General features: G+C 40.6%; 2 protein-coding genes across 3 annotated transcripts; one reads left to right on the forward strand and one right to left on the reverse strand.

Moving 5' to 3' along the window:
* Nucleotides 1–21,534: 21,534 nt before the first annotated feature.
* On the reverse strand, nucleotides 21,535–76,680 carry DTL (denticleless E3 ubiquitin protein ligase homolog). Of its 2 annotated transcripts, XR_010663325.1 has the most exons (17): nucleotides 76,506–76,680; nucleotides 69,115–69,240; nucleotides 68,216–68,314; nucleotides 65,266–65,327; nucleotides 65,060–65,180; nucleotides 57,738–57,803; nucleotides 56,265–56,377; nucleotides 54,934–55,007; nucleotides 52,754–52,857; nucleotides 52,349–52,453; nucleotides 49,019–49,131; nucleotides 43,278–43,367; nucleotides 40,555–40,690; nucleotides 29,756–30,588; nucleotides 26,062–27,960; nucleotides 22,651–22,968; nucleotides 21,535–22,450 (listed from the first exon to the last, which is right to left on the reverse strand). XR_010663325.1 is itself a non-coding variant. In XM_065936252.1 (15 exons), the coding sequence occupies exons 1-15, from the start codon at nucleotides 76,555–76,557 to the stop codon at nucleotides 27,862–27,864; spliced, it is 2,193 nt and encodes a 730-aa protein (XP_065792324.1). In that variant the 5' UTR covers nucleotides 76,558–76,680; the 3' UTR covers nucleotides 25,986–27,861. The 2 variants fall into 2 exon arrangements, 1 of the variants encoding a protein (XP_065792324.1); XM_065936252.1 differs by lacking the exons at nucleotides 21,535–22,450; nucleotides 22,651–22,968 and having other exon boundaries at nucleotides 25,986–27,960.
* A 206-nt stretch (nucleotides 76,681–76,886) lies between these two features.
* Nucleotides 76,887–158,502, forward strand: INTS7 (integrator complex subunit 7). Its single transcript, XM_065936253.1, has 20 exons — nucleotides 76,887–77,105; nucleotides 89,710–89,839; nucleotides 90,999–91,145; nucleotides 92,245–92,382; nucleotides 98,655–98,701; nucleotides 103,140–103,339; nucleotides 103,933–104,055; nucleotides 116,869–116,986; nucleotides 123,385–123,519; nucleotides 124,827–124,924; nucleotides 126,005–126,244; nucleotides 127,824–127,961; nucleotides 128,819–129,025; nucleotides 140,916–141,110; nucleotides 141,671–141,774; nucleotides 143,012–143,080; nucleotides 147,049–147,181; nucleotides 150,480–150,578; nucleotides 151,988–152,173; nucleotides 155,512–158,502. Exons 1-20 carry the CDS (start codon nucleotides 77,012–77,014, stop codon nucleotides 155,797–155,799), a joined length of 2,889 nt encoding a protein of 962 aa, XP_065792325.1. The 5' UTR covers nucleotides 76,887–77,011; the 3' UTR covers nucleotides 155,800–158,502.
* Nucleotides 158,503–226,088: the final 67,586 nt, after the last annotated feature.

A 226,088-nucleotide genomic window follows, 5' to 3' on the forward strand; every position in this document is an offset into this window, starting at 1 on the left:
AGATTGGAGTTCACTGAACGTTAAAGGGAGGAATTAGATTGTGTAGAGGAGCAGAGAAAGAAGGCCGCAGGCCGAGAAGGATGTATATTAAAAGAGTCTCTTTTTTAATGAAAGAGATTTGATTTTGTTTAAATAACCACGAGAAGGGGACTTCCCTGGTGGAGCTTGCTGTCAGTGCAGGGGGCCCATGCTCAATCGCTGATCAAGGAACTAGATCCCTGATGTGCCACATCTAAGAGTTCGTATGCCTCAGCTAAAATATCCTACATGCTGCAATCAAGACCTGGTGCAGCCAAATAAATTTTTTTTTAATAAATAAGTATGAGATGGACCCAGTACAGAGGAAAAAACTAAATATACAACAGAAAGATTGGCTAAATTACAGATAAGATTCACAGGAAGGTGGAGGAGAATGGGATATAAAACACAAGTGGTGGGATGGCTCTTGGTTAGAGAGTAGACAGGAAAACTCTTCCAGCGTAATGGGAAGCAAGAAGGAAGGGAAGTCTAGGTGGGCTGAAACATTTGGTGGGCTTCCCTCGTGGCTCAGATGGTAAAGAATTTGCCTGCAATGCAGGAGATGCAGGTTTGATCCTTGGGTTGGGAAGATCCCCTAGAGAAGGGAAGGGCTACCCACTCCAGTATTCTTGCCTGGAGAATTCCATGGACAGAGGAGCCTGGCGGGTTACAGTCCATGGGGTTGCAGAGTTGGACATGCCAGAGTGACTAACAATTTCAACACAAAAGAGGAGGAACGGGAAGATGATGACTTCTGAGGAAAGTGAGGGTGGAGGTGAGGGCATTCAGGGGAGGGGAGAAGGTTTGGAACAGTGTTGATAGGAGTGTGAACTGACCCAGAAATGTGGTAAAATTGTTTACCACGCTTTGGTGCATGTGGGGTTGATTATCCTCCGTTACGGTGGAACCCATCTTTCTTAGGGCTTCCAAGTTAGCACAGTGGTAAAGAACCCGCCTGCCAATGCAGGAGATGCAAGATAGATGCGGGTTCAATCTCTGGGTCAGGAATATCCCCTGGAGGAGGGCATGGCAACCCACTCCAGTATTCTTGCCTGGAGAATCCCCATGGACAGAGGAGCCTGGCCAGCTACCGTCCATGGGGTCACAAAGAATCGGACACAAGCCCAAACCATCTGCTTGATGGTGAGACTTTCCTCAGTGGTGTTTGGGGTCTTGAGTGCAGACAAGAAGGAGGCAGAGAGATCAGTTTTTCTGGGGTTGGGACTTAGCCATGGAGGAGAGGTGAGACTCTTTCCCCTCCCCCGTTTGCAGGCCTGGGGGATGGGGACAGCCAGCTCCTGGTTCTCTGTGGAGGCACAGCTGGGCGGAGGGGGTCCTCTGTCTGCACAGAGTGAGCTTGCCTGCAGTTCATCTTCCAAACTTCCTGCCCCTGGGACAGCCTGACTGCCTGCCGCGTGGAGCTCAGCCTCCCTGTGCTGTCTCAGCAGGCTTGTCGGGAACTATCACTTTCAGTTTTTCAGAAAGTGCTGCTCTTTGATCCATACTGTGCTTGTGAGTGCACGGGAGGGACAGGGCTCGACCCCCTGCGGAGGGTCACTCTCCAAGTCTAGTGAGGACAACGCAGCTTTCTTCAATGCTTCAACTCACTCAACAGTCCAGTGCCCACACTGCCTTCAAGGAAGCAACGGCTTCCTCTGGCCCTTGGCTTCTGCGGAGAGTGGTATAGAGCGGAGACGCTCATGTCCCTCAACTCTGGGTTTTTTACCCGTGGAGGAGGGACAGGGCAGCCAGGTTATAATCTGTGCATGTGTGACAGTCCTAACCTGCTCGCTGGGCCAGAGGTGGTGCTGAGAAGGGAAGGGCTGGTGGAGGAGGATGGAAGGAGAGGTGGATTTAGTTTGCAGCTTGCGCCCAGGCCTCAGGGGTGGCGTCTACTGTTCGGAGAATGGAGGAGGGCAGGTGAACACAGGGGCGAGCCACTGATGCACCTGCTGAAGCGTGGACCGTGTTCCCTAAGCTGGCTAGACTTGGGAAGACAGCAACCCCACTCCCACCTAGACATACACATTCCAGCCAGGGAAAGGCCACACATGTTTCCTGTGTCTTAGCTCCCTCTGGGCAGGGGAGTGCCATTTAATTGATTATCCCCGGCCAGCTGATGAGTACTAGGTCCCTTGCCATCTCTGGGCCTGTTACTTCCCCTACAACTAAACAATATGATCGCTAAGGTTCCCTCAGTTCCAGCTATAAACCTGACTGACCAGCAACGACATCAGAGTTTTATTGTCTTATGGTCATTGGATCCCACGGTCTTAACATCTACTGGATGGTTACGCACGGAGTTTCAGCGCTGCTAACAAGGCTGGTGGGGTAGGAGGACAGGATACTTTAGGATGGTCCTGCCCTGAAGAAAGGGTTTAGACTAGCTTTGACTCCACTGTTTAGGCCCCAGTTTCTTCAACTGTTAAATGAGACCTGGAAGCCTAGGAGATCTTTAAGATGTAGTTCTGAATTTCTATTCCCTAAGGTCTACCCTCAGGGAATTTTGAGCCCCGGTGGATAAGGGCTTACCAAACTATTTGCTTGGTATGGTGGGACACGACCTCTATCTTCAAGGAGCTCACAATGTATTTTTGAAAAATAACCCAGGGACTTTCCTGGTGGTCCAGTGGTTAACAATCCGCCTTGCAGTTCAGAGGGTGTGGGTTCGATCCTTGGTCTTGGTCCAAGATCCCACAAGTCTCAGAGCAGCTAGGCCCATGCTCCACGACTACTCAGCCCTCACGCTCTGGAGCCTGTGAGAACAACTGGAGACCATGCAATGCAATGAAAGATCTTGCATGATGCAACAAAGCCAAAGAAATGGACAAAAATGAATAAATAAATCTTTAAAAATAAAAAACAATAACCCACATACACAGGACAATCTATCATAAGACGCAGTGTCATCGTGGTCTAATGAATAACAGAGACACCACAGAATGACTCTCTCAGCACGCTGGAGGCTGGAGGAGTCACAGTTACAGCTTGCTTCCCCTTGACTTCCTGCTACTTCGGCTCTTTGAAGGAGCTATGTGGGGCCAGACTGCAAGGTTTAGTTTTGACTTCACCACTAGCAAACATTGGGGATGTTACTCGAACTCTCTAAGCTTCAGTTTCCTGATCATTAAGATGGAGATAATAAAAGCACCTCCTTGCCATGTTATTGTAAAGATTAACTAAGCCCTCAACAAACTTGGGCTTCCCTGGTGGCTCAGTGGGTAAAGCGTCTGCCTGCCACGTGGGAGACCGGGGCTCAATCCCCAGGTCAAGAAGTTCCCCTGGAGAAGTAAATGGCAACCCACTCCAGTACCCTTGCCTTGAAAATTCCACGGATGGAGGAGCCTGGTAAGCTACAGTCCATGGGAGTCAGTCACATGACTGAGCAGCTTCACTTCTCAACAAACTGGGCATAGGGGGAACTTACCTCAATATAATAAAGGCCATATATGACAAGCTCACAGCTAATATTACACTTAATGGTGAAAAGCTGAAAGCTTTCCCCTTAGGATCAGAAAAAACAAAGATGCCCAATCCTACTACTTTTATTTAACATAGTACTGGAAGGCCTAGCCAGAGCCATTAGGCAAGACAAAGAAATAAAAGATCTCCCAATCAAAAAGGAAGAAGCAAAATTGTCCCTCTATGTAGATGACATGCTATTATGTGTAGACAACTCTAAAAATGCCACCAAAAATTGTTAACTGTAATAATCAAATTTAGTAAAGTTGTAGGACACAAAAGCAATGTACGAAAATCAGTTGCATTTCTATACACTAATATGAACTATCAGAAAGAGATATTAAGAAAACAATCCCATGTATAATTGCATCAAAAGAATAAAAAACCTTGGACAAAATTTAACTAAGGAGGTGAAAGATCTGTACACTGAAAACTATAACACATTGAAGAAAGAAACTAAAGAAGACATAAATAAAAGGAATAATATTCTGTGCTCCAGGATTGGAAGAATTAATATTATTAAAATATCTATACAATCCAATGCAAACTACAGATTCAATGCAATCCCTATCAAAATTCCAATGGAATTTTTCACAGGACTAAAACAAACAACTCTAGTGTTCATAAAATATGGACTTTTTCACAGGACTAAAACAACTCTAGTGTTCGTAAAATTCTGGAATTCTAAAATTCCAAATAGCCAAAGTTATCTCGAGAAAGAACAACAAAGCTGGAAGTATCATACACTCTGACTTCAAATTATATTTCAATGCTATAGTCATCAAAACAGTATTTTATTGGTATAAAACTAAAAACATAGATCACTGAGACAGAAGAGAGAGCCTAGAAATAGACCCTTGCATATATGGCTAATTAATTTGTGACAAAGAAACCAAGAATATATAATGGGGAAAGGATAGTCTCAATAAATGATGTTGGGAAAACTAGGCAGCCACTTGCAAAAGAATGAAACTGGACTCCTATCTTACACCATACACAAAAATCTACTCAAAATGGATTACGGGCTTAAATGTAAGACTTGAAACAATAAAACTCCTAGACAAAACATAAAGGGTAAGCTCCTTGACATCACTCTTGGCAATGAATTTTTGGATGTGACACCAAAAGCAAAGGCAACAAAAGCAAAATACACTGGTGGGACTACATGACTACATCAAACTAAAAAACATCTGCATTGCAAAGGACATCATCGACAAAATGAAAAGGCAACCTATGAGACAGGAGACAATGTTTGCAATTCATAGATCTGCTAAGGGGTAAATATCCTGCAAAGAGTTCCTCTTGGACCCAGTTCCAATGTGTGTGTGTAGGCTTCCCCGCACCAACAAGCAATGTGTCCAAAAGTGCAGCTCAATTCTGACACTATCTACCTGTGGATAGAATCAGAAAGCGCAAGTAAAGAGCTCAGTCCCACAGGACCGCCGTCCTCCACTTCAGTTGTCATTTGTACTTCTGACCTATATTTATATGGCTGTAAATGAGAAATTCCCACGCCTGCCTCCTGGGTTTGATTAATTTGCTAGAATGGCTCACAGAACTCAGGAATACCTGTTTACTCACTAGATTACCAATTTATTATGAAGGGGCAATAAAGATTATGAATCAATAGCCAAATGCAGAGATACACAGGGCAAGGTCCTGAGCAAAGGCACTTCTCTCCTCATGGGATGTGGCGCCTGTCATGTGGCACACGGAAGCATTCTGGTTCCCCAATGTGGAAGCTTTCCAAAAAGGACCAAAAAGCCATCCTCACAGACATGATTTGACTCAGTCATCGGCCAATGGTGTTTGATTGAACCTCAAACAGCTCTCTCCTTTCTGGACACCAGGGCGTGGAGCAGAAGGGTCCTAAAGTCACAGAGTTGGTATACCTGGCAACCAGTCCCCACCCTTAGGGGCTTCTGAAAGTTACCTCTTTCACATAACAAAAAGCACCTTTATCACTCTCAACACTTAGGAAATCTCAAGGGTTTTAAGAGTTGTGAGCCAGGAACTGTAGATGAAGACAAAATATATATGAAGAAATATATCTTGGCCTTCTGAATAAGCAAATAAGCAAAATATATATTTTTATACATCATAATATCACAATCCAAAATAAATAAAGAACTCACAAAACTCAGTAACAAAAAACCAAACAGGGACTCCCCTGGTGGTCCAGTGGTTGATAGTACACCTACCAATGCAGGGGACACAGGTTTGATCCCTGGGCTGGGAAGATCCCACATGCCATGAGGGAACAAAGCCAGTGTTCCACAACTACTGAGCCCGCTCGCCCAGAGCCCACGCTCTGCAACAAGAGAAGCCACCACAATGAGAAGCCTGTGCACCCCAGTGAAGAGGAGTCCCCACTCGCCACAACTAGAGAAAACCCAAGCACAGCAATGAAAATTCAGCACAGGAAAAAAAAAAAAAAATCAATACACCACATTAATAGAATGAATGAAAAAATAATATTAATAACACACCATCATCTCAGCTGATGCCAACCCACCCCCAAACAATCCGATCAAAAGATGGGCAGAGGAACTGAATAGACATTTTTTCCAAAGAAGACATACAGATGGCCAACAGGTGCCTGTTAATAAAAACATGCTCTGTATCACTAATTATCAGGGAAATGCAAATCAAAACCACAAGGTGATATCACCTCATACTATTATTGTTGAATGACTATCATCAAAAAGACAAGAGATGGCAAGTTTGGGGAGAATATGGAGAAAAGGCAACCTCTCTTCACTCTTAGTGGGAATGCAAATTGGTGCAGCCAGTATGGAAAACAATATGAGAGTCCTCAAAAATTAAAAATACAACTACTTACATGATCCAGCAATCCCATTTCTGAGTATATACCCAAAAGAAATGAAAACAGGTTCTTGAAGAGATATTTGCATGCATTACTCACAATGGCTAAGATATGGAAACAATCTAAGTGTCCATCTATGGATGAATGGATAGAGAAAACGTGACACATATATACAATGGATTATTACTGAGCCATGAGAAAGAAGGAAATCCTGACATTTGCAACAATGTGGATGGACTTTGAGGGCATTATGCTAAGTTAAATAATCCAGACAGAGTAAAACAAATACTGTGTTACCATTTACATGTGAACTCTTAAAAACAAAATCAGATGTAGAGAAGTTGAGTATAAAAGTGGTTAAAAACAAAATCAGATGTAGAGAAGTTGAGTAGAAAAGTGGTTAAAAACAAAATCAGATGTAGAGAAGTTGAGTAGAAAAGTGGTTACCAGGGTCTGAGGAGTGAGAGAATAAGGGGAGATTGATTAAAGGGTATGGTTTCAACTATAAGATTAATAAGGTCTTAGGATCTAATGTGGGCTTCCCTGGTAGCTCAGCTGGTAAAGAATCTGCCTGCAATGCAGGAGACCCCGGTTCAATTGCTGGGTCAGGAAGATCCCCTGGAGAAGGGATAGGCTACTCACTCCAGTATTCTTGGGCTTCCCTGATGGCTCAGACGGTAAAGAATCTGTCTGCAACATGGTAGACTTGAGTGCGATCCCTGTATTGGAAACAGCCCCTCTAGGAGGGCATGGCAACCCACTCTAGTAATCTTGCCTGGAGAATCCCATGGACAGAGGAGCCTTCTGGGTTACAGTCCGTGTAGTCGCAAAGAGCTGGACATGACTGACAGACAAAGAACTGCACAGGGTCTAATATAAAATATGATCACTGTAGTTGATAACGCTGTATTGTAAAACTGAAATTTGCTAAGAGAATATAACTTAAATGTTACATGAAAAAAACAGATATATGTGAAGTGATGAGTTAATCAGCTAGATTGAGGGGGCAATCATTTATATAATTTCACAACATGTATATATATATATATATATGATGTACATTTAAATATCTTACATTTTATATGTCTATTATACTTCAATAAAATTAAATATTTTTAAAGTATAAACTATAACAAGCTCCTAGTCAGAATGTTTGCTCAGCATATAAAAGAGCTAGTTCTGCCTACATTTAGCACAGGAAAATTACCTCCCTCCAACTCAGTTCATGATAGGAAAAAGACCTTGAAGTCATGACCAGAGGAATCCCTGAGTGTGGACTGCATCTGAATTGATATCTGTGTGCCATGAAAAAAAATACAACATCATAAGAAGGGGCTGTCGGCACCAATTTTGCGTGTCTGTGTATCTGTTAATACTGTGTTAAGGGAAGCTTGAACCTGATGGTAAATGGTACCTTGCATAGTGCCTGGCACTTAGGGTACATTAGATACACATTTTTTTGATAACTGAATAAATGAACAGATGTATAATAGACACTAAGTAAATATTGGCTGCCTATCTCAGTTCGTGTGCTTAAAAACGAGGAGACTATAATCATGTGCTTTACATCACATGCAAAATTATACCCCTGATTCATCATTTAAAGCCATTCACTTGGTATTATGTGGTGTGGCCTGGGCTCTAGTCCTAGCCCTGTAATTGCCATGTGACCTCAAGTAAATGACTAATTTTCTCTGTGCTTCTCTTTTCCTTTTTAATCTATAAAAAGAGGAGGTTGAACTAAGCACATACTAAGCCTCTTTCCAGGTCTGAACCTTCGAGATTATTCTGCAGTTCTGAGACAAGAGCTTGCTTCTGTGTGCAAAGTCAACTCACCCACAGAGGGACTAAATCCATGAACCCTGTTCCACTAGTGTGGGCTGGAGCTCAACTGCCCTGCAGTAGCTTGAGCCAGGCATCCTTAAACACAGACCTGCAGAGCCTCTGAGGCTCATCAATGGGCTTCATAAGGTCTATGAAACTGCAGACCCACAACCATACTCTTACAAGCAACATTTTGTGTATAAATATCTTGTGAATTTCTCTGTAAAGTGTATCTCTGGATTTCAAAGATTCCCCCAAATGTGGGTAACCTCCAAACGGTTAAGAAATACTTGAACTTTTCAGAGGACAAGTGTAGAAACTTATGCTCCCAACACTATTGCACTTAATCTGATAAACGAATTAAGTCCTGGCTGTAGCCTCAGAAAACTAATGAAATTCAGAACAGAGGTCAGGGCATTTCTGTGCACAAGACTGTCATTCTGACTACAGGGGAGTCATTGACAGATCAATGACAGGAAAAAAAAAAAAAAAAACCATTAGAAGCCATGACTACAGGACAATAATATTTGAGCTGGGTAGAATTTCACCCAGCAGGGGTTATCACCAAAAGGTACGTGTCAGGTTTTCTAGGGTATTTATAATCTTCTACCTGATGTAGTGATGTCCAAGACTGTCCCAGAGAGACACGTGGCAGTCACAGAGAAGGAGCCTATGCCTCTAGCCATCCGTGGTTTGGTTTTTCGACTGGCACCAACCAGAGGCAAGCAGGCGGAGGTGGGCCACCTGAAAGAGGCAGGGACCCCGCTGAGCTTCAGTCACAGCTGTGCCGCAGAGTTCTTTCTCTTTATTATTTATGGATTTATTTGGGTGCATTGGGTCTTAGTTGAGACACTTGGGATCTCCAATCTTTGTTGTAGCAGGCAAGATCTTTAGGTGCAGCTAGCAAACTCTTAGCTGCAGCATGTGGGATCTAGATCCCTGTCCGAGGATCGAACCTGGGCCCCCTGTGTTGGGAGGGCAGAGTCTTACCCCTTAGACCTCCAGGGAAGTACCCTAGGGTTCATACAATTCCATGCAAACCACTCAACCCTGTTGGAGCTCAATTACTTCGGTTCATAGGGCTATTTAAGAAGAGAGAACTTGAACTCCTAAGAAGAAGTCCCAGATAATTAAGAGAGTTTACTTTTTAAGAAAAGGAGGAGGTATATAGGAAGTCAAGATAGGAGATTCACCTAGGATCTAGATTTGGAACCCCTAATAGACTTAAAAGAAGTTGAGAATTAACCAAACCTACTATCATAGAATTAACCTTGAGAATTAACCAGATCTACTATCATACATAAACAGAGAACTTCCAGGTGTTCAAGCCAATTTAGAAACCAGGGATCAAATTGCAAACATTCATTGGATCATTGAAAAAGCAAGAGAGTTCCAGAAATACATCTACTTCTGCTTTATTGTCTATGACAAAGACTTTGGCTGTGTGAATCACAACAAACTGTGGAAAATTCTTCAAGAGATGGGAATACCAGAACACCTGACCTGCCTCCTGAGAAATCTGTAGGCAGGTCAGGAAGCAACAGTTAGAACTGAACAAAAGACTGGTTCAAAATCGGGAAAGGAGTACGTCAAGGCTGTATATTGCCAGCCTGCTTATTTACCTTATATGCAGAGTACATCATGCAAAATGCCAGGTTGGATGAAGCACAAGCTGGAATCAAGATTGCCGGGAGAAATATCAATAACCTGATAGGCAGATGACACCACCCATATGGCAGGAAGTGAAGAGGAACTCAAGAGCCTCTTGATGAAAGTGAAAGAGGAGATTTAAAAACCTGGCTTAAAACATAACATTCAAAAAACGAAGATCATGGCATCTGGTCCCATCACTTCATGGCAAGTAGAGGGAGAAACAATGGAAACAGTGACAGACTACTTTTTTAGGCTCCAAAATCACTGCAGATGGTGAGTGCAGTCATGAAATTAAAAGGCGCTTGCTCCTTGGAAGAAAAGCTGTGACAAACCTAGACAGCATGTTAAAAAGCAGAGACATTACTTTACTGACAAAGATCTGTCTAGTCAAAGCTATGGTTTTTCAAGTAGTCACGTATGGATGTGAGAGTCGGACCAGAAAGAAAGCTGAACGTTGAAGAATTGATGCTTTTGAACTGTGGTGTTGGAGAAGACTCTTGAGAGTCCCTTGGACTTCAGGGAGAACAAGCCAGTCCATCCTAAAGGAAATCAGTCCTGAATATTCATTGGAAGGACTGATGCTGAAGCTGAAACTCCAATACTTTGACCCCCTGATGAGAAGAACTGACTCATTGGAAAAGACCCTGATGCTGGGAAAGATTGCAGTTAGGAGAAGGGAACCACAGAGGATGAGATGGTTGGATGGCATCACTGACTCGATGGACATGAGATTGAGCAAGCTCTGGGAGCTGGTGATGCACAGGGAAGCCTGGTGTGGTGCAGTCTACAGGGTTACAGAGTCAGGGACGACTGAGCAGCTGAGCTGAGTTAAACTATCATGGAGCCACGAGTGTACCCAGGGCAGTCTTTGGAGTTGTGCGTTCAGTAGCAGCTAAGGCAAAGGCTTGTCCCAGAGGCTCTCAGGGCCAGTTAGCTCTGGGTACCATGGGGTTAGAGATTTGACCTTTGTGTATATGTGACTGTTTCTGCATTAGACTGAGCCCTAACCCTAGCCAGCAGAGGGGACTGGCTGGGAGAGTGAGTGGCATTCCCATCTTCGGAAACAAACTCAAATTCACTCTAACTCAAACTACACACCTCGACCTCTCAGGTTTGGAGCTGAGTGTCTGTAACTATCCTGCATGTCATGGTTATCTTGCAGTCATTTTAAAGAATGCGTGTTCTAAAGAAATAATGGGCTTCACTGCCTAGTTGCCCAACTGGAATGACCGTTGATTCTCCTTGAGGAAGTAAGCTCTCAGAATTTGCTGTCTTCAGGAAAACCACAGAGCTCTTCTTTTCTTGCAGGGCCTCTCAGGGCACCTGTGTGAGCAGGGCTGGTCATACAGACTCCCTGTGAGAGCTGTCGTGGAGTGTCAGGCACACGAACCGCAGGGTTGGGCTTTTACGACAGCTCCCAAAATAAGGTGCCAAGCCCTAGTTCTCACTTTCCCCTTTCGCCCTGTGAGATGCTGGCACTTCCTCTGGAGCCATTAGTCAGCAGCCTGAACGTACAGAAATAGGCCGGGTGTGCTGACCCGGGAGCCCCGGCCTTCTCCTCCGGAAGGTCCTGTCCTGGCGCGGGGGGCCCAGGCCGGGCTGTGCGGGGCCACGTCCTGGTCTCCCATCCTCACTTCCTGTCGGGCAGCAATCCTATTCCAAGATGGAGCGTCATGTTCATAGGCCTTTGAAGGCGTTCCCTTGCAGTTAGCTGGTGAACACACTTCCTCACTTCTTTCATCTTTTCAACATCCACGTTTTCCATCTTCTTCTCCCAGTGAAAACATGGCCTGCCCTTGTTCTTTGGTCCTCTCCAGAGCAGACCATCCCATCTCACTGTCCACCCCGTCCATTCAGCTGTCTACAGATCTCCAGCACTCTCTTACCCTCCTCAGTGGCTTGACATCTGCCTCACAGCTTCCCTGGCCACTTCATCCCTGCCAGCTCTTTGTTGATCCTTCTGGTACCCTGGCTTCACAATCATTTTGGAAAATTACAAATGATCCCAAATTCTGCCAGCCTGTCACTCACCGTGATGAACATAACCTGGACATGGCATCGGAATGGCCCATGGCGTCTCAAATTCTCACAACCTCCTCCTCACGACCTATCGAATGCTTTCTGCCTGTGGCAGTATTTCGTTCCTCACCTGCTCACCCTTCCTGGAAACTCTTGTTTCCTCCATTCCCAGCTGGGACCCCTTGGCCTGCTGTCTCCAAGCTGCTCACTGATCCCGCATTCTTCTTCTCTGGGTCCTTCTCGGATGACTCCCCATCTCAGGTAATCCCTAACTCAGCTGTCTTTGCCTCTGTTCCCTGGAGCTCTCCTGGAAATTTACAAACTTCCTGTGATGTCTGAGTCCTCAAAAAACCATTCCATTTAAGGGTATTTACTTTACTCTATCAATGTCAAATGTCTTGAGTATGATAATTATACTGCGGTCATGTAAAGGAATGTAATTGTTCTTAAGAAATATATGCTGAATATTAATAAATAAATAGTAATAGGTAGTTAACAGCAACAAAAAGACCATGTGTGTCTTCAAAGGAATTTATCTGTGAAACAGAAACAGACTCATGGATATTAAGAACAGACTTCTGGCTGTCAAGGGGGACAGAGTGGTTTGGGAGTTTGGGATCAGCAGATGCAAACTATTATAATATAGAATGGATAAACAACAAGGTCCTATTGTATAGCACAGAGAACTATATTCAGTATCCTGGAATAAACCATAATGGAAAAGAATATGAGAAAGAATTTTATATATATCTGAATCATTTTGCTGTACAGCAGAAATTAACATTTTAAGTTAACTCTACTTCAAAAAAAAAACTTTTTAAAAGAAGACCATGTGTGTCTGACTCTCTACTATTCGTTCTTCAAGGTAGGAATTTTGGCTCCTCAGAGCAGTTGTAAAAGATGGTGTGGGAGGTGGGAGGGAGGTTTAGGTGGGGCCATATGTCTACCTATGGTATGATATATATGCCATATATCAACATGAATCATGTCGATATATGGCAGAAACCAACATAATATTGCAAAGCAATTATCCTTCAATTAAAAATAAATAAAAAGCAGAAACTTATTACCTGCCTGGCCCTTAACTTGAGGACTTTACACAATCCAACTCATTGACTTCTCCAATGACAATGAGAGAATTAGTGTTAATACTTCTCAAATTTTTTTGATGAAGAAATGGGCTCAGAGAGATTAAGTAAATTGCATAATGTCACAGAATTACTAAGTGGTAGAGTCAAGACTAGGGAATCTGGGCGAGACATTATGTTATGCGTCATAAGATGATTGTAAACTGGGAAAAGTCTACTGACTTTAATCAGAGCTTCTCCTGCATTTCAACAGCCTTATACATCCTCCCTTGCTTACTCCTAATAGGAGGTATGAATACTTCAATTCTGATGCTATCGTTCTTGGTCAGGGGGGAACCAGAGCCCGAAGGCATTGCTTTGGGAGTCCGGTGAGCATCTGTTAGAATGTTGGGGTATTCTTCCATTCTCTGCCTATGTCTGACTGAATCGGTGCCCCCATGGGCTTCCGGAGGTCAGCACTTTGAACTCTCCTCATTACTCACTAGCTTTCACAGGCAAATGGTTTAAACTCAGAGGTTCAGTTTATCTGTAAAATGGGAATAACAACAATCCCCTTGTGGGGTTGTATTTACTGAAGAGCCTGGCATAGCCTGGGCCACAAATAGGCACATACCAGCTCCTTTCCCCTCTCTTCCCACACCCACTTCATTTCTTCAGTCTCTGGAGATGACTCTGAAACTTTCCTCCTGGGTGAACTTCTTCCACGTCCTTATATCTCTATCAAAAACCTCTCATTTCCAGCACCAGATTCTCAAAAATAAGTTGGCAATTTTAGGCAGGGATCTTATTGTTTTCCAGTCCCTTTGTCACAGTAATTCCATCTCTAGGAATCTTTCATAAAGAAATAGTAGTGGAAATGTGTATATGTATTCTACATATAAATTCTATAACATAATTATACTACATATATATATATTTTTTAATTTTTTTTTCCAGTGGGTTTTGTCATACATTGTATACTACATATATTTTATTGATCTATTTTTTGATGTGGACCATTTTTAAAGTCTTTATTGAATTTATTACAATCTTGCTTCTGTCTCATGTTTTGCTTTTTTGGCCATGAGGCTTGGCGGATTTTAGGCCCCTGGCCAGGGACTGAACCCTCACCCCTTGTGTTAGAAAGTGAAGTCTTAACCACTGGACTGTCAGGGAAGTCTGGATATATTTTAAAATATTCTATACAAAAGATTCTATATCTTATGTTTTTGCATACATGCAAAGATATTTGTTGGGTAATTACTTATCTTAGAAAAAAAATACAAATCTTCTCTGTATTTTTGCCCATTATTTCTTCTTTTCCTTTTGCTTCTGAGAAACAAATAACTCTTTTCCTCCCTAGATTCAACTAAAAAGTATATTGCAGAATAACTTTAAACATTTTTAAATCAAATAATTTTTAAAATTAAAAGATTAAAAAAAATTTGAATGCTTATAGACAGGCCTGGAAAATAAGTCAATCACTTGTGAGTCCACTCTCCAGTGCTGACTACCACTGCTACTACAGTACCTTTACAGATATTCAATTCACTTACACCCTTAAAAGCAAAATTAGATATTACATCTACTATTTGGTAATTTGTATTATTTCCTACCTTTTTTCTGTCATTACAATAGCATCTTTCCTTTCATATCTTGAGGCTTCCCTGGTGGCTCAGATGGTAAAGTGTCTGCCTACAATGCAGGAGACCCGGGTTTGATCCCTGGGTCAAGAAGATCCCCTGGAGAAGGAAATGGCAACCCATTCCAGTACCCTTGCCTGGAAAATCCACAGACGGAGGAGCCTGGTAGGCTACAGTCCACGGGGTCGCAAAGAGTCAGGTACAACTGAGCGACTTCACTTTTCATATCTTAATTTAACTAACCAACATCTGATGATTGCTGGAAAATAGTTTTATTTATTTTTTTAAACTTTTAAAAGGTTGAGGTATAGTTGATGTACAGTATTATATACATTTCAGGTTTATAACAGCGATTCACAATTTTGAAAGTTATACTGTCTATAGTTATGAAATATTGGTTATTATCCTGTTATTCAATATATCTTTGTAGCTAGTTTATTTATACATAGTATTTTATACCTCTTAATTCTCTTTGCCTCTTTTGCCCCACCCCCTTTCCTCTTCCTACTGGTAACCACTAGCTCTCTGAGTTTATTTCTTTTTTGTTATATATGTCAGTTTGTTTAATTTTTCAGATTCCACATATAAGCCATATCATACTGTATTTGTCTTTCTCTGACTTATTTCACTTGGCATAGTACCCTCCAAATCCATCCATGTTGTTGCAAATGGCAAAATTTCTTTTTTTTATGACTCATTGCATTATATATAATATATATGTGTGTGTATACACATATATACATGTCACATCTTCTTTATTCATTCATCTGTCAATGGGCATTTCATATCTTGGCCATTGTAAATAACGCTGCTGTGAACACTGGGGTGCACGTAACTTTCTGAGTTAGTGTTTTGATTTTCTCAGCTTAAATTATTTTTATTATTTCAAGATTATACATAGCACTGTGGTGACTGCAGCGGCATCTCTGGGCGCCTCCTAAATGACATCCTTGTCTGTCTCTGTTCCTGATGCCATCCCTCCTAAGACTCCACTTCCGGGACCCTGAGCCAGAGCATGGCCCCTTGCCTCTGGAAAGGCCCCTTGCCGTTGGCTGGCAAATACCACAAACCTCCTCCAGACACATCTAGCCTTCAAAACTCTCCCCCTGATTCTTCTGGCCTTTCCTGGCATCCCGAAGGCCCCTCTGGCCTCACAGGGAGGGTTCTTCCTCCTCAGGGCAAAGCTGTGTTCCGGATCCTCTTCCTTCCTGCCTCCATCAGTTATCCCCACTCCCGTCTTTAAACTCTCCCTCTTTCCTGCCTCTTTTCTCCTGCCCCACACATGTATTCAGTCTTTCCCTTCTGCAGATCTCGTCCTGACCACGACCCTCCCCCTGCGCCCAGGGTCGGGACCTTCTCCCTTCCCTTCTCAGCCAAACCCCTCAGAAAAGGAAACTGTGTTTGCTACGTCCTGTCTCCTCCCTGACACGGCCACCGGGCTCCAGTATTACCCTCTAAATTGTCAAATGCAATTGGCATTATTTGCTCTTCATCTTGCCCAACATTGTTCAGTTTTACTCCTTGAAACTCTACCTTGAATCATCTCTTCCTAAAATGCCTCCCTCCCAGTCTCTCCTGTCAGCTCTTCCTTCTCCCTGTTAGTCGCTCAGTCGTGTCCGACTCTGTGACCCCATGGACTGTAGCCCGCCAGGTTCCTCTGTCCATGGAATTTTCCAGGCAAGAATACTGGAGTGGGTTGCCTTGCCCTTCTCCAGGCCATCTTCCCAACCCAGGGATCCAACCAGGGTCTCCCACATTGCCAGCAGATTCTTTACCATCTGAGCCACCAGAGAAGCTTGCTTTTTTCTCTACTCATCCTGAAGTGGGGGCTTCTCTCCACACAAAGAAGCATGGTCCTCAAAGCATGGTTCGCAGACCAGCACCATCAACCTGGCCTCTTGTTCAAGGTACAACTTTTCAGGCCCCACCTCAGATTCCCTGAATTACAAACTGGTGGAGTGTTCGCCCAAGCTTGAGAACCACCGCACTACACATTCTCCCTGCCCACCTCCTCTCTGCTGCTGGTGCTAAGTCGCTTCAGCACTGTCTGACTCTGCGACCCCATGGACTGTGGGCCACCAGGCTCCTCTGTCCGTGGGACTCTCCAGGCAAGATACTGGAGTGGGCAGCCACGCCCTCCTCCAGGGAATCTTCCTGACCCAGGGATTGAACCCAGGTCTCATGTCTCCTGCACTGGCAGGAGAGTTCTTTACCACTAGCGCCACCTGGGAAGCCCTCTCCTCTCTAAAGCTCCACATTAACTATTCTTTTCGCACCTAATACTCCCTAAATTCTTTTCAGCCCAGACTGCTCTCTGGAACTCCTATAGGGCATCTCTACTTGATACTATTCACTAGGGGTTTACCGGGAAAATAGTCTTTTCCCATAATCCTGTCCTTTCTACTATATCCCTTCCCCCCAAATTATATACCATCCACCAGTTGCCAGTGTCAGATCCTGGGATTTATTCAATTCCTTCTCTCGTTTATCCACTTAGAAAACCAACAGTCTGCTGTCTCTGGAGCCTCTCTCGGATAGGTGCTCTCCTCTGGCTTGCACTGCCCTTGCTTCCTTCAGGCCTATTCCTCCTCCTGCTGAGATTACTGCATCACCTCCTAACGGGGTGATCACCTCCCACCTCCCACTTTCCAATCTACCTTCCACTCTGCTACCAGAAAAGTAAATGTGAAAGTCACTCAGTCGTGTCCGACTCTTTGTGACCCCAAGGACTATACAGGCCGTGGAATTCTCCAGGCCAGAATAGCGGAGTGGGTAGCCTTTCCTTTCTCCAGGGGATCTTCCCAACCCAGGGATTGCACCCAGGTATCCCTCATTGTAGGCGGATTATTTACCACCTGCAACCAGAATCTTTCTAAAAGAAACACCAGCTCGTGCCTGTCTCCTGCCTGGTCACTCAGGGGCTGTGCCTCTGAGTCCAAACTAGTGGTGCAGTAGGGGCCTTCACGCCCTGCCCCCTGCCTGCCCCCACAGCCTCATCTCCTGCTGTTCTTGACCCATTCCCTGTGCTCCAGCCCTAGGGAAACTGGAATTACTTGAGTTCCCCCAGCGGGCATTCTTCCTCACACCCTCAGACTGTTGTTGATGTTATTTTGCTATTTCCTTTATGAGGAATGCTCTTTTATCATTTACCATCTGGAAATTTTTTCTTCTCCAGGACTCCGCTCAGCATCAGTTTTTGAATAAAAATTTCCCTGGATGTCCAGGCTTGGCTGGATGTGCCCAGTGCCCCACCCATCATGCCTTCAGCAGAGACCTTAGCGCATCGCGTCCGTTCCCTGTCTGCCCTAGGAGACTGGGAGCAGCTTGCGGACAGGCCTTTGTCACTTCTGTTTAGGGCGATGACTGATGCGCAGTATGTGCTGAGCCACTTCAGTCGTGTGACTCTCTGTGACCCCAAGGACTGCAGCCTACCAGGTGCCTCTGTCCATGGGATTCTCCAGGCAATTTTACTGGGATGGGTTGCGTGCCCTCCTCTAGGGGACCTTCCCGACCCAGGGATCAAACCCGCATCTCCCGTGTCTCCTGCATTGGCAGGCAGGTTCTTTACCACAAGCGCCACCTGGGAAGCCCTAGGTATTCAGCAAATAGCTATTTACTAGGAGAAAGACTGGGTTCTCTCGAGAGGAACCTACCTTGACTGCTTCTTTTCTAATCACTCGTTTTTCCCCGTCTGGCCACCTTTCATCCCTATGACGCTACTGGAATAGTTCTGGAGAAGGACAAAGACCTGCTGGCCTTACGATCAACTTCTCCACAGCAGTCAACTACCCGGTTCTCAGAGAATTCTCTTCTCCGGGCTCCTGAGCAGACACTTTTGGAATTCTCTTTACGTTTTGGTCTGTGCTTTCACTGGCTCCCTTTCTTCCTCATGCTTTTGCAACTGCTCTGCCGGGCACTATAGCAAGCACGGGGGTTGGTGGTAGTGGTGGTGGGAAATATGTCTTGGTGTGCTGTCTCTCTGGGGAAAAAGGGGGCCCTGATTTGTAGCTTTTGTCTCTTCCAAGGTGTAAATACTCTCACCAGTGATTCAGGCTACCATTTTAACAATCAGCTCACAAAATTCTTGAATATTTTAATATTTGGCTTTCACGAGTCAGCTCTAGCACACCACTAGGTAGGCAAGAATGAACGAGTCCAGTTTGACATCAAAAAATGGAAATAATTCTAAGATAAATGTGATGAGCACTAGTGTTTAAAAAAGGTGCTGGGGGTTCAGCGGGAGGCAGGCGTCATTATGAAAATCTATAAACGCTTCCCATAAAAGTATATACTTCCCTTAGAAGTATAGAGGAGTGTTTGAACTGGACCTTAAAAAAAAAGAGGATATTAAAGGCAGGCATAAGGGGGTGAACACTATTCCAGTCAGAGGAAACGCCTTGCACAGAGGCGGGACAGTCAAGTATTTAGGGGAGTGGCTAATAGATGAGTAGGACTGTGATGCAAAGAAAGTGGGATCCCAGAACGGATTCTGCCACTGTCTAGTTTTGTGATGCTGGTCAAATTGGCTCACTTTCCCAGGCCAGTTTCCACATCTTTAAAATAAGAGTTTGATTTCTATGACCCATTTCTGTCTTAATTTGATGACTGACTGTGGGAAAAGTTAAGAAAACAAAAGATTGAGGAAGAAGGAGAAAGGAAGAAATGTATATAGCACAGAGCTTTCAGGCAGCTAAAGGCTGCAATGCTGCTGGATTCTCTTAACTCTTGGCTTGGTCCCAGTTCTGAAAACTCCAGCCCCATGTTTGAGTCCACTGTACTGTTTGCTGAAGTCTCAGTTCTTTTCTAGTAAAGTAAACGAATATACTGAATCCTGACAGCACCTGTAGAAGCAAATCTTTCCATCCTTCTGCCTCGGGGGAACAGAGGATTTTCCTTTTTCCTTAGAAAGTATTGAGAAGGTCTCACAGGCTCCCCAAGGAGCTCGTTCCCTTTGAGTAATTGTTATTTTCCAGTCTGTCTAGAACTTCCTCCTCCCCACCTCTTCTTGCCTGTCTTCTCTAGAGAACCATCTCTCTACTAAGAAATAAATAAAATAAATATCTTTTTGTTCCCCCCCCAAAAAAAACAACCATTACTAGAGAACCATCTCATTTTCATTCCTTTAAACACTGTAAATCATAAAATATGTACAGAAGAGTACCTGAAACATGAATGCAATGTATAATCCTAGAGCAAACACACGTCAAGACCAAGAGCAAAGGATAGAACCTTGCCATAACCGAGGAAGCTGCCCCGCTCCACGCTGCATTACTTACCAAGCACAGCCCTCCAGAGGGGACCACTGTCTTAAGTTATTGTAATAGTCATATTTTTGTTTTGCCTTCCATCATCCTTGTGTATATCCCTCAAACACTAGTTCAGTAACGCCTGTTTTTTAACACGATTTGAAAGGAATTGTACTGTACGCATTCCTTTGTTCTCGCTTCTTTTAACATTCTAACATTCATTCACAATGTGATGTATAGCTAGTCCATGCTTTTTATTTTATAGTTACAGTCTTCCGTTGTGCCTATCCTAGTTTATCCATTCTACTGTGAATGGACACTTGGGTTGCTTCCAGTATAAACAATGCTGCCGTGAACACTGCTGTCCATGTGCTCAGCGCACGGGCTTCCCTCGAACACGGGTGGAACGGCTGGCTCGTGGGCTATGTGGCTCCTCCTTCATTCTCCTCCTTTGATGCGTGGGCAAGTTGCACTCCACTTTTCCTTTCCTAGAGAATTTTAACTTCTGTGCCTTTGTTCCCGTTTTTCCGGCTTTTGATCCTGTTTGTCAGTCTTCTTGTGTTCTCAATAACATTATCGGTAGTGGCTCAAGCTTCTCGACTTGAGTATCACCTTCCTCCTGTAGTTAACAATGGTTTCCTCTCTCAAGGAGTCATTTTTCAATTACTGAAGTAGATGTCTTGGGGAGTATTTCGAGAGTTCTCTTTCAAATGTGCACAAAATGGGAAGCATGTATTTGATGAATAGAGGGGCCAGGGTCAGGCTTTTTTCTGTGAGGCATTATAATACCAGAATTAGTACTGTGGGCGTTTGAGTCAGCCCAGTCTACAAGCTGCCACTTGCTGGCTGTGGTGTCCTTGGGTGAGTTACTGAACTTTGTGCTTTAGTTTCTGCCTAAATGTGGATAACAATTACAGTCACTTATGTGTGTATTGCATGAAATAGTCTATAAGTTTGGTTAAAAGAGGTTTATAAACTTGGTCTTCAGATAGGGAGAACTGAGCAAAGACTGGAATTCAGAATGCCTTCAGGATGTGTGCCCTGAGGACACAGACTCTGAGTCTGCTTATCCTGAGCCTCAACCCTGTCCAGCGCTCGGTGGGGTGGCTGGCTAGGGGACGCGTGTGACACACTCGCTGCCTGTGGCCACAGAACAGAGTGAAGGGAATATGCCCAGTTGGGAATCAAACTCACAACCCTGGCTTCATCTACTATTCAGCTGGTCAAAACAACACGGAAAAGTGAAACGCTGTCAAAGTAAACAGGCAGGCACACGGACACCACAGGATAACTCAGGTTAACAAGCTGCTCTGAACACCATCCTGTCTGTGTGCAATTTATTGAACAGAAGAGTTTGCTGGGACAGAAACCATTCCTAGTCATCAAAAAACCACATTGTAGTTCTCCTAGTCCTGCGGGCACTCCATGTAGAATTCTACACTTTGTCACTGACATTTTTTGGTTTTAGGAGCTAGTTTTCCAAAACCAAATACTTTAGCTGCAACACTTAAAGGTCAATACCTCATTACCTAGTTAGGGAGCTAAGAAATGTTTATTATGACCAACCTCTTCTCCACTGAAAGTTACTAATATTCATTTCGACTTGTCTGCTAGTCAACCCCTTTGTGAAGACATTGATTTCTGGACTTAGAATCTTACTTCCATATAAAGCCAGAAAAATTCAATAAGGCTTTTATGGCAGTAGCACTTCTGACTTGACAATAAGTGTTGGGCCAAATGTTGACCTGTTATAAGGGGCAATGATGCCTATTGGATTTTTTTTTTTTGTAGTTATTATTGTTTTTAATAGCATTTAGTCACATAATTTACAGCGGCATGAATTTATAAAAGGTATTTACGACTGGCAGGTAATTTACTCGCATCTTGGGTTTTCTTTTAAAATTGAGAATAGGCAAACTAGTTACCAGTTAAAGGATATTTTAGGATATGATGACTATAAACACAAAAGGTACACTGATATCAATTCTATAAACAGCAAATGTGAATGTAACTTAAGCCTACTGGTTCACATTTTTTAAAAGCACCCTCATTTATCCATAAAGTACTTTAAATGGTTCTTGAAAGTCTACTGTAGACATGATATATTCAGTCCAACTAGTTTGGGAGGTGGGTTATGTGACCACGTCCACTTTGGGGTCTGATTCAGAATTAAAAATCAAACTGCCTTACACACAGATTATAGTCCTGAGCAGCAGCATCAGTTCCCAGATAATACAGCTTCCAGAGCTTTCATCACCCTGGTCACTCTCTTTTTGCTTTCACTTATACTTATCTTTCTTTTAAAGAAACAAAATATATAAAAAAGTCCACCAAACTTCTGAAAGTCACGGTTTGTACAGCACTGAACGTTAGTAGCTTTGGCATCTGCTGTTACCAAGTCACTTCTGTTACAAATATTTTCTTCATTCTGGGTCAAGGCGAGGTAAAACAGGAAGAATGAGATTCCCAAATGCAGAATCTCGAGTTATGAAACATCCCGATGAATGTGCATGTGCATGCTGCAAAGCTGCCTTCTGCTGGGCTTCAATATGCTGCTGCTCAGTATGGTCCCGGAAGTCCTTGTTGAGAGCGGGTCTCGAATTGTTAAGTTCCTGAACCTCTTTTGTTACACTTAATAAATCCTATAATGCTTCTTTTCAAATAACTCTTGGAAAGTTGTGTTTGAGTACACTATAGGTGATGGGGAAAAAGGTGGAAGAGAAATTAAAAAGAGGGAAAGACTGGTGCTGAATGATTATCGAGTGATGTATGACAGTATTTGCTAACTTCATGTCAATATAGCAAGGCCGGATGGTTTATTTATGGTTTGCTGTTTCAGTAACATATATTGTCTGGTAATATATTAAGGAAGGGTCCATTTGTATAATTACTTTTAGACTCTGACTTTAAAACCCTTAACATCTTCATCCAAATTGATAACTGTGGCACAAACGCATGAAGGGGTCCAGCGTAGAGGACTGTTTACAGAGGGGGAGATGCCAGCTTCTACTAGGAGAAAGTTCTCGTAAACTGGGAACCAGGGTCTTCAACAGCAACAGCGGCAACACAGTTTGGTACTTGGCTGCCGACTGAACCCGCGCTGTTTGTCCACCGAAGGGTCAACCCTTTCTGGCTGGCGTTTTGGCACTGATGTGATAAAGGCAGTTAAGTACCACTGGCCTCGAAAAAGAACCCAGGGAAGAATCTCACTAAAAGGAGGGAAAAGAATCTAGAGTTACAGGACACTCCTCAGCCAGATGTTAAGCGACTACCTTTCTTACAAAATCAGAGCAACTGACAGCAGAATGGCCTATTTTGACCTTCACCTCCTCTCTCACTGGCCAGGGAACACAATAGGGGAACAAGCAATTAAGACTTGGCTAGAAGGGTGGACCAGCTGCAGCTTCCTCCCTAAAGGTGCACACATCTTAAACAATGTAGCAAAAATGAGGGCAGCCGTCAGGAAATGGGAGAGTGGGCCTGGTGTGAGCAATGTCTTTGGCTGAGTTCAGGATATAGATCTGCAAATGATAGCCTCTTTAAACGGTGGCTGAGCCAGTATAGGAAATAACCTGGTATATACCTGGTGAGTCATAAATCCCAAATATGTGGGGAAATGGAAAATTTTTCCCCAGAGTCCTCTTTGCTCCTTTTGAAAAATGCTAAGACTAGGAGACCCAGGCCACATTTTTTTTTAAAGCTTCCCAGGGGATTCTGATTTAGTTCCCGTAACTTTTGAGAATTACAACTGTAGTGGAATAGGAATGAATCAGAACTGAAGTTACTTAAACCTGTCTGTCCGTTTATCAAAAAGAGTTAACCCCTGCCCTCACTACCTTATGGGAACAGCTAACAGTAATCATTCAATAAATTTAAGCTATTCTGTGCTATTAGGCACTGTCCTAGGAGCTGCACTTGGAATAACCACACAGCCCATGGGAACTGATTCAGAGAGCTTAAGGAACTTGTCCAAGGTCACACAGCGAGGGCTGGAACCCAAAGCTGGGCAGCTTGGCCTAGAGATCATGTTTTTAACTGTTATTTAACAAGGTCATAAAGAATATATGAAACATGCATGAGGAGACTTCCCTGATAGTCCACTGGTTAAGACTTCACATTCTGAATGCAGCAGGCCCGGGTTTGATCCTGGTCAGGGAAGTAGATCCCACATGCTAGAACTAAGATCTGGTACAGCCAAATAAATATTTTAAGAATGTTATCAGATAAAAACAAAACACTTAAAAAGAAACAAAAACCTTCATGAGGATAGCATTTCACTGAAAAGTTAAAGATGGTTTAAGTGGCCAATGAATGAAGTTGCTGCAGGGAAATCGGCATCTAGCCTGCATTTGCTACATCGTAGCTGTTCGCAATTCATTCAAAGGACTTGAAAACCCGATCTCTGCCTGCGTCCCTCAAATGCAGCTTTGGCCCATGGAAGCGCCACAGATGAACTGACTCCTGTGACAACTTAAAGTAAAGGCAAGAACTCTGCAGGCCAGGTGCCTCACACAGGGCTTGGCACCCAGGTGAGGAAAAAGTAAGTGTTGGCTGAATTGAATACCTTCCAATCAAAATCATTTGAAATGTGCTATTCACATTCTACAAAATGGCTTGAACTATTTAGAATGTCAAAACAGGAAAGGGCATGTAGCAAGTTAAGGAAATTAAAGAGAAATTGGGTATAAATGGAGTATTAAACCTTTGAAATTCAAAATAAAGAACTTGGTTATATATCCTTGAAGTCTTCTTCCCTGGCTTAGCAGGAAAGTGGGAGGGAGGAGCAACAGGTTTTTCTACCACTTTAAATGATAAAGTGGGTCCCTTGTAACAAGCTGGGCATGTATTCTTGGCGTTGAATCTAACGAAGTATTTGACTCATTTCACATCCAACGAAACGCTGTTGTCTGGCCTGCCTGTAACTTCCAGGCAACCTCTGAAGAGCTCATGCATAATACCGGTTCTCCCACAATTCCTAAGAATTTAATGAGTAACCCGTTAATCTGTGATGTGGTATGACCCAAACCGAGGGCAGGCAGAGAATCTCCTCTGAAGACCTGTGTGGGAAGCGGCGCGATGCTCGGCGGGTTCAGGACTCGGCCCTTCAAGAATGACGAAGCAGAACTGTGCTCCACGGCCACAGGAGGACGTAACAACACCCTCTCCCAGCTTCTCTTCCGAAGCACCTCTGTAAAATGGTGCCCCCACCAGTTAACTGTGGAACCGATTCTGTGAGGCTGCTGGGCCTTTGCTTTAAGAACAGTGTGAGAGGAAGTCCAGTCCCTCTAGGGACTAGGAGTAGCAGAAAAACAGACCTAAGGTAACAGTGTGTCTGCTACAACAGGTTCTCAAAAAACACGTTAAACTGGTATGTGTGACCTATACAAGAGCACAAAGTGCCTTCCTGCTTAGTCTTGTCCGACTCTTTGAGACCCTTTGGACTGCAGCCTGCCAGGCTCCTCTGTTCATGGGGTTTTCCAGGAAAGAATACTGGAGCGGATTGCCATTTCCTTCTCTAGGGGATCTTCCCTACTGGGATTGAACCTACATCTCCTGTGTCTCCTGCACTGCCGGCAGATTCTTTACCCCTCAAGCCATTGGGGAAGCCTTATTCCTCTCTGTCTCTCTCTCTAAGTTATCTCTAGACATCCATACTGGACAGTTGAGGTTTAAAAAATGCCTCCTGTTCCGGGTGTCCCAAAAAAATTCTTAGTAAAATTTTAAGTCATTAAGGCTGGGGATAAGGGTGGTGGGCTGAATCTGCCTTCTGCAACCCCTATAGAGGCAGCTACACATGGTTTTATCACCAGTTAAAAGTGCAGCCTAGATTAAGAGGCATTTTAAAGGACTAATTAGTCAACCCTTGCTAAAGTAAATTAAGGGCCCCAGTTGAAACAGCCAAAAGGAAACTCTAATCCAGCTTTGTAGCAACAGTGCTTGGAGTGTATTCAAATAGAAAAGCTTGGGCTGGAAATACTTGTTTAGAAAAAGAACTACATCACTCCACCCTCTTTTATCAAGTAATCCAAGCCATCTTAAATGCACAAGGTCTGATCAAGCAAGAGGTATTAAAACTTCTTTCAGCCTGAGCTAGATCATGCCTTTGGGAATAAACAAATTTTATTCAATGAACAAGTAGAAGGGATTCTTGATTACTACTATAGTTCTTTTGTGTAGACAGACTGCTTCTAGGTTAATGCAAAAGCTCAGGAAAGAACATCAGATCAGGTAAAATGCTTTTTATTCAGAAGCAACTCAAAGTCTGATAGGGACACAAGTAGGGATAATTACTAGCTCATTACCTTAGCTCATTGACCTTCAGCACCTATTTGAAGCACTAGTTTTCCACGTGGGAATGTTACACCCACTAGACTCTCAGCAGTTTCTGACAGCCATGTTTACCCCATTTCACTCAGTAGCGCTGTCAGGAGATGAGCAGAGACACAAAGAAGAAAATCGTCTACTTTAGTTCTCTTCTTCATGGCTCACAGGCTTTCAAATCAAGAGAGACAGACAGCATTATTGGCAGGTATTGGTCATAAATAACACCTTCCCACAGCCAAACACTCAAGAATCAAACACCAAACGTAGCTAGAGTTCTTAAATATCCAGTTAATGCTATGCCATACTTTGTTTCAGAAACAGCATTTCTGTGGCCTTTTATTTACCTTTCTCCTTGGATAAAACCAAGAGAACCCATGCTTAACTGACCTATGTAGTTTTCGCAGTTATAGCTTAATTTATAAGAATCAAAGGAATTATAGAGTTATAATTAAGAATACATTTTAAAATGAAAAAATATGAATAAAGTCTACACAGTTAGAGAAATGGATAAAATGAATCAACTTTCATGAGTGGAAGGGGACTCCCTTTAAGGACATAGTACATAGAAAATACATGGAGTTTGTTTCTATGAGGTTACAAAGAGCTAAAATAGAAAACAATGGTTCATTTCAAGCTTACTGATACATAACTGTTAAGGTAAGAGACAGTCAAGATATTTTGCACATTATTAACTGAGACTCACCTACATACTCTCTCTGTTAAATATCTAGAGAAAATTCCACGACTTTTTGGCTCAGGGCTCTATAGACAATCACTGCTTTTTAGTATATGAAGAGAATCCAAAAGATCAAGTTAAAGCGAAGATTTAATTTTTAGGTCCTGGATTTTCAGTATAGGAACTATCTACACTTTAAAAAAAATATCAATAAGAAATCAATACTTTTTCTTAAAATTTGACAGCTTTTTTTAAAAAAAAAAAAAGTTCCTAAAAAATCCGAAGACTAAATTCAAACCCCAGCTTCAGTATATGACTACAGATTTTATAAACATCTTCCTCCAGGAAATGTCAAAACTCATAACGTGAAGTTGGGTTGGAAACGCAGTAGATTGCTTAGTAAAAATGTGAGAACCTCAGATCATATACGGGATATATATCTGGGGGGAGAAAAGACAAACATTGCTAGTGTTCTAGTTTCTCCAACAAGCTGACATTTATCGCTGTTTTTAAAATAAAGACAATTTTAACTTAAGAGACTGTATTTAACATGGAATCAATATAAATGTACTTATCTAAAAATCGTATTTAACCACATACTTTAAAAATCCACAAAAACGTAGTGAAAAGGTTATATATTTTATATGAAACTGTATTAATGTGTTAGAGGCAGCAGAGACCCAGGGTCCCCTTCAGCAGTGGACCTTCACAGACAGGCCTCCTGCTGTGGCCTGCAGAGGCTTTCAGCTGTGTACAGAAGGTCTCAGAGCAGGAAGAGACAAGACTGTTTTTTTTTTTTTTTTGCCTCTACAAACTGGGATGTCATTATTGTACAGAAGATGCATAATTTAAAAGACTACTCATTCAAAATGTTACAGAGTGGCAAACTTACTTTATGAAATTTAAACAAAGTGTTCACTCTGAGGAAGCTGCACATACACTATGGTAGTAGAATCAGACTAGATAAACTTCGGAGTCGAAACGATTTTCACTAAAAATGAAAAAATGGTAGCTTTCTTAAAACCAGAGTTACAGAGTCACTCTTGAATTTTTTATCTTGTTTTAACGAGTCAAGCTTCAGTTAACTCACTCAGATGAGAATCTATAATTCTGTTGACTGTTCTGGACTACAGAAGTCATCTTGGGACTTCCTATGGAAGTATGTACAGATTTTCCGCATGGAGCTGGGAGTAATGGCGACCTAAAAGAAGAAGGTTCAGATGTCACCTCAGCAAGTTACCAGCACGGGCAGGTTAAGGTGGGTGCCTGGGGATGTGCTCATGCAGCCAGACTTCGGTCTCAATGACTCTTACGGCAATGTCTCTTGGCTGATTTGTACCAAATACAGAAAGACTAAAGGCAGCATGCATGAAAGGAAAACACGGATTTTTCATGTGAATGGAAAGTATTTACCAGTTAAGCCTCATAATAGGAACCAAAGAGGTTACAATTACCATTCTCTTTGAAATAAATGAGTAAATAACCCTTCCAAATTTATAAACAAGATAGGTATTTCAAATGGCAGATACTACCCTTTTCTGAAGTCTTTATCAACATGTACATAAAGAAGAAAATGTTTTAAAGAAACTTTAGCTTCAAAAGATTGAAATTATAAAACCAGAAATATCTTAGGTGAGCAGATTATTTTTTAAAATGCCCTTAAGATGTACACATTCATGAAAATAATTTTTTATTGAAATTGTTTTTCTGCTAACACATAACTCAGACGAGCTCCCTTGGAAAAAAAACAGAATTTTGGCTAGGGGCAAAGATTACCTACGGTGCGAATTTTGAGAGAAGAAAGACTCCTTACAGCCTTTCCCCCCCCCTTTATACTCTATAGCAAAGCCTTGGAGTTTGTGTTTGAAGTACTCTTTAAAATATTTCTAGTTTATCGTTCCTAAAATTAGGGGATAAGCTTATTGACAGTAGGAAGGGGTTATGAACATCTGTTAAATTAGTACTGGCCTAAGGTTATCCAATCTCTGCCCTTTATAAGGGCAGTTCTTACTGGTCATGATACCTGGATAACGTTTCATTCTTCCACCTTTTCCCTAACACAGAAAGAGCTATGGGAGAAACTTCCTTAATCTGCCTCCATCCTTAACTTGCAACCTGAGTAGCAGAAGCTTTCTATTCTCTTTGACTGGTACCCGCAGCTCACCCAATGCTCACAGCTACTTCTGCCTCCATCATCATGAGTCACTTGCTTTTCAAGGTTCACAAAGCTATTTCTGCCATCAATATCTATTTTTTAAATTATCTAAGTTAAATGAAAAGATAGGTAAAATTAAGATGTTGTAAAAAAGGCAGATACAGGTGAATTGCCAAAAATACCAGTGTGAGCAAGACGATCATAAAAAACTGGGAAAAAAATCATATAACTCTAGAAGTATTCTGCACCTAGAACTGCTTTATAAGTATCTTAATTTTGCTTTATTTTAAATAATCATAAGCTGTAATTACAAACTGAAAATCTATTTGTGGATGTTGGCAACTTGTCCATGAATTATAGCTTTCTCTATAAAAAGGGGAGGGAAATCTATAAAAAGAGATTGCAGGAGCTGGGGGGTGGTGAGGCAAATTTTTAAAAAGCAAGGGGTTGTGGGAGGGAATAATGTCAAACAAAGAAGGAAGTTATTTTTGAATTGATAGCTGAGAGGACGAAGATGGCTTTGAAGAATTAGGCAAAGGGGCTGAGGGGTATGGACTTTGACAGAAGGGGTTTTAATTGGAGTAAACAGGATTGCCAAAGAAAATACAGGACACATGCAGTTACATTTGAAATTCAAGCAACAAATAACATTGCAGTATGAAAAATTTTTAGTATAAATATGTCCCATGCAGTATTTGTCCTATATTTTTATGTACTAAACCTGGTGACCCTAGGAATAAATAGATTTACTTAAAAAAAAAAAGCATTCTGACTTCTGAGAAGGCATCTGTGCCTGCCCTGGCCAAGTTAGGAAATGCATTTTCTACCGCTGCCAACTTACCGGGCCTGGAGAAGTCTTTCCACTCTGTCTCCTGGGATTGGGGGTCTGGGACGATGGACTTCGTGGAGATGAATTCTCCGCCTTCCGTTTGGCTGCCATGGCCAATAACCAGTTTTTATTCTCTGGGGAGCTATTTTCTTTGCCTACCACTTCAGAGCCTTCTCCACAAGATCCCAGAGGAAGAGGTAGCGTTCCACAGCCTTCTGAAGCATAAGGACTGGCAGGAGAAGGAGGCTCAGAGACACTCATACTAGCTCCTTCGATCTTGCTCGGTTTGGTAGGACCTAGCGAGTCCTTACCAAGGTCTTCCTGGGTACCAGCAAGGCAGCACAGATCCAAATGAAGCTTTTCAACGGGGTCATCAAGTTCAGTCACACAGCTGCAACTCTTTACACACTTTTGTTTCACATTCTCCAGACAACTGGAGTCTAGCCTCCTTTTTACTCTATTTCTAGACTCAGAGCAAGCCACTGCCTGGGATGATTTCAGGCTCACAGGTATGAGGGCTTTTCTGGGAGACGCGATCTTGGTTTCGGAAGCAGGCGGAGTGATGGGTGGTGATAAGGAAGCCGTTCGGGTCATCCAGTTTCTAATGGACATCTTGAAAGATGAGGGTGGCTTGGGAGAGACAGAGGACATGGAGCCTCTTCTGCTGATGGGAGACCGGGCCTTGGCAGGAGGGGTCTTAAGAGAGAAGGTGGGAGTATTTGAAGGCAGGGGCAGGTCCCCGGCGCAGCTCGGAGCACAGGCTGCTGATGACGGGGAGGAGGTGCATGGGCTGCTCTTTACTCTGGGCGCTTTGGCCGGAGTGCTCTGGCTGCTGGGCACCGTCACTGAGAAACCAAAGAGGTCACAAAAATCAGAGGTGAAAGCCACATAACATCCTGGAGTTCTCATCAAAGAAAAGTATTCCGATAGCTATCTTAGTCATCCAGGACTTGATTTCCCAGTGTAGGTCACATAAATCATTTGATTCTTCTCAGACCCTTTTTAGCATATTTCTTCCCATTTCCTAACTGCCAGCCCCCCAAACACCCTGTTGTAAAACATATGCTTGTAAATGTCTAGAAAATACAGAAAAAGAAAAATTTTAAAGTATCCAGGTGAATCATTTTTTATACTTATGCATATACTTATGCATGATATCTCTCAAGCTTTTCTATAAAAAATGGGACCATGATGTACAAGAAACTTAGTAACCTGCTTCTTAATGTATCGTGAACATTTCCCACAGTGACACTGACCTGTTTTAACCATTTAAATGGTTTTAACCATTTTTAACAGCTACAAAGTACTCTATTCTAAGGTAACAGTAAGACATCAGGGTTGTTAATGACACTTTGTTTTCCCTAAGTAGCACTGCTCTTAGTATTTCTGTGATGCTTCTCAGCAATGCTGGGCCAGAGAGGCACCGCATGTCAGGAGTGCACAGGTCTCCAATCCAGCACAATCACTTACTATGTCACTTGGGTACAACCGTTCACCTTTTTGGCCTCAGTTTTCACATCCAGTAAATGGAGACAGCTTTTAATTTCCACATAAAGTAATCCCATCAATTACTTGTTAAGGTTATCAGGCCTCGTGTGCCTTACACCTTAATATACAATTTATGATTTTCCACAAGCCAAAGAATGCCAAAGAACGTTTCCAAAATGTGATGCAAAACAAATCAAACTGTGGGTAGAACTCTTCTCCATCTGTCCTGCCCCTTGTTTCCAGGCCATGACTAGTACTTCAGGCAAATTCTCATAAACCACGCTTCTTCCTCCTGAGGACCCGACCCAGACATTATATTTTCACTCTCCTTCTGAGCTTTCCAGATTTCTGAAATAGGGTTCCTGTCTTCAAATAACAAGGAAAGGGCATTTATTTCTCAGTTACCCAGTCTTCGAATTACAACTCTGATGTTTAATTCAGTTTAACTACTTAGTTGTATTTATGTGCAAATAGACACAAGTCCTAACTCTGGTCAGTTAGTTTTCCTGTACATTTTACCTTCTGCTTTTCTCTACTCAAACAGCCTAGCTTTGAGACAGAGAAGTTCTACAAACTGACTTTGTCTAAACTTTTCTCATCAACGGTATGTTTACAAAGTGATACGGCTTCTTCGACCGAGATCACCACTGGAAAGCCCCATGTCATCCTGACAAGCTGTGGCAGGGCAGTTAACGATTAGAGCCTGTCCATGCAGCGTCTGGTGGTGCTTCTCACACTCACGTTCTAGAGCCTGAGTACCGTTACTATTTCTGGAGAAAAGAAACGTTCATTTGCTTCACTCTTCAGTGCAGGTTCACAGTCAATGCACAGCCCCTACAGTTATCAGCTCCATTCAATTGAGCTGAAGAGTATGTTTAGGGCACAAAGTCCTAAAATACCATGGGTCTTACGGCATGCAGATTCTATGGCAGGATTCAGGGAGAAGAAAAGTTGGGCCAGGGACACACCAAATATGTTTCTGACACTTCAGTGGCAGAAATCTGAAGTGTCTACTAAAGGCCAATGGAAAATCTGATATGTGAAAAGCTGTATCCTCTTCAGGATGTTATCATTCAATTTTCTTCTCTTTTTCTTTCTTTCCTCCTCTGAACAGCTACAGAGGGGAATAAGATAAAAAGTACAAGGTCCTCTTTTCAACCATCTCATTTCACTCTTATGCTCCTGTGTATTCCACTAGTTTCTATGTACCTATTAGCACTCTCAAAGGCATATGTATATCATACTTAAAAAAAGATTACACACACATACACATTCTGCAATTTTCTCTTTTTTCTGAACATCTTATCTTTTTCTCTTTACACCTCTTCATAGAAGTACACTTAGATGCAATACAATCTTTTTAACAGCTGTATATAAGTCACTACATTGACCTTTAGACTTAAAAGACAGCATGCCATTAGTAGTTTCATCCCCAACTCCTATGGACCCTAAGTGCTATGTGATATCTGATGACATGGTGGCACAGATTGGGCTACTGCCCTAAAAGCTTCATGAATGTAGGTTCCTTTGCAGAATTACAGAGTTTACTAATCATCAGTCCATTTGTAGCTTCTTTCTTTAGAAGGGTTTGCCATCTGGCCCCACCCTTCCTTCTCCGTCTGATCACAGGCTCTGCCCCCTGAGGATCCTGTTACAGGAGACAACTTGCAGCTTCCTGAAAAAGCTGTGTGCACTGTAACATCTCTCTGTTCACGTGGTTTTCCTGCCAAGTCTACTCCTTCTTTTCCAGGCAAAAACTCTCATGTTTCCAGGCTCTGATGACAATGTTATTAACTCCTTTGTGAAGATTTCACAAATGTCTTTCCTCCTCTCCCATAGGAAGCAAGTTCTCAAAGCCTTTTGTTTACATAGCTGGGCGAAATGTTTACAATTTACTATAGTTTTTCTAGCTCTGCCTCCTGGATTAGACTACGAGCATCCAGAGGGCAAGTGATAATGATTTATTCATTTTTAGGTCTAGTGCCGCTGTAGTTCCTAGCAAGGAATTATTAAACAATGTTTGTTAAATTTCATTACTGCTGACAGGATGAGGGTCAAGTTCCAGGCATCAAAGAACAGATTCTGTAAGTACTGTGTTTGACTTATAAGTCTACATCAAGCACTTGAGATAGAACAGCTAACATTCCTTCTTTTTAAGATAATCATCTTTTCACTCAGTGATACTTAGACCAGAGGTTCTCAATATGGCTGCATACTGGACTCATTTGGAGCTTTATGATAATAGAGATACTTGGTCCCTACCCTAGGCGTATTTAACAATTTCTCGAGGCATGCAAATTGTTTAAAAGCTCCACAGGTGGTTCTGATGCACAGACAGGATAGAGAACCCTTGGCCTGACAGTGCTGAGATCGCTGGCTGAAACAGTGAAGGAATAGCAAGTCTTAGAGCAGGTGCTGACTGGGAAAAGTAGGACAGAAGGGAATGGGGCTGTGTGTTGCGATTTAGGGCCTGCCAGTTAGTAAGTTAAAAGGGCCAAAAGAGAAGACAGGCAATCCAGGACAGCAGTGAAGGGCTGGGGTGGCAATTAGAGGCTTGGGCAAGCAGAGGAATGCAATTTTCAAAATGGCAGTGTGATTAGCAACAGCCAACTGGCTGGGAATTGGCTTAAAGAGCTGAATGGCCAGTGCACCAGCCTTTGGTCCCTGTGTCAAGCTGTTGCCCTCTGGTGCTCATCAGAGTAACTCTAGCATGACCCAGAAAGAGAAATCTAGGTCTAATTCCTGGACCAGTCTTCATCTAAACTCTTGCTGGGTTCTAAAGGAGGCGGTACTACAAGCAAGAGCTTTAGGATCAGACTGCAAGGGTTTGAAGTGGTTCTACTCTAACTTCACAGCTGGGTGACTTTGAGCAAATCTAAGTTCCTTGAGCTTCAGGTTTGGTTGTTTGGGGAATTACTAATAAATGAGATAATACAAGTAGGTCTTTAGAACAACTATACTAATACTTAATAATGGCTAAATGTTATTAATATGGCACAAATTTGATCAACATATGTAACTTTTTTGTGACTTAGTTTCCAAAACTAAGAATAATTAATGACACACTAGAAATACCTAGTTAAAAGAAAACATATTTTTCTTCAAAAATGTTTATAGTCATTAACACAGATATTTCACCTCTGGGAATCTATTTTAATGGGAAATGAAGACCCTAAATTTAGAAAACCCCCTCCCCCCCAGACACTGGAAATAAAATGTTTAACTACAAGAGAAAAGCTAGGTAAACTATGGAACATTTAAATGTTTTGCTAAAAAGATAAAAAGGAAAGTGCTTAGAATATCATATTCAGTGAAAAAATCTTCAAGAAATCCAAATGTACATGTAACATGACTCTGTTAATAAGAAAATCTCTATGGATAAAGGGGTAAAAATCTAAAAAATAAGTCAAAATGTTAACTAAAATTGTGTATGAGTGTTGGGGAGGCTGATGACTTTTTCCTTATATAATTCTTTTATTTTTTTCAAAATTAGGAGGCAAAATTAAAGACAAGGCAGCAGAAAGACATCCCATGTTCATGAATCAGAAGAAAACATTGTTAAGATGGCAATACTCCCCAAACTGATCTATAGATTCAATGCAATCCCTAACAGAATTCCAGCTGATTATTTCTGCAGAAATTGACAAGCTGGTCCTAAAGTTTGTATAGAAATGTAAGACCCAGAATAGTCCAACAATCTTAAAACTTAAACGAAGACAACTGGAGGGCTGAGACTTCCTGATTTTAAAACCTACTACAAGGCACAGTACTCGAGACAAGGTGGTAACTGCGCAAGGACAGACGTACAGGCCAAGGGAATGGAACTGAGACTCCAGGAATGAACCACTGATGGTCAGTTGATTTTTGACAAGAGTGCCGAAAAAATTCAATGGGGTAAAGAACAGTCTCTTTGAAAAATGATACTGAGAATGTGGGCTATCCACATGCAAAAGAATTTGGACCCTTACCTATCTCATACCATACACAAAAATAAACGCAAAATCAACTGTAGCCCCAAAACTAAAACACTTCTACAAGAAAATACAGATGTAAAATACAGATCTTTGTGACTTTGGATTAGGTGATGATTTCTTAGATACAACATCAAAAGCACAAATTACAAAAAGAAAAGAAACAACTTACAGAATAAGAGAAAACATTTATAAATCATTATATATAAGACAAGAGACTTATATCCAGAATATATAAAACTCAACAATAAAAACAATAGACAAATAACCCAATTAAAATGTGGGCAAAGAATTTATTTGCATAGGCACTTTTCCAGAGAAAATTTACAAATGGCCAATAGGCACATGAAAAGATATTCAATGTCATAAGCCATCATGAAAATATCAGTACAAATCAAAACCACAGTGGGATACCACTTCACACTGACTAAGATGGCTATAATTTAAAAAAAGGAATAATAACAAGTGTTGGCAAGGTTATGGAGACACTGGAACCCTTATTTTGGGTCTTGAAAATAGACTAGAATTAGATTATGTTGATGACTGCCCAACCCTGAATATACTGAAGAATACTGGACTGTATAAACAGGTGAATTTGTGGCATGTGAATATATCTTGACATATTTTTAAGTCTCAAAAAGTATAGAAAATAAAAAGAAACAACTATTTACCACATAGCTAAATTCTGAATAGAAAATATAATGATAGTAATAATAATAACTCTCAATCTAACCAAAATCATGACCCTATGTTGGGAAGCTAGGGAAAAGTTGAGTGTGCAGAGGTTTGGTAATCATGGGGACACAGGAAACAGCTAAGTGCTCATCTCACAGTGTAAGATGTCAATAGATAATGCTGAAGCAACAACAAAAAATCCCAAGAGACAGAAATACACAAATATTACTTAGAGATATAGGAATAAGGATCAAAGAATTAGCTAAAAGATTTGAAGTTGTGACCCCTGGCAAAAGGGAACTATGGTAGGATATCTGGAGAATGCTATCTACCTTATTTAGCCCTGTAGAATTAGCTGACTTGTTAAAGTATCAACACTTAAAAAAATTTTTTTTTCGAAAGAAAGCAGAAACCAAAATTAAACGCATCAAACACTTTATAGAAGTAGACTTAGAGTGAAAGACTCCTCTGGAGTTTAGTTACACTTGAGGTATCTTATAAGAGACTAAACAATTAAGTCATTAGAAAAATGAGCATATTACTGGCACAAAGACAGAAATATAGATCAATGGAACAGAATAGAAAGCTCAGAGATAAATCCACGAACCTATGGACACCTTATCTTTGACAAAGGAAGCAAAGATATACAATGGAAGAAAGACAATCTCTTTAACAAGTGGTGCTGGGAAAACTGGTCAACCACTTGTAAAAGAATGAAACTAGAACACTTTCTAACACCATACACAAAAATAAACTCAAAATGGATTAAAGATCTAAATGTAAGAAAAGAAACTATAAAACTCCTAGAGGAGAACATAAGCAAAACACTCTCCGACATAAATCACAGCAAGATCTTCTATGACCCACCTCCCAGAATATTGGAAATAAAAGCACAAATAAACAAATGGGACCTAATGAAAATTAAAAGCTTTTGCACTACAAAGGAAACTATAAGTAAGGTGAAAAGACAGCCCTCAGATTGGGAGAAAATAATAGCAAATGAGGAAACAGACAAAGGATTAATCTCAAAAATATACAAGCAACTCCTGAAGCTCAATTCCAGAAAAATAAATGACCCAATCAAAAAATGGGCCAAAGAACTAAACAGACATTTCTCCAAAGACGACATACAGATGGCTAACAAACACATGAAAAGATGCTCAACATCACTCATTATCAGAGAAATGCAAATCAAAACCACAATGAGGTACCATTACACGCCAGTCAGGATGGCTGCTATCCAAAAGTCTACAAGCAATAAATGCTGGAGTGGGTGTGGAGAAAAGGGAACCCTCTTACACTGTTGGTGGGAATGCAAACTAGTACAGCCACTATGGAAAACAGTGTGGAGATTTCTTAAAAAACTGGAAATAGAACTGCCATATGACCCAGCAATCCCACTTCTGGGCATACACACTGAGGAATCCAGATCTGAAAGAGACACGTGCACCCCAATGTTCATCGCAGCACTGTTTATAATAGCCAGGACATGGAAGCAACCTAGATGCCCATCAGCAGACGAATGGATAAGGAAGCTGTGGTACATATACACCATGGAATATTACTCAGCCATTAAAAAGAATTCATTTGAATCAGTTCTAATGAGATGGATGAAACTGGAGCCCATTATACAGAGTGAAGTAAGCCAGAAAGATAAAGAACATTACAGCATACTAACACATATATACGGAATTTAGAAAGATGGTAATGATGGCCCTATATGCAAAACAGAAAAAGAGACACAGAAGTACAGAACAGACTTTTGAACTCTGTGGGAGAAGGTGAGGGTGGGATGTTTCGAAAGAACAGCATGTATATTATCTATGGTGAAACAGACCGCCAGCCCAGGTGGGATGCATGAGTCAAGTGCTTGGGCCTGGTGGCCTAGGAAGACCCAGAGGAATCGGGTGGAGAGGGAGGTGGGATGGGGGATCGGGATGGGGAATATGTGTAACTCTATGGCTGATTCATATCAATGTATGACAAAATCCACTGAAAAATAAAAAAAAAAAAAGAAAAGAAAAATGAGCATATATTCTTACCCTCAAATCCTCATTACCTTAGGCCTTGACGGCTGACATAAGTTTTAAGCTTGAATTTCAAGCTTATGACCATCTATTGATAACATTTGGATTCCCTTTGGCTGGCCCAGTGCTTAGATTTTTGTTCTCGATTCCCTGTCACTCTCTTTAATTCTACCTGTCAGTTCACAGTTATTATAAAACCCACATTCATGATCTTTTCAATATCCTGGTTTCTCATTTTTCTGACCTTCTTCTTCTACAATAGCTTTGTCCTTTCACTCACTTATTTCTTGGCCTTATTATTAACAGTACCTCCATTATTACTAAAATCCTCCACTATCTCAATTTCAACCACCACCTATTTTCCCAGTTCTCTTTAGCACTCCAGTGCCAACAATTCTTCATCCCCTGGGGGCCCTCAGTTCATTGATCCTACCACTTCTACCCTCAGCCCTACTATATCCTCACTTCTCTCCTTACCCAGTTTAACTCTGATAGCGTATCTATCCTCAGCTCCCTTGGCCCTCCACTCACTCCATCATACTTGCAGATTTAAACCACACCCCTGATTAAACTTTCCCACCCACAGCCTGCCTGTCCTTGTGCGGCAGACACACAGCCATACTGACTACTCATTTTCAGTGAGTGAGTGCCAGCCTCACGTTGATTCTTCGCTCAACAATCATATTTCCCTGGTCCATTTGCTCTCTATTCTCTATGTGACTATTTCAGACTTTCTTTTCCCTCCTCAAATCTCTATCACCTCTTCCTCTAATCCTTATTCTCAGTTGATGATCCTGATTCCAATGTCACTAAGAAAATGAAAACTTCCACAAGTTCTGACCCTCCCACTTATCCATCTACCTTCACTGTGACTATATTTCTTTCTGATCACTGTGGATGAACAATCCACACCCCTGACATAGGCCTACTCTTCATCTTATATATTCGAGGTCATCCCCTCACTCAAGAAAACCGCTCCAGCAAATTTCCCTGCATCAGTTTTCTCCTGGACTAGAGGATCCTTCTAATTACATACAAAATGCTATATTCTCACTAAAAACAAACTAACATTGCTTCGTCCTCTAACTACCATTTCCTGTCTTCTTTGCTTTCTAGCAAGATTCCTTGAAAAAGCCTCCTCTCTTCACATCCTCCTGAACAACACTAACCAGGCCACTGACACACCACCAAAAACTGCTCTCAGCAAGGTTGCTAAATAACCCCGGTAATGCCAAATCCAAAGGTCAGTTTTCAGCCCTCATCTTACTTGGCATGCCAAAAACATTCAACCAAATTGATCCCTCTTCCCTTTACTTACTTTATACAATTTTCTGTTTTTCTCTTACTTCTCTGGTTGTACCTGCTATTCACCTCTCCAACTTCTAAATATTAGGATGCTCCAAGGCTCAGACCCCAGACTTATTCTTTTTCCATATATAGCTGCCTTTTACCTATATGATAATAAACCCCCAATTTACAACTCTAGCCCTGAACTGCAGAATCAAATATCTAACCGCCTCTTTGACATCCCCATTTAGATATCTAAAAATCACATCAAACAACATATCCAGCTGTTCCCTCAAACTGCTCCTCCTGCAGTGATTCCTATAGAGGTTAATGGTTACTCCATCCTAGCTTCTCAAACCAATAACTCTGATGTTATCCTTGATAACTCTCCCTCATATCCCACATCTGATCCCATAGAACCTTCTGTTGTCTCCATCATGTAAATATATCCGGAATTTGAAGACTTTTAAAAATTGTATTGTCCGCTACCTCTCTGGTCCAAGTCACCACCATTGTTTCCTAGGTTACTTCAATAAGTTTTTAAATTAACTTCCAGTTTTACCCTGATCCCCTTACAATTCGTTTTCAACACAGAAGTTAGAATGACCAAGAAAAGCCAGATCGTATACTTCTCTATTCAAAACCCTCCAACAGTTTTTTGTCTATCAAAATAAAAGCCAAAACTGTACAAGAACCTATTTTCCACTACTATTTCCTGTCCTCTCTTCTGCCCGCTTTAGCCACAGGGATTACAGCTACATCAGCCTCTTTGAGGAACACAAAACATGCCAAGTCTGCTCTTGCTTCAGGGGGTTTGCATTTGCTGTTTTGTCCACCAGAAACATTCTCAAAAAATATCCTCATGACTTACCACTTTACTACTTCACTTTCTGTACTCACGCACCATCTTTTCATTGAGGTTTCTATGGGCACCTAATTTAAAATTTTAACAGTACGCTATTATTCTCCCATTCCTCTTTCCCTTTTCCCTAATCCACGTATTACTACCTAACAAGCAAATTTTATTTAACTTGTTTACTGACTCAAACTAATATGTAAGCTTCATTTCTGATTCTTGATTCTTTTGATTACTGCAGAATCCACAGCAAATCAGAATAGAGCTTAGCACACAGTAGATGTTCAACAGATATTTAAAGAAATAAATCTACCAGTGTATTCCAGTGCCTTGTGTAGATAATAAACATAGTGTTCAGAAAATATATATTTTAAAAAATGTCAGTTAAGATGGTGCTTTCCTTCAAAAACATACTAAAATAAGATCAAATCTAGCTCATCATTTTGTACTGCAGAACTAAACCAATAAAAACATAAAAGAACTTAGAAAAATGCATGGAATCCTTACCAAGGTCGGCTTTCACCTCTCTCTTCTTCTGAGAGGCCCATCCCACTATGGAGAGTTTATCTCCTCCTGATTTCTCCTCTAAATCTCTATTCAAGCGCCAGACTTTCAGTGTATTGTCATCAGAGCAAGTAGCAATCTACAGAGAACCAGAAAGGGAGTTAGTAAGTTTCAACCAAAGATTCACAACAAAGTAAAAAGTAGACATGTCTTTAAGGGCTCATGACTAGAGAATTATTCTCTCTGATATAGAAAATGCTACCTAAAAGGTCAGATACTTTCATTCTTTGCTTTCAGAAATCATTCCAGATTTCCAAAGAAGTGGATCCTTTTGTTTCTTCTTTATATACACTCTGCGGGCATGACTTTTGTAACCAGTGATTTCTCAGTTAACCTAAAGCTCTACTATAAAACCAGGTTCATTTCATTTTATTTTCAAGAAGTTGGGCAAATCATAATCACCTTCTGTATAACTACAAAACATACATAATTACGATGTCGTTTTTCTCTTACATGATTAATCAGTGTGATGTCACTGACATTCAATTTATATGACTTTCTTCAGAATTCTTCAAGATCTGGCTTATTGCAAGTAATGGGATCACTCCCAAGATCTGACTTAGCCCATGACTCTAGTATGCTGTGACAAGTAGAATGAAACCATTCCCTGAGATTCTTTTTCAGATAGGTAAAGGAGCAATCTGGGAAAACAACAAGTTCACTAGCCTGAAAGAAGTTAAAAATAACCTTTGCCCCTTTAAAAATATCTGACCGTTCCTGATCTTGGTCCCAAGCCTTTTATGGCAGAGAAAGTCCAGCTTGAAGAGCTTGTGGCAAATGGCCACTGGTACCAGAGCTGTTCCCTAGCATTTGTTTATATAATTTCTCTATTTCAGTAACTAAAGAGAGAGAAAAAATGAACACACGTTCTCTTAAGACTTGGCCCCCAAGGGGCTGGCAGCTTTTTCCTTTCCTTACTGGGAGGACAAAAGAAGACACACATATTTAACCGCTCCAAGAGATGCCTGGGATCCCCAGTTGTTCTATAGGCTATTATCTAGTTGTTACTTACAGAGCAACTATTAAGTCTGAGTGTCTGAAAATTAATATTATCTTACTTAATTCTCATAAATAGAAAAGACTGACACTCAAATAACCTCATTGACAAAACAAGAATAAAGTTATTTGCCCAAGGTCACCACAATTCAGTGGCAGAGCTAGAGTTCATTTATTTTTCAAACTTTAAACTTTTTATCTTGTATTGGGGCAACGCCGATGAACAATGTTGTGACAGTTTCAGGTGAACAGTGAGGGACTCAGCCATACGTACACATGTATCCATTCTCCCCCAGACTCCCTTCCCATCCAGGCTGGCACATAACAATGAACAGAGTTCCATGTCCTATACAGTAGGTGCTTGCTGGTTATCCATTTTGAATATAGCAGTGTGCACATGACCTTCCCGAACTGCCTAACTATCCCTTTCTCCCAGCTCAGAGCTAGAATTTAAATCCAAGTTTTTTCAATTTCAAAGTCTAAACCTTTTTTCTTTAAAGTGGGTAATTTACATTCCTAATTCTAGGGTAGGGACAAAATTATTTCAAAGACCCTTTTGAAAAGGTGGTTGTTAAATGAATATGGGAAAACAGCCCTGCTACTCCTTTGAGTCTTTTCTATGTATAGAGATAAGGACAATATACAATGGATGGAGAAAAATGACATGAGTAATTTGAAAAAAATTCATCTTGAAGTTCTATGAAGATATAAAATTCCTTATTAAAAGCAGATATTTCACTGGAAATCACATGGAAACTTAAGAGGGAAAATGTCACTGGGATGTAATTATTGGTGATTAAAGCAATAATTAAAAAAAAAAAGTCTATCATGAGTTCATCACAGAAATGGTTATACAGGGATATAGAAATAAAAGCAAATCCATAGTAGCACTTGAAAGCCAGCAGGGATGCCCTGAGTAGATCAGACCATGAGAAGATTCTAGAAGATAGAAAAACAGATAGGCACAATAGGCAACAAACCTTCAAGACATAATAGACGAAATGGAGCTCTCCACAGAAGGAAATTTCCGGTAAATCCAAAGTAATCCAGAGACCAAAGGTGGGGGGCGGGGAGAGTGAGTGGAACCGGGGACACTATTATATGAAATCCCTATATATATGTGGAATTTATTGTTTCTGGGATTTCTGCCTTTCAGGTTTTTTTAATTTGTTTAAAGTATCACTATTAAAAAATTATTTTAAAGTCAGTATATTTTCTTCTTTTCAGAGTGTCTATAACAGCTTAGAGTTACTTCTTCCATAGTTTAGTCACAGATAGCCAAACATTTTAAGACTTCACAGTAAACATTTTTCAGGCATGTGAGAATCCAAACTGGTCTGTGAAGAACAGTCAAGCCATTACTTTTAATACACATTAATAATACATACAAAGTCAGAAATACTAGTTTTCTTCACTTTAGATTTTCTTTTCAAATTTTAAGATGAAATTTTACTAACGTTAAAAACTTAAATTCTATGTTTAGGAAAGGAACTAAGAAAGAGAACTAAGAAATCCACTTGGTAGAAAAAAACAGAATGTGTGATTAATGATGATATAAATCCTGGATGGCCTCTAGATCTTTAAATGTTTATTTAAACATAAAAGTCTATATTGGGAAAAGCTACAAATTTGTGATCTTTTAAACCAGACACAGAGATTCGCTTACAAACCTTTGTGAAGTCTGATGGACACCAGCACACAGATGTGACCTCTTGAGAATGACCCAGGAGCACAGTAGGAGGATGCCAGGGCATGGAGACCTATCACACCGTCAAAAACAAACAGGTCAGCAGGGCAGTGTTAGGTCTCCCAGACAGAGGCTTCAAATTTATCCATACTTGTATCTTAGATAGCTTTAGAGTTGTTACCCAAAATCCCTAGACATGCCTAGTTATAGCTCAGAAAAAAAGAGACCCAATGCACAATGCAAGTATTTCTGTAATTAATCTGAAAAAACAGAAGGAAAACAGCCAGAATAAGTAAACAGTATGAGTAAGATGCCAGGACAGGTCTTATTTCAAATCAGGACTAATTAGTTATACATATTTTGATTAAAATTCAAGACTGAAAGGGTGAGTTTCAGCAGCTAGGTATAACACTTCGAGTGGAACCTAGACTAAATTTTAGATCTTCTCTAGTCAGCTACTTCCCGGAACACTGCACTTACTAAATCCTGAAGGTACTTGAGAAATGGTAGCAGATCTCTTTGGACAAGGGGATAGTCTTTCTTCCAAAAGAACTCACTGACTTCTATGAAAGTCGAACATTGTACTCCTTTATTTTAAAGGGGGAGAAACTATATTCTACACGGCACTTTGGTATTTTTTTGCGAAAAACAATTTCTCTGAAATTTTATTTTCAGTTCATTTGCTTAAAGAAACTAAAGTTTCAAGTTAAGTATTGTCACATTTTAATATACAAAAGAAGAGTCACATTGTGCAGTACTACACAGGTGACTAAGAACGATATTTTCCCCCTCACTGAAGTGATATGCGTTTGATGACTGACTCATTCAAGAGCTGTCAATCCCTGTCAGAGGCCATGGGCATTAATCAGCACAACACAAAGAGTACAGACTCACATAGCTATTATTAGCATATGTACTTAAAAAGGAGAAATTATTCTCTTCTCATTTACCTGAGACTCTTAATCATTGTTCATTCATATGAAGGAGGCAGCACTCTGAGAAGAATATTTGGAAGAATGACTAAGTAACTTAATGGACTCCTCAGACTGTAGTGAAGAGATCTGACACACTGATTCATGAGGTATCCAACTCAATCATCACTACTCCTCCCCTGGGTTAAACAGCACATATGTAATGATTCAAAAAGCCAAAGAAGACAAACAGCAGAATCTGATTTGCCTTGCTGGGTTAATTAAAGTTTAACAGAAAAGGAGGCTTTTCCCTGAGCTCTAAAAGGATCTCACTGGCTGCCTACTCCTATAATCCCACAGAACTCATTCTCTCACGAGGTGGCAGATTTTAGAAAAGACTTTCAAGATAGATTCTAATGATCTCAACAGTCACAGAAATTCTCAATGGTCCCAACCTACAAAGTTTCTCTTTATCCAAGACCCAAGAAGGATGGGTAATAGCAAATTAAAAGAGGAAATCCTATGTCCTTCTGACCCTCCGGGGTAACAACATATTATTTTACTCCATGTATTTACTTGCTTCTTGCTTCTAGCTCATCATCTCACGGTACCGCCCCTTCCTCAGTTTCTGAGACATTACATATACCTAGGAGAACCTGAGTGTCTATATCGAAGATTAAAATAAATGTCAAGAAAAAAAAAATGTCAAGAAAAAAAATGCCCACCAATAGAATGTATGTACATTTCTGCATTTATCTACAGGATTTAAGAGGAAAAAAAAAAAAACCAAAAGATAGACCTGCTGGAAAAATTTTTTATAATTTGATAATAAAGCAGGAATAAAAACAGTAACAATAAAAGTCAGCATTTATTGAATGATTGCCATGAACCAGGTATCTTACATAGCATTAAAAGCGAGGGGAGGGTTCCTAAAAAGTTAAAAACATAGAATTAGTTACCATACGACCCAGCAATTCTACTCTTGGGTATACACTCCCAGGAGAATTGAAGACATATTCAAACAAAATTTGTACATGAATGTTCATAGTAGCTCTGTTCATAAAGCCAAAAAAGTGGGGACTTCTCTGGTGGCCCAGTGGTTAAGAATCCACCTTCCAATGTAGGGGACATCAGTTTCCTCCCTGGGGGGGAAACTAAGATCCCACATGCTGAAGGACAACCAAGTCCACACGCCACACTGGAGAGAAGTCTGTGGGATGCAACAAACGATCCTGCATGCTGCAACTAAGACCGGATGCAGCCAAATATATAAATAATTTTTTAAAAAAGCCAAAAAGTGGAAAAGTTTAAATGTCCACCAACTGATAAACAGACAAACAAGGTCTACAATGGAATACAATGGAATATTCCTCCATAAAGAGGAATAAAGTACTGATATAACAAAATGGATAAATTTTATGAAAGCAAAGCCAGACATAAAAGATCATGTTTATATATAATTCCATTTATAGGAAATGTTCAGAATAGGCAGATCTACAGAGACAGAATGCAGGTTAGCGGTTGCCAGAAGTTGGAGGAAGGGAGGGATGGAGTGACTCCTAAAGGTTATGGGCTTTCTTTCGGGAGTGATAAAAATGTCTGGGAATGAGATGAGATGGTTGCACAATACTGTGACTATACAAAAAAAAAAAAAAAATCACCGAACTGTACACTTTAAAATGACTACAATGGTGAATTTTACAGTATTCAAATTCTATCTCAATTTAAAAGAAAAAGTAGAGGAAAGGGCATGTTGTAGGCTGGAATGAGAGCTTATGTCCAACAAGTTTTTATGAATGTTAGTAACAAGTGTTTTCACAGTTGAGGACTATCCCAGTATGGTAAAGTATATTTGATGACTACTCCAAAGAAGATTAATTTCTTCTAATGAAATTCAGGTGACTTAAATCTTTCATTCTTATTCAAATATGTTTTTTATTTATTGTCACTTCATTATAATATTCATTATAATAATTATAATAAAAGTATTATTATAATGACATGATTTCACTTTTGAAAACCTCCCTCTATTTTTAAATAGAAAAAGAAGACTATTAAGTCCAAGAGATTTTTACATCTATGCATCCTGGGAAAGGTCAAAACACAAAAAATGTCTTCTCTTACAAATTTTAGTTGTTACAGAATAAAGGCTTAACTTAAGGCAGGAGAAATTCCTAAGGTAAAACTCTCAGAACAATGAAGGTACCTTTAGAAGCAACTGGCCCTAACCTACAGACCTCATAAACATTCTGTATACTTGAACAGGCAAAAAAGATCAGCACCTTTCCTCAAAAAACCTCCTTACTCTGCTCAGTTAGTGACCAAACCTAATCTTCATTTCTGCCATGAGATCATTTACACTTCCTAAAGTGTCAGGCTCAATGTTTCGCCAGTCAGCGGTAGAATGACGGTGCCAAATCAGTTTATTTATAACCACTTCAATACTATTCAGTGGCTCTATCAGAAATGAACCAGGGAAAGGGGGGGGCAGGGGTTAGGGTAGGACAAGGGATAGGAAATTTAATAAGAAAAAAACATAATATTAAATATTTTTATTCTTGGGCTTCAGTGTCAGAAAGCCTAACTAAATTACATCTCTTTGCTGGGCAGTAGTTAGGACTGGAAGGCCATTCATTCTCTTCTGCCTTAAGATCTAAAACTCCATTCTTTCACCCTATTTTCTTGTGCCTATGGGCTTTTTTGGCATAGGAAAATCCTTACAACCTGAGAGAATGCTGACCTAATGGCCTGACTACTCAGCTTGTGTGCAACTGGTTTTAAATTACACTATATCCCACCCTCCTTTTCTTACCATGGAAAAGAGAAATTGAGCCACCTCACCAGGCAAATTCAATTTTAGGAGCAGTAAGTTTGCCAAGATCTCAAATATCATAACCTGCACACTGAGTTATGTGTGGACAGGCAGGAGAACATCATGTCTGAACCACATCACTCAGCACCGACATGTGACCCAGCCTAGAATTCAGAAAGGGTCACCCATGTGTGTGATACCCACTGACTGGATGTTTGAAAATGAGTTACTAATGAACAGCCAAGTATTTTTACTGCTTGTCTTTACGGAGAGGAAGCATCCCTCAACCCAGATTTCCTGGAACCACAAAAAAAAAAAAAAAAGCAAGCCTTTGTACTAGAGCTAAGAGGAACTTTAGAAATTGGCAATTAAAAAAACAGAAACAAAACAAAGCCAGAAAACAAACAAAAGTACTGGCAATAAACTATACATATACACATACGCTCACACACACACATTACTATATATATAATTACAAAACTGACTTTGAAATATGATCAGTGCCTAATTGCTTTTTGCATAATCCTTTATTATGTTTTTTGGTATGTTTGAAATTTTATTTTTAAGAAAAAAAATTTAAAAGATACTGACCTTGGTAGGAATAAAATCCTCTAGCTAAGTTGGGAACCAAAGCAGAAAAAGGAATGTAGGTAAGATAGTGAGGGAAGGAAAAACCAAAAGATAATAAATATGCAGCATAAGACCAGATTATGAAACAGAAACATTAGTGCTAGTCACATAAAGTTTAAAGCTCAAGAAGAATTTTATAGACAAGTAGTTATGTAAAACTCTTATCATAAGATGAGGGTCTCAAGTCTATATTTTCTAAGAAAATTTTCATTTAAAATTCAGTAGGTGTGTGTGAAGAAAAAGAGGCAAGGTCAACAAAAAAGCATCTTGGATAGAACAATATCTCCACCCTGTGCTCATCAAGGTTATTGTTACTAAAGTTTTTGAGAAGGTAGTGTTACTTTTTTACATTTAATCATTTTTTAGTACCTCCCTCAGGACTAGTTGAAATTAAGCTGAAGAATTATGCCTCATATCTGATAGGATCTATCCCTGTCCTGCATTGAAGATATGACTTCCTGGAAGTTGGCAGGACTAAAGATGATACAACTGTCTCCTGAAAAGGGATTTAATATTGAACCTACAGGTCTATGAAGTTTCAGTTACTATGATTCTAAAATCAATAAACTTTGATCATTTATTTCACCAATGTCTATGACATTTATGAAATTATAGGGCAATCATTATTTCTAGCCCTAGGAAAACACCTCAATGCTCTTTTTCTTTGAACTCAGACATTTCTATAATTAATTATTCCACAAGAGTCATTTTCCAGTGGTTAGGAGGTGCTACTTGTATTTCAATTTTCTCTGCTTGACTTCAAATGAATAGCTTTAAATTTCTTAGCCTATAGTAGCTGCTTTAGAACCACTATTTAAAATGTAAAAACAAAAAATTATCAATTTGTGTAACAGAAACAGGGAATCTGTAAAATAAATAAATGAATAAATAATGCTATTAAAGAAATACAAAATTGACAAAGCAGCCACATCTATTTTAATAACTTGACAACTAGCCACTTACAGAGGAGTAAAAAATACAATTATTACATGAATATTTTTGAATGAGTGTTTTGTGCAAGGTTGTATGGGTGATTGGGGTGTAGGATTCTAGGATCCAAATACTGTACTATATTACTGTACCAAATTAATACAAAATTTTATGAGTCTGAAAACACAGGGCAGTAAGGCAGTACAGCATGTTTTTCCAGGAAGCAGGACAAAGTATTTAAGAGTCTTTCCAGTCTTCTGAATTCTCAACTTCCTCATAATCTGTAAATCTGCTGGAGGATGTGGATTTCGATTTCTAAGAAGTGTACTGTGAAAGTGTGATATATTGTCACAGTCAGAGTGAAGTTTTGGCTGTATTAAGAGGCAAAAAGCAATTTTTACCAAACAGCTGATATAGAAACGCTGAAGTCTGGTAACTTACCTTCCAGATGTAGGCAGCTTCATCACTTGAGCCACTGACTAAAAACTGGTCATCTGGACTAATACTGGATTTAACATAAAAGGTAGAGTTCTGATGTCCATTGAAGACAGCCACTGTCAGAAGGAAAAAAATCAAATTATTGGTTCTTTTTATTTCCAGTTTTCAAATAAATGCAGATAGTATACATATCCTAATAAGTTTTACTAATGTGTTGACTAATGAAGCAGATGGTCAAGCAAGTCAGCAAATAAAAAAGAACTGGACACTGGCAGAAAAAGAAAGGAAATCCTAGGAAGGCTTTATATTAGACCCAATCTCATGATCTAAGCCCAAATACTTGGTATGGAGTTAGCTAGAGAAGAAAGTGACAAAAAATATTCTTAAAGGAAGAACAGAGTCGGTGTCTAATCCTTCAGTAAAAATGTCTTTGTTAGACCCTCTCTTTTCACCCCAGGCTAGGTTTTTTTTCCATTGCATTAAACATTGGTCTTTCCTCCTCTTAAACTTCAAATCTCTTAAGGATATATTTCACAAATATCTTTTTCTTTCCTCACTAGACTTCAGACTTCATAATGCTTTGAACAGAGGAAATCTTCAAACATTTGTTGTATGAATGGGTAAAAAATCAGTGAAAGGAGAGTTAAGATTTACGGATAGTCTACCTGAGACACGGTAACCTTTAAACTCGACTTTAGGTAGGCTGAAGAGTAGACGTGGCCAATGAGGTAAACTATATGTGCATACGTAAGATACCCCAGCTAGGTTAGGGTAGACCTCTCAATATCCAGTCTACCATTCTGTGCTTCATATGTTAATTTCATCCTAAGGAGACCAAAACCTGAGGCCTCAGGCATCAGAACTCTACCAGGAAATAAAAGAAAAAATATCTCGGTCATTGGAAAATTTAAGGATACATTCAGGAAGGAAAAAATACTCCACTGCAATCTTCTAATGAAGGGGGAAGAAAGAATTATTATTGTAAGGACTGATGCTGAAGCTGAAACTCCAATATTTTAGCCACCTGATGTGAAGAGATGACTCATTTTAGCCACCTGATGTTGGGAAAGATTGAAGGCAGGAGGAGAAGGGGACGACAGAGGATGAGATGGTTAGATGTCATCACTGACTCAATGACGTGAGTCTGGGTAAGTTCTGGGAGTTGGTGATGGACAGGGAGGCCTGGCGTGCTGCGGTTCAAGGAGTCACAAAAGAGTAGGACACAACTGAGTGACTGAACTGAATTAACAGCTTCGATAAGTACTCACAAAAATCTCCTCCTTTTGCTAGAATAAAAAATTAGATTAAAAAAACAAAGTTTGTATTTAAAGCTCTTCAAGAAAAACCCTGCATGTCAAATACACTGTCACATCAAATACTGCAACTGTTAAAGTTAAGCAAGACATGAATCAATTCAGATACACGTATAATAGAGTTACTATGACAGATAAATCCTCACAAAATAAACAGGATCCTTTATTCTGAATATAATTCCAAAACTAAAATTGTTCATCTTTCTTAGCTCTTGGCCATGAATGAAAAACTATAGACCGAATTTTCCACTAAACTCTTAAGTATTTATTGCCCTCTGCTGGTCTAAGAAAGCCAACATAAAATTCATAGCTTCTACCCATGTGAAAAAAATCCTTCTAAACATATACTGGCTTTAATTAGTTTAATTGTTGACAATTTGGGCTCTTAAAATGCTTCATTAAGATGCTTCAGAGTAGTCCTTATAAACATCACTTCGTATAATAAAATGCTGTGAATTAAAGGTATAGAAGATCAAGTACTGAGTTCAGGACCTTAAGTTTTGAAAAAGACAAGCAATTACTAGATCTCTATTTCTCTCTCACACACACATCTGTCGATTTCTGAGGAACATATGTTATTTGCCAACCTATATCTATAAATGAGAGCCAATCAAACAATTTCAGGAGCACAGAGAAAAGGTTACTTAATTATTAGTTAAGTGGCTTTGGGCATATTTGTTTGATGGCAGAAGAACAACTAAATTTAAGGCCCCTTTTGGTGTCACACATAACAAAATGATATAGAAAAAGCTCTTGGACATCTGGTAATATAATTAGGCTTTCACCTTCTAGGGAAAAATTTTGAAGAGTTTGTTTTATATGACTAAATAAATCAGGAGTTGTTCAGGTTCTAATTTCAATCAAGGAGACAGCAAGCAAAGTTATAAAACCTCTTTCCTTTTCCAAACATTCTTACTCTTGTTTAGACAACATCAGACCTAACGCAGGGCATTAAAAATGCCACGTATGATACTGTCATAGGTATTAAAGTCCTAATAATGGCTTGGGGTCAGTCTTAGGAAACTTCTGTAAATACCCAGCTAAATTCTGCACTATTTCAAGATTTCTTTTTTATCAATGCATCTTACTTTAGTGGGAACTGGGTAGCTCTAGGGATTGGTGATTGAATTCAAAGTCTTTTTCTGACAGTTATACATGAGAAATAGGTAGGTTACAAGCATGTAGCTTGCTTAAACAATTGATAATGTCCTTAAAACGATGTAACTCTAACCCTCTTGAGAGTATGCTTGAGAAACTAATTTTTTTAAATGTCATTTATTAGCTTTATATATTCCACTTATAAATATATGTAATATATATAAATATAAAATATATAAGCTTTTTATAGTCCACTTATAAACTATATATTCCACTTATAATTTTCTTAAAGGAAAAAAACAGTGAGATTAGAGAAAACATCCAGAAATAAAATAGCCTCTGTCCAACAGTAAGGAGAAGGCTGAGGTAGGTAGGAACTATTTTGAGGGCTTAAAACTAAGCCCTCTGGGATTCCCCTGGTAGTCCAGTGGCTAAAGACTCTGTGCTCTCAATGCAGGGGCCCTGGGTTCGATCCCTGGTCAGGAAACTAGATCCCATATGCCTCAACTAAGGCCCAGCGCAGCCAAATAAATAAATGTGAACTTTAAAAAAAAAAAACCAAACAAAAAAAAACTAAGCCCTCTAATTTTAACAAATAAGCCACATACAGGACAAAAGCTGAACAGAACATCCTTCTCTATCCCACAAATATTGAAATAATCCTAAGTATACCTAAAGGGGCATAATTTTGGGAAAGACTTGCGATTAAAATTAAGCCACCACAGGGAGCAGGATTCTCTTCACTTGTGAAATCATCACAAGGTTAGTACATCTATGAATCACTGGAGCTAATCAAAGACCCCAAAGCCCCTATATGTCTTCATAAATTCAGTACAGAAAAAACAAACAACATTAAATTATCATTAATGAAAAAAAATCCATATTATTTTCCAGGAAAGAATCTGAATGACTAAGATCCTACCTGGAGAAGTCTTTAATCCAGTCATATTGAACATGTAGATGTTGTCATCTGTGCAGTTAGCAAATAAAGTGGAGCCAGTAGAATCCAAAATCAGACTTGAGTATCCTGGAAAAACGAATATGAGTTAGCCAAGTGCTGATGACAGAGCACTGGAGGTGAAAATGATCTTTTTAGATCATTTCATAAGAAGTATCATCAGAATTCTTATTCCCCCAAATTTCTACAAACTAAAATTATTCTTCTGAGTTTTTTAACTTCAAGAAGATACTTTCATATACTAGTTTCTCAAGTCATCTGAGAATAACAGTTGTTGAAAATTAGCTTGATATTTATTTTAAATTTTTGACAAAACTTACATATCCAAAAAAGCCCTACAAAAGAGTCCTACAGAATACAAAGGCTTACCTAGTTTTCGAGTGCTGCTACCTGGGTATAGGAAAGACTTGGATGCTATGGGTTCCTGTCGATAAGCAGTATAATTCTTACGTAAATCCCATATTTTGATTATGCTAAAAATCAAGGTGAAGAAATAGTTATTTTGTAGTCCTTTTCCAACACCAATCAGTTTCAACTACGTTTGAATGTGAAATGACTTTAATCTAATTCCTCTGGCACATCAACCAGCTACAGTGAGGATATTTCATTGGGAAACAGATTGAACTATCTCATACTCTTGTCTCCAATGTCAGGCTAACAAATCTAGCAGAACGGAAACAGATGTGTTCTGACCCACAGATGGGTTGCCCTGAGTTTACTTCAAGAGAGCGGAAAAGGAAGATGAAGGTTGAGTGCTGATAGTCATTGTTTCATTGTTTTCAGGAAAAAAAAAAACCAACACTTCCTAAGCCTTTAACATTCCGCATGTAAACTTTGACATCATTAAGTACAAAACTGTGTCCCTACGGTTGTCTCTCTATACATTAACTCTTTAAGAAATCTAGTCTAAACAATTTTTCCTGTGAAATAGAATATTTTTACGTTTCAACTATTGGGATAATTTTCCTAATTTTCAAAATCTACTTTGTAGACAACTTGAAAACACAAGCTTGGTTATAAAAGGGCAGTATTCCTTGGAAAGAAAGCTTTCACAAAGAAAGCCATTTGCAAATATAACTAATAACCTTTAGATAATCCTTCATTTGTGCCTGAGAATTTGGTCCACAGAAAGAGTTTTAGTGTTTAGAGAACACAACAGAAATCTTAAGTTTATTAAGCCATCATATTTTTAAATTAAACTTTTTGAAGGGAGGGATATCTTGGGAGATATAATGGGCAAAAAGCGGGCAAAGAAGATTTTAAAAAGAAAGAGTTCCTATACTCAATGAACTTAAATTCCAACAAAGTAAAAAATCAATTAGTATCACAAACTCATATGGAAGCCAAAAATTTAGACCAATCATGAATGGAAAGTATGTGAAAGTCCTTAGGCCTTAACATGAATCTAGTTAGAGTACTCCCTGAAATGCCAACTACATGCTCAGAATCAGGTTCCGTCTTTTAGGATACTAAGAAAGCTGAGTGCAGAAGAATTGATGCTTTTGAACTGTGGTACTGGAGAAGACTCTCGAGAGTCCCTTGGACTGCAAGGAGATCCAACAAGTCCATCCTAAAGGAGATCAGTCCTGGGTGTTCATTGGAAGGACTGATGTTGAAGCTGAAACTCCAATAATTTGGCCACCTGATGCGAAGAACTGACTCATTGGAAAAGACCCTGATGCTGGGAAAGATTGAGGGCAAGAGGAGAAGGGGACAACAGAGGATGAGATGATTGGATGGCATCACTGACTCAATGGACATGGGCTTGGATGGACTCTGGGAGTTGGTGATGGACAGGGAGGCCTGGCGTGCTGAGGTTCATGGGGTTGCAAAGAGTCAGACACGACTGAGTGACTGAACTGAACTGAAACTAGAGAAGATAAAACCCAAAATATAGGCATATCTCGTTTCACTGTGCTTTGCAGACATTCCATTTTTTCACAAATTGAAGGTTGTGGGAAGTCTACAGGTGCATTTTCCCACCAGCATCTTCTCATTTCACGTCTCTATGTCACATTTTGGTAGTTCTCCTAATGCTTCAATTTTTCATCATTATTATTTTTGCTATAGTGATCTGTGATCAGTGATCTTTGATGTTATTATTGTAATTGTTTTGGCATTTTCCAGCAATAAAATACTTTTAAATTAAGATCTGTACATTGACTTTTTTAGACACAATGCTATCTTACACACAATAGACTACAGTATAATATAAACATCTTTTATATACAATGGGAAACCATTGATTAAATTATGTGGCACACACAAGCAAGTTACTCATCAAGCTTCTCTGTAACAGCAGCAGCAGCAGGTGCCAATGCTGCTCCTACATGCTAGACAATGTGCTGTGACAATTATTTAATTATTTGAGCAAGAGTCCTAATAACTAGATATTTTCCAGTGTGATCTAGAGTTCTTTTTCTCAGCTGAGTACTATGTTGAAAGTTAAAAGCACACACATTCAGTTATAATGGGACTAAATGACTTCTCCATCACAGTTCAGGAAAGACAGCTCATCAAAAGAACCAAGAAATAAAGACTCTTCTTACCCATCCACGGCTCCTGCTGAGACTAATGTGTTCTCATCTTGAAAGAGGACCACAGTAACACTCTGCTGGAAATCCTAATAGCACAAGGAAGAAAAAAAAAAGAAGAAAATCCTACTTGGGGTGTAACAATCTTCACTATTAAGAGACCAAGACACTAAAATGATGTCTTTATCCCCTAAATTGAACTAGACTAAATCTTTCCCCTCCAATCCCAGTCAAACATATACTGCAGATCAACAAGTAATTTTAGCAAGAAAATGACCGAAACATCAATTTATATCATACTATGAACACTTTGACTTGCATTCAAGAAAAAAAAACTGGTGATTAACACAATATTTTAGTACCTAAATCTACTAGCTATATTTAAAATCATTCCTACTGTGTATCCTTAGGAAACTCATTTAACTTGTGCATGTTTCATCTATAAAATGCTGACATCTTTCCAGGTTATCATATAGGAGTGTCTTAAGAATTATAGATAAAAGATGCTCTGAAAAATCTAAAGGAGCTAGTGGAGTTTACCTCCTAATCTATGTTAAGTTTTCTCGGCCCCAGAATCTGATGAAACGTATGAAAAGTTACTCATTTTAACTTCATCTGGCCTCCAAAGACTATATACTAACCCTGTCAGTTTCCATTCAGGCCAATGTAATTTAAGTCCTAATGTTTTAGCAACCACACATCCCCAAAATATTAACTTAGACCCTATAGACCAGGAATACTGGAAAAATAAATTAAGAAACACTGATAATTTTTTTTTAAAAGAAAATAGCTATATTATGGGCACTGTTTGAACTTTGACTGTAAAATACTAAACAGGTACTTATATTTTTCCCAATGTTTTTCAAAATATTTTGAAATCTTTTGCCAAGTATTTTTTTTTTTAAACAACATAAAAAACTCACATCTGTTCTGCAGTTTGTATTATGAAGACAACAGGGATTCCTTTGTCTTACAGAATATGGTACCGTGGTACTTAATATGCTTTTTAAACCACACGTCTCCCTCTCCTAATGAGTTATTCTACTGTAGATGATGTGCATGCATGGAGGTCTCTAGGGATGAGTTTCAGGAAATTGAATTTTTAACATATTTCCCAAGTGACTCCGCTGCACCCTAGAGTCTGAGAATCAGTACTGTAGGTACTGAACGAGAATTAAAGAACAAACTACTAACATCAAGAGGAAATAAAGGCTTCCACTCACTAGCTGAATCACTCTCATTTTATGCCCAACAAATTCCCCAAAATGAGACTCTTACGATGCTGTCAAGATGTACACATGTACATGTACACATGTGTACACATGTACACAGCTATAAAACCTTACCACAGAAGGAGCAAGCCCTTTGGAATTCTGTTTCTTCTTAGGTTTTGAAGGGGTTTGCTTGTCTAAGGTATTATGAGCTCCACTGATTTGGTTCACTTGCCTGTAAAATCCATCTGAAAAATATTTTTTTCAGAACATAATTGGTTTAGGTTTCAGAAATTTATTCCTATGCTGACTATAACATTTATATATAAGATCTCAAAATTATATTGTTTTAAATTAGTAAAAAATTAGAAGCCAGCAGGGTCACTATACTATAATCTCATGTGAGATTATAATATATAAAAGGAAATAAGCACATGGATATTTATAGCAGCTTTATTCTTAACTGCCCAAATCTGGAAGCAACCAAGATGTCCTTCAGTAGGCGAATGTATGAATAAAAGTGTGGTATAAGTAGACAACGATATATCATTCTATACTAAAAAAAAGAAAATGAGCTACCAAGTCATGAACAGACCTTAAATATATTTTACTAGGTAAGAGAAGGTAATCTGAAAAGGCTATATATACTCTAGGGTTCCAATCATATGACCTTCTGATAAAGGCAACACCATGGAGATGGTATAAAAGATCAGTGATAGCCAGGGTTTAAGAGGGAGGGTATGATGACTAGGTGGAGCACAGAGGATTTTTAGGGCAGAGAAAGTACTCTGTATGATACTGTAATGGCAGACACATGCCAGTTATACATTTGTCAAAACTAACAGCATGTATAATACCAACAGTGAACCATAATGTTAAGTAAGTACATATGGACACTGGGTGAAAATGGTGTATCAGTGTAGGTTCACCAGTGGTAACACATGTCCAACTCTGGTGCACGATGTTGAGAGTGGGAGATACTGTGAGGACAGGGGGTATATCCACAGAGAACTCTGCACATTCTGCTCAATTTTGCTGTGCATCTAAAGCTGCTTTAAAAAAGTCTAAAAAAAAAACTCTAAAAAAGTGCAAATAATTTTTTAAAAAAATGATATAAGCAGGAAGACAATCATTTGTTGTTGTTCAGTTGCTAAGGCATGTCTGACTCTTTTGCGACTCCATGTACTCTAGCCCATCAGGCTTCTCTATCCATGGGCTTTCCCAGATAAAATACTTGAGTTGGTTGCCATTTCTTTCTCTGATATGATCACTGCTTTCTGTTTAATGGCATCAGGGGGCAATGTGAATATAATTTAATTTAATTTAATCAAATTCTTTAAAGTCCTCAAATTTTTAAAATTAAAATGAAAGATCATGTACTAATAATTGCAATTGCATTAATAATTTAGATAAATGACATTATAGTTCATAAAGTAAATATGGAGGGTAATACTTGAAGAGATAACTAAAAACCTGAGAACCAGAGAAGAATTAGGGATTATGAACCTGTGCCCCCTGGTGGTAGACATGTGAAATCATCAATTCTTTCATTCAAAATTATTATGGAGCAATACCACATTTGTCAAAATTAAAGTGGAACTAGATTACCTTTTTTGTTGCACCTGGTATCCCAGACCATAATGTTGCCATCTCTACCGCCTGTACAGAAGACAGCTGTAGACACATACATAGTTTATCAAGAAGTTAAAGCCAGTCAATGACACATGTATTTCAATTTATTAATAAGGTTCCAAGGGTATCTATTATATGCTAGGTACTGTAATTGGCACTGGAGACTAAAAATGATAAAATATATAGCTCAACACAAGTAAGAGAAAACAAAGCTGTGAAGGGAAAGTATTAGAACTCAAAATGCTTACATTGAGCAAAAACTTGATAGAATAAACCTCTGTAAGTTTTCCTAAAACCACATGAAATACTATATTATATACTAAAGTTGTAGTAAGAATAATGATAAATAAGCAATAACCAAAATATACTGAGTCCTTACTAAGTTCTAGACACTATCCTTTTTTTAATAGATGATCCTTTTTAAAAAACACCTCAGTGAGAATTATTACCCCCATTTTATAGATGAGCAAATTAAGGCATAGGAAGGATAAGTAACTTGCAAAGATTATTTTTGGCGGTATATATCTGCAGCCCACACTCCGAAATTCCAAGCTGTATTCTCAGTATAAAATTATAAACTAGATCAATATAAAATTTGTGAAAGGAGTTGCCTTTGGGGATGGAAAAAGGGCAGTGACATTGGAGGAAGAAACACAGGAGGAACTCCAATTTACCTGTCATGCTTTCCTCTTTAAAATTAAACCAAAAAAATTATGCTTCCTGTATGAGTGAGCACTTATCAAGTTAATCCACCTGCATTAATTGGCAGCTAATGTAGACTGATTAATTTGGTAAGTGCTCAGGTCAAAATACAAAAACTACTTGAGGGCCCTACAGACACTGAACAAAAACACACAATTTTTGGAAGGAAGTCAACCACTGAAGCAAGCGACTGGCCTACAGTAAGTTACTAGTTTTTTGTGGTTTTACCTTGAGGGCAGCCAGAATTGTACCATCAGGACCAGGCAGCTAAAGTGCCAATAGAAAGACCACCTTTTGAGCTAGAGTAATTAGGAAAAGGAGAGTGGGGCAACGCGAGCTGTAAGCAGCAGCAGGGAACCCTGGAGAGGGCAGAGAATGGGAAACCCTAATACTGTGTTTATACTTAGTGCACGTCTCTGGCTGACTCCTGAACCGTGTACGCATGAGCAGTAAGAACTGAACTGAGATCTGATCTTCTGAACTAACTGCTTTCCTACAGGTTTGACCATGCGGTTTGAAATCAATCAATCAATTCAGTTGCCCAGTCGTGTCCGACTCTTTGCAACCCCAGGCCTCCCTGTCCGTCACCAACTCCCAGAGTCCACCCAAGCCCATGTCCATTGAGTCGATGATGCCATCCAGCCATCTCATCCTCTGTTGTCCCCTTCTCCTCTTGCCCTCAATCTTTCGCAGCATCAGGGTCTTTCCCAATGAGTCAGCTCTTCACATCAAGTGGCCAAATTATTGGAGTTTCAGCTTCAACATCAGTCCTTCCAATGAACACCCAGGACTGATCTCCTTTAGGATGGATTGGTTGGATCTCCTTGCAGTCCAAGGGACTCTCAAGAGTCTTCTCCAACATCACAGTTCAAAAGCATCAATTCTTCGGCGCTCAGCTCTCTTTATAGTCCAACTCTCACATCTGTACATGACCACTGGAAATACCATAGCCTTGACTATATGGACCTTTGTTGACAAAGTAATGTCTCTGCTTTTTAACATGCTGTCTAGGTTGGTCATAACTTTCCTTCCAAGGAGTAAGCGTCTTTTAATTTCATGGCTGCAATCACCATCTGCAGTGATTTTGGAGCCCCCAAAAGTAAAGTCAGCCACTGTTTCCCCATCTATTTCCCATGAAGTGATGGGACCAGATGCCATGATCTTAGTTTTCTGAATGTTGAGCTTTAAGCAAACTTTTTCACTCTCCTCTTTCATTTTCATCAAGAGGCTCTGTAGTTCTTTGCTTTCTGCCATAAGGGTGGTATCATCTGCATATGTGAGGTTATTGACATTTCTCTCAGCAATCTCAAATCCAGCTTGTGCTTCATCCAGTTCAGCATTTCTCATGATATACTCTGCATATAAATTAAACAAGCAGGGTGACAATATGCAGCCTTGACATACTACTTTCCCTATTTGGAACCAGTCTGTTGTTCCATATCCAGTTCTAACTGTTGCTTCTTGACCTGCATACAGATTTCTCAAGAGGCAGGTCAGGTGGCCTGGTATTCCCATCTCTTGAAGAATTTTCCACAGTCTGTTGTGATCCAGACAGTCAAGGCTTTGGCACAGTCAATAAAGCAGAAATACATGTTTTTCTGGAACTCCCTTGCTTTTTCGATGATCCAGCAGATGTTGGCAACTTGATCTTTGGTTCCTCTGCCTTTTCTAAAACCAGCTTGAGCATCTAGAAGTTCACGGTTCATGTACTGCTGAAGTCTGGCTTGGAGAATTTTAAGCATCACTTTACTAGTGTGTGATATGAGTGCAATTGTGCACCAACTCTTTTCTGAGCAACATAACAGAATCCAGAGTCCAACATACCATTCCCAAAGCCCAGGGTACAATCTTAAACTATTTGCCATATAAAGAGCCAGGAAAATGAGTCCTTCTCAAGAGAAATCAACAGAGGTCTACCTCAAAACGATCCAGATATTGATTTATTAGGTCTGGTTGTAAAATAGATATAACTACGTCAAGTGAAATAAAGAGACAATCAATGAAAAAGATGAGAAATCTCAGCAGAGAAACAAATAGAACTTACCAAAAACAAATGGAGATTTTAGAACCACCACCCACAACTTCTGAAATGATAAAATTCAATGGATAGGCCTAAGAGTAGAATGGAGGGAACAGAGGAAAAAGTCTATGAATTTGAAGATAAATCAACAGAAATCATTCCATCCGAGGAAGAGAGAAAACTAAGATTGAACATTATGCTAAGTGACAGAAGCCAACAACGTATTGTACGGTTCCATTTACATGAAGGTGTAATAGGCAAATCTATAGAGACAGAAAGAAAGTAGAGACAGAAAGAAAGTAGGCTGTGTAAGGCTGGGGAAGATGGAAAGTACTGTTAATGGTTCTGTTCTCTTTTTGGGCTGATGAAACTGTTCTAAACTTGGACTGTGGTGATGACTGAACTCTATAAAAAAATTTAAAAATCACTGAAACATACACATTAAATGGGTGAATTTTATGGTATGTTAATTATATCTCATTTAAGAAAATTGAAAAAGATGAATAAAGCTTCAAGGATTCATGGGCAATTTCAAAAAGTCTAGTACATGAGTAATTGTGGAGTTCTAGGACAGAAAACAGGGCAAAAAAAATTTCAAAAAATAAATGGCAGAAAACTTCCCAGATTGGGGTAAATCATGAGTTCAGTTTCAGATATGCTGAACTTGAAGTCCTAGCAGAAAAGTTAAAGTTGGAAATATAATCTGGTTCAGTGTAAGTAGAGCAAAAAACAAAACTGCAATGGATGAGACTGTCCAGGGAGAAGGTACAGACTGAAAGGAGCCATGCCAACACTTCAAGTTAGGTAAAGAAGCAGAAGTTCACAAAAGTAACTATGATGCAACACACAGAAATACTGAGAACCAGAGGCAGTGATATCACACGTTCCAAGGAAGAAAAAAATTTTCATGAGGTTTAAAATAAAAGGCCAAATGTATCAAATATTGACCAAGTACAAAGCAGGCTGATTTCAGGAAGAGAGCTGGGAATGGAAAACAGAACCAAACTGAACTAAATTGAGATGAAGACATTTAACCCAATTTTGATTACTCTTAAGAAACTTAGAAAAGACAAGGAAATAAGAAAGGGTGATACCATACACAAAAATAAACTCAAAATGGATTAAAGATCTAAATGTAAGAACAGAAACTATAAAACTCCTAGAGGAGAACATAGGCAAAACACTCTCCAACATGAATCACAGCAGGATCCTCTATGACCCACCTCCCAGAATATTGGAAATAAAAGCAAAAATAAACAAATGGGACCTAATGAAAATTAAAAGCTTTTGCACAACAAAGGAAACTATAAGTAAGGTGAAAAGACAGCCCTCAGATTGGGAGAAAATAATAGCAAATGAAGCAACAGACAAAGGATTAATCTCAAAAATATACAAGCAACTCCTGAAGCTCAATTCCAGAAAAATAAATGACCCAATCCAAAAATGGGCCAAAGAACTAAACAGACATTTCTCCAAAGAAGACATACAGATGGCTAACAAACACATGAAAAGATGCTCCACATCACTCATTATCAGAGAAATGCAAATCAAAACCACAATGAGGTACCATTACACACCAGTCAGGATGGCTGCTATCCAAAAGTCTACAAGCAATAAATGCTGGAGTGTGTGGAGAAAAGGGAACCCTCTTACACTGTTGGTGGGAATGCAAACTAGTACAGTCACTATGGAGAACAGTGTGGAGATTTCTTAAAAAACTGGAAATAGAACTGCCATATGACCCAGCAATACCACTTCTGGGCATACACACTGAGGAAACCAGATCCGAAAGAGACACGTGTACCCTAATGTTCATCGCAGCGGTGTTTATAATAGCCAGGACATGGAAGCAACCTAGATGCCCATCAGCAGATGAATGGATAAAGAAGCTGTGGTACATATACACCGTGGAATATTACTCAGCCGTTAAAAAGAATTCATTTGAATCTGTTCTAATGAGATGGATGAAACTGGAGCCCATTATACAGAGTGAAATAAGCCAGAAAGATAAAGAACATTACAGCATACTAACACATATATATGGAATTTAGAAAGATAGTAATGATAACCCTATATGCAAAACAGGAAAAGAGACCCAGATGTATAGAACAGACTTTTGGACTCTGTGGGAGAAGGCGAGGGTGGGATGTTTCGAGAGAACAGCATCAAAACATGTATATTATCTATAGTGAAACAGATCACCAGCCCAGGCTGGATGCATGAGACAAGTGCTCGGGCCTGGTGCACTGGGAAGACCCAGAGGAATCGGGTGGAGAGGGAGGTGGGAGGGGGGGATTGGGATGGGGAATACATGTAACTCCATGGCTGATTCATGTCAATGTATGACAAAACTCACTTCAATATTGTAAAGTAATTAGCCTCCAACTAATAAAAATAAATGAAAAAAAAAAAAAAAAAAAGAAAGGGTGATAGCTAAAGGAGAATTCAAGGTTAAGATGTTCTTTTAGGGACAGGCCACAGATATGCTTGCACTTTTCCTAGGAAGAGCCAAGAAAAGGAAAGCTGTGGCGACATAAGTGATGGTATAAGATCTTGGGGGAGGATCAAGAATGCTTCTCAACATTAGCAGCAGGCTGGAATCCCTTGAGGAATTTTAACAAAATAGATGCCTGGTCCACCTCCGAGATTCACACTTAATTGGTATTTTAAAAAAGCTCCCTAATGTGTGTAACTGAGTCATACTGCTATACAGCAGAAATTAACGTAACATTGTAAACTTCAATAAAAAAACAAACCAAAAACCTTTCCAGGTGACTAATGAGTCAGGGTTGAGATCAAGTACCCTAGGAAGAAAGACTGGTCTTAAATTGGAGAATGAAGAATGAGAAAGAAGGTACAAATTCAAAGATAATGTAGGAGGGGTAATAGAAATATATTTATAATTACTTTTAATTATCCACTAGTAGTTCTAGCACCCCTTGGACCACATAAAAAACACATCTGGGAGTAACTGACTCCCATTTCAATTAGAAATGAAAACATTTTCAGGTTTTAAGGTGGTAGATACTTAGAGAAGACAAATTACACTAGTATTAATATAACTATGTCCTAACAGGTTATTTGTATCCTGCTTATGTAGGGCATGATTGGAGAAGGAAATGGCAACCCACTCCAGTATTCTTGCCTGGAAAACCCCATGGACTGAGGATCCTGGTAGGCTACAGTCCATGGGGTTGCAAAGAGTTGGACACGACTGAGCAACTCCACTTCACTTCACATAGGGCTGAAAGAACTTGATCATGATCTTTTCTACCATGTTGACTACAACCCCTCAAAAACCAAGAAAATCCACCAAGCATTTACATGCTCCTCAGTTTTGCTTTTTTCATTTGTTGCTGTTGTTTTGTGCATGCACATCACACCTCATTTTTATGCTCATGAGGAGATCAAACCATTCAATCCTAAAGGAAATCAACCTTGAAAATTCAGTGGAAGGACAATGCTGAAAGCAATACTTTGGCCACCTTATGTGAAGAGCCAACTCATTGGAAAAAACCCTGATGTTGGGAAAGACTGAGGGCAAGAGAAGCGGGCGACAGGGGATGAGATGGTTGGATGGCATCACTGACTCAGTGGACATGGGTTTGGGTGGACTCCGGGAGTTGGTGATGGACAGGGAGGCCTGGCGTGCTGCGGTTCACGGGGCCGCAAAGAGTTGGACACAACTGAGCGACTAAACTGAACTGAAACAAATTTACCTTAAGAAATAATACATTTTCACGACCTTAAATTATTTTCATAAACTCAGAATGAACTCTGACACAAGTGTAGTAAACTAGAACACAAGCATATCTAACTTTACAAAATAGATGTGCTAGGGAAAAGTTATGCAGATATAAAAACTATGTCATGTATTTCCTCTTCATGGGTCCAGTCTCAATAGCAACCAACTGATTTTTTTTTTAAAGTTCAAACCAGTTCCACAACTTGGTTTAGTACCCCTGAATGCTCAGGTGAAATATTCCTTTAAAAAACAGAATAATTTTTAATGATAAAGGAGACTAAAATGTTTATTTCTATTATTATGAGACTAAAGTAGTCAGATGGATCACATCAGCCACTTCTTTGAGGGGAATGTTTGTTGTCTCACTCTCATTTAGTGAGAAACAAAGGAGAAAAAACAGGAAAACAGCAATTAAGAGCTAATTCAGACACCCCTGCTAAGTTTCTCCCTAGCTACTATAGTACTATTCTGTATTACAGCTCTCCTTAAACCTTCCTTCCCCATTATAATAGTTAAATAAATTTAGAAAGATTAATTTTGAGTAATAGGTGAAAACGGAGGTATTGTGGCTATTTGTGAATTTTTATCTCATCTGTAAGATTATAGAAAAAAATTATCTGAAGATGCTTGACTTTTAGGGACAAGTTAAAGGCAATATCCATTAGAATAGGACTAAAATCCAACTCGATTTCATTGAGGTTTTCAGGTCATCTTAAGAATCTCCATCATCTATGTAGGGAAGGGTGCAAATCTGACAGGTACAAAAAATGCAGCTTATTACTTCACCATGAAAGAGGTTAAGTACATGAAAGAGGATAAGCACATACTTACCTTTCTCAAACTTAGAAAAGGCAACTGACTTGAGGCTACACTGATGACCTTTGCAAGTTCCAATCAGCTCGCCAGCATTTACATCCCAAAATTTGGCTGTCTGATCACCTGCTGCTGTAACCTTTCAAAAATAAGGTATCATGACTTAATAAAACAACCCATTACCAGTGTTTACTCAGATTCCCCCCAAAATGAAAGTCACTTACAAGCTTAAATTCACCAGGGACCCAGGCCAGGTCAAAGACAGCATTCCAGTGAGCCATCCACTCTAAACGAAGAAAATGGTGAATGTGAAATGTCTAACTGTATTCTGTGGTAGCCATACCAACAATTTAAATGGCTTAAAAACTGTAGTAAAAAGACCAGTGGTCAGTACAGTAAGGTCTATGAGCCAAAGAGAATTTGTGGATTCACACTTTATGCATTCCCTTCACTATCTCATAAAACTACCATTTGATATCAAATTGCTTTCCATGAGGCGATATATTCTCTAAAACAGAGTATTTGTGAAACATTCTAAAAAATTTTCATCATGCTCTCTGAAAGGAGTCTAAACTACTTTATAGACATTCAAAGTATAACATTCAAAGCTCTGCTCACGTTGGCCCTATCTCTCACTGTTCTCTATGTACCTTATTCCAATCAAACTGCATCACTCCCTCTATCCACATCACTTCTGACACTTCCTATCTTGAGGCCTTTGCGAATGCTTTTCCCTCTACTTGGAGTGTCCAGTTCCACCTCCACTGGTGTAAAATACCACAGTCCACCTTAAATGTCCCATCCTTCATGAAAAATTTCCCTCACCTACTTTACTAGATGAGAGCTTTCTGTGACCCTTGTGGTGTTTTCTTTGTGTTTCATCTACATCTAAAGCCTTTTTTCTTTTTTGAGTTTTTCTTCAACACCTGACTTTGTTGTTATTGCTGTTCAGTTACTATGTCATGTCTGACTCTGCAACCCCAGGGACTGTAGCATGCCAGGCTCCTCTGTTTTCCACTATTTCCCGGAGTTTCCATGCTCAAATTCATGTCCATTCATTCAGTGATGCTATCTAACTATTTCATCCTCTGCCACCCTCTTCTCCTATTGCTCTCAATCTTTCCTATCATCAGGGTCTTTTCCAATGAGTTGGCTTTTTGCATCAGGTGGCCAAAGGACTGAAGTTTCAGTTTTAGCAACAGTCCTTCCAATGAATATTCAGGGTTGATTTTCTTCAGGACTGGTTTCATCTCCCTGTAGTCCAAGGGACTCTCAAGAGTCTTCTCCAGCACCACAATCTGAAAGCACCAGTTCTTTGGCTCAGCTTTCTTTATGGTCCAACTCTCACATCCATACATGACTACTGGTAAAACCATAGCTTTGATTATATGGACGTTTGTCAGCAAAGTGATGTCTCTGCTTTTTAATATGCTATCTAGCATGGTCACAGCTTTCCTTCCAAGGAACAAGCATCTTTTAATTTCATGGCTGCAGTCACTGTCCTCAGTGATTCTGAATCCAAGGAAAGAAAATCTATCACTCCTTCCACTTTTTATCCTTCTATTTGCCATGAAGTGGTAGGAATGGATGCCATGATCTTAGTTCTTAGAATGTTGAGTTTTAAGCCAGCTTTGTCATTCTCCTCTTTCACCCTTATCAAGAGACTCTTTAGTTCCTCTTCACTTTCTGCCATCAGAGTGGTATCATCTGCATCCCTGAGGTTGTCGCTATTCTCCTGGCAATCTTGACTGCAGCTTGTGATTTATCTAGCATGGCATTTCACACGACACACTCCACATATAAGTAAAATAAGCAGGGTAACAATATACAGCCTTGTCATACTCCTGCCCCAATTTTGAACCAGTCAGGTCTTACCTCCTGGTCTGGTAAGTGGTCCAGTACTCCTATCTCTTAGAATTTTCCAGTTTGTTGTGATCCACAAGTCAAAAGCTTTAACATAGTCAATGAAGCAGAAGTAGATGTTTTACTGGAACTTCCTTGCTTTTTCCATGATCCAATCAAAGTTGGCAATTTGATCTCTGGTTCCTCTGATTTTTCTGAACACAGCTAGTACCTCTGGAAGTTTTCAGTTCATGTACTGCTGAAGCCTATCTGGAAGGATTTTGAGCATAACCTTGCTAGCATACAAAATGAGCACAGTTGTATGGTAGTATGAACATTCTTTAGCACTGACCTTCTTTGTGATTGGAATGGAAAGTGAACTTTTCCAGTCCTGTGGCCACTGCTGAGTTTTCCAAATTTGCTGACACACTGAGTGTAGCACTTTAACAGCATCATCTTTTAGGATGTGAAATAGCTCAGCTGGAATTCTGTCACCTCCACTAGCTTTATTCACAGTGATGCTTCCTAAGGTCCACTTGACTTCACACTCCAGGATGTCCAGCTCCAGGTGAGTGACCATACCACTGTGATTATCTGGGTTATTAAGACCTTTTTTGTATAGTTCTGTGCATTCTAACCCCCTCTTCTTAATCTCTTCTGCTTCCCTTAGGTCCTCACCATATCTGTCCTTTATCATGTCCATCCTTGCATGAGATGTTCTCTTGATATCTCCAATTTTCTTGAAGAAATCTCTAGTCTTTCCCAACTTAGCACCTCTTTAAGGTCAGCAGAACTTTGCCTTATGCATAAAAGATACCTGTTCAATATAAATATTTTAAAGCAATGTTTTCCCACATTAAGTATAAAAAAATTTTACTTTTTAAAAGAAAAATTGCTTTTAATCCTAAAATGTACTTTTCTTAACTCTCAGTAAAGATTTTGCTGTAGCTAACAGTTATTGACAGAAAGGCAGTCCACCATTTACTTTCAGTCTGGTCCCTAAACAAACTTAATCAGAAGTGAGTATCACTGAGAATTTATTCAAATAGTAACTTCCTCGTGCTGGTGGTTTAGTCACTAACTCGTGTCCGACTCTTGTGACCCCTTGGACTGTAGCCTGCCAGGCACCTCTGTCCATGGGGTTCTCCAGACAAGAATACTGGAGTGAGTGGCCATTTCCTTCTCCAGGTTATCTTCCCAACCCAGGAATCGAACCTAGGTTTCCTGCATTTCAGACAAATTCTTTACTGACTGAGCTATGCGGGAAGCCTAATTTCCTTGAAGCTTTATGAATTAAAAATATTAAAATGAATATTTTAGATCTTGACTTACCTTTGATGCACTTCTTTCTACTGGTTTGTGATTCTGTGTTATATAACCTAACAAAGCCTTCTTCATTGGCAACTGCTAGTATATGCTCCATATTGGGAGCTACATAAGAAATAAAGAATAAAATAAAGAGTAAGAAAAAATGTTAAAGCTGAGTTTAAAGTCATATATATAAATATAAACAACATAATATACATTAATTGAAAACTACAAGGTAAACACAAAGAACCTGTTTGGAAAAAGGCAAGACAATTCTACCCATATAGCATCTGGTATGGTAGAGGTTTTTCTGAGTTTAAAATGGCTTAAAATTTGCCGTAATATCTAATTTAGTAAGTGACTAAAAAACACCAATCTTCAGATAATCTCTTATTTAAAGGAGAGCTAAATCAAGAGTGATCCTGAACAAAACAAGAGTAATACTGGCCAACGGCAAAAAAAAAAAAAAAGAAAAAAAAAGGAGGGGAGCATATGATATATAGGCCTCCAGCAGGCTGACCCTATTAAATTAATATCCTTTTTCCTCAACTTCTCCTCTCTTAAACTTTTAACAGCAGGGACAAGTACTTCTACTTCTGTGAATATGCTCCCCAATGCACTGCAGAAGTGATAGATTCAATGAGATCAAAATGATGGCTGAACCTCTGTAACCCTTTCCTGACATCAGATAAAAACAAACAAACTAAAAACGATGCTTTAAGAATCTCATGCTTTAGCAGAAATATATAACTATACACAGAGATTAAGAAAAGTATATTTTATAAATGAGAAGAGAGGAGATAGAAAAACTCTACCATCTAATTTACTTTTTGTTAAAAGACAGACAGCCTAGGATATTTTCCCTCTAAAGAGTGAACCAGATCATTTCTGACCAAGCCTCAGTTATTCAGTAATTCTCTTACTGGAAGAGAAGGTGCATCCAAAAGGAGGAACTGGGGTTCCTGTTTCTCCATAAGAAGTATGCTCATCATTATAGTTGCACTGATAGCCAGTGAGCAGGGACTGTAGCGGGTACTGTGAAGACCATCCTAAAGGAAGACAAAATTCCTTATAGATTCCAATATATCATCACATTTCAGTACTTCTAACACATGCAGAGGCAAAAGTTCATTTTTAAAAGTTTCATATACTTTACTATAGATCTATTCACTATAAATGGCCCTCTGGAATACAGTTTCAGGGATTTTCCTAAGTGGTCCTAAGGAAAAAATGAAAGAGCACTCTCAACTTCCGGTGAGATACAGCTGTGGGCTTACCATCTTAAATGAAGCCTTTTGCTAACGTATATAAGACGACAAGACACCAGTGGCCTTTGTATGTTACCCCTTCCCCCATCCTTTGATGACAACCACGAAAAATAACCACAAAGACTACCACAACCATTAAGACAGCCATTCTTTTTTTTTTTTCCATTTATTTTTATTAGTTGGAGGCTAATTACTTTACAATATTGTAGTGGTTTTTGCCATACACTGACATGAATCAGCCATGGATTTACATGTGTTCCTCATCCTGAACCCCCATCCCATCCCTCTGGGTCTTCCCAGCGCACCAGCCCTGAGCACTTGCCTCATGCATCCAACCTGGACTGGCGATCTGTTTCACACTTGATAATATACATGTTTCGATGCTATTCTCTCAGATCATCCCACCCTCGCTTTCTCTCACAGAGTCCAAAAGTCTGTTCTATCCATCTGTGTCTCTTTTTCTGTCTTGCATACAGGGTTATCGTTACCGTCTTTCTAAATTCCATATATATGCGTTAGTATACTGTATTGGTGTTTTTCTTTCTGGCTTTCTTCACTCTGTATAATGGGCTCCAGTTTCATCCATCTCATTAGAACTGATTCAAATGAATTCTTTTTAATGGCTGAGTAATATTCCATTGTGTTTATGTACCATAGCTTCCTTATCCATTTGTCTGCTGATGGGCATCTAGGTTGCTTCCATGTCCTGGCTATTATAAACACCGCTGCGATGAACATTAGGGTACACGTGTCTTTTTCAGATCTGGTTTCCTTGGTGTGTATGCCCAGGAGTTGGATTGCTGGGTCATATGGCAGTTCTATTTCCAGTTTTTTAAGAAATCTCCACACTGTTCTCCATAGTGACTGTACTAGTTTGCATTCCCACCAACAGTGTAAGAGGGTTCCCTTTTCTCCACACCCTCTCCAGCATTTATTGCTTGTAGACTTTTGGATAGCAGTCATCCTGACTGGTGTGTAATGGTACCTCATTGTGGTTTTGATCTGCATTTCTCTGATAATGAGTGATGTGGAGCATCTTTTCATGTGTTTGTTAGCCATCTGTATGTCTTCTTTGGAGAAATGTCTGTTTAGTTCTTTGGCCCATTTTTTGATTGGGTCATTTATTTTTCTGGAATTGAGCTTCAGGAGTTGCTTGTATATTTTTGAGATTGATCCTTCGTTTGCTCTTATTTTCTCCCATTCTAAAGGCTGTCTTTTCACCTTGTTTATGGTTTCCTTTGTTGTGCAAAAGCTTTTAAGTTTCATTAGGTCCCATTTATTTTTGCTTTTACTTCCAATATTCTGGGAGGTAGGTCATAGAGGATCCTGCTGTGATTTATGTTGGACAATGTTTTGCCTATGTTCTCCTCTAGGAGTTTTATAGTTTCTGTTCTTACATTTAGATCTTTAATCCATTTTGAGTTTATTTTTGTGTATGGTGTTAAAAAGTGTTCTAGTTTCATTCTTTTACAAGTGGTTGACCAGAAGACAGCCATTCTTATCAAGTAAAATTCTATGTTTTTTAGAGTTCTAAACCATTACTGCAAACTTAAGTTACTAGCAACACCACACATAATCCAATGGTTGGAGTCAAAGGAAATAATGTATTAGGTTGGCCAAAAAGTTCGTTTGGGTTTCTGGTAAGGTGGTGTGGAAAAATCCAAATGAACTTTTTGGCCAATCCACAATGTCAATGCACCTACCGTAGCCACTAACATCAGTTCAGTTCAGTCGCTCAGTTGTGTCCGATTCTTTGTGACCCCATAGACTGCAGCACGCCAAGCCTCCCTGTCCATCACCATCTCCCAGAGTTTACTCAAACTCATGTCAATTGAGTTGGTGATGCCATCCAACCATCTCATCTTCTGTCGTCCCTTCTCTTCCTGCCTTCAATCTTTTGCAGCATCAGGGTCTTTTCAAATGAGTCTGCTCTTCGCAACAAGTGGCCAAAGTATTGGAGTTTCAGCTTCAGCATCAGGCCTTCCAATGAATATTCAGGACTGATTTATTTTAGGATTGACTGGTTGGATCTCCTTGCAGTCCAAGGGACTCTCAAGAGTCTTCTCCAACACCACAGTTCAAAAGCATCAATTCTTTGGTGCTCAGCTTTCTTTAGAGTCCAACTCTTACATCCACACATGACTACTGGAAAAACCATAGCCTTGACTAGACAGACCTTTGCTGGCAAAGTAATGTCTCTGCTTTTTAATATGCTGTCTAAGTTGGTCATAACTTTTCTTCCAAGGAGCAAGCATCTTTTAATTTCATAGCTGCAATCACCATCTGCAGTGATTTTGGAGCCCCCCAAAATAAAGACTGTCACTGTTTCCCCATCAATTTGCCATGAAGTGATGGGACCAGATGCCATGATCTTAGTTTTCTGAATGTTGAGCTTTAAAGCCACCTTTTTGACTCTCCTCTTTCACTTTCATCAAGAGGCTCTGTAGTAGTTCTTCGCTTTCTGCCATAAGAGTGGTGTCATCTGCTTATCTGAGGTTACTAATATTTCTCCTGGCAATCCTGATTACAGCTTGTGCTTCATCTAGTCCAGCATTTCTCATGATATACTCTGCATATAAGTTAAATAAGCAGGGTGACAACATGCAGCCTTGACATACTCCTTTCCCTGTTTGGAACCAGTCTGTTGTTCCATGTCCAGTTCTAACTGTTGCTTCTTGACCTGCATACAGATTTCTCAGGAGGCAGGTCAGGTGGTCTGGTATTCCCATTTCTTGAAGAATTTTCCACAGTCTGTTGTGATCCACACAGTCAAAGGCTTTGACATAGTCAATAAAGCAGAAGTAGATGTTTTTCTGGAACTCTTTCACTTTTTTGATGATCCAATGGATGTTGGATCATCCAATGGATGTTGATCCAATGGATCCAATGGATTTGATCTCTGGTTCCTCTGCCTTTTCTAAATCCAGCTTGAGCATCTGGAAGTTCATGGTTCACGTACTGTTGAATCCTGGCTTGGAGAATTTTGAGCATTACTTTGCCAGCATGTGAGATGAGTGCAACTGTGTGATAGTTTGAGCATTCTTTGGCACTGCCTTTCTTTGGGATTGAAATGAAAACTGACCTTTTCCAGTCCTGTGGCCACTGCTGAGTTTTCCAACTTTACTGGCATATTGAGTGCAGCACTTTCACAGCTTTCATCATCTTTTAGGATTTGAAATAGCTCAACTGGAATTCCACCACCTCCACTAGCTTTGTTTGTACTGATGCTTCCTAAGGCCCACTTGACTTCACATTCCAAGATATCTGGCTCTAGGTGAGTGATCACACCATCGTGATTATCTGAGTCGTGAAGATCTTTTTTGTACAGTTCTTCTGTGTATTTGTGTCACCTCTTCTTAGTATCTTCTGTTTCTGTTAGGTTCATGCCACTAATATATTCACAAGTAAATATTAGTTCTTATACTCTCTTTCCTTTCCAGCACTGAAATTCTAGGATTCTAAAATGTTAACAGCAACAAGTCATAGTATCTTAAAGTTTATTACAGCAATTTTAAGCCCTGAATAGTAGTAGTAGGTAGAGTCTGGAATTCTTTAAAGAAGATGAAATCAAACACAAGTTTTGAAAGGAGAGTGAGTATTCACTGAATATATGAGAGGAAGAAATTCAGAGTGGAGGGAATGCTTACTCTGCTTGGGTCAGAGACCTGGTGTATACTATGGTCCTAAAATAGTAAACCATCTACAGGGTTTTGTTTTACCATTTTGCTATGTAGGTTAACATATTTTAAATATATAAAATATTCATTTAGTATACAGTTATTGAGAACCAAACAGTAAGCATTAGAGGAAACAATGAAGTTACAATCTAGAGAACTGTCTAAATAATTAAGAAACTCACTCATATTTTAGAGTACTCTCAATTCTTACTTTTGGTGATATAAAAAATGTCATTTGGAGAAGACATCTTAGCCTGATATAATGTCACACAAATCTAGTTCTGCAGGTTCACAGAAATAACCTGAAGGAATACAAAGGAGGCATAGAAATTCAACTCAGATTTAGTCATTACTCCTGGGGGTATTACCTTAAGGGCAGATATCATTGTAAACAAGCCATTAAAGACCACTAAAAGAATAATATGAATACAATAATTAGTTATGTTGCAGAGTTCACAAATATCCATCTACAGACAGAAAGGCAGTCCTTAAAAGCCTCTGTTCTAAAACTATACTAATATAGTTTTTTACAGAGTAAGATAAGGTGATCAAAAAAATGACTTTTCAAACTTAAAGTCAAATTACATTAGGACAAATCTGTGGGAAAAATGAAGTGGAGATATATTCAAGGGAAAAAAACAACTGTGTAGACTATCTAGCAATTTATACTTTAAAAAATGGTTGATGTGATTATTAAATCATTACTATAGTATTTATAGTCTATTAGACACATTTTAAAGACTGAGGCAGCATTTTCATTTAAGAAGGTAAACACAATATTGTCAGAAATGATATATCCTTTGCACCTGTTTAAACTTCTGACGAAAACTTCAAGATATCAATTAAAAAATACACAGAAGAGTAATCAGCTTTCACTTTAGAAAGATCATTGGCAGAAATATGGAAAATAAAGTGGAAAGAGGGAAACTAAGAGGCCATTCAGGAAACTTGTTATAGTCAAGACAAGAAAGTATAAAGGCCGAACCTAGGGAAACAGAGTGGTAAACATAACATAGATCCAAAATATGTGAAGAGGCAAAATCAGTGAAGACACAGAGGAAGAAGGATTCAAGAGATTTTAAGGGAACTTCTCTGAAAGGGTATCTTGAGGAAAATGGAAGAATTCTGATTAACTTTCAGGTTTCTGACTGTGAAGACCAGTTTAAAATAATGAGACCATTTTCTTAAATAGGTAATATAGCAGGTTAGGGACAAAAGTGAGTTTGGTTTTGGTACATGAGTTTGAGATGTTTCTGGGACTGACCACCTGGATGAAGATGCTGATACACCTCTCATAAAAATAGATGTAAAGGGAACAGAAGGTTGCAGATAGTAGTGGAAGATATCCTGGTTACAGCTATGATCACCCATGGGAGTTGGTAGAAACAGAAAAGGGGGCCTAGGATAGATCATGGAAGGAGAAAGATGGTCCTACAAAGTTTGGGGCATGATGTAAAACAATGAATGAATTTCAGTGCCTAAACACAAAACAATGAAAGAGTATTTGGGGGCTTGGTGTGGGCTGTCTCAAAACATACCATAACAGCATATTGATTATTTTGAATGAAGTTGCTTGAGAAGCAGCTGATGCAAGAAGGAAACCCTGACCTTCCTGTCTCTCTGAAAAGCAGGAAATAAATCTCTCCTATGAAAGGTGAACTCCTTGCAACTGGAGGTAGAAGGTCACCCTTATCCAACAGAGAGGAAATTCAGAGCCAAGAAGCCTGTGTAAACAAACCTTGTAACATCTTTTAATTTACTACCCCAAGCCCAAACTCTGTTTAGATTCCTTACTAATTACGTATCCCAAACTTAAGTTTCTTTGTCCTGTCAATTCCTCACAAATTTATTGCCTTTTTTTTTTTGGTCTGAAAAGTATAAAAGCTGCCTGCTTTGGCCACTTCTTAGGTACCATTTCTATGAGATCTCTATGCGCATGAATTAAAATTTGTTTTCCTTCTGCTAATCTCTCATGTCTACTTTTGTTATTAGTCCAGCCATACACCCAACCAGGGTAGAGGGTAAAATTTACCCTTCCCGGAAAAATATTTATCAGAGAAAAAAGAAAGTTGACAGACAGAATGTAGAGTTAAGAGAAGAATCTGTTTCAAAAGAAAGACTACATAGCTTGCTCCAGGTCACACAGACAAGTAAGGAGTGAAGGTGAAATCAGTCAGGAAGACAGAGCTCTTAACTACCATGCTATACTGACATTAATGACACAAAGGATACAGAAGTTAGTAAAGCAAGGTCACAGCAGAGACAGAAAGCAGAGACTTTGAGAGTATAATTTAAAGACTGTCTAAGAGATAAGGATGGTAGAGTTTTAGATTGGAGGAAGGAAGTTGAGGGGCTGCTCCCCAGTTGTCTCAATATCTTTTTCCAAGACCTATGCCTTAAATATAAAAAGCTCACTTCTCACATTTTGTTTTCCACACGGTTTCTAGGGGGAAAGAAGACCTTGTTCATCTTTAAATGAATGAGATTTCATTTGCAGCCAAGCTTAGTTTGGGTGGTAACTCCCTTATCAAAAACTTAACAGAAAGTTTCAGGTTGATGACACTCAAACCTAAAGCCCCAAATTCTTATTGCCAATGTTTTAACCTAAGGAACTTCAAGAAATGGAAAAAATAAATTGGAAGCCTATATACTAACATGGAAGTATTTCCAAGTTCTATCGTAAAAGCAAAGAGATAAAACACTTTATAGAAATCTATAAATAACAATAATTCCTACTTCTGGCATTGACAAACATTTTGGAATAAAATATTTCAATCTATTAATAGTGATCATTTGTGGGAAATGTGCTTACGGGCATTTTTCAGTGTATCACTACGAATTTTTATACCCTTGAATTAATCAGGAAGAAAAAATTCTGACCATGCTAGAAGCAGATGTTCTGTTCTCTCTGCCTGACTGAGTTCTTTTTAAGAGCCGATCCTATTCTCTGGTGTATACAGCAAACGTTAGGGCTCACTAAGTTTCCAGTACAAATGAATGAATTAATCAATGAGCACAACCCTTGATGATCTCACACAGCTGTTCGTTCAGAAAGCCACACACACTCAAATGCACGCGTTTTCCAGTTAACGTGCAAAACAGACATAAACCGTAATGGAGGTCAGTTAACTCAACGTCCCTCCCTCCCTCAGCCTACACGACTGAAAAATGTCTCCATTACGACGAAAAGTATCTCGAGGGCACCAAAGTGCGGCTTTCTTCAGTATTCCGAGCTAGCACGAACTCAATTCTGGCTGGGGGAGAACTCGGCGGCTGGGAAACTGAACTGAAATCGGCATTGGTCCGAGGAGTTGTTCTGGGGGAGGTGAATCCCGCCGGCAAGAGACAGCGGTTAGGGCCGTTACTCACCATTTCTCGGGATGCCAAACTGGGGCTGGCGGAGCACCGAATTGAAGAGCATCTGGGACGGAGGAAAACACTCAACTGAGGAAAAAGTCGTGGAAATGCCTCCAGATTCAGCGGAAACTGTATCTTGCGCCCCTTAGACCACGACTAGTTATTGCCTCCAACTCCCGCCACTGTAAGCCCCGGTCACCAAACTCCCCGCCAAACTGACGTCACGCCCTCTGATTGGCTCTCGCCGCGGCGTCCGGGCGCGTACGAGTCACTTCCCCCTTCGAAGCCCCGCCTCCTTCTCGCCCAGCCGCGGGAACCTGGCGTTCCAGAGCTCCCTGAGCGCCTGCGCGGGGGGCCGCAGGGGCGCTGGCGAACGGCGGGGAGCCCAGGGCGCATGCGTAACGCAGCTTGACAGCGCGCGGAGGAAAAATCCGCGAGAAGGTGGTGGAAGAAGATGGCGGTGGTGGGGCCGACTTTGCAATCTTTATGAATAGGCTAGTGGAGTAACTGTATGGGTCATGGCGTCAAACTCAACTAAGTCTTTTCTGGCAGATGCCGGCTATGGCGAACAAGAGCTGGATGCTAACTCTGCCCTTATGGAGTTAGACAAAGGTATTTCGAAAGAGCGGGCTGCGCGGGTGAAACGGGTGTGGGGCGAAGTGGCGCCACCAGGCGGTGGTAACCGCGCGAGAAACTGGGAAGGCGCATGCGCGGTGCGTCCTGGGCGGGGGCGGGGGGTGGGCACCTTTGCTGTTGGTGAGCCCAGGGCTTTTCGCGGCTTTGGGAGGCTGGCAGAAAGCGGCAGCGTTGCTTGGTTGGCCTTGTACAGCTGAAAAAGTAGAGAGCCCCCGCGAAAGGCTCGTTTGGACCACTTGAGGGTACATACAGCCCCGCGATTTCCCAAACAATTTCTGAAAGTGGTATATTGAAATTAGGAAATTATTTTTCAGTATGTGCAATTAAGACCAGGTCTTCACCAAGACTGCTGCATCTTGCACCGACTTTACAGCGATTAATTTGATTTCTGTAATTCTTACCTGCCGGTTACTAGGCAAGTCAGAAATAGGGCCAAGACATCCAAAAAGCATAGCCCCTTCTCATTCTCTGCTTCCCTGGTAGCTCAGCTGGTAAAGAATCCGCCTCCAATGCAGGAGAACCTGGTTCGATTCCTGACTCGGGAAGATCCGGTGGAGGAGGATCCACGCCAGTATTTTTGGGCTTCGCTTGTGGCTCAGGCTTAGTGTAATTAAAGCAGTGTACTTTAAGGGCAGGGTCAGATCAATGGAAAGATTAGAGAATCTGGATTTACTTGGGAACTTGTGTATGATAGATGATTTTCTTACTATGTTTCCTATATTTGGTAGTTTTAAAGGGAATATTTGAAGCCCATCGATAAAGTAGTGTTACTTCTTAGAAGCTACAATTAAGTTCTAAAAACACAGTAAGTGAGACATCATATATCCTTATTTTATCCATTAAGATACATATTTTTTCACGTGTTAACATCTCAAACTGAGAATCATCTTAAAAACCGGTAAAATAAAGTCTTGGTTATTATTTAATTGGGCTTTGTGGTTCAGCTGGTAAAGAATCCACCTGCAATGCGGGAGACCTGGGTTCAATCCCTGGGTTGGGAAGATCCCTTGAAGGGAAAGGCTACCCGTTCCACTATTCTGGCCTGGAGTATTCCCTGGACTGTATAGTCCTTGGAGTCGCAGTGTCGGACACGACTGAGCGACTTTCACACACATTCTGCAGATGAGTTCTATTTCCTTAAGGCAGTGAAGGGACGGGACAGGCTTGGTGTAGTAGTAGAAGCTTTGGATAGACTTTGAGTTGAATTCTAATTCCGCTAATTTTATGATCATGGACATGTCACTTAACCAAACCTAATCTTGTTTTTTTCCTCTGCAAAATGAGTAAAATACCATTAAGCTGGCAAGATTGTTGTAAATATTAAGTGATATAATGGTATGAGAAAAGTCCTTATTAAATGCAAAAGAAAAAAAAATGCAAAAGAGATTTGCCTTATCTTTTAGATAGGGATTTGGAAGGGCAGGTATTTCTTATTAGAGAACTCAAAGTATTACAATGAATCTTTTGTTTCAGTGTACTTATTTCTATTGAATGGGTATACAGTTAATTTTTGATTAACTGTAGCCAGTGTGTAGTATATTAAGAACAGGACTAGAGGTTAGAAGGATTTTTAAGTCCACTTGGAGCCACTTCCCAGCTCTCTGACTTGGACACTATGTTAACTTTTCTGGAACTTAAAAAAAATTTTTTTTTACCTTGTATACATTTAAAGTGCAGCTGGTCCAGATAAGAGTTTCTCAGACTTACAAACAAACAAACAAGCTTTTAACTTCTTTTGATCAACATGAAAATGTCATAACACTCCAATGAGATATTCCTTTGGTTGAGTCACAGTAGTACAAGTCCATCATCCAAGAAAATGATGTTGAGCTTTGCTTTCTCTTCAGAAAACTATAGGGCTTTTTCCTTCTGAAATAGAAAATCATAATATCAGATGTGTTTTTTAAACACTGCCATAACCTTTTCCTCTCCATTCTGTTAATTCCTTCCTTATTCCCAAATAAGAGTTGTGGGTCTACATATCTAATATTTCTACTAATTCTAAAAAGATTTTCTACCACTGTGGTCTGGGTGGACTCATCCCATAATGACAGTAGAGGAGTAGTGTAGAACAGAATTGGGATGGGACTCTGAAGAAATGAGAAATCTAGAATTGTTTAATACCTAAAAACTTGCAGTTGTGGTAAAAAAAATGTAACACAATTTTTCCTTCCCAAAAGTTGAAATAGGAATATTTTAGACCTGTAAGAAGTGTATAGATGGCTATTGAGTGTTTAACTGTAAACCAGGTGTCAGTCCTAGATCATGTTTAATCCTCCCAACAGTGCCTTGGGTGATGTAAGATGTTATTCCATTCCATAACATCTTACAGAAGAATGCAAATTAACATTTTGACCAACCCAGTATTTTACAGGTAGAAGTTGGTCTGGGGTTGCCTGAATGCATATATGCTCCACAGATACCAGCGGGGCTTCTGCTGTAGTGAAGAGGTGATTGTAATCATCCAGGGAAAAGAGAATAGTGGCTTGGGCCAGGGTGGTTACTGTGTGAAGCTGTGTGAAGTGCTGAGATTATGGATGTATTTTGAAGGTAGGGCCTACAAGATTGGCTAATGAATTAGTTGAGGATGTGAGAATAAGAGGTCGGGAGAAACTCAGAGGTTTCTTGGTTTTTTTTGGGTCAGAGCTATTGGAAGTATGTGTTGTCATTTACTGAGTGGATGATAATCAGATCATTGTGGGACTATTGAATTTGAGCTTTCTCTTAGGCATACAAATGGAGATGTTGGGTAGGCAGTTAGATATACAGATGTGATACTTGAACTCCATTATAAAGAAGTATCTGCAGCATGAGTGTCAAGAAACCCACTTGGGAAATGCTGCCATTTTATAACCTGTTATATGGTTATGACTGTTGCACTTTGTTCTGAGCATTTTGAGCAAGCAGACAATAAGGTATTTATTTCTGATCTCTCTAGGAATAAATGGATGCTCTTTTAAAGCTGACTGAAGTCCATTTGTTTAGGATGTAGTTAGTAACACAGGAAAATAATCATTCATATGATAGTCATTAATTCATTTAATAAACATTTACTAATCACCTGCATTGTGTTAGGCACTTAAACTTGGAGCTGTGTTAGTGGACAAAACAGCTTTAAGAACCTCACCTGAGGGAGAGAGGTTCAAGAAGGAGGGGACATGTATACCAATGGCTAATTCATGTTGATGCATAGTAGAAATCAAACCAGTTTTGTAAAGCAATTATCTTTCAATTAAAAATAAATAAGTTTTTTTAAAAAGACCAAAAAGTGGGCAGTGGCCCAATTTCTGGAAATCTCCTACCCTTACCCCAAGTAGTTGGACTAATCCTCCCACTCATTAGCCTACGAAATTACCCAGCCCAGAAAAACTAACCATGGCCACATTTTACGACCACAGCACTCGCCCTCTGTAGTGGCCCATGCTGTATCTGTGGAGTGTGTTTCTCTTTGAATAAATCCACTTCTTACCTATGGGAAGAAAAAGAAGCTCACCTAAGGAGTCAGATAGGACTAGATCAAATATGGCCTTGTTAGGACAAGAAGTTTGGATTTTATGCAAAGTGCATTGAGAAGACATGGAAAGCTTTTAAGCAGAGGACTGACATGGATTGGTTTACGTTTTTGAGGACCAACTTTTGCTTCCATGTAGAGGTCTTTTTGCCTTCCGCTTTTTAAAGTTTTAAGCTGATAACTATGCTGCCTGAGCTATGAAGACAAAGCAAACTGAGTTAACTGTTAAATCAAGTACAACTTACATATATTGGACATTTCATAATACAGACCATCATTTCTATAGTACAGGCATTACAAAGGACATACCTCACATAATTTATTCAGTTAGTGTAACTTTTTCACTAAGCATTGTCAATCTAAAGATTTTTAAGTCAGCTGATGAGAAGTGTCCTGATGATTTAGGAAAACTTATGCAAAATCTCCACCCTGGGTGGAAAGGAGAAGCTACCTTAGAAGACACAACTCAGCCTACCTGCTTTCTGTGAGGTTGGTCTTCAGAAGGATGAGATCAAAGAGCAGTGGAGAAGAGAACAGTTTCCCTGTCCTGTGCCTGGGCAGTGAGAAAGGAAGACATGCAGGGGTTGGGGTTGCTAGCCGAGGTGCTGGTGAGCTTAATGCTGCATGGAAAACTTGATGGTATGTTCAGTGAAGAAATTAATAATGAAATAGAAGTATGCCGTAAATCAGGACAACTATCTTGTCTCTTATTTTCCCCTTAGATGCTATCACGTCACCTATGTTGTGAAACATCTAAATTCTCAGACTGAAGAAGAGCGCAGGTTGCTTTTACACTGTCCGTATTGGCACAGCTGTAGTTGGCATGATAAATGTGAGGCCTTGCCAGTATCCCCATATCCCCTTCCAAAGAGGGAGGTCTCTGCAGCCAAGATTGTACCAGGTGACTTAATTCCATGCCATAAGTGATTCAGAAATGGACATGTGATCCACACTGAGTCAATCAAATTCTTTCTCTTTAGGAATCTATACTACCAGACCAAACTTAGTTTGATAGTGTTGAGATGTGGATCTGTTGGTATTGGCACATGTGTGCTCAGTCATATCTGATTCTTAGTGACCCTCCTTTGTCCATGGAATCTTCCAAGCAAGAATAGTGGAGTGGGTTGCCATTTCCTACTCCAAGAGATCTTCCCGACCAAGGGCGAACCCATCTGCTGCATTACAGGTGGATTCTTTTCCATTGAGCCATCTGGGAAGCCCGTGGACCTCTAAGATCATGTATAATAGAATTGAGGTCAGACTGTTAACTCAAAGGGACATAAAAAAAAAGCATTATAATGGGCTACTTCTTAAAGCCTGTGATCCCTTGGCCGGCTGTGAGAACGGATCCAAAAATTCAAGACCCTTCTTTGGTTCTTATTGAAATCCACAGATTCATTTTTCTGTGTCTAAGAGCTGTTATCATGTAACTTACAAAATAAGTTATTGAATATCCTGAAAGTTGGTGTTCATAACATTAATTTGTATATGATTCTAAATCAGTATTCTTTGTGCATATTGCACAATATTGCATACCTTCTCACCATGTATATTTATAGACAGCTTCTTTCTTTTTTTTTTTTTTGATAGTTTCTGAAATTTGGGGGAAGGATGCTTTGTTATTAATGCTTGATCAGTTGAATTGACTATCATATATATCAGTTTTTTATTCTTGCTTTTTAGATATAATTTACTGAGATGTTACCATGACCGGTTTATTAAACTATGGGTTGTGAGATGGCCTTGGTATTATGTGTGGTGCATGCTTGTGTTTGTATTTCTCCCTTCCTTCATTCATTTTTAGGGAGTAGAGTTTAAGATGTTATGGTTTAAGATGTTAGGGTGTTATGGTTTCATTTTGAATCATCCTCATGCCTTAGCTAAAGCAAATGTGTACAATAAAATGTACTTGCATTGTAGTTTGTATTGGCAGTGTTCTTTGTAGTGGATATTAGTCATGTTGGTGGCCCCTTAGTGTCTTACGAACGTTCTCCTATGCTTGAGGAGTGGCCCACATCACAAGCCTGTCTCATTGAGGTGGAAGCAGAAACTCACTTTCCTAGTTTCCCTTTCAAGAGCGCAGGATGTGAACTAGGCTTTGCCAACCGAACTTCCTCCAGGCTCTGTGGTTTAGCTTAGAGATGCAGGCGGGCAGAGTTGAAGAGTACACTGGCAGTTTCCTGCCCCGCCTGCAGCGATGGCTTCAACATTCCTAGATGACAGGAGTGCTAATTCTAGCATCTGCTGCTTCCCAGCAACAATAGTTTTCATCATCTGATCAGTTTGGCAGGGTGGAGTTAAGTATTCTTAAGAGTTTAGCCTTGAAACTGTTTATTACTTTAATAAATGCTCGGTAAAAACTCACTTCCTGCCTAATCAGAGTTAGCTTCTGTTGCTTGCAGCTAAGAACTCTGACTGAAAAAAAAAAAAACCTCTGACTGATACAAGGTACCTAGAAATGTGTGCTGTTTTAAAAACTTGATTGATTAATAAACATATTTCTCTTCAGTTCCTTGGAATTTGTCATCCTTCAGAAGTATACCATTCTGAAATCCCATTTGAATCTCTTCTTTACTTTTAACCTTTATCCTCTAGTTGCTTCCTGGAAATGCATTTTAGCATAATAATTAGGACCAGATTGCTAGGATTTGAATTCCACCTCTACCATATATTAGCTGTTTTTCTTAAGCAAGTTGCTTACCTATTCTTTACCTGTGTATTTTTAAAATGGGAATTACTGAATAATATCTAACTTCTGTTAATATAGTGAGAGTTTAATACATGTAAAATGCTGATTAGGGTGTCTGACACAGAATGAGCACTTAACATGCATCGTCATCATCTTCATGATTAACTGCTGTTTTAATAGTTTTCTTTTTTCATGCAGACCTCAGAAAACTCATCTCTCTACTTCCCTTACATTTCAGTCCCTTGGCATTTTTATCCAGCTTAGATCTCCTGGTCCTTCATTTTGTTAACTTCTTACCAGTACTTTAAATTTTCATCCAAGGTTCCATTCTAGTCATGTGTGCCCAAAGGCAGCCAAAAATTGCTGGAGAAAGTCATGCGACTGGGTATGTTTGTGGCTGTTATCAGAAACGATACAAACCCTGGCTGGTCTTCCGCACAGACCTGCAATACTCTATGTTTCTTCAGTCACGACTCTCTCACCTTCTTCAGTGACATTTCAGATCGTGTAAATTTTCAGAAAAAGCCCACATCCTGGGTTTTATATGAAATCTTATTTCATTTTTTAAGATTTGACAGTGCATTCAAAGCCTTTAAAAAACATTGTATCATAAAATTATTCTGAGGGCCAGATTCAGGGGCCTACCATTAATAGTTTTAAGTCAAATAAGATAAATGGCAAAGGCTAGCTTGAGAATCTGCTTGCCTTTCTTCTCAAAGCAGCCTCACCCCACCCTGGAGATTTGCTAGCTCTGGGGAGGAACCCTAGCATAGATATTTTTGAAAATTTTCACAAATGTTTCTGATGCAGAACCATAGCTGATAAACCACTGGTTTAGCAAAATGTTCTGCACATTTTAAGTGAGATATAGGAGAAATTTCACTGCTGCCAAATGAATTTTGACTGAGTAGGCAGTTAACAGACAACTTGCTTCAGTTCTTCCTAGTCTCCCTGTGTGTGTGTGACTAAGTTAAGCACTGTTTATCTCCAGGCACTGGAAGGGAAGAGAACCTGTTTCTTTGGTGGGAGAATAAAAGGTAAAATGCAGTAAAAGACAGTCATATCCCCCCACAGTGGCTCTTCACAAGAGCATTCTTATGATCAAACTTAGGTCTTTTGATCAGGGCATTTCCCCTCAGATTTGCTGAAGCTAGCATCAGAAGTAAAGTGAACAACCTCTCTTAAGCCCCTCTAAGAGTAAGATCTGATTGTGCTGAGCCCCTGTTTTCAGGTACTTGGCTTCTACTGGAGTTAAAATTGGCCTGGAGCAAGCAAGCTGGATACCATACTGTCCCAGGCTAGGAATGATCTAGGGAGAGCAGTGAGCGGCTCAGAAGAGAGGTCTTTGCTCCCTTCTCCAGGGTTGGAACCTGGGTAGCCTGGGTGGAAAACAGAAATCCTGACCACTAGACTGCCGGAGACTGGAGGCTAGAAAGAAAATGGCCTTGGCTCTTTCCCCAGTTTAAAATCAAGAATGTTTTCAGGAGGCAAAAACCATGAAAACAGGTAAAAGTTTTTATTAGAGACACAGCATAACATGTAGGGGAGCACACAGAAACAGTTTTAAGACCAAAGCAAGGCAGAATTACATACCCTGAGCTAAAGGGTTTGGGTGTCCTGTCTAATGAGAAGGAGCACAGTAAATCAGAAACTAGGCAGAGATACACAGCAGGAGAGGAGGACGGACGTCCTGAATGAGGAGCGCAGAAAGAATGTGGTTTAAATCACTTAAATAGGACAGTCCTTCTGGGTCTTCGTTTGCATTTGGCCAGTTATCTTGTTTCTTTCTTTACGCCTGACTGGTCCTAGGACCCTCCCCAAGATGGGTGCGCAACTTTTTGTTACGATGGATCCCATCTCACAGGCTTGTGGGTGCACATCCACGCTTACTGTGGCGGGGGGGGCTTCCCTTTTTGACCCCCAAGAAGCCTTCCTGTGCCTGTATAAACAGGGAAGTCTTCCCTGACCTCAGGAATGGGGGCCTTATCTCTCTACTTTAGCAGAGCTCAGCTTTTGCCACTAGCTTTGTCCTTGGGGTGTCTGGATGAGAAGAAAGCTTCAATTTTATTCCACTTAACAAACACCAGCTGTCCGGCCCAGGGGTTCATCTCTCTCCTACCACAGGAATATTGCCATATCATAGGCCTTAATGCACTTCTTAACCTCAGATATGCAGATGCCACCACCCTTATGGCAGAAAGTGAAGAACTAAAGAGCCTCGTGATGAAAGTGAAAGAGGAGAGTCAAAAAGGTGGCTTAAAGCTCAACATTCAGAAAACAGATCATGGCATCCGATCCCGTCACTTCATGGCAAATAGATGGGGAAACAGTGGAAACAGTGGCTGACTTGACTTTTTGGGACTCCAAAATCACTGCAGATGGTGATTGCAGCCATGAAATTTAAAGATGCTTACTCCTTGGCAGGAGAGTTATGATCAACCTAGGCAGCATATTAAAAAGCAGAGACATTACTTTGTCAACAAAGGTCCGTCTAGTCAAGGCTATGGTTTTTCCACTAGTCATGTATGGATGTGAGAGTTGGACTATAAAGAAAGCTGAGCGCCGAAGAATTGATGCTTCTGAACTGTGGTGCTGGAGAAGACTCCTGAGAGTCCCTTGAACTGCAAGGAGGTCCAACCAGTCCATCCTAAAGGAGATCAGTCCTGGGTCTGACGTTGAAGCTGATACTCCAATAATTTGGCCACTTGATGCGAAGAACTGACTTATTTGAAAAGACCCTGATGCTGGGAAAGATTGAGGGCAGGAGGAGAAGGGGACAACAGAGGATGAGATGGTTGGATGGCATCACTGACTCGATGGACATGAGTTTGGGTAAACTCCAGGAGTTGGTGATGGATACGGAGGCCTGGCGTGCTACGGTTCATGGGGTCGCAAAGAGTTGGACACGACTAAGCAACTGAACTGAACTGAATGCACTTCTCTCTTCCCTTGCACCCTACCTTTTCATTTCCTCTCTCGTAAGACTCTCATATCAGAAAATAAGCAAGACATTTACAGTTCTTTAGCTCATGTACCCAAGGATCTGTTAGAGGAATAAATGTCTATCTTAAATAAAAATTGACCACACTAGAGAAATCAGAATATTTCTCTGGCAGATGCAAAATTATCTTTGGTACATTTTGAATCAGTTTAAATAAGTTGGTCTGAGATTCTGTTTTAAAGGGAAGGTAAAGTGGATCATATTGGCTACTGAGGAGACTCACTGTACCTGGGCTGCTGCTTCTTTCCTTTTTTCATCCCAGCTAAGTCAGGAAGCAACAGTTAGAACTGGACATGGAACAACAGACTGGTTCCAAATAGGAAAAGGAGTACGTCAAGGCTGTATATTGTCACCCTGCTTATTTAACTTATATGCAGAGTACATCATGAGAAACGCTGGGCTGGAAGAAGCACAAGCTGGAATCACAATTGCCGGGAGAAATATCAATAACCTCAGATATGCAGATGACACCACCCTTATGGCAGAGAGTGAAGAGGAACTGAAAAGCCTCTTGATGAAAGTGAAAGAGGAGAGTGAAAAAGTTGGCTTAAAGCTCAACATTCAGAAAACTAAGATCATGGCATCTGGTCCCATCACTTCGTGGGAAATAGATGGGGAGACAGTAGAAACAGTGTCAGACTTTATTTTTTTGGGCTCCAAAATCAGTGTGGATGGTGACTGCAGCCATGAAATTAAAAGATGCTTACTCCTTGGAAGGAAAGTTATGACCAACCTAGACAGCATATTAAAAAGCAGAGACATTACTTTGCCAACAAAGGTCCGTCTAGTCAAGGCTATGGGGTCAGGGAGAGTCAGACACAACATGCCTAAGGGCATGTTTGACCTGTTTTCCTTAAAACACAGAGTGCCTCATCTAGTTTTTTAAACTGAATTCCTACAGAGTGTACTTTAGGTTAGTGACTCATTCCTCATAGGACTGAATGGTGAGCGACATTCCTTGTTTTAACCCCAGACATTTCCTTTGTCATTTTTAAACAATGAACAGACTTTACTCAACAGAGGTATTCTTGGGCACTTATTCTTGTGCAGATATAATCAGCATTTTATAAGTGGCAAAATAATAAAAGAATTATTTGAAGGTGATACTGTTAATTTCATATCAGGATATTCATTCTTAATGAATTTTTTTAAGGATTGAACAGTAACTGGATGGATTTTTGAAAAATCAAATTCACTGAGGGAATTCCCTGGTGGTCCAGCATTTAGGGCTGTCTGGTTTCACTGTTGAGGGCCTGGGTTCAATCTCTGATCTGGGAATTAACATCCCATAAGCAGCGCAGCCAAAAAAAAAAAAAAAAAAAAGGAATCATTCATTGAGGCGTAATTTGTGTGTAATAAAGTTCACCAAATGTATAAAGTCATGAAACCACTACCTGGAATGTTTCACCCCCAGAACGTCCTTGTGCCCCTTTGTGGTCAGTCTTTCTTCAGTTTTCGGCAACCACTGTCTTCATAGTTTTGCCTTCTGCAGACTGTCATATATACAGTAGTCTTTTGGGTCTGACTTCTCTCATTTAGCATGATGATTTTGAGATCCGCCCATGTTGTCGCATCAGCAATGGGTCCTTTTTTTTTGCTGCAGTTGTTGTTCGGTTACTGAGTTGTGTCTGACTCTCCCTGACCCCATGGACGGCAGCACCCCAGGCTTCCGTAAACTCCACTGTCTCCTGGAGCTTCTCAAACTCATGTCCTTTGAGTCAGTGATGCCATCCAACCTTCCCATGCTCTGGGGCCTCCTTCTCCTGCCCTCAATCTTTCCCAGCATCAGGGTCTTTTCCAGTGAGTCGGCTCTTCTCATCAGGTGACCAAAGTTTTAGAGCTTCAGCCTCAGCATCAGTCGTTCCAGGGAATATTCAGCGTTGATTTCCTTTAGGATGGACTGGTTTGATCTTGCTGTTCAAGGAACTCTCAAGAGTCCTCTCCAGCACCACAATTCGAAATTGTCAATTCTTCAGTGTTCAGCCTTCTTTATGGTCCAATTCTCACATCTGTACACAACTGCTAGAAAAACCATAGCTTTGACTAGCTGAACCTTTGTTGGCAAAGTGATGTCTCTACTTTTTAATATGCTGTCTAGGTTTGTCATAGGTTTTCTTCCAAGGAGCAAACATCTTTAAATTTAATGGCTGCAGTCACTGTCCACAGAGATTTTGGAGCCCAAGAAAACGAAGTCTGTTACTCTTTGCATTTTTTCCCCCATCTATTTGCCATGAAGTGATGGGACCGGGTGCCATTATCTTAATTTCTTGAATGCTGAATAGGAGACTATTGTATGGAGATACCACAGTTTGTTTATTCATTCACCAGTTGATGGACTGGGAATTTTTTGCCTTTCTAGTGGATGTGTAGTGGTATCTTACTGTTGTTTTTAATTTATAGTTCCTGGATGACTGATAATGATGAGCATCTGTTCATGTGCTTATATTTGCCATCGTATTTCCTTTTTAGTGAAATTTCTCTTCACATCTTGCCCATTTAAAAAACTAAGTTTTCTAGAGATATAAGAACTATGGATGAAGTCCTTTATCAAATACATATTCTATAAATATTTCTTCCAGTATGTGGCTTGTTTTTTTATTCTCAGAACAGTATGTTTTGAAGAGCGTAAGTTTTAAATTTTTTGTGACGTTTTAACTTATCATTTTTTAATCTTTTAGTCTAAAAAGCCCACTTTTTGTGTTTTATCTGAGAATTATTTGCATCATACAAGCATACAAGCGTAAGATTTCTTTTTTTCTATATGCTTCATAATTTTAGCTCTTACTCTTAGGTCTGTGGTTCATTCTGAATTAATTTTTGTATATGGTGCAAATTAAGGATTGAGTTTCTTTTTTTCTTCTTTTAAATTTCTGATTTCTTCTTTTACGCTTTTAATTCTTTCAGTGATTCATCTTATTGGGTTTTTTAAATAACTGTTGCTTAATTTCCAGTATGTTTGAAAATTTTTTAAATATATTTCTCTTACTGATTTTTAATTTAATTCCATTGTGTTGTAATGGAGGACATACATAATATGATTTCAGTCCTTTCATATTTGTTGAGATTTACTTGTGGCCCCAAATATTCTATCAATTCAGCCTTTTAAAGAAGAAAAAGAAAACACAAAAGTTTCTCTTTATATCTTAAGGTGGCACTTTCCAAAATTACTATTACTATTTCCAAAATTACTATTTCATGTGTCATTTTTATTTTTGAAAACATAACGAGTTACTGTTGTACTTTATCTAATTGTTAAGAATGATTGTAGTTTTACCGTGTAAATAATTTTAGTCTGTAATACTGTGTTGGTATTTGCTGTTTTTGCCTTACTATAGTCAAAAATTTCTAATCTGTTCTTCCCTTTTAATGGTTTCCATAGGTCTAAGATCTGGCAAACTTGGTGAACAGTGTGAAGCAGTTGTCCGCTTTCCCAGGCTCTTTCAGAAGTATCCATTCCCCATTCTCATCAATTCTGCATTCCTAAAGTTAGCTGATGTTTTCAGAGTTGGGTAAGTCTTTTTAAGCCCTTGGTGTCCTAAAGCACTTTGTTCATATTTTTTGTTTTATATTGTAGTCTGTATTCTTTTTGCCTTTTAGGACTTCCACATGATGGTTTTTTGTTTTTGTTTTTTTATCGTTTTAGTGGATGCACGTGGAAATTCACAATAAATTTTGGTGTGAAATTTAATGGCATTTTGAGCCAAAGTAAAGGGTATAAGGCAGAGAGTACTTAGTTCTTTGGGGGACAGGATAATTCAAAATTAAAGACCACCTTGATATATAATTGTGTATTTTGGAAATATCTGTGGCTTTGTGCATTTCATTTTGAGAAGTTTCTGATTTAACAATTTATTTTTATAACATGACATTACATGTTACATGAGATTATGGGCTACTGTGAAGTGCCTGAAACATGTAAGCAAACCCTGAATATGTACCTGTTGTTTCTCTATGCCATTCCCTCTCCCACTTCTTTCCACCATTCTCCATATACTCGTGTACTCACATACACATCTAATCAGATCTGCCGAAAAGAAGATATAGAATTAGGTTGAGAGGAGGAAGACCATCTTCTTGGTTCTAACGGGATTGAGGAGATTGAGTTTGACTCCCGGACCTCTCTCTATGTTACAGCTGTTCGGGTGCCTTCCTGCAGGACTGCACTCTGCTAACTGCTTATGCTTAGCACTCATCTCAGGGTTCTGTATCCATGGGTTCTACCAACCACGCGTCAAAAATATTTGGGAAAATAATTCCAGAAAGTTCCAAAAAGCAAAACTTCAACTTGCCATCCACTGGCCACTAGTTACATTGTACTTGTACTTGTTTACATAGCATTTACTTTGTATTCAGTATTATAAGTAGTCTAGAGATGATTTAATGTGAGAGGATGCGCAGGCACTGTGCCATTTTACAGAAGGGAGTTCAGTCTCCAAGGATTTGGGTTTGGTGGGGGGCTAGTCCTGGAATCAGTTCCCATCCACACTGTGGATATCACAGGATGACTGTACAGACTTTTGATTGTTTCTGTGGTAAAGCAGAATGTTCAGGTTGAAAAACATTGGCCTGTTGCTAAAATTTATTAGTATCGTTTGTGTTGCTTTGATTCCTAATTAAATATTACTTTCCTAAAGTGGTCTAATTCATTTTATCTGTGGTTCTTCCTAGAAACAATTTCCTGAGGCTGTGTGTTCTTAAAGTTACCCAACAAAGTGAGAAGCATTTGGAGAAGATCCTAAATGTGGATGAGTTTGTGAAGAGAATTTTCTCTGTGATTCATAGTAATGACCCTGTAGCAAGAGCCATCACACTCCGGTATATTCTGTTACGCCTCTGAGTCACCGCAAGATTCTTTGAGTTGTATTTCTGTCGTACCTTTACTTCTCTTATTCTGAACATTAAGAATTCATTTTTGTTTTTCCTAGTAAGAGTCAATGAGAAAATATAGTAACCATCCCAGTCTATAAATGCTTTAGAGCTAACTGTCTATGATACTGTTTTGGTAACTTATGTTTGAGACACTCCTTTTGTGGGCAGATGTTCTGATCTGTTAACTCAAATGTAAGTATGGTTTAGCCTCATGCTTATTTTGAACTTTTACCTTTCTGACCTTGTTCTTCCTGTTTCATGTCCATTTTCTATATTCATCCTTGGTTATGTGCTCATTTTTATATATGATAATTTATGTCTAGACTCCTTGGAGAATGCCAGGAACAACCACCTTAGTTTCTTCAGCATTTCCTTTTTTTTCTTGGCATTAAAAAAATGTTGGTAGAATTTCATTTTGTAAGCCTTAAAACCAGCTTGAACCATATCCTCTTTCTAGGTCTGTCATCTATGAAATTAGTATGTGTAAGCTTTGGATTTTTGAAATTCACTTTCCTAAACTATACCTTCCTCTATTCTGATATGAGCCCCAGGGGGACATCCTCTACTTCTCTTGATGCTGAGAGATTTGAAAATCATGATACCAGTGATTACTGATGTGGAAAAAATACTGGGAAGTCTTACTTTTTTACTTTGTGGGTCTGCTTAATAGCAGAAATAATGGACTGTTAATGCTTTGCTAAAATGGACTTCTTTATACAACATTGAAAAATTGGCATTTTGACACTTTAGTAATTCAAAAGTTTCTTTTCCTGGGCTGTCTTTGGCACTTCGCATGTACTTCAAGGTAATTGTTAAAAAATTTTTGCTTGTATTAAATTAACCATGTTAATTTTTCTTACATGTTGAAGTATGGAAAAATGTTTACAAAATTTGAGTCACTGGTTTCTAAAATTGATACTTCATTAACCTGAGATTTATGGACTGACCTACAAACTTTAGTTTTGGTAAGCTTTGCCTATTTCTTCCTTTTCTGACCTTGAACTTACTGCATTTCCATTCTTTTTGGGTTTCTCTGTTTGTGTAGGATGTTGGGAAGCCTGGCATCAATAATTCCTGAGAGGAAGAATGCTCATCATAGTATTCGTCAGAGTCTGGATTCACATGATAATGTAGAAGTTGAAGCTGCTGTTTTTGCTGCTGCTAACTTCTCTGCACAGTCGAAGTAAGCCTAGGCCTTTTATAGTTTGGCTCCCCAAGAAGAGGTTTTGAAAGAATAGCTCATTTATATATGTAAACACTAAGGGATATAGAAAAATGTAAACGGCAAGATGTATTTTCCAAGGGTATTTCTATCATGCTGGGAAAACAAGACTTAAATACATAAAACAGAAAAGTTAAGTACAGATGTTGGCATTAACTGTAAATGGAATTAAAGTCCCCAGGAGGACAGGATTAGCCTGGGATTAGAATAGTTGGGGAAGGCTTCATTGGGAAGCAGGAGCTTTGTCCATTGAGGTGTCTTCCCCAAACCTATACTGTCCTAATACTAAATTATTCCTTTCTTACTGTCTTCTCAAGTCTGGACAGTTTGACAGAGATAATAACTGGAATTGAATCCAATTTTAACTTCTTTGGGGTATCATACTCTATTATCTTATAAAATAGTATTTCTGTCTCCATATATGTATTATTTTTTGATGGAACATTGACCATAGTTTTATTAATGTGTTTGACTTACTGGATTATCCTCTCTAAAAAATAATACTATTTCTTTTACTGACTGATGCTGTTAAAGTAGCACTGCTTTCTGGAGGGTATTTTTGTAATATGTATTTTGTGCATCCCTTGGGCCTAGAAAATCCACCTGTAAGAATTTATCCTAAGGAGTCAGCAGTGTGTACTGATACTTACTTGCAAGGATGCTAGTTATAGGGTTATAATAACAAAAAAAATTGGTAACAAATTCCAACCAGTGTGCCAATAAGATGAATAGGATCATACAAATGAAATACTATATCAGCTTTTATAACTAATGTATTTTAGAAATATATTTGAAAACAGGTTACATAATAGGTTATGTGATATTACAGATTTATTTGAAAAGCAAGTGTTTATGGAATAGAAAAGAGACTAGGATATGTATTGAAATATTGTCTCTGAGTGAAGATATTATCTTATTTTTATTTTCTCTTTTTTTACAAATTTCTGTATATCCTTCTAGGAGCAAGTTTTGGTTTTATAGTCAGGTGACTAATGAATTTTTTAAATTAAAAATAGCACTTATATTAAGAGCTTCTGCTAAATTTGGATAAGACTTGAAATAGTTAATCACCAATGATCTTTCTTTATAGTTTAATTATATACTTATTCATGTCTTCAACTGCTCTTTTCAAACCTTGAGAATTCCAGGATTACTCATTGGAAAAGGAGATTAGAGAACATAAACTGTGTAGACTTTTATTTACTGATTGAAAGTAGTAGGTGTGACAGTAATTGAGGAAGAGAAATATCTAAGTAAAGACAATCCCTATTGGTGCTTTTGAAAATTGGCATTTTTTTTTTCTTATTGAGAGTCATGCGTATTGCAAGAACTTTTGAAAAATTACTTTTATTGGTTAAGAGTTATATCTAGTGAATATTTATCCTCTGATCACCACTGTCAACGTGTGAGTACTTTAAATCTGTCCAATTAAGTGTGTACTTTGAGTAGCTCTAAAAATAGTTTTCTAAATGTAGATGATAAATTTGAGATTTAGTATTGGAATTTGCTTATGGAAATCATTTTTGGCTCAGTTTTTCTCATGTGTTATTATCAGAAGCTAATTTTATCAGCTGTGGAATTTCTGATCTATCTTGGAAAAGATTAGTAACATAGGGACAATATGATTCTTCATTTATAGAATTGATGACCAGTAAACATTTAACAGTTTATGTAGAACCAGTTTTTAACATACCAGGCTTCAATATGGTATACTTGTGATTTGTGATGTTTAAACATACCAAATTAATGCAATAGTTAAGTCTGAAGTACTTATCGGAATGTATTAGAGTATGAAAATCAAGAAAATATGCCGTTTCCAGATTAGCATTTACCATGGGAAGTCCCATGGACAGAGGAGCCTGGTGGGCTGCAGTCTGTGGGGTCACAAAGAGTCAGGCACGACTGAGAGACAGCATGCACGCACACACGCATGCGTGCACTTCCCTCAGAGACGATGACCTGGTTTGAGATCAGGTATCTCAACCAATACAGATGGATTTTTACCTTAGTGTCTTTATCAGTTTTGGATCTTAAACAAATTAGAGTAGTTGACTAAAAAAGGGCTTTAAAAACTGACTTAATCCTATTTCTACCTGTCTGCTACCGTAACCGCATGTAACTTGTTCTGAGGGTGTGCGTGCTCAGTCGTGTCCAGCTCTTTGTGACCCCATGGACTGTAGCCCGCCAGGCTCCTCTGTCCATGAAATTTTCCAGGCAGGAATACTTTAGCAGGTTGCCAGTTCCTTCTCCAGGGGATCTTCCTGACCCAGGAATTGAGCCTGTTTCTTTTGAATCTCCTGCATTGGCAGGTGGATTCTTTACCACTGTGCCACCAAAAAGGTTTTAATTGTTAAGAGCTGGTCTCAGAGGAAGATTTGCAAACCCAAGCGACTTCAGGAACCTGGGAGGCATTGTCAAGCAGAGTGGTGACCTCTAGTGGTGACTGGTGGACTGGAATGTGCACACCATCTGAAAGGGTGACTGCTCCTGGGTGCCAGCTGACTGTGATGGTGCAGGACCATGACCAGTGTTGTCAGATCTGAATTTGGAGTGGGAAAAAGCTGGAGAATCAGATTATTCTGTAGTCTCAGCGAATGAGACTATATATTCTTAGCATATTTTTAATGCTGACATTAAGAGTTTTTAAAAACGTTATTAGACCTTAAAAAAAGGAAACTACAGGCTTCAAACTTGCAGTTTATTGACCCTAGAGGCCTGTAACAGATTTTAAACTTTGCATTTGTTTAAAAAAAGTTATTATATAGTTAAGAAATACTTAGTGAATATCCATCATGTCCAGACTCTATTCCAAGCACCAGGAATACAGGAGTGGAAAAGATGAATGCTCTGTTGCTATGTAAACCCACAATAGTTTGAGCTGCTCATTAATGTTACAGAAAAATAAAGTCGTTTTATCATTATGATGATGACCTAAGTAAGTTCCTTGGGTAGAGTGATCGGGGATAGCCTCCCTGAAGAGGTAGCATTTGAACTGAAACAGTCCTGAAGAAGAGGCAGCCATCTGGAGGAAGGATATTCCAAGCAGAAGGAATAACAAATACAAGAGCACTCTGAAATGTGAACAGGTCATCTATAGATACCTAATATACCTCTTGCCTTGTACCCAAGACATTTACAGCTTACTTTTTCTTATTGAATATAAGGCTGATATCAGAGCAGTAATTTTCAAACTATTTGGTATCAGAATCTCTTTACACTCTCCAGCATTATTGAAGTCCTCAAAGAGCTTTTTTTGTTTATACAGATTACATCGATTGATGTTTACTGTATTAGAGATGAAAATGCCTAAACTTAAAATATATTATTAATTCATTTAAAGAATAACAAAGTCCTAATGTGTTGACACAAAAATATCTTTATGAAAATATTTTTCCAAAACAAAAATCAATTTTGTGGGAAAAGGGACATTGTTTTTCACATTTTGACATATCTCTCTAATGTCGGGCTGGATTGTCACAGCTGGTTCTGCATTCACCATTTCTTTTGCAATGTGTTGTTTTGGTTAAAGTATATGAAAAAATGCCAGCCTCACACAGGTAGTTGAAAAAGAGAGGAGTATTTTTAAAGGTTTTATAGCTAATTATGGATATTTTCCCTTGATCTCTCACAGAACTAGAAAGTTTTTGGTTCATAAAAGTTAGCTGCAATGTGAACTCTAAAACCGTATCAGTGAACATGTACTATTGCATTGAAATCCATTGGCATCCCTTACCTTGTATGGTTTTATAACTTAGACATTGGTCTTTTGGGAAATATTGGTTCACTCTGTTAATGCAGGTCTACCAAATGTTGGCTGTTTCCATTGTAAAATATCAAAGGATCATATTGTTAAATATAAAGGATCATATTTGTTGTTATCTCCACTGATCTCATCAGTAAAGCCTTTAAGTATTAAGCTGTCAAGCTCATGGTGACAGGTACAAGTTTTCTGAAGTGCTAGTTTTTGTTTAGAAGCTAGGATTGGCAAAAAATTTACCCAGTTATTTTTCTTAAAGTTACATGCTTACTTTATTTATCTTTTCAGAAGATACCTGCAAATAACCATTTCTGAGTAGTTATGGAGTTTCATGAAAAAATGGCTAGTTCACCTCATGACTCTAAGGACTGCATGGTGCTTACCCTGCAGACAGCCACTGTGTACTTGACGTGTGCTTTTCACTTTGTCAGAGAATGTTAAAATAATACTTAATGGCAGAAAATATTTTATATAGACATCCACTGAACTGCAGAGCGAAAGTATTTCATGCCTTATGTGTCATGAATCATGACTGAAAGAACCAAGTTTGATCATATTATCTGTATCATCTTTCTTTACATATTATATAATGTCTTATCCCAAACATTCATGTTACTGATAACTTTTGCAACATTCAGTGTTATTTCAGTTGCAACAGACTCAAAAGCAACACCTTAGAAAATACTCTTCAGATATACAATATTTTGAAAATGGCTACTTTTAAAATTATTTGTTTGTTTATTTAATTGAAGTATACTTGATTAACAATGTTATTCTTAGGTATACAGCAGAGTATTCAATTATACATATATATATATTTAATATTCTTTTCCCATATAGGTTATTATAAAATATTGAATATAGTTCCCTGTGCTATATAGTAGGTCCTGTTGGTTGTCTAGTTTATATTTAGTGGTGTGTGTATGTTAAACCCTAACTTCTAATTTATCCCTCCTCCCCACTTCCCCTTGGTGACTACAAATCTGTTTTCTGTGTCTGTGGGTCTATCTCTGTTTTGTAAATAAGTTCATTTCTATCATTTTTTTTTTATTCCACATGTAAGTGATATCATATGGTATTTGTCTGTGTTAATTTGGCTTATTTCATTGGGTATGATAATCTCTGGGTTCATCCATGTTGCTGCAAATGGCATTATTTCTTCTTTTTGTGGCTGAGTTATGTTCCATTGTATATATATACCACGTCTTCTTCATCTATTCATCTGTTGATGGACATTTAGGTTACTTCCATGTCTTGGCCATTGTAAATAGTGCTGCAGTCAACAGTGAGGTGCATGTATCTCTTCAAGTTATGATTTTCTCCGAGTGTGTGCCCAGTAGTGGCATTACAGGATCACATGGTAGCTCTGGTTTTAGTTTTTTAGGGAACCTCCATACTGGTTTCCAGAGTAGCTGCACCAGTTTACCTTCCCACTACCCACGGAGGTGGGTTCCCTTTCCTCCACACCCTCTCCAGCACTTACTATTTGTAGACTTTTTGATAAATGGCTGTTCTGACTGGTGTGGGGTGATACCTCATTGTATTATAGTTTTGCTTTGCACTTCTGATAATTAGTGATGAGGGGCATCTTTTCATGTGCCTTTTGGCCATCTGTAGTTGTTCTTTCTTCTTTGGGGAAATGTCTATTTAGATGTTCTGCCCATTTTTTTTTATTGAGTTTTTTTTTTTTCGATGTTGAGCTGTATGAGTTGCTTGTGTATTTTGAAGGTTTTATCTGTGGTCTATTGCATCGTTTGTGAGTATTTTCTCCCGTTCTGTAGGTTGTCTTTGTGTTTTGCTTATGGTCTCCTCTGCTGTGTAGAAGTTTTTATGTTTAATTAGTTCTCATTGTTTATTTTTGTTTTCACTTCCATCTTGCTGGCAGACAGATCCAAAAAGATATTACTGCATTTATGTCAAAGAGCATTCTGCCTGTTTTCCTCTAGGAGTTTTATGGTATCTGGTCTTACATTTAGGTCTTTAATCTAAAAATGGCCACTTTTAAATAATTTGGCTCTACCCATTTTTCCCACTGCATTTCTTCTACTTCATACTTACTCTGTTTTTCTAAAATTCAGAATATTTGGTGTATATTTTATTGCTTATATAAATGATTAGCTTGTGTATTAAAAGCTTTTATTAATTAAAAGTGAGTCCTAAAACACTGTAGACTGAGATAGTAACCTTGAGTATTTCAGTGTCATTCAGTAGTGAAATTACAATAGTACTCATTAATCAGAACATCTTTCCTTGAAGATCTGTGGGAACAGTGTTGGCATAAGCCCACTTGCTTTGTGGGGTTTTGGTTTTGGTTGCATTCTTCCCCATCCCCAGCAACTGACCTTAGGAATGTTAGTTATGATTTGGAATATTGCATTTCTCCTGTGCTTATTGTGTTCTATAAAAGTCCTTAGAAAACTGAAGCAGATTTAATTTTTTTTGGTTTTAAAGATTATACTGTTTTCTCTTTCCAAAGGGATTTTGCTGTAGGAATCTGTAACAAAATCAGTGAAATGATTCAAGGTATGTATTCTTCATTTGGTGTTACGAAGTGACTGAATGGTATTCATATTAATAATAGCTGCTAACATTCATTAAGTACTTACTATGTGCTAATCACTATTCATTCATTTATTCATCCAAATAATGTTTATTAAGTGTCTTCTAAATGCCAGAGCTATTCTCGGAGCTTAGGATGCAGTACTACGCAAGACAGAGCCCTCGCCCTCGCGTAGCCTGCGTTCGAACGGTGGAAGGAGTGGTGGTAGCAGTAGATGAGTAAATTTATGACATGCCAGGTGAGGCAAGAAGGATAGTCCCTAGAGTCGATGGCAGGATGGAAGAGGAGATGTTTCTGTTTTATATCTGTTGATCAAGGAAGACTTCTGATCAAGTGATACTTGAGTAAGAAATGCATATTTTTAGGGGGAAAACATTCTGACCTGGGGGGAAGCTCAGGGACTCTCTTCACTCTGCTAATATGCCTCCAGTATCTTCCAGTTGCAGCTAAACCCAAATCCAAATTGCTTACTGTAGCCTACAAAGCCTTATTCTAATCTCATCTTCCATACTGTGCTTCCCATGTATTACCTCATTTACCCTCATCATAGTCATAAAAGAAAGCTCTGGGGTTACAGCATTGCACAACGCTAGGGAACACGACCTGCTTTGTATTTTTCTAAATGGTGTGTCTTTGTATTGTGCAATTTGGCAGACTTGGATAGGTAATACTCTTACTTCTTTTATGGAAAAGGAAATGGAGCCATAATAAGATCACTTAGTTGAAGACCAAGATACAGTGATTGAGCTTTGTCCGGTTTCCCTTTATTCCTTTGTCTTTCCCCGCTACCCCCAGAGGAAGGCTGCCCTGCAGAAAGCTCTCGTTAGAAGGCAGCATCACTCATTCATTGAGCAGGTTTTGCTGGACACCTGCTGTATGAGACAGCATCTCAGCAGCAAACATGTCACGCTTGAACTGCAGTAATTCAAGTAGGGTTTAATGAAGGAGCCATTTACAAAGGTGTGGGCAGAGTATGCTAGAGGGGACGATGTCCTGCACCATCTGAGGTGCGGGGGAGGGAGCGCTTATCAGAGCCTGGAGTCACATCAAGAAGGCCGCTTTGGAATACTGACCTTCAGGGTGATGCAACCTGATGTGACCCCTGTAGAGGAGCCAAAGAATAAATACGCTGACCCGACATGAACTTCCCATCTGCTGGGGCTCTCCACACAGATAGGGTAGATAGCAAGGGAGTTGGTGAAAGCTGTACAGGTAAGCCTCCTAGGATGCTGGAGGATTTTGTATAACGTGAGCGCTGTGTATATATGAATATAGAGACAGTCATATGTAGAAATCCATCAATGTGCATATTTAAGATTCATTTCTGTTCCTTTAGTTTCATGTATACAAAGATAAGGTAAATAAACAGGAATCTGGGACAGAGAGAAAGGGAGAAAAGCGATGGGGTAGGAATGGGAGTGGGCTTCCCTCGCAGCTCAGATGGTAGAGAATCCACCTGCAGTGTGGGAGACCTGGGTTCAGTCCCTAGGTTGGGAAGATCCCTTGGCGGAGGGCATGGCAATACTAGAGGGCCACTCCAGTATTCTTGCCTGGAGAATCTCCTTGGACAGAGGAGCCTGAAGGGCTGAAGTCCACGGGGTCGCAAAGAGTTAGACATGACTGAGCAGCTAAGCACAGCCCAGAAATGGGGGCAAGGCAGAGGAAGATTGGAGCCCAGCACACAGAAGCGGCAGGTGAGGCTGAGGGGTAAATACCCTTACATTTTAAGCTGCATGTGTTTCTGCGAAGTAAAATTTTGAGTCTCCCTAAACATGACTTAGCAACTAAACAACAACAAAACCTCCAGTAAAGTTGTCTGTAAACACAAAGAATCCTCTGATTGCTGGACTGAGAATAGGCTTGCAGAGACAGGAGTCTTGCTCGAGACAGGAGTCTGCCATGGGGAAGCTCTTAAGTAGAGACAATACCTCGGAAACTTAGCCATGATCTGGTCAGGAGATCGTGGTAGAAATGAACCAGTGTACAGCTGTGAAGGTGGGAAGGCTGTCAGATCTGCTTTATATTTTGAAGATAGAAACCAACAAGATTTGTTAATAAATTTGGATGTGAATGTGAGAGAAATAAGAGAATCAGGAACGACTCCAAGGTCTGAGGAGCTGTGATGATGGAGCTGTCATATCTTGAAACAGGGAAACTTGCACGGGCAGTTTCATAGTAAAGATCAGAAGTTCTCTTTGGGCCCTGTTAAGCATAAAGTATTTCTGAGATATCCCATTGGTGATGACCAGAAGGTAATGGGACATATGCATCTGAAATTCAGGGGGTAGGAATGAGGCGGGGAGGCAGTCTTTAAAAGCAAATAGCTGATTGCAGAAGCCATGGGATTATATCAGTTCACTCAGGGGAAGTACATAGGATAAGAAGATAATTTATTAGCAACCCCAAGGAAGACCAGAAATTAAAGTGTGGGTAAAAGAGGAGAATACAAGGAGATTGAGAAAGGACAGCCAGAGGAAGGACAAAAACCAGGAGGAGTGAAAAAGCAAAAGCCATTGAGAAAGAGTTCAAAGATAGAATGGTCTTGCAAATGCATTCAGTAACTTAAGGATCAAAACAGTCATAACACAGGCCTGATCTGACCCTGCACAGAGAAAACCAGGGAGTAAATACTCTGGCCTCATTCTTCTCTCTCCCATCTCCTGGGGATGCTCTGCTTTGCCTAAATTTGAAGAGAGGCCAAACAGTAAGGGCGTCGGTTGATATAAGGCACTGTTGGATGTTGAAATGGCGTCATATATTCACACTAGCAGTTACTGTGGCAAAAAGCACTCATGAGCAGAGAGAAATTAGCTTTTGGCATATAAGTAGGACATAAGTAGGACATTATGATTGACAGTTTTTTGTTTACTATCACCGTTAAACCATGCTATAGAAGCAAAGACTTTCTGTTTATTTAGCTCCAGTGTTGACAAGGAAAGATGGTTTGGAATCAGTCCTCAATGAGATTCCAGCTGTGTATGCTGTGAAGAAAGGCAGTGCTACACAAAGTTCAGAGAACTTTGCAACTGCTCCATGCATACGTGTGTTCGCATCCTGATCTTGACTTGGTGTTGAAGGAAATCATTAAACTTGTAAATGTAACAGGTTATCGCCATTGAGTTTGTGATTATGCATGTGTGTATATGTTCATGGATATGTATATGTTTTGGTATGCTATGGGAAGAAAGAGGCAGCAAATATGACTGCTTTCTACTGTGCCTTTTAAGGATATTTTCTACTATCAGCCTGTATGCTGCTGCTGCTGCTGCTGCTGCTGCTAAGTCGCTTCAGTCGTGTCCGACTCTCTGCGATCCCATAGACGGCAGCCCACCAGGCTCCGCTGTCCCTGGGGTTCTCTAGGCAAGAACAGTGGAGTGAGTTGCCATTTCCTTCTCCAGTCAGCTGGTATAATCACCCCCAAATTAAGATAAATACTTTAAAAACTATTGAACTTGATTACCTCTAATATAATATTACATAAACATAATATATATAAGCATAATATGAATTTAAACTTAATACCAGTGTACTGTTGGGGCCTCCTGGTGGCTCAGGTGGTAAAGAATTCACCTGCAATGTGTTTGTGTTCCTTTGGTTTTATCTATACAAAATTAAAGTATATAAACAGGAATTAGGAGGGACAGGACTTCCCTGACAGCTTAGTTGGTAAGTAATCCACCTGCCATGCAAAAGACCCTGGTTCGATTCCTGGGCCAGGAAGATCCGCTGGAGAAGGGATAGGCTACCGACTCCAGCATCTTGGGCTTCCCTTGTGGCTCAGCTGGTAAAGAATTCGCCTGCAATGTGGGAGGCCTGGGTTGGATCTCTGGGTCGAGAAGATCCCCTGGAGAAGGGAAGGGCTACCCACTCTAGTATTCTGGCCTGGAGAATTCCATGGACTGTATAGTCCATGGGGTCGCAAAGAGTTGGGACACCACTGAGCTACTTTCACCTTCACCCTCAGGAGGTACAGAGAGAAAGGGAGAAGAGTGCAGGGTAGGAACGGGGCAGGCTTCCCTGGTGGCCCAGGCAGCAGAGAATCCGCCTGCAGCGCAGGAGGCCTGGGTTCAGCCCCTCGGTTGGGACGATCCCCTGGCAGAGGGCATGGTAATACTGGAGGGCCCACTCCAGTGGGTTCCATCCCTGGGTCAGGAGGATCCCCTGGAAAAGGGAATGGCAACCCACTCCAATATTCTTACCGGGAGAAATCCTATAGACAGAGGAGTCTGGTGGGCTACAGTCCTTGGGATCGCAAAGAATCCGACATGACTGAGCAACTAACCATTGAGTGTGCTATTTGCTTTTAAATAGTCATTTTGCTAATGGAATCAGACCTTTTGAATGTGAGATATTATCCAGGATGACAGTCAGAAACCTCTTAAGCATTCTTTCCGTGTCCAGGTCTGGCCACGCCAGTAGACTTGAAGCTGAAGTTGATCCCCATCCTGCAGCACATGCACCATGATGCCATCCTGGCGTCCAGCGCGCGTCAGCTCCTGCAGCAGCTGGTCACCGCCTATCCTTCCACCAAGATGGTGATTGTCTCTTTGCACACTTTCACTCTGCTTGCAGCGTCATCTTTGGTTGATACGCCTAAGCAGGTAATTTCAGTTTTCTTTAAACTTCCTTTTCCTTCAGTAAACTTGCCTGTTAAGTGTTGTATGCTAAAAAATAAGTAGCGTGTAAGTTTTGATAGTATTGAGATCCCTTTCTCTGATAACGGTCACAGAGAGTTTAATTCCTTTTGCTTGCTCATTTCCCTCTTTGTATTCACCGTGCTGATTCTTGGGAGTCTTGTGAAGAAAGAGGTGGAGGTGAGGGTACAGAGCAGAGCACGGAGTTGGTGCGGCGGGCGGGAAGGTTTGAGTTGTAGTCACGGTGCTGATTCTTGGGAGTCTTATAAAAATTAAATGAGGTGGAGGTGAGAGTACAGAGCATGGAGTTGGTGGGCGGAAAAAAGAAGAGTTGATATGTTTAAGGCCAGGTCTTGTGCTCGAACCTTACAAGTTAAGTGAAGGTATATTTTTGTACAAGAGGAGAAAAGCCCAAACATGGGTACATAGTGAACAAATGACAGGGCTGTAATTTGAAATGAGCCCTGTCTCAAACCTGAAAGTTTCACGAAACTACACTGCATCCCTAATGATAATTTCAGTGATGGTTTTACTCACGGAGTGACTTATTTTCTTTATAGATTCAGCTTTTATTGCAGTATTTGAAGAATGACCCTAGGAAAGCAGTAAAGAGACTTGCTATTCAAGATCTGAAATTACTTGCCAATAAAACACCACATACTTGGAGTAGAGAAAACATTCAGGTATGTAGAACTTCAAGCATCATTATTTTATGTAGAAAAATAATATGATGTTGTCATAGATCAAAGTGTTTCAATTTACATTTTTATGTTATCTTTGTCATCTTAAGTATTTGAATATGGAAAATTTCTAAGAGTATTGTTGATATTAATGGCAGAAGTTAGAACTGGCAAAGTAAATATATAAAAATTCTTTATTATTTTCCCTTTACTTTTTTCCTAATTTTATTGAAATATAATTGACACACAGCACTAAGTTTAAGGTATACAGCATAACAATTTAACTTAGAACATCGTAAAGTGATTATCTCAATAAGTTTAGTGAACATCCATTTGTGTCTATCTCATATAGACTCAAAATTAAAGAAAAATTTTTTTAGATTTACTTTCTTAACGAATTTCATATATAACTTACAGCAGTGTTCGTTGTATTAACCATGTTGTACATCACATCCCTAGTACTTGCCTATCTTATAAATGAAAGTTTGTGCCTTTTGACTGCCTTCATCCAACTTCTGTCTGTCTCGTAACCACAGATGTCATCTCTGTTTCTGAGTGAGTTTGCATGTTTGTTTGTTTTCTTGCTTTTGATGTGTAATTGAGCTATAACACTGTTAGTTCCTGTTAAGCAATGAAGTCATTTTTTGCTATACATTTCAAAATGATCACCGTGAGAAGTCTAGTTGTGATATGTCCCCATGCAAAGATGTTGCCTAGTTATTGGAAAGCTTATATCCTTTAATGCTTAGATTTGTTGTAGTTCCTTAGACTTCTCTCTTAGTTTCTTTTCTAATCGTCCCATAGCAGCACCGTGGCTAACTGAGAAGCCCTGTTAAGTTGTTTATTTTATTCCTGTCTCCTTTACTCAATTTAGGGAGAATGGTTTTGGTGCTGACTATGATTTATTAGAGAAGAGGTAAAAAGCTTATTTCTCCTTTTCACACAGAAGATAAGACAGTCTTAAGTTTTCTTTTGTAAATGCAAGAGAAGATCTCAATCTTTAGACTTTTAATGTGAAATCTTTTATAGCATTTATAGCATTTCTTAGGTTATATTGATGTTTAATATTTTTCTCAAGGTAGAACCCTATTTTTTTACCCATTACTGATAATGTAATGTACCACTTTTTAATGTACCACTTTTTAAAAAATGCTGCTTAAAGCAAAACGGAAAATTGTTAAATTCAATCTTTGTTTTCATGAATTTTATTATTTCTTGGTATCATCATAGCTACAGTGTAGCAAAAACCTCTGAATTTCAGATTATGAAAACTCAGCTGCTCTTTTTTTTGTTAGTTTGTGTTTTGCAATTTTCTAAACATGTCTCAGTGGGCTTCCCAGGTGGCACTTGTGGTACAGAATCTGCCTGCCGATGCAGGAGACATAAGAGACGATGGTTCAGTCCCTGGGTCAGGAAGATCCCCTGGAGAAAGGATGGCAACCCACTTCGGTATTCTTGGGCTTCCCTGGTGGCTCAGCTGGTAAAGAATTCGCCTGCAATGCAGGAGACCTGGGTTCCATCCCTGGGTTGGGAAGATCCCCCCAAGGAAGAAATGGCAACCCACTCCAATATTTTTGCCGGAAAAATCCCATGGACAGAAGAGCCTGGCAGGCTGCAGTCCATGAGGCTGCAAGAAGTCAGACACGACTGAGCATCTAAGCCAAACATGTTTTAGTATAATATGATTGATAGTTGCAAATATCCCAAGAGATGAGGACAGTTATTAGTAGTTGCACTTAATAGATGAGCAAATTAGGATTCAGAGAGACTTAATATGCTTAAGAGAGCTTCTTAAGAGGGCTTAATTAGGAATTTAATTAAGAGAGCTCTGTCCTCTGGTGCTTTTTTCCTACTAAGCAGGAAGAGAATGTGCTCAGCCAGTTTAGGGAACCAGACCCAGTGAAAGCACTGTATTATTCCATCTCATTTGTTTCCTTATTGTGAATAAATCGCACACACACACTTGTGCAATGTATATTTAATAGTTTAAATAATAATTTTAAGCCAGAGCCCATGTAGTCTCCATCAGCTAGAAATAGAACACTGGAAATCACAGGACCCTGCTTTCTGCTCTCACATGCTTCTCCCTGATCAGAGCCTTAATAGCACGCAAAGGAAACCACTCTTGACTTTTGTGATAGTCACTTTTTGCTCTTCATAGTTTTACCATCTATGCCTCCCTAAAAATACACTGTTTAGTTTTGTGTTTACTGCTTGTGCTCAACATGGTACTGATGAGACTCATCCATGTGGCTGCATGTTTTTTTCCTTTCATTGCTATTCCGGTGTCCCTTGATGTCATTGGGGGATTGGGTCTAGTACTCCCTACTGGATACCATACTCCTCAGATGCTCAAATTCTTTGTATAAAATGAAACAGTTTTTGCATATACCTATGTATATTCTCCTATATACCATAAATCTAATGTCTAAATTACTCAGAATGCCTAATGCAGTGTAAATGCTCTGTAAGTAAATACTCTGAAAATAAAATCTAAACGCAGTGTAAATAGTTGTCCTTTCCACGCCCTGAAGTGGTTAAGAGCTTTGACATAAAAATTTTCTGTCTTCTGAGAGTATAGCTTTATAAGGGCCATAAATCAGTCTGAACCTGGGCCTTCTTCCAGGGATAGCATTTTGAGAATATTTCCTATTCCTTACCTGGTTGTGGCCCTGTTGAAGTTTTCTAGCTCTTCTTGAATCAATCTTGATAATTTTTTTTTCATTTAATTTTTTTTGCAGATTCATTAGTATCAACATAAGGAGAACCTTTATAATTTGTAGTATGTCTGTATTTAAAATTTTATCTTTATTTTATTCTTACTGTTGTGTTTATGTTTCCCTTTTCTTTATTAAACTTGTCAGCAGCATGGCTTTCTTATGCTTCAGGCGTTTGGTACATTAATTTTTATTCTTCTGTTTAATAATGGAGGCACTTAAGGCTATTAATTTTCATCTTAGTGCAGGTTGGCCACATTCCATAAATTGCAACTTTTAGTGTTCCCATTGCCATTACTTTGAAGTACACTTTTTAAGTCAGATTTACTGTAGTATAATTTACTCACTGAAACTTTCCCAGGTATATAGTTCTAGATATGCAGTTCGAGTTTTGATAAATCTTTACAGTTGTGTAACCACCACCGCAGTTGTGACATAGAGCGTTTTTCAGATCACTCCAAAGTTTCTTCAGGCCCCTCTGTAGTTCAGTTTTTCACCTAACTCCTGACTACCACTGAACGAATTTCTATCCCTAGGAGTTTGCCTTTCCAAAATCTAAATGGATTTATATAATATGTAGCCTTTTGGGTATGGTTTCTTTGGCCTAGCATAATGCTTAACATCATTCATCCATATTGTTACGTAAATAGTTAGTGCATTCCTTTTTACTGCCAAGTAGTATTCCAGTATATGAACCACAGTTTATCTGTTCACAACTTGGTGGACATTTAAATTGTTTCTAATTTTTTTTCTATTATAAATAAAATTCCTGTTGTACAGACCTTTGTAGGACATTATTTGAGTAAATACCTAGGAGTAGAATTGCTGGATTGTGTGGTAAATGTATGTTTAATTTCATAAGAAGCTGCCAAATTGTTTCCTGTAATGGCTGCACCATTTGAAGTAGTCACCGGCAATGTGTGAGTTGTGGTTCTGTATCCTTGCTTGCACTTTCTATTGTATGGTTCTGTAGTTGTAGCCATTTGAATAATTGTGTAGTGGTATCCCATTGTGGTTTTATTTTGCATTTCCCTAGTGACAAGTGGTGTTCAACCTTTTAGGCTTGTTATCACCAGATTTCTTCTTTGGTGAAGTGCGTATTCTATTCTTTTATGCTTTTTTTTTTTTTTTTTAAGGTTTTCTTCTTGTTACTGAGTTCTCTTTATGTTCAAGATACAAATTCTTTATCAGATGTATATTTTGCAAATATTTCCTGCCGGTATGTGCCTTTAATGCAGTCCCTTTTAAATTTTTTATTGTGGTAAAAGTCACATAATATAAAAGCTACTGTTTTAACCATATTTAACTGTACAGTTCAGTGGCACCAGGTACATTCACACTTCTGTGCAACTATCGCGGTCATCCGTCTCCTGAAGTTTTCACCTTTGTAACTGCATCTTTAATATAAGTATCTTTTGAAGGTTTTTGCTTTGGTGAAAATCTAATTTATCATTTTTCATTCCTTTTGGGGTTGTATTTTTATGTTTTATCTAGGAAGTCTTTACCTAACCCAGAGTCACAAAGATTTAATCATATATTCTCTTCTAGAAATTTTATACTTTTAAGTTTCATATTTAAATGAAATTCATATTTCATTTAACTCTATATAATCCATTTTGAGTTAACTATTGTGCAGTGTAGCAGACCTGGATTTGTTCCCTGCATTGGGAATATCCTCTGGGTCTCCTGGAGAAGGGAATGGCTACCCACTCCAGCATTCTTGCCTGGAGAATTCCATGAACAGACGAACCTGACAGGTTACAGTCCATGGGTCGCAGAGTCAGACATTATTGAGCAACTAACACTTTCACTTTTCATCATGTATGGTGCAAGGTAGGAATCAAGATGTGTTTGGATAGCCATGTGTTCCAGCACAAGTTTTTGAAAAGACTGTGCTTTCTCTTTGAGTTACCTCAACATATTTGTTGAAAATCAGTTGACCTTATCTGTGTAGATCTATTTCTGGATTCCAGTCTGTTCCTTTGGTCCATGTATGTGTTCTTAAGCCAGTAGCACACAATTCTGATTTCTGTAGCTTGAAATCTGTCAGTCTTGGAATCGGGTGGTGTGGGTCCTCTAACTTTTGTATTTCTTCATTATTTTGAAAGTTGTAGGTCTTTTGCCTTTCCTTGCCTTACCTTGAATCAACTTGTCAGTTTGTCTGCTAGGATTCTGTTCGGCATTTGCATCTACAAATCAACTTGGAGAGAGCTGACATCTTAATAGTATTGAGTTTTCTCATCTCTGAACATGGCACATCTCTCCATTTATGTAGAGCTTCTTCTGTTTCTCATCAGTGGTGTTTAGTTTTCAGCATACAAATTTTGTACATATTCTGTATGATATTCCTAGGTATTTCATGGTTTTTGGTTATATCCTCAGGTTCCACATCTACAGATTCAACCAACCCCAGACTCAAAAAAGTATTAAAAAAAAAACCCAGAAAGTCCTCCAAAGCAAAACTTGAATGTGTCACCTGCAAATTTGCCAGCAACTATTCACATAGCATTTACATTGTATTAGGTATTGTAAGTAATTGAAAGATGATGTAAAATATATGGGAAGATGTGCACACGAAGCTTATATGCAAACACACCACTTTAGAGAAGGGACTTGAGCATCTGAAGACTTTGGTATCCACAGCAGCGCAGGGGGTCTTGGAACCCCTGCAGATACTGAAGGTTGACTGTATTTTAAATCATTTCATTCTTTTAATTTCCTTGAGAGCCGTTTTAATTTCCCCTTTGGCAATGGAATTAGTTTTGGTTTGCATCCATTGTCTCATATAGATAAAAAGAAAAACAAAAAAAAATTTTTTTTGCTTGTGAGGGTAACTCTTAGGATTTGCTCTAACAGTTTTCTTGTATCAAATAGCAGTGTCTTGACTACAGTCACCATGTTGTGCATTTCACCCCTAGTACTTATTTTTCTTAAAACTGGAAGTTTCTGTTTTTAAAGTGATAAGCTTTTTATATTTGTTGATGGAATTTTTGTTGTTGCTAACCTCTTGTTCAGTTCAGTCACTCGGTTGTGTCTGACTCTGCGACCCCATGGACTGCAGCACTCCAGGCCTCCCTGTCCTTCACCAACTCCTGGAGTTTACTTAAACTCATGTCCGTTATTAATTCCTAATTTTAAAGTTTCTTTGCAGCCCAGTGTAGGGTCACTTTTTATAAACAGTTCATAGAGTTTGAAAAGAAGGTATGTTTTCTATATGATGTGATATATTAGATAATATAGATAAGTATATAATATATATATGTATTATGTATTAATATTATATATAATTAACATTTATTTCAGTATAAATCCGTATGAAATCTGTATAGTCAGATTTACCTCTTTGGACTTAATCTGAATCTTTTTTAGTAGTATAGCATGTCTTGTTTACAGTTACTGATGTAACTGAGGTTTTTTTTTTTACGTCTTTCCTCTTATTTTAGACTGTTTATAACTTGTCCTTTTTGTTTCTTTTGTTTCATTACTTTCCTTTGTTATTTTGATCAGGTTTTCTTTGATCCTTTATTCTCTAGAGAATTAAAGAGACTTTGTCATGGTAATTAAACAGTATTCTTACTCTGCCTACCTCTATACTTGTATATTAATATAAGAACTTGTGTATCTCTATTCAGAATGAAAAGTATGGTGGTTGATATGTTGCAAATTTTGGCAGGCTTAAATACTCTTTTCTACTTGCTTTCATTTCCTCCCCTTCCCATTTGTGTTAAGAAAATCTGGAATTTAATTACCAGTTACCGTTTTTTTCTTTAATACTATGCAATTTCTTTTTTGTAGTAAATTTTTTCATAATATTTTCATTGAACTTCACAACCACATGAGTAGTCACTTAAGTGTTAACTGTTTTGTTGATTTCACAGCTTACTAGTGTTTCTTCAGTATACCCCACGTTCTCTGGAGTTTTTTGTTCTGATTTATCTCTTTCTTGTGGCTTTTTTCATTAGTTGTTTTTAATTGAAAATATGTATTTTTGAATATTTGTCTCTCCCACAAAGAATTTTTTCCTGAAAATTGATTTTAATTAAATGGATTTTACTTAAATGGATATGATCAAACGATCATTTTTTTCAAAGTGTGATGTATTTTTTGAAAATATTAAAATAGAGCAGGAGAGTGTTCTAATGATTTAATCTTTACAGAGTAATAGCTTGATTTCAAATTTCAATTTTGCTCTCAGTCACCAAGAATAATTATTTTTCTTCTAGGTCTCCCTCTTCCTTCTTCATTCTTTCCTTCTTTTCTTCCTCTCAGCCAGTCTTAGCTCTGGTGATTGATTTTTGAGTTTTGGCATTTCCAATGCAAATTGAGTCTATTTTATTGCTACTTTTACTGGTGGTTGGTAGGTATTAGAATTTCTACCTGTAATCAAATATTCCAGCTTTAAAAGAAGTACCTCCTTTCTGAATATTTTAAAAACCTGAAGGAAGGAAGAGCTTAAAATCAAGGCCCAAGAATACTGTATTCTTGTTAAGGTTGTCAAGAGTAATTTCATAGGAACAAAGATAGTTTTTCTTTCTCTTTTTTTTTTTTTTTGGAACAAAGATAGTTTTTCATATGTTTATATTTTTCTGTGGATTTTTTAAAAATTTATTTTTAATTGGAGGATAATTGCTTTACAGTATCGTGTTAATCGCTGCCATGTGAAAAGTGAAAGTGTTAGTCGATCAGTTGTGTCCCACTCTTTGCAACTCCAGGACTGTATGCGTGACCGGGAGGGAGGGGAGGCCAGGGAAGCCTGGCGTGCTGCAGCCCGTGGGGTCGCAAAGAGTGGGGCACAGCTGAGCGACTGAACAGCAGTGTCTTTGACGCAGTGCTTTTATTTTTAGTTGAAGTGTAGTTGGCATGCAATGTTATGTTAGTTTCAGATGTATCACAGTGATTCAACATTTAAATACTTTATGAAAGGATCATCACAGTAAATCTGGTAACCATTTGTCCTCATTCAGAGTTACTGTAGTATATTGACCAGATTACTTATGCTGGACATCACATGCCCTTTTTTTTTTTTTAATGACTGGAAGTTTGTACCTCTTAATCCTCTTCACAGAGTATTTTTAATGTGACATTTGTCTTTAAGCATTGTAAACTGTTTGCCGTGCTTTTCTAGAACACATCCCTGGTGGCCAGTCCCATTCCAGAGACTAGGAGAAGCCCCCACTCAGGAGCTGACCCAGAAAACAGTAAATCAGGACAGAGCCTCCTTTGAGCAGTGAGTTAAACCAGCCTAGAGAGAGAGGAATTCAGACCAGATAATCAGTGACAGTAACTGGTGGTGTGTGAGAAAGGGGGCCTTCATTTGAAGAGTTAGATTTTTCCTTTTGGTTGATACAAAAAACGGTCCTGGTAAGAACAATTTTGTAACAGGTAACATCCTTGAAACAGAGATTTGAACCGGAGTTTATCATTGAAATATGACTGATGCGCTATCTCTAGGGAGCTTTGATGAGCCCAGTTAATCACTACTTCGAATTAATTGGACCTTCAAGACCAGTGTGTCATTACAGAGAGCATTTTAGGTATCCAGTACGGTGCAACGTGACACTAATTAGAAGATGACATTGTAATGTTTTGTTCAATTTTTTAAATGATAATTTTTTCTTCTTTAAAACTTTTAGTATCATCTTACATAATATGTCTCTCTTACCTTCTTGATTATTCCAAAAGGTTAATTGTTCTATTATCCATAGAGCACATCATAATACATAATTTTGAATATGTGTAAATACAGGACATAACCTCTGGGGCTATTTGATTGAGAATTTTATTCCTAGATACAGGCAGTACAAGGCAAACCAGTTTAGGCAATAAAAAGTAGATAAGTGGAAGTGGTCTCAGTATTTGAATAAATAAGTTATAACTGTGATTTACCTAATAACAATCACCATTTTTAAAAAAAGCTTTCTTTTGAACTTCAAAAAAGCATCTCTGTCTGCTTGTACTGATTCATCCCCTACTCTGTCTGTAACACACTTGGATATAATTCTGTCCCCTTATTCTTTTGCTTAGTTAGTTAAAGATCACCAGTGTTCTTCTTACTGCTAAACCCAGAGCCTTTTTCTGCCTTTCCCATCTTTCCTTTTGGTCCATATGACACCGTCAGCCTCTCCCTTCTCTTGGCTTCTTTGGGCCTCACTGTCCTCACTTGCTCTTCCCACTCTCTGAACTGCACCTTCTTGGGATTCTTCACTGCTCCCTTTCCTCAGAGTTGAAGTTTTTGAGTTGAGTTCCGTGTACGTGCTTTCTTCCATTTATTCTCTACCCCTCTGAGAGCTTCCCTAACCTCAGCTGGTTCATCTTCTAACAATTGAGTCCACTTACCTGCGCTCAGTTGCTCTCCAGCACAGTAGATTAAAGAGGCCGTGAGTGCTTTTTTGTCTCTTGGTAGCTGTTTGATCTCACAGATGATGTATGTCACCTCCTCTTATATTTTAAATTTCACTTCCTTTCTTTTAATGCCAGTACACTCATGTGTCAAAATTCAGATGCTCTAAAAGGCTATCGACTTCCCAGGCGGCGCTAGTGATAAAGAATTTACCTGCCAGTGTAGGAGATGCAGGAGACGCAAGTTTTATCCCTGGGTCTGCAAGATCCCTTGAGGAAAAATGGCAACTCATGGACAGAGGAGCCTGGCAGGCTGCAGTCCGTGGGGTTGCAAAGAGTCAGGCATGACTGAGCACAGCAAAAGGCTATATATATATAGTAAAGTACTTCCCACCTTTCTGCCACCCACTCAGCTCCTTTGCCCGGTGGCAACCACTGTCTAATTTCTTATATTTTTTTCCAGAGATGTATAAATTCTGTGTAAATCTTTACCCCCATTTTACAGACAAAGAAGTTGAGACTCAAAGATTTCAATTATTGGCTCAGATCATTGAGATGGTAAGTGGCAGAGCCAGAATTCTAATGCAAGTCTTCCAGTTAAAAATCTGCTACATCTCAGATTCCAAATACCTGGTAGATATTGCTTTTTGGATTTCAAATCTCCTCCTATTTTCTGTTCTTACTCAAGCAGTCATTTATCCACATAAATTCTTAGTCTTTGTAAATGGAACCACATTCTCTGGTCATCAGTTTTGAAATGTTGTAATAACAATTGAATCCTTCTTGTTCATTCCCTCATGCACAATCTCCTTCCAAGTGTCTCTCATATTCATCCTCTGTTCTCCACTCCTACCACTGGGTTCCAGCTCAGGCCATCACCAGTGAATGAATTACTGCCATAAACGACAGGATGGCTCCTTAACTCTCAACTTTATTTGTTAACTTGTTCTGTTTACCATTGCCAGAATAGTCTTCCCAACACTGTAAATGACGTTATTCCTCTCCAGTGGCTTCATTTTTTCTTTCTCATCCTGTTTAAATTATTCTGCCTAACTTTCAAAGCCCTCTAGTCTGGCCTGATCTTCCCTACTCATCATATCTCTGTCTTAGCTCTCATCCCTTTTGGCTACATCTCCTCTTACCACAAATAAGCACTTCATGTGCTGGCCTTATTGCCCCAGTTCTTCTTTGTATCACCTAGACTGTCTTCCCTTCCATTACCAAAAACCTACTTTGTGTTTCAAGTCCATTTCCATGCTTTCGACAGTAGTGTTTGCTGCTGATGGTGTTTTTGTATTAACTAAGTTTTTCTTTCAATTGAAAAAGTATTACATGCACATGATATATGTATTTTAAAAAGGCAGTTCATAGGTGCATAGTGAGCAAAATATAAGTATCTTCCCTCAGGTGTCCTCTGTAGAGGTGATCACTGTTACTCATTTCTTAGGTATCCTTCCTGAATTTCTTTATCCACATGCAAGCATGTGTGTGTCCCATCTTTTTTCTGTACAAAGGAAAATAATACTCTATGCATGTTAAGAATTTTTATCACTTAAGAGTATATCTTGGAGAACATCTCATATTAGCACACAGATCTACTGTATTCTTTGACCAGCTGTGTCGTACTCTCTCTTTACTCCCAGTACTCCTCAATGGAAGTTAGAGTTGCTGCCAGTATTTTTACTGCTGCTGTTTATATTGCTACATTGACTAGTTTGTTTAAAACAAAAGTTGCCTTTGTGGACATAAATGTCCAAAAGAGGAATTTAAGGGCTGGAAAATGTTTTGTATTTAATGCCAGTTACCAATCGATGAGATTTACACCCTTTTCCTTTGTATCAGGGCTTTCCAGGTGGCTCAGTGGTAAAGAAACTGCCTGCCAATGCAGGAGGTGGGGATTCGATCCCTGGGTCATTAAGATCCCCTGGAGTAGGAAATGGCAACTCAGTCCAGTTTTCTTGCCTAGGAAGTCCCATAGACAAGGAGCCCAGTGGGCTGCAGTCCGTAGGGTGACACGCAGTTGGACATGACTTAGCAGCTGAGCGCCACACGCGCACCTTTCTGTCCATAGTGTGGGACAGTGCCTGTTGCCCCACACTGTTTTCAGTGTTATGTATCATTAAATTTTAATCTTGGCCAATCAGATTGGTGAAAAACAACTCTAATTTTAATTTAAATTTTTCAAATTATGAAGAAGTTTAACATACTTTAAAAACATTTGTATAAATTTTTTCTGTGAACTACTGATTTTTCTTTTGGGGTTATTTGCCTATGTATTAGTAAGAACTTTAATATAAAGATTATTGGACCTTTGTTGACTTTACATGATATGAATTTTCTTTCCAGTTTTGTCAATTATCATTTTACATTTTCTTTTCCCTTGTTAACTCTTCGTACTTTTATAGTTTCTTTTGATTTGCCATAAAAAAAGAAAAAAGAATCAAGTTTTATTTTTTTCAGGTGACTGGCCAGTTGACCTTGAACTGTTTATTACCTGGTCTCTCTGATTTGAAAGACCATTATTATATTAAATTCTTTGTGTAATTGAATCTGTTTCTCGGACCAGTTCTCTTTCAATTTCTATGAAGTAGGAAAAATATATTTTATTCCTTCAAATTTATTATATATTTTAATGTTTGATAGGGCTTGTTTGGTCTGTCATAATACTTTGTCAGAATGTTCGTCATATTTTCTGATTTTTATTTTTCCATATGATCTTTAGATAAAGGTTATCTAAGTTCTCCCCTCCCCCCAAGGTTTTGTTGACATTTTTACTGGAGTCATATTAAATTTCTTATTTAACTCTTCATGAAATTAAAATTTTTGTTTCCCTAGTCTTTCAGTTTTGTTCATCTTCTGAAACTTTGTGAGAGAATGAGAATTACTTTAATTTAGCAGGACAGTTATTTGACCATATATATATTATTATAGAGTCCTAAGAGTAGATATCCAGGATGAGCCAACAGTCACTATGCTAGAAGCACGTATTCAGGGTTAACTGCAGTGAAAGAAAAACTAGCATCTTGATTTTAGTAATACATCAGAGCACCTTAGTCAGGAATAGAGTAAGTGACCTGAAATGGAGAACAGAGAGACAGCCCACTCACTTATTAGCTAGATAGAATGCTACACTCTCAATTATTTTTAAATATATATATATGTGTATAAACATACACACATATATAAACACGTATATTCATTTATATTCAGCTAATATTCATATCTCTTAGATAAGGTAAATATGTTGGAACTTCTGCTTGTGAGGAGTAAGCAGTACATAATTGATAATGACCTTAATAAAAAGTTCATCACGACTCTTTTTAACAGACTGTAGTTTTTAGAACATGTACAGATTTACAGAAAAATCTGTAGGAGAAGGTAGTACAGAGAACTCCCACATACCCACAACCAGTTTCCCCAGTTACTGATGTTTTACATGAGTATAGTAGGTTGGTTAAAAATCGGTGAATCGGTATTGAAACATTATTGTTATTAACCAAAGCTCATGCTCCTTTTGTTCTGAGTTCTTCAGCTTTTACCCAGTGTCCTTTTCTGTTGCTGTTGTTCCAGATCCATCTAGGATGCATTACATTTAGCTAACGTGTCTCCTTAGGTTCCTCTTGGCTGTGGCAACTTTGAAGTATTTTCTTATGGAAGAAAGATACAGTTTTTCTAAAAGCTGGAACGTTCACAGTGAGTAGACAGTCCTAAGGTGTATGGACGTTTTGACCTCTGCCTTCCTCTCTCTCCTGCATTCCAGGCGCTCTGTGAGTGTGCCCTACAGACTCCGTATGACAGCTTGAAACTTGGGATGCTGTCCGTCCTTGGCACGCTGTCAGGGACCATCGCCGTCAAACATTACTTCAGCGTAGCTTCAGGTAAAGAGAAGAAAGATAATATACGGACAGCATGCTAATCTTTCATTCATGTCATGTTGATATATCAAGTTCTTTCCTTTAAAGCTTTAGAATCAAGAAAGGTTTCAGTTTCTTACTGTTACATGTTAGTAATTTCTTCAAAAAAGATTTCTTAACTAATTCCTAAGATAATAAAATCTTGCATCCTTGATCTTAAGTCAAGGCTATAGTTTTTCTGGATTTGCCCTTTTTTGCATTGTATGTGGATGGAGCAATATTTTTGAGAGTGCTTAAAATAGCTGGTTTGCTTTTGTGTGTCCCTGACTTAAATTGCCCTTTGGATTTAAGTATATTTCAAAGGCCAAGTGGTGGTGGATTTTAAAAGCAAATGTCATATGCTTCCTTTTACGCACGCGTATGTTATCCTTCTGGAAAGTGATTAAAATAAAGCTTTGCCTCCGTTCAGTAATGCTTTCGTACTTGCCTGCTCAAGACGATGTAACTCCAAGTGCCTTATTAATGCCTATGAGGAGCTTGCTTACAGAACACACGTAAGCCTAAAGGTTTTTGTTGTTTTAATGCAAGTTTTGTAGGATCTCCATTGCTTTCTTTTCTAGTTCAGTTCAGTGCAGTCGCTCAGTCGTGTCCGACTGTTTGCAACCCCATGGACTACAGCACGCCAGGCCTCCCTGTCCATCACCAACTCCCAGAGTTTACTCAAATTCATGTCCATTGAGTTGGTGATGCCATCCAACCATCTCATCCTCTGTCGTCCCCTTCTCCTCCTGCCTTTAATCTTTCCCAACATCAGGGTCCAAAGAGTCAGTCCTTCACATCAGGTGGCCAAAGTATTGGAGTTTCAGCTTCAACATCAGTCCTTCCAATGAATGTTCAGGACTGACTTCCTTTAGGATAGACTGGTTGGATCTCCTTGCAGTCCAAGGGACTCTCAACAGTCTTCTTCAACACCACAATTCAAAAACATCAGTCTTTGGTGCTCAGCTTTCCTTATAGTCCAACTCTCACATCTATATATGACTACTGGAAAAACCGTAGCTTTGACTAGACAGACTTTGTTGACAAAGTAATGTCTCTGCTTTTTAATACGCTATCTAGGTTGGTCATAACTTTCCTTCTAAGAAATAAGCATCTTTTAATTTCATGGCTGCAGTCACCATCTGCAGTTACTTTGGAACCCAGGAAAATAAAGTCAGCCACTGTTTCCACTGTTTCCCCGTCTATTGGCCGTGAAGTGATGGGACCAGATGCCATGATCTTAGTTTTCTGAATGTTGAGCTTTAAGCCAACTTTTTCACTCTCCTCTTTCACTTTCATCAAGAGGCTCTTTAGTTCTTCACTTTCTGCCATAAGATTGGTGTCATATGCACGTCTGAGGTCATTGATATTTCTCCCGCCAATCTTGATTACAGCTTGTGCTTCCTCCAGTCCAGCGTTTCTCATAATGTACTCTGCATATAAGTTAAATAAGCAGGGTGACAATATACAGCCTTGATGGACTCCTTTTCCGATTTGGAATGAGTCTGTTGTTCTATGTCCAGTTCTAACTGTTGCTTCCTGACCTGCATACAGATTTCTCAAGAGGCAGGTCAGGTGGTCTGGTATTCCTGTCTCTTTTAAGAATTTTCCAGTTTGTTGTGATCCACACAGTCAAAGGCTTTGACGTAGTCACTAAAGTAGAAGTCGATGTTTTTCTGGAACTCTTGCTTTTTTGATGATTCAACGGATGTTGACAATTTGATCTCTGGTTTCTCTGCCTTTTCTAAAACCAGCTTGAATATCTGGAAGTTCAGGGTTCACGTACTGTTGAAGCCTAGCTTGGAGAATTTTGAGCATTACTTTACTAGCATGTAGGTAGTTATTTTGAATTGAATTAATTAAGGAACTGCATTATGCGTTTGTCTTTTTTATGGCTTCACAGCACATAAACTCACTTATTGGGTAAAGGAAATTCCCCACCATAGAAGTCTTGATAGGAAGCTGTAAAGAGCTGATGCCCTATTGCCAAGGCTCCTGCCGTCTAGGGTGCACACAGCGGTCTGGACTCAACTAATCATGTTCATACTGGAGAATAGATTGGAAGGCAGTAACAGCAAGAAGTGGTGATATCTGAGAATCCGTTCTGATGATACAGCAGTGACCACAGCAGCACCCAGTTTCTGGGGTGCACTGCAGCGGGGTGTTTGCTGAATCTGGCCCTTTGGCAGCAGCGTACGCTGTGGCAGCAACAGCAGTGACAGCGGTGATCATGTCTTTACTGGGCTAATTCTGCACATGGTTTGGGCTATAGCCTTCGGTTGGTCTCTAGCCTCAGCTTATTCCTATTCATCTTTTGAACTTAGTTTCCCAGCCTTTCAATAATTGTGTGGGGTACCTCTGTATTAGTTATCTATTGCTACATAATAAATCAAAACTTTGTGGCTTGAAACCACAGTTGTCTGCTATCTTGACCAGACTGGATGGTCTGAGATGGCCTCATTCACCAGCTACAGGTTGGAAAGACTTTCACCTGAGGCACCATGGTTCTCCTCCTTGTGTCTCTTGGCAGTCTAGCTTGGGCGTTGTTGACATCACGTTCTGAGGGTTCTGCTGCTGCTCCTAAGTCGCTTCAGTCGTGTCCGACTATGTAACCCCATACATGGCAGCCCACCAGGCTCCTCTGTCCACAGAATTCTCTAGGCAAGAATACTGGAGTGGGTTGCCATTTTCCTTCTCCAGTGCATGCATGCATGCAAAGTCATGTCAGTCATATCTGACTCTTTGTGACCCTATGGACAGCAGCCCACTAGGCTCATCTGTCCACGGGATTCTCTAGGCAAGAATACTGGAGTGGGTTGCCATTTCCTTCTCCAGTGCATGCCTGCATGCATGCTAAGTCTCATCAGTCATGTCTGACTCTTTGTGACCCTGTGGACAGCAGCCCACCAGGCTCCTCTGTCCATGGGATTCTCTAGGCAAGAATACTGGAGTGGGTTGCCATTCTAACAGCACCCAAAAGAAGGCAAGCCACCAACATATGAGCACTTTTTTAGCCTTTTGCTTGCACATTTTTCTAAATGTCTCATTGGCCAAAGCAAGTCACATGGCCAAACCCGGATAGGTGGAGAAATAAACACCTGCTGATGCAAGGAATTGGAACATTACAGAACATTACATTGCAAAGAGGCATACCTACAAGAGATGAGAGAGATTATCACAGCCTTTTTAAAAAAAATCAACAATTAAAAAAATCAGTGATCTACTTATACTCATTGTGTTTTCAATAAATTCTTTTTTCTACGTAAATCAGCCAATCTCAGTTTATTGTTGTCAGTCACCCAGTTGTGTCTGACTCTTTGCAACCCCGTGGACTGCAGCACAGTAGGCTTCCCTGTCCAACTCTGTCCCCCAGAGTTTGCTCTAACTTGTGTCCATTGAGTCAGTGATGCCGTCCAAGCATCTCATGCTCTGTTGCCCCTTTTCTTGCCCTGAATCTTTCCCAGCATCAGGGACTTTTCCAGTGAGTCAGCTGTTCGCATCAGATGACCAAAGTACTGGAGCTTCAGCTTCAGCTTCAGTCCTCCCAACGAGTATTCAGGGTTAAGTTCCATTAAAATAGATTGGTTTGATCTACTTGCTATCCACGGGACTTTAAGGAGTCTTCACCAGCTTGCAGTTAATATCCTTGACTGCCATCACACTCTGAAAGAGCAGCAGGAGGCAGAGTAGTAATTTTATCTTACAGTTTATAGGAGCCCTCCCATACGAGGTCTGTGTACAAGTACCTGTAAAGTGAGGCGCACGCACAGAAGTTACAAGTGTTGGACCTGGGGCTCACAGGGTTTCGGTGGCACGTCCAGAGTCACACACCTGTGAAGCACCCGAGCCCAAGGGCTCTGACTCGGGATTCTTTTCTGTACTAAACTGACCTAGATACAAGATGTCTTTTCTTTTTCTTTATTTGCTAATTCCAAAGACCTTTGTAAGTGTGTCAGGTTATAACATTCAAGCACTTCACAAGCTAGATATTTTCTTTCTCCTTTTTTAAAATTTTGTTTAATTGTAGTTTGTATATGGAATTAAGCAAATGACTTAAACAACCAGGCTAGGTAATACTCACAAGAAATAAACGTTAGGTATTTTCTAAAGTCAGATGATTTCCATAACTAATAGTAAATATTTAAGTATATTTTCATTGATTAGAGTTTTAGTATAACCAGATAAGCAGTTTGTAAAACAGACTTAAATTTAGTGTGTCTAAATCATCCCTAACAAATGGGCCTTAAGCATGTAAGATGTTCAGTATCACACATACCTAAGAAAAATGCAAATTAAAGCAACACTGAAATATTTTTCTAATCCATCAGATTGGCAAAGATTTAGAAGTTTGGTAATATGCTGTGTCGACAAGGTTGTGGCTAATCAAAAGCTACTCTCATTCACTGCTGGTGGGAATGTAAATTGTTAAACTTCAGCATAGGTAATTTGAAAGAACTCATCAAAATTATAAGTGAAAAACGGAGAAATTCCATTTCTTGAAATTTATCCTACAAATTTATTCTCACATTTGAGAAATGATTTGTACATGGTTGTTCATAGCATCATTAATGTAGTAGCAGAATACTGTCCATCACTGGAGATGGAGTAGCATAAGAAGGTCCATCAATAGGGAACTCATTAAAGAAATTATGATACATAAGTGCAATAGCAGTCAGTGCAGCTTACTAAAAAGGATATATGGCATGGAATAATCTCCATGACGTAATGTCTAGGGGGAAATAAAGCAGGATGTGCATCGGTGTATAAAACAGGAAGAAAGAAAGGATTTTGCTTACAAATGTGTAGACTCTTTGTAATGATACACAAGAAACATAACCTTAGGTGGATGAGGAAGACTTTTCACTCACTAACTTTTTATCTTTCTCCTACTATTGGTTGAACTATTTGAACCAAGTAAACTTATCTTAGTAAATTATTTCTAAATAAAAAAACTAAAAATAATAATTTTATCCATGAAACAATTGACATAGAAAAATGCTCACAAATATTAACATTTTAAAGGCAAAATATTGACAGTATCTACTTATCCTGATTATGAATTTTAAAATTGTAATTGTATGCATGAGGGAAAAGATTTTTTAAAGTATTACAGAAAGTTAATAATAAGGTCATGCTGGTTTGTGAGCTTAGGGACTTTTTTTTTCCCCTGTTTTTTTTCCCCCAAGTTTTCTTTGACATCTCAATGAGAAACAAAAAGGAAAAAAGCAAGTTCAAAACATATTTGTAAATTTGTAGATGAGTTGTCATTGTCCATATTACATGTACAAGGGAAAGAATGGAGAAAATTACAATTTCCATTGTTTTGTGAAAAGAAATCATAGTTTCATCTTTCACATGTTTTGCCTGTTGAAAAAACACTGAGGCTTTACCTGTGCTAGTAGTTTTATGTTAAACTGGAAATCAGTAAAGTGACCATATGTCCCAAACTACCTGGGGTAATCTTGGTTTCTGCTTGTTGTTATTAGTAACGGTGTCCCCTTCAAACCTCAAAAAGTGTGATTGCCCTCAGTGTAAAAGACAAGGTTATAGTTGACAGAAATCATGGGAAAATAAACAGGGCAGAGAAAGACAGGAATTAAAGACCCTGCTGAGAAGTTGAATTAGCTTTAATCTTCAGATTCTTCTTGATACTCACTCACTTATAACTGAGAGCTTCTCTGCTATAAATAAAAACATTCACAGCATAAACCTTATGTTACAGAATTTCAAGTGTTACTTTTAACTATAGGATAGAACTTAACGTATAAAGCACAAAGCTGGTGCATAACTAGCAAGTTTATATGACCTCAGTGGCAAGATGCTTAAGATCTTTAGGCTTCAATTTCTTCTGTAAAAATAGTATTGAATCAGAAGGTCTCCAAGTCCTTGCTAGCTCTAAAATAATAAATTCTTATATAAACCTTTTGCAGTATAACTATATGCCAACAATTGAGGTGGAAACAGCAAACTTAAAATTTTTGTTTCTCTTTTCTCTCCTCTCTTGAATGAAAGGTTTTTATCTGACAAGAAGCCTTGTAATGATTCTATTTTAAGGAGGATCCATTTGAATGCCCAAGATACAATCTTGGCTTTTGCTGTGTTTCTTAGTCAATTTTTATTAATATTTGAGGGGGGGGAGTACCATGTTAATTTTAGATCTTAATCGTTACAAAAGTACTTAGCATATACTTATTCTAAGTATGTGAACAAGAGAAAAAAGGAATGGTTTTGTTTATTGATCATAGGGTAGAGGTAGAAAATTTTGTTGAAATTCATTGTTAGAGATTTTCTCTTAAAAATGATGAAAAATAAACCTATAAAATGAACTGCTTTTGGGCTGTGTAAATTCATTAAATCTATCCTACTTTTCTTTGCTTGTTTAGGAAATGTGGGTTCATCCCCTAGATCCTCTGATTTAGTCAAATTAGCCCAAGAGTGCTGTTACCATAATAACAGGGGCATTGCAGCTCATGGAGTGAGAGTCCTAACTAATATAACTGTATCTTGTCAAGAAAAAGGTAAGTTTGATCAAGACTGATATTATGTATGAACTTTTAGATTGGCGTTTCACCAGAGCCCTGTTTGTATTTCGTTTTTTAATCCCCTATTATTTTTAGACTGTGTGCTTTTATCTGTTAGTCACCTCCTCCTGAATGTTCTTAGGGCAGATTTTCTCAAGGCTACTTAATTCTTTGGGAAAACAAAATGAGGACCTTGGGATCGGGAGTGCAGAACTGAAAGATTTTATGGAGCATTGCCCATCTCCTCCTATTGCTTTGCCTTTGCACCTGCGGTGCTAGGGATAGAGACTGCTTATAACTATCCGGTGATTATCAGTTTGTTCACTTGTTTAAAAAAAAAAACTAGAAAATTTAGGGGAGAAAAAGCATAGAAATTATTGAGAGGCTTAAGTAACCAGTAGTTTCACCTAGAGGGCAAATGAATTAACAGAGCAATGTGAATTAAATTGTCACTGAATTTATCTCTTGGTATGTATGGCATTAAACAACTTGCTTAGTCAAGAAGGATGTGCATAGAAAATAATGCATATATTTTTTGTATTCTTAATATCTTTTGACCTAAAGAAATTCATGCTGGTGTTCAAAAACAGGAATGCATTCTGTATGTTTCATCTGTTTCACTGCTTATTTTGATCTCTGTTAAGGATCAGCAGTCCCTCTTATCCCCACTAGGCTTCAGCACTGCTTGTGACTAGTACCTTTGTTTTCCCAGCACCTTGATCTTCACCAGACATTGTTTGCCAAGCTCTTACACTAACTCAAAAGGCATTTAAGTTGTTTGATCATTCTGATTTCAGTAACTCAATTTTTGGCATAGTAGTAAGTATTATCTAACCATGTAACACAGAAAATTGCTCTGTATTCTCAAAGCTGACATATATTAATATTAACCTAAATGTGGTTTTATATATATATACACACACAGAGAACTTTAGAGAAATTTTAGCTCAAAGGTAGTGAAAAGATGATACAGTATGGGTATTACATGAGACCTCTAAAGGGTTCGTTTCTTTATGATCTGACTTAAAACACTAGTAAGATGAAGTGGGATCTGGATTATTTCTAGAAAGCATTTCCACTTCAATGAGAAGGTTGCATCCTAGGTGAAAATGGGCCTGTCTAATGTTAGTCTAGTTTGGAAGACTGACGCACCCATGTCAGTCCATGGTTTGCTGTTGTTAGTATTTTGCTTAGCTAGGATGTTTTCTGTTTTCTTGTCCGAATGTTTTTTCTTCTTGTGCATCTGTGTGTGTGTATGTAATCTTCTCTACTTGACCATTAAAAACACAGTATTTTTCCTCTAGACCTTTTGGCACTGGAACAAGATGCTGTCTTTGGCCTGGAATCCCTCCTGGTGCTTTGTAGTCAAGATGATAGCCCAGGTGCTCAAGCCACCTTAAAGGTGAAAACATCAGCTATTTTAATATAATGCCTGTTTGGAAGTGTAGATTGGCAGTCTCTCTGTAAAGGGTCAGATAGTAAATATTTTAAGCTTTGCAGACAATGCACTCTTTGTCACAACTACTCAGTTCTACTATTATGGGGGAAAAAATAGCCATGGACAATTTTTTTTTTTTTAAGGGAAGGGTTAATGATATGACTGTGTTCTGGTAAAATTTTATTTGCGTAAACAGGCAGGATTTGGTCCAAGTGCAAGAGTTTGTCAGCCTCTGGCTTAAACAAATATTTGCCCTTGATCTTCACTTTCAAAGCTAGTATTTTGACTCTTGTTATTTCAAAAAATAGATGAAGTAAAAATTTGAGTTTGGCCTATTTTGCCATAAGTTGAAAGTGTTTATTCAGTTGTAATAGATATGTATGATGGTCCTAGATAATGTAAAGCAAAGTTAAACAGACAGAGCTCCTGTACTTTTGCAAGTTTTATAATCTGAGGTAACACTGATAAGGTCACAAAGAACTAATGAAATTACTGCAGCCCAACTCATAAATGTGTAAGTGTATATTAGTTTATACAGTATAGAAGCCCTAGTTTTAATCCATTTTCACCTAGCTATCATCTTAGAGATAGTTAAAAATTTTAAGGTGAAATGAGACTATTGTTGGAGTTAAACATGAAGTATAATAGTTGATGGCACAAAATAATTAAGAAAAGTAGGACTGGTAGAAATAAAAGGCTGTTAGATAGACACTGGAGAAAGTAAGAACTGTATCTTGTTTAAGGTATAGTTTGAGAAGAACCATAACTTATTTCAGCGTGTTAAGAAAGGGTATGATGTGGTTATAATGATGAATAATAAAGATGCTAGCGCTGTTAAATAGAACCTGATAATCAAGAGGTGATGAAGGAAACAGGCACCATGTGACTGGCAAATCCCCAGAATCCCTGTGGGACCACAGTACGTTTTTTGTGCCTGCCAACACATCAGTTTTGACTCTTCCTGGTAACTTTAGAGTTACTTTCTTTAAAGCTTCCCTTCGTACCTTCCAAATGTCACTAGTCCGCTTTCTATCCACCGCGCAGATTGCTCTGAACTGCATGGTGAAGTTGGCCAAGGGCAGGCCCCACCTCAGCCAGGCGGTGGTTGAGACCCTGCTGACCCAGCTGCACAGCGCCCAGGACGCTGCCCGCACCCTCATGTGCCACTGCCTGGCCGCCATTGCCATGCAGCTGCCCGTGCTGGGCGATGGGATGCTCGGCGACCTCGTGGAACTGTACAAGGTGATCGGGCGATCCGCCACAGACAGGCAGCAGGAGCTGCTGGTAAAGAGCCACTTTTCAAACCTCCTGTGGTTGAATGGGTTCTGGTCTAGGGAGGGTTATCAGTAATCCAGGAAGTCAGCAGATTAAAATAATTAGCTAAGACCAGGAGCATGCTGAAGTGAAAATAGGGTGGCGACCTGGAGCTTTTTGCTGTTTCCACTTTTGATATGGAAGGCCCTGTTTAGTTCACATGTAACACTGCTTTCTTCCTAAGCCCTGTCAAATCATCTTAGTGTACCCAAAGCCTTCAATCTGATATTTTTGCTTTATTACAAAGGACAAATGAAACTGAAGGGTTTTTTTCCCCCTCTTTTCTACAAAGCAAATAAATAATGAACCAAACCCTGTTTTGTCCTTCCAAAATATAAGTAAAATGACCTAGTGATATCAGTGACCATAAGAGGAATTAAATCAGTTCCTCTTTGCCAGTCCAGGACCTCTTTAGCTGTTGAGGATCCAGTTTAGGTTTCAGTACAGTCCTGGGGTTGGAAAAGGTACATACTTAGGAAAAAACCAGAGGTCATGGAAGTTGTGTAAAAATGTTTACTTGAAAGTTCTCCAGGGCTGAGAGGAGACTGCATGGTAAATAGGCATAAATTGGAATTAAGCCAAAGTAGCCTCTCCATATTGTTTGTGATCATCTGATTATATGGCTTGGGGAAACGCTTAATGAAATTACTTACTCAAGCCCATTTTATGTTTAATCCTGCAGGGGGCATTATGTAAAAGATCGCCCCCATCTCATCATTTGCTATCAGGAAAGGTTACCCTGATATCTTAAGTGGCAGTGGTCGTGGAAATCATGCATTTATCACAGTATGTATGGATCCTTGTATGTGTTGGCTTTGGAATACTGAGAAGCAGGTAGCCAAGTCTGCTTTTCATTAAAGCAACATTTTCAATTAATATTCTTTATCCCTTTTTTTTATTAGTACTATTTTAAAAACAACTTTAAAGTATGAAGCGAAATATTCAAAAACACATCAGGAATAATATGATGAGAGGTCTTGCCTCCGTCGCCTAGTTTAAGAAAAAGGTGTTGCTAGTACAGTTGACTTGTACCCACCTATTATCTCCCTGATGGTGTCGTCGTCCTTCCTATTAGGATGGGTAACCACTACCCCGAAACTGGTATTTGTCATTCCCATACATGTTGTTCTATATTTACTGCTTTAGTGTGTATCCTAACTGATATGCAGCATTTTTTGTATGTTTTAACTTTATATGTTATCGTACATGTAATCTTTTGCATTTTGCCTCTTTTATGTGAATCTATATTGATTCTATATTGATAAGAGTATTTTTGGTTTATCCATTTCACTGCCCTATAGTTTTTCATTGTGTGATTGTATTAATATCATAGTTTATCCATACTAATCGGCATTGTTTTTAATTATTTGCTGTTATACACAGCGTTCTGAGTAATGGAGTAAAGTGGAAATTTAGTAAGTGTCAAAGGAAGACAAATGTTGTTCTTTTTCAGTAGGCTCTAATTAGTTTTTCGCCCTTCTGGGTAGAGTTATCTATAACATTGGGTAGAGTTAACGATTCTCTTGACTTTGTTCTTGCTCGGTGTTAGGTGAGCTTGGCCACTGTGATTTTTGTAGCCAGCCAGAAAGCACTGTCTGCTGAAGTAAAGGCAGTAATAAAGCAGCAGCTTGAAAGTGTTTCCAATGGATGGACCGTCTACCGAATTGCCAGACAGGCATCCCGAATGGTAGGTGCTGTCCTTCTGCGGGAACTGGGTGGGTGAAACGGGCAGGTTACGGACCTCTAGGTTGTGTGATTGTTACTGCTAGTCAAAACTAAAGATGAAGGTGGAAGTACTTTTTAGTCACGGGATTAAAAGATGATGAAGGAAAGGACCTAATTTTTAACATATACACATGAGAACAATGTATAGGTTGTTATGGAGAAGTTCCACGGGAATCCCCAAAATAGGAGCTTTCCGGCTACAGGCTGTTAGCAGCACTTTCAGTTTACCCTGTGCTCTCGGAAACACAGCTCCTTCCCACTCATGTTCCTCTCCTCCCCTTTCAGCTTCCCACATCTTTTTTCCCTTTTTCTCCCCCACCTTATCATTCTTACACTGGGCAGGACGGTGAGCATCCCTCGCCCCCAGGCATTAACAGGCATTCACATCCCCTCTCAGCTCCCTTCCTCTCTGTAGATCATTTCCAGAGGGCACAGTAATACTTGATGGAACTTAACTGGACTTCTGCCCACCCCACTAAATAGCTCACACAGAAATGACATACAATAAGGATTTATACCTTCTAAATCTTGAACTAGAATTCTAGACCCGGGTTATAGATAGCGCCATTCATTTTCTCTTTGGAGCTGTTTTGGTACAGAACTTGAGGCATTACGTTACATAAAAGCAGCTCAGCATATTTTCTCTGAAGAAATACTTTGATGGAGTCTCACACAGTTATATAATATGAGGAATGATTGCTAAAACTTATCCAGGGTTTGAATTTCTCTTTTAGCTGCTACATCAACCAATTCAAGTGTAAGAATCTCATCATGCCCCTCCATTTCTGCCCCGCCCCCCCACTTTTTTTTTTTTTTTAGGGTAATCATGACATGGCCAGAGAGCTTTATCAGAGTTTGCTGACTCAGGTTGCTTCAGAACATTTCTACTTCTGGCTGAATAGTTTGAAGGAGTTCTCACATGCAGAACAGTGCCTCACTGGGTTACAAGAAGAGAATTATAGTTCAGCACTTTCTTGCATTGCTGAGTCTTTAAAATTCTACCACAAAGGGATTGCTTCCTTAACAGTAAGTCCGCTTAATTCTCCTTTGGTGACGATGACTTGTGAGAATGGTTTCTCTTTTCTTTTTGGGCTATTCTCTTTCAGCCTTGAAAATTTTGCTGATACACATGTATTTGGCAGTATTAAAATGATGAATAGGACCTGGAAGTAGATCATTAACCCCTCCCTCACTTTTTACTGTTCCTAGAGATGCACATTTATCATTTTATTTGTATCAAGTATCAGGTACACATGTGAAGAGGATTGCTGAATCCATGCAGGAGGGATAAGTGGAGGTGGGATCCTCCCTTTCCAGACTCCTATGAGTAAGACCCCAACCTGGATCACTACTGTTGTCAAATGTAAACCCTCCACCCCGTCTCATACCTGGCAGCTACTTGCCTGAGTTTCTTATTTTGTAAATAAAGAAGAAATTATCTAGGATGCCAGTATCTCACCTTTTATCCCTCTGTGATGTCTTCCCATTCCAAATTAACAATCAGCATTTTTTTTGCCAAGAAAGAAAGAGGGGTGCAGAGAGCAGATCCTTAACATTTCCTTGAAACCAGTTCTGTTCCTTAAGTAAGTACCTGCTCCCTAAAATGTGCATTATCTATATTAATACAAGGACTTTTTCCCCTTAAGAGTAGAGTTTGTGTAATCACCGTTAAAGATGTTTAAAGTATTGTCACTTGACTTTAAAAATTGTATGTATTTAGATGGGGCCATAAAACTTTTGGTACCTGTTTTATATTCATCATATAATCTAAAATATTTTTGATGGTGGGCCATTCAAAGAGAAATGTTGCAAACAGAACAGAGAACAAACAGATGTCACAAAAGAGACAGACTGTTCAGCTAACTGGTGCATACCTTTTGAGGAACGATTTTAGGGGGCTGGGATTGATGGACTGCTATTTTAAAACAGGAATACAGGAGTGGCTCCCCTCCATTTTAAGGGGTAGCATTGACTTCTGTGGTTCCCTTCCCTTGATTATCCTGGGAAAAGACCGTCGTTACCTATATCAGGCTAATAAATACCTCAGAAAATCTAAAAGTACTGTTACTGACTCTGGTCAGTAGAGTTATTTCATTTTTTAGTTGATGTGGAGCAGAAAATTGTCAATCATTTAGTACAGTGAATGATAGGAACTGTGGTATAGGCTAGCAAAATAGTAAGGCAGGTAGAATTAATATTATGAAAAAAATCTTGTTGAATACTTAATAGTCTTTTAACGATTTGTGTGGTATATGTGTTTAATGAGGTTTGGCAGTAATTAAGAAGTGAATTCCGATATAGGAAGAAAGCAGCCAATTGACAAACAAAAGAACCTTGTCTTAGCCTCTGTTCTGCAATTAACACTTTGTGACCTAAGGCAGGTTATTGATCTTCAAATCATCTTTTGAAATGGAGTTCCTTTATTCAGCAAACTGTAAGCACTTGCTATGTGCCAAACCGTGTTTTGAGGATAAAAGAATAAGGAAATAATTCTTCACTTGAGAATAGTCTCAAGAGGAAGGAAGTATAAACCTTGGCAATCATTTGGAACTTCTCACATTTCTGATTATAAATACCATACTATCACGGTTTTGGGCTTTTTTTTCTTTTAAGAGTTTTAGAAAATTTGTTTATTTGACAAGTATGGATTATGATGATAGCTTTCTGTCTTTTTAACAGAGATGATTTGAGCATGTGCTTAATCGCTCGGTCATGTCCAACTCTTTGCGACCCCGTGCACTGTAGCCCCCAGGCTCTTCTGTCCATGGGATTTTCCAGGCAAGAATGCTGCAGTGGGTTGCCATGCCCTCCTCCAGGGGATCTTACCAACCCAGGGATCTAACCGTGGTCTCCCACACTGCAGGCGAATTCTTTACGTCTGAGCCACCAGGGAAACCCAAGAATACTGGAGTGGGTAGCCTGTCCCTCCTCTAGGGGAACTTTCCAACCTAGGAATCGAACTGGGGTCTCCTGCATTGCAGGTGGATTCTTTATCAGCTGAGCGACCAGGGAAGCCTAATTGTCCTTTTGCTCCTTGACACATGAATGATCTAATTTGAGGTTGTCAGCTATGATGATTATGCTTTTCAAACCTTCTTCAGCCAAACTAAGCAGAAGTTAAGAATTCTGTGCTTGCTGGATGTGCTATAGCAATGTTGGCTGTCTGATTTCCCAGTAAAGTGATTAATGATAGTTACCTTGCTTCTTAGGAATAAAATTCATAAAAAGTGTTTGTATCAGCTTTCTGTGCTATGTAACAAATTACCATGAATTTAGTGGCTTAAAACAGCACCCTTTTATTATTTATCGTTTTACCGTCTCCATGAGTCAGAAGTCCAGGCACGACTTAACTGGGTGCCCCGCTCATGGTGTCACAGGGCTGCGGTCAGGGTGACAGCCACGCCCAGTCTGCGGCTTGGGTGCAGGGCCCCCTTGTAAACTCCTGTAACTGTTGGCAGGACTCATGTCCTCACAGCTGTGAGACTGTGGAAGCCTCAAGGCCAGAAGGAACATCTCTTACCTTCAAGATTTTGTTTTAATGGACTCACCTGATGAGGAGTGATCTACCCAGAATAATCTCCCTTTTGATGAATAAAAAGTCAGATCATTAGGGACCTAAATTACATCCTCACAATCTGTTACTTTTTCCGTGTTCCATTAGTCAGAAGCAAGTTACAGGGTCTGTCCACACTGTAAGCGAGATTGCACAAGTTGTGGAGACTGGGATGGGAGTGGGAAAGCATGATTAGGGGAACCATTTTAGCAATCTGCCTACAGGCGGTGGGTCTTTATTTTTTATTTTATTAAATATTGAAGAAGTATGATATCTATATATTATGTAGGGTGTATAAAGATATCAGATATCCAAGTATACCTAGCACTCAGTTTAGGAAATGGGACATTACCATAGCTTTTAAAATCCGTGTGTGCCCCTCCATGCTTCTGTACCTTTTCTACCTTACAAAGGTAACCATCATCCTGAATCTGTACATTTTTAATATGCTTTGCTTTTAAACAAGATACTGTTTTATGTTGCTTGATTTTGAATTTTATGTGAAAAGAAATCATGTGTTTTCTTCCGACTTGTTTTGGTTATCTAAATTATATTCCTAAGATTCATCCATCTTGTTCCATAAAGTTATAGGTCAGTTTCACTGCTGTATATGTCAGTTTATTTTAATGTTGATGGAAATTTTGATTTTTTCCCTTTTTTTTTTTTTGCTGCTAAACCATTACTGCTGTGAATGTTCTTGGACATATTTTGATGCACCTATGAAAAGATTTCTCTAGGACACTGATTTTAAACTGGGGATGATTTTAGCTCCATTTAGCAATGTCTAGAGTTGTTTATGGTTATCACAACTAGGTGTTAACTGGTATTTAGTGGATAAAGGCCAAAGATACTTCTAAACATCCAACAGAACACAAGACAGCTCCCCTCAAGATTTGAGAATTATTCCAAAATATCACTAGTATGCTGAGGTTGAAAACCCTTCTCTGGGGCAGTATACCTCAGTCAAAACTGTGTATCTGCCCCCTGCTCCAGTTTAGAAATATGTGAGGATGTTTCTGTTTGTCCCAGTGATAGAGTGGTTGGAGAGACTTCTGCTGGCCTAATGGTCATTGACTGGAGATGCTGAATTTTCTGAAATGCTGAGGATTTTCCTGCTCCTATTAAAAGATACTGATCTAAAGTACTACCTTGAAGTAGAATTGCATAAGTTATATGCATCTTCAGTTGACTAGCTGATACCAGGAGTTTTTCCATAGTGGTTTTAAATTTACAGTATTTCCAGCAGTGTATAAGAGTTCTTGTTACTCTACATTTCCCCTCTTGGTATGTTCTGGAAGTTATGATTGGAGTTGTTAATACAATTAAACTTTATATATCTACATATTTGAGTTTTGCTTAATATAGAACATACTATTAGTTTCAGATGTGCAATAAGATTTGATATTTATATCTGTTATGAAATCACTACAGTAAGTATGGTGATAGTTAAAATCTATCACATATATAGTTACTAATTTTTTTTTCTTGTGAAAAGGACTTTTAAAATGTACTATCTTAGCAACTTTCAAATATTCAGTATAGTATTTTTAAAACTTGTTTTTTCTTCCAGTTTTATTGAGATGTAATTGACATAAAACACTAAGTTTAAAGTGTACAACATGATGATCAACATACATCACGAACTGATTATCATAATGGGGTTAGTGACCATCCATCGTCTCATGTAAATAGAACATTAAAGAAATAGAAAAAATAGCTTTTTTTCTTGTGGAGAAAACATGTAGGATTTACTCTCTTGACTTTCATATATATCATACACCAGTGTTAGTTGTCTTTATGTACATTTTTTCCTTAGAACTTATGTATAACTGGAATTTTGTACCCTCGACTACCTTCTTTCAGTTCTCCGACCACCCCCACCCCCAGTATTCCACCTCTGGTAGCCACAAATTTGATCTGTCTATGAATTTGTTTTTCTGTTGATTTGTTAAGTATAATTGACCTACAAAACTCAGTTCCTAATACACAACACACTGATTCAATGTTTGCATATATTTCACAATGGTACCGTGATAAGTCTAGTTGGCATCTGTCACCGTAAAAATATATTACATAATTATTGGCTGTATTTCTCATATGGTGCATCACATTATCTGTGGCTCATTTATTTTGTGTCTGATAGTTTGTACCTCTTAATCTCCCTTGCATGTTTCATCTTCCCACCCTCTTCCCCTCTGGTAACTGCCTCTTCTCTCTGTGACTCTGTTTCTGTCCAGTTATGTTTACTCATTTGTTTTGTTTTCTAGATTCCATTTATAAGTTAAATCATACAGTATTTGTTTTTCTCTGTCTGACTTTTTTCACTTAGCCTAATATCCTCTAGATCCATCGGTGTTGTTGCAAATGACAAGATTGCCTTCTTTTTTTTATGGCTAATATTCCATTGTGTATATTTATGCCACATCTTCTTTAATCATTTGTCTATTGATGGGAACTTAAATGCCTTCCATATCTTGGCTGTTGTAAATAATACTGCAGTGACCATACGGTTACATATATCTTTTTGAATTAGTGTTCTTGTTTTCTTTGGGTAAAAACGCAGAAGTGAAATTTGCTGGATCTTGTAGTAGTTCTACTTTTAATTTTTTGAGGACCCTTCATGCTATTTTCCATAGTGGCTGCACTAGTTTGCATTCCCGTCAGGAGTGTATAGTGTTCACTTTTCTTCACATCCTCTCCAACACTTGTTACCTCTGGTCGTGATGATAGCCATTCTGACATGTGTGAAATGATATCTCATTGTGGTTTTGATTTTCATTTCCATGATGATTAGTGATGCTGAGGCCATCTATGTTTCTTCTTTAGAAAAATATCTATTCAGAGCTCGGCCTATTTTTTAATCAGTTTTTTTTTTTTTTAAAACTATTGAGTTGTATGAGTTTTTAAATGTATTTTGGATATTAACCCCTTATTAAATATATGATTTGCAAATATTTCCTTCCACTCAGTAGGTTGCCTTTTCATTTTGTGTATTCTAAATACCAGTCTTTTGTAGGTAATATGAGTTGCAAATATCTTTTTATTCACAATCACTCTAAGAAATGTTTTCCCTTCAAGTCACTACCTTCACCTTTCTCTACAGAAATCACTTTTGGTTTCTAAAATTATAAATTAGTCTTGCCTTATTTTTTCATTATCATTTAAGAAATCATGCAGTATTAGACTTTTGATTCTAGCTTCTTTACTCAGATTTATATTTGTGTGATACAGTAATGGTTTTTGTTACATATTGCATTAGTTTGTTAATTTCATTTTATCGTGATATTCTTTTGGATGACTGTTATAACAATCTATCTTTTTTTTTTTTTTATTAACATTTGAGTTATTTCCAGGATGGGGCTATTTAAAATAATTTGACTATGAACTTTCTTTGCACATCTTTTGGTAGAAGTGTGCCTATTTTCTGGATGGTAGTACTGTGTTGTAGGATATATTTTAAGTTCAGATTTAATAAATACTGCCAAAAAGTTGTCTGTGGTGGTTTCCAGTTTATACTCCTATCAGTATAAGTGCCTTTTGGGGTTCACAGTACTTCTTGAATATATGGCTTGATGACTTTGGTCAGTTATGGAACATTTGCCATTATATCTTCAGCCAGTGACTCCAAGTACCCCTTGTTTGTTGGTCCTTTAATGAACCGGAACCTGGTGGTCCCCAGAGTAAGAGAGAGAAAGAGGCCGATATCCCCTGGTTTACGCAGGAAGCCGATAGAGCCCTGTTCTTAGGGCTCGCGCTGCTGCACGTGGGCACCAGGCGCCCTCTCGAGTGGGTGAAGGCGCAGTGCACCTTCTCGAGAGGGTCTTAGAAGCCCAGGCAAGAAAGTGAGCTCAGGGGGCCTCCGCGCTCCAAGGAATTAGCCAGAAATAGAGAGAAAGACAAAAAAGAAGGAATAGAAAGAAAGAAAGACACGGGGACTAAAGCTCTGATGGTGCAAAGGTGTTTTTAATCAACATGGCGTGGGCATATATACTGTCTTACAAGGTGGTTATTCTCAGCAAAGACAAAGATTAAAATTCCAGACTTACAAAACATAAGATGATCCCTATCAGAGAGAGAGTTGCAAACAATCACCTTTTACCATTTGGCTCATAATAAGGAAGAGGGTACTTATCACTATAATGAGAAATGCCTGGTTTCCTCAGCCCTGGGAAAGGCGTGCCTTTCCTCTTAATTCCTGAATATTCAGGAATCAGTAAGGGCCAGAGGGTTCCTGACAGATCCAAAACAGCACACAGGAAGCCTTTTGTTAAATGCTTCCTGACATTTGTTAATTCCTTTTCCAGATCTCATGTATCTCTTCATTCTCTTCTGTATATTCTACTTTTTTAAATCTCTCCATACCTTAGCTCAATATTTTCTTCTGGTCTGTCTTCCATTCCCATAATTCTCACTTACATTGTGTCTAATTGATATATTGAACTCATTCATTAAGTTCTTAATTTCATTTATTGTGTTTTTCCAGTTTCAAAATTTCCATTTGATTGTTTTATATTTTGTAGTTCTTGTTTAGGATCCTCTGTCTTGTCGTTGAAATTCTTTAATATGCTAATTATAGTTACCTTGAAATTCATATATGTCCATTATCTGAATCTATTACAGTTTGTGTCTTTGACCCTTTTCCCCCTCTTGGTTTGAGGAATTTTGTCTTTGTTGTATGCTCAGTTATTTTTAGTTTAGTTTTGGACAGTGTGTGTGAAAGTTATACTAATTATATTATCTTTGCTTTTGGAGGAGAGTTAGGCTATGGGCAAGTTACTTAATCCAACCAAGGATTGAGCTGATTCAAAGCTAAGCTTCAGTTCTTGGAAGAATCAGTCTATTTTTGGTTCTCCTGACTCCTAGAGTATAGCTCTTTGAAGTTACAGACAAAAGCCTGAAATGTTTTCTACAGCCCTCTTCTTAGTTTTGTGAGATTGATGAAAGCTCTGTTCAGCTTCTCTGACTCCTGGTAGCAGATTTAATTTGAAAATTAACAGATGTCACCAAATGTCAGTCTTACCTCCTTGAATTACCCACCTCTCCGTGATTTTGGTTTCTTGTTGCTTATAGCTATTCAGTGTTTTCAGATAGATGTTTATAACATTTTATTCATTTTTCCATTTATTCTTAACAGGTGGGCTGGTTTAAGACTATTTAGTCTAGCATTGCCTTAAGCTTGGCTTATTCTTTCAAAAACTGAGCTTGTATTAAGTGAAATACAGTCCCAAGAAGACAAATATTGTGATTCCACTTAACTGAAAGTGGTCAGATCCATAGAAACTGTTATACCCGATGTCCGAATCCCCGAGCGGGAAGAGAGAAGGCTTCCAAGACAATGCAACTCGCAAAAAAAGGGAAGTTTATTACTGACTCGAGCCAGGGCCTTCTGCCTCACCCATCACAGTGGTGCAGGGTCAGAAAAAGCCCTGAGCCCAAGCTGTTACGCAAATTTATAAGATATGCATAAGCAATTAGTAGCTGGCTTAAGCGGATTGGTTACATGTTTGCAAAGCAATTCTATTGGTACAGACTTTCGCGGGCTTTCTCAAACCTGGGCGTTCGCGGGCTTTTCAGCTCTCCCTTTGTTTCTTACTGGGCGCATATTGATTGGCTGGCTCCAGGTTACCTGATGGGGGTAGGGAATCTTACCATTTCGGGGAAAGCTAAAACTTAGGTCCAGGCTGCCTGTCATGGTATTAACCCTGGCAGCCTCACAGAAACAGAAATAGATGGAGAAGGAAATGGCAACCCATTCCAGTAATCTTGCCTGGAAAACCCCATGGACAGAGAAGCCTGGCAGGCTACTGTCCATGGGGTTGCAAGAGTCAGACACGATTTAGCAACTAAACCATCCACCACCACAAAGTGAATATATGCCTAGAGATAACATGTGAAAAGGATATTTGCCATATACTAGCGGAGAAGGCAATGGCACCCCACTTCAGTACTCTTGCCTGGAAAATCCCATGGACGGAGGAGCCTGGTAGGCTGCAGTCCATGGGGTCCCTAAGAGTTGGACAAGACTGAGAGACTTCACTTTCACTTTTCACTTTCATGCATTGGAGAAGGAAATGGCAACCCACTCCAGTGTTCTTGCCTGGAGAATCCCAGGGACGGCGGAGCCTGGTGGGCTGCCATCTATGGGGTCGCACAGAGTCGGACACGACTGAAGTGACTTAGTAGCAGTGGCAGCAGCTAGTTTTTTGGGGGGAGGGTGGGAGTCAAGGAAGACCTGGGGTTATTTTGTCATCAACTTCCATTTTATACTTATTTATAGTGACCATTATTTTTACTAATACTATAAAACTATGAAAAATGAATAAAATACTAAAAGTTAAAAAAAAAAAGAAAGTAAGATGGTGGTTACTAGGGGCTTTAAGTCCATCATTTACACTGTGGTTCACTCTTGGTTGTTCCGTGTTCTTTATCACAATGTATATAAATATTTTAAACTGAGTTTATCAAGTAGCTTTACTTTCAGCCACGTTGGGAGTTTTTTTTTAAACTGATCCATGTAGAAATGAGGATATGAACCACAAGGCAGAAATTCTGTGAAGCAGTATTATATGTGTGTTTAACAAGATTTAACTCTTACGTTCAGGCTTTCTTTTTTTTTTTTTTTTTTTTTGAGAAAGAAGTGCCAACCCACTCCAGTATTCTTGCCTGCAGAATCCCACAGATGGAGGAGCCTGGTGGGCTGCAGTCTATGAGGTCTCACAGAGTTAGACATGGTTGAAGTGACTCAGCACTAGCACTTAGGCTTTTTTAAAAACAATCAAGAGAGCAAAAAACAAGAATGAAGAAAAAAATAGCTATTTCAGTAACGGGGAAGCAAAATAACAGTTTAAATAGTGGGCAGTTTTTCTCAATTAGCTTGTACCCCAGAGTGAGCAGTAGAGGAGACCTTTGAGTTTGCTGTTTTTTCACCTATGTTAAATTTACTAGAGATGATTCTTTCTTGAGGAATTTTCAAGAATAATTGTGATTATATACAATTTTTGCTTTACCTGCTGACTTTAGAACCCACTTCTGTTTAAGCTTTAGCCCCAGCATAAAGAAAAGTAAATAATATTCCTTTTATTTCTCATTGGCATTGTTCATTGTGCTATAGTCTAAATTTTACTTTTATGTTTTTCTGTCTTTCATGGATGACACTACCTTTTTAAAGTCATTGACCTCTAGCACAAGTTTAGCCTTTCTGTATTGTTTCTGAACATGCGTACTGTATCTAGTGTATTTTTCCTTCAGTATACCACAGTCTAAGATGCACAATAACTTTCAAAGCTGCCGTCTTATGTCATCAATCAAATATTTCTTGTTAGTCAGAAATAAATCCAGGCTAACAGTAAATCTTTCTCATTATAACTACATCTTTCTTTGCTCTCAGTTTTATAATGACTGTTAGGACAATGTTGCAATTTTTTTTTTGCCTCATAAGATAGTCTGCACTGTATGTAACAGTATCATATACACCTACTTGTATCTCTGACCCTTCTAAAGTTACTGAAAAGCAATAAATTAAAAATAGCAAGTAGGAACATAAGAGGCAGAGGAAAGGAGAATTTATCTTCCTGTAAAAGCAAATCAGATATCCAAGAAATTAAAAACAATTGATATAGTCTCTTTTACATCCAAATCTGTACTGTTTCACAGTTAGAACAAAACATCCCAAAAGTTTGAAAAGCACAGAATTCGATACATTGATTACAGTTATTATCTCTAGCTTATATAATTTTATATAGACGTAGCTTTGCAGTTGAGAGGGATACTATAGCAAGTGTATATTGTCATAAAGGATATAGGAAGTGGCTGTTTCCTAGAGTAAAATACAAATGCTGCCAAGTAATAAAACTTAACCATTTGACACTTAAAACTAGAGAGAGCCTCACAGAGGTCAATATGTGATACTTGGCCAGACGTATAATATTACAATTTAATTCTGAACCTCAAGTCACATACCTTAAGGTTCCAGAATTGAAAATTTAAAGTTCCAGAATTAAGCAGGCTCTCCAGTAAAAGAATAGTATGAGATACTAAGAAACAGCATCCGCATGTTTTAAGTGAGTCATGTCAGAGAAGAAAATTAATTTCATTGTACTTTCTTTGTTGTTAAATTAATGTATTTTTAATATGCCTTTTGTTGAAAACACCATGCTAGGTTCTCCCCTAGCACAGTTGATAAACAGTTAAAGGTTGTCTTAGTTCTGTGTCTACACTGACTTGATTTACATTCTTTGCCTCCTTTGCCTAGCTGATGCTGCTCTTTGCCGTTCAAGACTTACCCCTGACTCTTCTCCATTCTCATTGAAACTTGTGTGTTATAACCTGTTCGTTGGTGGCCTTCATGTGCATTCTAAATGTCTAATGAGAAATTCTTTTTAAAATTAATCTGGGCTTGAGACTTTCTTGTGGTCCAGTGGTTAAGAGTCTGCCTGCCAATGCAGGGGACCAGGTTTGGTCTCTGGTCTGGGAAGGTCCCACATGCCACGAGGCAACGAAGTCTGTGCACCATAGCTCCTGAGCCAGAGCTCTGGAGCCCACCCATGAGCTGCAACTGTTGAAGCCTGTGAGCCCTAGAACCCGTACTCTGCAACGGAAGCCCCCAGTGAGAAACTCGAGCACCACAACTAGAGGTAGCCCCTGCTCGCCACATCTTAGAGAAAGCCCATGTGCAGCAATGAAGACCCAATGAAGCCAGAAAGAAATAAATTTTTAAAAGTTAATGAATAAGTAAAATAAAGTGGACCTGGACTAGTCATGGAAGAAAGCAGCCATGAGGCAACATGCTTTGTTTGTTGTTGTTGAAACTGCCTTTATACTATGTTTAAAATATAATCCAGAGCTTTGCCTGTAGCTTGCAGGCCCCTCATAATCTGGCTGTGCCTTGCCTCAGCTCTACCAGCAACATGCTTTTTAAGCAGTGACTGTCTAACAGTATATTTCTCCTGCCCTTGCCTTCCTTTTCTCCCCACTCCCACCTTTTAAAAGTTCTGCTAATGATTCCAGCATGAAAATTTCAGGTTGGAAAGGTAGGAATATAATAAGGGAATCTGGGGAGAGTGCTAATGTCCATGAAGCATCCTTTATATGGTATCTTACTGCTGATGGTCTAGCTGGTCCATGTGTTATAAGGTCTTTGCAAATGTAGGAAGGAAGGATCCTCAGTGTTGATGGAACCTAGATTTTCAGAGTTGCCACAAATAACAATGTCTTCCTTTATATTATGTCCTCTCGTTATAGGTGTTTAACCATCACTGTTAGAATTATTGGTCTTTTGCACAGACTATGACAAATACTTTGCTCTTCATCATCTTCCTTTTATGTTTACTTCGTCTTAAATATCTTTTTTTTTTCATTCCCCAGGCTGCCAGTACACCACTGAATCCTTTAAGTTTTCAGTGTGAATTTGTAAAGCTCAGGATTGACCTTCTACAAGCCTTCTCTCAACTTATCTGTACTTGTAATAGCCTCAAGACGAGCCCCCCACCTGCAATCGCCACGACAATTGCCATGACCTTAGGGAATGACCTTCAGCGGTGTGGTCGCATCTCCAATCAGGCATGCCTTAACTTTATTTTCAGTGCAGTTTTTATTTATACTTTAGAGGTTTTTGAGGTTAGTTGTGAGGTAAAAAAAAATTCTGAAATTTAGAAATCAGTGGTTTGACTTATCAGCAACAGCAAATGCTTCTAAACTCATCTGCCTTGCAAAACACAAGCTATGAAAGCTTATTATAATGAGAAAATGATTAATGATACCTCACTCCATGCTATATATTTATATAAAGAGAAAGGACATACATTTTAAAGAAACTTTGGGATGTTCATAGCTATTATTTTAGTAGAACTTTGAAGAAGCTAAAAGTGCAATAGTTTTTGTTTCTATACATGGTATGTAAATTATTATAATCTTATGCCCATTTGTGGTTTCATTTGCCACCTTTGTTAATTCTCAACAGTTTATAAAACTGAGTGAATTGAAAATGAAAAAGAGTTAAAGTATTTTTTGCATTTTTTAATTGAGAATTTTTTTCTTAGGTTTCGGTTCTTGTGTTATTTACACAATAATGATAGCATGTTTGTTTATTTATCATAATTGATACTTTTCCTTCTTTATAGATGAAGCTGTCCATGGAAGAATTCCGAAGCCTTGCTTCCCGATATGGGGATCTTTATCAGGCATCTTTTGATGCTGATTCGGCAACTTTGAGGAACGTAGAACTGTATCCTAAACTTGCCTGATATTTCTTGTTCATTGGAAGTATTCTTTTATTTTTTTTGGAAGTATTCTTTTAAATGTAAATACTTCAGATATGCTTAACTAAAATATATGTTAGATAACCCTACAGATTTTCTATGTGAAAGTCACTCAGTCATGTCCGACTCTTTGCAACCCCATGGACTGTATAGTCCGTGGAATTGTCCAGGCCAGAATACTGGAGTGGGCAGCCCTTCCCTTCTCCAGGGGATCTTCCCGACCCAGGGATTGAACCCAGGTCTCCCGCATTGCAGGCGGACTCTTTACTAGTTGAACCACCAGGGAAGCCCACAAATTTACTGTAAGTAATGTTTTTTTTTTTTAAATCCAGTATGAGCAGTATAATTATACTTTTCTTTTTCAACCAAGCTTTTTAAAAGGTGGTGACTCAATGGTGGGTGGTCTTTCTCCCTCTTGAGAAAAGCACCCAAAACCAAGGTCTGATCAGTGTTGAGGTCTTTGTGCTCACTTGAGTTACAAAACATTTTTCCACCAGAAAGCCATTTTCACTCTTGCCTCACCTTCTTTTCTTCACAGCTAACAACCCTAGATTCCATCACCTTACGATATATTCAGTTGTTTCAGTCATCACTTTTGTTCCCTAAGCCATCTTTAGTTCTCCATATTTTTTTATTAGTAGCCTCAGATCCTTTTTGAAAAGAGGAAAGAGATAAATTGCTTTTTAGTTATAGGACCTAGAAATCAATAATTTCTGGTAATTTGGCTTACCTGATGGAAAACCTAATGAATGCTATGGACTCTCTCCCCTAAAAAATGCATATATGCACAAACCCCCCCAAAGTTTGCATACCATTTCAGGAGGGTTAACAGATCCCTTGAGTCCCAGTCTAGGAATCTCCAGGGTAACCACTCTGCAGACCCTTATTGTGGTGGTGGTTTTTAACTTTTATCAGTGAAACACCTATATCTAAGATAAAGCTTTTGTGAGTGAATCACAGAGCCTGTTGCTTGGGTTCCTCTTTGCAACATGAACCTCTGAAGCATCCTTCCTGGGACTATTACAGACAACATATATCTCTTAAAAGGAAAAAATCAAAACTGCCACAGACTATTTGAATTGGTAACATAGTTACCTTCACCAAGACTATGGTGATTTTCATCTTGCCTTGTTTAATACTGAAATGTAAATTCTGTAGTACATTTCTCTATTATGTACAACATATAACCTTAACATAATTCAGACAGCAGCAGAGCTGTTTACTGATATCTCATGCAATTGAAGCCCTCATTTTGGACCCAGAATCAGCAAGGTATTGTTTTTTTTTTTCAGGCTTTCATTATTTAAAAAATGTTTACAATTTATTTGGCCTTCGGTCCTTCATTGTAGCATGCAGTATCTTTGTTGCATCCTCTGGGATCTTTTGTTGTGGTGCCAGGACTCTGGTTGTGGCATGTAGTTATGGTTAGTAGTTATGGCCCTTGGGCGTCTCTTGTTGTGGCACACGGACTCTGGAGCTTGCAGGCTCAGTGGTTGTGACGTGCAGGCTGAGTTTCTCTGTGGCATGTGGGCTCTTAGTTCCCCAAGCAGGGCTCGAACCCATGTCCCCTGCTTCTCAGAATATTATCAGCAAAGCATTCTATTTTTTTAATTATTATTTTTTTATGAAAGGATGTCTATTATAATATTTATTTATTTTTCAAACTTGACCTTTTTATTTTGTATTGGGGTATAGCCAGTGAACAATGTGGTAGCTTCAGGTGAACAGCGAAGGGACTCAGCTATACATGTATCCATCCTCCCCCAAACCCCACTTCCATTCAGGCTGGCACATAACATTGAGTGGAATTCCATGTGCTATGCAATAGGTCTTTGTTGGTTATCCGTTTTGAAGACAGCAGTGTGTACATGACCTTCCCAAGCTCCCTAACTATGCCTTCCCAGCCCTGCCCCCGGCAGCCATAAGTTTGTTTTCTAAGTCTGTCAGTCTCTTTCTGTTTTGTAAGTTCATTTGTATCATTTCTTTTTAGATTCCACATATAAGGGATGTCATACGATAATTCTCCTCTGCCTGACTCATTTCACTCCGTGTGACACTCTTCAGGTCCACCATGTTGCTCCACATGGCATGATTTCATTCTGTTTAATGGCTGACTAGTATTCCATTGTATACACGTACCACATCTTTATCCAGTCCTCTGTCCATAGACATTTAGATTGTTTCCATGTCTTGGCTATTTAAACAAAGCATTTTAAATTTCTCTATCCTAAAGCACTGACTTAACCATTTTTTTTTCCTAGGCAGCATCAGAATCCTGGCCTTCTGTTTTGAAGTCCGTCTACTCTCAGACTAAGCCACTTGTCTGTTTTTTTCCCACTTATCTGATTTATTCCAAACTTTTTAGAATACCGCGTGAGAGAAAATCTCCATGACCTTGAGGTCAGCAAGGGCACAAACAGCAGTTACCATCGAGAAGAATTTCTTTAATTGGATTTAAAAATGTAAACTTCTGCTCTTTGAAAGATGCCGTTAAGAGAATGAAAAGATAGGTTGCAGGGTGAAAATACTCTCAAACATACTCTGTCAAAGTTCTTGTGTTCAGAATATTAAGGAAACCACACAACTCAAGATAACCCAATTTTTAAGAATTGACAAGCTACTATTTTTTAGATTTTATTTATTTATTTACCCGTGTTGGGTTCTCGTTGCTGGTCAGGCTTTTCTCCAGGTGGGCCAAGCAGGGCTCCTCGCTGGTTGTGGGGTGTGGGCTCTCACTGAGGAGGCTTATCTTGTTGCAGAGCACAGGCTCGGGGCGCTCGGGCTTCAGTAGTTGCAGCTCCTGGGCTCTAGAGCACAGGCTCAGTAACTGTGGGGCGTGGGCTTAGTTGCTCCACGGCCTCTGGAATCTTCCTGGATCAGGGATCAAAGCGGTATCTCCTGCATTGGCAGGTGGGTACTTTACCCCTGGGCCACCAGAGGAGCCCTTGACAAGAGATTTGAAGAGACACTTCAAAACAGAAGACATATTAATGTCCAGTCAGCGCATGAAAAGATGCTTAGTATCATTAAATATCAGGAAAATGCAAATTAAAATCGCAGCGAGGTAAACCAGCACCCACTGGAAAGAATAGCTAAAGTTAAAAAGCCCTACAATGCCAAGTATTAATTACTTGTGGAAGAGCTTGAATTCATGTAGTTGGGACTACAAAATGATTCAGCCTCTTTGAAAATTGTTTGGCAGTTACCATATGACCACCAGTTTCATGCCTGCTTACTTACTCAGGAGGAATAAGAACATATTTTTACAGAGACCTATACACAAATTTTCTTATCAGCTTTATTTATAACAACAAAAATTGGAAGGAGCCAAATATGTCAACAGACGAGTGAGCAAATAAATTGTAGTATATCCATACAGTGGAATATTCAGTCAGTTCAGTCGCTCAGTCGTGTCCGACTCTTTGCAGCCCCAAGGACTGCAGCACACCAGGCCTCCCTGTCCATCACCAACTCCCAGAGCTTGCTCAGACTCATGTCCATTGAGTTAGTGATGCCTTCCAATCATCTCATCCTCTGTCATCCCTTTCTCCTCCTGCCTTCAATCTTTCCCAGCATCAGGGTGTTTTCCAATGAGTTAGTTCTTCACTTCAGGTAGCCAGAGTATTGGAGCTTCAGCTCCAGCATCAGTCCTTCCAATGAACTTTCAGGACTGATTTCCTTAAGGATTGACTGATTTGATCTCCTTGCAGTCCAAGGGACTCTCAAGAGTCTTTTCCAACACCACAGTTCAAAAGCATCAATTCTTTGGCATGCAGTTTCTTTATGGCCCAACTCTCACATCCATACATGACCACTGGAAAAACCATAGCTTTGACTAGACGGACCTTTGTCAGCAAAGTAACGTCTCTAATTTTTAATATGCTGTCTAGGTTGGTCATAACTTTCCTTCCAAGGAGCAAGCGTCTTTTAATTTCATGGCTGCAGTCACCATCTGCAGTGGTTGCTGGGGGCCAAAAGTAGGGATTTGACTAGGAAGGGTGCGTTTTTGTGATTTTGTAACATATCTCAGTAAAATTTACTTTTAAGTAAAGGAATACTCCTTTTGTAGAAGATGGAAAAATGTATTCTGGTTGTATACCCTTTTATTAGGTCACTTTGTCAAAGACTTTAAAATCTTCATGCTTTATTGTGTGGTGTAGTTTTCCGTAAAGTCCATCATATAAATGAGGTTTGGTTCTTGTCTTAATGCAACTTAAGATGTAGTACAGAGTAGGGAACAAAGCTTAGGAGCCAGCCAGATGCTCATGCGCTTACAGCTAGGAGTGAGTAAATCCCTTATCACTCACTCCTAGCTGTATGAATATAGACATGTAATTTCATCTCCCTGAGCCTCTTATGCATAAACTATAGGTAAGTAATGATACCTGTCTCTTAAGAGTAGTTATGTTGGTTAAATGAAAACCTCTATAAAAGTACCTAGCTGAAGTACCTTGTGCATAGTAGGCATTAAAAGGATAATAAGGGAGTGATAAGAATAGTATTAACTCAACATAGTTATCTGTATTGCATTTTCCAATGGCCCTGTTGAAGTTTAGATAGAATGCAGTTTTGCCACCTCTTTGCATTTAGAAATACTTCCAAAAATATCTTTGGATTAGAGGCAGTAGTGGGAAAATTGAAGAAATCTGAGTAAAACGTTTTCCAGCATGTTCCATCTGGTAGCTCTCTGCTGACCATTGTGCATTTCACCTGCTTGCTTTGGATTCATGCCATTTTCCCAGCTGTGAATGCCCTCCATACTTTTCATCTCTTCACATTTTATCCTTGCTACTTGTGTAGTGATTTGTCCAGGACTGATATCTTCTATGACATTCCTCAACTCCTTCCATAACCTGATGACTTGCTTATCTTTATTGGTTATTTGGCCCTTGTCTGCTTGCTTTATTGATAGTTACCTTTTCGGGTGTTTTATGTCTCTTTCACCTCATGGCAGGAACAATTTTTAACTAAACATTTTTCATCTAGCTAACAACCAAAGTGATTAAGACTTGTGTAATTTGAAATCAGGTCTGGATTTGCATTCCAGCTTGTCACTTAATGTGACTAAAGGCAAATTACTTAATGTCTCCAAGCCTCAGTTTTCTCATCTGTGAAATGGAAGTAACAGTGTCTACTTCGTTATTTTAAAGATTAAATGAGAGTGTGTAGAAAGTACCTGACACATTTTGACATTAAGTTACTGTTTTGGTTGATGAGTCGATCCTAATTTTTGACTTCAGTTTCCAGGAATACGGGTCGACAGGAGCAGCCCATGCTGACAGTGAATATGAGAGGAGAATGATGTCTGTGTATAATCGCGTCTTGGAGGAGGTGGAATCACTCAATCGGAAATATACCCCTGTTTCTTACATGGCAAGTTGCGTTTGTTTTATTGAGGTTTCATTGTGTGGAAGTGAGTTTTTGTCTGTCTCTGGCACTCACTGTGTTGTGACTTCAGCATGTTAGCCTCCCTGTGCCTGTTCTGTAACAGGGTTAGTACAGCTCTTGGGTCATGGTGGTTGTGAAGATGAAATGGTAGCCCGTGAAAGCCACTGCTTAACACAGCTGTAGTGGCTACGTAGTCACACCAGCGTGTCAAATCTGCTCTGCCAGAATGCTGATAAAACTATTTTTCCCCTTTTTTAAACTGTTCAACTGAAATTTCAATTGTTCTCAATCTTGGACACACTCCAGAATCACTTTGGAAGCTTTTTTAAAAATACATCAATATCCAGGCCGCACCACAAACCAGTTATCTTTGAATCTCTGCGAGGCCCAGACATTAGTATTTTTAAAAGCTCCCAGGTGATTCTGTCACTACACGAGGGTTAAAAACCACTGGCCAGTTCAAACAGAAAGAACTGGCTTATTGTCTGACTGTCAGTAAGTCAGTTCCTGCCAGGCAGCGCCAGTGCTGTCCTTTATTTTACCTGCCATCTTAGTATACCTGTCCACTTAGCCTGCTGAGTCTCTGGTGCCGTTGGTTCTGTTGAGCACCTGCTCTTTATCATAAACCCTGACTTTCCAGCCACAGAAGACACTCGACACTCCCACCCAGATTTCCTCCTCCCTGTCTGACCATTTCTCCAGTGTCATATTCAACTCAGGTTCCTATAAAAAAAAAAAAAATAGACATAGTAACTTAAGCAACAGCCATTCTCTCACAGTTCTGGAGGCTGAGAAGTCCAGAATCAGGGTGCCAACCGGCTTGTTTTGTGGTAGGGCTCTTGCTAGCCTCCCAGCTGCTTTCTCACTGTGTCCTCAGGAATTGGAGGGGGAGGAAGCTCTGATCTCTCTCTCTTCTCCCATCACAGGGCCCCACCCTCATGTCCTCATCGAAACTTAATGACCTCCCAAAGGCCCACCTCCAAATATCAACGCATGTGGGTCTGGACACAACAGCACACTCAGTCGGTCGCACCGTCTTTGAACTTTACACCCTGAAGGGTGTCCCCGGCCCTGCCCACTCACTGGATGCTGATATTCCCTGTAGCTCTCTTGTGTCTCCTGCTGTCCTCATTCTGAACTCATCATTTATCAAGTGTTTTAGATGAAATTATAGGATGTGTCATTGAAGAGTCAGATTAAATATCAAGGTTAGACACTTTCCTTTACACACTGCTTTCCACATTAGATTGTCAATACGTACTTGCTGAATTGAAATGACATAGTTAGCTGTTTGATACTGAAATTGGTTGCTAAGGAAGGTTGTAAAGATTATCTTTAGGAAATAGACATATTTGTGTGAGATATTGGTTAAAATATTTTCGTATTTCCTCTAAGCTCCACCGTAAGCAGTTAAATAAATGCCAAACAGTAATTTGAGTTTGATACATTTGAATCCACTGAATATAATGGAAGAAATGGGAATTTTCTGCTCAGTAGGTATGCAATATAAGAGAAGACCCCTCAGGTCAAGTTCTACCACTGCCAGTCATCAGGTCATTATTTGGGGCAGATTTCTAATATCCTTTTCTATGATGTGGAAAAATATCTACCTCATAGAGTTTTTGTGAAGTTTAAGTGAGATCATGCCTAATGCCTAGCACATTGTCTGGCCCGGCATAAAAGGAGTGGTTACTAAATCTTGATTCCCTTTCCAAATAGTGTTTTATAGATTTGGTACTTTCTGAACCCAAAATTCAATTCAACGAGTGTTTATTGAATCCTAGGAATAGAAAAATGACAAAGAGGATCGTCCCTCAAGTTGTCCATAGTCTGATAAGAAAGAAAGATTCTGTAAGCAAATGCAGTTCATGTGCAGTGATAGAGCTCTGTGCAAAGCAGAGTTGTAGCACAAAAAAGAAAGTAATTCACGTTGAAGGGTGGGGGAAACAGGTGAGGGTGCCAGTCAGAGAGAAGATGTACTTGCATGAAGGTTTTCCAGACAGACAAGGAAATGTAGAGAATTCGAGGCAGAAAACAATATGTTCTAAAGCAGAGGCAGAAAATAGCATGATGTCTCCTGGGGACAGAGTGTTACTGCTGCAGTATAATGTCCAGACTTGGGGCTAGAGAGGCGGCCAGAGACCAGATGACAAAAGGCTTTGAACACAGTCTTAAGGAGTTTGGACCTTATCCCATAGGCAGTGGGGGCTCTCTTTAGGAATTTTAAATGGGGGTGGAAGAGAAGTGGTTAAGCTAAGATTGTACATTATGGCTCTATAGAAACAGAACAGGTCATGGCCTGGAGGGCATGAAATTAGAAGAGTGGCTACAAGACTTTTGCAGTAACCAAGGTAAGGGCCAAATTGATAAAATGGGAGTAAGAATAAGAAGAACAGCTACATAAAGATTATTTAGGTGTAATATTTTCAAGGCTTGGTTTTGTTTTTGTGTTTACTTTAAATCAGATGTGAGAGGATGCAGACACGACCTCTGGGTTTCCAGCTTAGGTGACCAGGTGCAGGAGTGGCCGATACTTTACTGAGACAGAATACAGAGGGACGGTGGGAGAGGCGAAGGTCTTGCTTTTGAGCCTGTCAGACCTTGACGGGTGGATGATAGGTCTGGTGTCAGAAGGAGGTAGGCTGTGATGCATGGGGGTTGTCGTGACGTAGAGATTCTTCATGTCCTGGGAGTGAAGAAAATTGCCTGTGAAGAACAAGTGGACCGAGGAGACAAAAGGACCGAAGTGTCAACGCTGAAGGAACAAGCAAAGGGAGAGAGTCTTAGGAAAGAAGATGGGAGAAGGGAGCGGGCAGAAAAAGCGAGGGCAGGGGCCATGAAGGGGCATTTCACGGAAGAGGACCGTTGTCAGGTGCCACAGAAATGTCAGAAAAATCCAAAGGCTAAAAAAGTATTGGGTTTGCATTGAAGAGAGTATTGGTGGTGGACTAGTCCTCCTACCAGTTTACTAACCGTGATATGAGGTTATCATATCATGTGACATGAGGTGTGATTTCACATCTCCAGACTGGCACGTTGATAGTTACCTGCAACTAACATACCTATGGAGGTGGGCCCAAGGGCTATAAATCTCTGACCTCGGCAAGAGTGATTTGACAGGTGTATGAGTTTCTAGCTGTTATGTCTGTTAACATGGCTGGTGTGTACTTTTGTCATAATCTTATGAACATTTGAAGTTTTTAAACTTCTTCCTGAAAGTAACTATTTGTTGATGAAATTTGGAAATTTATTTTTGCTTCATTTTTCTTTTTTTTTCCCCCAGCATACAGCATGCCTCTGCAATGCCATCATTTCTTTGCTGAAAGTTCCTCTTTCATTTCAGAGATATTTTTTCCAGAAACTTCAGTCTACCAGCATCAAGGTAATATAGGAAGAACACTCAGGTTTAATGTAGTTTCATACCTTCTTCTGAAGATTACAGGGGGCAGAGCTCTGTTTTAGGATCTTACCTTTGGTTTAGATGAAACTTACACTCTTCAGTTGTAAGCCTTTCCTTCATCGACTGATTTAGGAGTTAAACCTCTTCTCCTTTCTTACCTGACAGCACCCAATGCAGTGTGACAGGCATTTGGGTACCCGGAGTTCTAACCTGGCTTCAAGAATGATTTGAGTGGTATTCATCATAGTAGCGCACAAGGATCTTGAGCTGAATCCATGTCTAATCAGCCTGTTCAGACCCAACTTAGAATGAATCAGGTCCAGTGAAACATTACCAGCCCTACCTCCAGAGCACTTTTGTCTGTGAATAACAAGTTTTGAGGAGCTAGTCAGCGAGTAGAGTTAGTATTTTAAAGTATTTAAGCCACTCAACATTTAAAAGCTGTTTTGATTTAAAGGATGAAATTGTTGGGAAAGAGGGGAATTGTCGCTTCTAAGAGATTCCCTGGATTATCTGTATCAGTAAATGTCTTCAGTGCACTTCTGCATCCGTTTGAATGTTTTTGACTGCAGCTGATAGAGCATTCCATTTCAGAATGACATAAGGAATGAATAATAAGGAAATTTTGATTATCTAGATAAGAAGTCCTAAAGGCACCATGTCTCCAGGGTTAATTAGTTTAGTGGCTCAGCAACATTATCAAAAAGACCCAATTTCTTCCCTCAGTTTATTTAAGTAAAATTTGAGCTTTCTGTAATTAAAGTGTATTTAAAATTCTTAATATGTTTTTGAAAGAAAAACTTGGCTTAAAAATGTCTTTGGCTTAAAAAAAATTTCATTGGCTTTTTTTTATGGAAATTGACTTTTATGGCATGGTGACTTGGTGGTGATGTAATCCTAGAAATTTGGAGTCATCTGCATTTGAATTTAGTCTATTTAAAAGTACCTAAGGCCAAAGAGACAGCAGCTGGACATGAAAATTTCCATAGTGCATTTCCCTGCTGGAGTTGGTTCATTGTCAAAGAAGTGCCCCACCTCAAAAATTGGGAGAGAAGGGCCCTTACTGTTCTGTAATCCTCTGTTCCCCTCTGTTGGGGGTAAATTCAAGTAAACAAACAAAAATGGGTATTTTAAAAGAGGCTCTGGGGCGCTTTGGCTCCGTGCTCAGGGGTTAGGGCACTGGTCTTGTAAAAGAGGCACTGGGGATAAGGAGCTGTAGACTTTAAGGCACACGTGTCTGGTTGTCCCCGCACAGTCAGGCCATTAACGGGGGACGTGTGTCTCTGTGTGCACCTATCGTTTAATCTGTGATCAGCGAATAGCACAGGCGTGTTTGCTGGAAGGAAGCTTGCTTTCGGTTGTGAGCGTTCACTTTGGTGTTGGTTTTCCAGCTCGCCCTATCACCGTCCCCCCGGAACCCTGCAGAGCCCATCGCAGTCCAGAATAACCAGCAGCTGGCGCTGAAGGTGGAGGGGGTGGTCCAGCACGGGTCTAAACCGGGACTGTTCCGCAGAATTCAGTCCGTCTGTCTGAACGTGTCCTCCACGCTGCAAAGTAAATCTGGGCAGGACTACAAGGTAATGTAGAGAAGAGGCAGAGCTGTGATGCGGGTTTTGTCAGCTCACTGATGGATGTTTTCCAGGGCTAAGCAGACAGTACTTACACCTCGCAAAGGACACAGATGGACATAAGTTCAAAGCACGTATTGCGGTGTGAGGGGGCTGATCAGCAACACTTCTCTTTTCCCTGCCTGAACCAGTTGACAGACAAAGCATCCAGGCAGTGGAGTGTCACCCCTGTTAGAGCTAGGGGAACCTGACTCAGGTTCCTGGCAGCAAGGACTACCTAGCCTTGTAGCTCTGAGTTGAGTTTTCCCACCAGCCTCCACCAGTACACACAAGAGCCTGCCCCTGTCAGACTGGGAGGAGCAGTACCCTGAAGCCCAAAGGAGAAGGGAGGGAGAAGGTGCTTAGCACCCCAAATCCAACCCCACCCAACAACCTACCAATCAGTAGGATTCACCTTCTCCCCTAGAGACAGGTACTGTTCATCTAATGAAAGGTCCCTCCACATGGAGGGAAGCATCAGGAATGGGGAATAACTTCTCCCTAACCCTCTGACCCCAAAAGAATACATCTGTTTATTTTTCCTTTAAGTAAATTTTAGCATGTTCAAAAAAAAAAAATCTACTGTATTGATATGCAATGATCAGATGAAGTAAAACCTCTTGTTAAGGATTTAGACCTAGGAATGTGCTGCTTTGAGAAATCATGAGGTAGATTAGCCAAAATCATGCTTACTTTGTTAGTCAAAGCTAAGATTCTGAATCTGTGCCCATGAGACACCAACGTTCCAAATGTAAAATGTTCTGTCTTTATAGACATCTCTTTCCAGTTGCTTGGAGATTTATTCATCATAAATGGAACAAGGGAACAAGTGCACAGTTGTATGAACAGAGTTGTTTAAAGGCCCAAATTGGTGATGTCTAGGTTTATTTGCCGGCATCTGTGAATTGAGGTCCAGAGCAAGGAAAGTAGGGTATCAGTAAAGATATAAAATGAGAGCATTTTATTCCCTTTGGTGGTTTCAGGCTAAACAGCCAAGGGAAGGTCTGGTGTAAGCCATCACTACTTTCCTTACTTCAGTGACTCTCTCTTTCCGGGGGCTCTGTGCCCACCCTGAGAAGGCTCCGTCTTCATTCCCTCCCTCTGTTTTGACTTCCATGGTGTAAAGCATGGCACCTTATGTGGCCACTCAGTAGATAAGTGGTGAGTAAGGAAAAAATCATTTATTGTGTTTTTAGTACAATTTTCTTATGTTGCAGTGATCACTGTTGTCACTCACAGAAGATCATAGCGAGAATTTACATAGTTATCTTATCCCTGCCTGCAGCTCTCTGCTCATTTTGAGTTTGAAAGAACAGTGGTGATTTCTGTTTTTAGAAAAACATACATTTAAATTGAGGTGTCTTTTCATTGTTGGCTTTCCTCTCAAGAGACATTGCTGAAAGTCAAGAAGCTGATATTAACAAGCCAGGTGGTACATGACTGCTTTGTAATGTTACTTGTAGTGAGTTTGCAGCTTAAAATGCATTGTCCATTTAGAGGGATCAGGTTGCCTCCTAGGCCTATTTCTGGTCCTTTTAAGGAAGTTCTTGTTTGGTGGGCATGTTCTTTAGGGAAATAAACATCTTACAGCATTTGAATGTGCAAATAAAAAACAAAAAAGGACTTACAGATAACTCTAAGATCTTGAATTGGTTGGCAACTTCATTTCATTAATGTAACATCAGTGTCTTTGGAAAACTGATCTCATAATAACTGCCTACAGAGACCCAAAGCTTCAGGGCACATTTATATAATTAATCTTACAAGAGAAACACACAGAAACATAGAGCAATCAGGTCAGATATTCATTCTGATTACCTCCATATGCATTCTTAGATTTAGTGTCCCTCTTGACATACTTCATCTTGGGTACATATAAGGATACATCCACAGTTGGTGTTCTGTTCTCTGAGGGACAGAGATTTGAATATCTAACTAAATAAGTGGACCAGTGTGTTCATAATATAATAATCAGTGTGTTTCATGATATATCATACTGACAGTCTGAACAAGACACTGATTTGTTGGGACTTCCCTGGGAGTCCAGTGGTTAAGACTTCACCTTCTGAAGCAGGGGGTGCAGGTTCGATCCCTAGTCAGGGAGCTAAGATCTCATATATCTTAGGGCCAAAAAACCAAAACATAAAACAGAAGCAATATTGTAAAGAATTAAAGACTTTAAAAATGGTCCACACCCAAAAAAAAAAAAAAGAAAATCTTGAAAAAAGAAGTCAATTTGTTGAAGGAGGAAAGAATCACTTCCAGCTAGGATTCGGGGGGAAACTATATATTTACTCAGCATTATGTTGTTCTCCTGTCTTCTAGATTTTAAACTCCCTGAAACAGATGGCTGCATCCTCTTTCTTTAGACTATCTCTTCACAGGGTAAAGAAAGATGGAAATTGGATTGGGGTTAATCTAGCACATGTATGGGGAAGAGAACTTTCTCTTTTACCTTCAGGGTCTCCAGCTGGGCCTAAGATTGAACTGACATGAAGGCAGACTAACAGGAGAAAAGCATGCCAGTTTTATTAGCATTTTACACATATATGTGAGTCTTCACAGAAGAATAAAGACCCAAAGAAGTGACCAGGACAGAAAACTTAAATGCCTTTTGTTAGACACAGAAACAGTATATTTTTGACAAAATGACAAGACAGAGGGGTTTGGGGCTAGAGACAGTAAGTTAAGGAGACTGTAAGGCTCGGAGATTTCTTGGGACGGTACAGGGAGGCCAGTGGAAGGTGAGGGTTCTCTTCAGAGGTTGATTTGCACAGCTCCGCTTCAGTGTCGATTCCCAGGCTCTGGTGCTAAGGATCATCTTCTGTTCCTCGTGCAGGGAGGTTACCTTTCTCGTGGAGAATTTGATATGTGTTTTAGGTTAAAAAAAGAAGTGTGTGGGGCAGGTCAGAAAGCCCTTTCTGTATCTGTTGTTTTTCAAGTGCCCTTAACTCTGCCTCAGCAACCTACTTGGGGTGGCATGTTCTGAACTCCTTCACAAAACAGACAGGCCAGCATGAGAAGGTAGGTAGAGGCAGCTCCTCCTACTCAAGGACAGTGAGGAGGCCCCAGAGTCACCCTGCTTGGGTTCAGATGCCAGCTGCCCCACTCATTAGCTGTGTGACCTTGGAGAAGTTACTCAACCTCCCTGCCTCAGTTTCCTCGTTCAGGAAGCAAGGATAGTTTTAGTACCTGCCTCTTGGTTGTTTGCAAGGACTAAACAGTACTCTCTTATCACAAGGCTGGCTCACAGCATGCCGCTCTGTAATGTCAGCTCTCGCTGTCATTTAACGGTTCTGTCATTCCAGATCCCCATTGACAATATGACCAATGAGATGGAGCAGAGAGTTGAGCCACACAACGATTACTTCAGTACTCAATTTCTGTTGAACTTCGCCATCCTTGGTACGCACAACATTACGGTGGAGTCTTCGGTGAGAGATGCCAACGGTATCGTGTGGAAGACTGGTCCCCGAACTACCATATTCGTGAAATCCCTGGAGGACCCTTACTCCCAGCAGATCCGCCTGCAGCAGCAGCAGGCCCAGCAGCCGCTGCAGCAGCAACAGCAACGAAATGCCTACACGCGGTTTTAGCTGCGCCGCCAGCGCACTGCGGGCTTCCCAGGGACGGATCCGTTGGGCGAAGATAGTTTGCTTTTTCTTATGGATTAAGATACAAACGTTAGAATGCGGAATCCATTTAGTCATCGGTTTCTGCAATGTGACATTCTGGGGAAAAAAAACTTTTTTTTTTCCTTAAAAATTTAGTATGAGAAATAATTGGGGTCCTAACCAGAAAGATTTTTATTTTTTCCTGACTTCTTCTCCCACTAAGCCCTTCATTTCATCTTTAACACTTTTGTTGTTTTGCTATTGTTGCTTTTATTGTGGCTGAGCCTTTTCTTTTTCTTTCAGAAAAAGTTACATATTGGGATCATTGAATTAGTAAATTTGATTGCTTTTCTACCAAAATACATCACTTGCTGCCTGACATAGACCTCTAATTCTGAGCTGGGCCTTGGGAAATCCTAGTTCTGATCAGTAGGTGCTGGGTTTACCCAGGGTATAGAAACAGAGTCCTCTTATATTTGGTTGGAGTTGAAAGTGTCCCCTGAAACATCTGATCTTGTGAGTTCTGAGAGTGACTGGTCTGGCAGAATTGAAACATCCTGCCATATTATTTCTACTATTTACCTTTCTTTTCCCTGCTAAAGCAATCATTTATTGTTTTAGTATTTAATTGACCCAAACAACAGCTAACAATTACATAGAAAGATTGGAAATTAATAATGTTTTTTTCCAATATGTGTGTGATTATATATAATACAGACTTATTGTTTGTTTCTTAGAGTGAAAAAATCACCCACATTTAGTATCTTAATATTTTAAGTTAGGAGGGCAGATCCTTTCCTTTGATTGGTTTAAGTTCTTCTTGGCAAGTTAGGTAATGCTAGACTTGATCGTCTAGAAACAGCAGTCTCTTTATAATACAACCTCAATGACTTGGAATGCTCAGGGAATAGATGTTTTCTGGTTAGGCCAGAAAACCCCTTTTTTTCTGTTTCAATACTGGTTGAAAACCATTATAAAAGTAATAATAATAGACTTTCTTATGTGAGCACAGTGTCCTAGATGTCATTTAACTGTTCCTTCCTGACTTGGGATCATCCAGTGCTTTGGGATGATGATTTCTAGACATCGGGGATCGCAAGACTGCAGACACCGCTGATATGGGCACTTGGGCCGGAAGCTGCTCCCCAGATGAAGTGCAGGGCACATTCCTGGAAGTTCTCTTTTAAAATAAATCTCTCAATTTCTTTGCTCGTTTTGCCTTTTTCTCTTTAAAGTTGACGTTTGCTTAAAGGAGGGGTAGAGTTTACAGGGAAAAATGAATTTACGGGATGTGTGTATATGTGTAATGTGTGTGGGGGGGCAGTGTGTGGAGCTGGTGAAACTGATTGGCAGGTAACTCGGGTCCCTCTAAGATCTCTTGGCTTCATGAGCCGTTGTCCCAGCACAGCACTTCTGCCAGTGGCCTGGGCGTTGTCATAAAATGTGTGTAAATCCACCGTGTCCAATGTGCGTGATGTGCTTTAGATGCAGCCCAGATGTACGCAGTGACAGGTGTGACAGCGTCTCGAACGCACGCCTGGGAGGCTTGCCGGAACAGAGTGGGGGTTGGGGGAAGGACCGCTCTGCCAGGTGTGGTAGAGCCTGGGTTCCCCTGTGAGCTGTTAGTCAGCCCAGTGACCTGGGCAAGTCATGTCATTTCTCTATAATTTCCATTTCCTTGTCTGTAAAATGACTGGATTAGATGGGACCTCTTGACTCCAGTCTAGAGTGTTATCTAAAAGACTAAAGACCAAGAAAACGTTCCTTAAATTGGGGAAAATCTTTTTTTTTTTTTTTTTAGTGGCTTTCTTCAGAATGAAACTTTACAGTATTAATTTCAGGTTTCTGACACTGTTTTGAGGCAGAATTGTCCAGAAAAGAAGCAAATTTTGTAAACCCCAGTTTGCCCAATTCCTGTATTTTATGTTCTTGAAAGATAGGTTTTTGATAGCTGTAGTTATAAACGCATTGATTTGGTGTACTCTAGTGTTGCTGGCACAATTGGAAAGGAATTACTAAAATAAAAACAAATCTAAGTAGTTTGAAGTGAAAAGTAACTCTGTGAAGCAAAAAAAGAGGCTATTTTATGTCTGTTAGATACAGATTTGGGACACTTCGATTTTATGTTTGGTATAATATCTACTGCATTTTTGGCATCAACTGTTAAACATTTATTTGAGGTGAAAGGAAACTGTTTATAATTTCAACACTACACTAATAAATAAAAAGAATACTCAAGGAAAGATGCAGAAAATTCTGGAAAGGTAAACATGCTGGTTACAAAGTGAACATGTTCCCTGATAAGAGTAACATAGGGCACTGGCCAGCTGATCTCGGAAGGCAGGACTGATTTTTCTCAGTGTTTAGTGACTTTGCAATGTAACCTGGTGGCTAAGAGCCTAGCCTCTAAAGCCAAGCCGTCTAGTTGCAAGTTCTAACTCTTATCTAAATTGGTGGACTCAGACAAGCTACTCAACCTCTCAATTTCTCATCTCGGTTTCCTTATTCCCCAAATTGGGTAGCATAATAATGCTTTACGGGTTAGGTGTGAAGAGTAAGTTAGTTAATACAGAATTAGGGGGTTACCTGGTGGTCTAGTGTTAGGATTAAATTAAGTGCTTTTACTGCGGAGATCTGGGTTCCAATACCTGGTCAGGGAACCATGCCACATGCTACACGTACCACATGGCCAAAGTACAAAAAAATATATTTTTTAAAAATACAAAATTAACATATGTAAAGCGCTTAGTACGTGCTTCACACATAGTAAGCAGGGATACTGTTCTTCAGTTGCTCAGTCGTGTCCCACACTGCGACCCCATGGCCTGCAGCACGCCAGGCCTCCCTGTTTTTCACTATCTCCCAGAGCTTGCTCAAACTCATGTCCATCGACTTGGTGATGCCATCCAACCATCTTGTCCTCTGTCGTCCTCTTCTCTTGCCTTCAGTGTTTCTTCAGCATCAGAGTCTTTTCCAATTAATCAGTTCTCCATATCAGGTAGCCAAAATATTGGAGCTTCAGCTTCAGCATCAGTCCTTCCAATGAATATTCAGAATTGATTTCCTTTAGGATGGACTGGTTTGATCTTGCAGTCCAAGGGACTCTCAGGAGTCTTCTCCAACACCACCCTTCAAAAGCATCAATTCTTCAGTGCTCAGCCTTCTTTCTGGTCCAGTTCTCACATCCATACATGATTACTGGAAAAACCATAGCTTTGACTATACAGACCTTTGTTGGCAAAGTAATGTCTCTGCTTTTTATTACGCTGTCTAGGTTTGTCATAGCTTTTCTTTAGCATTTTATTTATTCCAAGTTAAAGTTACAATTCCTCTGCTAGTAAACACGTTTTAAGCTATCTTCCCTCATGTTCAATCCGGGTACATTGATTAAGGAAAAAATAATGTTGGCCTAAACAAGATGAAATTTCTATTTACTTGTTCAGTCGCTGGGTTGCGTCTGACTCTGCGACCCCATGGACCGCAGCATGCCAGGCTTCCCTGTCCTTCACTCTCGGAGTTTGCTCAAACTCAAGTTCATTGAGTTGATGATGCTATTCAACTATCTCATCCTCTCCTGCCCACTTCTTTTGCCTTCAGTCTTTGCCAGCACCAGTGTCTTTTCCAGTGAGTCAGCTCCTCAAATTTGGCAGCCAAAGTATTGGAGCTTTAGCTTCAGCATCCACCCTTTCAGTGAATAGTTAGGGTTGATTTCCTATAGGATTGACTGGTTTGATCTCCTTGCAGTCCAAGGGACAATCTACTATCTTCGTCTACTACAGTGCAGTTAAGTACCATTAAAATATTTAAAGAAAGGGAATTCTCTAGCAATCTAGTGGTTAGGACTCTGTGCTTTTAGTGCCAAGGGCCTGGGTTCGATCCCTGTTTGGGGAACTAGGGTCCTATAAACCATGCAATGAAACCCAGAAGAAGAAAAAAATTCTTGGTTTTCAAAGTATATAAAGAAAATTATGAAGTACTTTCCAACAATACTCATTGTCTTCATTGTTGATAGCAATAGTATATAGGTTATTTAGAAATTAAAGTACTCTTGTAGTCCAACTTAAACTGGGAGATCTTGTGATGTGACTTTCTTGCTCAAACCAACCAAGGTAGCAGGTAATTTGCAACTGGAGGCTATCAATCTCTTTTCACACTAAAGTATAGTTCAGAGAAGAACAAACCAGCCATATTAGATCCTCAGTGTAGGGTCCCAGAGATACCAGTTTAAATTCTAAAGACTCACTTGCGTGGATCCTTGGGTAGGTCACTTGATCCTTCTCTGTTGGTCTATGCCAGGAGTATACTAAGAATAAGGAGACTCTGTCACTTGGTGTACAGAGTATATACAGTGCTATCCTCCAGAACTTTCTGTGATGATGGAAGTGTGCCAAATCTGCCCTAAACAATACAGTCCCTAGCCACATAGAGCTGTTGAGTATCTAAAATAAGCCTAGAGTAACTGAATCATGTATTACTTTTAGTCCAGTTAAATAGCCTCTTGTGGCCACTGCCTTTAGAATTGGACAATGCAAGAGCAGTAAGGGAAGAAATGACCGACTCAGTAGACATGAGTTTGAGCAAGCTCCAGGAGATAGTGAAGGACAGGGAAGCCTGGGGTGCTGCAGGCCGTGGGGTCGCAGAGTTGGACACAACGTGAGTGACTGAAAAACAGCAAGGTTTCTAGATACAGCGTCTACATTGGGATTCTTTGATGAACCAAAGTTTTTCTAAGTGGAAGGGTATGGGTGAGGAGAAAGGCATTGGGGTTTGTGTGTTTGCTTTGCTTCTGATAACACAACACTGTGTTGCTCAACCACCCAGCCCTGTTTTGTATAATGTGCCCTTGAATTTAGCCTTTATCAGTCACCAACATTAAAAGTATGATGGGAGCACTGAGAAGTCCAAAAGTCTGGTGAATTGGCTTAGATTTCCGACCACCAGCACTCCAGCAGGTTATGGTCTTCCTTTCCATTTTCTGTGCAAGAACACAAAGACCTGGGCTCTGTGTGTGTTTTATTGGCTTAACTAGCTTTAGTCCACTGTTCTGTGGATATCCACTGTATCTCCCAATCTACTCATTCTATGAGCAAATTGCTATTTAGTTGTCACTGAAATTTAAACAAAATCATGGCTTTTTTTTTTCTTAACATACCAAGATGTGGAGTCATTGATTTTCGCGTTACAATTGAGAATGCTGAATGTGAATTTATTTTTTTCCCAATCTATACTTGCAAAACATTTTTTCAGTCCGTATCTTTTCCCTTATCCTGTTTACTCGCTCATCTCTCCTAGTTCTCTCCTACACAGTCATGTTTGTTGTGCAATAATTGTCCTCTTTGCTTATTTTTTAGGTTCAGCCTTGGCGAAATGATTTTGGGGATTGTTTTCTTTACAGATCATGACTATGAGTCTAGCTTTTGTCTACTGATACTTAGCTGGCAGGCTGAGACTAAAAATATTTTTGTTGTTGTTTCCAGATAATATTTTTAGTAAAATTATAAAGATGAGATGAGATAAAATGAAACAATCAGGAAGATGAACATCTACCCAGTGCCTCAGTCAGATTATAAGCAGAAAAGAAACACTTTCTACCTTTTGGTTTTCTCTGGAGAGTTTGTTTGTGGATTTTTGTGAAGCTTATTTGCAGCTTCCCTGGTGGCTCAGTGGTAGAGTCTGCCTGCCAATGTAGGAGATGTGGGTTCCATCCCTGGGTGAGGAAGATCCCCTGGAGAAGGGCATGGCAACCCACTCCAGTATTCTTGCCTGAAGAATCCTATGGCTGGAGGAGCCTGGCAGGCTCATGAAGTTGCAGAAAGTCCAGTGTAACTTAGAGACTGAACAGCAATTTGCAGATTATTTATATTTTAAAGAAAAACATTTAGAAGACTGTGACAAGTAAAATAGAACTGAGTTAGACTGAGGAGTTATGAGAAGGTATCTGTTTAATTTTCCTGTTTCCCAAGATCATGGAAGGTGAAAGTCAGCTGGGCTGCTTCCATTTCCACCACTCTCACCCCTTCCCCCACCACTGGAAGCAGCAAGGCCCATGATGCCTTCTGTTCAGGTGTCATCTCACCCCGAGGAGATGAGCGAAGTGATGGTGAATTGTTAACACTTGTGTTCCCCTCCCCACTCCTACCCCCAGCAAAAGCAGCAGGTCCTATGATCAGGAGGGTTAGTTCTGAAATCCCCCCAGCCCCCTCCCCCACTTGACCAGAGAAGTAGATGAAAACCCTACAGTAGACGCACTCGTTGGAGAGGGGGACTTTGCTGGGTGATCCTGACAATGCCAGGCCCTGAACCGGGGTGAGAAATGCAGAAGGAATCTGACGGAGAACGCTCAAGCAATTTGTAGTCTCATTTGACAGAAAAGACCTATTTTTAGAGAATGTGGAGAGAGCATTATAAAAGCGGTAGAGAGAGCCCAAAAGGTGCACTTCTGAAATTCTAGTAGCACTCTCCCGTACACGTACCAGGGCAGGCTCTTAGGTAATTAGAAACTGGCCTTCATCTGGCATTTTCTCCTTTTCCAGCACTTGGAATGGAGTGTCCCTTCCTCAGGGAGCCTCTTTTTGAGGTCATCAGAGACAATTGGGTACCTACTACTTGGAATTCTGCCAGAGGAACAAAAGAACCTTTAGAACAAAGATACACCCCCAAAGTGTGAAGTTAATATTTAGCCTTGAGGAGACAGGAGCTTATACTCAGAATTAAAAACTGTCTCGTGTTGCAGAAACTACTGCTGCTTCTGGCCAAGCGGATGGAGGACATGAACCCCTGAAGAGCATGTTTTTCAAGGTATCAGGGCATTAGGGAGAAATTATTGTAATCGCAGAATCACTTAAGCAAGATCAGCTCTATCCTACTTAGCATACAGTGTCCCCTGGGGATGCTCCCAAGCATTTTAGCCCTGCCTTGAATTCTCGCTCAGGGAGTGAGTGCATCTGGAGTCTCCTTGAGGCCCTTCACACCGGAGAGGGCTCACGGCGTCTGTCCGAAGCCCCATCTCCCCGTGCCGTCTCTCTGCGCCAACCAGCTTAGCTGAAGGAAAGCACTTTTTCTTTCATCCTGAGCTCCAAGGTAACTCAGCTGATATCACAGGGCCCTGCAGCTCAGTCAGCAACATTTGTCCATTTGTCTGGGCTGGAGTTCATGAACTCAGACTTCCAATCTATGGGAAAGGCACAGCCAACAAGGACACAGACAGTTTTGGAAATGGGGTCTATTATTTATTCACCAGATGTTGATTGAACACGTACAGGGCACCAGGAACTGGGAAGACAATCATGGACAACCTCCCTGGGTTCACGGCCGTGCCACTCCTTGTTTCTGCACAGACCGTGGGAGGGGAGGCGGCGGGAAGCCCACTCTGGCCTTGATTATGTTGGATGGGCCTGTGCTTCCTCGGGGGTCAGTCATTTTCTCCAGTGTAGGGGGAGCGGAAGGTGTTCAGACAGGACCGTCCAGGTCAGAGTCGCTGCTGTTTCCTGTGTGGACTTTGGGAAATCTCTCTCAGCCTGAGCGTCTTCTCCTTGGCATCTAACCGTCTCCCAAGTTCACTAAGCCTTTCCCATCCCAACTAAGCCTCTCACGGCAGTCTTAACCTCCTGCTTCAGTTCTGTGTGTTGGAGGAGATGGAAAGCTCCCCAAAACCTTGGTCATGGGGAAATAGCTTTAATCAAAATGCAGTCTCCCTGACTTCAACTACACCACTTTGAAAAACCCATCTGCCCCTCCAGACCCAGCAGAAACCCTGGCCCTGATTCCTCCAGCCAGACATGGTGCTCTTTCTGCCTCCCTCTGTGACAAGGATCAAATCCAGTCTCGTGTATGTTCTGCTGCCTGACCCTTGGGGCTGTCATGAACGTGAACAAATGGTGGCTAAAGTTACCATTAATGGTAACTGTTAATGGGAACAAACAGCTCTCTCTACTGTTGCATGCGCCACGTCAGCCCCCTGGCTATCCTGTGTCTGTTGACTCTCATAACATCTCTTTGAGCCATGGCTTCTTCATCTGTGAAATGGGATTAACACTTACCAGTTGAAGAATTGTGAAGATTCAGTTCAGTTCGGTTCAGTCGCTCAGTCATGTCAGATTCTTCACAACCCCATGAACCACAGCACACCAAGCTTCCCTGTCCATCACCAACTCCCAGAGTCCACCCAAACCCATGTCCATTGAGTTGATGATGCCATCCAGCCATCTCATCCTCCGTCGTCCCCTTCTCCTCCTGCCCTCAATGTTTTCCACCATCAGGGTCTTTTCCAATGAGTCAGCTCTTCGCATCAGGTGGCCAAAGTATTGGGAGTTTCAGCTTCAGCATCAGTCCTTCCAATGAACACCCAGGACTGATCTCCTTTAGGATGGACTGGTTGGATCTCCTTGCAGTCCAAGGGACTCTCAAGAGTCTTCTCCAACACCACAGTTCAAAAGCATCAATTCTTTGGCACTTAGCCTTTATAGTCCAATCCTCACATCCATACATGACCACTGGAAAAACCATAGCCTTGACTAGACAGACCTTTGTTGGCAAAGTAATGTCTCTGCTTTTTAATATGCTGTCTAGGTTGGTCATAACTTCCCTTCCAAGGAGTAAGCGTCTTTTAATTTCATGCCTGCAATCACCATCTGCAGTGATTTTGGAGCCCAGAAAAATAAAGTCAGCCACTGTTTCCACTGTTTCCCCATCTATTTCCCATGAAGTGATGGGACCAGATACCATGATCTTAGTTTTCTGAATGTTGAGCTTTAAGCCAACTTTTTCACTCTCCTCTTTCACTTTCAAGAGGCTCTTTAGTTCTTCACCTTCTGCCATAAGGATGGTGTCATCTGCATATCTGAGGTCTCATAACATCTCTTTGAGCCGTGGCTTCTTCATCTGTGAAATGGGATTAATACTTACCAGTTGAAGAGTTATGAAGATTAATGGTAATAAATAATACAGGGACAAAACCAGCTGCTGGAAGGCCCACCAAACATTGGTTGGCTTCAGCGTTTATGACAGAGTGGCCAGCGTTGCCTGGCGGCCCTGAGAATACCAGGGAAAGAAACATCAGCCTTATTAAAAACAGGTTTCAAAACATTTCTGCCTTAAAGAAAGATGATGAGGACTTAAAGGGACTAAAATTTCTCAGACTCAAGATGAATTTATGCTTTTCATGTGGGAGGACATGAAGACATTTACACCTGTCAGTCTTCTCTATCAACACAAACCTTAAGCCCCTGGGAGAGGGAAAAAATTGGAGATGTGTCTCTGGCTTCTCTGTCATTCTGACTTATTTAGCAAGTGCAAAATAAATGGGCTTACATCTAGAGTTAGTCCTTGTCATTCAACTATTGGGCATAAGCCCCATAGTTCACCAGATACTTCCCACCTGACCGATTACTTGACCCAGACTTCCCTACTCACAAGGTTTTCGAGAGTTTATCATCACCCACAAACATGCAACGTGAAGCTAGGAGATTTATGGATAAAATATCAGGATGATGTTTAGGTTGGATATAAAGAAGAACTTGATGAACTGTGAGAATAATTAAATACTAAAAGAAGAAAGCGCTTGCACTATCCTGTCCAGCCAACAGCCTCACTGGAGGCAGGGGGATGGACTGTCTGACCTTTTGGTCCCACACTATCAGCGGGATCTCTTGCAAGTGGCAGACTCCCCCGGGGGCGCGAAGGTTCTGCCTGGGGGGCCTGGGGTGTGGCCCAACTCCCCACCAAGCACATGCCCCCTGGACAGAGGGCTCAGGCATGGCTGCAGATATAAATAACCCTCTCATCACTCTTTCTGTCCTTTGAGCAAATGCCTCTGGCCACTGTCCAGCATGGGATCAAGGGAACAGAGCAGGAGAAGTGGGAGGAAGTTGGGGGAGAGGATGGGGACGGGGCGGGCTTGACAGAGGAGAGGAGAGGGATGGTGAAGAGGCTCTGTTTTATCTCACCTCCTCAGTGTGTCTGTGTTTGTGTGAGATGTGTGTCCAGGCGGGAAGAGAAGAGGGGGGACTGTGCTTCACGGTGTCCCCTCCCTCCTGTTCCCGTTACCATTGTCCTAGTTCACAGCCTCCTTATATCTTCCTGGAACATCGCTCTCACTTCCTGCTTTGCCTGCTGCCAGGGTCTGCCTCCGCTGAGTCATCCTTACTTCCCCCTGCTGCTCGGCTCACCCATCTGCTCCAAAATCTTTATCCCCACGGGGTTCCCTGGTAGCCCAGGTTCTTCGGGCTTTGTGGCCAGTCTCTAGGTCGTGTCCAGCTCTTTCCAAACCCATGGCCTGTAGCCCACCAGGTTCCTCTGTCCATGGGATTCTCCAGGCAAGAATTCTGGAGTGGGTTGCCATTTCCTTCTCCAGGGGATCTTCTCCACCCCAGGATCGAACCCACATCTTTTTCTTGGCAGGCAGATTCTTTACCCCTGAGCCACCAGGGAAGCCCCTCAATATATCTGAAAAGACTCCAGGCCTCACCTCTTGCCACACTTCCATGTGTATCCCAGCCTGTAATAAAATTAGCTTCCTGGGCCTCCCACGAGCTCAGTTTGCAGACTCTCGCCATCATGACCTTGTTCATACTTTCCCACCACCTGAATACCCTTCTCCATCACTGACACCCCTGTCCGTCCCTGTGTGTGCTGCCTCTCCAGCCAGGCACAGGTCTCCCCCATGTCCTGTATCGTGTTCGGTCTTGTGTGGAGCAGTTGGGCTGCCTAGCCCTCCGGGCTGGCACAAAGGTGGACAGAATGGGGCCAATGTGACCGTGCCCTGCTGATGAGGACAAGCAGCTCCCTCCGCGGTCCCACCCCTCATGACTACCCTCCGACCTCCAGCCCTGGTTTACACCCCTGCGTGGGGCAATCCTGACTACTCCGCTGCTGACTCAGTGTTCACCCCAGAGACAAGGGGTGTGGGCAAGAGCAGTGTCAAGGCAGGAGCACAACCCACTGGTGTTGCAGGGGCCCGGTGGGGTCTTGGAGTGCAGCTCAGGCTCTGATCTGAGGCAAGGGGGACGGAACCAGAGCCTAGACTCACTAGAAAGAAAGCAAAAAAAGGACCGTTCATCTGTCTTTAGACACCTCCACTCTCCTCCAGCACCAGCCTTCTGTTGATCAGATTTTGGAATATGTTACTGCTCTGGGGGATTTGGGTTCCACCATTGCCAGCCAACTTCTTCCACCTTCTTCCCTCCTTCCCTTTCTCTCCGTCTGCCTTTCTCTTCGCAGGTCTGATTGAGTACCCATTGTATGCAAAGCACCGCAGCAGGGAGCATCCTGGCTCCAAGGAAGCTTAGGTCGGTGGTGGTCACGTGTGTCAGCTTGGTCCTTGCCTGTGCACGGGGCCAAGGTGCTGAGGGGCCACGGCCCACCGAGGGGAGGCCTGAGCGGTCCTCCGCGCCGTCCTTCTCATAGACTGAGCTCCTGTGTAAAGAGCTGCCTGAGAGAAAGACCCTGGGGGCGCAGGGGGCAACAGAAGACGCCACGGAAGACACAGGCCAGGAGAGGAAGCGGAGGCGGCCGTGGACACTCACCGCTCCGATCCAGCCTGACTCCAGAGCCAGCGGCAGGCAGATCTGTCTTGCTGAGTTCTTAGCTGGTGCCTTCACTCCTCTGCGGGTCACCTACTAGCTTTCTGCCAGTTCATGTTTTCCTGTGGCCTCCCGCCCTCGTCTGCTTTCACCTACAGCTTCTACCCTGTGAGCTCTGGACCACAGACTCCCTTCGGATGGCTGGATCTGTGATAAGTAACCTTGGGAGTCATCCAAGACTGTGTTTTTTTTTTTTGCTATATGTACCAACAATAAAAAAAGAACAGCCCAGCTGAGTTCCTGCCCAAGCTTCCCTGAGCTGCCCTTACATTATTATAATACAGTGAAATATTCATCTTTGTGCTTTTCGTTTGGACATTTCGCAATGTTCAGAGGGATCTGTAGTGCCCTAAGGAGAAGTGGAGGGTTAAAGCAATATGCCAAGACAAAACAAAACAACCCTATGTTCAGTTTTTTAACATCCGAAATGAGACACTGAGAATAAAAAGTGATAGCACTTGGGCTATAAAAATAGAAGGCAGAAAGAACAGTGAGATAACCACAGCTGCTGCTTTTGACCTTCTTATTGTTCCCTGAACCCCAAGGCATTTCACACCTCCCGGCCCTTGTCAGAGCTTGGTATTCAGTATATGATGCTATTTTCCCCGTGGTCGGCTTAGCAAGCTCAGCCCACCTCTGAAGACTATCCGGGTCGAAAGTCTTCCTTTCCAAGAAGCTTTCCCTGAAACTCCCACCGGGCTGGGTGCTACCCTAGCCTTCTTCTGGTCTACTGTCTGCTTTCTTATACATACCTCCCTGCTTACATAGCTGCCCTCTCTTCTGTCTAGACTGGGAACAGCTAGCAGGAGTACTGGGAGTTTATCTTCGCGTGCCTGCCGTCCAACATGGTGCCCGGCACATAGTCAGCAGTCACCCAAGCTGAATTACTTAGTGCAGAATTCAGTTTCTAATGACGTAGCCTTACCATAGCTTCTGGTCCTAGGAGCCTAGCCACTGAGAGCTAATCACAAATTCAGGCAAAACCAATGCTGGACATTTCTGGTCCTCAACTGAATAACTCAGTGGCTTAGGTGACCCTAAGCGATACTGCAAAGGACCCATCACTCTGGCAGCCTAAGAATTCTGCTGCCACCGTCACAGGGATGCCTTCCTAGACGAGTGGCCTCACCTAGACCCTGCAGCCTCCGAGGAGCAGTCAGACCTGGGCTGGGCTCCTCTGTGACCAAGATGAAGCTTTATCGTCGCTGCCTCTGGTCTCCCGTGTCTCTGTCTGTTGTGTGGTTGTGGGTCCTAATTAGAAAGCTTTTAGAGGTCCCTGGAAGGATTGTTACTGTTCAGCAGCACAAAGGGTATTATGTCACAGTGGTAAGAGAGCTCGGCAAGGAATAATAAGGGCACTTATTCCCAGAAGCACATTGATTTAAACCACAAAAGCTCCTTGGAACAGGGCTTGAGGATTGTAAAAAGCCTGAGGAATCAACCACCCCTGTGGGAGGGGAGTGTATGCCAAGCTACCACTGGAGAGTTCATTTGGTCACGGTTGGAGGGTCGGTTCTGTCCCTCAGGTGTTCTCAGTTGGGTGAAATTCCCCTGCTGGAAGGAGCCCAGCCTATTTGCGGGTTCCGGGGGAAAGTGGCTGTTAACTTTCACGCCCCTGGCATAAGAAGTGAAGACGGCCTGAGCACAGTTCAGTTCACTTTTTCTCCTCTGTAGGATGAGGACAGGTCTCCAGGCAATGGAAACGTCATCACCACCTTTGCTTCTACAATCTGTACAGCAGAAAAGTCACCTGGGTCACACCTGGACCCGCCGTTGCTGCTTCTGGTCAGCAACTTTGGCAAAACAGTCAGACGCCCTGCGTCTATGAAAAATAAACTCACCTTAGCCAGCTGTTCACTCTGGAGTGGAAAACTATGCTTAAACATGGCTCTGACAGCAGGAAGGGAGAATCTACCAAAAAAAAAAAAAAAAAAAAAAACCAACCAGAATGATGGCTCCCGGAAGAGAGAGGCCCCTGGACTGGTGGCTCCAGGGTTTCCACTCAGGAAGGTCAGAGTGTCCCTGATGGTGTGGGCGTGGGAACCTGCTTGCTGTGTTTGCACAAGACTTTAACTGAACTGGAAAACCTCAGCTATTCCTGAGAAAGGAGGTGAATGTGTGCAGACATGGGGTGCTGGTGGAGGTGAAGAGGGGGTGGGTGAAGCCTCCAACCCTGCTCTGGAAGTCAGCACTAGGCATGGGTAACATGCATCCTGTATATACATGAAAGAAGCATTTAAACATGGGAGCGGGCGTCTGGGAACTTAGCCTCCGGGGCCGGCTTTGCTCCTAACTGACCAGGGCAGACCATTTTCCAATTTAGTCCATGGTGCTCCAGGAGGTTCTGAAGACCAATCTAGGACAGATGGGATGTGTAGAAAAACCAAAAAATCCTTGTCAAAGCAACTTCAAGTAAAGACCGCTGCTCACCTGACTTACCTGGCCAGGACACCTGCCCTTGATTTTAATGGCCTGGCAGAATCCAACCAGCTCAAACACCCAGAGGGAGTTATATACCTGGGAAATGTATGTGGGCAACAAAAGGCAGAGGTGAGAATAACCAAATCCGTGTGACTGAAAGTAACCTTCATTGTTAAATCATAAATTTACCTAACCAACCACTGACGTGATATGATGTGACATGACACATGATATGGGATGATAGGTGATAAAATATGATGGTTGGCTTCCAATTTCCTTCTTCTTTTTTTAAAAATAATACTTTCAATTCTTTAAAAATTTTTTAAATTAATTTATTTTTATTTGACTGCCTTGGGTCTTAATTGTGGCCTGCAGATCTTTAGTTGCAGCACATGAACTCTTAGTTGCAGCATGTGGTTCCCTGACCAGGGGTTGAACCTGGGCCCCCTGCATTGGGAGTGCAGAATCTTAGCCCCTGGCCCACCAGGGTCCAGTGCTCCTTCTGACTAGAAAATTAGAAAAGCCACTTAATCAAACATGACTGAGAGATGAATAGAGAGGTATAGGATTATACATGGGAAAAGAACAGAGGTCAGAGTATGCCCCAGAGTGTCTGGCATCCCCAATCTGCCACTTACTTGTTGTGCAACTCAAGGCACATTACCGGAGATTCAGTTCAGTTCAGTTCAGTCGCTCAGTCGTGTCCGACTCTTTGCGACCCCAAGAATCGCAGCACGCCAGGCCTCCCTGTCCATCACCAACTCCTGGAGTTTACTCAAACTCATGCCCATTGAGTCGGTGATGCCATCCAGCCATCTCATCCTCCATCGACCCATTCTCCTCCTGTCCCCAATCTCTCCCAGCATCAGGGTCTTTTCCAATGAGTCAGCTCTTGCATCAGGTGGCCAAAGTATTGGAGTTTCAGCTTCAGCATCAGTCCTTCCAATGAACACCCAGGACTGATCTCCTTTAGGATGGACTGGTTGGATCTCCTTGCAGTCCAAGGGACTCTCAAGAGTCTTCTCCAACACCACAGTTCAAAAGCATCAATTTTCCTGTGCTCAGCTTTCTTCACAGTCCAACTCTCACATCCATACATGACCACTGGAAAAATTACTGGAGATTACTGGGTCTCAGTTCCTTCATTTGTAAATTGGAGAAAACACAACGACCTCACAGAGTTGCTGTGAGGTTTAAATGTCAACACAGAGAAAGCATGGAGCACTTAGTAGATGCCCAGTATCGGCTCGATTGGTTCTTGTTTGCAATATATCCTTCCTCTTGCATGTCCCCAGTTCTCTCAATCCTCCCCACTATCCATGTCCCTTGTCAAACAGGGCCGCAGGGTCCTTTTAAAAATTAGTATGCCTGGGACTTCCCTGGCAGTCCAGTTGTTTAGACTCTGCCCTTCCAATGCAGGAGGCACAGGTTTGATCCTTGATCAGGGAACTGAGATTTCACACACTGTCTTGTAAGTTGTGACCAAAAAATGAAACAAAAGAATAAATAAATGAAATTCCATTTTTTAAAAAACACCCAAAGACACATCATAATTAAAAACAATTTAGGGTGCCTAACTCTGTTTGGAGAAAATCATATTGTTAGACACTTGTCCCAGCTCTTGGCAGAGTCCCAACAGAGGCCTGAGTCATCACTCCCAGCTTCTGGCTGCAATGATGGGACAAGTGGTACACGGCCACAGGGCCCCAACTGAGGGAGGGGTCAAGTAAAGTCAGTGGGGTTTGATGGAGACAAGCAAGGGTCAGTTGCTTCCTCACGTTGCTTCCAAGGCTGAGATATGTGTGTGTGGTGTGCATGCAGTCACTCAGTCATGTCTGACTCTTTGCAACCCCATGAATTGTAGACCTCCAGGCTCCACTCTCTGTGGAATCTTACAGGCAAAAATACTGAAGTGGGTTGCCATTTCCTCCTCCAGGGGATCTTCCCAACCCAGGGATCAAACCCATATCTCTTGCATCTCCTGCATGGGCAGTTGGATTCTTTACCACTGTGCCACCTGGGAAGCCAATGCAATATGAGACACCAAAAAGAAAGCCAAGAACCATCCTTTAAAGAACACCTACAAGGGGTGGTAGGGAAAAAAAAAAAAAAAAAAACAGCGACTAAAGAAACAGTAGTTAGAGAAGAACAGGAGAACCGGAACAGTATACTATCATTATGAGCGAAAAAGAGAGCATCAGGAATATCAAGTGTGCAACAATCGTACTGACTACTTCACAGCAGCGATGAGCATCCTGTGTAAACCTGTAGTCTAATTTCCAAGGCTCTTCTTACAAAGCAATGGTATTAGGAGAAATAGGGATATTTAAAGAACCACATAGGACAAGGAAAAGGACCTTGAAGAATTCATATGTCCCTAAAATCCTGAAGACATAGACTGATAGAGAGGTCAAAGCCAGGGTACAGTCGCCAGAGCATACAGCAGCATAGCAAAGCATAGAGCAGGCAGACAACTGCAAGTTAGTCCTTCTGGGAAACTGGTGATATCAGTTCTGATCTGGGAAGCATGGCTCAACTGCCTTGCCTAGAACACTGGGTGAGAGGTTGGAGTCCTAGAAGTACCTGACTCACAACAAACAGTCCAGGGCAAAACTGGCATTGTAAGAATTTAAGGATGAGGTAAAGAAGGCAAAGAGTCAAGACACAACTGAGGCAACTGAGCGCATGCTGAAGGCACCAGCGTACATTACTGTCTCCAAGCATTTGACGAGGAATAGAAGGAGAGCTTGAAGGACGAATGAAACGGATTTTTGTTGCTTTTTGTGTTTTTCACTTTGACCTCTCAGTGGATTGAGTGGGTAGAAGAGAAATGAGGAAGACGCAAGATAAGAAGAGGATAATTAAGGAGGCAAGAGTCTTAAGCCCACAACAGAAGAGGGGATCAAGATTATAAGTGGGAAGTTTAACTCCACAAAAAGTGTATTTATTTTTCTAAAATGAAAAGGGAAGAGAAAGTATGAATAAAGAAACTGTCCAGGTAAAGAGAATGAAGTTAGGAAGCAATGATTGCTTCATTTTCTCAGAAAGCCTCAAAATTATCTGAATGAAAAGAGTAAGAGTGCTTCCAAGCCCGAGATACCATGATTTTTAAATCTTCCTCTGTTTACTTCACTAATCCGTACAGACCAGCCTAGACTGGTCCTAGAGACACCAACTGACTCAGCCAAGGTCACACATTGAGCAATGGCCAGGCTGAGATGAATAGCTCTAGCTTTTGAACCATTATCACGAGCTGGCAGAGATCTTAAGCCTATCCCAGTAGAAATTTTCAAGCCCACACATGCAGGGCTAAATGGGTCAACAGCATACCACGTTAATTTTTAAAATATTCCTTTGAAAATTTTCGCATCATATAGTTTTGCTGTTAATTCATTTTTAAAATGTTTCTTTGGCCTCTTCTGTAGGCAACACACAGTGCCCAATAAGTCATCTTGGAGAGTATTTATTTCCTTCTCTAGTGACATTTCCTAAATGGAAATTAGGAGTGAGAGTCTCTGGGCAGGACGTTTCAACTTTCGCCTTCACTGGATGCCAGTCTGTGTCAAATCTCTAGGCTGCCTGCCAGGCAGTCTTGTGATTGGACTGGAGAGTAGGAAATCATGTAAGAGTGAAGCAGGCGAAGGCCAGAGGCCAGAGTAGCTTGAGACAGCAAAGAATACAATAGTAAGATGAGCAGGACTAGGATCGGATTTCCCATGAACACATGGAGGTGGGGAAAGATGAGTGACCAGCGGGGAGCAGCACCGTGGAGTTAGAAGGACTGGGTGTGGGTTTGAAACAGAGGAGGCAGGAAGCTTCTTAGGGTTCACCTGGTGACATTTGTCTTAGTCAGGGTTAAGTTATGGAAGCAGAACCACGATGAGTATTATGGAATAAGGAATTTACTCTGAGTTGGTGACAAAGCATCTCAGGGTGCGTGGTGGGGGTCACGGAGGGGTGGGGAAGGGCGGGGACACACTCGAGCCTGGCTGCACCCGTGTGTCCCCCTCACGAGCTGCAGCCACCAGTGGCCGTGGGAGTGTGGGGCCTACTGCTCCACAGCTGCCTCCCGCAGCTCATGCAACCTCACTTTTGGCCAACTCTCTCTAGAATCAAAGAGGCAAGGCGATGCTGGGAAATACAGTCCCCAGTGTAACCAAGGCAACCACTGAAGCTTCCGACTCTGATCTAGGAAAGATAGGAGCACACTCAGCTCACAGATACACAGAGCCTCACATTTTTGAAGTTTCCAAAAAGCGTATGTTGGGACTTGCCTGGCCGTCCAGTGGTTAAGACTTTACCTTCCAATGCAGGGGTTTGGGGGTTCAACCCGTGGTCAGGGAACTAAGATTCCAGATGCCTCTCAGCCGAAAAAACCAGAACATAAAACAGAGGCAGTATTGTAACAAATTCAAGAAAGACTTTAAAAATGGTCCATATCAAAAAATCTTTAAAAAAGACAAACAAGGTAATGTAGAGAAGGAAGCTGACAGAATACTTCTGTTCATCAAGACTCTGGGTTGCAAGTGACAGAAACTCTGAAACAAGCTGTCTCAAGTGAAAAAGACATGTTGAGGCCTTGGAGAGGGGTGGAAAGCTTGGGCTAGCTCAAAGAATCGGAAGGAAAATGGCCAGGACGGTCAGAGGGAACTTGGCCACAGAAAGCACGCGGCGCTCTCTTTCCTTGTTTCCGTGTCTGTCTCTGACAGCCTTGCCGCTCAGCACGGCCGCCTCACCCCCTCAGCCTCCTCGTGTGGTAGCTAGCTCTGGTGTCGCAGTTATATAGCGACTTGACAGGAAAGGAGAGTTTCCCCACCAGCTTTGTTTGGAAAAATCCCTGGTTTTTTTGTTTGTTGGTTGGTTGGTTTTAGGTTGGTTATTAGATGAATCCCCACACCAATTGCTGTGGCTGGATGAGTAGGCTCTTGTTATGGTCACGCTGGGGTCACGTGTCCACCCCCGGGGCCCCGGAGGAATGGGCCAGGGCGCTCTGATCAGCGTATGGAGGGGGACAGAAGCAGTTCCCCCAAGGAAGGAGGCTCTGCCCCCACCAGAGAGGAAGCAGGGGCTGGGCAGACAGGAGTAACCTTGGCGTCTCAGGGACTGAATGAAATGCTCTTCACATTTATGCTTCTCATCCCTACCCATTTTAATGTGAAGGCCACTGCAGCAAGTTTCTGCTTACTCTCCACTTGTACAAGGAGGGAAATATTAGCTTGTAAAAGGTTATGAGCAGAATGATAATAATCAACTCAGAGACCTAGAGATTGAGCAGTTTGCTCAAGGCCACAGAATTACTGAAAAAGAACTAGGACTCTCGTCCTCTCCCAAGCAGTACATCAGGGGCCTGGTTTACAGAGCACACTGTGGAGATTGGGGCTACTGTGAAACCATTTTCCAGACCCTAATCAGATTGTTTTCCTGGACCTGAAAGAACAGACTGCGTCCAAGCTGATTACTCAGAGGTCAAAGGATAAAAGACATGACTTAGAATCTGACTTCAGAATGGAGGCTGGTGGAGATGAGTCATGGTGTGTGTGTGTGTGTGTGTGTGTAGACTGCAAGGTAAGAGGAATGTCACTGAAGTAATAGACATCTTTTCTAGGAGGAAAGGGACCTGAGATTAAGGTTTTGCGTGCCCTGAAAAAGGCAGGCAATTAGTTATCAACTCTGTTAGTCACTCAGTCGTATCCGAATCTTTGCAACCCATGGACTGTAGCCTGCCAGGCTCCTCTGTCCATCGAATTTTTCAGTCAAGAATACGGGAGTGGGTTGCCATTTCCTCCTCCAGGGAAAGTTCCCAATGCAGAAATCAAACCCAAGTCTCTTGCATCTTCTTTACTGGCCAATGGATTCTTTACCGTGGTGACACCTGGGAAGCCCATTCATATCACATTTGCTGTATCTTATCTCCTCCTTACCAGGCATGATTAACAGTTCCCTTTTTTAATGGCTCTACAAAGTCACCTCAAGAATGTTTGTTGTTGTTATTTAATGGCTGAATCATGTCTGATTCTTTGCGACCCCATGGACTGTAGCCCACCAGGCTCCTCTACCCACGGGATTTCCCAGACAAGAATACTGGAGTGGGTTGCCATTCCCTTCTCCAGGGGATCTTCCTGACCCAAAGATCTCACGTCTCCTGCATTGCTGGCAGATTCTTCACCATCTGAGTCACCAGGGAAGCCTTAATCAACTCTAAATAGAATTTAAAATGTGCAGATAATCTAAGACATCTTATTAGCTAACAGTGTAAGTGATTTTCCCTCTTCTGCTTGTCTTTTATACTTTGTCAGTGGCTTCCCCACTTGACTGTATATCAGAATCACCTGAGCAGCTTTAAAGTTAAAAAGCTTCCCAGACACCAGGTCCCACCCTCATTCACCCCTGCTCCCTGCCACCCCCCACCTCTTCCCCCTGCGGGCCCCCCACCTCAATTTTGAGCTCCGTGGAAGATTCCAGTGAGCAGGAAAGAGGACAGCTCCTCCTGGGGCAAAGGGCTCCCTGTCCCTTTATCTTGCCAGATGCCCCACAACTGTGGGAGCAAGGCAAGGTGGGCATACAAGGATGCGTGCGTGTGTGCTAAGTCGCTTCAGTTGTGTCCGATTCTTTGTGACCCCATGGGCCATCATCCACCAGGCTCCTCTGTCCATGGGATTCTCCAGACAAGAATACTGGAGTGGGTTGCCACTTCACCAGGGGATCTTCCCAACCCAGGGATCAAACCGGCTTCTCCTGTGTCTTCTGCATTGGGAGGTGGGTTCTTTACCTCAAGCGCCACTTGGGAAGCCGGCAGTCCAGGGACACAGCTGTTAAATGGTGTTTTTAAGGCCAGACAACTTGTTAATTCTGGAACTGGGTGGACTGGGACTTGGATTCTTCTGGTCCTGTTCTAGTCAAACAGGGCACTGAGGGCTTGGTCTTGACCCCTAAGGAGGAGTAAAAGAGGCCTAACTAATAAGGATATGCCTGCTTCTGTCAGTAATTGAGCAACTGGGTTGGCCAAAAAGCTCATTTGGGTTTTTCCATACTCAAATTGTGAGACTGCCTGGGCTAACACCATGACAGGCGGCCCGGACCTAAGTTTAGATTTCCCCCGAACTGGTAAGATTCCCTACCCCCATCAGGCCACCTGGAGCCAGCCAATCAATATGCGCCCAGTAAGAAAAAGGGAACCTATCAGGGGAAAGCTGAAAAGCCCGCGAACGCCCAAGTTTGACAAAAGCCCGAGAAGGTTTGAGCCAATAAGATTACTTTGCAAACATGTAACCAATCCGCTTAAGCCAGCTACCAACTGCTTATGCTCACCCTATAAATTTGTGTAACTGCTTGGGCCCAGGGCTCTTGGACCCTGCACCACTGCGTTGGTAGCGGCAGTAAGCCCTGACTCGAGTCAGCAATAAACTTCCCTTTTTTGCGAGTTGCATTGTCTTGGAAGCCTTCTGTTTTCCCGCTTGGGGATTTGGACATCAGGCATAACAAAATGAGATTTTTGGCCAACCCCAATAGTATTCTTAGGTAACATACAGAAATTAGCACCTCTGACAGACAGAGCCCTTCCTAAAATATAATATTCATGGACTCTTTCCTTGCTGAATGAAGGTGCCATTTTTCCTGTTCTGACAGTTACTGCTGTGTGACCTTTGGAAACCTGCTTGTTTCTTGGTTTCCTCGTTTATACACTGAAAATTTTGGGTTTGATTCCTTTCTGCTCTTGTGCTCGATTGTTATATCCGAAGATCCCTTGAGCATGATGTGATTGCAAAGAGCTGAAAAGAGCCCTTTGATTTCTTAAAGTGCATTGGGCAAACTTTTTATGTTGCAATACGATACAAGAAAAAGCATAAAATATGGTGATCCCTGGAAAAGATGCGCTATGACTCAGGTAAACTGTGACTGTGACTCAAGTGAAAAATGAAAATGATAGACAGCGAAGGGAGTGGGAAGTATGCAGAACAGAAGGTGGGAGGCTGGAAATCCATGAAGGGAGTAAGGATGCTGCTGCAGAGTGCCTCAGGGGCTGGAGTTGACAAGACAGGGGTGGCAACAGCAAATGTGGCTGATTCAATCCACTGTTGCCTGCGGATGAAAATTTGAACTCTAATCCCTTCTGCCTCAGCCCTTCTGGAAAGGCTTAAGTTCATTTCCCCTAGATTTTCCACTGTAAGCCTAGTAAGCGTAAAACAGGCATTAGTGTCCTGAAAGAATGAAACACGTATGTTGGTCCTTGCCCAACCTGGCTATTAGAGGTGGGAGAATAAACTCAAAATCTAACAAGAAGAATGCAAAGACAGACATAAATTCATGACAATGATGTCAGAAAACCTAAAGTCCCTACAAAGAAGGGCCCTGCCAACCACAATCAGGGCAATAAAAAGGCCCTCTGGGTCATGTTCAGAGCAGGAAGATGGGCTAGTCCTATAGCCTGGGAAAGAGCACAGTGTTAACAAATGGCAAAAAGACAGAGGAGTCATTCAGCTCCTAAGTGCTTGCTCTCTTTCCATTGCTGGAGACACAGGCAAATCTCTGAGCTCAGGGCCTGGCATGTCGTAGGAGTACAGTGAAGGTTTGTTCCATGAATGGAGAAGGAATGGGAGGAGGATGATAAGAAGGCTTTTCTTGAGCTTAACAGAGAGCCCAGGACGGTTAAAAAGGTCTTGAGAGTCTGCACTGTCACTTTATTGTGAATCGGGAATGGGAGGTCACTGTGGCAATCAGTCCCTTAGGAAACTGACCGAGATGGAGGTTGTAGCCACAAAGTTTGCTGAGTGCCCTTGGCATCCACACCTATGGGTGACTGGCTGCTGCTGCTGCTAAGTCACTTCAGTCGTGTCCGACACTGTGCGACCCCACAGATAGCAGCCCACTAGGCTCCTCTGTCCCTGGGATTCTCCAGGCAAGAACACTGGCGTGGGTTGCCATTTCCTTCTCCAATGCATACATGCATCCTAAGTCGCTTCAGTCGTGTCTGACTCTGTGCGACCCTATGGAGAGCAGCCCACCAGGCTCTTCTGTCCACTGGATTCTCTAGGCAAGAATACAGGAGTGGGTTGCCATTTCCTTGTCCCAGTTGGTGACTAGAGGGAGTAGAAATGGCAGAGTGATGAACTGAACTGTGATGCAGATGTAATAAATATCTCAGGTCAACCCTATGGAATGGTTCTTCAGAACTGGCTCACCTTGAGGATGAAGGGACTGGGTCTTCACACTTCCTCTTCAGCTACTTGCTGGATACAGGATATGCTTCTGGGGGAGATGTGGTCTTGGGCCACCTGTGAACAGTCAGTCGGCCCAACGGTTGAGGAAACAAGTGACTTAGTCTTGAAGAAGGATGTGTGGGCATACTACAGCATCCACTATGAAACTTAATCCAACATCCTCATTTTAGAAGTGAAAACTGTCCAGAGAGAAAAATGTATCCGGTAAGAACAGAGTCAGGACACCTCTCGAAGGACAGCTAGAAAGTTCCCATAGGTTTAGTACATGAAATATGGTGTGGGATTTGACAGAGCTATTGATACAGATGAGGAGAAATGGAGATTTAATCAGTGCTTCCTATACCTAGCTGTCATCAGAATTATGACAGGGCTATTAGAATGCAGATTCCTGGGCCACATCTGCAGAGATTCAGTTACTGGAGTGGCTGGGGCAAAGCCTAAGAATCTGTGTTTTAACAAGTGCCTACCCAATTTCTATGTTGTCTATCTCCCAACTTGTGCTTGAGGATCAGTGGCTAAGATAACAGAACCCTGGGTAGATTCCACATTGTTGAATAAACTGTACTTAAAGATTATTGTCACCCTTATGGCAGAGAGTGAAGAGGAACTAAAAAGCCTCTTGATGAAAGTGAAAGAGGAGAGTGAAAAAGTTGGCTTAAAGCTTAACTGTCAGAAAACTAAGATCATGGCATTTTATCCCATCACCTCATGGGAAATAGATGGAGAGACAGTGGAAACAGTGTCAGACTTTATTTTTTTGGGCTCCAAAATCACTGCGGATGGGGACTGCAGCCATGAAATTAAAAGACGCTTACTCCTTGGAAGGAAAGTTATGACCAACCTAGACAGCATATTAAAAAGCAGAGACATTACTTTGCCAACAAACGTCCGTCTGGTCAAGGCTATGGTTTTTCCAGTGGTCATTTATGGATGTGAGAGTTGGACTGTGAAGAAAGCTGAGCGCCGAAAAATTGATGTTTTTGAACTGTGGTGTTGGAGAAGACTCTTGAGAGTCCCTTGGACTGCAGAGAGATCCAACCAGTCCATCCTAAAGGAGATCAGCCCTGGGTGTTCATTGGAAGGACTGATACTGAAGCTGAAACTCCAGTACTTTGGCCACCTCACGCGAAGAGTTAACTCATTGGAGAAGACCCTGATGCTGGGAGGGATTGGGGGCAGGAGGAGAAGGGGTCGACGGAGGATGAGATGGCTGGATGGCATCACCGACTCAATGGGCATGAATTTGAGTAAACTCCGGGAGTTTGTGATGGACAGGGAGACCTGGTGTGCTACGATTCATGGGGTCGCAAGGAGTTGGACACGACTGAGCGACTGAACTGAACTGAACTGAAAGATTATTGCTCAATGATGTCCCTCTGGATGAAGCTCTCAGGTGGGTTCAAGGGAACTCCTAAACTCTGTTCTATTCAACACATTTTATCAACAACTTGACAGCTTTAATAGGATATATACCCAATGAAGAGGATTTCAAAACGAGGAGAGATTGCTAATACTTTGGATAATCGACTCAAGATTTCAAAATGTGATCGTTTAAGTATGACTTTGTAGATTGATATTTATTGACACTGAAAATTGTTCATGTAGGTTAAATGAGAGAAGCAGCAGAGAGGCAGTGGGATATGGTGGTTTAGAGCAAGTCTCTGGAACCTGATGGACTCTGTATTCAAATTCCAGCACCATCAATTACTTAGTGTGTAGCTCTGAGCAACTATCTTCCCTGTGTCTCAGTTTCCTCATCCATAAAACAGGGACAATAATATATAATCATAGTGTTTACTTCATAGGATTATTTATTGTAAGGATCCATGAACTAATATGTATAAAGAATTTATGACTGTCCCCAGCACATAGGAAACACTGTATTACCATTTGGTGTCATTATGTGCAATTGTTTCAGCTATCTATTGCTGTTGTAACAAACTACCCCTGAACTTAATGATTTAAAATGACAATTTATTACTTTTTTATGGTCGTGTGGATTGTTTTCTATCCCTTGGTACTAACTGGGACTCTGGGGTAACTGGAAGGACCAAAATGACCTCATTCTCAATAGTTGATCATTGACACCAGCTGGTGTAATAGAATCTTTGAAAATGGGGCCCAGGAATCTCCATTCTAATAGCCCTCCATATGATTCTGATTGACAGCTAGGATTGAAAACCAACCATGTGTTCTCAGACACCAGTTCCAGTTCCCCAGGGGGCTGTTATACTTCATGGCATGCTGGTTGGCCCCCAAGAAGAGTCTTCCAAGAGATAAAGGCAGAAACTGAGATTGCTTTAGGCCCAGCCTTGGAAATTACCTTGTGTTTCTTCCCTATATTCTATCCTTTAGAACCAGTTGCAGGCCCAGCCCAGAAGCAGGGGAGAGGAAATAGACCCCACCTTTCAATGAGAAGAATAGCCAAGACTTAGCAACCATCTTAAATTTATCAGACACTCAATCCCACTTTTGTAAAACTAAGTGTGTGTATTTGTGTGAGTTTATGCATAGAAAGTGATGTCTAAAAGAATATATCCCCAAATGTAAACAATAGTTATCTTTAAAAGGGAAGGGTTACTACATTGTTGTTATTCCCTTCCTGTTTTGCTTGTTTCCCTGAATTTTCCATGATGAGTGTGTATTATTTTTTAAAAAGTAATTTCCATTTTTTAAAATGATATGACAATTTCAATATTAATATGAGCTAACATTGTGATGGTTCTCCCCCTCAGAAGAAAACCTAACTCAGATTTACACAGCCTTAAAAAAAATCAGAATAGCTAAATCCGGAGCAAAATTCCAATCCCATTCCCCCAGGCATCAGACCACACTGAGGATTATGCACTAGGTTTTGAACTCCCAGAAAGGGAAGCAAAGAGAAACACAACGTATCAACGTGCCAAAGGGCCGACAAAATGTCTGTAAACCTTCTCTAGCAGAGAAGGACATAAGGACACTGGGTGGAAGGGAAGAGGCTCAGAGGGGACACGAGAGAGTGAACTAGGCCGATACTCTGTGTGCGAGGAAGGCTGCCATGGGGAAGGGGTGTTATTGACCAGGGTTCTTGATCTCCTTAATCAACAGAAATTGATCAGAGGCTGAACAAGAAATTCGGGAAAGGCTTTATCAGGATCCCTGCTGCAGCAGAGGGATCAAGAACAAATAATACGTTCCCTTGCTTGCTTGCTCCCCAAGGCTGGTTGAACTGGTTCCTCATATGGGGTGAGGGTAAGGATGTGTTCCGGGTCAGACTGGAGGGGTGTCTTAGGAGGTGTTTTGTGCAGGGCGCAGGAGCAGTACCCTGCTGTTGCTCCCAACCCCCTGTTTTTGCTCCTGGTTCTTCAGAAGTGGCCGTGAGGCTTTTTAGTCTGCTCTATCTTTGGTCCAGAATTTGCCCCAACTGCCTACATGCACAGCAGTTATTTTTAGTCCCTTATTGTTTCTTTTTATTTTCTTGCTCGAGGAGACATTTGTCCAGGTATGAGCATTGCTGCAGAGCAGTGAATGGTGCCGGGTCCCAGGCCCATCACAAAGCCATCAGTTCTGTTCTTGTTTGTTGTTGTCTAGTCGCTAAGTTGTGTCTGACTCTTTGGGGACTCATAAACAGAGTTAGGAACATTTAGTGGAATTGACACAGAGGTAGATTTGAGATTTTTCATATGAATAATTCCCTAGACAATAAAAACTAGAGCTGGAGTGAGCCTCCAGGATGGCTAAGGTAAGCTCTCCATGTGGAGGCCAGAGGCCCACATCCTGATTTGCAAAGGTGCCTGAACTAGACCCACCAGGTCTTTTCCAAACCCCGCGTTGTGTGGTTATAGGCCTACAGGAGAGTGGGAATAAAACACACATACGTTTAAACCTTACCCTACCTGAAGGCAGTGGCCTGAAATAAATGAGCTCTTGAGATTCCTTTTATGGGTCCATAAATGGATATTGCCTTTGATGTGAACACATCATGAATCAACAAATATTATCAAGTGAACGCTAGATGCATGGCAATGTACTCAGTGTTCAGGACATTGGTCTCTCAACCCAAGGCTTTAAAGTTTAATAAAGAAGAAAGATACATAATCACTGTATAAACTTAACACTCCTAAACACTGCCATTACCAGTGGGAGTGGCAAGGGCCCAAAGAGTAAATGATTGATTTGTATTAGCAGAAAAACTTACAGGGGAAGTAGGGATGGGAGCTTTAGGCTGTGACTATGACATGAGAAATGAGAGGGATGGGGGTTGAGGCCAAGGAAGAGGGGCCTTGCCCCCCATCTTTGTGTTAATGTGAGCGTCTTTGGTGGAGGAAAGAAGTTGCATGCCGGCCTCCTGGATTGGGTTTTCCTAAAAATAGATCACGGGCTATCTTCATTGACAATTATGATAATTATAATCACCTCCATTTACTACGGACATACTCTATGGCCGTTTCTTTACACATGTTAACTCATCACATGTGTTTGATGACCAGGTGAGGCCATGACTGTTATCTTCAGGGTTCAGGGCCTCTAAAGAACTAAGGCTGACCTCCTCTGGGGAGCCCGCCCAGCTCCCAGGAACCCTTGCCCCTTGCCCCAGCGCTGGCTCCTAGCAGCCATCTGCACAGCATGACTGCACTCCTAGACTCGGCTGAGTCAGAACCCTCCCCCAGGCATCTGGAGCTGTGTCCAGTGAGTCCAGGCTTTCCATGAAGTAGGAGCTGTGAGATGGAAGGGACACCACTGTGGGCTACCATGTTCTGCTGTGTTAAGAGAGGGGGAGAGACGGACAGGCAGGCAGGCAGAGGACGCGGTTGCCCAGGGAGCAGCAGAGATGGGGAGCGTGGTCCCTGGTGGGCAGCCATCCACCAGGTCGGGTCTTCCTGGGGCCTGGATGCCTTGCCGCCCTCTGGTGTTAAGAGACAGCCCTATATCTTTATGGTACCTTGATCTTTTTCACTTATCCTAGCTTGAGTGTCTATTACTGACAACTAATAAGTTCTTACTAATACAAGTGTTTTGTCCATCTGTTAAATAGGGAGCCAGGCTTCTGGGAATTACTCCGCAGGCCAGTGATTAGGACTCTGCATTTCCACTGCAAGCAGCAAAGGTTCAATCCCTGGTCGGGGAACTAAGATTCTGAAAGTGGCATTAAAAAAAAAAAAAAAAAAAAAGAGCCAGGCTTTTAACTTTGTGTTTGCTTATTTGTTTACTGGTTTACTTGATCGAACCGAGTCTCAGTTACGGCATGCGGGATCTTGAGTTGCAGCATGAGAACTGCTGGTTGGGGCATATGAGATCTAGTTCCCTGACCAGGGATCAAATCCGGGCCCCCGGCATTGGGCGCACAGTCTTAGCCACTGGACCACCAGGGAGGCCCTTCAGCTTAGCTTTGTATACCTTCAGAGTGCATCCCTGGGGTCCTCCAGCTGCTTTCTGTTCGCTCCAGAGTGGCAGTTTTAGGGAAACATTTCCTCAAAGGAGGTTTAGTGGGACAGCCGGCTGTTTGCTTCGTCAAAGTGGCTCTGGTTCCACTTAGGTGTCAGCAGCCTGAAAACCAGCTGCCTGATGAGGGCAGGGGTCTCCCAGCAGCAGTCCAACTCGCTCATAAGGTTCAGTAGCTGCCATCATCACATTCTCCCTAGAATGTGCGCCTTTCCCGTGACGCTGTTGCTTCCCAGGTGTCAGTGGACACAGACACGGCTGCCCTGCCAGCCCGGCCCCTGAGCCTGCCCTCCACGTGCTGCTGCCCCCTCACGCGCCACAGCTGTTGCCCCAGACACCCCTTCTCGAAAGCCTCCTCTTGACCTCTGCCCACAGACTCCCCACCTGATTAGAATCACCCTGACCCTTGCACCCGTGTCTACAAAGGCTCTGATGACATACCTGGGCTTTTATTTACTTAGCAACTTGGCTCCCACTTCTACCTGTGTGGGCGGGGTCTGTGTCCTACCTGATTTTTGTGTCTCTAGTTCCATCACAATGGATGGGACGGAGACGGTATTTCCTAAATGTTCGTGGAGTGAATGGCTGAATAAGTGAATCATCAAATCATCAGCATTTCTTTCATTCTCTCTCCATTGTGACATACCAACTATGCTATGTTTTGCTTCGCAAATGGTGTTTCTTTTAAGACCATTTTTGTCCTCCCTGGTTTTCTTTATTCTTTGTCCACCTGAAAGGCTGTAAAGCAAAGGACTTCTTCCCACTTTCCTTCTCATAACTAGCACAAGGTTTTGCAAATAGTTGATGTGTTGATTCACTTCTTCCCACTTTCCTTCTCATAACTAGCACAAGGGTTTGCAAATAGTTGATGTGTTGATTCATGTGTGTGTGTTGCGCTTATTTCACAAAGGACAAAACAATAATCATCGTGCTTATTCTCTCACGGGAATTTCTCAGATGGTGATGCCTTTTCTGTCTTGTTCTGTTCCCTCCTTTCCGTGTGGCTGGCCACCTCCTCACTGTGAACATAGTCCAGCAAAAGGATTTAGAGTCAACATGAGTGAACTTTGGCTTAAGCAACCCAAACAGGACTTTATTCAGATATTTAGAAATAGAGGCTTCTGTTTCATAATCCTACTGAAAGTTGGGGCAAATCTATCACATCACCTTCTTGCACTTTCGAGCTCGCCTAAACGGAGCAAACAGGAACCCAAGTGGCCGCTAGGAAATCAGACTGTCCTCGCCAGTGCAGTGCACAGAGAGAGGTGGATGAGCTTCCCCGGGCCATGCACGCCCTGCCTTTGCCCCCCGCTGCTGGAAGCCTTGCAGGCTTTACGGTGGGCTGTATTTCCTTTCCACTGTAAAGCAGAGAGAGCAGCTTAACAAGGTGGAATTGGAGCAGGCAGTCAATGAGGCTAGAGAGAAGAGGGGTGAGGAGGGGCTTGACAGCCAGGGGAGGTCTTGGTGAGCGGCCCTTCACGTTTTCTCTTGGCCTCCACGGCCTCATGGTCTTGATCTCTGAGCTCTAGGGTCTTTGGGCTACATCAGCTCCCTCCACTATCCTGAATCACATCATCTTTTTCTAAAGTGAGCCAGGACATCCCCACGAGGCGAATAAATACTCTGAAAAGAAACTCACAAGGGACAAGAACTGAGATTTAAGTGCTTACTTTATGGCAAGTATGGTGCTGGGTTTGTCTCTTTTTTTTCTGAGATGGAATTCACATTGTTTTTTTTTTTAAATTTTCAAATTGTTAGGTCCTCGTTAGTTATCTGTTTTATACATAGTAGTCAATCCCAACCTCCCAATTCATCCTACACCCTGCCATCCTTCATATTCATGCATTTGTTCTCTACATCTGTCTCTGTTTCTGCTTTGCAAATAAGTTCATCTGTATCATTTTTCTAGATTCCACATATAAGCAATATTATATGATATGTGTTTTTCTCTTTCTGACTTACTCTGTATGAGTCTCTAGGTCCATCCACATCTCTGCAAATGGCACAGTTTTGTTCCTTTTATGACTGAGTAATATTTCATTGTATATATGTATCACATCTTCTTTATTCATTCCTCTGAGTTTGTCTTTCTTTCTTCCTTCTTCCTTCCTTCCTTTTTCTTTCTCTTCTTCATCATCATCTTTATGTTCTTTTTTTTACTGAAGAACTTATCTATGTGGTAACAATAACCCTATATGCAAGACAGAAAAAGAGACACAGATGTATAGAAAAGACTTTTGGACTCTGTGGGAAAAGGTGACGGTGGGATGATCTGAGAGAACAGCGTCAAAACATGTATATTATCAAGTGTGAAACAGATCGCCAGTCCAGGTTGGATGCATGAGACAAATGCTCGGGGCTGGTGTACTAGGATGACCCAGAGAGATGGGATGGGGAGGGAGGTGGGAGGGGGGTTCAGGATGGGGAAACACATGTAAATCCATGGCTGATTCATATCAATGTATGGCAAAAACCACTACAATATTGTAAAGTAATTAGCCTCCAACTAATAAAAATAAATGAAAAAAAATTAAAAAAAAATAAAAGATACTCCTTGGAAGAAAAAAAAAGAACTTATCTATGAAATTTTATAGATGTGAAACTAGTAATAATGCTGCTAAGTCACTTCAGTCATGTCCGACTCTGTGTGACCCCATAGACGGCAGCCATCGGGCTCCCCCATCCCTGGGATTCTCCAGGCAAGAACACTGGAGTGGGTTGAGACCGGCACAATTAATTTCTTTTTACTTTATCTGGCCTGCTAAAAATTGTTTAAGATTTCAATGCCCCACTACGTTAGCCAGCGGCTTCTGAAATTGCATGCCTTTTTCATAGGTATTAAACATGAAAGGAGGACTTCTGGCATTTTTGGTCTTCTATGAAGTTCTGACTTTGTGGCCGATATCGTGAGTCTCAAACTATTTCCAGAGCTGCAAACTAAGTTGAAGGCTTGAGACTGAAAATTTGGGGGTACAATAACCTTAATGGTCCCCCCAGATCTGTTCTTCCCTTTATCCTTGCCACATCTCCCAGCCTTCCTCGGAGTTAGATACGGCCAACTGTTAAATGTCTTCCAAAGGAATGTGAGCAGAAGTGCTGTGTGCCTTGCCAGGCCCACACCTTAAGATCTGGGTCTGTCTCCTCCCCAGTCTCTTCCCCCTTCTCACCCACCAAGACCCTGACAAGGCAATGACTCAGCCTTGATTATGCAGATCATGTCAAGGCCCAGGGAATGGAGGAACAATCCCTGAGTGATCACGTGAGGCAGAACCAGCCTGGACAGTTAACTGAAAAAGAAGTAAGCTTCTGTCATCTTGAACATGTGGGATTATTGAGGAGTCTTTTTGTTACTCATCTATAGCCTTACTCTAAGTAATACAGAAATTGATTCCAAAAGCATGGTATTGTCATTACAAAAACTCAAAATATATGTCATTGTCTCAGTGGTTAAGAGATTTAAAAAAAAATTGACATTCTTTACTGGAAAGCCAGTGTCCTTGTATGCCGAAGCAAAAACATTTGACAAGATTGTCATCTGCGATACTTTGAAGGACAGACCACTCACCGACTAAGCCCCTAATTCCAGAGGAAGTAGCTGTGTAACACTCCATTTTCAACATGTACTGATTGCTTCTTCCTGTTATTACAAGTGCAGACAAGAAGTGGCCAGGTTACCGAGTAAGACCAGAATCGTGGATTTTTACAGAGTTAGAAAAGCCAGATGCTTCTTTACTCAAAACAAGAAGAGAAAATTGTAGTTGTCCAAAGCATTTTTCAAAGGCTCATTAAAACTTCTCGGCTAAACCAAGCACCAGGCCTGTGCCAAAGATGAGACTAAGGGTTTAAGGGTTTGTAATGCAGCCTGTTGTTTCAGATGGACTCAGGTGCCTGTGTGTGTGCTCAGTCATGTCCGACTCTGCAACTTCATGGGCTGTAGCCCAACAGGCTCCTCTGTCCATGGGATTTTCCAGGCAAGTGGGTTGCTGTTTCCTCCTCCAGGGTATCTTCCCAAGCCAAGGATTGGACTTGAGTCTCCTGTGTCTCCTGCATTGGCAGGCGGATTCTTTTTCATCAAGCCACCTGGGAAGCCCTGGACTTGAGGAAGCCATCATTAAAATGAGAGAAAATCACTGGTTGACCAAGGAAGCAAAGAAATAAAGCAGCTTGAAGAACTACGCTCAGAGAAGAACTTGGGAATGGTGACTGGCTCATGGAACTGACCGAAACCTCAGTTTTACAAGCATTGCCAAAAAAAATAAAGAAACCTCCCAGTGTCAAGTGTTGAAAACATAAAGCCACACTTGGACCCCAACGTCTGCACCAGCAGGAAGCCGACTATGAAATCTGCTTAGCTCCAAAGAGGGCTTAACCCAAAACTTAATCCAAAGTTCAGGTGTTCTGAGAGAGGAAAATAGATAAAGAAGAACCTCCCAGAAGACAAAGCCATCAGCCTTGAAGAAAAATGGCCACATCTCTTCCATACTCTTTTACCACTTCCTGCCAGCTTGGCTATTGCTCATTCATTTTCATTGCCCAGTAGTGTTTTGTTGTGAGAACATGCCATAATTTATTCATCCATTCTATCATTCACAGTTATTTAGATTGTCTCTGGTTTTTGCTATTATGTTCGGAACATTCTTTTACATGTTTCTTGGTGCACATGTGGACAGATTTCTCTGGGGTACATTCTTAGGAGTGCAATTGATGAGTCATAAAGTACTCAATAGTGCCAAACTCTCTCAAAGCAGTTGTAGCAATTATACTCCCTCCCGCACTGTATTTGTGTTCACTTTGTTTCATACACTTGTCTATATTTGTTATTTTAAGATATTTTAAAAATTTTACATATTTATTTATTTGACTGTGTTGGGTCTTAGTTGCAGCAAGCAGAATCTTCCTTGCATCATGCGGGAACTTTCCTTGTGGCACTTGGACTCTCTAGGTGTGGCATGAGGGTTCAGTAGTTGTGGCACATGGACTTAGTTGTTCCAAGACATGTGGGATCTTTCTTCCCCACCAGGGATTGAACCCATGTCCCCTCCATTGCAAGGCATATTCTTAATCCCTGGACTACCAGGGAAGTCTCAGTTACTTTCAGATATTTTATTTTTGCTAATCTGGTGGATGTACAATGGTGTCTTATTGGGGCTTCAGTCACACTTGGGGCTTCAGCCTCATTCACATGAGGTTGAATATTTTGTCATATTGTTTATTGGCCATTTGGATTTTCCCCTTGGTGTCCATTAAAGGGGCACCAGAACTTTTCCATAGAGCTGTTGGGTTTGTCTATCTCTTTCACGTTAATTTTTAGGAATTCTTCTTTGTAACAATCACTTGCATAATGTTGGAAACATTTTCTTTCATTTTATGGCTTATCGTTTCACTGTTTGTCTGGTCTTTTGATGAACAGAGGTACTTAATTTTAATGTGGTTGAGCTTAAGTTTTTGCATTCCTCATTATGTGTCCCTCTCTATCTATGGTTCACATTCAGATGAATCTCACATTCATCTGAGAGATGATTTACCTAGCTGGCCAAGCACAGTACAAAGCAGTGTGGTTGGCAGATACGCTCATGTAAGACCATCTCCTCAGTCCTGGGAACCCATGGATGTCTGCTTTAGGATCAGTGCCGATCTCTGGCCCATTTGCAGTCCCTAAGATAGGGAGTACCATTTAAAACAGTAAGGAATGGGGACAGGAGGAAATTAGACCCAGGATAAATATTCAAATCAAGAAATACTACTCATTGACGATAAAATGCTTAATAATCTACATCTAGAAATGAGATGATAACAGAAAACAGAAATTTTATCATTCTACGGGAATTTGCATCTCAATTATTTGGTGATTGAATACATAATAACAATAATCCACCCTAAAAATGTGGTTTGTAGAGAGCTTATTGATTAAATTATGTGATTCCAGGGTTATGGCCAGGAAGTAATAAGCCTAAACCTTCATCTAAGTATGTTGAAATGATAACTACAATTGCCATCTAAAGGCAGAAGTCCAAAGTCTAGAAAAATGAGAGTCAGTGAGTTCAGACTCGCCTGTCTTCCTTCAGGAAATCTCCAAGCGAGAACGTGACTGGATGGACATGAACATTCCTGTCACTCCAGGGCGCTTTGTTTCAGCTTTAGAAAATAACTTACTCCTACCAAAAGTTCAAACAAGGAGGGGAGCTGATGGGGCCTTGTGTGGAGAAAATTGCTCTGTGGGCAAAATCCAGAGAGCCAGCAGGGAACCATATCAGACTCACAGGTTCATCCAACACACAAGCATTTATCAAATGCCTGCCGTGTGACAGATACTCTAATGGGTACAAAGTTGAAGACAGAGTCCCTGTATCGGTTAGGACTCTTCCTGTTACAAGTCACCCCAATTTAATAAGCAGTTTTTTTTGGCTTATGCAAATGGAAGTTGAGAGGTAGGGCAGGCTTTGGGGTTGAATTATTCAGTGGCTACCAGGTCACCTCCACTCTATGCACAGGCCTCCTCTTCAGCTTGTCTTCCCACGTTGTGACAAATGACTCTTCTAGATACTAGGACTTATGGAAGAGAGCACAGCTTTTATGAAGGTTCGCTTTTAAAAGCATAGACCCTTTTTTCCCAGAATTACCTAGCAAAGTTCACCTTATTTTCCAGTGGTCAGACCAGGTCACATGCACCTTTCAAAACCAATCCCCATGTGGAAAGAAATGTCAGGCATTGATTGATTCTAAAACCCAGTCCTAAGCAGGATAGGATTACAGCTAGGCAATAAAAGTCCCTCTCCTTAGATAGAGGGTGGGAGTCATCTTTCCTCTAAGCTAATGGACCATAGAGTAAATGCTTGATTGAAAATCAGGATACAGTTAGGGAATGGCAGAAAGGATGCTGTGCAATCTTTCTATTACAGTCTCCATCTGCAAGGAGCTTACATTTGGGGAAGACAGGATTATTATCTACTCATAATGAAAAGTGATATGAGAGACACAAAATGCAATAGAAGACTAGAGGAGACCATTTATCTTGGTAACACCTGAGGGATCAGGGAGCTGGCTTTGCAGAGATGCATTTTCTAAGGATACTGAAGTAGAAATTCATGTAGGTGAAGGGTGTTGGATCCAGAACCTAGGAAGGTAAGTGTGGTTTAGAGGAAGGAGGCAGAAAGTTAGTTAGATTCATAATAGCATTGAAACAATCAAGTAAAAATACCTGAGAAAATTTGGGACCAGCCAGGGATGGAGAGGTTGTGTTGGAAGCCATTAGTGTAAGAGAAATGATAGTAAGAGGTACATTTTATTACATGTGTGTGTGTGTGTGTGAGTCTCTCAGTCATGTCCAACTCTTTTTGACTCTATGGACTGTAGCTTGACAGGCTCCTCTGTCCATGGTATTCTCCAGGCAAGAACATTAGAGTGGGTTGCCATTCCCTTCTCCAAGGGATCTTCCCAACCCAGGGATCGAACTCGGGTCTCCTGCATTGCAGGCAGATTCTTTACTCTCTGAGTCACCAGGGGAACCCACATATATATTATATATAAATTCTTTATTATATATTATTTATATATTAAATATTATATATGTGTCAGACTGGTTCTAAACACTTTGTTGATATTATTTCTTAAGATTCTCACAATCCAGTACAGATGTTCTTATCTCATTTTACTAAAAAGGCAATTGACATTCTAAAGAGTAACTGACCAAGGCCATCCATGTGATCAATAGATGAATAGGATTCAAACCCAGATAATTCAGGGGTCTGGGTGCTGGAGTTACGAATATAGATGAGATTATTCAGAAATGTGTTTCCAGTCCTCATCTCCAAATGCAGTGATCCTCAATTTATATGGATACCTTGACTTTTTAGTAAGATATTTTTTCTAAAGTATTTTGTTGTCATAGCTTTCCCCCCACCCCCACATTACTTTCTGACTACAAGCAGCTCAGCAAGCCAAAGCAATAAGAAAAAATATGAATATTATCTCATGTAACAAGTTTCAAGGTAGGACAGCTCCAGGATTGATTAGTTCAGCAACTCCATGTCATCAAGAACCTAGGTTATTTCCATTCATTCCGTATCTAAAGCATGTTAGTTGGGTTCTTAAACTAACTCATCTAATAAAAGGCTAGATAAAAGGCTACCTTTCAGAGTTTAAGATCTAGACATGGTAACACATCTAGACCTGCCAACATCCAAAGGGAATACTGGGCCCTCTCTTCTGGTGTGTCCATTTTCAGTCATGAAGAAACCTTTCCCCAAAGCCACCTGTCAGATTTGCCCTCACGTCTTGCCCAGAACTGTATCACACACCCATTCCTAACCAATCACTAGTGAAATCACTAGCAAAGAAAACAGGGTTACCTAACTGGCTTAATGAAGTACATGACCCCATCTGTGACAGTGGATTAACATAAATAAATAAATGCAATATTTAGGGTTCTCTTAGAAAGGAGAAAGCAGAGAGTGGAGGATGGGACAGGGGTTAGTGGTAGGAAGATGAAGATGGCAATAAGGACGTTGAATAGCCAATCAACATGTCTGCTAGATCTTCATCTGTAATACATCATGCATTCTCAATAGCAATGATATCCTCCCAAGAGGGTAAAATATTGATTGGGGTGGGACTTTATTCCTTTTCTGTGTAAAACACAAGTATGCATATAGTACATAAACACATGAATATTTAGTATATTTTCTATCCAATTAATGGACTTCCCTGGTGGCTCAGGCTGCATTGCAGGAGACCTGGGTTTGATCCCTGAGTCTGGGAGATCCCTTGGAGAAGAAAATGGCTCCCCACTCCTGTATTCTTGCCTGGAGAATTCCATGGACAGAGGAGCCTGGTGGGCTACTGTTCATGGGGTTGTAAAGAGTTGGACACAGCTGAGCAACTAACACATGCTATTAATATTTCACAGTGGGAGTAGATTAGGGGAAAGACTTCTAAAAAGGCTCCTGTGGAGTGGGAGTGGGGTGGTAATAGTGAAAAAAAAAAAAGGGACAGACACTGAGAAATATCTCTGTGTCATTTTTCGGAATTGGAGGCTCCACTCAAGAGGGAAGGCATATATGTATACATACAGCTGATTCACTTTGTTGTACAATAGACACTAAAATGGCATTGTAATGCAACTATACTCCAATAATAGAATAAAAGTAATTATAAAAAAAGTAATTGGAGGCTCCTTGAGAAAAAGTTATACTGAAATCCTTCCGTGTAGCAGAAGGCAGCAATACTTTGATACTCTGTGACCTCTCTGGGCCTTCTGTCTCTCTGGTTCAGGTCTATAAATATAATAACAACCACTGTTCACGAAATCTTTTATTAATGTCATTCACTCTACTGAGTACTTGACAGGCATTAACTTGTTAAATCTTCACAACAATCTAGCAAAATGAATGCTATTGTTATCTCATGTGACAGTTGAGGAAACTGAGACAAGGGAAGATTAAATAATTTTCATAAGAAAGCGGTTGAATGGGGATTAGAAAAAAAAACTATTCAGTATTGAAAATAGCAAAATGGAAAACTTTCACAGTAGCACAGGACTGTAAAAATGTAAACATGTAAGCTAAAACCACACAATGCAATTTTAATAAACAATGAAAAACTTACAATTATTTTGTGACCTTTAAACATTTTTGTCAAAACATTAAAATTTCTCTTACTATCAGTCGTAAATACATAGGGAGATGAAAAAAAGAGTAAAGCTAATATTTACTTAGTACATTGTAATTTAAAACATTAAAAATAAATAAATAAATAAGTAAAACATTAAAAATGAAAGTGCTTATTTCTTTGTAAGGAACAGATGCAGAATAGCTTGAATAGCGCTTGCCTTCACGTCACACAGTGGCTGAGCACCTTTTCTCTGCCTTGGTGAACTGTCATGCTCTTTCTAAGGGTAGATCAGCTTCCAGCACTTGGTCCTTTGAGCTTTCCATGTTGCAAAACTCTTCCAAGAGTACCTTCAATGTGAGGGTTTTTCCCAGAGTCAGTTCCTCTGGAATATCATCATCTTTTCTTCACCACTGTTTTCCCTACTTTGCCTTCACTGAATCCTCTGTCTGCATCCATAGTCTTTAATGGCGGCAAGGCTGACCTCCCCACGGTTGGCTATTTACCTACAAGTTCACCTGCGTTCAGTGTTATCACTCTTCATTTCCTTAGTGCATTTTCATTTCTGTTGGCTGACTCCCTCTTTTGATTATCTATCTTTGCAAAATGTCACGTAGGTTTATTGCTAGGAGATAAGGGGGGCAACTCAGCACATGCTCTCTGTCTGCGTGTAAACGTAACAGACGGGCAGTGACCAACACGAGAGACAGAATGTGAAAGAACTGATGTGGTGAGTCACTGATGATAGGCACATCTGTTTTTATGCAGTGATTTGTGCACCAAAGTGTGTACTTTGTGTAGTGACTTCCGGTTAATATCCTGTGGCAACTGAAAGTTGAGTTGTGTTGTGGGGAGACTGGTGTTACTTAAACTTAAACCATGGTAACTGTAATCCATGCATATCGGAACCATGCAAAGTGAGGACTGCCTGTATATACAAGGTAGGCAGATGTATCCACGTGTCCATGGATACCCAGGTCTCCCCATGTAGCCATCACCCAGTTTCAGCCATTATCAACTCATGGCCAATCTTGCTTCATAACACCCTCACTGACTCTCCCCTTCCTGCACTATTTTGAAGCAAATCCCAGACATCTCATCACATACATAAATATCTATTTGTAATTGAGAATGGGAGTTTGAACCCAGTTCTGTCAAATTTCAGAGACTGAACACTTAACAATTACACTCTATTGCTTCCTGGAGAAGGTAGTAGACCCAGAAAAGTGGAATGGCGTATTAACAGCATTCGGTTTTTTTCATCTTGACAACACTCATTTTCACCCTGTGAAGTATTATTGTCTTGATTTTTTCTGATGAGGAAACTGAGGCCCAGAGGAGCAGTGTAACCTGCCCAAGATCCCACAGAGAATGAGGCATTGAATCAGGCTTTAAGTTCAGATCTGCTGATTCCACATCCCATTCTCTTTCCCGTACATCACAAGCGCCCTCGAGGTGGTTTTTAACCTTTAATCATTGAACTTCTCCTGTGCCTAACCTCTTGTGCCACTTTGTCCCCAGCCACGGCCAAGAACTTCAGAAACCACATATTACTCCCTTCTCTCTGTACCTCCAGTCTTTTTTTTTTTTTAATTTTCTTGGCAGCACTGCATAGCATGTGGGATCTTGGTTCGCTCACCGGGGATCAAACTTACACTGTTGCATTGGAAGCACCTGGTCCTAACCACTGGATCTCCAGGGAAGTCCCCGTACCTCCAATCTTCCTGGAATATGCTTTCAACGGCAAAATAAAAAGATAAACAAGGGGGGCTTCCTCAGTGGCTCAGTGGTAAGGAATCTACCTGCCAGTCCAGGAGACACAGGAAGATCCCCCATGGCTCAGAGCAGCTAAGCCCATGGGCCACAACTAAGGAGCCTGTGCTCTAGTGCTGCAGGAGGGGGGACCCCCTCCAGGGCCCCACACTGGGCTCTGGTCTAACACTTGGAAATGAGCTGTCCGAGGAGACACACGTGCTGACAAAGCAAGAGATTTTATTGGAAAGGGCGCCAGGGAGGAGAGCAGTAGGGTAAAGAACCCGGGAGAACTGCTCTGCCACATGGCTCGCAGTTTTATGGTGTCTGCGATTAGTTTCCGGGTTGTCTTTAGCCCATCATTCTGACTCAGAGTCCTTCCTGGCGGTGCATGCCTTGTTCAGCCACGATGGATGCCAGCGAGAAGGATTCTGGGAGGTGGTCGGACATGTGGTGTCTCCTTTTGATCTTTCCCAAACTCTTCCGGTGGGTGGTGGCTTATTAGTTCTGTGTTCCTTGCCAGGACTTCCTGCCAAATGGTTACTATGGTGCCTGGTCAGGGTGGATGGTTTCAGTCACTGTGCTTCCCCAACACTAGGGCCCAGTAGCCACAGCTACTGAGCCCATGGGCCGTAACTACGGAAGGCCTCGCCCTAGAGCCCATGCTCAAGAGGAGCCACGGCAGTGAGAAGCCCAGGCACCACAACTAGCGAGTCACCCCCCACTCGCCACAACCAGAGAAAGCCCAGTGCACAGTAAGGAAAGCCAGCACAGCCAAAAATAGTAAATAAATAAAATTATATAAAGAAAGAAAATAAAGAAAGCAAAGTCGCTCAGTCATGTCCAACTCTTTGCGACCCCATGGACTGTAGCCTTCCACGCTCCTCAGTCCATGGAATTTCCCAGGCAAGAGTACTGGAGTGGGTTGCCATTTCCTTCTCCAGGGGATCTTCCTGACTCAGGGAACCCAGGTCTCCCGCATTGCAGGCAAACACTTTACCGTCTGAGCCACCAGGGAAGCCTAAAATTACATAAAAACAACAAAAAACAAGGACTCAGCACAAACCCTCGTGCAGGTGTGGTCGTTCCCCACACCCCCACCCCAATCCCGATCCCCACTGGCACTGAATCCATTGCCAGGGCCACACTTGCTATGGGCCCAGGAGCCTGGTCTGTCAACCACCTCCTCGCAGATATCTTCTTTGCTTCGGACTCCAAGAAAAGCCCCATGGAGCAGGTTACTGGACTGAAACCAGCTATGCCCCCCACCTGTAGGCCCCACTGTGGCCTGAGTTTAAACTACTCTCTGCTTCCTGCTATGACGCCTCAGCTCTGGACAGTAGCATTCCACCCACTGAGCCTCTGGCAAAGGAAGGAACTGCTGGAGTTCTCTAAAAAATGTGGAAGCAGCAGAGAAGAGAAAAAGGAGAAGGGGAGGGAAAAGAGGAAAGAGAAGACGCCCTGCCTGGCAGTTGAATGGCACCTCCCTGAACCCTGCCACTGGTTCTAATGGGACATGCTGTGTTCCAGTTCCTGTGCTGAGAGAACAGGCCTGATCATGGCCTCGGGGGCTAGCTTTCTTTTCTACTACAGCTTTCTGATCTTCCTGTGAACCTTCCTTCTATCCTAGATGGTAAGCATCTTTTCTCTCCTGCTCCTGGAGAGAAGTCAGGCAGGGCAGGGTCCTTTCAACCCCTTTCAGCTGCAGTTCCCCAACAGCCTCAGAAGTGACTTTGGGTGTGGCCGGGACAAGGATATTTAGGGAAGGAAGTAGGAAGTTCCAAGAACAGAGGGACTGAGAGCTGCCAGAAGAAGGAAGAAGTGGATGTTCAGTTTAACGTTAGTCCAAGGCACTGTCCTCTTATATACAGCATCCTATTGATAGAAATGGACAGTTGCTGTTTTGTCTGCCCAGATTCAGCTCCGTCCCCATCCCCACCACCCGAATCCTTATTTTTGGTGACAGTATTTACAAAATACCCTTTGCTCAAGGAAATTTCCTCTCTCCACCCTACCAGAATGTTCTGGTGGGACTGTCCTTCACAAAAATGCTTACCCCATCCCTGGGGTAAGCTTGCAATTGAGATCTGGCCAATCAGAGACTTCCTTGGACTTGTCTTTGCTGATCTGGGAATGAGAAGTCCTTTCCCCCTGTGAATTGCTAAGCAGAAATGGAATAAACTATTGACAAGCATTACCACCACTTGTATGGAGGAAGCATGTTTGTAGGAAAACATGAGAGCAATTACAGAAAGAAGCAGAATTGAGTGTGTGTATGAAACAAGGACAGAAATTGAGATATGTATCTCCATCTCTACATGTCCAGCTCTCCACCCATCCTTCTGTTTATTAGAGAGACTTGAAAGTCTCATAGTCTTTGGATTAAGTCATAATGTAAACTAATAATACCACTATGTATCAATACTTTGTTTTGGTATTTGGTTTTGTTTTTGTTTGCTTGTTTGTTTCTTTGATGTAAGCTTGAGTTGGGTTTTCAATACTTAGAATAGAGACAACTCTAAAAGAAGGCTGATCCCTCAACTCCACTCCTCTCACTCTGCCAAATTGCCTCCTAAAGATGGATAAAACCTGGTCCTATCCTCAAAGAAATAAAGTCTGCAAGGAAATGAGACCTTTACAAACCACTTTAAAGAAAGACAGAAAACAAGGATACAAAAGAGACACAAATAAAATTCAGCAGGATCCACAGGAGAGGAGAGACCACAGTCATGCCTGAGGTCAATCCAGACCCAGCTCTGAGGGCTGCTTGAGTATGGGAATTAATGCCCAGTCTTCCAAAGTCCATTTGGGCTTTCATGGTCACTGCCATTTACTAAGGTACAACCCGCCGTTATCACAACCCTGAACAGAAACCTAAAGTTGCAAGCTTCGGCCACTATTTGCAGAACTCGGTTTTGCTTGTGACCCTGCCCACTCATATTTACAGTTGCCCTGAAATCTTTGCTGGGGACAGCCCCGCCCCATTACCATTCCTTACCGATGCCTGGCCGCTTGATTGGTCAGACACCATTACTTTCTGCTACACCCATTGTGAGGCTGCAGCTGAGTAGGGAGTGAAAGAAGGTAATCGTGGATGTTTATTTTCCAGGCATCGATCAAGGGAAATGAGTTTGCATGTGCCATTTGTAAGCTGTTTGCAAAATGTGCTGTATATTCAATTGTTTATTCTTCCAGGCCAAGACAGTGGTTTTCAACCTTCTCTTTCCACTCTATGCTGGGCAAAATAGACCACAGCCAGTCAACCCCATCCTTTCTCACATACCAATGGTAAAATAACTCAGGAATACTACTGAGGGGCCACTGTGAAGTGTATTTGGGGGAATTAAGTGTCAATGTGCTTTAGCAATCATGGCATACATGATTCATATTCAAATAGCAATTCATAATTGTTTTTAGGTGTAATTACTGGAAAATTAGAGGCCAAAAAATACAGTTGAAGCAAATATGCAACACTAATTGCTTCAAGGCTAATCAAACAAATCATAAGTAACATGATAATGATGAAGCTAAGTTAGCAATAAATTATAATTAAAGCAAGAATGACAACAATTGAAGACCTTGATCTAAACGTAGCAATACTAGCAGTAGGCTAATGACAAAGCACTGGTCCAGAGATGGTTGGGCGTAGACAAGTCTCTATCAGAGTTTTCCTTGAAAGCCAGGCTTCATGATGAGATGCTAACTCAGAAATTAGAAATCCTCAATAAGAACTGATATCTCATTGATTCTGGCTTATGAATTCCAAATTAGATTATCTTTTAATAATTCACTTTTCAAGCTACTAGGGAGTAGGTCTTAGATGTACATGAAAACCTGAGTGTATGTATTTGTAAATAGTTTGTCTGAAAGGACTAAAGGAAAGACTTGCTTTCTTGGGTCCATTTGAGGTTGACCTTGGGTAGCTTTGAGAATCAGTGGTTGGAAGGCTCTGGAACACAGATGAATTATTATTCACCAGGAGAAAAATATGAGATCTGAGGTCATTTACTCCACCTCGCTTGGCTTCTATAATAAGAGTTTTCCAGGACATCAGGAGGAAGGGGCCTGGAGAAGGAAATGGCAACCCACTCCACTGCTCTTGCCTGGGAAATCCCATGGACAGAGGAGCCTGGCGGGCTACAGTCCATGGAGCTGTAAAAGAGTTGGACACAACTTGGTGACTAAACAACAATAGGAGGAACAGAAGTGTTCCAAGCTGACACTCCCAGTTAAGTTAGCACAGAGGTTAATGTGACCTGGAAGTTTTTCACATTTCCTGATTATAACACAAACCTCCTCAAAGCAATGAAGATGGATGCTGGTGACTAACAAAAGAGTTATAATTTATTTGTGGCTAAAAAATTCAGTGAAGGAAAGACTAGGCAGCAGTTGGCCAGAAAACACAGAGTACCAGTTTCCAAAGGGTACAATGCCTGGGTATTTCTGCCTTAGAAAAGAACACTCCACAATTGCATAGCACTTTTTACCTTTGAAAACATATTTGCATATGTTACTTTGATCTCCAGTGAGGGGTGCAATTTAAATCTCAGTTGTTTGGAGGCTGTTTGCAGCTCTCTGACCTCCTTTTTCCTTCCTCTTTCCTCCAACACTCTACTTCCTTCTCCTTGAGTTCACATCCCTCCTAATATAGTTTTTCTTTCTTGTTCTTTCCGCTCAGTTTCTCAGAGGTTGCTTTAGTAGCTGTCCCAGGCCTTGCTGACTCTTGAAATGAACCTACAGGACTTCCCAGGGTCACTAAGAGTTAAAGAGGTGGCTGATCCTGGAATCAAAGTCTAATTCAATCTAGATCTTTTGGTATCTCTTTACAAAAGCAAAATATTTGACTTTTTGGTGTGTTAAAAAGCAAACATTCACTGAGTAAATTTAAGATAGGGTTATTGGCTTTATCCAGGGATTCATGAATTGAATGGCAGCCCATTCAGTAATTAGCAAGGAACACTAAGGATCATACCAAATAGGAGGTTTTTATAGGTAGATTGGGGCAGGTGAAAGAAAGAACAATTACCACATCCTTCTTTGGGGATGGAAAGGGTCTACTGGGTGGATTTCCATACTATTGCTGACCAGGAAATTGCAGATGGACTGAACCTGCAATTAGATAGGTATTGAGTTTTACTTTGGTGATGTGCGTTCAGCACAAGTGACTCCATTTGGGTCCTGTTTTTTGTTTGTTTGTTTGTTTGCATTGTTTTTGGTAAGTGAGTCTTGATAATAGAAGGCTTCACTCATGGATGATGATCCTAGTAAGTGGATTTATGAATTGTGAGTGACTTGTGCATAGCATAGGCTGTCCCCTGACTCCACCTCACTGAGGCAGCCAGCACTAGCTTGACTGTATCTTTCTTATGAAACCTACAGTTCAGTAATGGGGGGATTGCTATGGGTTGAGCTGTGCCCGTCCACCACCCCCACACTTGTGTTGAAGCCATAACCCTCAGTACCTCAGAATGTGACCGTATTTGAAGACAGGGTCTTTAAAGTTAGGTAATCAAGTTAAAAGGAGGTCAGTAGAGTAGGCCCATATCCAATAAGACTGGAGTCATTTTCAAATGGGAGATTTGGACAGAGACAGACTCAAATAGAGGGACGAAATGTGAAGAGACACAGGGAGAAGCCAAACCAGTGAGAGAGGCTTGGGACAGATGCTTTCTTCACAGGCCTCAGAAGGAGACAACCCTGGAAACACTTGGGCCTCGGACTTCCAGGCTCCAGAATCCCTAGCAAATTAAAACAGGGGCAACAAAGCCAAGGAGACTGACTTTGCTACCCCCTCACAGAATTACGTTAGGAATTAAATGAGTTAACTTAAGGAGGTAAAAGACCTATTCTCAGAAAACTACAAGACATTGATGAAGGAAATAGAAGGCAACATGAACAGAGGGAAACATATACCGTGTTCATGGATTGGAAAAAAAACATTGTGAAAATGATCCTACTACCACCACCGAAGTCCATCTACCAATTCAGTACAATCCCTATCAAAAATACCAATGACATTTTCCACTGATGTAGAACACATATTTTAAAAAGTTGTGTGGAAACACAGAAAAGCCTGAGTAGGCAAAACCAAAACTGCAATAATGAAAACTTCACGGTAGTAGCACAGAAACAGACACACAGATAAACGGGACAAAATAGAGAGCTAAGAAATAAACCCACATACTTATGGTCAATTGCTCTATGACGAAGAAAGCAAGAATATACGGTGGAGTAAAGACAGTCTCTTCAAGAAGTGGTACTGGGGAACTGGACAGCTACATGCAAAAGAATAAATTAGGACATTTTCTCACACCATATACAAAAATAAACTCAATATGGATTAAAGACCTATTTGTAAGCCTGGATACTATAAAACTCTTAGAGGAAGACATAGGCAGCATTCTCTGTAACAGAAATTGTAGTAACATTTTTTTTGTACCAATACTTTAAGGCAAAGGAAACAAAAGCAAAAATAAACAAATGGAACCTAGTTAAACTTAAAAGCTTTTGTACAAGAAGGAAGCCATTGACATAACAAAAAGAGAACCTATTGAACAGGAGGAAATATTTGCAAATGATATGATCAATAAAGGGTTAACATCCAAAATATATAAATAGCTCATACAACCCAATATAAAGAAACTCAAACAACCCAATTAAAAAATGAGAAGATATTCAGATGACCAGCAGGCACATGAAAAGGTGCTCATCCCCACTAATCATCAGAGACACGCAAATCAAAGCCACAATGAGATAATACATCACACTTGTCAGAATGACTATCATCAAAAAGACCAAAATAACAAATGCTGGAGGAGCTGTGGAGAAAAGAGAACTCTCGTAGACAGTTGGCAAGAACGTAAGTTGGCGCAGCCAGTGGGGTAAACAGTATGGAGATTCCTTAAAAAGCTGAAAATAGAACTACCATATAATCTAACAATTCTACCCCTGAGTATATATATACCAGAAGAAAATGAAAACACTACTGAAAAGTATACACGCACTTCAATGTTCATAGCATTATTTTTACAATAGGCAAGATGTGGAAGCAGCCTAAGCACCCATTAACAGATGAATGGAAAAGGAAGATGTGGTATATGTATACACACACACATACACACCATGGAATGCTACTCAGCCATAACAAGAATGAAGTAATGCCATTTTCAGCAATATGGATAGACCTAGAGATTAACATATTAAGTGGAGTAAATCAGACAGAGAAAGATGAATAACATGATATCAGAGAAAGATGGATAATGTGAAATCCAAAATAAAAAAAATACAAATGAATTATTTATAAAACAGAAACAGACTCACAGATATGGAAAATAAATTGTTACCAAAGGGGAAATGTCGGGGGGAGGGAAGGGGTAAATTAGGATGTTGGGATTAACATATATACACCGTGTGTGTGCTTTCTCAGTTGCTTCAGTCGTGTCCAACTCTTTTCGACCCCAGGGACTGTAATGTGCCAGGCTCCTCTGTCCATGAGATCCTCCGGGCAAGAATACTGGAGTGGGTTGCCATGCCCTCCTCCAGGGCATCTTCCCAACCCAGGGTTCGAAACTGCATCTCTTACATCTCCTGCATTGGCAGGCAGTTTCCTTACCACTAGTACCACCTGGGAAGCCCAACATATACACACTACTGTCTATAAAATAGAAAATCAACAAGGGCCTTCTGTATAGTATAGGGAACTCTACTGAATATTTTGAAATAACCTTGAGGAGAAAGAAACTGAAAAATAACAGATGTATGTATATGCGTACTGAATCACTTTGCTGTATACCTGAAACTAAGATAACATTGTAAATCAACTATACTCCAATATAAAACTTTTTAAAAAAACAATTTACCCATAAAAAAGGAAGGAACAAAAAAAAAAAACCAAAAAAAAAAAAAAAAAAAAGGAAGGAACTTTTGAAATCTTCAACAAAATGGATGTACCTAGAGGGCATTCCATTCAGTTCAGTCGCTCAGTCATGTCCAGCTCTGCGACCCCATGAACCACAGAGGGCATTACGCTTAGTGAAATAAGTCAGAGAAAGATAAACACTGTATGTTCTCACTTACATGTGGAATCTAAAAGAGCTGAACTCATAGAAACAGAAAAGAATGGTAGTTGCCAGAGGTTTGGAGGTAGAAGATAAGGAGAGATGTTGGTCAAAGGGTACAAACTTCCAGTTAGAATAACTTCTGGGGACCTAATGGACAGGTTGGTGACTATAGTTAACAACACTGTCTTATGAACCCGTCTCTAAGGAGCTCTGTGAGGGATGCCTATGGTCCAAACAACTTGCCAGATCCCATGCTGGTCTGGGAAAGACTTTAGGTTCTGTCTGGACACGACTCTCTGAGAACGAGTAGGGACTTAGGACGAGGTGGATGGTGATGGGAGAATGGTCATATTCCCGGATGTTCGATGGATTGCCCTTAGGAAACCCAGGGAAGTGTCCACAAGTATCTGGTGGTGTCAAGGAGTCCTGGCCTTAGGCTGCTGCGGCACCATGGAGGTGGTTCGAGTGTCAGAAAGGAAGTCACATCTGTGGGTGCCGTGTGCGGGTCATGGCGGGATTGAGAGCTGGAAACAAGGGCGAGGGACCACTAAGCTGGCGGGGACCCAAGGGACCTCTGTGACTGTGACCTCGTCTCGGAATCAGCTCTTGCTGTTGTTATTTGGTCACTAAGTCGAGTCAGGCTCTTGCTACCCCATGGACTGTAGCCCACCAGGCTCCTCTGTTTGTGTAGCTCTGCCAGCACCTAAATCCTGAGAGCTCCCCGTGTTCAGTCTGCAAAGCCGGCTCCTCAAAACAAAAACAAAACCCTGTGAATTTATAAACTTGAAAGTTGCTAACAGACTCAGTTCAGTTCAGTTGCTCAGTTGCAACCCCTGGCTTGCAGCTTCCCTGTCCATCACCAACTCCCAGAGCTTGCTCAAACTCCTGTCCATCGAGTCGGTGATGCCATCCAACCATTTCATCCTAACAGACTAGATCTTAACTGTTCTTACCACAGCCACCACCACCACGACAAAATGGTACCTACGTGAGTTGATGGATGTACTAATTAATCTTACTGTAATAATTATTTTGCAGTATGTACGTGTATTAAATCACCACTGTATACCTTAAACTTACACAATGTTATATGTCAATTACACCTCAATAAAGCTGGGAAAAATGCAATTTTTAAAAAGGAAGTGACTCACTGTTGACGTTGTAGCCTCGGCCGTGCCCATGAGCACTTAAAGGGAAGATCAAGACTTCTCTGGCAACACAGGGGATAAGAATCCGCTTGCCAATGTGAGTGACATGGGTTTGATCCCTGGTCTGGGAGGATTACACTTGCTGAGGAGCAACTGATCCCGTGTGCTACACTACTGAGTCCACGTGCTGCAGCCACAGAAGCTGTGTGCCTGGAGCCCGTGCTAGGCGACAAGAGAAGCCGCGGCAACGAGAACCTGTGCAATCCCGTACAAAGCAATGGAGACCCAGTGAAGCAAAATTAGCTAATTAGCCAATCAATTAATTAATTTAAGGAAAGTCAAAATGTTTAAAAAAAAAAGGGAAGTCAACCTCACATGCTATTTTGGGGGCCCCATCAAGTAGGCAGTGAGAAAACCCTGGAGGAGAAATAAAATTACAATCAATAAATCAGAGCAAGGATGTGTAAAGCCCCAGGAAAGATTTTTAAAAAAAAGGAGAGGCTCCTGGATATACGAAGCAAGAGTCTTATTTGATAAATATGTTAGCATAACCCGAAACAGAATGAGTTCTCCAGGGGCTGAGGAGGGGAGTGGGGACTGTCAACTGGAGACTTTGGTTAGGAAAGGGAGGTGCCTTTGTCAGCTGAGCCTGGCTAAGAGTGCCCACACTGGGGATGAACATATCAGATTTTCCTAGGAGGTCTCTGAGAGGAACTACACCCCGGGGCCCATCTGGGTCCTGTGTGGCCAGGAAGCAGCGCCAAGGTAGTACTTAATTATAATAAAGTGATTCAGCGTAAGAATATTCTGCATCTGTGAAATCTAGTGTTGCAGTTTGCATTTAAAAAGGACAAAGCACAGGAAAGAGAATCTGTAAAGATCCTTGTTCTGAGTGAAGAACTAAGGCTCTCCGACTGGTGCATCTAGTCTGCAAAGAACAGGAAAGGCATCACACTTGCCAGACTGGCCTGCCTTTGGGGTGTCACCATCCCAGGGAGGGGTAGTCATCATTTTGTCCGTTCATTCATTCATTCAGGTGTTTTTGAGCCAGTTTGTTTTTTGTTGTTTGTTTAGTCACTCAATTGTGTCCAACTCTTTGTGAGCCCATAGACTGTAGCCCACCAGGCTTCACTGTCCATGGAATTTTCTAGGCAAGAATACTGGGGCAGCTTGCCATTTCCTATTCCAGGTGACCTTCCCCAGCCAGGGATCCAACTTATGTCACTTGCATTGACAGATGGATTTTTTTTTTTCCACCGCTGAGCCTTCCGGGAAGCCCCACGGCTCTGTGCTAAATCCTGAGATATAAAAATAAATATTAACAACCAGTCCAACTAAGAACCTTAACCTCGGGATCTGTGTAATCTATAATCCAGTTGAAACAAGCGTCCGTTGGCATCCCCTGGGGGGTTAGGAAGGGCAGTTGTAACACAGAGGAGCACAAGCTTAATCGAGCAGAGCAGAAGCCGTTAGAGGAGTAGAATGCCAATCCCCCCGGGGGCCTGGGTCCAAAGCCTTACGGCCTCTTGCTGGGAACGGTAACTGGGACGCCTTACAGTAGAAATACAGCCCCAGTTACAGCACCACCACTTAACCAAAATTACCATGAGCTAAACAAGGTTAGGTAAGCAGATGCCAACTGAAAAAAAAAAAAAGCAGCAGCAGCACAATGTGAAAATTGAGCATTATGTTTTATTCTGAGGACTTAAGCCTGGGAGACAGCCTTTCAGCTCTGAGGGACTCATCCAAAGAGGTAATGGAAGAGCCAGGGTATATATGAGTTGATTACTGCTATTCACAAAACATATCTCAAATTAATGATTTTAGTGCTTTTCTATGTTTGGGAAGATGCTAGAGTTTGGGCTGACTGAAATCATTCTTTTGATATGCACCTGAACTATTTTAGGGCCAGTATCCTGCTTTTCTCCATCTCGAATCCCCATGGGTACTTTGTCAGGAACACTGAAGTGGGTGACGACTTTTTAGGGTGCAACATCCTTTGTTTACTAAAATGGCAGGTGATGCGCTTTGTCCACATGGATCTTTCTAAAATGCCTGCCAGGGCCTTTCAGATCTGTTCACTGACTGCCCCACTGGCTGACTTCCCTGACTGAGCAGTCCTTCTTTGGTCCAGAAACAAACCAGCCCAAAGTCACACCAGGATTCTGTGTCTAGATGGCACTTTAACTAAGACAGTGCCTCTCATTTTCAAAATTTTGTTGTTGTTCAAGCCAGATTGTTCACTTCTTTTTCAAGCGTGGATGCCAAGACCAGTGAGCCCAAAAGCCACCTTTCTAGGATCAAAGTAGATGGAGAAAGTATACTATTTCCCACCCAGTGCTTTACATGATTTTGTGTACTCCAACATATGACTTTATATGCTGAAGTTTAAAAGCATTATTCAAGTAGGCAAAATTAAACAAAACAAAGTGCTTTAGTCCTATTCCAGGTCTGGCCTCATTCCCCTACCTATAAAATACAGTTTCTCTCAAGGGATCTTCCTGACCCAGGGAATGAACCCAGGTCTCCTGTACTGCAGGCAGATTTTTTTTTACCATCTGAACCACTAGGGAAGTCCATAAAATAGAGATTAGTCTTAATAACCTTTGTTTGCTGGGTCCTTCCATGTTAAGAGCCATTGAATTTTATTGGCCTGAAACAGCTGATTGAGATCCATTGGAAGTTTAATAGTTGCCTATTGCTGCATAACGAATGACCACAAAATTTAGTGGTTTAAAACAACAAATGTGTATCATTTCAGTTTCTTTAGGTCAGGATTTCAAAAGCAGCTTAACAGTTGATAGTTCTGCTCAAGGGATCCCAGGAAATTGCAGTCGGGAAGTTGGCAGGGGTGGCAGCCATTTTAAGGCTTGACTGGGGTTGGAGGCCCCACTTCTAAGATGGCTGAACTCACACAACCATTGGCAGGAGGTCTCCACCTCATGCCACATGGGCCTCATGAAATGGCAGCTGTCTTTCCCCAGAACCAGTGATCCAAGACAGAGTGGCCAAATGAAAGTCACATGACTCAGTCTCAGAAGTAACTCAGTTCCTTCTGCCATATTCTGTCTATTAGCAGGAGTCAGTAACTCTGGCTCCTAATTGAGAAAAGGAAGATCAAGCTCCCATCACCAGTTGAACAGTGGAGAGTCAAAGGATGAGTGGACATAATTCAAGCTACCACAGAAGGGAATGGGAGGGAGGGCTACATAAGGTTTCAGAGTGAGTCTGGAGCAAAACTGTGAATCAGAGTCTCATCTTGGCTCAGAGTCTCAGGTGTGTTCTCACTTTCACTCATCAGTCCACCTCAGACCATTATGTGTTGTATCTCTCCCTATGGATAGCTGTGCCCCTGAGGAGATGGTCAGATAAGCTAATGTACTAAGCCCTCCCCCACCCCCCAGGTATTGCCAACATTTCATTAGAGGAACCTGCCTCTGCTGAGAAAGTAAAAGCTATCCTCTTGGAGAAAGAGTGAATTTAGAGGCAGCTGCCTGGAGGACATTGTGAGGTAACTGCCTGATGTACTCACAAATATCAGGTCTCTTCCAGATAGCTCGTATGCAGCAAAGAATCAAGAATAAATGTCCAACATGCTACATTTCCCCAAACCTGCTCTGTTCCCTTATAACCTCTGAGGTAGAATAAGCCCCAGGCCTGGTGGTGGCACCCTCCAGGGGAGTCCTTCCCATCAGCCTTTGCTTCTGATCCTGTATTAGGGTCACAAACCCAAGAGAGATGCTTCAAGTCCTCACTGAGAGGGCGTGGTTCTGTGCCTGGAGCTCCCTTGTTCCTCTCTCCCATGTTTCATCAATTAAACTGAACTCCCTCCCATCCCAGAGTGGACAGCAGACAAATAATAGTTTATTGGAGTCCTTCTGGGTTGGCGCTCTAGAGTCACTTTTAATGACTATATATTCTCTGGGGCCAACCAGCCAGGCCTGGATCCAGCAGAAACACAGGGAGCTGGACCTGTCGCTGATCAATAGTTCTCAGATTTGCCTTCAGTGGTCAGTTCCAATCACCAGGTGATGTTCTTCAGATGTCCAAAGAGAGCATAGAGCTCTCTAATGTCTAGATCAGGGATGCCAACCTCTTGGATATAATGCCTGTTGATCTGAGGTGGAGCTGATGTAAGAATAGAAATAAAGTGTACCATGAATATAATGTGCTTGAATCATCCCGAAATCAGCCCTCTTCCCCCACTCCATGGAAAAATTGTCTTCCATGAAACTGGTCCCTCATGCCAAAAAAGGTTGGGAATGGCTGATTTAGGCTAAGTACTAGGGGCTTGTTCTTCAGTGGCTCAGTCGTGTCTAACTCTTTGTGACCCCATGGACTGCAGCATGCCAGCCTTACCTGTCCTTGGCTACCTCCCAGAGTTTGCTCAAACTCACATCCAGTGAGTTGATACCATCCAACCTTCTCATCCTGGATGAAATGAACCAATTCCTTTAAAGACCATCTGCCAAAACTCACACAAAAAGAAATGGACCATGTGAATAGGCCTACAACTATAAAAGAAATTGAATCAATCATTAACAACTTTCTAAAACAGAAAGCACCAGGCCCAGATGAATTCATTGGGGAATTTTTTCCAACATTTAAAGATGAAATTATAAAATTTTTGCAATTTATTCCCACAGATAGAAGTCAATGAAATACTTCTAAACTCATTCTATGAGACCAGCATTACTTTAATACAAAAACAAGTCAAAGATAGTACAAGAAAATTATAGACCAATATCTGCCATGAACATAGGTGCAAAACTCATCAACAAATTGAATCCAACAGTGTGCAAAAAGATTTATGTATCATGACTGAGACAGATTCATCCTTGGTAGGTAAGGATGGATCAACATTTGAAACTCAATTAATATATCACATCAGCCATTCAAAAAAGAAAAATCATATGAACATGTGAATAGATGCAGAAAAAATACATCACAAAATTCAACACCAATTCATGATTAAAAACTCAGTGTGAAAGACTGGGCATGTGTAGGACAAGGGTTATATGGGAACTTTCTGTATTTTCTGCTCAATTTTGCTGGAAATCTAAACTTGCTCTAAAAAATAAAGCTTGTTAATAATTAAATAAACAAAAAAGATAGTATGTACATATAAGAAAACATATAATATTAGTCTTTAACATACTATTCACTTCAACATTTGTCTCTCTCTTTTTTTTTTATCTCTTTTTCTTAATACATAGTTATTTTTGAAATAGTGTCTAATTTGAGACACCTTTAAGATCTTAAGACTCAAGCCAAAGGTTCTTCCTAACACCAAATGCCAACTCCAGGCATACTTTGTCTTCTGATTTGAGGACTTTATTCATAATGCTAATCTCAAAAGTTAAAGGCATTTTCTATTTTTCTCCCAAACTTTAAACTTTTTATTTTGTTTTGAGGTAGGGCTTCCCTTGTAGCTCAGAGGGTAAAAATCCACTTGCAGTGCAGGAGACCTGTGTTCAATCCCTGACTCAGGAAAATCCTGAGAGGAGGGAACAGCAACCCACTCCAGTATTCTTGCCTGGAGAATCCCACTGACGGAAGAGCCTGGCAGGCTACGTTCTGTGGAGGTCTCAAAGAGTTGGACATGACTGAGCAACTAAGCAAGAACACATAAGTGATTAGGGCTTCCCTGGTGACTCAGATGGTAAAGAATCTGCCTACAATCAGGGAGACCCAGGTTTGATCCCTGGGTCAGGAATATCCCCTGGAGAAGGATCTTCCCTCTCCAGTATTCTTGCCTGGAAAGAATTTCATGGACATAGGAACCTGGCAAGTTACAGTCCGTGGGGTCTGATGGCACTAGTGGTAAAGAACTCACCTGCTAATGCAGGTGACATAAGAGACACAGGTTCAATCCCTGAGTTAGGAAGATCCCCTGGAGGAGAGCACAGCAACCCTCTCCAGTATCCTTGCCTGGAAAATACCATGGACCAAGATTGTCCGTGGGGTTGCAAAGAGTCAGACCCAACTGAGCAACTTCACTTTCTGGTAATGGACATTTAGGTTGCTTCCATGTCTTGGTTATTGTAAACAGTGCTGTAAGGAACATTGGGGTGAATGTATCCCTTCAGATGATGTTTTTCTCCAGGTATATGTACAGGAGTGGGATTGCAGAGTCATATGGTAGTTCTATTTTTAGATTTTTAAAGAAAACTCCATACTATTCTCCATAGTGGCTGTACCAATTTACATTCCCACCAAAAGTGTAAGAGCATTCCTTTGTCTTACATCCTCTCTAGCACTTGCTGTTTGCAGATTTTTTGACAATAGCCATTCTGACCAGTATGAGGTAATATCTTATTGTAGTTTTGATTTTCATTGCTCAGTAACTAGCGATGTTGAACATCTTTTTATGTGCCTGTTGGCCATCTGTATATCCTCTTTGGAGAAATGCCTATTCAGATCTTGTGCCTATTTTTTTTTGAGTGGGCTGTTTGTTTCCATGTTGCTAAGTGTCATAAGCTGCTTGTAAATTTTATAGACTAATCCCTTATTGGTCACATCATTTGCAAATACCTTCTCCTAATCTGTGTGTTGTCTTCTCATTTTATTTATTGTTTCTTTTGCTTTGCAAAAGCTTTTGAGTTTAAATAGGCAGAACACTCTCTGACATAAATCACAGCAACATCTTTTTCGATCCATCTCCCAGAATAATGGAAATAAAAACAAAAATAAACAAATGGGAACTGAAGGCATTTTCTAATCAATCTTAACTTCCCTAATAACCCATTATGAACCTGAATGTTTTTCATTAGGATCCATAAATAACTTGTAAAAATTTATATCATTTGGCATATTCATATTATGCTGTCATTAAAATAAATATATTTGAAATGTATATTTAAACATCATGCATTAGACAAATGTTTGTTAGAAGCACTAGAACTTGAAGACATATTTAGTGACAATACTAAGTTGCTCAGTATTACATATAGCTTGCTTTTTTTGCATTAATTTGTATATATATTTTTCCTCACCTTATTTTACGCAAAATAAAAAAAATAATAGTAACAAATGGAAGGGAAGAAGGGCGGGTGGGACAGGGAGAGAAAAAAGGAACTTCAACTGTATTGTCTAAGTTTTTAAAGGAATCTATCATGAATCTTCTGATTTTCTCCTAAAGGCCCTGAGGAAGTAAAAGTTCCTCAAGTTTCCTACCCAATTTGTAGAGTAATACTTTCATTTGACCTGAAGACACACTTTCAATTTTGAGAGGCTTTCTGAAATCTGTTAACTTAATTTGGTTTGCTCTATCTTTACCATTGCAATTTTATAGGTAGCACGCTTGAAAAGAATATTTTGTCAGATGTAGGACTAAATCTAAGTTCTATCACATGCTAGTGGCTTGGTGTCAATTAAGTTATTTAATTCAGTTTCGCTGTCTGTAAAATGTTGGTAAGAAAACCATTCCTCTCTGGTTGTTGTGAGGTAATATATGTAGTAGTAGCTGATATAAAGCTGATATCCAGTAAATGCTAGCTTCTTTAAGACATAAATCACATTATTTCTTAGTTTTTGAACTATTTGTAGAAAGAATGCATACATGAAAGAATGCTAGGAGAATTATACAGTCAATGATGAAATAGGTGTTAATACAGTGAGATAGCATGTTAGAGATTTTTCATGGAAATGTAAGTAATAAGGTAAAACAATAGTTATAATTCATTGATTGGTGTGTTTTAAAAATAAAGGAAGAATAAGCTAGTACTTTCAAGCACAGCATTGAAAATGAGGCTAATATTTCACTGTAAAATGTGTGACACAAGAAATTAATTAAATTGTCTTTACTAGTCTCAAAGTACCATCAGCAGCATGGATGGGTCTAGTTATGTCATATGAGTCACATAGTTACCTGTATTAACAACAAAATAAAAGTCATGATCCAGAGTTACCAAGAATGAAATGGGTTGGAGGTGGGGAGTTGTACAAGTGAAGCATGAAGATGTGTTCTAGGTTTGAATGTAATAGTAGCTGTGGTTAATATATGATCTTCTGAAGTACCAAGGTAATAATAGATAGATAAGCCTGTTATTAACTAACAATCAGAAGAATCAGAAGAGTAAAGTTCTTGTTTCTTTTATTGTCCACTCTAGGTCCTAAGGTCTTTTAGTTCAGAAAGTGGCTAGACAAATATTTCTCAAAGTAATCAAGTATTTTCATAGTGTGTACCATGTCATCAATAAGCAACAAATGGATATCATGTGTCTCCAGAAGGAATATTCTGAAAAAGACATATCAATTATGGAAGATTCTCACCAGAAATGCATAACTCAAATCCAATCATTAGAAAACATCAGCCAAACCCATAATAAGGAATGTTCTATAAAATAATTGGTTTGTATTCTACAAAAAATGTCAATGTGACTAAAGCAAAAATAGGCTGGGGCACTGCTCCAGACTGGAGACAAAGGGATGTTACACTAAATGCAATGTGTGATCCTTGAATTGGATCCTCTTTAGGTGAAAAAAAGTTGTTATAAAAGGCATTGAGGCAATTGATAAAATTGGAATATGGGTTATGTATTAGGTAAAAATAGTTCATCAAGGTTAAACTTTCCAAATTTGATAACTGAACAGTGTTCATATAGGGTAAATATCTTTATTCCTAAAAATGCAAACTAAAATTTTAAGGAGTAAAGGGGCATAGTATGCAACCTATTCTTTTTAAATTTTTTTATTGAAATACAGTTGACTTACAAGGCTATGTTACTTTGAGGTGTACAGCAAAATGTTTCAGTTAGATTCTCTTCCCTCATAGGTTATTACAAGATGCTAAGTGAAGTTTCCAATGCAGCAGATCCTTCTTGGTTATATACTTTATACACAGTGGTGTGTATATTTTAATCCCAAATTCATAAACTATCCCCTCCCATCCTCTCCCCTCTGGTAACCATAAGTTTGATTTCTGTGTCCTTGAGTCTATTTCTGTCTTGTAAATAAGTTCAATTGCATCATTTTTTAGATTCCACGTATAGCTGATATCATACGATATTTCTCTTTCTCTGACTTCACTTAGTATGGTAATCTCTAAGTCTATCCATGTTGCTGCCAATGGCCTTATTTCATTCTTGTTTATGACTGAGTAATATTTACTTGTGTGTATACACCACACCTTTATCTGCTCATCTGTTGATAGACACTTAGCACAACCTACTCAAAGAATTTAGAAAAAAATTTTATATAGAGGGGCAAATAGATAAGAGATTGGTAAAACAGACAAACTATCAAAAACGGATGAATCTTGGTGCTCTTTTTACAATTTCTCTATAAATTTGAACTTATATCAAAATAAAACTTCCTTTTAAAAAGTGCCCATGGATCACTTGAATCAGAAGTGTACTCAGTGGTATACTCAGTACACTACTAGTGTACTCAGTATGCTGAAGTACACTACTTGCTATCGATGCAGATTCATGAGCCCTGCCACTGAATCAGAAATTCTGGGTAGAGTCTGGGAGTTTTCACTAAGCATTCCTCTTTTTTTATAGTTTTGGTTGTGCTGGGTCTCCACCGGTGCATGGGTTTTTCTCTAGTTGTGGTGAGTGAGGGCTACTCCCTACATGCGGCGCACAGCTTCCATTGCAGTGGCTTCACTTGTTGCAGAGCACGAGCTCTGGAGTGCTGGCTTCTGTGGTTGTAACATACAGGTTCAGGAGTTGTGGCTCCAGGGCTCTGGATCACAGGCGCTATAGTTACAGAGCACAGGCTTAGTTGCTCCACAGCAAGTGGGAGTCTTCCCGGATCAGGAATCGAACTCCTGTCTCCTGCTTTGGCAGGTGGATTCTTCACCAGTGGGCCACCAGGGAAGCCTCTCATTAATCATTCATGGGGATTACTATGCATACTGAAGTTTGAAAACCACTGGGCTGGACTTCAAATAATTTTCTTAGTTTTATCAACTAAATACCTTGAAGAAGAATATTGCTACTATTACTTTTAATGCTAGAATGTATATTGTACATCTCATATAGTAAGGGCTGTACGTATTTGTTCAATTCTATGAACTATTATATACTCTTTGTACAGATGAGGCAATGAGGACATAGAGAGGTTAAGTAGATTGCCAAGGTCACACACTATTAAGGGATGGAAACAGGATTTGAATCCAAAAGCGAACTGACTGTAAGGCCACACTCTTGCTTCTATGTTACTGAGCCCTATCAACTGACATGCTCATAAAGCCATTTCTTAATTACACTTTAAGGAAGGAAGCAGTGATGCAGCTAAAGCAATGAATGAAATGCTCCCTGCCAATCCTCCACTCCTGTTGACAAAGCTACCACTTTGTGGCTAAGGTAAAGTCACAGCCTGTTTGTTCTTCCTGATCACTTCTGTGATTTTCCCAATTATCTTATAGATCCTCATTAGCCTACAGGTACCAGGCTGGGTGAGGTCTGGATATACCTTCAGCAAAGATAGATTCACCCTTACAGTGAGAAGGTTTCTCATTGAGATGAAATGTCATCATAGTGTTAAACCAGGAAAGGAATTATCCCTGATGAAACCAAAGATATGACTTGATGGGGCGGGGGTGCAGGAGGTAGGGTGTGGGGTTGGGTAGATGGGGGGAGAGATAAACTGGAAGATTGGGATTGATACATACAAACTACTATATATAAAATGGATAACGGATAAGGAACTACTGTATAGCACAGGGACATCTGCCCAATTCTTAATGGCCTATCTTGAATAAGAATCTTAAAAAGAGTAGATATATGTAGTTTTTGCACACCTGAAACTAAAACAACATTTTGTAAATCAATTATACCCCAATAAAAATTTTTTATAAAGAAGAATGCTTAATAGTCATAAAATAGTTCATGTGAAAAGCAAGCTATAAAGATTTGTGTATAATGCATAACCCAATTTGTGGTTGTACATATACATGCACACTTGTGTCTGGAGACTGAAAAAATAAAGAGATTGATATAAAATAAATGTTGAAAAAAAAAAAGAAATGACTAAAAAGAAATAGGCATTTCCCCAAGGTCCAACTCAGCTGGTTCTGCCTCCTCTGGTCTCAGGCACTGCCACCCCTCCGAGGCTCAGTCCTCTGCAGAGGAAGCAGCCAGCTCGCAGAAGGAAGCCTGATGAAATAGCTCGCTGGACTCTCAACAATAACCATGGGAAGTGAGGTAGGCAGACATTAGTCTCACTGCTAATATGGACAGAGCTGGACTGGAAACCAGCCTTCCAGTTCCAGAGGCTGAGGTCTTTCCATTAAGCCAGACTGCCTTCTGAATGAAAGAGACCATTGCTGACACTATTTTGGAATCACGAGCTCATATATTTACGTAGGTTGATAAGTGCAATCCTTGGGGTACAAAGCAAAACTGGAATTTTTCAGCCACATCTAGTTGAGATGTAATGTGTAAAGAATTAGTAGTGCGTTTTGTTGCTTCCCTTGTGGCTCAGCTGGTAAAGAATTCATCTGCAATGCGGGAGACCTGGGTTCAATCCCTGGGTTGGGAAGATCCCCTGGAGAAGGGAAAGGCTATCCACTCCAGTATTCTGGCCTGGAGAATTCCATGGACTGTATGGCCCATGGGGTTGCAAAGAGCCAGAGGGATTGAATAACCACCCCCAGCTCAGCCCCACCACAGTGCAATGTTGCAGTCTTTAAGAATCTTCAGTTGGTAGATATGACTTTATGTATAGAAAATCCTAAGGAATCCACCTTAAAAAACTATTATGACCAATAAATAACTAAGGTTGTAGGATACAATTAAGTACAAAAATAATTTTCTATATAATTGCAATGAAAAATCTGAAAATGAAATCAGGAAATCAATTCTATTTACAACATTATCAAGAGGAATAAAATAATTAGGAATAAACTTAATATGAGAAATGCAAAATCTATTCTCTGAAAACTACAAAATATTGTTCAAGAAATGAAAACAGACCTAAACAAATAAACAGACAATATAGTTTAGGTGGCGATACTTCCCAGGGCTCTACAGACGCAGCACAACGCTTATCAAAACCTTAGCTGGCTTCTTTGCAGAAACCAACATGCTGATTCGAAAATTCATAGGACCTAGAGTAGCCAAAACAATCTTGAAAGAAAAAAAGTGCAAAGATGATGTATTCACAATTCCAAATTTCAGAATTTACTAGAAAACTACAGTAAATAATACAGCACAGTACTGGCAAAAGTAGAGACATATGGATCAATGGACAGAACTGAGAGTCCAGAAGTACACACTCACATTTAAGGTCAACTGATTTGACAGGGGTGCATGACCAACCAATGGAGAAAGAATAGCCTGGGCAACTGAGGAGCTACATGTAAAAGAATTAAGTTGGACCTCTACCCCACACAAAAATTAAGTAAAAATTTAGCACCTAAAGCTTAAACTTTTAGCACAAAACAAAGGTATAAGTCTTTGTGATCTCAGATTAAGCAATGGTTTCTTAGATATGACATCAAAAGCACAGCATACAAAAGAAAAATTAGATATCATCAAATTAAAAAATGTTTGTACTCCATCATGAAGAAAGTAAAAAGAGGGAATTCCCTGGTGGTCCAGCAACTAGGACCTGGCACTTTCACTGCCAAGGCCCAGGTTCAATCCTTAGTTTGGGAGCTAAGATCCTGCAAAAAAATAAAAGGAAAAAGGAAACCCACAAAATGAAAAAAATATTTGTAACTCATGTATCTGATACAGGACTTGTATTTAGAATATATAAATTACTTTCACAACTTAAAAGTAAAAAGATAAATAACACAATTAAAAAAGGACAAAGCATCTGAATAGTTATTTCTCTAAAGAAAATTTACAAATGGGCCAATAAGCACATGAAAAGATACTCAACATCATCAACTGTCAGAAAAATGAGAATCAAAACTACAATGAGGTACCACTTTACACCCATTAGGATGGTAATTATATATATATATATATGTATATATATACACACACACATACATATATGTTCATATATGCACATATATTTGTAAAACATCTTTATAGATATATAGTCATAGGTAGAGAGATTGCCACACATGCATTTGAACCCCAGATCATCCAAACTCATCCTAGTCACTGCTTTAAGATTTTCAGAATTAGTTTATTAACATTATTTTCAATATTTTTACAATGAAATTAATTTAAAAGTGCTAAATATTGCAGAGTATAATTTAATAATGACCGTAGCCTTCCAGGCTCCCCTGTCCATGGAATTTTCCAGGCAAGAATACAGGAGTGGGTTGCCATTTTCTCCTCCAGCAGATCTTCCTGACCCAGGAATTGAATCTTTGTCTCTTGAGTATCCTGCATTGGCAGGCAGATTCTTTACCATTGGACCACCTGGGAAGCCTCATAGAGTATAATTTAGTAATATTAAGATATGCTAAGTGTTACTTTGCAAAGAAAATATTTATATACATTATAGGTGTAAAAAACACTAAAAAGTTTTTGCAGGTTTTTAGAAACTTTAGATTAAATATAAATGGAAAAAACATAACTACGTTTATGAGCAAATTTTGACTCTACAACATCAAGCTTTTTTCATCATTGTTTGTTTGACTCAGAATCCTAATTTTTCATTTCCTAAGCCATTGATTAGTTTTATGGTGTAAAAAAGAGGCAGTAATTAAGTTATACATACTGTTTGCTATTCCTACTAAAAAGGTAGAACATTTTGCAAAGAATGTTGAAATTATCATTAAACTATAATGACAATTATAATAGTTACCTGGGAATTATATAATAATAATTAACAATAATAATAATTTCCTGGGAATTCCCTGGTGGCCTAGTGGTTAGGACTCAGCTTCCAATGCCAGGAGCTGGGGTTTAATCCCAGTCAGGGAACAACTAAGATCCTGAAAGCCACATGGTGTGGTTAAAAATAAATACATAAATAATAAAAAACAACCAGTTAACTCTGCAATTGTAGCATGAAAGCAACTACAGACAAAATATAATCAGATACAGTGGGAGGAGCTGTGTTCCAATAAAATTTTTAAAAAATTTCCACAACAGTTTAAAAACATGGGTTAAGAAACAAGACAGGAGCAAATGATTCTTTGAAAATACTATCAAGAACACAGTTCTCATACCAGTAAAACCTAGATCAAGAGCTCCCGGTAGCTACTGTACTACTTTCTAGCAGGAGAAAAAGTATTTCAGAGGAGGTGAAAGAATTCCTGGTTTCATTTGCAGTTAGGTATAATTGTTGGGCTATTTAAAAAAAAAAAAAAACAAGATTGTTTTCCTTGGGGAACACTTTGGTCTAATGTGATTTAAATGATCTTTGCCTAAAGGTAGCAGGCTAATTAGCCATAATTCTTGAAACCAAGGTTTAGACCAGATAGTTTGTACTTTGGCTAAGGTGATGTCCTCTTGGGTCTACCCTAGTATTTCAGTGCTTAGATGAATACAATCAAAGTAGTTCCTATGTGGGATCGGGAGTCCATATACCATTGTTATATTGAAGTTAATTCATGTGGTCTTGGAAACAGCATTTCCAACCTCTCACCGAGTCCTGACAATTATCCTAATTCCATTCCTGAACTCCTACACTCAGTTTTCCACATGGCAGCCAGACTGTGGTCTTTAGAAAAAAAATAGATCACTAAGGGGACCAAACCCTTGGTTTGCCCAGAAATATGCTAGTTTTAGCACTGAAAGTCTCATATCCCTCAGTCCCAGACAAATTAGTATGGTTCGTCATCCTAGGATGGCCAGCAGCTAATCTTCTTTAGCCCAGAACTGTTTATGATGGTCTCCAAGGCCCTGCAGGACCCATCTCTTGCCTCCCTCTCCAGCTCATCTCATACTAGGCTCCCCTGTGGGCTCTCCACTTCAGGTAGGCTGGTTTTATCTTATTTACAATAACTTACCCTGCTCCTGTCCATCTCAGATCCTTTGTCTTTCAATTCCGTGCAGGGGCTGTACCTTCTGTTCCTTTCACTTACTTCTCAGGTTCATCCTTCATATCTCAATGGAATCCTACATCACTCTAAGCGTCTCTAACACAAGCTCTCAGACCATTCCGCTTCTTTCCTCCATGTACTAACATGGTCATCCTATTAATCATTATAGTTTAATGTCTGACTCCCGGGCTGTAAACTCTGTGAGTGTTAAGAAGATGTGTGTTTTTGTTTTCCATTGTAATTTTAACTCCTAGAATGTGCCTGGGACAGAAAAAGGGCTCATTAAATATCCGCTTCTTTTCCACTGCTAATGCCAGAGGGTAGACTTGAGATTTCTGAAGCATTTTCCTGCTTTTAGTCTATCCACCTTTCAAACATGAAGTCCACTACTGCCATGTGAATCTTCTAGATACAGACATCCTCTGAATTTCCACAGCCATTGTGTCCCCTAGTGATCTGTTGCTATGTCCCTGTATATAATTAGAAGGAGTACACTTATTAAGAGTGTGCTATACACCAGCTCTGCACCAGATACTTTATATAGTTAATCTAATTTGCTCCTTACAACCACCCTTGAGGAATGTTTTCCCTATTTTACGTGTGAGAAGACAAAGGCTTAGAGAGATTAGGTAATAATCTATTAGGGTCAGAGGGTTGGGGACCTGGAACAAGGATGGTGCCTGATGCATAAATGCTTGCATTTTTGGCTTTCAATTACATGTTTTATGAATTTGAATTAGGTTTGTCTGTGCATGACAGAAAAGCCAAAATATAATGTTCATGACTTAAGGAAGATATAAAATTACATCTTTCTCATATTAAAGAGACCAGAGGAAAGCAGCCTGGGGTTAGCACGGTCTGATCTTTAGGGACCCAGACTCCTCCTGTGTCCCTGTTTGTTCAAGTTAGCGTGTGAATTTCACTTTCAGTCCAAAATGGTTACTTGAGCTCCAGTTATCCTCATCCCTCTTTAGTTATGGAGCAAGTGGAAGATGTCAAAAAGGGTATGCCCCCATCCTTTAAAAGTACTTAGAGAGGTCACAGCTGACACAAACTCTTTTGTTTATATCTCACTGGACCAAAGACAGTCATATGATCACACTGCTCTGTAAAGGAGGCTGGGATATGCAGTCTTTGTCTTGGTTGGCTATGTAAGCAACTTAAAAAAATCCCTTAGTCATTTATTGTTAATGTTTAGTTGCTCAGTTGTTTCCTACTCTTTTGCAACCCCATGGACTGTAGCCCACAGAGCTCCTTTGTCCATGGGATTTCCCAGGCAAGAAAACTGGAGTGAGTTGCTATTTCTTTCTTTAGGGGATCTTTGACCCAGGGATCGAACCCACATCTTCTGATTGGCAGGTGGGTTCTTTACCTCTGAGCCAGCAGGGAAGCCCTTAGTCAACTATACTATAATTTTTAAAAAAATCATCTTATCAAGAAGAAAGAGAGAATGGATTGGGAAAAAGAAACTTTGTCCAAACACATGCCGAAGCAATTCTACTTCTGACCTTCATACATCTACAATTTAGTTTCATCCTAATAATACAATATACTGTCACTTCAGTCGTGCCTGACTCTTTGTGATCCTATGACTGTAGCCCACCAGGCTCCTCTCTGTATGGGATTCTCCAGGCAAGAATACTGGAGTAGGTTGCCATGCCCTCCTCTAGGGGACATTCCCGACCCAAGGATCGAATCCGTGTCTCTTGCATCTCCTGCATTGGCAGTTGGGTTCTTTACCACTAGTGCCGTCTGGGAAGCCCTTAGTTTCATCCTATGTAACCTTTTTGTTTTCTGTTCTTCATTTCCCTTAAACTTTTGCCGCAATAGGAGTATTTATTTCTCTGTCTCCCAGACAAGTCAATCTCATTTTAAGTTTTACTCTCTTTGCTCTCTCTCCTTCTTGGGAAAGGCTCCTGTCAGCTTCCATAACACCTACCACACCTTACCAACCTGCTCACCTCCTCTTCCACGGAGGCTCCACTGATTCCTACTGTCAGTAATCTTCCCCTTTTTTAGAACTCCAATTGCCAACATTGAAAGCCCAAAAACACAGCATTGAGGCATTTCATTATCTTCTCTAAGTCTTCCCTGTATTATCTTTCTTTCTCCCTAATAGAATGGGAGAAGCAAGATTCTGGGCACTGGAGAACACCTAATGAGTAAATACCTGTTGGTTAAAGGGGGCTTCCCAAAATATATAAAATGATCATGTTTGTATACTCCTAACCTTTATCTAGACTTCTGGCTTATTCAGGATTGTGTCAATGCAAGGTAGTTTGCACAATGAGACTTCCATGGTCCCTATTCCATGAAAACATATCCGTCCAATGAATATTCGTTGAGTACACATTAAAGGCCCCCATGGAAAGAAAGCTTGTTCCAGGTTGTTCACTGATAGCTCTCACTTGCTTTCAGATTTTGGGTTGATGCGATGGTGTTAGTTGTATTGAAGGGCACTGCTGGGAGCCAACACACTGCCCATGACAAGGCCATGAGGGAGAAAACCTGACGGGCAAGGCGGATCAGGTTTTCAGGGGTTTCGAAAAGGCCAGCTCACGAGATCCCACCCATGACAAGGTCACGAGGAGAAAGCCTGACAGGCAAGGCAGATCAGGTTTTCAGGGATTTCGAAAAGCTGCCCCTGGCACTCACCTTAAAGATGATATCTGTCTTTCTGATGCCTGCCTCAATAGACTACTCCCTAATTTCTGTGAGACAGGCAGAAGGCCTTCCCTGATCTCTTCCCAAATAAGAATCAATTTAGAACTTTAATCAATAAGTTTCCCAGGTGGTGGTATTTGATGAGATCCAGGGTGAAAGGAGTGTTTTAATTTAAACTCCTTTGCTGGTAGTTTGTTAGCCAAATGCATTTATGCCCTTGGTACTAATATGCATGATTGCTTATAATATCCTAATCATAAAATAACATAAAGAACCTGATTATATAAAAGCCCTAACAGACATAGAGCATTTTTGAGGGGTGAAGAAGTCCTATTAGAAAACATAAGAAAAATTATTCTAAAGGTGGTTATTGGGTTGACATTTGCTTGCTGTGTTTTGCTTGCTGTGTTTTTGCTTTTAATGTGCTAAGGTTGTGTTATAGAAACCATTGTTAATATAGTTAAAGATCTAGAGAAATAAGAACTTAGCTCTAGTGTGGTAACAATGAAATGGTTGTTAATTGTTAGCCAGGAGTGCTAGGCAGAAGCTGCCTCACCAAAGCCACAGAGTCAGTGTGGGGTAAACTTCTTAGATAAATGCAACTGACAACTTCTGCAGAAGGATTAATTTTTGTGTTAACAAGGTTATACTTCTACTCTGTACTGTTGTCCTATGAGACTGCTACCTTTCAGTTAAGGTCACCATAGGAACAGAAAATAGGCTTACATTCACCTGACTTGCATAAAATGTTAATAGGCCCCAAGGCCAGAAGATAATGTACAAGACCCTCATAAACAAAGAAGTATGCAGAAAACACCCTGGTTTTGTGAAGAACAAGCTGATGTAATGTTAAACTATCTTCCCCTTAGAAATGTACTAATTTAGGGTATAAAAGCCACAGTAAAAAATAAAGCATTGCCAGACTCTTCCAGACCCTGCAAACACCCCCGTCTGGTCATATTCTCTCTCTCTCTCTCTCTCTCTCTCTCTCTCGCCAACGCCGTTCATCCTGAGGGTACCCCCTGGATCCTGCCGAGGCTGGACCCCGGCAGGGCACTGCTTATCAGACCTTATATACACACAAGCCACCTGGGGATCTTATTAAAATACAGATCCTCCTTCAGAAGACCAGGGTGCTGCCTGAAATTTTGCATTTCTAATCCATCCCAGGTGACACCGAGGCTGGCGGCCCACACAGGAAATAGCAAGGCTATAGCGCTCTTCACAGCACCTGCCTCAGATCACCTGAATGAGCTTTTTAACTCTGAAGATCCCCAGGCCTTGCCCCAGACCCCCTGAAGCCAAATCTCAGGGAGGAGGCCCGGGAATCTGCATTTTAACAGACACCCCAGGAGATGATTATATACACTAAAGTCTCAAATTAAAAAGAACTGCAGATGATTCTTCAGTTAGGCACATTTAAAAACACTGAAATAGAGCAGGTACGTTTTTGAAAGAAAGTCATTCAATTCAACATGACATGGAATGCTGAAATGTTACCAAAACCTCATATAAGAATTTAAACTATAGAATGACGACACCTTGAAAGGCTGCAAACTTTAGAAGTTCCACACTTTAGGAGGCAGCGTTTTTAGCCTCACCCCTTTGCCCATAGCCTTGTTGTGGTTTCCTCTGTTTCTGTTTTCCTTTCGCCTCTGCTGGGTCTTCACCCAGGGAGAGGGCTTTCACTAGCTGCGGAGCACTGGCTCTAGAGTGTGTGAGCCCAGTAGCTGCGGGAACCCCGGTTTAGGTGCCCGGCAGCATGTGGGGTCTTAGTTAGATCCCTGACCAGGGAACCCGAGTCCCCTGCATTGGAAGGCAGATTCTCAACCTCTGGATCAGCAGGGAAGTCTTGCCCATAGCCTTGTTTAATTCATAGTACTTGAAACAGGAGCTTGTGCCTAGAAGACCTTATAATAGTAAACCAAGGGATAAAGGACTCTCTTGATGGTTCCCAATTTACAATCAGGTTCTATTTCAAGAGAATGTACATGGGCATTTCCCCATAGAAATAGTATTCTGGGTGAGAGGGGGTAGGGAGGCAGGGCCTGCCAGGATGTGGGGTGATGGAGGGTGGGCCCTTCCTGAGTGGGACCCTCTCTCCCTCCAGGGCCGGGGCTAGTTGGGAGGGATGAGCTGGGACCCCCCCCCCCCCCCAGCCCCACTCTGAGGTTTCTGCAGGCTGTGTGGTTACCAGTGGCTGATACCTAATAATTTTGATCTCCACTTCAGTTTATGCTTTGAAGACAGAAATTAAAAGAAACAAAGGCTTTGAAAGCATGTTTTATAAACTGTTTCTTGAAAACATTTCAAAAGAAAACCACTGGTAAAGAAATTCTTTCCTTACTCTTACTTTTTTCAACCAGTAAGTACCTGCCTATCTCAGGGGGTTATTGGTAATACCCAGCAAGGTGTGTCTGTCTGTGTGGGTCTGTGTGCGTGGGAGAGAGAGAGAAAGACAGAGACAGAGACAGGGAGAGCATTTTGTTGACCATATGGCACTGGGGAAATGCAAAATGGCATGATTCTCATTACAATAGAGTCTCAAGTAATAGACTCAGTCCCCAAGTTGACAGTCAGTTCACTTCAGTCACTCAGTCGTGTCCGACTCTTTGCGATCCCGTGAATTGCAGCACGCCACGCCTCCCTGTCCCTCACTAGCTCCCGGAGTTTACTCAAACTCATGTCCATCGAGTCGGTGATGCCATCCAGCCATCTCATCCTCTGTCGTCCCCTTCTCCTCCTGCCCCTAATCCCTCCCAGCATCAGGGTCTTCTCCAATGAGTCAACTCTTTGCATGAGGTGGCCAAAGTACTGGAGTTTCAGCTTCAACATCAGTCCTTCCAATGAACACCCAGGACTGATCTCCTTTAGGATGGACTGGTTGGATCTCCTTGCAGTCTAAGGGACTCTCAAGAGTCTTCTCCAACACCACAGTTGAAAAGCATCAATTTTTCGGCACTCAGCTTTCTTCACAGTCCAACTCTCACATCCATACATGACTACTGGAAAAACCATAGCTTTGACCAGATGGACCTTTGTTGGCAAAGTAATGTCTCTGCTTTTTAATATGCTGTCTAGGTTGGTCATAACTTTCCTTCCAAGGAGTAAGCATCTTTTAATTTCACGGCTGCAATCACCATCTGCAGTGATTTTGGAGCCCCCCAAAATAAAGTCTGCCACTGTTTCCACTGTTTCCCCATCTATTTCCCATGAAGTGATGGGACCAGATGCCATGATCTTAGTTTTCTGAATGTTGAGCTTTAAGTCAACTTTTTCACTCTCCTCAAGAGGCTTTTTAGTTCCTCTTCACTTTCTGCCATAAGGGTGGTGTCATCTGCATATCTGAGGTTATTGATATGTCTCCCAGCAATCTTGTTCCAGCTTCTACATCTTCCAGCCCAGTGTTTCTCATGTTGTACTCTGCATATAAGTTAAACAAGCAATACAGCCTTGATGTACTCCTTTTCCTATTTGGAACTAGTCTGTTGTTCCATGTC

The sequence above is a fragment of the Muntiacus reevesi genome, chromosome 5, assembly GCF_963930625.1.
Source record: "Muntiacus reevesi chromosome 5, mMunRee1.1, whole genome shotgun sequence".
NCBI lineage: Eukaryota > Metazoa > Chordata > Mammalia > Artiodactyla > Cervidae > Muntiacus > Muntiacus reevesi.

Bases quoted from the DNA above. Each gene is read 5' to 3' on its own strand.
- DTL (XM_065936252.1), bottom strand. From the start codon at position 76,557: ATGCTCTTCAATTCGGTGCTCCGCCAGCCCCAGTTTGGCATCCCGAGA. The intron at 68,315-69,114 runs GTAAGAGAATTA...TTTCTTATGTAG, and splicing joins TGGATGCACCTTCTCTTCCA to CTCCCAATATGGAGCATATA. The intron at 56,378-57,737 runs GTAATCTAGTTC...AATATTTTTCAG, and splicing joins TACCAGGTGCAACAAAAAAG to ATGGATTTTACAGGCAAGTG.
- INTS7 (XM_065936253.1), top strand. From the start codon at position 77,012: ATGGCGTCAAACTCAACTAAGTCTTTTCTGGCAGATGCCGGCTATGGC. The intron at 124,925-126,004 runs GTGAAAACATCA...TCCACCGCGCAG, and splicing joins GTGCTCAAGCCACCTTAAAG to ATTGCTCTGAACTGCATGGT. The intron at 150,579-151,987 runs GTAATATAGGAA...TTGGTTTTCCAG, and splicing joins TTCAGTCTACCAGCATCAAG to CTCGCCCTATCACCGTCCCC.